We start from the raw sequence: 288,358 nt of genomic DNA, 5'->3' as shown, positions 1-288,358 counted from the left end.
GAATGAATGAATGAATGAATGAATGAATGAATGAATGAATGAATGAATGAATGAATGAATGAATGAATGAATGAATGAAAGAAAACTATTTAACAGATTGCAGAATGGGTACAATACAGTACGGCTCAATACACACAATTGTTAAGGGGATGCAGACCAGAGAAAGACGTTTGTCTTGTTTACATCAGGGTCCGCCATTTTCAATTCATAGTGACATTTATGACATACACAACATACAAGACATCATGACATTTATGGCATAGGGACATACATGACATACAGGTATTAAATGTAATGTCCCTTGCCTTCAACCCCCCCCCCCCACCCCTAAACCCCCCCCCTCCCCTCCAACCTGATTGATATGTCTCCAGTCTTTTTTTGTGCCATCAGGCTGTCTCCCCCGTTCCCCCCATGGTCTCATGTTCCTTTTGTTTTTGTTTCTTTGTTGTTTTGTTTTTGTTTCTTTGCTTTCGTTTCTTTGTTTGTACCCCTGCTCCCGACTACTGTCAGCGACTTCGGGTTATTGAGAAGCGCTATATAAATTAAATTAATTATTATTATTATTAGTACTGTTACATTTGTGACATATACGATATGCAAATATACAGTACTGTTACCCATAGATCCTGACAGAGTATATACATATGATGGGGAGGGGACTGTACATTAGGAGGGGGTGGGTGGGTGGAAGAGAAATATACATACGGTGGGGAGAGAATATATACATGCGGTGGGGAGGAGACTGTCTATTAGGAGGGGGTGGGGGTGGGGGGGTTTGGACATTTACGGTGGCCAGTTTCGAATTGCAGCCTCCCGTAGTTGCTCTTTAAGAGCGGTTTTGAATGTGGGTAGGGATTCACATTCCTTTACAGCTTTGGGTAGGGCGTTCCACATTGATGTGGCATAATTGCGAAACGTGTTTAGTCCCTTGTTTGAGCCGAATCTGGGTTTAACATGATTCGTTGAGCTTCCTCTGGTGTTGTGGTCGTGGTATTCACTGACCTTTGGGAAGTATTTTGACATGTACATGGGTACCTTAGTCATATAGTGTATCTTGTAGACCAGGCCCATTGCAAGTTGCTGTACTCTGTCGTCTACTCTAAGCCATCCTAGGTTGTCAAAGTGGGCAGGGGTGAGGTGGGTTCTAGGGGTAAGGTCAAGTAGAAGTCTGACCAGTTTGTTTTGTGATGTTTGTGGTCTTGTTTTTATAATATAAACCCCCCACATCAGGGTCCCCCATTTTCAATTCATAGTGACATTTATGACATACACAACATACATGACATCATGACAAATGGTAGGGACATACATGACATACAGGACAGGTATAGTACTGTTACATTTGTGACATATACGATATGCAAATATACAGTACTGTTAACCATAGATCCTAACAGAGGATATACATATGATGGGGAGGAGACTGTACATCAGGAGGGGGTGGGTGGGTGGGAGAAAAAATATACATACGGTGGGGAGAAAATATATACGGTGGGGAGGAGACTGTCTATTAGGAGGGGGTGGGGGGTTTATTATCAGATTTCAATCAATCAATCAGTCAATCAGTCAACCATTTTCAATTCATAATGAATATGTGTCGTCGAATGGTCATTCATAAATGTAATTGTTACACTTACAAGTAACAAGCGTCGCACACTCGACACCGTTCATCAGAATCAGATTTCTATAGGGTCCAGCTGCAGCACCGGAGAATCCTCTCACTGGGCAAGCCTGTGGCAGCCACAGAGGGCGGGCGCTGATGTACGTCTGGCGTAAAGTAGGCTGGAAAAGCTATGCCTCCTAAAGTGTGAAAACGGAAGTACAGAAGTACCGGCTACAGGCTTTCCGTTTCTGGTCAGCCCCAGTTCTGTTTATAGTCCCCAGCAAAACAACAAGCAGACGCTCGTAAATCTCGAAAACAAGACAATGAATGGAGTTATCAGCGGACATTTTCAACAAAACAATTATAGAAACGTGTGAAGTGCACAATATTTCCTCGTTTAAGCCACTGCAACGGCTTTGCCTGAAGAATTTGCTACATGACCGGGACGTTCTCGCTTGTTTGCCGACAGGATTGACTTCTAACTATAGGAATTTTTATATTTTTTTATCATTTTCCCCCTCCTTTTCCCTCCGTTTTTCTCCCATCCCAATGTTAGTCGTTATGCCAATTCCCAATCCCCTTCCTGGTCGCTGCGCACCTACCCCCTACGGTCGGTCTGGGAGAGTGGAGGCTATCACATGCTTCCTCCGACACATGTGTAGCCAATAAACCGCTTCTTTTCACCTGGCAGCACGGACTCTCACTGAGAGGGTGTAACGTGTGGTAGGATCACACTACCCCCCTTAGATCCTTTTCCTCGCTGAGCAGGCGCCCCGACCGAACTGTAGGAGTCGCTGTTTACAACGACCAGGACCCACCCACCAGCTTTCCCACCCCTAACACTGCCAATTGTGTTAGTATGAACGACCAGCCAATCTGGTAGCAATGCCGAGAGCTGGGCTCGAACCCAGCATCTCCTGCACTAGTGGCGAGCGCCTTGCCCACTGCGCCACTTAGCCGCCCTGAATCTTACAGGATTAATATATGAAAATGAAATAATTATTCAAGTTAACGTTCACTTTCAACGAGTGTAATGGACAGTCTCCTAAATCTCCCAGCCTTTTATATCGTGAGGCTGGACGAGGCAGGCTATTGGGACGAGGCGGCGATAACGAGGTTGTTTCTGGGGGGAATGCATTTTCATGAACACCGTGTCATGATTGGTCTGTTCGGAGGCAGCTTCCAGGGGAGGGACATTCTACCCGATTCACACTTTCGGCCGTAGTGCTGTACCAGGCTTTATCTCACGAGATAAAGCTGGGAATGAGGTTAGGCGTAAAGTACGAACCTACTTTCTATAGAAGCAGCTCGGAGGTGCGCTGTTTTAAGTGAGCGTGTGTTATTGGATTGATTGATTGATTGATTGATTGATTGATTGAAAATTTTATTAATGTCCGCCTTGTTTCGAACTGGTTATGCTTAGGCCCTCATTCGAAGTCGCCCTCTTTCGAAGTCGGTTATGCTTAGAGTTTGGAATCAGGGCTGGTGGTCTATCACCCTGCTCTAAAGATAAACTCTAAGCATAACCGACTTCGAAAGAGGCCCTAAGCATAACCAGTTTGAAACAAGGTGGACATTAATAAAATGTTCAATCAATCAATCAATCATTCCAATAACACACGCTCACTTCATTCTTAGATGGCATGCACAAGAGCCATCTAAAAGAGAGTTGCGACACTTCCATTGAGTTTCATTGTTATCGTGGAATGCGGAAGTGGAGCAGGACAAGTTTCCAGCTTTGAACGCTATTACTTTTCATTGTTTACGAGGCACTCTTGCTGGTAAGTTTACTTTACTTTACTTACTTTTTACATTTTAACGCATTAGCAGACCTCTCATGGATTTAGTCAATAGTGGTATTTTATGTAGCAAGCGTTAGTTAATGTTTATCGTAAGTTAATAGCTTGTTAGATTCTAAATGCAGTTAGCTAACGTTACCATAATGACGTTGGCCTAACGTTACATTTACAAAATTATTTGCAGTTCTATTTCATTCTGGCCTCCGCTCAGCGTCAGTCTGCACTGACTTCACTTCGTGCACGTGCACTGAATAAAAAATTCCACAATGTACCTTTACATACCAACATTCGTCTGGCCACACCCCTATCCGCTTAGCTTCATAAGCAGGTGTGTGGTCACCTACTCGCCTCCTTCTTCACTTTCACCACAAGGAAGTGCCTTTGGTAGATACCCACACTTGACGAGGTTGTTTAGTTGAAGAAAGTTGATACGTGTTTAAATTTTTTCTTGCTTTTTTCTTCTCTCATATATTTCAAAAGAAAAAAGCTAAGTCATAATGTTTACCTCGGAGGGCCGCGCTCGCAACGCCACCCTTCACCAGCGGTTCTCCATTTCCGCCTCTGTCGTACGTCTTGGAGCGGGGTTGAGGCCTCTCTCGTGGTCGGCAGCCAAGCCCGGTAGGTGTCCGATGGGTAGTTTGCCTCTCCAAGGAGCTGGTGCACCAGCGCCGTCTCCTGTGGGATGGCCTGGTTCTGGCTCTGGTTCCTCTGCTTCCGGGGAGTCGTCCGCTGTTGGGCGGCCGACGCCTTTGGTTGCAGGGATTTGAAACGCAAACTTTTTGCATCAGCTCGCTCCCGTCGCAAGATGGTGGCTTGCAGACGCGAACGGCCTGGTTTTGGTGAGTTGCTGGAGCCGGATGAGGATGCGTCTGATTCTACATGGCCGATGGAAACAGAGGACTACATGATAGAGGCGGACGGGTTCTTGTTCGAAGGCCCGGTGGAGACATGTCTCCCGCCTGTCCAGGTAACACTGGAGGGGGGTGAGATGTCTCCTTGGGGTTCCTCGTCCGCAGATGTTGGGTTAGAACCTCCGACTCGGCGGCGGGATGCCCTGCTATCAGCCACATCAGAATGTGGCTCCTTAACCAGTGGTCTGCTGCATGTGAGGGACGCGGGCTCGGAGGGGGAAAGTATGCAGGGGGAACTGCGTGCTTTGTTCCCCGAGCTCATGGCGGCGGCGGCAGTCGCAAACGGCGTGCCGCTGCCGCAGCCACTGCCTGTTCCTATCCCTGACGATCTCATAGGTCATCTATGGCAACGTCGCCCGGTGAGAGGGGTGGACGTTGTCTGCCCATTTTTCCCTTCAATGGAGGCCTACGTCCGTCAGGGACAGGTGGTCTCCCACATCATGGGCCTTACTCCCGCCTACGTGCAAGTCACGCGGGTGGTGGGTTTGGTAGACGGCATGAAGGAGGGCGTGCCACGGCTTGATAGGCCGATGGCGGCGCTCCTTTGTCCTGAGGTGGTGAGGGAGCCGTTACGGAAGCCGGTTCCCCAAGGGAAATCGGCGAGGCGGTTGGTGTTTTGGAGTGACCAGTCATTTATCTCCGGGACACAATCTCTAGCTGCCACTTCCAACATCGCGCAGCTGGCGAGATTCATGTCCGGGATACTGACGGGCGGCACGGAGCTGACTGATTTACAACATGATCAGCTCGCCCAGGCGGCAGGAGCCATCCTGCATCTGATTCAGCCGCAGGCTATAGCCGCTGGGAAAGTGCGCGCCCTGGCCACTCTAATCCAGCGCCACCTTTGGCTGGAGCAGGCGCGTGTGCCGGAGAAGAAGAGGACTCCACTTCTGACGGCACCCCTCTCCGATGCTGGACTATTCGGGTCGGCACTGCAGCTGATGACCTCAACCTGCAGGGAGATGCAGGAGGAGCGCTCCGTGCTCCAGCCTCATTTCCCCCCGCCCGATGTTGCCGGTGGAGTCAGACGGCCGCCGCGTCGTCGAGGTTCCTCCGCCGTGGCCGCCGCTGCTACCACCGCCACTCCTGGACCTTCGGCGAAGAAGGCCAGGAGGAGAGAGGGCGCCTCCGCCACTGCAGCCGGCCCATCTACGCCCGGAGGTGACGGTAGGGATCGTCGTGACCAGCCGCCGATCGTTTACCGTCCCTCCGGGGCTCCCCGGGGTGGCAAATCCCGAGCGGCTCGTGGCAGGCGTCGCTAAGATAATGACTTTTTCCCTCTGTGGTCCCCCCCTGTTCCCTTCCCGGCCCTACTATGATTTTGTTGAAAAATAAAGAGTCCCTCCTAAGGAGGGACTGTATTTTTTGTTAACAAACTGTGTGTTTATTCACCAAACATATGATGGGGATGCAACGTGTGAATCTTTCGCTAGTATGGGTTTGATAGGAGGGCTAGACGTTACATTCATGTTAGAGCTTAAGCAAGGCCTGCAGCCTACACTCGGTTGAAAAAGGGTTTTTTCTGCCTCGACCTGAATCTTCACATAAAGGTAGAGGTTAGTTGTGTGCTCTGTTGCTTAAACAGTGATATTGAGCTGCAACACTATTGTGTTGGTTTGCAGTAATGCTCGTATGAAAACGTACCGCGGCTCAGCCGCTCTTTCTCTCTATCAGATTTTCTGTGTCTTACAACATAGATACAGGTGTCGGGTCCACACACACACAACTTGGCCTTGCTATAAACCCTGTTCACAGATGTGTCTGTGGCTAGCGTGCATTGAATTAGCTTGCGCTATCCATTAGCATTGCAACTGAAGGTATCATATGGCTGTTGTTGTTGTCGTATGCAAGGGTTGGGCTTGCGAGGGGGTACCGGATAAACCCCTCTTTCCCTCTTCTGATTGGTCAGGGGGTTATTGGACTCTCTTTTCATTCGGTCAGGGCCAAGCTGTTAGGCAGCTTGGCACGGGGGGGGGGGGGAGGGTTTCCCAGACTCCGCACCTATCACAGGCGGTTGAGTCTTGGGTTTCCCCCCGTCATAGCAAACGTCACTAGGCACGTTTCTATTGGACGACGGCTTCCATGAGTTTAGACCCGTATGTAGGGTCTGTTGTTGTCAAGTTGTCGGGGCAGAGCGTAAGAACTTACTGTTCTACTACGCTCGATATACGTGTAACTTGAGTCGGTTGGTCACATGACTCAATGTTACCGTGACTTTTCAATCTATGGCTCACGTGGGAAGTCTCTCTGAGGAGTTCCGTCTCTCCTCTGTGGTAGGGGTGGCGGGATGTAAAAATGTAAAACAAAATTACCCTCGGCTGCGTCACGTGGGATTCTTTCTTTTTTTTTTATAATAAAAAGAGTGGAGAATATGAAGCGCGACAAACTTCTTGTCGTTCTCCCAGGCGACTTGAAGGACCAATGTTGGTGTCTGGTTAGACTATTCATTGATGTGTTTGGGTCTCGACGCATACATAGTGCTGGCTCGGGGTGTTTCTGTTCAGAATCATGCAGGAGGCTAGTACGCCTTGGTTGTTCGTTATTAAAACAGCGTTTTTATAGGACAACTGGGATGGGGGATTTTTTCCTCTTCCGAGAGCCTGTTACTGGGTCTCGGCGGATTCTCGTTCGTATCTGGGGGATGTTAACGGAATAGATCAGAACATAGGTAGAGGGGTCTCACGCCCTTGGGGTGGGCCACTGAGCGAGGTATAAATGGGACCGTCTGGGTGGCGCCCTCTTTTCATGTTTTAGATCCACACGCATACCTACCCCCTCTCCTGGAGTGGGCATGTCGGCGTGGTTAGGGCACGGGACTGGTTCTGGTCGCGCTGGTCCAGGTCAGTTAACCCGTTGTCCGCCGGGGATGCAGATCTGCTGTTCTGGTACCCTGAGGGACTTCGGGGGGAAAAATGCCGGGTCGGCCCGGGTGTCACAGGGTTAGGCGTTGTTACATTCAAGCCTAAAGTATGGCTTGTGTAGGCCTTGAATGCAAAGTGGTGGACACAGGACAAGACAGGAGTTTATCAAAAATAACACTATTTATTGGAACAGCTATTTACATGGACAAAAAGGGTGAGAGCTGGGTGTTCCAGACTCCAAAGGTCAATAACAAAACCAAGGCACATAGGCCAAAATAGAACAATAGCAAAAATAGCAGCAGTGAGAGCAGATGAGACTCTGGTGAGCTGACATCTCTTGTGAAGTGGGAGACACTGCAGCCTGCACTCTGCTCTCCTTTGTAGGGCGTGGTGCCTCATCACCACACCTGTGTCAATTAGAAGGGCGGCCATTTTAATAACATGGAACACCAAAAACAGGAAGAAACAGTGTATCAATCAAACCACCAATTAGTGACAACACACTACAACCACAATGTGAATATGCACCACAGACAGTAAGTATCCCTCCACCATGTGAAAGTAATACGTAACACCCCCACACCGAAGATTTATGTTCTTCTCCCAACTATAGCCCAAAGAAACCATCACCAAGAGAATGAACATAAATAAATAAGGGGATACTTACCAACCTTACCTATAAAAAAAATGCAACCATACACTAACATGCGTAGTGCCTGTACGGTGTTGAGTGTGAGCCCCGGTCAAGAGTCACACTCAACTGTACACCAAAAAACTGTGACCCACGAATTTGGAATTACCGTGAGTCACCACCACAAAGTGATAGTGGGTCGGCCCCTGTCGAACACGACCTTCAACTTAACCGAATGCTCCCCACCGGAGAACATTCGACAATGTTGTTCAACATAAACAACACTTCCCCGACTCTCGGGCAAATGAGACCTCACAAAAGGTTCCATCGCAGCAAATGGCTGGAAAATCCCACCCCACTCATCCTCTACTGAGGCGTAAGGCCTAGGATTCCATTCCCACACCAACAAATCACCACAAAACAAATGTTTAATTCGAACAGGCCTCTCCACTGATACAGACCTGTAAAACAGAGGCAATGAACTGGAACCAGCATGAGAGCTAAGCTCACCGCTCTCAGGACAGAAAACAGGAAAACAAAAAGAAACACGTCCCCGTGGCACTGCCACCGAGTCCGCCTCCCCCACTCCTGGCATCACCAGTTCAGGAGATAGTAAAGCAGGATGAACCGCCACAGGCAGGTCGTCCTCACCGCTGGAACACAGTAAACCATCATTCACAGAAACCGACATGACATCCCCACCACTCAAAATGGTGGCACAAAAATCAACGTCATGACTCAAAATGGTGGCACAAAAGTGTGCACGGTCATAAGCCACAAACTCTACTTCAACAGGCCGCTCCACCGATACCGACCTGGTAAATAGAGACAATAAACCAAAGTTATCTTCTTGACAAAAGTCAAACTCACTGCGCTCAGGATAGCAAACAGGGATACAAAAATCAGCACATTTCCCTGGTACCATCACAGCGCCCATCTCCTTCCCTCCTGCCACTGTCAGTACAGGAGACTGTACTGAGGGCTGTACCCATGTTAGCTGTACAGGAGACTGCGATTCACGAACATCCAGAGCAGGATGTACCGCCTCAGGTACGTCCTCACCGTCCCTGGAACATAGCAACACATCGGTCACAAAAGCACTTGGATCACCATTCAAAATGGTGTCACAAAAAATAACATGGCCAGGATCCAAAATGGTGTCACCCAAATCAGAACTGTCATGAGCAACAATGGTGTCACACACAGCAACAGCGTCAGGATCCAACATGGTGGCACACACATCAACCTCGTCATGAAACAAAACGGTGTCTGAATTTTTTTACTGTCACAAGCCAAAATGGTGGCACACACAGTAACATCGTCATGACACAAAATGGTGGCACACACATCAACTTCGTCACGATCAAAATGGTTGCCACCCATTAGACTAGGTTGTGAAGACTGCTCCTGCTGCACAGGACACAGGTAACTAGGTTGACTAGCATACCCAGTGCCTGGCAGAGAGTCAGTGTGGTCACATGAATCAATATCAGAACTATCAACTGACATACCGGGATCATCACTGCTGACAAGTGAGACATCATGAACATCAGAGCTACTGTAGGAAGGCTGGCAGCCCAATTCTGGCCTTGTAGCCTCCTCAACCAGAATGGTGCCACATGAAATGTCAGAAACGGTGCCACATGAAGTAGCAACATCCTTCTCACTCTCATCCTCCTCATTCTCCTCCTCCAATTCGGCTGTGGCCTCAGCCACTGTAAAGGCCAGGAAGCCCACGAGACACTGCTCCGCCACTTGAGTATCTGGCACGCATGTCACCTCCGGTTTCACCAGTACTCTACCTCCAGCCAAGTCATTGCCCAAGAGCAATGTTACCCCCTGCATAGGGAGTTTGCCAGCCGCCACTCCGATCACCACTGGTCCTGACACTAGGGCACAATCAAGAAAGACATTATGCAGCGGCACATTCATTGTGTGCATTCCAAAAGCCTCAATAACAACCCCTGCACCCTACTCTGAGTGGTGCGTAAAGGGCAGGACACTACTTTGAACAAAAGATTGGGATGCGCCAGTATCACGGAGAATTGTCACCGGTACTTTAGGACCTCCCTCTGTCAATGAAACAAACCCTTTACTCCTGAAAGGTGTGTAAAGGTCATCCACTCCTTTGCCATCTAGTGGAGACAGAACAACAGGGTTACGTACAGGTGTATTTATCAACATCACTGGCCTGGGTGGGTTAAACGGGCGCTTTTCTGGGTGCAAACGATAACAATTTCCCATCACATGTCCTGCACTCCCACAATCCTGGCACTTCCGGGCATCATTGCTTCCCCATGCCCCAATAAACTTACCACTACCCCCAGCACTGGACACCGTAGGCCTATTAGGAGTCAATTTCGGCCTCCCCACATCATGCACAGGATAATGCTGTCTCTCAAAAGACGTCCTGTGGGTCAAAACATACTCATCAGCCAGGACTGCCGCTGCCGAACAGGTTGACATTCAAGCCTAAAGTATGGCTTGTGTAGGCCTTGAATGCAAAGTGGTGGACACAGGACAAGACAGGAGTTTTTCAAAAATAACACTATTTATTGGAACAGCTATTTACATGGACAAAAAGGGTGAGAGCTGGGTGTTCCAGACTCCAAAGGTCAATAACAAAACCAAGGCACATAGGCCAAAATAGAACAATAGCAAAAATAGCAGCAGTGAGAGCAGATGAGACTCTGGTGAGCTGACATCTCTTGTGAAGTGGGAGACACTGCAGCATGCACTCTGCTCTCCTTTGTAGGGCGTGGTGCCTCATCACCACACCTGTGTCAATTAGAAGGGCGGCCATTTTAATAACATGGAACACCAAAAACAGGAAGAAACAGTGTATCAATCAAACCACCAATTAGTGACAACACACTACAACCACAATGTGAATATGCACCACAGACAGTAAGTATCCCTCCACCATGTGAAAGTAATACGTAACAGGCGTTATGGAGACCCTTTGTTGGGTACACGTTGTACCTGGCACTATTATAAGGGGCTGGTTCCCCTTTTTTTTGCTCCTCTCTCACACATGGCGAAGAGGGGGCTGTTGGGGTGGTCTTCTGGACCTCCTCTGGCATTCCTGTGTGCTTCCCGGGCCGCCGGGCCCGGTCTGAAGTAATGTTTCGTTGAAACCGTAGGCCTGGGATAACCCCTTTTTTGGAAACTGAAACACTTGTACTGCGGTATAGCTGGTGTATACCCGCAGGCAGGGCCGCCTGGGAGAAATGCGAGGCCCTGTGCGAGATTTAAACGCGAGCCAAAAGGTAAAAAAATAAATATATATATAATTCTTTTTTTTTTTTTTTTTTTTTATACAGTCAACATATTCTTAAATAATAGCGCTGCCCGAGGCTGGGCATGATACAGTCAACATATAGCAAGAGAGAGAGCGAGAGAGAGCTCCCGTTCTACAGTCAATATACAGTGTACAGAGAGAGAGAGAGAGAGAGAGAGAGAGAGAGAGAGAGAGAGAGAGAGAGAGAGAGAGAGAGAGAGAGAGAGAGAGAGAGAGACACATTGGAAATAAATTGAAATGCTATTTGGCCCTAAACAGAGAGTACACAGTGGCAGAATACCTGAGCACTGTGACTGAAGATCCTTGACTAGGTACAGACTCAGCGAGCACAGCCTAGCCATCGAGAAAGGCCGCCATAGGCAGACTGTGTGTGTTAGAAAGAGAGAGAGAGAGAGAGAGAGAGCATGTGTGTTTGTCGTGTGTGTGTGTGTTAGAGAGAGAGCATGTATGAGAGAGATAAGCAAAGATGAGCCCCTAAAGAATATTCAACTTTTAATGGAAGAACAAAACAGAAGGAAAAGATAACTTCACAAAGGCAACATGAATATACATAGATCCAAAAGGACAAAGATCAACACTTAAATCCAAAGAGAAGAGGGTCTATACCAGAGAAAACAAAGCAGCAAGGAGCCAATGGCCGACATCAGCTAAATAGGCTAGCCAGGTACTGACACCAGGCCACACACAGCTTTGGCCAACGGCCCAACGCTACCCAAGCTACACAAACGACCAAGACAATTCACACACAGCACATGTCGTATCTCCAAATGTTGTGAAGTAACATATGTTTTGCCTGGAAAAAAACATCGTTATTAACAAAACATTCGGGAGGGGAAGGAAGGAAGAGTGGGGTAATGTCATGACATTTTCATTCATCTTACCTGCACCAAGGAACGCAGGGCGAAAGGCCGCAACACAGGTCTCCACGTTGACGAAAGGCCTCTCGCTGGCGGGACAAAAAGAAGCTATGGCCGGAGCCTTGTCATGGTGCAGGCCCGACTACATCTTCTGTCAAAGATGATGTCGTAGTCAGAGTGCCAGAACCCCCTGCTATTCTCACGGCTAATGTCAATGGTCGTAGCACAAGCTAACAGCTAACTCTAGGCTAACTGATAGCATCAAACTAACGTTTCCAGCCGAGCGCAGCCGGCAGCTAACGTCATAGCTAAACAGCTAACTGGCTAACAGTTAGCTCAACCCGGCTATCGCTAACCATTAGCTAACGCAGAAGCAAGCTATGCGGCTACCACTGAAAAACTGTACAACGTGAGAAAAGCAATACAGGTGCTGACACCAGGCCACACACCGTTAGCTACTAGTACTACAACAGCTAGTCGGCCAGTTTGGCTCCAGAGAGAGAGAGAGAGAGAGAGATATCCACGGCGGGAATAGAATAGAGTGCATTAAAAACTCACCAAACGTCCAAGAGGATGGAGACAACCGCGTGGAGTTGACGAAGTTCATCTGCCGAACGACCATCCTCTTCATCTTGGCTGCACGCGCTGTCTCTAGGTTAGCTAACGCTAGTTAGCCTTTAGCTAAGCTAGCTACTAGCCGACATCATCATGGCTATATCCCGACTGAACCACACTTAATATTATAACGTAGCTAAAGCTAACTAGCTGTCCCTGTCTTTAGCCGGGATGGCTAGCCTGACTGAACTGTCTAACATGCAACAACTTTCATCTTCAGTCCATCTGCCGAACGATGTCCTCTTCATCTTGGCTGGCATAACCTCCAATGCTGCATGCGCGAAATAGTCAGACGCTAGTGATGGGTCGGTCATGAGCGACTCGTTCATAAGAGCCGATTCATTGCCGTGAGCGTGAGTCGAATCGCTCACGTCTGGCAATGAGTCAGTTCACGCCCCCAGAGCCTCAGAGCCAGGAACGTGTCTAATGTGAAATATATAAGCATATAAGCAAAACTAGATTTTAGGTCTGTGATGAAAAAGGGCCTCGCGGGAAGGGGGGCCTCGCAAAAAAATAAAATAAAGATAAAAAAAAAAATAAAAAAAATAATAAATAACAAAAAAAAATAAAAATGTGCGAGGCCCCCCCCCGAGACCGCACTGCTCGCACACCCCCCGCAGGTGTGTTTTGGAGTTTTTTCTTGGGGGTTATAGGAACACCCACCGTCTGTGTACAGAGAGGGTGGTTGATTCCCTGGTGTGTTGGAGCAGAGTCAACTCCCGGGTTACCCGGTTGAGTGTGCCCCTGCACATTCATGACGTCTGCCAATCGTGTCAGCCTTCTCTGCCTCGACCCCTCTGGGTGGGTTTTTTTTGATGGAGGCTTTGTCATGGTGCGCAACAATGCCAGCATACGCCCCTTCCGCCGGGGTGCTGTTTTCAGTTGACCCCTTTGGCGCCTGTCTCGTCCGCAGTGCTCCAGGCTCGGGTCTACAGCCTGTTGCCTGGTTTTTCCCCGGTGCGCTGCCTGCTTCCGTTGGTTAACCTTTTGAGTGCTTTACGGCCATGCTGACTGCCTGTGTTGCAGGGTCAGTGTGCCAGGCAGCGTACTAATGGGGGGAAAGGGCCCGCTCTTGAGGGGCCCTGTCCGAATACGCTGGTGATGTGGGGGGCGGTGTCATTAAGTGACCGCCTGGTGGGGTCTTGATGCCTGGCGTCATTGACCTCTCCGGGCCCCCTTTTTCCAGGGGATCCAGTCCCTTCAGTGGGTCTGGGTCTTCCTTCGCGCTCCGCTGCTACGGCCTTGCCACGGGGTTGAGTTTGCTCTTGACCCCGTGATTTTGGGGGCAGTAACAAGGGTTGTTCCTTCCGTTCGTTCCCTGGTGGCATGCGGGTTGTGCGTGTGCGTAGTCGTGGGGTCAAGCCACGGTGTTGCTGTGTGTTGAGTTGCTTGAGTTCCTCTTCGCACGGTCGGATCCGTCTCCCTCCCGTCCTCCAATAGGGAGGGTATCCCTCCATTAGGGAGGGTCGGGGGGCTCGGTCCTCCCCGGTCTGATGGTTGTGGGGGGCCTCAGCGGGGTACATTTGTTGAGCTTCTGGCTTCCGCTCAGCTCCTCTTGTGCAGACTGACGCTGAGTGGAGGCCAGAATGAAATAGAACGTAAGGTTATGTATATAACCAAGTTCTATGAATTCTGGTGACGCTCAGCGTCAGGACGCCGCTGCGGCCCTTGATCTCGCCTTGTGGTGAAAGTTTGGGAAGGAGGCGAGTAGGTGACCACACACCTGCTTATGAAGGTAAGCGGATAGGGGTGTGGCCAGACGAATGTTGGTATGTAAAGGTACATTGTGGAATTTTTTATTCAGTGCATGTGCACGAAGTGAAGTCAGTGCACTGCAGACTGACGCTGAGCGTCACCAGAATTCATAGAACTTGGTTATATACATAACCTTACGTTATTGGTGTTCGTTAATTTATCTTCGTTTATTAGATTTATTGTTAAAGTGAGCAACACGTAGTTTCGATCGTATTCGTATTAGTACATCTGATTACAATCAAGAATCAAGAGGTTTATTTGTCACATACTACATACCAGGGCATACAGTGAAATGCGGGTGGCCATGCCCGCATTGATTGTGCAAAATACAATAATAAAATAGGCAGAGAAAAAAATACCATGCATGGTAAAAAAAAAAAAAGACATGCTAGGTTCCTGATAAACTGGTTCCTATAAACACTTCTATACAATATACAATTTACAATGTTAACTCTTAATGTATCTAAACTATACTATACAGTACCTCCTTCTTTTAAAGTGACTTCACACTTAGTTAGTTAGTTGCTCAACTAACATTAACCTTTCAGATGAAGAACCATAAAAGTCTGAACAATTAATCTGTGATCATCCACATTTATGCTGCTGTTATGTTTATGTTTTAGTGGGGTCAGGTGCAGGGCTGCGCTCCATCAGCTCCTCCATTCTGAGACCAGGGCCCTCATTCATCAATGTGACTTACGCACAGATATGTGCTTAACCTGTGCGTACAACCATTTCTAAGCAAAGTGTGGGATTCATCAATTTCAACTTGAACTTGACTCCGTGCTTATATTTACGCACAGCTCGGAGCATGCGTAGCTGACGCCCAGTGGTAGAATATGGGGTCTGCAGACGGACGGCATAGATCAGTTGCATGCATTAGTTTCAACGCGGAAATAGGCTTGACTGACGTGTTCTGTATGACCCCCGTAATTCATTATAGTTCATTGTGAAATAGCGATATTAGTGTAATTATTGTCAAACCCTAAATAGCATGTGGAATAGGTCTTTCTCTCCGAATGAATGCAGGTTTATATATATAGCGTTATCGGGTGCACTGACTGCGCTCGCAGGAACTGTTTTCAGAGATGAATGAATGAATGAATGAATGAATGAATGAATGAATGAAAACTTTATTAACAGATTGCAGAATGGGTACAGTGCAGTACAGCTCAATACATACAATTGTTAAGGGGATGCAGACCAGAGAAAGACTTTCGTCTTGTTTCCACCAGGGTCCCCCATTTCCAATTCATCGTAACATATATGACATACATGACATACAGATAGACAGTACTGCTACATCTATACATTTATGACATACCAGATTTGCAATTACAGTACTGTATTTGTGATACAAAAAGAGTCCAGAAAGAAAAGAGTATATACATTAGGCGTAGAAACTGTACATTGGATTGGGTAGGTGGGGGTGGGACTGTACATTGGAGGTGGTTGGGGGGGGGGGGGGGGGGGTAGGAGTGGGGGGGGGGGGGGGGTGTTGGCGGGGGTTGTGTTCGGACATTTACAGGGGCCAGTTTCGAGTTGCAGTCTCCCTTAGGTGTTTTTTGAGAGTGTTTTTGAAAGTGGGTAGTGATTCACATTCCTTTACAGCTTTGGGTAGGGCGTTCCACATTGATGTGGCATAATTGCGAAACGTGTTTAGTCCCTTGTTTGAGCCGAATCTGGGTTTAACATGATTTGTGGAGCTCCCTCTGGTGTTGTGATCGTGGTATTCACTGACCTTTGGGAAGTATTTAGTCATGTACATGGGTACCTTGGTCGTGTAGTGTATCTTGTAGACCAGGCCCATTGCAAGTTGCTGTACTCTGTCGTCTACTCTAAGCCATCCTAGGTTGTCAAAGTGGGCAGGGGTGAGGTGGGTTCTAGGAGTAAGGTCAAGCAGTAGTCTGACCAGTTTGTTTTGAGATGTTTGTAATTTTGTTTTTAGCGCCTTTGAGGTGCTTTGGTACCATGAGGTGCAAGCATAGTCGTAGTACCCTTGAATGAGTGCTCCTGCTAGAGTCTTCAGGGTATTCTTGTTTACCAGTGAGGAGATCCGGTACAAGAAACGAGTTCGTTGGTTGACTTTTTTTATTACATTGGATGCCATTTTGTCACAGGAAAGATTTGCCTCTAGGATGGAACCCAGGTAGGTAATATCTTCTTTCCTTGTGACAATATTGTCACCCACTGTAACTGAGAAGCCGTCGGTCTTGCTGAGTTTGTTATTTGAACCGAAGAGAATGGACTCTGTTTTGCCCATGTGTAATGATAGTTTGTTATCAGCGAGCCATATGCAGATTTTGCTTAGTTCTGAGCTGAGGGTTTTTTCAACCTGTAATTTGTTCTTGTCAGAGACCAGCAGGGCTGAGTCGTCCGCAAACAGGAACAAGTTGCAGTCACAAGCTGACGACATGTCATTTGCATAAATTAGGAACAGTAGCGGACCTAGTATGCTTCCTTGTGGAACACCACAGTTTACTGTGAGGGGGGGGGATAGGGTACCGTTTACCTCCACCATCTGCTCTCTCCCCTCCAGGTAGGATTGCATCCAGCTCACTGATAGACTATCAAAACCAATTGCTTTTAGCTTGTCAATCAGAATGGTGTGATTGACAGTGTCGAAGGCCTTTTGTAGGTCCAGCATGACCATGCCGCAGTATTTGCCCGCGTCCACCTCTTGTTTGATGTGGTCGTTTAAATAGAGAAGGCATGTGTCAGTGGAGTGGGATGTTCTGAAGCCAGATTGGAATTCGTAGATTAGATTTTTTTCCGCAAGGTATTTTTCGACCTGTTCGTATACAATTTTTTCCATGACTTTCGAGATGGAGGTAAGGATAGAAACAGGGCGGTAGTTGCCTGGGTCTAATTTACTGCCTTTTTTGTGCAGAGGGGTCACTCTCGCTATTTTGAAGTCCTTGGGGACGTGTCCCTGTTTTATAGAGAGGTTTATTATGTGTGTGATGACTGGGGTGATGGCGGCTGCTGAGTCTCTGAGGAATTTGGAGGGGATGTTGTCATGGCCAGTGGCCTTGTTAGGTTGGAGGGCGCTCAGTTTTTTGAGTACCTCATCTGTTGTTACCATTTCCAGTTTGAAGTCGTCTTTGTGGACCCCTAGGTTTTTGTAGTAAGCTACTATGTGTTCTACCCCATAATGCCCTGAGTGGGAGGGTAGTTTGTTTACCAGTGTTGTGGCTATGTTTGTGAAGAAACTATTTAAGTAATTGGCTACATCCAGCTTTTCTGTGATGAGCGTGTTGTCCGTCTTTATGTTTATGTTTGAGAATCTGGTTTTAAGTTTTTTACTGCAGCCTAGTTGGTTATTGAGTAATTTCCAAAGTTCACGCGGTTTGTTTTTGTTTTCCTCGGTTTTGTCATTGATGAATTTTTTCTTTGCTGTTTTGATCATGGAGTTTACATCATTTCTTATTCTGTTTCTTTGCAGTTTGAGTTCAGTCACGTGGGCTTGGAGTTCACTGCTCGTGCTTATGTTAAGCTTTGACTGACTTTTACGAAACTCAGAGCATTTTTTGTCTCTGGTTTTCATAGCGGTCAGTATTTCAGCGTGCATCCACGGCTCAGCGCGATTTTTTACCCTGGTGGTTCTTAGGGGGGCCATGTTGTTTAGTATCGTTGAAAATTTGGTTTTGAAGCCAAGCCATGTTTCTTCAACCAGTGTACCATTGAGCTCATCTGACCAGTCCAGACCCTCCAGTTCAAGGTTAAAGGCCTCGCTAGAGTAGGTTTTTAGGTCTCTAGATGTGACTGTTTTGTGACAGCCAGCCTTTTGTTTTAGCTTTTTGCGGGTACAGAATATCATATAATGATCACTTAACCCGCATGCTATAACCCCTTTATTGGCGATCTTGGACTTGTCAGAGGTCAGGATGAGGTCAATGGTAGTCTGAGTTGACTCACACACACGTGTGGGTTGTGTGATTAGTTTGCTGAGGCCGTGCAGATCACAAAACCTATTGTAGGATTTGAAGACGGGTGCATCTTTTTGTTGCATATCCGTGTTCCAATCCCCAATAAGAATCATTTCTGTATCCTCAACTCCAGATAGCATCAGATAGGGATGAATGAATGAATGAGGGGCAGTCTAATTGCAGAGAGAACATAATATTAACTAGAGTCCACTACCCGAGACACCTCCTTCATTTGTACCGCAATTTGGGACCCAAATTGGAGCTATGAGCTTAAAAGCTTTTCCGTGCTTATTTGAGAAGGTCCAGCTGCAGAGCCGGAGAGACAGACAGCAGAGAGACAGACAGACAGACAGATAGACACTGTTCCACAGTGTGTGTGTGTGACCACTAGTCTCCTAGTAGAGACCCCCCCCCCCCCCTCTGGACCACCTCCCAGTAGAGACCCCCCCCCCCCTCTGGACCACCTCCTAGTAGAGACAAGTTTTCTGAAATGTATGTTTATATATGCAAATGAGGCACTTCCCCATTAAATATGTGGACATTTATGGATGCAATAAGGCAAAATGAAGTAAAATGAACAACTAAATGTGTGTTATTGACGTTTTATTGTCACTAGTTTCATAGAAGACATGTTTAGGAAGCAAAATATAACAAAATCTCAAAATCAACAAAAAAAGTATATTTGCCTATTCACCTGCAGTGTCTCGCCTTAATCCTCATCTTCGTCTTCTTCCTAGAGAAGTCTCTACTAGGAGGTGGTCCAGAGGGGGGGGGGGCTGAGTCTCTACTATTAGACTAGTAGTCACACACACGCACACACACACACACACACACACACACACACACACACACACACACACACACACACACACACACACACACACACACACACACACACACACACACACACACTGTGGAACAGTGTCTGTCTGTCTGTCTGTCTCTCTGCTGTCTGTCTCTCTGCTGTCTCTCTCAAAATAGTATAAGTGCTATCTTGGCCCTGAGAGTTGCTCTCCGGCTCTGCAGCTGGACCCTTCTCAAATCAGCACGAAAAAAGCTATAAGCTTATAAAACGATTTAATATGCTAAACTTCGTTTTAAATTCCTTAATTCACTTTTGTTTATTTCATAAAGATTTTCCCGACATAATGCTACCTGCCCCGACCAGATCCGTGACTCTGTTGGATACAGATGAATTATCTACTCAGAAAGCTTATAAAACGATTTAATATGCTAAACTTTGTTTTTAAATTCTTTAATTCACTTTTGTTTATTTCATAAGGATTTTCCCGACATAATGCTACCTGCCCCGACCAGATTCGTGACTCTGTTGCGATACAGATGAATTATCTACTCAGAATAGTATTATAAGTATTTTATGCTGTAGATCACTGCTGGTATGTGCGTGCAGAACCTTTATTTCAGCGGGGACTGTAGTATTTATTTGACGTTACTGTACAATATATGTGTATTAAAAGACGGAGCTGTCTTTTATTGTATTATAATAATTATTAATATTAAAAATAAATTAAGAAAGGCATTCTTATTCCAGCATGCATTAATGACACTAATGGGCAAAACAGTGGTTAATGGTCTTTATTAGTGTTTGCGGTGTCCAGGCAGCAATGGTCTTTTAGGAAGTTAATAGATATAATATCCGACAGTGTACAACACCCTCGGCTTAGTCCACTTTTCCACATTTCATGGGGGTGGTCCATTACCGTATATGGTTAATTGGGGCGGTTCTGGTATGCAAATACGTGAAAGTGTGCACAAGCCTCGGCGCAGGGCCAAGGTGATATTTATCATGACAGGTGTGCGTAGAACCTGCGTACGCACGTGTGGTAAATCCCATTTCTTTTGTGCGTGCACGCATTCTAAATTCTGTGCTTACGTGTGGAAATAGAAAATTTTCTACGTCACGTTGATGAATGAGGGCCCAGGACTGAGAAATGTCTACTTTGCGTCCAGGAAGTCTGCGAAAAGGCTGGAGGAACTTGATGGCCTTTTGGTATTCCTCCATCTTGTGCCTACTCAGTGCCATTACTGGGTGGTGAGAGGACATGAGGTCAAACCAATGGTTCACATGCTCCAGGAGCCATGCTGTTGTCTGGTAAGATGGGGGTCGTTGTTATATTAGTCGTACTGGCGAATCGCGTCCTGCTCTTCGCCATCGAGATATACCTCATCTCCAGTACCTAGTGTACTCCATCAACGAATAAAAAACAATACACCCAGCACCTGCCAGGCCCCGCCCCAGTGCTACGTACTATATAGCACTAGGCGTGGTCACCACTCGCTCTTCCTCTATTTTCGTTTCCATCATAGCGGATGCGTGCACCCTATGCAACTAGTTGTCATGAAAAGTTTAGAGAAATTAGGTTGAGTGCTTACCGAAGATTTGCCTACCCCTGGAATCTTCGCGGCATGTTCTGACGGCGCTCGTACGGGTTCTGCGACTCTGCAGCGGGATGCATTTCGATGCATCTCAGCGTCGAGTCTGTAGTCTCCTCGTCTTGTTGACAGCAGCTACCTCACACAAGGTAGGACTTGCGCCACTAGGCATTATCGCTGATGTTAGTAAATGCTGCTTGTTGTTTTGTAGACAATCGAGTTGTATATCGGCGCCAGGGGCAGGATGTTTGGGTAAACGTCCCTCTGAGGTGGACGTTTTCCAGGCTGTCCTGGAGCGCGCTGCTAATACTAAATGCTATAATGCTGGGTCACTGTTCTACTGTTCCCCGCTGTGGGATGTCACTAGACATGACAATGCTGGCGTTTGTGATGTGCTCGAGTTGTCCCGGGAGACAACCGAGTTGTGTATTGGCGCAAGCGGCGGGATATCTGGGTAAACGTTGTTGTTTTCCCCGTTATCCTGGAGCGCGCGGCTAACGCTATGCTATGTTGGGCTACTGTTTCTGTTTTGTCTCCCTGCTGCGGGAATGTCTGTCTACACTACAGTCTTCCCTCCTCTCAACCATTCATGCTGACAGTCAATCGGTGTCTACTGGGGGAGTATTGCGGGGGGGCTTTGTTTACCTTTTCATGGGTAAATGGTGTGGCAATTCCAGGTGTAGGGGTGGCAGAATAAACAACACACAGACAGGTTGCAGTTCCCAAAATCATACTCTTTATTTTCTTAGTCAAATAATAACGGTTTGCTGTCGGCCGGGCGGCGTCTCCGCTCTGTGGCCTTTTGCCTTGCGCTGCTACGGGGGACTGAGAGGAGGCTCCTCGGCTCCATTAAGTCCCCCCTCTCCAACAGGCGCACCGCGCCGTGATTCGCTAATCAGGTAATCACTCTGATGGGTATTTAGTGACAGGTGCGTCCGGAAGCGGACGCCCAAACATGGGCAGCGCCCAGCCATTGGGTCGCCACATAGCGCCCATCAATCACCAAGCCCAAGGGTGGCTTGGGGTTGCCACAGTACCCCCCCTCCAGCTCCGACCGTCGGGGAAGAGCGTCCGACGCCCAACAGGCATCCTTCCTGGAGAGGGCGTCTGCGTTGCCATGCGCCACCCCTGACCTGTGAATGACAGAAAAGTTAAATGACTGTAACTCCAGAAACCATCGAGTCACCCTGGCATTGGTCCCCTTTGTCTTGGCCATCCAGACTAAGGGGGCGTGATCCGTCACCAGCGTGAAACGCCTCCCCAGCAGATAATAGCGGAGCGTCTCCAGTGCCCACTTAATTGCCAGACCTTCGCGCTCCACCGCAGAATAGTTGCGCTCGTGTGGCAGCAGCTTCCTGCTCACATATAAAATCGGATGTTCCTCACCCTCCAGTTGCTGGGAGAGGACCGCTCCCAGTCCCACCTCTGATGCGTCTGTTTGTACCGTCATCTCCTTGTCGAAGTTCGGGGAGATCAGCACCGGTCCCGAACAGAGGGCAGTCTTGAGGTCCTCGAACGCCGCCTCCGCCTCCGGTGTCCACTTCACCGTGAACGGCCGCCGCGCCTGGGTCAGATCTGTGAGGGGAGCAGCGCAAGCAGCAAAGTTAGGGATAAACCTCCTATAATAGCTCGCTAGCCCATTAAATGTCCTGACCTGCTTCTTGGTTAAAGGGCGAGGCCACTCCCTTATTGCATCAATCTTCCTCTTCTGCGGTTTCACATTGCCCCGGCCTATTGTGAACCCCAGGTACTCTGCCTCTTCTAATCCCAGCCTGCATTTCTTTGGGTTGGCGGTGAGACCCGCCTCCCGGAGGGCCCCCAACACCGCTCTCACCTTTTGGAGGTGGGTGTCCCAATCTGACGAGTGGATGATAATGTCATCGAGATATGCGGCTGCATACTCCCGATGGGGCCGTAGTACTCTGTCCATCAGCCTCTGAAAGGTAGATGGCGCCCCATGCAGGCCAAACGGGAGAACTTTATAATGGAACAGCCCATCTGGGGTGGAGAAAGCCATCTTCTCCCTTGAGGCGGGGGCCAGAGGGACTTGCCAATAACCCTTCGTTAGGTCTAGTGTCGTGATAAATCTGGCCAGGCCCAGTCTGTCAATGAGCTCATCCACTCTAGGCATGGGATAGGCGTCAAACTTTGAAATTTCATTAAGCTTCCTGAAATCATTACAGAACCTGGTTGTTGAGTCGGGTTTTGGCACTAAAACAATAGGACTGGACCACCCGCTATGAGACTCCTCAATTACTCCCATCTCCAGCATGACCCGCACTTCTCTTCTGACTGCCTCTCTTTTTGCCTCTGGGATACGATAGGGCTTCAGCTTTACCTTGTCTCCCGGGCTGGTAATGATGTGGTGCTGGGCCAATGTGGTGCGGCCCGGCGTGGCCGAGAACACGTCCCGGTTCTGTTGGACCAGCTCCCGAAGCTCCTGCCGTTGGGTCGGGGACAACTGTTCCCCGATGGGAACATCAGCCGCCTCTGCCACCTGCTGCGCAAAAGGGGGAAGAGGGGGGGGCGAGAGCAACACATCCCGGGCATGCCATTTCTTCAACAGGTTAACATGGTATAACTGTCGATGCTTCCTACGGTCGGGCTGGTGGACCTTGTAGTTGACGGGACCCACTTTCTCGATTATGTCGTAGGGTCCCTGCCATTTGGCTAGGAATTTGCACTCTGCTGTCGGTACCAGTACTAGGACTCGGTCCCCCACATTAAACTCCCGTGGCTGTGCGCCCCGGTCATAAATGCGCTTCTGTGCGTCTTGGGCCTGTTGCATGTGTTCTCTCACCACTGGCCAGAGCGCCTTCATCCTGTCTCTCATTACCTGCACATGCTCTATGAGAGACCGGTGGGGCGACGGCTGTTCCTCCCAAATCTCCTTTGCGATGTCCAGGAGACCCCGCGGCTTGCGGGCGTAGAGCAGCTCAAATGGCGAGAAGCCAGTGGAGGCCTGTGGGACCTCACGCACAGAGAACATCAGAAAGGGCAACAACTGATCCCAATTCTTCCCATCCTTCTCCATCACCTTCTTTAGCATGCTTTTCAGGGTCTTGTTAAAGCGCTCGCACAGTCCATCCGTCTGTGGATGGTATATGGAGGTTCGTAGCTGTTCCACTTTCATTAGTTTGCACATTTCTTTCATGACCCGCGACATAAAGCACGAGCCCTGATCCGTGAGAATAGAGTCGGCAATTCCCACCCGACTAAACAAATGAAAGAGCTCCCGTGCCACAATTTTGGCCGTCACCGTGCGTAACGGGATGGCTTCGGGGTAACGGGTAGCATAATCTATGATTACCAGTATATACTGGTGGCCTCGGGACGATTTAACTAGAGGGCCCACTACGTCGAGGGCAATTCTTGAGAATGGGGTCTCAATGATGGGCAGCGGGATCAGAGGACTTTTATATTGTACCTTTGGTGCTGCGCGTTGACACTCTGGACAGCTCCGGCAATAGTCCTCTACCGCTCTCTTCATGCCCGGCCAATGGAAACGCGCCCTTATGCGCTCCATGGTTTTGTCCACGCCCAGGTGCGCTCCGAGGATATGTGAATGCGCCAGCTGGAGTACAGTGGGAATAAAGAACTTCGGTACCAGCAATAGATCCCTAACCTCATCATTCTTTTTTACAACTTGGTACAGCAATTGTCTTTTTATTGCAAAGTGAGGATATGGCAGGTTACTCACCCCCTCCACGGGATTTCCATCTATGGTCTTGATATTCGCCCGGGCCTGCGTTAGGTTTGGGTCTTCCAGCTGGGCCGTTCCGAACTGACCCGCCAGGTCCCTCCCCACCTCGTCCGCCTGGGGGAACTCCGCAAAGGGGTCCTCGTCACTGTTATCCGTCTCGGGGCCCGCTTGGGGCGCTGGCGCGTCGTCACCCACACCTGATGCCGTCTCTGTCTCACTCCCCGGTATATCCAGGGGTTCCGGCGCGTCGTCACCTACATCTGAGGCCGTCTCAGTCTCACTCCCCGTTACGTTCAGAGCACACACCTTCGGCTGACGTAACCCTTTCTTCTTCCTCGGTTTACCCGTAGAGGGTGGGGTGCGCGGGGATATGATGGCTGAGCACAGCTGGCGATACAGGGGGCAGTCTCGACCAATCAGCAGCGCTACCGGCAGGTTAGGTATGACGCCGGCTGTCATCGAGCAGACCCCCTTGGTGGTTGTCAGGGTGATCGGCGCTGTAGGATACAACTTTGTGTCCCCGTGCACACAGGACACTGACACTTGCGGAGCCTCTGCATCGCAGTGTGCCAAATGGGGCTGAACCAGCGTTATGGCACTACCCGAGTCCAGGAGCGCTACGGCATCTTTGTCGTTGACGCGCACGGGTAAAAGTGTCGCCGATGTTTCCTTATGGGCCCAACAGGCTGCGCCATAGTTGCACGTCTTTCCGCGGGGGTCTGAAGCTGCCGCCGATGGCATGGACACATCCCGGCCTGGGCAGTTCCACGAGAGATGCCCGGGCTCGCCGCAGTTGTAGCAGCGTCTTTGGTCCTGGTCGAACAGCGGTCTTCTTCGGGGTAGTTCGGGCTCACCTGCGTTCCCTACCCGGCCCCTTGGGCTGGGCTCGTCGGGACCCCTCCTTGTTCTCGGCCGCTCTGGCTTTTCCCCTCGCCCCCCTTTGAGTAACTCCCGCGTTACCTGGTGGGCCTCCACAATATTCACCAGCTGCTCCACGGAGCGGGGGTCCGCTTGACTCGCCTGCTTCTTCGAGTCATAGGGGAGGGCTCTGACAAAGCGGTCCATAACAATCCGTTCCAAAACCGTGGGCCCTCCGGGGTCAGTCATTAGCCAGGCTCGGCTTGTGCGGACCAGGTCGTGCATCTGGGAGCGCGGGGAGGCCTGTGCGTCATACACCCAGTCATGGAACCGCTGCGCGCGGGACTGCAGACTATGGCCGTACCGGGACAGAATTTCCTGCTTTAGCCGAGTGTAGTTCCCGGCTTGCTCCGGTGGCAGGTCCTGGTAGGCCTTTTGTGCATTACCCGACAGGAAGGGGGCCAGCAGTCCCCCCCAGTCGTCTTCGGGCCAGCCCTCCCGGCCGGCGGTGCGCTCAAACGCCAGGAGATAGGCTTCTATATCCTCCTGCTCCGTCAGCTTGGGGATGAAGCGCCCGGGGTTAGGCCGCGTCCCGGCGGCCCCTTCCTCCTGCCGGTGAGCGGCCATCCGCTGGAGCTCCGCGTGGATCATCCCCGTCTGTTTCCTCTGTTCGTGCAGGGCCTCTTCGTGCCGGGTCCGTTGTTCCATGCTCGCCTGTACAAGCTGCTGCACCAGCGCGTCCATGCTTTTTCCGTTATTAAATTTATATATATATATATTTTTTTTTTTTTTTTTTTTTATTTCTTTTATTCTATTCTGATAAAGTCTATTGTTGTTTATTCTGCACCCCTGATTGCCAGTAGACTATGCCCGCATTCTCCACCACTGTGGCAATTCCAGGTGTAGGGGTGGCAGAATAAACAACACACAGACAGGTTGCAGTTCCCAAAATCATACTCTTTATTTTCTTAGTCAAATAATAACGGTTTGCTGTCGGCCGGGCGGCGTCTCCGCTCTGTGGCCTTTTGCCTTGCGCTGCTACGGGGGACTGAGAGGAGGCTCCTCGGCTCCATTAAGTCCCCCCTCTCCAACAGGCGCACCGCGCCGTGATTCGCTAATCAGGTAATCACTCTGATGGGTATTTAGTGACAGGTGCGTCCGGAAGCGGACGCCCAAACATGGGCAGCGCCCAGCCATTGGGTCGCCACATAGCGCCCATCAATCACCAAGCCCAGGGGTGGCTTGGGGTTGCCACAATGGGCTGAGGTCTAGGGCTGGTGTGCTGTTTGTGAATATTATGAATGAATGCGGGACTGGTTCTCTCTGGTCCGCATCCCCTTAACGTTGTGTGCATGGGCTAGCCCATTCTACAGTATATTCGTGGTGTTAGTTCATTTATTCATTAACCCCTTCATGGTGCACACCACAGTGGAGGTTGCTGGTTGCAACCACCACTGGTGCTCCGTGTTAGCATCAGTCCTTTGCTTTTGACATGTTGAAACAGTGCCCCGCCCGGCCGACGCCATGAGGTGGGTCGGCCCGGCGAGTGGCTGGTGGGCTGCTAAAGCCTGTACCGCCACGGTATGGAATTGGCAGCGATTAGTAACTGTGTTCGAATTGCTGTTATTTCGATCAAAAATTGTGTCTGGTGGCGGGGCCTTGAGGGCCAGCCGACGTCGACACATCGCGCGAGGTTGTTGACGTTATTAGCTTTGACCTAGCCGCAAGCTATAACCGCTCAGGGCTCCCCTCTCCGCAGAGGATCTTGGTCTTCCGCTGGAGCGCGGGCGGTATTTGTCCTAGGCCCCACACCGCCTCACACCGCGCAGCCAGAGGTGAGAGCACGGCCTCGTCAGCGGCTATGGCGAGGCCCTCGACAGGCGGCCATGTTTTCCCAGAGGTATCTTGGGCGTCAAACCGGCCCTTTCTGTCGGGGTCCCCCCTTGGGTGCGATTGCCTCGTGGGTAGTGTCAGGGTCAGATGTCCCGACACGGAACGCTCTGCTCGCACGGGTCCAGGGTTGGCTACGCACAGCGGGTGGGACCGGGCCGCCTATCTACAGTTCCTAGCGGACATGCGCCACATGGCGGCGGGTGCGTTGGGAGTGTCATCACATATGGCTACAGCAGTACCATATGTCGAGGTGGATGGAGAGAACGCTGAGGCGGGGACTTGTATTTACACAACCCCACCCGTTTTCGGGTTTGGTACAGACCCTATTGTCAGGGTCACCAGCAGTGACGGCTCTGGTCAACGAGATCCAATCTCTGTGGACGAAGCAAGCCATCGTCGTGGCATTTTCCTCCCGGTGTTCTCTGGTGCCTGAGAAATCGAGAAAAGTCCCATGGGAAGGTTCAGCATTTTTTGGATCGTCTCCTACCTGTTGAACACTGTCAGGTGGGGGTCTGGTTCTCCTCCATAGACCTGTAGGATGCGTGTTCGCATCCCCGATCTTCCATCCTAGGGCTTATCTACGCTTCCTTTGCAGGGTTAGCGTATGAGTACCAGGGGCTGCCGTTCGGCTTTTCTCTGGCTCCCCGCATCTTCACCAAGTGCATGGAGGCCGCACTGGGGCCTCTGCGTCGTCAGGGGTTATGAAGTGTATTCTGCCCTGACGACGTTCTGGTCCTTGGCGGTCAAGGTGGATCGTCAGGTCTCATACCAGGCAGGTTTCCTACCAGCCTGGGGTTGCTGTAGACTGGAAGTAGAGTACTCCTCTTCCCAGTAAACAGGTGGAGTGCTATGGGCATCCCTCTCAGAGCGTGTTGCGACGGTTACGGCGCTGTCTGTGATACGCCTGCTTGGTATGAGGGCATCTGCTCATTCCGTGGTCCCTCTTGGCCTCCTCTTCACCCCAGGAGGAGGTTACGGAGGTGGTTCTTTTCCAGTATGGAAATAGACCCGGTGAGAGGCAAGTGGAAGCGGCTAAGGTTCCCGTGTCAGTACTGCGGGACCTTGCCCCTGGGGAGGGCCTGGGGTCCTCACCAGGGGGGTCCCCATGGGCAGTAGGCTGTCACACGTCACGTTTTTCACCGACGCCTCCTTCGCTGGAGACGCGTCGGGCCAACGCAGTAGGGGGCAGCTGGCAAGCCATGCTGCCCGGTCTGCGCTACATTCAATGTGTTGGTATTGAAAGCGGTCCTTCTGGTTGGCCCCGTTTGAGCCTCTTGAGCAAGCGTCGTTGGAACAGCTGTCATTCAAGACTGCGTTCTTGCTGGCCATCACCTCCGCTAAACGCGCAGGTGAGCTTTGTGCTCTCTCGGTGCGACCCGAGTGTCTGTCTATTCGTTCCGATAGCGGTACCACTCTGCGGCCTAATCCAGCCTTCGTGAAAAAAAAAATATCCGGATCCAGGGATATTATGGTTCAGGCGTTTCATCCGCCTCCTCACGCTAGTGAGTTGGAGGCGGGCCTTCACCTGTCATGTCCGGTCCGGGCTTTGGGGATATACCTCAGCCGTACTCAGGGCCTCAGGGCTACCGATCAGCTCTTTGTCTGTTACGGTGGCTCTCGTGCTGGTAAGGCACTGTCGAAACAGCGCCTGTCCCATTGGTTGTGCGAGGGCATTGCCCTTTGCTACACGTTGGCCGGGCTGGCTCCCCCTGGGGGCGTCAGGGCGCACTCCACTCGTGGGGTGGCGGCCTCTGCCGCCCTACTGGGTGGGGCCTCGGTGGAGGACATCTGTGCTGCGGCTTCATGGTCCTCACCGGGTCCCTTCGTAAGGTTTTACCTCATGGACATGACTGGGGGTTCTGTCTCCCAGGCGGTTCTGAGGTCTGGGACCTCTCCTGCTTCCCGTCCTTTGGTGGGGTAGCAGGAGTGTGTGGGTGTGGGCCACAATGTGTTGTGTCACATGTGGTTCCGCCTGTGCTGTGCGTTCAAGAGGTTCTAGTTCCCTCTTGTTCGCACTCGGGTGGAGTTGACTGCCGCCCCCTCTTCATTAGGAAGGATGGGGTGACGGGACTCCCCTCCCCCCTGATGTGGGCTTTCGGGTCTTCAGGGGGTGCATTTGTCGGTCCTCGCGTCTGCTCTGTCCCCATATCTCGATGGCGAAGAGCAGGACGCGATTCGCCAGTACGACTAATATAACGATAGGTTATGTATATAACCTAGTTATATGAGTACTGGCTGAGCGTCCTGCTCTTAGCTTGCCCTGAGGTCCCTTGGGGAAACTTTTCTTGGGAAACGGTTTTTTCCGAGGAAGAGCGAGTGGTGACCACGCCTAGTGCTATATAGTACGTAGCACTGGGGCGGGGCCTGGCAGGTGCTGGGTGTATTGTTTTTTATTCGTTGATGGAGTACACTAGGTACTGGAGATGAGGTATATCTCGATGGCGAAGAGCAGGACGCTCAGCCAGTACTCATATAACTAGGTTATATACATAACCTATCGTTCCTGCTCCACCATGAATTTCAGGCCAGCACTTGTTGCAAAGAACCCAGACTCCCACAGCCTCCTCCCGTATCCCTCTCCCTCCCACGTAAGCTTTTCAAACATGCTGTAACTGTGGGGGACACTATCATTACTATCAGACACTATCATCTCTGTCAGGCCATCTACCTTCAGCTTGTCAAACACCTCCCCTAATACTCCTGGTTCCATCTTTATATGTTACAATCTGAAATGATGATATGGTATTGTCAGTGTTACAGCGAGGGTGTGTAGGCGAGTCATTGAAATATTATATAAATTACAACTTTACGTTATTCATACCAAAGTTCATTTGGGCACAATATGTGTGGTCATTGGCCACAGCATGAACATGTGCTGGAGGTTTTGGGCTGGTTCTCACAGCGGGACCCTTCCTCCTCTGGGGCTTAGGGCGATGCACAAATATGGTTGGAACAGCATCAGCCTTTTAGTTGGCCTTTTTGGTTTGCTGTGAATTGCTCTCCCTCAAAATGTGCCTGCAGAATCATTCCAGACTTTACCCCATAATTGTCAATCACAAATTCATTGTAGTCATGTACATATTACAGTAAAACACATTGAACCTGTTGTGGAATATTTTAAATGAGCCAAACTGTGAAACTGTAGAAATTCAGATGAGTCAAATTGTATCAAAAATAGAATATAGTTTATTATCTGTTTCTATGGCCATAGAAAGATTATACACAGTTTAAAATTTGACAAATTAAGATGACAAATTAATAACAGATAATGACAAAATAAACAAAGGTGAGATTATGGGTTTTGTCGTATCTGTCACAAGATTGATATGAAGATAATGAGAAAAAGAACAAGATGTGATTTACTTGGACATGTCATATCTAAGTCAAGCTGGCCTGACCTTTAAGTTGTTGTCTGAGCTGTAGTTAAACTATATGAACTAGTCAACCTTTTTCTTCTCCTGTCTGTGTCCAAATACTGCAAGCCAACCATGGTAAGATGTCGATCTATAAAAGTTAGATGTTATGATTAAGCAAGCAAAATATGTATACTAAAATTAGTAAAATACCAAGCTTCCCACAGCAGAAACTGGTGGGTGAACTCTAAACCCTCTAAAATATTGAAATCAAATCGAGTTTTATTGTCACATACACAATCATACACCTCTTGAAGCAGGATGCTTGCATGCTGTGAATGGAAATGTTAGAGATGAGAAGAGATACAAGATGTGTGTTGTTGTTGAGTGCATGAGCAACTCCATAACTCTCTATCTCCCTGTTTTGTTTTCTAGGATAAATTACCACTATAATGCCGTGCGTGCGTGTGTCCAGTCTGAGGTGAGCAGCAGTCGTGACAGAAAGGCCCTAGCACTACAAACAACAGGAGTGGAAGACTGGACCTCTACCTGGACATATTATAGGCCTATAATAATTTAAAAAAAAATTGTGGAATGCAATTGCTTGCCTTGTATCTTTTTCTACTGTTGACCAAACTTCTTTCTTGGCTTAATATCAACTAAGCGGTTAATCGGCAGGTGACGTATGTTGCTCAGTAGTTTAGTAGTAGTAGTTCCAACGGGGCTCTCCTTCATAACTTCTTCAACGGGGCTATTCCAAAGCACACGCCCGCTGTGGCTGCGACTGTTCACGGCCAAGTCCAATGCCGAAGAGAGCTTCCTGGTACTCTCGCTCCCAGGTAACTCCCTCTTGCTTTCCTCTCTCCACCTCTCCACCTGCCACCACTGCCACTCCGCCCCCTGCTGGCAACCTCCACTGGTCCCACTCAAGGACCGCTCCAGAAAGGGAAAAGGGCTCAATGTTATTGTTAGTAATCCATACTGCAGCCGGAGAAGAGTAGCACCTCACCTCGTCGTTAGACTGGGTGAGCTATCCAAAGGAACACTGTTAAGCTACCCAAAGGAACACTGTTAATCACACGTTACACACACAGGGAAAGTAACAGTTAGTTAGCACTACTGAATACTTTGTAGAATATTCAGGCTGCTACATTTCCCCCCACTTTAAACTTGCCAAGTCCTCTGCAAGTTACTCAATGAAACCAGTTTAATGACATGAAAACGGTCCTTAGACCCTGTTTCACACATTGTTCCATTAGTTTCACACACTGTTCTACAACCACACTCTTCAGCACGTAGTCCTGGCGATACCAAGCGGGTAGCCGACCTCTGGTGCTCCTCTGGGGCCAGGTTTGTCCAACCTCCCCTGCATCTGATTCTGCGTCAGATCCGTCTGTCTCTGTTGGTAGGCCCTTGGCCACGGCTTCGCCCGCCGAGGCCTCTGAGGAGCCGCCCGCGGCGCCCTCCTCGCCCCCATCTCCGCCGTCTTCTCCATCCTCGTTTGAGGGGACTGACTTTACCTCTCCTGACGTCCTCCCGACGTTCCCATCCCCACCCTCTAGGCCCGGTTTGACACCTGCCGGGGAGCGTCTGCGCCGGTGTTGAAAGTTGCGCCGGTAGCGACGCCGACAAGGCCCCTGGTCCGGGCTGTCCTCGCCTCCTTGACCTCCTGGTCGGAAACCTCGGTGGTAGTTCTGCCTCCAGAGGTCCCGGTCTCCACCGTCAAGCTCTCTCCTCTCAGGCCCTCTCCTGTTGGGCTCTCTCTGTTCAGGCCCCCTCCTGTCAGGCTCTCTCCTGTCGGGCTCTCTCCTGTTGGGCTCTCTCCCCTCAGGCCCTCTCCTTTCGGGCTCTCTCCGTTTAGGCCCCCTCCTGTCCGGCTCCCTCCGGTCAGGCTCTCTCCTGTCAGGCTCTCTCCTGTTGGGCTCTCTCCCGTTGGGCTCTCTCTGTTCAGGCCCCCTCTGGCCGGCCCTTCTCTTTTCAGACCCCCTCCTGTCGGGCTCTCTCTGAGCAGGCTCTCTCCTGTCGGGCTCTCTCCTGTTGGGCTCTCTCCTGTTGGGCTCTCTCTGTTCAGGCCCCCTCTGGTCGGCCCTTCTCTGTTCAGACCCCCTCCTGTCAGGCTCTCTCTCCTGCTCTCTCTGGTCAGGTTCTCTCCTGTCGGGCTCTCTCCTGTCAGGCCCTCTCCGTTCGGGCTTTCTCCCTTCAGGCCCCCTCCTGTCAGGCTCTCTCCTGTCGGGCTCCCTCCTGTTGGGCTCTCTCCTCTCAGGTTCTCTCCTGTCAGGCCCTCTCCGTTAGGGCTTTCTCTTTTCAGGCCCCCTCCTGTCAGGCTCTCTCCTGTCGGGCTCTCTCCTGTTGGGCTCTCTCCTGTCATGCCCTCTCCTTTCGGGCTCTCTCTGTTCAGGCCCTCCCTGGTCGGCCTTTCTCTTTTCCGGCCCCCTCCTGTCTGGCTCTCTCTCATGCCCTCTCCTGTCCGGCTCTCTCCGGTCAGGCTCTTTCTTCTCCCGTTGCCGATCGAACGGGGTCTTGGCGGGCTGGATCCCTCGGAACACTGCCCGCCCCACTGATTCCAGCTGGGGCCCTTCCGCTCGAAGTCGCCGCGTCTCCGCCCAGTCGTACCCGCGGTTCCTCTTCTGGGTCACCATCCGTCCCGTGACGACTGTCGAGACCCCCCGCGGTTCGGTCCGTTCCTCCGGGCCTAGCAGAGCCCGGACTTCGTTCACCCGGACCACCCCGCAGCCGTTGCGGGCGGCTGGGTCGACGGCGTCGATCGCCCTTCACGGTCCAGGTCGGAATCCCGACGGGCCTGGCACTTCGGGAGCGGGGGAAGGGGCGGGACCCTCCGTGGGGGGCAGGACCATCTCCTCTTCGGACCAGTTTATCGCCGCCATCGTCAGGTCGAGAAACGTCCGTCCCCCGTCGAGGGCGGCTTGGGTCCTTTCCAGGGCCAGCGCCTGTTGGTCTAGGAGGCCTGCTTGTCGGTTTGCTATGTCTGCCAGGGCCTTCACCTGTGCGGTCAATTCCTCCCTGGTGACTGACCCCTCTTCCTTCACTTCGGTGGCGGCGTCTTGGCCGTCTCGTTGCTCCCGCCGAGCCGCCTGAGAGTCACGCTTCTCTTGGAGTGCCTGCTCCAACTCCTTCACTGTTTCGGCCTGCTGCTCCAGGAGTGCCGCCTGAGTCCGGCACTTCTCCTGCAGCTCCTCCAGATCCCTGGCTTGGGTCTGTTCCAGTTTCTTCACTGTTTCGGCCTGCTGCTCCAGGAGTGCCGCCTGAGTCCGGCACTTCTCCTGCAGCTCCTCCAGATCCCTGGCTTGGGTCTGTTCCAGTTTCTTCACTGTTTCTTCCAGCTGGTCGCACCGCAGCTGCACCTCCTCCCCGTAGCACATCTGGGCCCTCAGCCGACGCCACAGCTCCTCCACTTCGTCGGCTAGTTGCTCGCCTCTCACCGCCATCTCCTGCACAGCGCGGGTCCCTTCTTCGGACGTCATGGTCTCTCTACCCTGCTCGGTCAGCTCCGGTTGCAAGGCCTGGGAGAGCTGTTCCTGGCGCGCGCTCAACCGCTCATGGCCAGCGAACAGCTGTCGGATCGACACCTGCGCGGCACGGGTCCTTTTTTTGGACTTCATGGTCTCTCTACTGGTCTGTCAAGGAAGTGGAGTAGGATGTTGATCCTGTTCGTGACGCCAAATGTAGAAGGGTGGATTATCCCTGCTTGTGGGAGTAGTACTACACAGACACTGGGTAGTAGGATACTATAGTATTGGACCTATATGTACCCCCGTCTTTGGCCCGGAATGTCGTTCTGGAGGGCTTGCAGCTGGAGTGGATGGGGCCCAGGATTTACTAACCTGGGGACTGGTACTCTGGTCTCCCTCGCCTTCCAAGGCGGTCAGCAGTAGCTCCCCACACACCCTCACTTCCCCCAGTACCTCCAACAGCCCTCCCACACCCAGTGACTGTCAGTTCAATAGTATTATTGGGCTTCCCTTTAAGCAGTACACTTCCTTGACCCCCTGTATAGACCCTTCAAATGCTATTCTGTGAATGGGGTGTAAGGGTTAAATAATTATACAGTCACAATATTTACCCAGGGGTTAGAATAGCAAATGGAAAACGGAAGAAACAGACACACACAATGATCCCAATCAAGTCTACTTTTACTGAAGCCTGGGCATGTTATCCATTACAATTAACACTGTCATTTATTCATAATTGGCACCGGGTGCTCTCACTGTTATAATGTAGGGGAAGCTCTTCCCACCATAGGCACCGCATGCTCAATACATTAAAACACCCCGCTTGTACTAGGGGAACCCAGGCATAAAGTAGAGAAACATTGGGAATTCAAATAACAAAATAATCAAATAACAAAATAAAACCAAGTAAATGTGGGCCCACGTTACCAAAAGAAAACCTAACCTAAGCCGGCTTAAATTGTTCGGGGTACCCCTTAGACACTGGTTGTTAGCGTTCACTTGAATGGACGTTGCTGTTGATACACGTGGTATCGTTAGTACTTAGCCAAGATGGCGGACCCACCCTTGTCACCACTCGTCCAGGTGACAAGATGGCGTCGGCGATCCCGCGAGCACAGCCAGCAGGCTGGGCAAACAGCATAGGCAGTGGTTAGCTGGAGGAGCGTGCTGGATGGCGTCCTCTGCTGGTGGGAAGAGGCGTCCTCTGTACCGTCTGGGAGACGTCCACCGCTGGCTGTTGCTGGCTTGCTGCTGTCGCGCGAGCTAATACTGTTGCTACCCTAAACACAGCTAAACTTCGGGTCTCGACGCACCCTCCTGCTATATCGGTTGTGCTACTAACGCAACGTGGCTGGCTATACCACCGGTTCTTCAGCGCCGCGAGCCCGGTAGTCTACTCAAGTCAGACGGAGCCGCTAGCAGCATACTAATACACCGCACACAGTAACTACTATAACCCGCTAACGTTAGACGTTAGTCTCGTTAACTCTAGACGTTAGTCCTTCGGTTCTGTATCTCTTACTCACACACTATCGCTGATACTTCTAGGATAACCCGTCACTAGCAAGTACTTCTCATCACCCGCTGCTCGTTCCAACGGGGCTCTCCTTCATAACTTCTTCAACGGGGCTATTCCAAAGCACACGCCCGCTGTGGCTGTGACTGTTCACAGCCAAGTCCAATGCCGAAGAGAGCTTCCTGGTACTCTCGCTCCCAGGTAACTCCCTCTTCCTCGTTGCTTTCCTCTCTCCACCGCTCCACCTGCCACCACTGCCACTCCGCCCCCTGCTGGCAACCTCCACTGGTCCCACTCAAGGACCGCTCCAGAAAGGGAAAAGGGCTCAATGTTATTGTTAGTAATCCATACTGCAGCCGGAGAAGAGTAGCACCTCACCTCATCGTTAGACTGGGTGAGCTATCCAAAGGAACACTGTTAAGCTATCCAAAGGAACACTGTTAATCACACGTTACACACACACAGGGAAAGTAACAGTTAGTTAGCACTACTGAATACTTTGTAGAATATTCAGGCTGCTACACTTACATATTATGTACAATATTTATAAATAGAATAAACAGTAAAGGTAGGTATGAATGTGCTGATACAGTATGAACATTAACAGAATGAACTGTATGAAAAGAGTGGTATGAATACGCTAAGATATATGTAGCATTTAAGTTAGTCATGGATGTATTAGAGCTCTTATAATACATCAATGGTTACAGTATGAAATGCAAATGCTAAGAAATGCAGAGTAATAACAGCTTGAGGTATGATATTCACTGCATTTCCATATTCACTTTGTGCATATGTGAATGTCTTAACATAAGTTCTATTTCGTTATGGATCTCGCTCAGCATCATTATTGAAGATATAATGTTTGTTTGAAAGGTTTGCTGGAGCCACTTCATCCAGGACGGCACACCCCGGTCAGAGAGCGGACGCAGACACAGAGAACAGTCCTTTCGTATTTTATTAAGGATTCTGTTGTTGAGTAATATCTCAAGAGTGCTTTCTATACAGGTCGTAGGGCTGGATGGAGCAATCAAAGATTGAGTGAGTGGTGTTCATAGGCACTATATTTGTAGGCTATTGGTGACTTACTTAGTTCATGAACGCACTCTCTCACTGGGAAAGCAGACAGCAATGGAACACATGGATGGCCGCTGTATTTAAACCCATTAGGACCCCTGGGCTGTCCAGAGAGATGCCAGACTATAAATAATAGGACCCCTGGGCCATCAAAGAAGTGCCTGACTGGAAATAACAATACACAGCATAACAAATAATGGGGAATTTACAACAATCATACTTGCACTGTACTTCACTTCAAGATAGCCTCTGGTCGGCCTCGCTTGGGGATGATGCTGATGATGGTGATTTGGAGTTGGCAGGGCTTGGCGTTGACCTGGTCTTCTCACGCGCTCCGAGGTCCATCTCTGGGGCGCGGCGTTCTATACTTTCATGCGCTCCGAGGTCCATCTCGGGGGCGCGGCGTTCTATGGGTATAGTCAAGTCATGCCCCGCTTGTCCCCCCCTGTAAGCTAAGTCAGTTTCATTTAAACTAGCTTGGGTCTCTACATCTGGGTTTGACAGGTCGATAAGGTTGGGCATGCTTGAGCTACCAATGCTATCCTTGCTTAGCGTCCTCGTAGATAAGCTAGGAGGTAAATCTACAGCGTAGCCCTCCAAGTGGTGAGGGGGCTGACGCTGGCGCCTAGGGCGCGGTGATGGGGGAGAGCTGGTTGGAGAGTGTCCGCCGCTGGCCATATTATCACTAATATTATTATTACTGATACCCTCCGGCTCGAAGGACCAATTGTAGCTAAGGGGCTACACAACCCTGACTGTATTTAGATGTTTAGATTAAACCACTGCTAAAGAATGTTAATGACAGTAGGGCTGGGCGATATGGAAAAAAATCATATCGCGATAACGATATGATAATGTTATCATATTTCTCTATATCGATAATTATCGAATTGTTATAAGTATATATTTTTTTTTTTTTTTTTTTTTAACAACAGATTTATGTTTATTTTGCAGCAATTCTTTGTCATTGCCGCCATCTTTAGTGTTACATCCCCTCACACTCCAGTTCTCAGGCTGCAGCTGGTTTAAAAGCTAAAGTAAACCGGCTTCTCTGCTGGCTGTGGCTCCAGGGGAGTTGAACAGTTCTGGCTCTGCTAGTTTATTTTCGATCTTTTGACGCTTTTTTGGTGGACAAACCACCGCACATGTGCACCGTGACTCGTGACTGGAGTCTAGTTCTGCTAGCACACATAGCCTACTGCAGAGTTATTCGGCCCGCGGGATGATTCTGACCGGCCCGCCAAAGATTACATGATAATAAAAAAAATATTTAAAAAATTAAAAAAATATATATATATTTTTTTTTTATTTATTTTTTTTTTACTTTTTTCTTTTCATGTCAACGTTCACACGCACAATTGAGCCAAAAGTCACTAAATTAATGACAGATTTCATTGATAAATTGAGGGAAAACTTTGCAAGTCGATGAATTTGACATGTCCAGAGAATTGATGCATTTTGTGAGCAACCCATTTGCCAATGTAGCTGCTATTTCCACAAAAGGACAAGAGTTCCTTGCATCACTTCACATTGATGAAGGTCTCCTGCAACTTGAAATAATTGACATGCAAGCATCATCTGCTCTGAAGCAGGCACTTGAGAATGAATCCACCACAACATTTTGGATAAAGTGTATTCATGTCAACACATTCCCCAAAATAAAATCGCTGGCAATATCTGTGCTAACAATGTTTGGCTCAACATACACCTGTGAATCCAGTTTCTCTCACATGAATTCCATTAAAACAAGCAACCGTGCCTCCTTGACAAATGAGCATTTGCATCACTGTTTGCGGGTAGCCCTCACTTCCTATGAACCCTCTTTCTCTGCCATTGCCCAGTCAAAGAAGTGCAATCTCTCTCATTAGATGTGTGTATGTAGGCTAGGCCTGTCTGCCCCCCACCCCCCCCCCTGATGTTTGAGAGTTAAGAGTGGACAATAAGTGCTAATAAGATGCTGTGATTTGCTGTTGTTGCACAGACATGAAGCAGTTTTTCATAAGCTCAGCTGCACTATAAATGTGTTTTTTTGTTCAAGTGTTGATGTTAGAATGTTCAGATGCACATCATGCACTTGTTTGTTTTTTATTTAATTTTTATATTGAAATGTTGAAGAGGAGATGTTGCAGTTGTTGCACAGTCATAAATGAAGCACTTTTTGCAGGAGATGTTGCAGATGTGGCACATAAATGAAGCACTTTTTTTTAAAAGTATACTACTTTTGCAATGTAGTTAAATAAAAGTTGTGAAAATGTGGTTGCGTGTTGTGTCAAGTGTCCATATATTCATAGCACGGGGAGGCGCCGTGGCAGTCCGGCCCCTGGCCCCTTGGGTTTCTGAAAATGTGGCCCCCTGAACAATTTAGTTGAATAGCCCTGGCCTACTGTGTACAGACGGTTTCAAACTGTATTTTAAATTAGAAAGCAAACAAAATAAATGGACAAGAGAAAAATACATCTCAATTTGGTCAATATTGTCATTTGGACAAGCAAAGCCATTACTTTAAGTTGCAGGCAAGAAAGACAAGTCTGTCCACTGTCTCTGGTTTTAAAACTGCCCTGTTGCAGGTAAAAAAAAAAAAAAAAAATTTATTTCGATATTCGATATCGATTATTAAAATATATCGCGATATTTATCGTTATCGTTATATCGCCCAGCCCTACCAGACAGTATAAGTACGCAAAATGGCGGACACTTTATTAACGGCGCGGGGACAGGGATACAAGTTGAACAAGCATTTTAATGTTAAAGTAAACATACATATTATATAACACAGCTCTCCTTTAATAATAGAATGTCAGTGCAACAACGTCAGAGGTAACGATAGTTCCTATACTACGGGTACCCAACCGGTGGAGCTCTGAATGGAGTGAGACGGAGCGAAGCGGCACAGGGAAAAGCAAGATGGTGGCTGGAGACGGTGGTCCTCTGGAGTTCCTACTTCCAGAGGGCTGCAGACACACTTAGGATAATCTGGTCGTCGCTGGGGAGGAAAGGGTCTTGTACAGACCGGTCCTTGTATTCCTAGCGCCCGATGGCAGGATTAATAGCTATTAGTCCGAAAGCCCGTTGGCATGGATGATAGCTAGTTAGCTCCGTTTGTACTTAAAGCTAACCCGCAGGAGGTCTTCAATGAGTAGTTATGTCCAGAACGTCGCTGGGTTCAACTATAAGTCTCTCCACGTTACTTCACTTACACAAGTCACTATACTGTGCCAATAAGGGCTCGACAATATTATGGTTGTATCTAATTAGCCGCGCGGCTCTCTAATAACGATACGTTGCCTGGCCGCCCTGTTTACAACTGCGCCAAACGTTACTTCTCTCTCACTCTATGTTGGTTACCTGTGGACTGAGCCTGTTCACCCATACAGATCAATAAGCTCTCTCACTTGTCCGGGCATGTCTGAACATGTTCTGAAACATGTCTAGAGGGGCGCGCGCACTGGCGCCTACAGCGTTAAGAATGGGACATATACAAATAAGCGAATGATGAATCCTGTTAGGCAAACAGATGACGTGAAAATATATATCTTATATATATAAACAATATATAAGTTATACAAAATAATAAACGCAGACTTTCAGTGTTAATCTGGACCTTCAGAACACAGAGTGTCGTAACCATGCAGGGATGCAGTGGCGGTACCACGGGGTACCACGCCGTCCTAGTAGTTCGCTGAGCAGAAGCAGGGGCGTAGCTGGGGGGGGGGGGGGGGGGGTAGCTTAGGATGATTCCAAGGGCCCAGCACTGGGGGGGGAGCCCAGATTTTTAATAAAAAAAAATGGTAGACATCACTCAGGTGTATTTATTGATGCTCTCATTGATACTATGTTTGTTTCTGAAGTGTGTGTGTGTGTGTGTGAGATATATATAGAGAGAGGGGGGGCTTTGGTAGACTATTGCATTGGTCCATTCATTGAAGATGAACGCAATGCGACATCCTTTACTAGGCTCACCCACCAACAGTGCAGGTGCTGAACTGCTGATCCGAATGTATAGGTAAAAACCATATTATGCGTTTTCATCAATAAATAAATGGAACACGACCGATTATATAAGGGAGAAATGGGAGAGAGAACTAGAGATAGGAATAACAGGGAAGGAATGGGGGAACATATGCGAGGTGCAACATTCAACAACAGGATCGAGGATATGGAAAGAGTTTGGATGGAAAAACATAATCAGATTCTTTATAACCCCAGAGCTGAAGGGAAAATATGCACCAACACAAAGAGCATGCTGGAGGATGTGTGGGAAGGAGGGGGCAAATCACACGCACATATTCTGGGGATGTCAGAAGCTGAAGGGGTATTGGGAGGAGATAGGGGAGGCAATGATCAGAATATTAGGATACGGGTTACCACAAACAGGACTGGTGCTTTACTTAGGAGACCTGACACACGAGGGAATACAAGGGGGGGACAAATATTTAATAAAGATAATGTTGATAGCGGCCAGAAAAGCAATAACAAGACTGTGGTACAAAGAAGACCGACCGACAATAGCACAATGGGTAGGAATAGTGGAAGAGATACAGGATATGGAGAGGATAACACACACGTGAACAGTGAACGTAGTTAGTTAGCTCACTAATTACGACATATCTACTTACTACTTCTGTCGTGTCCCGAATAGTAGGCACAACTCCTTTCTTTAGAAGAATCCAGGATGCCACCCCAGCATCAAAAAGACCTTGATTGACAACGTCTTCGGCGGAAAAATGTGCAGTACAAACCCGAGTATGAGACGTTGCGACAGAACTAGGAGGGTCCCCAAAAACGAACTTTGTCCATTGCTGGCGAAGTTCGGCATCCACGGGAAAAGCGTGCAAAGACGTATTAGTAGTACTAGCTTTACAGCCAGGAACAGAACATGTCCTGTAAGGCCTGCAGGGTTTGCTGGGTTTGCTCATCATGGAAGATATGCAAGTGACCGCACTCCGGTTTCTCGGTACCTCTGTATTCTCGGTAGAATGGGGGCGGGCATTAGCTCCAACCACAGAGCCAATCGCATCACTGTGCGCTACCCAGCGGCCGTATGACGTGTATCGACGTGTATGACGCATATTGGCCGTTCAAAAAAAATATGACCTGATTTACTGGAGGACGAAAGGGGCTGGGCTGAATCTGAGCAATCCGCCAATATGGTATTTAGACCCTAAAACACATTGATACAAACTCCTATTACTATAATACAATGCTAGAGACTGAAAAATGACATTTATAATACATAGCCCCTTTAAGTCAGTATTTTTTATTTTTCGTCTTTTGGGTATTACATTTTTTCTTTATTATTTATGTCTGTTTAATAGTGTTGTTGATGTTATTGTATATGTTGTGATGTTTGTCTATAAATGTTCAATAAAAATGTAAGTTTAAAAAAAAAATAATAATAAATAAATGGCCAAAAAAGAATTGCTCGCGCACTAGCATTCACTGGGGGCCTACAGATACATTCTTTCATGGGGCCCACAATCTACAGCTACGCCCCTGAGCAGAAGTACGCGCAATCGCGCACGGATGTGTACGCGCAGTCGCGCACGGATGTGCACGCGCGCACACAAAAATGCATTCACAATTTCCACTGGACTCGTCGCGCCAAGTACCCGGCGGCCGGCACTTATCTATCACCGACTTTGCATAATAATAGGATACCGATAGCATAACAAAGAACGAGAAGAGCCAAACCAAAATACAAGCCTGTACCAATTGGTGGGGGTTTGCTTGAGCTGTGGAACCTCTCACTATAAGATAAGATAAGATAAGATAAGATAAGATAAGATAAGATATTCCTTTATTGATCCCCTTGGGGAAATTCAGGCATCATAGCAGCATGGGGGGAGGGGGGAGGGGTACAGGTAGTAAAACAACACAGTATACAGGTAGTAAAAGACAACACAGGCAGTGTAAACAATTTGATCAATATGGTCAATATAATTTACTATGTGACAATGGTCCCGACTGGAAGGATCAAGGATGAGGCATTAAGTTGTGCTTCAGAAGGAAACTGTCCTTCTGTAAACTAAGTTACATTGTTAATTTAGTTTGTATTTTTTTTTCTAGTTTAAGTTCATTCAATTAAAGAAATTGTAACTACAATTACATTTAAAACATTGTTTGTTTTTCAACCATATCTGTTGACAATATAATTTCTTTATTATATTGAAGGCTACATCCTGCTACCTTTTTCAGCTTCTCTATTTCAAGGTAATATTTACAAAAACTAAACTAAAACTAGTAATTTCCTATACAAACATGTTTCCTACTATTTATTCTGCATAATAATCATCTGTTCTGTGCGCGTGCGCGCATGCGCGCGTGCACGCGGCGTCCGGGCAGCAAGTGGCTTGTCCTTCCGCGTTGCTCTGATTGGCCACTGATCTACGCTAGTTTCGCCCCCACGCTAGTTTTGCCCCCACGCCGGTATGAGCGTGCGCGCGAGCGTAGATAATAATAATAATAATGCGAGAGCCCTCGCACACACGCAGCGTAGATAATAATAATAATAATAATAATGTGAGAGCCCTCGCACACACGCAGCGTAGATAATAATAATAATAATAATGCGAGAGCCCTCGCACACATGACCCTGGTGGAAACAAGACGAAAGTCTTTCTCTGGTCTGCATCCCCTTAACAATTGTGTGTATTGAGCTGTACTGTATTGTACCCATTCTGCAATCTGTTAATAAAGTTTTCAATCAATCAATCAATCAAACATATTAGACAAACGCACGCAATTGGCACAAGTGTAAATTATGCATTAGTCACTCAGTTTTAACATCGACGCACTTAGCTCAACTCGTTCGTCAGCTGGCTGTGGAGTCACAAGTTCAAATCACTCTTAGTTAAATTTTTTAGTTTTTTTTTACGTTTAATTAATTTGCATGACCAGTCTGTGATCTAAAAACTCCTGCCTGTGGCTGAATTGATATGATATTACGTTAATATAGAGAGATGATAAATTAATTAAACGTAAAAAAATTTAAAAATTTGAACTAAGAGTGATTTGAACTTGTGACACTCTTAGTTAATTTTTCTTTTTTTTTTACATTTAATTAATTTATCATCTCTATATTAACGTAACTAGCTATTCATATCAATCAAAATAACGTTCATCTCTCTATATTAACGTAACATAAATGTTCAAAACACGACTTCATTATTGCTTATCTCTGCACATTATTGCTTATCTCTGGGTTATGGGTGGACGAGCAGTGAGTTTTAATATTGAGCACGGCATAAGCGCGTGACGCGACTTTGGGCTTCATTATTCAGCCACAGGCAGGAGTTTTTAGATCACAGGCTGGTCATGCAAATTAATTAAACGTAAAAATAAATAAATAATTGAACTAAGAGTGATTTGAACTTGTGTGACCATAGGCTCCACAGCCAGCTGACGAATGAGTTGAGCTAAGTGCATCAATGTTAAAACTGAGTGACTAATGCATAATTTACACTTGTGCCAATTGCATGCGTTTGTCTAATATGTCATCACTACCCACTTTCAAAACCTCTCTCAAGGGACACCTACGGGAGACTGCAATTCAACACTGGCCCCTGTAAATATCCTAACCCAACCCCCTCCAATGTACAGTCATTTACCTAGTATGGTTTTGTCAATAGTTCTATGTACAATTGTGTTTGTTTGTACAGTGTCTCCTCCCCCCCCCCCCTCAATGTACAGTGTTACTTGTTTATACAGTGTGCCCCCCCCCCCCCCCCCCCCCAACCACCTCCAATGTAAATTGCCCAGTATGGTTGTCAATATCCCAATGTACCCAACCCCCCCCACCCAACCTCCTCCAATGTACAGTTTCTACGTCAGATGTATATACTCCCTTTTCTTGACTCCTTCTGTATCACAAACAGTACTGTATTTGCAAATCTGGTATGTCATAAATGTATAGATGTAGCAGTACTGACTATCTGTATGTCATGTATGTCATATATGTCTATATGAATTGAAAATGGGGGACCCTGATGGAAACAAGACAAACGTCTTTCTCAGGTCTGCATCCCCTTAGCAATTGTGTGTATTGAGCCGTACTGTATTGTACCCATTCTGCAATCTGTTAAATAAAGTTTTCATTCATTCATTCATTCATTCTACGATACCCATTTCAGCGTGCGTGTGTGCGAGGGCTCTCGCATTATTATTATTATTATCTACGCTGCATGTGTGCGAGGGCTCTCACATTATTATTATTATTATCTACGCTCGCGCGCGCGCTCATACCGGCATGGGGGCAAAACTGTGTGCGAGGGCTCTCGCTCGCGCTCATACCGGCGTGGGGGCAAAACTAGCATGGGGGCGAAACTAGCGTAGATCAGTGGCCAATCAGAGCAACGCAGAAGGACAAGCCACTTGCTTAAAGCATAGACGCGTCCGGGCAGTTCCCATATTACGACTGCACCACTGGTCGAACTCTTATGGCTCTGGCATGCACCTCCGAGTACTTCGAGAAACTTCCGTACTTTCCCCCAATCAGCGCGCTCTCTGTAGCTGCCCCTTGAGAGGGTTGCCCCTTGAGAGGATTCACCGGCGCTGCAGCTAGACTCTACTCGATTTCTTTGTACGTTCACGTTCACGTTGACGTTCATAGTGACGTGTAGCTCGACCAATAGAGTGTGGCCACGAAATGGAGGAGATAAAATCAACATGTAAGTCTACGATTGGACGACGGCGGGCACGAAGCCCTCCGCTATTGGTGCGTTGTTGTGCGTGGGGAGCAGCGATAGGTCCAGCAGACCAACAGTCCCGCCTCCAGAGACAGGATGTGATAAAGCAGCCTCCCAGTCGGTCGGCGCGTGCAGCACTGGAACCTCTCACAGCTCCGAACATCCTGGAATTCATACAGGAAAACATATTCCCGTTATTAATATCATCATATTGCGAGGAGATTTTTTCCAAGAATGAAGCGGATGTGGATAATAGGACTTCTTTGTGCTCTTCTCGCGTTCAGTAAGTTGCCGATTGCGACGTTACTACTAATAAAACCCCCTTCTTCGTTTAGTAACTTATCTGTGTGCTTTGAATTGCACCACAGTGCAGCAATATCGGGATAACGTTACCGCACCTCTACAATACTCTTGTTTTAAAGGCTAGCCTAACTATATACGTTTGTCTGCGTGCCGATGCGTCTGAAGTGAATCTTGGTATTATTATTATTTTTGTCATTGATAAAAACACATCTCGATTAGGTCCGTTAATGTTATCATCAGTGGAGATATTGAATTGATGTCTTTAGGATGGCTCAGGAGTTCCCTGGGCCTATACCACACCACATCTCATTCCTTATCGTCTACTGTTTGACAATTATCCAAGTACAGTCTGCTATTCAACCATGTGAAATTTAAAGGTGTAAAAATGTAAAGAACGGAAGAATGTTGCTCTTTATTGATATATATATATATATAATTTTTAATTTGAAAGTCGAACCTACTTCATTGTTTGCATTTTGTACTCTATTTTGTACTTTAGTTTGTTGTTTGTATATTGTATAATTATGTTGTATAGTGTTTGGCCTTTATTATTTTTACTGTATGAAGCACAATCTCGGGAGGGTCATACAGAACAAAGCATTCCACTGTAATGTACATGTACCTGTAATGTGACAAATAAAACTGATTCTGTGTGCTGTTTCTTCCCTCAGCGTCGGTCAGAGCCGAGGAGGATGGGGTCGACATCGACGGCACGGTGGAGGATGATCTGGGCAAGAGCAGGGACGCGTCTCGCACAGACGACGAGGTCGTCCAGAGGTTAGTAGTAATCCCGACTCCTTATCTCTCCTCAATGCTCTTGTCTTTCGGTTAGACGACCCGACTCCTGGCCTTAGTGAAATAGTATATCAAGTCTTCTCACCTTTTATGTAAACCCACCAGTGGTGGAAGAAATACGTCATGAGCTTTTCCTAGTAAATATAGAAATACCCACATAAGATGGTAAAAGTCATCCTTCAAAATTCTACAAAAAAACAAACAATGCTGATTTACTTTACACATAATCGCACACATTCATTTAGCTTGACTGTTATTGAGAGTAAATTAGTTTGAATGTGGCCACCACTGATGTCATCGGTGACATTGAATCATTGTGTTGTGTTGATTATAGCTCCATGGAATGATGTAGAATAGATGAAAGAATGGCAATACCTTGTCTTATAGGGACTGCTACCTTATCATTTCATTGAGCAGTAATTAAAACAACACAAGGATTCAATGTCCTCGATGACATCACTGGTGGCAATAATCAAACTAATTTACTCTCCGTAACCGTCAAACGTGTGCCAAACTGTTTTTGGATGTGTGAGATTATGTGCAAAATAAATGCATTATTTTTTGGTGAAGTGCCTCGAAGTAAAAAGTATAGAACTTCATGATGATCAATGTACTTAAAGTATCAAAAGTACAAGTACACATTCTCTGACGTTGGTGTATTCCTGTGCTTGGGAGCACTCAATATTCATCTATTGACCTCTAAAAGGTTATGTCAAATCTGTATGTGGTCCAGTTATCTGGTTCTGGTTACTTTCTCTTGAGGCAGGCTTGACATTTGAAATTACATTTATCCTCAATGATTTCTGACATGTTTTCTATGCAATATATTTTTCTTCAAAGTAACTAGTAACTGATTGAATGTTCAGATGAATGTAGTGGAGTAAAAGTACAAAGTTGCCAAACATTTTAAATACTCTCGTAAAGCACAAGTACCTCAAATTACCTACATTTTGTACTCTGGTACAGCATTTTGAGTAAAAAATACTTACCACACAAGGTGACCCTGCTCATTGGAAGCTGTTTCTGGTCCACAAAACAAACTACTTTCGTATTTACACAAAGGTCAGAGATTAGCTGATGGCATTTAAATGTTGACTCTTGGCCCCCGTGGCTTAAGAACACAATTGCTTACTGTAATCTGGAGTCTAAACAAAAGTCTTGATTTTCATCGAATGACTTGTACACATTGGACCCTTCTCATCCATTTTGTGATGATTTCCTGTTTGCTTTTTTCCAGGGAGGAGGAGGCGATCCAGCTTGACGGCCTGAGTGCGGCTCAGATAAAGGAAATCCGGGAGAAATCTGAAAAGCACGTCTTCAAGGCAGAGGTCAACAGAATGATGAAGCTCATCATCAACTCCCTGTACAAGAACAAGGAGGTGGGTCCCCCTGAAACGCTCACAATGCTAATGAAATATAAAGATATTCCTTTATTGATCCCCTTGGGGGAAATTCGGGCATCATAGCGGGAGGGGAGGTACAGGTATGGGCAGGGTAATAGAAAGACACAAATACAGGTAAAGAAATTTCATTTGATCTGAATATAAATATATGAGAAATAAAGGTGCAGATGAGTCTGTATGCCCTATTAGTTATATTATACCTTTCAATAAATATAGACAATAACGAATTTGAATCTGAATGTGTGTGTATATATATTAGGGGTGCACGATATTGATTTTTTGACCCCGATAACTTTCTGCTCCTCAAGGCCGATACCGATATTTATTGTATTATAAAAGTTTAAAAAATATGTATATTCCTGTAGTTTTGACCTAACCAGATTTATCATGACATGAGCGTTACTACTATGAACAAAACAAAGCCAAGACAACAGTTTTGACTGATAAAGTGACTATATTTATTTGTCCAAATAAATATAATTTGAATCAGAAAATTCACAATCCGTCAACAACTTATAATACATCCAACCTAACAAGTCACCTGCAACATCACCACCGCTACGATGGTGTGTTAAATCCAAAGCCAGCTACAAAGGTACCCGTGGCATTTGTACCTATTGACGAGGCGTTTGCTAAATTAAAGAAGTTTGACAGAAATGACCCAAGGGCTCAAGCCGCTAGCTTTTAAGCAGTGCTTGGTGGTGCAAATTAACATGGCTACTACGGAGCAATAAGCTTTAGCTGCTCGCGCGTCGTCGTAGGCTTTTAAAACACCATCGTGGTGATGTTGCAGGTGACTTGTTAGGTTGGATGTATTATAAGTAGTGCTGTCAAACGATTAAAATATTTAACTCTATTAATCGCATGATTGTCCATAGTTAACTCACGATTAATCGCAAATTAATCTCATTTTTATTTTTTTTTATTTTTTTTACCTTAAACAGATCTTTTTCCAAGTTCCAAGTTTTAATACTCTTATCAACATGCGAGTCAACAAATGCTTGCTTTATGCAGCCATTTAACACAAAATGATGACCCTCATGCATTGCAAATTTGCATCAAATTCAAAACAGAGTGATGCACAAAATAACTTAAAAGAAAATAATAATTTAAAACAATGAATAAAGTGTGCATGAAATAATAGGGGAAAGAAAACGTTAGGAACTTGTTACATTCACACACACAAGGGCTGATTAATCACACACCCCCCTCTCTCCCTCACACACACACACTCTCCCAGCTCTCTTTCTCTCTTGCCCTTTCCTCATCTCTCTCACCCCCCTCTCTCTCGATATCTCACACACACACACACACACACACACACACACACACACACACACACACACTTCAGAAACAAACATAGTATCAATGAGAGCATCAATAATACACCTGAGTGAAGTCTAAAAAAAAAAAAAAAAAAAAAAAATTAATCTTGAGTTAAAAAAATTAGTGGCATTAATAGAATCGGGAGTTAACGCGTTAATATCGCGTTAATTTTGACAGCCTTAATTATAAGTTGTTGCCCCTTTCCCTCCTCGTGGAACTTCTGCATTGCATTTGTTACAAATAGCAAGCAAACTTTTTTCCTCTGAAACTATTCCCACACTACTGACGCCATCTTTGTTTACATCCGCGCTGCCTCTGAAACTTACGTGGCTACGTCACAGCCAAGAAAGGGAGCGCTGGATTTGTGTAAAACGCCCTCTTCCTAAACCACATGCTATCAGTCGTACCACTGTACTGGCAAAATGGGAGGAGCCTACAGTAAAAACAAACTCCCTTCATCCCAATTCACCCACACCGCATTTTTTTTTACCAAAAAATATATTATCGGAGCTATCAATAACGTTATCGGGATGACGTCATAATTGCTGATATCGGACCGATAATGATCGTGCATCCCTAATATATATATATATATATATATATACACACTATGAGTAAGAGTAAAGTAAACGGTATACACAAGGTGCAGTATACACAACCATGCCCTAACGGGCATAATATGCATCATACGTTGTAGTCTGTGCAGGTTTTGGTGGTTAAGAGTCAGACACACTTAGTGGTCAGTCCTAGTAGATCTCGAGATAAGAGGGATGCAGATACACCCATACTGGTCCCCCTGGAAACCACAACACTCTGAGATAGAGGAACACCCATACTGGTTATATTATCATACTGGCAATCGTGTCTCGCTCTTCAGCAGGCAGAGCGAGACGCTCAGCCAGTATTCATATAACTAGGGTTATAGGATAACCTTACGTTCCCTATTGGTATCTGGGAAATGTTCCACAAAGCCTTGTGTAAACATGTCAGAAATGAAAGCAAGGCTATTTGATTTTCTTCCTCATTGACTCATAGAAGCATGTTGGATCTCTCGATTAGATTCAAATGTATTGTCATTATACGGCACAAGTACAGTACAACGAAAATAAGTTTGGCATCCAACCATGAATGAATGAAAAACTTTATTTAACAGATTGCAGAAGGGGTGGGTGGGTGGGTGGGAGAGAAATATACATACGGTGGGGAGAGAATATATACATACGGTGGGGAGGAGACTGTACATTTGGAGGGAGGGAGGGGGTGGGTGGGTGGGAGAGAAATATACATACGGCAGGGAGAGAATAATACATGCGGTGGGGAGGAGACTGTCTATTAGGAGGTGGTGGGGGGGTTTGGACCAGAGTGCAAATGTAACAGTAAAGTAGTAATATACAATGTACAGGTGATTAAACTGGATATAAAATATAGAAATGACTACTGAGTAATACTGCTAATACGATGTTTATCTCTCTCTCCCCATTTTGTCCAATGACTCTAAAACAAATGAGCTAAGTCTATACTGTTCAGTGAAAGGATTGGATTGTTACTTGGCTGATACTTGAAAGTTCAATACTTGATCGGTATCGACAGCCGTTACTACGATACTTTGTATTCCTACATATTAAATTGGGTGGAACCACGACTTTCTAATAATTACGAACAAGGTCATTATCAGTGGGAGACATGTAGCTGATTTTCTATCGTCTTGTTTCCAGATCTTCCTAAGGGAGCTGATCTCCAACGCTTCTGATGCCTTGGATAAGATCCGGTTGCTCTCCCTGACCAATGACGACGCGCTGGCCGGTAACGAGGAGCTGACCGTGAAAATCAAGGTGGGTAATTGATGAGACCTCTGCTCACAGTCATCAACACCCTGCTGCAGATGAGATATTCCTTTATTGGTCCCCTTGGGGAGGGGAGGGCTATGGGCAGGGTAATGGTAGAAAGACATAAATATAGGCAATAAAACTAGTAAAGATAAAAATAAGCGGTGTAAACTAATATAATTAACTCTGAATATAAGAATATGAGCAAGTAAGCAGTGTAATCTAAGGTGCAGATGAGGGTCTGTATGCCCTATCAGTTGCGTTACAATAAATATGGTCTAACACTTGGATTAAGTACATGAACCCAGTGGCTGATGATGGTGTCTTCACATCGGACCCAGTTACATTTGCATGGCTAGATTTTGCATAGGAAATGGTTTGACTGCGGCTGTGTACGCTCGGTCCTCCCATATTGCCCAAAGCCTCGGTCAATAAGCAGCACCCAGCTCTTTGTTTACTCTTATCAGGCTTGATGGCACACGCAGGTATTTAACTAAATATTAATGTGTCGAATGTTTGCCTTAAAGAGGCACGTGTTAATATTGGGAGGAAGAATTACAAATTACAAACAAATCATTTAGATTTTAGAACATTTTAGGATCCTCTGTCGCGAATCAAAAGATATTTTAGAGGTTAAACGGTACCTTTCTGTAAAACCTCCCATGAAGCCTGTATTATTGATTATAATTATACTCATAAACGCATTACTGTAAAACAATACCTTTTAATATTGTCTCTGTGTCCCATGACGACCTAGTTGTGTACTCCTTTAATATTGCTGTCTGTCACAAGACGACCTAGTCATGTACCTTTTTAATATTGCTCTCTCTGTGGAGGGAGGGTCATCAAAGAGAAGTCACCTATTCTCGGTCCTTGCCCCACAATGGTGGAACGAACTTCCCACCACAGTTAGGACAGCTGAAACCCGTTCAATCTTTCGCCATCGACTAAAGACGCACTTCTTCAATCATCTGAAATGAGAAAAAAAAACTCTAACCCTAACTAACCTTACTGTCATGCACTTGTCCTAATATACTAACCTACGACCTATTAATATTGCTGTCTCCGTGTCCCAACACCACCTAGTCGTTTACCTTTTTAACGTAATTTCCGTCTCCTAGTCCGACAAGGAGAAGAACATGCTCCACATCACCGACACCGGCGTCGGCATGACCAAGGACGACCTGGTGAGGAACCTGGGCACCATCGCCAAGTCGGGCACCAGCGAGTTCTTCAACAAGATGTCGGAGATGCAGACGGACGGCCAGTCCACCTCGGAGCTGATCGGCCAGTTCGGCGTGGGCTTCTACTCTGCCTTCCTGGTGGCCGACAAGGTGATCGTGACGACCAAGCACGCCGAGGACACGCAGCACATCTGGGAGTCCGACTCCAACGACTTCTCCGTCATCGAGGACCCGCGCGGCGACACGCTGGGCCGCGGCACCACCATCACGTGAGTCGGAAAGCCAAACCAGTGTTTTTAGAAATTAAACGACGTCTTACCCCTTTCACTGCCACACTACAGAAGGTTAACCCTTTACTATCACACTACCGACAGGTAACCGTCGGTAGTGTGGCAGTGAAAGGGTTAATCTTCCGTAGTGTGGCAGTGAAAGGGTTAACCTGTGTATTGTCGCAGTGGAAGGGTTAACCGTTTGGTAGTGCGGCAGTGCAAGGGTTAATGGTTTCGTCTGCGGCTGTTTGTTTCGGTATAGAAACATTCGTTATCGTCACGTTTCTTTCTCACACCATTGCTATGGCTAGACTTTTAAAAAAATATATGAAAATTAGGTATTTATTTACTGTCTAACCCAATATCTGAAACGGAAAAGTCTTTATTGCCAAATAAGCTTGCACATACAAGGAATTTGTCTTGGTCATTTGGTGCATCAATATTAACCCTTTAATCGCCGTTGACTCTGAAACGCGTCATTCCCCGCCATGCTTATTCTGCCGATAACGCTGTACAGCGTCTTTATCAATATTTCAAAAATCTGTGATCGAAATCCTATTTCTCCCCCGGAGACATTATATGTACTGGTGAGCCCCTGTCAACTCTTAACGGTTCAAGAGTGCCATCTAGTGGCCGATCGGCAGATCGCCCAGGGAAGAAACGGGGAAGTGGAAGTTGGTGCTCATTTCAATTTGGTCCGATCACTCGCTATAGGTCCCGGGACTCGAGCTTGACACAATGGATATCGATCCGTTGCCAATAACTCGATAAACAACATGATTTGGACGTATATATTATACAACCTGGAAATGGATTGGGTATTTCTATATCCCATAATAGAAAAAAATCTGTTCCACGCTCATCTCCCAACGGCGAGAGGAAGCTACGGTGAGTTTCAGCGTTATTTTGTAATGTCTTCTATACTAACTGCTCCAATGATCATATCACCCACACTAGATGAATGATATAACGTTGCCCACGGAATTATAAACGACCCCCCGCCCATCCTGTCAACATCAGATCATACGTAGTAACTTCTAGAACCACGTCCAGTTGAAATTTATCTTGCGCCGATTGCTATCTAACTGTATACAATCATCAATATAATGTATTTAGGGCTATAAATCACGTTCTGGAGAAAGCTGCAGAAAATGATAAAAACATACTTATACTTTAGACCGTATTTTAGTATGAATATGTGAATGAAAAAGTATAACGTTGCTACACCCTGAACAATAGATATAGGACTTTGAATGGGCCATGGTAATGTCAATTTAGCAATACAATTTAAAAAGTTATAGCCCTGCAAAGAAGGGCAACTTCTCCATGTTAAATAGGGCTGGCGAGGGATGGTAAATTATGAATTTAACCCCGGCGATCAAAGGGTTAAAAGACCATTTCAATCACTTACAAACAAGTAGGAGTAATTCTAAACTAATTGTAAATTAAAGTAGAATAAAATGGAATATATATATACACTAAATTAGAATAACAAATGCAGTGGAATAGAATATATATATATATATATAACAGCTGTGCAATATTGTGCAAAACATTTACAGGAATTTACTTTCATACTGATGACATTTGAGTTTCAGCAGTTGGTGACACACACCCTCAGTTAGTCTTGTTTTGGCTGGAAGGATGCACCCAATGAGTTTGATTGAGCTCCTTGAATTTTATATATATATTTTTAATACTTGTATTGTTTCCCTCCTAGTCTTGTGATGAAGGAGGAAGCGTCAGACTATTTAGAGCTGGAGACCATCAAGAACCTGGTGAAGAAATACTCTCAGTTCATCAACTTCCCCATCTACGTGTGGAGCAGTAAGGTGAGTCGCGCTTGTTTTAGACTCCTGTGTCTTCTCTGAACGAGTAAGCATTGACAGCTGTGCTCTTTTTAATGTTGCTACGGTTACAGATTGGCTAGCGGATTCATTTTAGAAAGGTGATTAAACTTGAGCCCCTCTACGTGTGCATGTTTTAACGCACACCTGCTGGCCAATCGGAAGTCACCCAACGGTAATAACTGGCACTAATATTTCCTCTTCGTCTATCACGTCCATCTGTCACTGTGATTAGAAGCTGTGCGTTCATAAGCCAGTGTGCTTATCGGTTTACCCGCAAAGATAGTGACTTATCATAACCTCAGTCAAATAAGTCCCTCCATAATTTGGTGGCACGGTGGTGTAGTAGTTAACACTGTCGCCTGACACAGCTAGAGGGTCCTGGGTTCGATTCCCACTTGGGGACCAGGTTGCCAGGTACCCAGGTGGGGTATCTCCCGGGCCTTTCTGTGTGGAGTTTGCATGTTCTGTCCGTGCTCTCAAGGGCTTCCCCTCCCGATAAGATAAACCCAATGGAAGAACATGCAGAACAGATCGCTAACGCTGTCCCTGACTAAGACTGACCGGAGCACTTCGATTGGTCCCTGGGGTGTGGCCGCAGCCCATGTCTGCTCCAGGCTGCCCTTGGGGGGGGGGGGGGAAGGACGACAGGATGGGACAAGTGCAGAGAGACTTCATCAGCGACTCAGTGTGTGTGTTCCTGTGTCGCCCATCTCTCGTGACGATTAAAGACTTCTTCTTCTCTTCCCTGTCCAGACTGAGACGGTGGAGGAGCCCATGGAGGAGGACGAGGCTGAGGAGGACGGGAAGAAGGACGCCGCCGAAGATGACGTGGAGGTGGAGGAAGAGGAGGAGGACAAGGACAAGGACAAGCCGAAGACCAAGAAGGTGAAGGCTCTTCTGTCCGCTTTCTTTTAAAGAGTCTCCTACTGACCAGTGGTGTTGTCGATTGTCCTTATGAACCCTTTCACTGCCGCACGACCAAACGGTTTAACCCTTTCACTGCGACAATACAGAAGGTTAACTTTCACTGCCACACGACAAAGGGTAAGCCCTTTCACTGCCAGTGTGGCAGTGAAAGGGTTAAAGCTGCTATGTCCACAGCACCATGTGAAACTGGAATGAAGCTGCTGTAGGGACAATGAAAGGGGATCTCCAGCTAAATTACCTTTTTTAGGTTGTAGGTCTGCAAAACTAGGAAGTTCTCCTAAAACATTTGTTTCCGTTGTGTTTTGAGTCATGACCTCTCAAAGAAAGGAAATTGCATCACATCAAAATGACCACGTCAAGGCTATGAATTGGATTTGAGAGTAGTTATAATAAAACTAATTTTTTTTTTTTTTATCATTGAGCCACTTCGCTTTGTCTTTCCATCTCCATGTGTCAGTGGCATGCTTGGGGAACACTGGTTTGGTGCAATCTGTTGTTGTAAATGTATAATGACATTTATATGTCTAGACCCCGAAAATACGTCCCTTTTTCAGATTTCTTTCTAGGAAAGATGTCTTATATTCGGCACAATACAGAGCTCAAAACTCATAAAATCTGAATTCTTTAGGAAAATGTCCCAGACATGAACTTCCATGGACTAGCTACCATTTACCTCCTGTGTTCTTATTTTGAAGAAGCCTCCTGTCTAATGCAGCTGGTGTTCTCTCTCCTCAGGTGGAGAAGACCGTCTGGGACTGGGAGCTGATGAATGATATCAAGCCCATCTGGCAGAGGCCCGCCAAGGAGGTGGAGGAGGACGAATACAAGGCCTTCTACAAGACCTTCTCCAAGGTGAGTGGCCGGCAGGCCTCTAGCTGCATAGATCTGCGCTGCAGAAAATGTTGTACGACTTCCCTGTGTACCAGAGGAGTTTTCTCATACAGTATTTTGCTGGAACTCTCAGCATGCGACCGCACGCCAAACACACCTACTTGATTGGTGTAAGATGTATATCGTGTTGTAAGAAATACGAACCGGAAAAGCCACTTGTGAAAGTGGATTTTTACAACGTTGTTCTTTTCAGCGAGATTTCTTGAAATAAATCAATATCTAGGGTTCTCTCCTGATTGGATAAAGTGGGAAGGGATACCAAAACATTTATTTTGTGTTTTACTGCAGAGCGGAGGGACTGGGAGACTCATGTTACTGACCAGACACTCTATATATCAGTGATGGCTGTATACACTCTTGAGTGTAGAGCTATTATTTTAACATTGTAGACCACTTATTTTAACTCTCTTTAGCTGAATACTCAACCCTGTAATCTGATTAGTAATGTACAGTAATGATACAGTAATGTATCTGATTAGGCCTATACTATTACTTTTAAGTAGATGCACTTGGTCTGTATATGAGCAAACATGGGGAAATGGGAGTTACTTTTTCTGCTGCCTGGATATACGCGCTAGCACGTTACGGTTAGCATGCATCCTTGTAATGGTTAAGTAATCTGTAAAACGCATACTGTAGGTAGCATCCTGTAAAACGCATAAAAGTTATATGCATGTAATATGCCCAGGATGAATTGAATGCCCACATTAGAATCTCGATGCCTAATGTGAGGACGATGTGTAGAAATCTGGTACAGAAAAAATATCTAAGGTTTCACATCTTCCGTGTCGGGAGTGTATCTCTCACATACAGTAGATTACCAGTCATGATGGAGAAGATGGTATGTGTAACTTGTTAAACAAGATGTCGGTTCAAAGGCGTCTGGCTGTCTTGGTAGTTTAATCCAAATGTCAGTTCAAAGGGGTCAGGCTGTCTTTGTAGTTTAATCCAAATGTCAGTTCAAAGGGGTCAGGCTGTTTTTGTAGTTTAATCCAAATGCCAGTTCAAAGGAGTCGGTCTGTCTTAATCTGTAGTTTAATGAATTTTTTTTTTTTTATATATATATTATAAATGCTCCAGGACACTGAGGACCCCATCTCCTACATCCACTTCACGGCAGAGGGCGAGGTCACCTTCAGGTCTATCCTCTTTGTTCCGACCGCAGCCCCGCGCGGCATGTTCGACGAGTACGGCTCCAAGAAGAACGACTACATCAAGGTAGCGGAAGACGTCACGTCATCAAATTATATTGCTTTACGCGTGTTGTGTTATTTTGTGTGAAAGTCAGTTCATGCTTAATTTATAATTACATTTATATTCTATATTTATCGTGTGTGTATATATATATACACATAGTTGTTTGATTACAACTGCATATAACCCCACTATATACTTACTTATACACCTCTTATACAGCATGTAGCTCTGTATGATGGCGTACAAATGCTATATATATATATATACTCACCACATGTATATCTATCCACACCCGTCTGTATTTACTCATTTTACATATCTGTAGATACTATATCTGTACATATCCCTTACCACCTCTTATTAGTTACGCTGCTGGCTAGTATGACTTACTACCATAGTAATTAAATTAATAGTACTAATTGTATATTTTGTATCCAGTTTAATCACCTGTATATTGCTGTTGCACTTTACTGTTACATTTGCACTCTGGTTGGATGCCAAACGTCCTTTCGTTGTACTGTACTTGTGCTGCATAATTACTATACATTTGAATCTAATTAATTAAATTTCGGACTTCTTTCTTTCAGCTATTTGTTCGCAGAGTGTTCATCACCGACGACTTCCATGACATGATGCCAAAGTACTTGAACTTTGTTCGGGGCGTGGTGAGTATTTATTAATCAATTAATGTTGGTACAAGCCAAAACTAATAATAAAAAAAAACTGGAGCAATAGCTACCGATTACAATATTAATATTATTCACTTTCCCAGGTCGACTCTGATGATCTTCCTTTGAACGTGTCGAGAGAAACTCTCCAGCAACACAAACTGCTGAAGGTGAGGTCTACTTCCAATCATAGCTGCCTACTTCATACTGTAGTCTACCATATAACTCTAATGATAGCATGTACAATAGCGCTGTATATATACATTTATATATTTACAGCATATATCCATATCATCTTGTACATTAACGAGATATGTAAATTATCCAATATATTTAAATGTATTTTATTTGCGGATGACACTAATCTTTTTTTTTCTGGTGAGAATGTCCAACAGCTTTTAGAGGTCATCACATCTGAAATGAAGAAATTGAAGGAATGGTTTGATAGAAACAATTATCATTGAACTTGAGCAAAACTAAAATTATGTTGTTTGGAAACTGTAGATTGGATACTCAGGTACATGTTAAAATAAATGATGTGATTATTGAAAGAGTTTATGAAAATAAATTCTTAGGTGTAATAATAGACCATAAAATCTGTTGGAAACCTCACATAAAACATGTCCAATCTAAACTCTCACGAAGCATTTCAGTCATGAGTAAAGTAAAGCACATCCTGGATAGAAAATCACTCTACATTCTCTACTGTTCACTAGTTTTACCATATTTAAATTACTGTGCTGAAGTCTGGGGAAACAATTATAAGTCTACACTACAACCACTTTTTATACTCCAAAAAAGGGCCATAAGGATAGTTCACATTGCAGGTTATCGTGATCACACTAACATATTGTTTCTGGAGTCAAAGACATTGAAGTTAAATGATCTTGTGGAATTTAAAACGGCACAATTAATGTATAAAGCAAAAAGTCATGCACTTCCAAGAAACATTCAAGAATTGTTCTTTGATAGGGAGGGGGGTTATAATCTGAGGGGAGAACACAATTTAAAGGTGCTAAACGTACGCACTACCATGAGAAAACACTGCATCTCAATATGTGGAGTGATACTGTGGAACAGTCTTAATGTGGTGTTAAAGCAATGTCCAAACATGAGACAATTCAAACTGATGTATAAGGAAATTATGTTCACAAGGTACAGGGATGAAGAAGGGACTTGATATTCACGGGTGTTTACATTTTTATTTTGTTTCTATTTTATTTTATTTTATACATATATAGTTTTTGTTTTTTGTTTTGCTTATATATATATATATATATATATATATTTTTTTTTTTTCTTCTTTTTTATGTTTAAAATAGTACACTCATTTGAGTAGTGGAAAAGGGGTAGGATTAAATAAGTGTATACTTCTTCCTACTCCTTTTCGAACATGCAGATTGAGTTGTTTTTTCTTTTTTGTTATTGTTTGTTGTATTCATTGCATGTTCGAAATAAAGACTTCAAATAAAAAAAAATATCTGTCATATACCTGCATATAATCCTTCTATATACTGTACCTACTTATACAGTTTCATATAATCCATATAACATGTACAATAATGCAGTATATACCGTATACATATATATATATTTTTTTTACTTTTGTTTATTTGGACTGGACAATGCAAAATTAATGAACACCGTGGAGTGTAAAAATTGCCGGATTAGCCGAAGGCTAATTTCCATCCGTTGTCCCCAAACATAAAAACAGGACTCATAGAAACGGTAAGAAATGTACAAATACATAAAAACGGTAAGAAATTTACAAATGCATAACAGAAATACTAGTGGTAGTACATATATGTATTCTTGTATATATGTATTATTACCGTATATATGTGTATGTATCCACATCTGTCTGTACATACCTGCATATAATTTTTTTTTTAATATCTGTAGATACTATATCTGTACATATCCCTGACCTACTCTTACTAGTTACGCTGCTGGCCAGTATGACTTAGTTACTACCATAGTGTCTTTAGACCTGTATCACAGTGCTAATCACATGCATGTACAGAGTTGTAGTATTGATATGTACAATTACTCTGTACTAATTTATATATCCTATACCCAGTTTAATCACCTGTACATTGTATATTACTTTTGCACTCTGGTTGGATGCCAAACTTCTTTTCGTTGTACTGTATTTGTGCCCTATGGATGACTATACATTTGAATCTAATCAAAATTGCGCCTCATTTCTAAATTGTGATTGGCCCTTCGATCGCTGCCTAACAATCGATTTTGCGTCCTCCATATCAGGTCATCCGCAAGAAGCTGGTGCGCAAGACCCTGGACATGATCAAGAAGATCGCAGAGGATCAGTACAACGAAAAGTTCTGGAAGGAGTTCGGCACCAACATCAAGCTGGGCGTGATCGAGGACCACTCCAACAGGACCCGCCTGGCCAAGCTGCTGCGTTTCCAGACCTCCCACAGCGACACGGACGTGGCCAGCCTGGAGCAGTACGTGGAGCGCATGAAGGACAAGCAGGACAAGATTTACTTCATGGCCGGCACCAGCAGGAAGGAGGTTGGTGTGCCGCATTCACTAGAATAATAATGAATTTGATTTGTAGTGCACTTTTCGTTCAGGCGGATCCCAAAAGTGCTACAGGTTTAAAAACATGGTATATAAATGGAAAAGGAAAAACGACAACGCAAGAGAAAAAAAATAATCTCAAGAAATGGCTAGTAATCAAAGGCCTTTTGAAATAGAAATGTTTTCAGGCCTGCTTTTAAAGGAGTCCAGGCTCTGTGGTTTGATTGATTGAACATTTTATTAACAGATTGCAGAATGGGTACAGTACAGCTCAATACACTCAATTGTTAAGGGGATACAGACCAGAGACTTTCGTCTTGTTTACATCAGGGTCCCCCATTTTCAATTCATAACATTTATGACATACACGACATACCGATATACAGTACTGTTTATTTACAGACATTTATGACATACAAGATATACAGTACTGTTTATTTACAGACAGAGTTTCTAAAAGAGAATATATACATTTGAGGGGGAGGAAACATTGTGGGGGGGGTTTGGACATTTACGAGCTGGTGCCCTCAGCTGGATGGGGAGGCTGTTCCACAGGCGTGGTGCAGCAGAGAGACTCCACCACTCCAACAAACGCACCATCTCTTTCCGAAACATAAAATCCATTGACCCTCTCACCCTGTCCCAGCCTATATCCTCTGCCTTTCCCCCTGACTCCGCCCCCTCTAACCCCGATGACTATGCCCTCCTGCTCAATAGACCTGTCTCAAACCCTGCCCCTTTTCTTGATCCTCCAATCACAGCTGTCGCTTACCTCGGACTTCCTCGTACAAACTTTAAACTTTGTTTGTACGAGGAAGTCAGAGGTAAGCGACAGCTGTGATTGGAGGATCAAGAAAAGAGGGCAGGGTTTTGAGACAGGTCCATTCCACTCTCCGACTCCCTCGACTCACTGGCACCCCTGAAAACCATCACCGTCTCATTCACCACCTCCTCCCCCTGGTACACTCCGGAACTCTGCTCCATGAAGCAGACTGGCTGCCAACTTGAACGCCTCTATAAAAAAACCATCTCACCATCCATGCCGACCTCCACAAACTGCGCGTCTCCTCCTACCATGACGCACTTCAAGCTGCCAAATCCGCCCACTACTCCATCAACAGCAGCAACCGCAACCCCCGCTCTTCTCCACTGTCAAGAAACTCTTACAACCCCCGGACAATAACTCACTCTCCTCTGCAACTCGTTTCTCCTCTCCTTCAATAACAAAATATCTCAATCAACAGCTCACTGACCGCCCGCATCGCCAACTCTCCCACCCTCGCCCCCCCACTATCATTTCCCCCCCACCTGACTCCAGCCCTCCCTCCCCTTTTACTGCCTTCGCCCCAGTCGACTCCTCCTTCATCACGGACCTCATGACCACCTCCAAGTCCACTACCTGCTCCCTTGACCCCCTCCCCACTACTCTCACCAAGGCTTGCCTCCCTGCTCTCATCCCCCACCTCACCGCCCTCTTCAACCAGTCACTATCCCTAGGCCATGTCTCCTCCCCCTATAAACTCGCCGCTGTCACCCCTGTCCTCAAAAAACCCACCCTCGACCCATCCAACCTCTCCAACTACCGCCCCATATCCAATCTCCCTTTCTTCTCAAACACTTGAACACATTGCTGCCTCCCAACTCCACTCCCATCTCCAGTCCAACACCCTCTACGAACCCCTTCAATCTGGCTTCCGCCCTGCTCACAGCACTGAAACTGCACTGGTCAAAGTAATCAACGACCTCATCTCCGCTGATGCTGGTGCCCTCAACATCCTGATCCTACTAGATCTTAGTGCAGCCTTTGACACAGTGGGTCACTCCATCCTCCTCCAAAGGCTGCACCAACTGGGTGTTGAGGGCACAGCACTTGACTGGTTTTCTTCCTATCTCACTGACGGACATCAATTTATCTCCCTCTCCGGCCACACCTCTTCCCCCTCCCCAGTCACACAGGGGGTCCCCCAAGGCTCAGTCCTAGGCCCCCTGCTCGGTCACATCATTCGCAAATACAACCTCAACTTCCACTGCTATGCTGATGACACCCAAATTTACATCACCACACTATCCCCCCCACAGCCCTCCCCTCAGTCACATTGAATCCTGCATCACTGAACTACAAACCTGGATGACTCATAACCTCCTCAAATTAAATAGTGACGAGACAGAACTTTTAATCATCGGCACCAACACCACCCTCTCCAGATCCGGACCCATCACACTCACCATCAATGACTCCACCATCACCCCCTCCCCCCTAGTCCGCAACCTCGGTGTCATCCTCGACCCCACCCTCTCATTTGACCCCATGTCTGCTCCATTGTCAAAACTTCATATTTTCACCTCTGCAACATTGCCAAAATCCGTCACTGCTGCTGAATCCCTCATACACGCCTTCATCTCCTCCCGCCTGGACTACTGTAACTCCCTCCTCACTAGCATCACCTCCCGCTCCCTCCATAAACTGCAGATGGTCCAAAACTCAGCCGCCCGCCTCCTCACTAACACCCGGTCCCGCGAACACATCACTCCTGTCCTCCACTCCCTCCACTGGCTCCCGATCAAGGAATGCATTAACTTCAACACTACTCCTCACCTTCAAAGCCCTCCATAGCCTGGCCCCCCCCTACCTGACTGACCACCTTCTCCCCTACTGCCCCACCCGTTCCCTCCGGTCCTCTTCCACTCTTCCACTCTTTCCCTCACTGTCCCGTCATCCAAACTCAAAAGTTTTGGTGACCGGGCATTCTCACGAGCTGCACCCCGACTCTGGAACTCCCTCCCTCAGACTCCCTCCCTCAGACTATCAGACTCCCTCACTCTCCACCTTCAAATCCAGACTCAAAACCTACCTGTTCTCCCAAGCGTTCAACCTTCCTTACCCATAACCACCCTCCTCCAACTCTCCACCATTTCCCCCCCCCCCCCCCCCCCCCCTTGGTTTTCCCTTACTCTCCTCCCGACTGTCTCCCCTACTCATTCCCGTACTTGCTATCCGTTACTCGTGGTTTTATGTTCCTGTGTATTCCTATTGTCCTCCGTTTCCCTGTGGTTCTATGTTTCTTTGTTTTCTTTTTTGCCTATTGTTAGAGACTTTGGCTCTTTGAAAAGTGCTATACAAAATAAATGAATTATTATTATTATTATTATTAGAAGGCTCTGTCCCCTTGGTGAATACTACATGCTCCTTGGAAGTTCAGAGTGCAAGTTGTGTACTCTTTCACCCGACCTGCCTGGAGTTTCACCCGATTTGCCCGGAATTCTCGTCCGTAAAGGGGGAACCTTTTTTAGGCAAATTGTTTTCTACCACATTGTATCAAAAATGATTAATAACGCTACTTGTCAAAGGGCATGATGTCACAACTTGGCAACTTTTGACTGTTTGCAGGGAACAAAATAACCAAGCGCCAATGGCCTGTAGATTTAAGGTTTGGCGACTAAAAATAATAGGTCTTCCCGCCATCTGGCGTGTAGTTCATATCGATACTCTTATTTTGAAAATCCTGTGCGGGTCTCATTTCCGCCCAAGCGCAGCTCCAGTCATAATATCTGGGTTCCGGCAGCTAGCAACGCTCGGGTTCATACGATACTCTTATTTTGAAAAACCTGTAGCAACTCCGCGAGTTATATGATATCCGCCCAGTCAGTGTTTCTGAAAGCAGAGCAGCGTTAACACAGCAGTGCGCCTACAGACTCGAAATAAGTCTGTGGTTTTTTTTTTCTTCTCACAGCGGGTCAAATGCATCTACATGCTTTGCACCGTCGCCATTGCTTTATGCCCACATCGCCCAAAATTAACGTTTATGTACAATTACAATCACTACAACGTTAGCGTAAGCCAGTGCTTAAACTTTTTCTGTCAGGCCCCCCTTTGGCGGACCAAAATATCTTGGGGGCCCCCCCCCTCGCCCCAACAAAATAGTCATGAAATGGGCCATGTTTAAATTTATTGAAATAACACCAATATCGTGACCTTTCAAATTGACAACACCTTCCCTCACGAGAGCCACCTTGCCTCGCTGTGAAACAGCACTGCAGAATGGTCCGCTCCCATCTCCTCACACAGCACAGAACAGGCGCGCTTTCAGGGGTCGGGTTTTGATGAAATTTACCACGTTTATAACTTCTGTCAACCTCATTCAGCTCAGGGCTAAGCTGTCTTGACGCTGGCGCCTCTGTGAATTTACAGTGCGTCCATTGCGCGTTTGGCGAGACCCCCTTGATGAGCGCCTGTAGCCTCCTTTTCCCTGCCATGGCCTGCGCACCGTCTGAGCAAAAGCCCACACAGTTCTCCCATTTCAGTCCATGTTCTGTCAGGTAACTGTCAATAATTTTGAAGAGCTCATCAGCTGTCGCTGTGTTTTTGACATATTTGCAAAACAGCAGATCTTCACTCAGTGACTGGGAATTTACAAAGCGAACATAGGAAATAAGCAAACAGTCTTTATTGCGGTCAGTCTTTGACAAGGCAACACGCATGTCATCCTCAAGGCTCAACTTGGCCCTATATTTTGTTTTCAGAGCTGTCATGGATGAAAAGCCAGCTTCACACAGATATGTGGTGCTGAATGGTATCAACACCTTAACTGCTGCATCATGAGATACTTGGTACTCAGCACCACACTCTGAAACTAGCTCTCCAGGTGGTATCGGATGAGATTTCAATGAGTTCTTCCAAGAGTTTGGATGGAGATGTGTCAGGAAGCTTTGTCTCAATGTTGTCTTTTTTTTTTTTTTTATATTTTTTTTATTATTGCAAAACAAAAAATTATTAAGTCAGTACTCAACACACAATGCATAATGAAACTTTCAGTAAAGGTGGTTATAATATATGCAAGTACAGAAACAGGATAAAACAAAAATAGTCTATAATAACATTTTAGCCGTATACAGTGTATATCCAGCGAAATTACAATTATATAAATGTTAGTATATAATATACCCCTAATACCTATTTTCTAAAACCCTACACACATATGCTCCAGCTCAAACCCCCCCCTCCCAGACCCCCTCTTGGATAGTACCTCCATTATCCCTCACTCCTAACCAGACACCACCATTATAAGCTAGCTTTTATTCTCTCCACCACTTCTAACCACATTGACATTTTGGATTCATTGAGCCCCAGAATTCTTGCTGTAGATATTTCTTGATATATCACATCAAGATATGTAAGAAACCACACTTTTCGGCAAATTTTTTTCCGGTTGAAACCAACGTGATGCGATCAGTTTTTTAGCTACTGTGATACCCGATAAAACCAATCTTTTTAGTTGTGGATTTACTGCAAACTCAAAAACATCATTCAATAGTAATACCGCGGGGTGTACAGGTATATTCCAAAATAAGAGTGTTGATAATTGTTGGGACACATCTTTCCAGAATGCCTTAACTGGTGGGCAGTCCCAATACATGTGCATAAATGTTCCTTCGTCCCCATTTGTACATTGGGAGCATTTGGAGTCTTGTATAAGCCCCATTTTGCACAGCCTTATAGGAGTCAAGTATGTCCTGTGAATATAGTTCAAGTCTCAATGTTGTCTGTAAAGTTTTTTTTTATCGAGAGTAACTTGGTGATCCTTTTCTGTTTTATTAAATAATGATTTTCAGATTTTGAGAAATGGTCAAACTTATCCAAATATGGTATTTTCATGGAGAACAGTGCAGCTGCAACAGATAGCACTTTAGTGATAATCTTCTGTAATCTAAAAAAAAAAAATTGTGTTTTTATCTCAAGGCCCCCCTGTCATGCCTCTGCGCCCCCCCTGGGGGGCGCGCCCCCCACTTTGAGAAACACTGGCGTAAGCTAACAAGCTAATCCTGATCAGAGGCAGAGGCGCAGAGCCATAGAGAACAGCAGACAGTGTGGACTGGGGAAAGGGAAATGTGGGGGCACTCTCCCCTTGTGTGTGTGCGTTTGGAAAGACGACTAAGTCACTAGTCAGGACTCGGGACGGGAGTATATTATAGTAAACTGAGGATTACTGAGGATGGACAGATAATGTTGATATTCAAATATAAAAAAGTTTCGAGAGGTGGAAGTTTGAAGACGGACTACAATATGATGCAGGGGTGGTGAGTTGAAACAGTGTGTGTGTCCTGACCCCACTTCTATGTTTCAATAAATTATTTGCATTTAAAACTTAACGCTGACTCGTTCCTTCAGTCCACTCAAAATTATGCTAATATTCCTTATGTTGTTTATGATATTAATTGAAAATAGCATATGAGAGTATTGTGTAGTAATAATAACACATGGCGATATACTAAAAAGCTATTTATAATTTTTGGCTGGTAAAAAATCTGCCCGGCTAGTAGTTTTTCAATCTACCAGCCAAATGGCTGGTAAATCAAAAAGTTAAGTTTGTTCCCGGACTGTTTGTCTAACTTTGTGGGCCATCGCCTCTTCCACAATGGTGGAACGAACTTCCCACCAGTCAGGACAGACGAAACAAACCAATCGTCCACTGTCGACTAAAAAACACTTCAATCAATATATTTTTAAATGAAAAACAAAATAAAAAACCTTCGTACTGTCTTTTACTATCATGCACTTTGCCACTAAATAAGCGTCCTTGCCTATATTACTACCTACTATGCTAATGTCTACTACTATATGCCGTCAACGTCAACACTGCAGCACCCAAGTTTCAACACTGTTTGACGAACATTGTTACTCAGCTGAAAGACTTGTACCCTTCCTGCTGACCTGTCGTACAGAACTTTTAAGTCTCTTTGGATAAAAGCGTTCAGCTAAATGACAAAATGTAAGTGTAGCACTCAAAGTTCAACACTTTTTGAAGAACAATGTTACTTACCTTTAGCTGCCAGAGTTGTACCATTCCTGCTGACCTGTCGTACAGAACTTGTAAGTCGCTTTGGATAAAAGCGTTCAGGTAAATGTAAAATGTACCTTTCTGGTAATCTCAGTAGTAGTTGGTTTGTTCTGCGGAAGGTTTTGATATAACTTGGGGTAACCTTCGGTGGGAGGTTTGCCATCTCAGTCATCCAAAGCTCCTATAGACTCATCCTCATCCCGCACCACAGGTCACTTTAAACACACAAGAAAAGGACACTTTAAAGGAAGGAGGGAAAAAAAGGTCACTTTAAGGAAAACTGTTGTGGTTCTTGTATATAGCATAGGGATATACAGTAGAGTAAAACTGTATATTGTATAGTAGTGTACATAGGACCCACTGCCTTTAACTCGTAGCTAACATTGTATTGCATTTATCTCAGGACTTTTAACATGTCTATATATATTGCACAATCGAAGCGGGCATGGCCACCCGCATTTCACTGTATGCCCTGGTATGTATGTGATGAATAATCCTCTTGAATCTCTGTGTTCAGGCTGAGTCCTCGCCCTTCGTGGAGACGCTGTTGAAGAAGGGCTACGAGGTGGTCTACCTCACGGAGCCCGTGGACGAGTACTGCATCCAGGCGCTGCCCGAGTTCGACGGCAAGCGCTTCCAGAACGTGGCCAAGGATGGGGTCAAGTTCAACGAGGGCGAGAAGGCCAAGGAGAAGAGGGAGGCGCTGGAGAAGGAGTACGAGCCCCTCACCACCTGGATGAAGGAGACCTCCCTGAAGGACATGGTCAGTCTCTCTTAACTCCCTCAAGGTCTATGGTTCTGTTGTAGTTTAGTTTTTTTTTTTTTTTATTGCTTTCTCGGAATTCTATTTTAGAATTCTACCACTCTAGAGGTTTTCAGTGGAATTGTACAATAATGCTGTATATACCATATATATATTTATTCTTACTCTGTATATATATCCACGTCTGTCTGTACCTACCTGCATATAATCCTTTTTACATATCTGTAGATACTATATCTCTGTACATATCCCTTACCTACTCTTACTAGTTACGCTGCTGGCCAGTATGACTTACCTATTGTCTTTATACGTGTATCACTATACATATTAATACTACAACTCTGTACATACATCTGATTAGCACTATTACTCAGTAGTACTGATTTATACATTTTATATTCAGTTTGATCACCTGTACATTGTATACGACTACTACCATACTGTTACATTTGATTTGCACTCTGGTTGGATGCCAAACTTCTTTTCGTTGTACTGTACTTGTATGATGTCTAGAGGTAAATTGGCTTGGACTACAGCTGATTCCTTGTTGCGGTGTTTGCTAATATCAACAATCGACCGGAAATCATAACCATCTATAGCTTCTCAATGGCCAGTAGCTACTGTGAAATAGAAAAATCCTCATCTCTCACGGTTCTCCGCACATCCCTTATCTGTTACGCAAGTCTGAATGAGATCACCAGCTCGACACGTCTTCCACCCACTCCACCTCCATGCCTATACTTGTCTCTTAACACTTTGGCGACCACAGTCTTGCGGCGATTTATGCCTCAGGACAGGTTTGTTTACAAACCGATGTACTTTCTAAGAGCTATATATCTGTCTATTCTCATTGTCACTTGAGTGCATAAACCGTGCCTTCATAATGGCTTAAAGAAAATAAAAATCCATCGGTTGGTTGTCATTTTGTAGCGTCGTGAATATAAGGTTTATCGCGCTTTTCGTCTCGTCTTTTTTCCAGGAAGCTAGATAATAGGCTAAACGTTGGCGCCGTTATATCAAACGCCATTTCTGCTGTATATATACGAATGAAATAAAACAAACTGCGTAGCATCCGGACTATTACAGAGCATCTATGGATGAAATGGGGGCGGCGGGGAACGCCGATTAGTATTATTGATTAGCAATACAGTGTGCGTTCAGGTAGCCAATGTCAGTGATCGATCATGTTAGGTTTTAAAACAATATCCAATCCAGCTGTAATTTGGGGGAATAGTATCCTACCGTCAGGCCATGTGATCGCCGGCAGCATTTCATCATTAGTCATTGGATTCTGGTAGATCGATATGTCCATTGGCTAATCATAAATCCCATTATTCCAGGCTGAAATATGTGTTCGGTAACTGGATCAAAGATGGAGGGTCTTCGTTTGGAATCGAGGCTCATATGATCCGCCCAGACTGTAAAATATATATTTGTTTTACAACCGCCCTCAATGATACTGCAGTGGAGCGATGGCGCCCCTAAGCGGATCTGGCCGGTATTGCATGTTTCGAAAATCAAATATGTGGGTAGGTCATGCATCTCGATCGTGGACGTTAATAGCGTTATAAATATGGAATAAAACAATAAAAACTTGCCACGGCTATATACGTGGCTCTGGTCCACAACGCATGGCACCGAAACACGTATATATATACGTGACCGGTCCTTAAAGTGTTAAAGGTTCTTTCTTCTGCGTGTTGCTTCCCTAGATTGAGAAGGCAGTGCTGTCTCAGAGGCTGACCAAGTCTCCCTGCGCCCTGGTTGCCAGCCAGTACGGCTGGTCTGGAAACATGGAGAGGATCATGAAGGCTCAGGCCTATCAGACGGGCAAAGACATCTCCACTAGGTGAGCCCTCCTTCCTCTTCATCTTTCTCCGCTAGGTGAGCCCTCCTTAGACAGCCAAATATGCACTCATTAGGGATGTTAGTGATGTTGTACTGACTGAATGTCATGTTAGTGTGGTCATGTCAGTGATGTCAGTTTTTATGAATGAACATTGTAAGGTCCGTTTTGTGTTTGTTTTATGTTAGGACTACGGGTGGAAATTAGCCCTGTGCTATTCCCGGCATATTTACGTCCTTATCATGCTGTGATGCTATGCATACACATGTAAATGATGTTCATTAATTTGCATTGTCCTTAATAAACAAATCTTAAATCCTTCCGCTCTTCATCTGTCGTAAAGACATCTCCACTAGGCTCTTCCTCTGTCGTACTGTATCTTTGCCAGGTAATGATTAAGTACCTAGGAGCTGAGGAACTATTATTTCACCGATTGAAGGGATTTGGAGCCCTGTTTTGTACTTGCCAATGATGTTGATATTGGTAGTCCTTTCTCAACAAAGTTCCTCATATCATCTCCGGCTAGTTGGCCACAAACTAAAGCAAAGTCAATGGGATCAAAATCGTGTCTTTACAAGCGGACTGAAGCTCACTGAAATCTACATTGGTTTGGTCTGTAGTGTGGTAGTGAAAGGTTAACCGTCTGTAGTGTGGTAGTGAAAGGGTTAACAGTCTGTAGTGTGGTAGTGAAAGGTAACCTTCTGTAGTGTGGTAGTGAAAGGGTTAAGCATTATGATTGCGCACCATAAAGACCATTTGCTGCAATGTTCATCATAATTCTGTTCCTATTAATAATATTTTGGATGATTCTCCCGCTCCCAGCTATTACGCGAGCCAGAAGAAGACACTCGAGATCAACCCCAGACACCCTCTGATCAAGGACCTGCTCAAGAAAGTCAACGTGAGTTTCCTCGCTGGAGGTTCTGTCAATAAGGTTTCAATATAGACGTTGTTTGTACTTCACATCTCCTGTGAATTGACGTTACTGCATTGTCGACCAATAAGGGTTTTTCAATGGCCGATACTGACATTTTGAGAGCAGGGCGGCCTATGGTTGATATTAGGGCTGACCCCGAAATCGATCGAAAGTAGCCGTAGTCGACTGCCAACCTCTTAGTCGAATGCAAAAAAAAAAACGCTAACGCTAATGGCGCACATACCAGCGAGGCTAACTGCCTAAGAAAATGGGCACAGAGGCACTGAAAGGATTTCACCGTCTAGTGAACACACTAGACTAGACAAATATCAAGATGTATCCATCAGTGGACCAATTGCATTATTTCGCAGAGGACAGCCCTCAGTCGTCTCCTTCAGACATTAAGCACCCCCCACAGCCCAAATGGAATGATACAATTTTTTTAATATATTTTGCATTCAGGGAGGGGGGGGGGCAGACTACCAGTCGACTATCGGCAAATTTCGGCCAATCAAAGTTGACTATCCAAATCCTTAGTCGGGGACAGCCCTAGTTGACAATGTTTTGTAGCTGATGAAATACAACAATCTAATACTAACAAATAAGACTCAGAAATGCTGAACCTAAGTTCACTAATGTTTGCAGGCTGATGACGACTAGGTTTGCACTTGCTAACATTAACCTAAATAAACATAGTTGGCTTAAATTTAGCCTGACAAAATATTGCTAACTTTTGGATATAAAATATTCCAGTATTTTCCCCCCCTTCAAAATATGAATTTGAGTCCTAATTTATCCCTAAATTAATTTAGCATGTAGTGATCGGTATCAACGGATTCCTTGTGATCTCTAGTTTCATACGATACCATCATGTACCATTGCCGCTCTAGTGTTAAGATTGAGACCACGAAACATGGTGATGTACCGATGTTATAAAAAAAAAAGCCAGTATCAGCCCGATGGCCACTATATTGGTCGACCACTGATCCCTCTGATGTTGAAGCCTCTTCTATTGCAGAGTAACGCAGGTCGAGCACTGATCCGAACTGCCCCTAATGTTGAAGCCTCTTTTCTATTGCAGAGTAACGCAGAAGACCAGACTGCCTCTGACTTGGCTGTGGTGCTGTTTGAGACAGCCACCCTGCGCTCAGGCTACCAGCTGGCCGACACCAAGGCCTACGGAGACCGGATAGAACGCATGCTGCGACTCAGTATGAACGTAGACCTGGACGAGAAGGTATGCAGTTTATATATACTATATATATGTGTGTAATATATGGAGGATATAGTTTTTACCTAATATGCCGAAACCCGACCGATTTTCCACTGTCGACTAAAAATACACTTCAATCAATATCTGAAATTAAGATTTTAATTTGATTTTTTTTTTTACTATCATGCACTTAAGTCACTAAATACTCTTCCTTGCCTATATTACTACCTACTATGCTAATTGTATTACAAGATAATGACATAAAAAAGAAATTAGTCAAAACTAAAACATATTATTATATTGGTCATATTGCCCAGCCCTAAACATTTTATTTGAGTAATGTTGGGCTTATAATGTCCTTACTTCTGGCAGGTTGAGGAGGAGCCTGAGGAGGAGCCAGAGGAGGAGCCTGAGGAGGAGGCAGAGGAGGAAGAGGAGGACATTGACGCAGATGAGGAGGCGGCTGAAAATGTGGTGAGTAGAGGGGCATTTTGAGATACGCACTCGGTCAATATTAAAAGAGTAAAGGCTAATGTAAACATCACTCCATGTTGCTGTTATCTACCATGTCCCGTCAGCGAAGCTAGAGTGAGCACTTCCTATCTACACAGTACAGCCAATGAGATTAAAGCTAGAGTGAGTACTTCCTATCTATACAGTTCAGCCAATGAGATTAAATCTGTCATTTAATTGGTTATAAATCTGAGCCTCTAGGTGGCGGTATACACACGAGAACAGGCAATTTCCACTACACACTTGTAGATCATCTGACTCTAATGTTGTCGGGCCATGAGGAACAGGAAGTGCTCACTCTATACATCTCCGTGTCCCGCCCCCAACATCCTGTTTCATTCAGAAATGAATCGGACCGTGAACGCCAAATATGCTCTGAATTATGTTTCATGGGGGATTTCTTTTTTAAATGGAACATATTTGAGTAATTTTCAAAAGGGTTGTTGAGGTACCCTAAACATGTCTTTGAAAAACTACACAATTATGCATTCTAGCAGCCTCTATACCTCGTTTCAGTCCTGTTCTCATTCTAGCAGCCTCTATACCTCTGTTTCAGTCCTGTTCTCAACAGGCTGTTTCTGTGCCTGTAACAATCTAGCTGCTTTTATCGTACAAATACGATAATTATCGTACTTCTATATGACAATATAACTCTAGATCCAGCAATATAATGGCAAATCTTGTAGTTTTTTTCCGGTGTGTGAATGTGAGGAACAAAAAAAATTGATAACTGCTCTATACTGTATAAATGCACCATTTACCAATTGTCACAATAGGTCCCCTTTAAGAATGTTATTGGAATGTAATTAATGCCCTTTCTTTTTTCTTTCTAGGGCAACACAAGAATAGAGCTCTGAGCGTCACGAAGAGGAGGGGTGAGGGGTAGAGGGTGTGGACTGTGGGGCCAGAGTTTTGATAACTGAGCATTTTCACTCTGCAGGTTGGGGGGAGGGGTAACTAAGTGGTTTGGGTTTTATATGGCACTGCTTATGTTTGGCTACGTTCACACTGCAAGCTTTACTGCTCAATTGTGATTTATTGCTCAGATCTGTTTTTAGTTTGGCTGTGAACTGTTCACGCTCCTGAACTGACCCAAATGAACAACAATAACGATGATGGATGTAAACATGGATGACACTAATGTCAGTTTGTGGTTTAATTTATAAGTTTAATGCAGTGGAGGCCAGCTAATACAAAAAAAGACCTGTATCTGATTTAGGACCACATGAATGTGGCCTGAATCGAAAAGATCAGATTCTATGTAGTTTGTGTGGTTCACACCGTCATGAAAAAAAACAGATCGGCGTCGCATAAGAGTACAAAAAAGAAATGATGATAATTAAAAAATAATTTGATTCAGGTCACTATTTCATGCAGTGTGAACATAGCCCTTGTGTTGGTTCGTTTATTTCTTTTCTTTTTTCACATTCCTCATGACTGTAAAATTTGTTAATATTTAACTGACCGGTTATGGAATGTGTGCCGACTTCCTGTCACGAGAACCATTAAATGTTTCCGAGAAAGGGATGAATCTGGGCTTCAGTTTGTCTTTTTAATTTTTTTATTTCTCAATTATGTCATTCATAGTCTTCATTCTCGGCATCAGCTGATGATCCTTCTCCGGTGTATTCACACAAATGGCTTTTTAAAAAGTCACATTGTCACGTCAACAAAAGCATTACCTTTCACACTAGCGCAAGTGCATTTGACATCTTGTCCCTGGGACAAAACTGACATACAAACACTATTGCTGCTTATTTTCCTGGAAATGACAATAGGAGCACCCCAGAGCTGCAATCATTATGGCACCTCAGCGCTGCAAACGAACAAGACTTGGGCTTTCAAAGAGCATGCCTCAACACAACAATAGGTCTCTTTCCTATTCCATCTTGCACCACAGTGGTCGTAAAACCCCTCTGGCTCAGATATGGTACAGTCCGTGCCCTTGTATTTAGCCGTCGCTGTTGGGTCGCATCAAGGAGAACCTTCCGCTGGGGTCCGGGATGTACCACTTCTCCCAGAGGTCCGGGTGGACGCTAGGGTAGTCCCAGGGTTTGAAGCGGCCGTTCCAGTGCAGCAAGTGAGCCTCCTGGAGGAAGCTTTCTGCGTAGCGAGCGTCGGGACTCCAGCCTGATGTGGAGAGAAGAATGTGTATTGCATCACGCGACAGAGTGTGTTATAGAAATTAGATCACGCCTATGGGTGGTCGTTAGACCCCCATAGGCGTGATCTAATTTCTATAACACTCTGTCGGGTGATGTAATGCTTTTATACAATGGCCGAATTCATCCAACCCTATTGCTATACAATAAACACACATTAATTGAAGATTTATTGACAACCATCTGCAGAAAAAGTAGTTAAAAAAAAAGAAAAGAGAAGTTGCCTCGGTTGTGGAAGCAGCTCGGAGGTGCGCTGTTTCAAGGCAAGAATGAAGTGAGCGTGTGTTATTGGTTGGATTGATTGATTGAACATTTTATTACAGATAGACGGTGCTTACATCTTTATACAATTGCCGCTCACTTCATTCTTGGATGCTTCTATAGAAAGTAGTTTTTTTTTTTTTTTTTAATTGGTCTTTTTTCCCCCTCAATTTTCCTCCGATTTTCTCCCATCCCAATGTTAGTCGTATGTCAATTCCCAGTCCCTTCCTGGTCGCTGCGCACTTACCCCCCACAGTCGGATCATCTGGGAGAGTGGAGGCTACCACGTGCTTCCTCCGACACACGTCCAGCCAATCACCGCTTCTTTTCACCTGGCAGCGCGGATTCTCATTGAGAGGGCGTAGCGTGTGGGAGGACCACACTATCCCCCTCACGTCCAATCCGCGCTTAGCAGGCGCCCCGACCGAACTGTAGGAGTCGCTGTTTACAACGACCCGGACCCACCCCGCCAGCTTCTCCCACCCTCTGATACAGCCAATTGTATCAGTGCAGACGGCCAGCCAAGCTGGTGACAACCCCGGAGCTGTGAGCTGGATTCGAACAGGCAAATCCAGCTCAGCTCCGGGGCTGGTGACGAACGCAATCTCCGCTCGGCCACCTAACCGCCTGAAGAAAGTAGGCTTTTAAATTTTTTTTTTTTTTTTTTTTAAACCTACTTTCTATAGGAAGCAGCTGGGAGGTGCGCTGTTTTAAGTGAGCGTGAGTTAATGGATTGATTGATTGAAAATGTTAATGTCTGTCTTGTTTCGAACTGGTTATGCTTAGGCCCTCTTTCGAAGTCTGTTATGTTTGGAATCAGGGCTGGTGGTCTATCGCCCTGCTCTAAAAAAACTAAGCATAACCAGTTCGAAACAAGGCGGACATTAACACTTTGATCGCCATGGTTAAATTCATAATTTACCATCCCTAGCCAGCTCTATTTGTCTATGGAGAAGTCCCCCTTCTTTGCAGGGCTATAACTTTTTAAATTGTATTGCTAAATTCACATTATTATGGCCCATTCAATGTCTTATCTATTGTTCAGGGTGTAGCAACGTTATACTTTTTCATTCACATATTCATACTAAAATACGGTCTAAAGTATAAGTGTTTTTATCGTTTCCTGCAGCTTTCTCCAGAACTTGATTTATAGCCCTAAATGCATTATATTGATGATCAAATACAGTTTGATAGCGATCGGTGCCAGATAAAAAATTTCAACTGCACGTAGTTCTAGAAGTTACTACGTATGATCTGATGTTGACCGGATGGGCGGGGGGTCATTTATAATTCCGTGGGCAACGTTATATCATTCATCTAGTGTGGGTGATATGATCATTTGAGCAGTTAGTATAGAGGAAAATAACGCTGAAACTCACCGTAGCTTCCTCGCGCCGTTGGCAGATGAGCGTGGAACAGAATTTTTTCTATTATGGGATGGAGAAATACCCGATCCATTTCCAGGTTGTATAATAGTATATACGTCCAAATCATGTTTGTCGAGTTATTGGCAACGGATCGCTATGTATTGTATCGAGCTCGAGTCCCGGGACCTATAGCGAGTGATCGGACCGAATTGAAATGAGCACCAGCTTCTACATCCTGTTTCTCCCCTGGGCGATCCCCCGATCGGCCACCAGATGGCGCTCTTGAACCGTTAGAGAGTTGAGTGGAGCTCAGCAGTATATCTCAGGTCCCCGGGGGAGAAATTATTTCAATTACAGATTTTTGAAATATTGATATCAAAGACGTGTTACGGCGTCTTCGGCAGAATGAGCATGGCGGGGAAAGACTAGTTTCGGTTAATACAATTTTCAATCATTCCAATAACACACGCTCACTTCATTCTTAGATGGCATGCACCTCCGAGCTGCTTCAAAGTGATTGCTTGAACATTTTATTAACAGTGAAATGAGTGTCCTTTTGACAAATCCCATCGAACAACAGACTTCCCGCGATTTATATTTTGTTCCACAATGAGTCATGACCAACTAATTTCATAATCCAACATTGTGTAAGAAACTAACACATTCCACGTGACAATCGTTTTTGAAAGTCGTTATGACTATCAACACAGCCATTCGTAAAGAGTATTGTCCACCATCTTGGTTTCATTTCTAAAAACTCGAACTGTCGGAGTGATTGTAATTCGGTTGTGGGCGGGTTCTGGGATCACGAGCGTGTGTTATGAGAAATAACCACGTCTAACTTGACTGTTTCAGCCACAATCGGAATCAAGAAATATGCATGCCATTGTATACATTTCATAAATGATGCATCACTTCTATATTTAAAAGGATACGTTCACCAATTTCAACATGTGGGTCTCTCTGCTAATCTTGCCTTGGTAGGAATTAAAGGAATAGTTGTAATTAACGTTAGGCGTTAGCCCTATTTATTACTTAGTAATGATGATGTGGAGTATTAGAGTCCTTTCTCAGCACAATCCATGCTGTTCCTCATACTAACTCTGACTAGTTAGCCACAAAGTCAACCGGGTTGAGCTCCAGTCTGTACAAGCTGAGCCTCACTCATGAATATCATCATTGGTAAGTAAGAAATGGGGTTCCAAAAATCTAAATCTAAACTATCATTTTACTGTATCGAGACGGTTTGCTGTGCTTTGTGATGCCTATTTTGTAGGTGGTCAGAAATTCACAACATTTGGTGAATGCACTCAACACCCGTGAGCTAACTGCTGGTGAGCTTGAGAACTGTTCTCTTAACACTTTGAGTGCCACGGGTCCGGGGCCCCGGAACCCTGTTGCGTGCCAACACCCACTTCAATGATAGAGCTCTCATATTTGCGAACGCATAAACTATATCTTAATTATGGCTGTGTCTAATATGGCCGTCGCTTATCAATGACTTGTTTGCAGTCAACATTGTCGAAACTGATTGTTTTTTAATCTGTTCATTTCCGTTTTATACCATTTTGAAAAATGCTTGTTTTATGAAAGTTCCAGAAGAAAATAAAGATTCTGTGATAAACACCCTTTACTGGAATACACAAAACACGTAATTTTTTGGCCTATTTATGAATAGTTTTCAAATAAACGCTAGATTATCGATACTTTATGTTATTATGTACTTATGCACGCTATAGAAGCGGGCTGAAAAATCTCTTATTTCCTGATCCCACAGACACACATACACGCATATGGCACATGCTGATATATAGGTGAAAATAGCTATCCCAAGACTGGTAAAATAGATTCCTTACCTCAGATCAGATGTTCTCCAAAAAGATTATTCCAATTCCTGATCGCCATTCCAAATATCGATCGCGTTTATTGATCCAACGCTGGGTACTGGAAACACATTTTCCGCTGTTCTGAGGGTGTGCCATGACTTTGATCGTCTCCGGTTACATGTCTGACAAGTAAAATGTGGAAGCAGGACTTTTTTTTTTTCTCCATGCGTTTCATTCAATCCAATCCAAAGGGGTGCAGTACCATCCGGAGAGACGATAGAGGGCGGTATTTTCCCTGTTCGAGTTCAGACAGATCCCCACTGGTAACGTGAGGCTAGATTGATGAAAAATTTATGGAAATCGATAATAAAAAAACAATATCTCTCGTCGTTGGCACTGAACGGTTGGCATGAACTAACGAGAAATCTCGTTGTTGGCACTCACACATAACACATTGACTCTTAATAATAAACGAATGCCTGAATGAGAACTCTCCATGTTGGAGTGTGGAAGCACGGTGGTCTTACCCAGGTGTCTGACGTGCCACAGCGGGTCTATAGTTGTGTATTTGTCATGGAAGACGATGAGCATAGGTGGAGTCGCCACCCCGCCTGCCATGGCACTGCTGTATATGTTATCCCTGGGGATTTAAACAAGAGGAAAAGAGGTGGAAACATTTACATCAGACATTCAACCCTTTTTTTGTGTATCCTCCCATCCACAAATGCCTTATGCCTTCCTGGTCGTTGCGCTGCCCTACTGTCAGTCTGAGGAGGGTGTGTAGACTACCACATGCTGCCCTACTGTTGGTCTGAGGAGGGTGTAGACTACCACATGCTGCCCTACTGTTGGTCTGGGGAGGGTGTAGACTACCACATGCTGCCCTACTGTCAGTCTGGGGAGGGTGTAGAGTAGACTACCACATGCTGCCCTACTGTCAATCTGGGGAGGGTGTAGACTGCCACATGCTGCCCTACTGTCTTCTGGGGAGGGTTTAGACTACCACATGCTGCCCTACTGTCTGGGGAGGGTGTAGACTATCACATGCTGCCCTACTGTTGGTCTGGGGAGGGTGTAGACGACCACATGCTGCCCTACCGTCGGTCTGGGCAGGGTGTAGACCACCACATGCTTCCCTACTGTCGGTCTGGTCTGGGTGTAGACCACCACACGTCTCCTCCGATACATATGGAGTCACCAGCTGCTTCTTTTCACCCGACAGCGAGGAGTTTCACTGGGAGAACATAACGTGTGCGGAGGTTCACACTATTTCGCCAAGATCCCCTCCCTGCTGAATAGGCGCCCCGACCGACCAGTAGGAGTCGCTGTTGCAGCGACCAGGACTCATACCCCACCGGCGAACACTGAAAATTGTGTTGGTAGTGACGACTGACCAAGCCGGAACGACTGACAGCGGGAATCGAACCCAGAGTCTCTGCAGTGGTAGGAGAGTGCTTAGACCTCTACACTACCCAGCCGCACCAGGGCCCTCATTTATCAATGGTGCGTACGCACAGATATGTGCGTAACCCGTGCGTACGATCATTTCTAAGCAAAGTGTGGGACTTTGAATTTGAACGTGTGCTTGACTTTGGGCGTATATCTACGCACAGCTCAGACCATGCGTACCTGGCGCCCAGCGGTAGAATATGAATCCTGCAACACGGAAATAAGCTTTCGTCCATTAGTTCCAACACTGCCGCGTGTTCTGTATGACCCGTAATTCATTATAGTTAATTGTAAAATAGCGACAGTAGTGTAATTATTGTCGAACCCTATAAATAGCATTTGGAATAGGTCTTTCTTTCCTAATGAATGCAGCATGGTTTATATATAGCGTTATCGGAGGGGTGCACTGACTGTGCTCCGCAGGGAACTGTTTTCAGAGATAGGGCAGTCTATTTGCAGAGAGAACATAATATTATAGAGTCCGCTACCCGAGACACATTCTCCTTGATTTGTACCGCAAATTGGGACCCAAATTAAGTGTGGAACAAAACGCACATGCCATCCCCATGCACATTCAAGTCCTCTCCACCCTCGGATCTTTTGCCACCGGCACGGGCCATCGTGATATATTGGAAATGGATCGAGCACGGGGGGGGGGGGGGGGGGGGGGCAGACGCAGAACACCCACCTCCAAAGTCCAAACGCGATTAAATATTGTTTAAAATAAAAAGCTAAATACTATTATTTTGTGTCATGTTTCCAAATAGGATTGGTCACAACAAAATGCTTTCTACTTCAATTTGTTGGTTAGAATAGATGACCTCCGTTGAAACTTCACTGAGACAGCTCCCGCACAGACGTGATGGAATTCAAGTTCGCGTTTTTATTGATCACATACGTAGGCTACATGGCAGTGAGAATCACTGAGATTCATTGTTCTTGTATGCTCTCGTATTATGGTTATAGTATATGCTATTGTCAAGAAAGGAAGTACATTATTTTCAATTGTGGCTTTAATTTGTAGCCGAGAAGCAGTCTCCTATAGCAGCTTCATTAATCCTGATCTGTCTCAGCCACAGCATAACTGAGACCGGCTATGGAAACAAATCATAAATAGACTACTGTAAATAAAATAGCCTATAATAACATTATAAATGATATTATAGGCTATAGCAGGGGTTCCCAACCTTTCTTCCCCAGAGCCCCACGATTCCTTGGAGACATATAGGAATATGATATGATATTATAGGCTATACTGGGTCCGTCAGCGAGGAGATTTAGCCATTTGAGAATAGGCTATTATGGCCAAACGAGGGCCTATAGCCTATAAATATTATTAAATGTTTTCATAAGCGTAAAGATACAAGGACAACAGTTATATTAACGATCAAGTTAGTTTACTGTATGAAGGCTTCGCGGGGCTCCGTGTGACGTGTCCAGGGGTGCAGTCGTAATATCAGAACTGCCTGTACGCTGTTTAAATGACGCCGCGCACGCACATGCGCATGCGCATACATGTTCCCTCCCGTGCCCACAGAACAGATGATTATTATGCATAAATAGTAGGAAACATGTTTGTATAGGAAATTACTAGTTTTAGTTTAGTTTTTGTAAATATTGCCTTGAAATAGAGAAGCTGAAAAAGGTAGCAGGATGTAGCCTTCAATATATAAAGAAATTATATTGAAACACAAACAATGTTTTAAATGTAATTGTAGATACAATATTGTAGTTACAATTTCTTTAATTGAATTAACTTAAACTAGAAAAGTAAATACAAACTAAATTAACAATGTAACTTAGTTTACAGAAGGACAGTTTCCTGCTGAAGCATAACTTAATGCCTCATCCTTCCAGTCGGGACCATTTGTCACATATGAGAGCTCCACAGATCAAGCAAACCCCCACAGGGCTTGTATTTTGGTTTTGCACTTCTCGTTCTTTGTTATGTTATTGGTATCCTATTATTATGCAAAGTCTAGGTGATAGATAAGTGCCGGGTACTTGGCGCACAGCGCGACGAGTCAGTGAAAGTTGTGAACGCATTTTTGTGTGCGCGCGCATGCACATCCGTGCGCGTACTTCTGCTCAGAAAAAACTGCTGGGACGGCGTGGTACCGAGTGGGACCACCACTGCATCACTGGACGTGTCTGTGCCATGCTGCGTTATGCGCAAATTACTGTTGCATAATGTAGGCTATATAAATAATTTATATAGCCTACCTAATACCGACATGAAAATAGATTGTCAAGTCAAGAGTTTTATTTGTCACGGCATACAAGTATACAATGAAATGCGGGGGGTCTTGCCCGCAACGATGTGCATAATACAATAGTAATATATAATAAGAATCCAATAGAACGACATTGTGCAATAAAACAAGTAAACAAAGTAGGGCATATCGGTATATGTACATGAGTTATTTACAGAGCATGGTAGGACATGCTAGGTCCTGTGGTAGTGCAATACACTGTTAGCTACGGATGAGGCACTGGGTCTTTATGTACACTGTTATACAATGCTATATTATACAATCTCAAGTTATACTATACTATTCTTAAAGTGACCTTTCCTTTTGTAAAGTGACCATAAGTGTGAGCGTGTGCAGCACGGATTGTATGCCTCTACAAATCATATGCAGGTAGAAAATGTACAGAAAATCCGTCGCGATTTGGAATAAAATTGACTGAGAACTTTAATCCCTGGGTATTAATCGAACGAAACGAAAAAAGGCAGTCATATTCCAGCATGGTTATTAATGACACCAACGGCAAACAGTGGTTAGCGGTCTTTATTAGTGTTTGCGCTGCCCAGGCAGCAATGGTCTTTAGGAAGTTAATAGATATCATAATCCGACATCATCACCGTGTACACGTCTGTCAGCCTGTCGCATATCTTTTTTTAATCCTCTCTTTCTCCGATTTTTCTCTGTTTTCTCCCCGTCCCAATTTTAGTCGTTGTGCCAATTCCCCCCCTCCCCTACCTGTTTGTTGTGCGCATGTTCTCCTACTGGTCGGTACAAGGGAACCCTGAAGTCATCCGCACGCTTCCTCCGACACGCGCGGTGACAGCCAGTGACTCTTTTTTCACCTGGCAGCGAGGACTCTCATTGGTGAAGTGTAACGCGTGGGAGGGCACGCTGCCTCCATCAAGTCCTGCCTCCGCTGAGCAAGCGCCCAGACCTGACCTGTAGGCGTCGCTGTCCACAACGCCAGATTCCCACCCATGACTTGCCCTCCCCCTAACCCAGCCAAACGGGTTAGTATAGCGATCAGCCCAAGCCTCAAGCAATGCTGACTCCGGGAGTCTTGCATTGGTGATGAGCGCAATCTCCGCTACGCCACCTGACCGCCCCCTGTCGCGTATTTCTCCCATAACACACGTTTGCTCGGTTTAGTCCATTTTTCCACATTTCATGGGGGGGTTTCATTACCGTATATGGTTAATTACGGGCGGTTCTATATGCAAATACTTAAAATCGTGCACGAGCGCAGAGCGTAGAACAAGTGGCATTTATCAACACAGAGTACTTGCAGGTGTGCGTAGGGCCTGTGTACGCAAGTTTGATAAATCCCGATTTTTCTGTGCGTACACACATTCTAAATTCCCTGCGTAGGAACGGAAATAGAACACTTTCTACACATTGTTGATAAATGAGGGCCCTGACATTTAACATTTTAAAGGAACACGCCAACATTATGGGAAATGCCATCTTACCATCTTTTCCACTTACCGTCAGACAAGAAGATGGATACCAATTTCCTCTCTGTGCGTTCAGTAGAAAGCTATCTGGGCTGCAAGCTAGCCTAGCTTAGCACAAATTAATGGAAGCAGATACGGATCAGCTAACCTAACTGCTGGCCAAAGACACCTCACCTGAAGTTCTCCTCACCTGAAGTTGTCACCTGACGTTCTCCTCACCTGAAGTTCTCACCTGAAGTTCTCACCTCATGTTCTCCTCACCTTAAGTTCTCCTCACCTGAAGTTCTCCTCCATCCACTTCTCCAGCTGTTTGGTGATCTTCTGTTTCTTCCACTCCTTGAGGTCGGCCACGAACACCCCGGGGTTGAAGGAGCAGTCGCTGGGGTTGATGCCCAGGTCCCTCACGCCCTGCTTCCTGTAGTCTAAGAAGCCCATGTAGGTCGTCTGGGAGACGGGCTCAGGGTGGAGAGATGGTGGATTTCAGTTACTGTACATGGACATTTTTAAAACCTGTTCAACATTTTTTACAATTGGGGGAATTGGCATAACGACTAAATTGGGATGGGGAGAAAAATAGAAAATCAGGCGGAAAAAAATAAAAAGAGAGAATTATTTTTGTAATTAACTGCAGGGCTCTGCAAATGGTACACTTTTCTAAGGATACTATCAGTATGATTATTGGTTGCCTCTCAATTGAGCAAATACTTCCCTCTAGTGGCCCTATAAATAAAGCACAATGGAGGAGACAGACAGGGACAGAGATACAGGCAACACACAGAGAGACAGACAGACAGACAGACAGACAGACAGACAGGGACACAGATACAGGTAACACACGGACAGACAGACAGACAGGGACAGAGATACAGGTAACACACAGAGACAGACAGACAGAGATACACGCAACACACAGACAGACAGGGACAGAGATACTGGAAACACAGACAGACAGGGACAGAGATACAGGCAACACACAGACGGACATACAGGGATAGGAAACAGACAGACAGGGACAGAGATACTGGAAACAGTCTGACAGACAGGGACAGACATATTGATTGATTGATTGAAAACTTTATTAACAGATTGCAGAATGGGTACAGTACAGTACAGCTCAATACATACAATTGTTAAGGGGATGCAGACCAGAGAAAGACTCTGGGTGGGTGGGGGGGGGGCACACTGTACAACTGTACAAGCAAAACTGTACATTGGAATATTGACAAAACCATACTTCGTCATTTACTGTACATTGGAGGGGGTTGGGTTGGGACATTTACAGGGGCCAGTTTCGAATTGCAGTCTCCCGTAGGTGTTCTTTGAGAGTGGTTTTGAAAGTGGGTAGTGATTCACATTCCTTTACAGCTTTGGGTAGGGCGTTCCACATTGATGTGGCATAATTGCGAAACGTTTTTAGTCCCTTGTTTGAGCCGAATCTGGGTTTAACATGATTTGTGGAGCTCCCTCTGGTGCTGTGATCATGGTATTCACTGACCTTTGGGAAGTATTTTGACATGTACATGGGTACCTTGGTCGTCTAGTGTATCTTGTAGACCAGGCCTATTGCAAGTTGCTGTACTCTGTTGTCTACTCTAAGCCATCCTAGGTTGTCAAAGTGGGCAGGGGTGAGGTGGGTTCTAGGATACTGGAAACACAGTCTGACAGACAGGGACAGAGATACATACAGGCAACACACAGACGGACATACAGGGACAGGGATACAGGAAACAGACACACAGACAGACAGGGACAGAGATACAGGTAACAGACAGACAGGGATACAGACAGGGATACAGGCAACACACAAGCCCTCACCTGCATTCCCACACTGCGAACCATCTCATGCGTGGAGGGCAGGTCACAGTCAGTGGCAAAGGCTGCAGCATGGCCTGGATTCAGCTTGATGTGGAATAGATCCTTGATGTCACCTGAAAGGTTTAGCATGTAAAAGTTGTAAGTTAAAGGGACGGTTCTGATTTTTGGACCCCTAGCCCTATTATGGCTAACTATCCGGAGCTAGAGTAACGTATAATATAACTTGATATTGTTACTGATATTTCTGAGAATTTTAATTATTCTAAGGATTACAAATCAGTCTAAAGCGAGTTTAAAGCTATTTCAGTTCATATATTCCATTTATATATCAGATAACTGCATCCCAGAGTTTCCAACTCTGAATTCCGTCTTCAAGGGCCATTCCATTGCATTTTTCCTAGTAGTACCGACGGTAGTTGGAATTTCTGATATGTCTGGAATGCAGCATAAGCGTGCCTGATCCGATCACAATGCAATAAATAAATCTTGAATAACAACAGACAGGCCTCTGTGTCAAATATTTCACTTTAAATCTTTTGTCTCCCACTCCTGGAAAGTTGTCTCCCTTCTCCTCTCATACGTACCTTGGACAATAATGTCATCATCCAGGTAGATTACCCTCTTGTGATTGATATCAAGCAATGGCAAGTAAAAACGCACAAAGTTGAGCTGAAAAGAAAACAGGAAGAAATAAATCTCAAAACTTTCAAATTGCAAGTTATTATTTTTTGTTTTCACTTTTTTGTTTATTATACTTTTTTGAGGACATACTTGTCAAAGTATGCATTATTGTATTGCCATTGCCCACGTAGAACAAATAACAACATTAAACTGAGCAAAAGAAAAAGCAAACAAGAAAACAAACAAACATTTGCAACATACCTCAGAAGTATATATAGTTATATATATACATATACATATATACACACATATAAACATATAGTATAGCATATAGTACATGTTCAAGTTCATCAAATTGCAAGTTAGAGCAGATAACTTCAAGGTCTACATTGTTGTTTGTACCACTGTATGTATTGCTGGACTGTGTAGGATTTGTATAACATTTTCTTAGACAATAAAACCATTAAGACAATTATATAGGTGTAAGTTCACTTGGACTTTAAGCAGAGAGAGAGTTGATATGAAAAGAACAGTCTTCTTATTTCTGACCTGATATTACGTCAGTGTCAACATTTTAGTTAGCTAGACTAGAAAGGTATCCAGATGGCGTCTCTCGCAGGGGGAACAAATCTAGGAGAACCAAGGTCATGTTGAATGTATATTCTCTTTTAGAAACTCTGTCTTTAAATAAACAGTACTGTATATTTTTATATCTTGTATGTCATAAATGTCTGGATGTCATGTATGTCATAAATGTTATGATTGAAAATGGGGGACCCTGATGTAAACAAGACAAAAGTCTTTCTCTGGTCTGCATCCCCTTAACACTTTCCGTGCCACTCACGAGATATCTCGATTTTTTTTATAGGTGGTTGAAAGCCACTCACGAGATTTCTCTGATTTTGTATTGAATTATTATTTATATGAAATCATATTGCATCACGCGAGCCTACCCGAGTATACACGAGCTCCGCCGGAGATTATGTGGAAAAAAGCGCCCCCTATCGTCTTTCAGATGACATAAGGGATTTTGGAATGGACTCAATGAAAATGGATGGGGGGAAAAATCCGGTACTCCACTTTTTCCAGTCCACTGATCCAGCCGGGGTTATCAGAGTTCATTCTGGATCCTCTGAGCCCCGCGGATCATGGAGTTCTACTGTATCGCGTTGGATCCATACACTTATCGATTTTTTCGAATGGTGATCAGGAATTGGAATATACCAGTTGGATACCATCTGATGTCAGGTAAGGACTCTATGTTATCAGTGTTAGGATAATCAGACAAATTTTGATGAAGTTATAGGCTGTTTTGTGAAATGTCCTCTTTCGGTTTCACTGTAAAAGTCCGAGAGGAAATCAACAGGGCGATTATCCGTGCGCGGCCCGAATGTGCTTGCGTGCACGTATAATATTGATCATCTAGCGTTTATTTGAAAACGATTCATAAAAAGGCCGACGAATATCAACGTTGTGGAATATTCCAGTAAAGGACGATTTTCATAGAATGCTCCAGAATGGGCTGTTTTTTATCTGAAAACGGGTGCTTTTCTAAATGCTCTGAAACGGAAATGACGCGATAAAAAAACAATCTGCCTCGACAGCACTGACTGGAAAATAGTCTTTGATAATGCGATGGGCAGATTAGACACATAGCCATAATTTAAAACATAGATTTGGCGATATTAACGTTAACATTGGCGCCGATGGTGGCATTCAGCGGGTAAAAAGGAAAACCCGGCGTGGCGCTCAAAGTGTTAACAATTGTGTGTATTGAGCCGTACTGTATTGTACCCATTCTGCAATCTGTTAATAACATTTTCAATCAATCAATCAATCAATCAATCAATCAATCAATCGAACTTTAAGAAGCCAGACAGGGAGATAAGTAAGGAGAGGGTGAGAACAAATTAGCATATTAAACCAGGGAGAGAGAATCTTTGTGTCTCTTTGGTATTTCAGCTTGGAGGAGAGAGGGCTTCTTCGGTCTCCTTCTTCAGTATTCAGATCCAACTATTTAGCTATTTATGCCAATAAACCTGTGTTATAAAGAGAATATTGTGAGCCTGTGTGTCGTATATTATCTCAAGGGGAGATTTCATTCAAGTGACTTTTCTACTACTATCTCTAAAAACCAACACAACGAGCGGTCGGATGGTGTAGCGGAGATTGCTTGGGCTTGGGCCGATCGTCATACTAACTCGTTTGGCTGAGTTAGCGGGAGGGAAGTCGAGGGTGGTAATCTGGCGTTGTGGACAGCAACGCCTACAGGTCAGGTCTGGGCGCCTGCTCAACGAAAGGCAGGAAATGGTGAAGGCAGCGTGACCTCCCACGCGTTACGCTTCACCAATGAGAGTCCTCGCTGCCAGGTGAAAAAAAGAGCCACTGGCTGTCTCCACATGTGTCGGAGGAAGCGTGTGGTGGACTTCAGGGTTCCCTTGTACCAACCAGTAGGAGGAACATGCGCACAACAACCAGGTAGGGGAGGGGGGGAATTGGCATAACGACTAAATTGGGATGGGGAGAAAAATAGAAAAAAAATCAGGCGGAGAAAAAGAGGATTAAAAAAAATAAAAACCAACACAACGCAAAGTCTATCCTGATGGAAGACAGGATAAGTAACAGTAATTGAAAGTCAATTAAATCTACCAACAGGAACTATGTGTATGGCTGGACTGGAACCCTGGACCTTATCACACTAGCTCTGGTGATTGGCTGCTTACACTTAAGGTCCCTAGAGTTTGCACTGGAAAATCTGCTCTTGGCTTCTGTGCTGCAGACAGGTGGAACGTTTGTCAATGCACTTTAAAACTCAGTTTAAATCTTTAGTGGCCAAACTTTTCACCACTGTCTGCAGTTGTTTTTAACGGATTTTAAATGGTTTAATTGATTTACTTTTCTGTTTTCTTTGTGGTTTATATTCTAGCTTTGCTAGAAGGTCTGAACCAGAATGTAAACCTCATTTGGGTGTAAAAGCTCATACAACCATTTTATGGCCACATAAAGTCAGTTCACTGTCTATGGAGCATTACATCCGAGTGACATCACTGATTAGAGGTTTCTCTCCATGGAAATATCTGATTCCTAGCTTTAGGAGAGAGTGGTGCGTGTTCACAAATACTGACTCAACTGTCCTGGGGCAGAGGAAGAACATGAATTCTTAAAACGGGCGGCATTACCCTTTAAAGCGCTTTCGGGTGATGTCATCACATTCACCTTCCAGAAACACACGAGCTGTCTGAAAATGTCTAAACAAGTCTGACAGGGTTTTGCGTCTCAAGGGCTCTCTATCTCGTTGTATGTACTAACCCATCAGAACTTGACCTAGTTTTTTAGCATTTTAGCATTTTGTTTGCATTTTGTACTTTATATTTTGTACAGTGTTTGGTCTTTATTCTTTTAACTTTTTTTACTCCCTGAAGCACAATCTCAGGAGACTCGTACAGAACCAAGCATTTCACTGTAATGTACATTATATGTGACAAATAAAACTTGAAACTTGAAACTTGAACTTACTGGATGCAGCAAGTCGGGTCGGGACGAATCCGGTTTAACTTTTCCTTTCAGAACCATGGGGTTGAACTCCAGGATCTTGTACTTAATGCCCTTCAGCTTGGTCTTCTCTATGTAGCGCCTAGGAGGCCAAAGACACAGAGAGAATGAATGAATAACAACAAGGTGTTGTGCAACTCTCCAGCTGCCAGATAACTAACGGCTGCAGAACTCGAGAATTATTAGGAATGTCTGACCACTAAGCAAGAATCAGTGGAGGTCCAGCTGACCAGGAGAAAATGGAGCTGGATTGGGCACACACTTCGAAGAAACAAAACCGCAATAACTAAACAGGCATTAACCTGGAACCCACAAGGCAAGCGAGGCAGAGGAAGACCCAAAAACACCTGGAGAAGAGACACTGAGCAGGAACTCAAGACGAGGGGACTGACGTGGAAACAGCTGGAGAGGATGGCTCAAGACAGACAGGGGTGGAAACTTTTCATCAATGGCCTATGTTCCGAAAGGAATAAAAGGCCTAAGTAAGTAAAAGAATGTCTGACCACTAAGTCTGACTCTTGACCACCAAAACCAGCACGGACTACAACGTATGACGTATATCATGCCAGTTAGGGTACAGACCCTCACCTGCACCTTGTGTATACTGTTTATTTTTCTCACATTTATATATTCAGATTTAATTGTATTGCCTATATTTATGTCTTTCTTCTATTACCCTGGAGTTCCTCCCAAGAGGGAACATCATTATTAATGTGATCAGCCACTGACAGCATACAGGACCAGTAGCGTGCACAGATAGGGCCACAGCGGGGGTTGAGCCTCTGCCATTTTGCCCCAAGTGCCCTTCCAATAATAAAACAAATATTTAAGTATTTATTTTTTCCAAATATGATGTATATGTATAATACTATCCACGAAAAATATGAAGACAGAAATGTATACTACTATCCACGAAAAATATGAAGACGGAAATGTATACTACTATCCACGGAGAAAATGGACCTTATCTATTTTGAAAGTCCCCCGCATGTGGAGTAAAAAGTACAATATTTCCCTTGAAATGTAGTGGAGTAAAAGTATAAAGTTCCCTTAAATGAAAATAGTCACATAAAGTACAAGTACCTCGAAATTGTTTAAGTACAGTACTTGAGTAAAAATACTTAGTTACTTTCCACCACTGCTTATATTTACCATGAAATGTAATTCAGCTACTCTCGGTTTCAAATGTCTCTCCCAAAACGACACAGTTCACCTATAATGTGTCCCAGAGGCCCAGAGAGACCGCGGGTCTCTAGCGAACGACAGACCTCGTCCGCTTGACGGTGTCTCGCAGGGTGACGATGTAGAAGAAGATGCTGGCTTCCGTGTTGCTATAGATACTGTTGATGGTCGCCATGGCTCCGCCCATGCGCTCCTCGGACGCACAGATGATCACAGGGATGTCGTCGTCCTCTGTGGTGGTTTCCACCGCGACTTTCAGTGCATCCTTCCTTTGATCTGACGGGAAATGGAAGGAGGGAATAAATTCAATCATATTTTTGTTATAGGCCCGAAAAGGAGCTTGTCTGGTCTTTCCAAAGACCCAAGAGACGGGACAGTAATATATATATATATTTGTGGAAAAGTCTCCCTCTTGTCTAGCATATTACACTCTTATACTAAACATGTAAAGTACCAAGTCCGGTACCCAACCCTAGCCTATACCAAAGATATTTCACTTACATCAATTTGAGCCCTAGATGTTTTTCAATGCACATAATTAAAGGTAGAATCTCTAAGTTTAGTAACTGAATTTCTCCAGACCTCTCTTTGGTGAGGTGCTCTAAGGTGTGGTAGCATTGGCCCCTATCCCCAATCAACCAATAGTATCCAGCTGCAGACCTTCAGACCAGCGCTTACAAGCCCCGCACATACAAGCCCCGCACATAGCAACCCCTTCACGTTGCACGTTGCACTGCGGGATTGATTGATTGATTGATTGATTGAAAACTTTATGGTGACGTGATTTTGGGTCACGTTGCACGTTGCACTGCGGGATTGATTGATTGATTGATTGAAAACTTTATTAACAGATTGCCGTATGATTTGGGTCACGTTGCACTGCGGGATTGATTGATTGATTGATTCATTGATTCATTGATTGATTGATTGATTGATTGAAAACTTTATTAACAGATTGATTGATTGATTGAAAACTTTATTAACAGATTGCCGAATGGGTACACGTGACCACAGGCCCTGATTGATTGATTGAAAACTTTATTAACAGATTGTAGAATGGGTACACGTGACCTGACCGATTGATTGATTGATTGATTGATTGATTGATTGATTGAAAACTTTATTAACAGATTGCAGAATGGGTACAGTGACCGATTGATTGATTGATTGATTGATTGATTGATTTATTGATTTATTGATTGATTGATTGAAAACTTTATTAACAGATTGCAGAATGCAGTACAGCTCAATACACACAATTGTTAAGGGGATGCAGACCATGCAGTACTGTTACATTTGTGACATACAGTAAATATATACAAGGGGGAGGGAACTGTACATTTATGATGAATTGAAAATGGGGGACCCTGATGTAAACAAGACGGAAGTCTTTCTCTGGTCTGCATCCCCTTAACAATTGTGTGTATTGAGCTGTACTGCAGATATATTTCAATTGCCTTACTTATTTACATAAGTATTATAGGCCTACAGCAGTATTGTACAGACAGTCTGTGTGAAGTCTGTGTGGTTATCCAGCTGCACAAAGGCAGAGCAAGAGGCTCTACAGAGGGTGGTGATGATAAAGCCATGATAAAGACCTTCAATCAGCTGAAGGGGAATCCCTCCAAGCTGCTGTCAGCGCTACACACCTTCGGCCGCTCTGGTATCAGCCATGCATCAAAACGTGCACACGCACTCAGGCGAGTCGCTAACCGTGCTGGGCCAAGTATAGCGGCTCAACCCACCTCTGTTGCCCGTCGTAAAATGAAGCTCGGGGGTCGACGACGGCTCGCTGCGGGGAGGCCGAAGAAAAGTGTGGTGAGCACAGACCATCGCTATAGTTTCCCAACAGGAGTAAAGTCTGGAACGCACCACAGCCTGTCACAAGCAGTAGAGATGTGTCGTAGCAATCCGAAGTGACATTGACCACCAATATAGCATGTACATAAAGACCCAGTGCCTCATCCGTAGCTAATATTGCACTACCACAGGACCTAGCATGTCCTACCATGCTCTGTAAATAACTTATGTACATATACCGATATGCCCTACTCTGTTTACTTGTTTTATTGCACAATGTCGTTCTATTGGATTCTATTATATGTTATTACTATTGTATTATGCACATCTTTGCGGGCACGACCACCCGCATTTCATTTTTTTTTTTTTTTTTGCACAAATCTCTCCAATATTCAAAACATCTCTTTCCACATCACCATATGCAACTTCCAAGATTTGCCTTTTTCTTTTTTGTAAGAACATACAAAACATGTAAAGGACTCATACAAATACATTAACAACTGACATGGAAAATAAAAAAGACTTACGAAAAAAAGAAAAATACTATACATTGTGCGTATACATCCCTGATATATATACTTTGCATGTAGACCGATCTACCTGCGAGCAGGTATGTGCTGCATCCTCTATCGGGATGCCACCCTTCTCCATATTGCATGTGAGAGAAAGCGTCCCAGACACATGTAGGTGTGCATGATAGCATGCATGCATGTGTGTCTCCAACATATGTATGTGGGTACGTGTATCACGTAAGCATGTGTACATGCCTCACATGTGTGTGTGTGTGCATCTTCCAGGTATGCGACTGTACTCCTATCTCTTGTGTGTGTCTCGTATCCATGTGTGCCTCCGCCCCCTATGTGAGTGTATATCTCAGGTGTGCATATATATGTGCGTCTCAGCTACGTATGTGTGTGTCTCCTATGTACATGTATATCCCCCATATGTGTCAGTGAGAGCCTATACCTCAACTATGTGTATATGTAGGTGTGTGTATGCCTATTTCCTATAAGTGAGTATGTGCATGTATGTGTGCCCCTGACATGTATAACTTAGCCTTGTGCATATGAGTGTGTGTAAACCTATTATGTACACATACGAATATGTGTATCCTAGATACTTGTATGCGGCTAAACATGCGCATATGAGAGTGTGATAGAGACAGTGACCATTCCATAGATATACCATCCGGACATAAAATCCATGTACATACATATATAACACATTATAAAGTACAAGTACCATCAGATCAGATCCCCTTTTTCATATTCATCCTTGATATCATTGTAACCCCACCTTAATCATTTGTCCCCAGACCGTTCAGTCAGGTGTAGAAAACTGTCCCATAAACGTGTATGCAAATAAACAACTTGTGACAAATAAAACTCTTGACTTGACCACCAGCCTCTCTATCTAAATGTTATATTGTTAACTGTCTAGTTAGGCATTAACTGTGTTAATCTAAATGTTATATTGTTAACTGTCTAGTTAAGGCATTAACTGGGTTAATTAATCTAAATGTTATATTGTTAACTGTCTAGTTAAGGCATTAACTGGGTTAAGTGGGGAGTGCGTCAAATGTACAGTGTAAAATGTGTGTGTCCCCCCTTCCCACCCCCCCCCCCCCCCCCCCCCACCTCCAATGTACAGCCCTCACCCAACCCACCCAACCCCACCCCACCCAACCAACCTCCTCCAATGTACAGTTTCTATGCCAAATGTATATACACTCCTTTTCTGGACACTTTTGTATCACAAACAGTACTGTATTTGCAAATCTGATATGTCATAAATGTATAGATGTAGCAGTACTGTCTATCTGTATGTCATGTATGTCATATATGTTATGATGAATTGAAAATGGGGGACCCTGATGTAAACAAGTCGAAAGTCTTTCTCTGGTCTGCATCCCCTTAACAATTGTATGTATTGAGCTGTACTGTACTGTACCCATTCTACAATCTGTTAATAAACTTTTCAATCAATCAATCAATCAATCGTCATGGTACAGTTTCAGTAAGTGGGGAGTGTAAACAAGTTGAACGCGTCACGTGAAATAACGTTACGTGAATAAACATATAACGTTACAATGTACAGTTTCTGACAGCTGGCTGTGTTGTGAAATGTGCATAACGTTATGAATAAACCGCGAAGTCACGCGAAATAACGTTATAAACGCGAATCTGGTAGTATATTTATTTGTATCTTCTTGAGATGATAACATTACATCCGCATTTTACCGCATGGCGAGCTAAACCAATCAGAGAGGGGCTTCGCTCAACCAATCAAAGAGGGGGCTGCAGAAATGGAGCCCAACCAATCAGAGAGGCGTCTGCAGAACCTCAGCCATTGGGTGGGACCCAAATCACGTCACCAAAATCAGCCAATGGAAGCGAGGGGTTGCTATGTGCGGTGCTTGTATGTGCGGGGCTTGTAAGCGCTGGTCTGAAGGTCTGCAGCTGGAAGCATCTCCAATCAACTACAACCTACACATCAGACCAAAACAAAACATGAAGTGCAATACCAAGTGTTGCCTAGAGAGGTCGCTGTTTGATAGCGTTACAGATACTACCTTTAAAGGGGACATGCATTATAAATAGCTTTTTCTGTGTTTAGCATGTTTTTATAGTAATAGGAGTATCAATGGCTCTGTGTCTCTTATCATATTGACTCATCAGTCTAGTCTCGAGTTCACGAGATCCTCCCTCACTCAACTAAGCTGTTCTGATTTGACCCGCTCCCTGACGTGAATAGGGTACTTGTTACGAAGGATCAGATTAAACCGAATATATATATTTATTTATTGATATATATTGAATAGTATTTGTATATCGTTTGATATCCCTTGTATATTCCTTGTACATATACACGGAATATCCCTTTAGTCCAGCCCATAATAGTTCATTCTCCTATTGGACAGCGGTCCACCGGCGCCAGGGACCGGCCCCCGGAGCCAAGTTCAAAGTCACCGACACGACATGTCTGTACTTGCCCGGCCCTGCCCAGGGATACGGCGACAGAAATGAGAGTGGCACTATTTGTGCACCGTGCGTATAAATACGGCGCAGGTGAATGTAGAAGACCCTTAGCCCCTTACCTCCGTACCCTTCGTGCACTTAGCATGTTACCGATAAGTTGAAGCCTCACCCACGATACAACGTGCGGTGAAGTATGGCCTGTTTGGCCTCAGAATAGAGCATCGAGACCGCGTGCGAATTAATAACTGAATTGTCAGAGTTTGGCACTATACCGTCGAGTGCGACATATTTCTATTGAGTCTTTAATAGTCTATTGTGTATAGTGTATCGTGCGGTTAGAATTCTATAGTGACCAGCATCTCCAACGCTTTCTCGTATTAGCTAGAGTTCTTATCCAGGCTGGGCCGACCGCATGGCGCCTTCACCCGAGGAGACCTAGGCGAGAACCGTATGGACATGTACACTGGATTAATCTACCCGACGACTGCATAGCCTTTGCGGCTGGAATATATTTGCTTTGGTCCTATGATTTATGGAGCGGATAATCGCCGACGCCTGCACGTGTTGGATTTACCCCGAGAGGAGTCAAGTCGAGTCGGCGCTCAGAGAGCCTGAGGCCGCCTAGCTTTCTTCACTGTAGAGCTACAGTCTACAAGAGAACCAAGCTGTATTCGTCTGTGGATCAAGAGACTACTGCACCGGCTTCTGTACCTGAAGTCTCCCTAGTCATCGTTGACCAGATGTCCTACTACCGACAGATCTTCTACCCCCTTGCTGGCTTACAACCAGTGGGAACCCTTTCCAGTATCTCCCGCTATTACTAGTGTACCATAGATATAATTCCCTAAGATTCAGGTTGTATAATTACCTCCTGCGTAACCAGAGAATGGACATTCGTTATTGATTTGCCTACGCATACTCCTTTGCCTTACAAGTGCATTCAAAGAATAATGTAAAGTATCCTATGTACCTTTTGCTCCATTAAATACTTGATTAATACCTTTGACTGGAACCGATTTCATTGTGGGAAGTGTTCATCATATTCATATATTGTGTACTGTATGGCCAGTAATTAAAGTACATAAAGCGGTAGTGGTTTAATGATACCATACTTATCAATACAGTCAGGGAATTGTACCCCTCAGTTACAATTGGTCCTTCGAGCCGGATAATAACTAGTGTAATATTAATATAGTGGTATTAATATTGAAATGGCCTATGATGAACACTCCACAAAACGGTTCTCCTAAAGTAGATCGCCTGCAGCGTAGACGGCAGCCACCTCAGTACTTAGAGGATTACGTTGCCAGTATACTACCTAGCCTTCTACAGACGGTAAACGCGGAAAAAGTAGAAAGTAAAATTATGTCCGACCCTATCAACCAGGCTACCCCTGCCAACAGAGGCCCTAGTGGGTTCTAATGTAACTGACCAAGCTCACGGTAGGGACCAGGAGGGAACTGACACGACTTTACCCCCCGCCAAGACCGAAGAAGTAGTCCCCGGAGAGCTCCAGGAGAAAGACAACCCTCCAGAGATGGAACTCTGCCCGGTACAAGAAGAGGAGAGCGCCCAGGAGATAGAGCTCCAGGACTCCCCGCAGGAGAACGCATCTCCAACGAGTACTGCCAGGAGCGGATCACCTCAACCAGCGTCTTCCCCCAGCGAGGCGGACAAGATGCTGGCACAGGCGTTCCTCGCCAGCCTAGCAGCCTCAACAGAGCGCGATCGACTCCAAGCACAGACGCTTAGTGAGCGCGAACATTCTTCCATGGAAAGAGAACGCCTCCAAGCGCAGCAACGGAGCGACGAAGATCGTATACGTCTAGAGATTAGACGCCTTCAGACGGAAGAGAATATGGTAAGAGACCACGCCGAAGCCCAGCGCGCCGCCGCCGAAGCCCAGCGCGCCGCTGCCGGTGCCCAAAGAGAAGCAGAGCGCGACATCGCTCTCACCAAGCGCGAAGCCGAGCGCGACCGATTACAAGCGCAGCTAATGGAGCAGCTGATCGCCAGGGCGACACCCCCTCCCTCCACACGGGGTTCCAGGGCCTCGTCAAGACACGGGTCAAGGGCACCCTCCCCTAACCGATTAAGCGACCCTGAGCCCGACCACCAGAGAGAGCCTATACCCCCCTCCGAACTCCTTCCCCGACCGGTCCCAGTGAGACCCAGCTACAAGGAAGGAACGGTATACACCGCGGAGAGGCTAAATAGACGACTACAGGATCTAGAGGACCTGACAGAGGAAGAAGAAGAGGGAGAGGAGGAGAGTCAAGCTTGACAGCAGCACAGTACTCCACAGGACCAGGAGGTCCAGTACAGCCCAGGCTCTACCCCCGCGGCTCTGCGCTACAGACCCCCGACTCAATTCACGGGTGAGATTGACGCACGACCAGTCCCGAGGAATAGCACCTGGATACGCGGGCCATGGTACCCTGCCGGTACCAGCCCACCGAGAGGCGTAAGAGGAGACTCGCCTAGGAGGCCTCTCTTCCAACGCTCACCGATGTGCCAGCCATCTACGGCATCATACATTGGCACACCGACGTTTCCAGACTTCACCCATGAGAACAGAGCACAGTACACGGAGCTACGGATGTGCTTAGAGACAATGATGGCTGATGTAGCTGATGAACGCCACAAGTATGCTATCCTATTGAAGCACCTCGAGGTGCCCCGAGCGCACAATATAGCGCTGGCCTATGCCACCTCTACTACCCCATACACAGCGGCTCTAGCAGCACTCGACCAAAGATATGGACGCATATGGGACTACGTAATACAAGAGATAAGGCATATTGACCGCCTACCCCCAGCAACAGACAATCGCTCACTAGACGACCTGTCTATCAAGGTACAATCCCTGGTAGGGATGCTGGGGGCGCAACGAGAAAAGGGTATGCACGAACTATACGCAAACTCTAATGTCGAAAGGATTTTAGAGAAGCTTCCGCCCGCCCGACAAGAGCGCTTCAGGCGGCAAAGAGACCACCGTGATCCTAACGGTCCCGAGCCATCCCTCCTAGACCTAGCCGACTTCCTGGCGAGAGAAGTCAGCAGCCTGCGATTGGATACGTTCGTGCGGAGCACACCAAGCTCCAGAGAGGGACCTAGGAGAGCAAACGATGGCCGAAGATTGGTGACTGTCATGCACCAATCAGAACCAGTACCGAGCAGCAAGAACCACAGTACCCCCTCGATGAAAGAGAAGTGGAAGATGGTGTGCCCGTACTGCGAGAAAGAACACTGGTTGTCACAATGTGACACATTCAAGAAGATGACCGCCGACGAAGTGGGTCAATGGATAAAGTCCAACCGACGCTGTTACCGATGTGCGCGCAGTCACATGGCAGCCGAGTGCCGCTTAAAGAAGAGGTGTAGTCGGTGTGACGGAGCCCACCTAGATGTCCTACACGACAGTAACAGAAAAAAGCCCACACCCTCAAGCAGCACAAAGGCAAGTGTTATGTACATTGACCCCGCCAGCAGCGGGGGCGCCCGAGTGCTCTTAAAGGTGGTCCGCGTAACACTGAGTTACCAAGACAAGGTCATGGACACTTACGCCATCCTTGACGACGGGTCAGAGAAGACCCTTCTCCTCGCATCCGCTGCGGCCCAGCTGGGGCTGCGGGGGAGCGAAAACCAGATGACGATTCGGACAATAAAAAGAGATCTAAAGACGATAAAGGGCGAGAATGTCTCCTTCACTATCGCAGCAAGCGGGCAGCCAGAGAGACGGTATAGGATTACTAATGCTTTCACCAGCCAAGAAATAGGCCTGCCGCAGTACACCTACCCCATCGCCAAGCTGATGGATAAATATGTGCACCTGTGTCAACTACCTATCCCGCTCATAGACGGTGCCACCCCGACCCTGCTGATAGGCTCCGACCATGCAGACCTCATAGTCCCGATAGACCGGGTCCACACAGGGCCCAGAGGCTGTCCTGCAGCAGTCGAGACCCGCCTAGGATGGACATTACAAGGCCCCCTCGCTAAGTCTCTTAACCGAACAGCAGCCACCAGCTGCCTCCACTCCAGAGTGACAGAAGAAGACACCACCCTCCTACAGCATGTCGAGAGGCTATGGACACTAGAGACAATGCCCTTTAAGAACGAAAAGAAAGACATTCGTTCCAAGGAAGACATTTACGCCATAGCACTCCTCGAGCAAGGGACAAAGAGAGTCAAAGTCAACGGAGTGATGAGATACGCAACTCCACTCCTGAGGCGAGAGGGTATGCCCACCTTCCACGCCCCAAAGGAAGCGACGTAGCGGTATCTGTTGAACACAGAGCGGCGCCTAGCCAGAGACCCCGCTCAGGAGACTGTGTACCGCGCTGAGATTAACAAGCTAATCACGGCGGGACACATAAAGAAAATTGACATTAAAGAGGCCGATCAGACGACCGAATCATGGTACGTGCCGCACCACAAGGTCCACCACAACGGCAAGGATCGTATTGTGTTCAACTGCAGCTACCAGATCGGATCACAAAGTCTGAATAAAGAGCTCTTGCCCGGCCCAACACTCGGCCCCTCCCTACTAGGCGTGTTACTGCGTTTCCGCCAGGACAAGGTGGCCATCAGCGGCGACATCAAAGGGATGTTCCTGCAGGTGAGACTGGTGGAGGAGGACGGGCCCCTGCTGCGGTTCCTATGGAGAGAGAGGATCGGGGATGAGCAACCAGCCATCTATCAATGGGAGGTCCTCCCTTTCGGAACCACATGCAGCCCATGCTGTGCTACATTTGCACTGCAAAAACACGTCGCAGAGGACCCAGCAGCTGATGAAGAGGTCCGAAAAAGTGTAGAAAATAGTTTCTACGTGGACAACTGTCTGCAAAGCGTCTCGACGCCAGAAGAAGCCGAGGCCCTTCTACTCAAGCTCCGCGCCTCCCTGATCAAAGGCGGCTTTGATCTCAGGCAGTGGGCCAGCAGCGACCCGCAAGTATTGCGCAGCCTCTCCCCCGAGGACAAGGCAGCAAGCAGCGAGACCTGGATGGCGACCATCCCAGGAGAGGCCCAGGAAATGACGTTGGGACTAGTCTGGCGCTTCAAAACAGACTCGCTCCATTATAAACACACACCCCTGACCAAGGAGCAGGGAAGGTCGACTGCACTACCGACCACCAGACGGAGTGTATACAGAACACTCGCCAGACAATATGACCCGTTGGGATGTATTCTACCTTACACCACCAGGGCAAAGATGATTGTAAGAGCGTTATGGGACAAGGACCAGGGCTGGGACGACCCCATACCCGAACACCTTGCATCCACATGGAGAGAGTGGGAGACGGAACTCAGCTCACTCCCAGGTGTTAACATACGCCGCAGCTACTTCCCACCCACAGTGAGGCCGGAGACGTGCCAGATGGACCTGCACGTCTTCAGCGACGCCTCCGAAGTAGCCTACGGTTCGGTGGCCTACTTGCGTGCCCGAGAGGAGGGAGGAGAAATACATACTGCTTTCGTCCTGGCTCGCTCAAGAATAGCCCCACGAAAGCAGCAGTCTGTCCCGCGTCTAGAGCTCTGCGCAGCCCTGGCAGGAGTGCACCTCGCCATGTTAATCCAACGTGAACTCACCATTCCGGTGCAGAGAACAGTCTTGTGGTCAGACTCCACGACGGTACTCACATGGATCCGGTCTGATTCGTGCAGATACAGGGTCTTCGTGGGGGTCAGAGTCACAGAGATTCAAGATTTAACAGAAGTAGCAAGCTGGAGGTATGTGGACACAAAACACAACCCAGCTGACGTCATCACCCGGGGAATGTCCCTGGATGACCTCGCCCGTCACAACCCATACAGTGACGGACCGGAGTTTCTCAAGCTCCCGGAGGAGGAGTGGCCTACACCCACCCCACGGGAAGCGAGTAAAGAGGAGGCAGAAAACAAGAAACCTATGTTCTGTGGATTGAACACACTCGTCTCCACAGACCCCGACATAGACGATTGCCTCACCCTGGAGAGTGCGCAGCTAAAGACATTTCTGTGGCACCACCCAGAGGTTCAGCCCACTACTGACATTTCAGCAGCTGACTACGAAGAAGCAGAACTTCTTCTACTACAACGAGCCCAGAGAGATTCGTTCCCCGATGAGCTAGACTGTCTACAGGGAGCAAAGCCCGTCCCATCAGACAGCAGACTGCTCCACCTAGCACCCGAGAGCGACGCCCATAGTCTCATCAGAGTGGGTGGTCGTCTGCGGAGAGCCCCAGACTTACCGGATGACGTCAAGTACCCGATAGTCTTGAACAGCCGACACAAGGTCACAGAGCTGATCATAAAGAAATACGACGAGGATGTGCACCACGCAGGGGCAGAGAGAGTCTCCGCGGAGATCAGACGTCGTTATTGGATACTGCAAGGGAGAGAAGCAGTGCGGCGCTTCCAGCGAACCTGTCTAGACTGTCGTAAGTGGCGAGCGCAGCCCAGTATACCCCGGATGGCTGACCTACCTCCCTGTCGCCTCCGACTCGGCGACAAGCCTTTTCACTCCACCGGTATGGACTGTTTCGGCCCGCTGTATATAAAGAAAGGAAGAGGAACCGAGAAGCGGCGGGGTATTGTATTCAAATGCATGACCACCCGAGCGATACATATAGAACTCCTTCCAACCATGAGCACAGACTCATTCCTTATGGCCTTCCGAAGATTCACATCGCGGAAAGGCAAACCGTCCATATTGTTGTCTGATCACGGGACAAACTTCAAAGGCGGAGAAAGAGAACTGAGAGAGAGCTTCCAGGCTATGGGCCCAGAACTTAGGACCCGCCTCGCTCCATCCCAGATTGACTTCCAGTTTAATCCCCCGAGCGCACCTCACTTCGGTGGAACTTGGGAACGAGAGGTACGTTCAATAAAGACAGCCCTGTGCGCCGTGCTTGGGGCCCAGACCGTGGCGGAGGAAGTCCTAATGACAGTCCTCACGGAGATCGAGGGAGTATTGAGCTCAGGGCCCCTCGGTTGCGTCTCAAGTGATGTAGCAGATGTCGACCCAGTCACCCCCAACACACTATTGATGGGGCGGCTGGACCCCGCGCTACCACAGACAATGTACAGGCCTGAAGAGGCGAACGGCCGAAGAATGTGGAGGTACAGTCAAGTATTGGCTGACAAGTTTTGGAACAGCTTCCTACTCCACTATCTACCGTCTCTACAGACCCGCCAGAAATGGGTAAAAGAGAGAGACAATTTGACAGAAGGAACAGTCGTCATGATTATCGACCAGTCACTACCCCGAGCTATGTGGCCGGCTGGCCGCGTAAGCAAAGTGATCACCGGTGCCGACGGAAAGGTCCGAGCAGCTGAAGTGCTCGTCCAAGAACTGCCAAGGCTCCCCGATACTATCGATGACGACCATGACCCCATGACTTTGTGAACTGACTGACCCTCACAACAGACATTGAGTAGAGGACAGTGCGGTTAATCTGTCTCTGCTTAGCTAATTAGGTGGGACTAATTAGGGGGCGGCTGTTACGAAGGATCAGATTAAACCGAATATATATATTTATTTATTGATATATATTGAATAGTATTTGTATATCGTTTGATATCCCTTGTATATTCCTTGTACATATACACGGAATATCCCTTTAGTCCAGCCCATAATAGTTCATTCTCCTATTGGACAGCGGTCCACCGGCGCCAGGGACCGGCCCCCGGAGCCAAGTTCAAAGTCACCGACACGACATGTCTGTACTTGCCCGGCCGCGTGTAACTGTTCCGCAACAGTAAGTGACTTCCGGGGTAGGCCTGATTGGCCCCGACAGGCACGTGACGCGGCAAACTCAGGACGCGCAACGAGGCTGCTGAGAGCTGTCGCGCGGAAATAGGCTGTCTATTGCCATTCTCTAACACAAACTCTAACCTTAACCAGCTCCTTAACAGCGCCTAAACGTAACCGTTCTAACCTTAACCAACTCCGAAACAATGCCTAACCTTAACCTTAACCTTAACCATGCCTAACCTTAACCATAGAAAGAATATTGCCATTCTCTAAGACAAACTCTAACCTTAACCAGCTCCTTAACAGCGCCTAAACTTAACCGTTCTAACCTTAACCAACTCCGAAACAATGCCTAACCGTAACCTTAACCTTAACCATGCCTAACCTTAACCGGCGAAAGAATACACGTTAAAAAAAAAATCACGTAAAAAAAAAAAGATTTGATGGGATTCGAACTCACCAACAACGGACCGCAGGATCGCAGGACCGCTGCTCTGCCAGGTGAGCTGAAGCGCCGAATGAAAGTCATGGCGTATTTGGACGGTTACGTAATTCCGCAAGCTCTGCCGCTCGGCTCCGCGGAGCGTGCCGCGCGGCAGAGAAAGTTGCGCGTCACGTGCCTGTCGGGGCCAATCAGGCCTACCCCGGAAGTAACTTACTGTTGCGGATAAGCTATAAGCTGCCCGGCCCTGCCCAGGGATACGGCGACAGAAATGAGAGTGGCACTATTTGTGCACCGTGTGTATAAATACGGCGCAGGTGAATGTAGAAGACCCTTAGCCCCTTACCTCCGTACCCTTCGTGCACTTAGCATGTTACCGATAAGTTGAAGCCTCACCCACGATACAACGTGCGGTGAAGTATGGCCTGTTTGGCCTCAGAATAGAGCATCGAGACCGCGTGCAAATTAATAACTGAATTGTCAGAGTTTGGCACTATACCGTCGAGTGCGACATATTTCTATTGAGTCTTTAATAGTCTATTGTGTATAGTGTATCGTGCGGTTAGAATTCTATAGTGACCAGCATCTCCAACGCTTTCTCGTATTAGCTAGAGTTCTTATCCAGGCTGGGCCGACCGCATGGCGCCTTCACCCGAGGAGACCTAGGCGAGAACCGTATGGACATGTACACTGGATTAATCTACCCGACGACTGCATAGCCTTTGCGGCTGGAATATATTTGCTTTGGTCCTATGATTTATGGAGCGGATAATCGCCGATGCCTGCACGTGTTGGATTTACCCCGAGAGGAGTCAAGTCGAGTCGGCGCTCAGAGAGCCTGAGGCCGCCTAGCTTTCTTCACTGTAGAGCTACAGTCTACAAGAGAACCAAGCTGTATTCGTCTGTGGATCAAGAGACTACTGCACCGGCTTCTGTACCTGAAGTCTCCCTAGTCATCGTTGACCAGATGTCCTACTACCGACAGATCTTCTACCCCCTTGCTGGCTTACAACCAGTGGGAACCCTTTCCAGTATCTCCCGCTATTACTAGTGTACCATAGATATAATTCCCTAAGATTCAGGTTGTATAATTACCTCCTGCGTAACCAGAGAATGGACATTCGTTATTGATTTGCCTACGCATACTCCTTTGCCTTACAAGTGCATTCAAAGAATAATGTAAAGTATCCTATGTACCTTTTGCTCCATTAAATACTTGATTAATACCTTTGACTGGAACCGATTTCATTGTGGGAAGTGTTCATCATATTCATATATTGTGTACTGTATGGCCAGTAATTAAAGTACATAAAGCGGTAGTGGTTTAATGATACCATACTTATCAATACAGTCAGGGAATTGTACCCCTCAGTTACAGTACTGATCTGCATAACTAACGCCCCCTCTATAGCGCACAGTGAAACCCGACACTTCCTCAAACGGGAGGCAGAGGGAGGGAGAGAGAGAGATAGAGAGGGAGAGAGAGAGAGAGGGAGAGACAGAGATAGAGAAGGAGAGAGAGATAGAGAGGGAGGGAGAGAGAGAGAGGAGAGATCGCTCCGAGAGCCCGCGTGTGCACGCTTCGAGTCACGATGCAGGGGGACTCGGGGAGAGACAGAGGAGAGATCGCTCCGTATGAGCCTCTCTCTCTCCCTCTCTCTATCTATCTGTCTCTCCCTCTCTCTCTCTCTCTCTCTCTCCCTCGAGTCGGGAGCACTATATATCACTGTAATATCTTTGCGCATGCTCCCACGGGCACGCCCGTATTCAGATCCATACAATAATAATCACAGAGATATATATTGTCATTTGAAACAAGTTAGAAGTTACCAATGCATTGTCCCATTTATTATTTGTCATAATAAAATACAGAATAGTTTATGATGAAATGCTTGTTTCTGTATGAGCCCCTGAGAGTGTAGTAAAGGAATGTTCAGTCAATATACATATATATACAATATACAATACAGAGTAAAATGAGTAACAGTGAGGTACAATGCAGAGATGAAATGAGGTACAAAACTTAGGCTAAGGTGCAAATGAGGTAAGAATGTGGTAGTGCAAATCTCTTTAATAATAGATAAATATAAAGTGTTAAAGTGAGTGATTCCTCAGTGTATTAGTAGTGTGGCATTGTATGGTAAAGGCATTCTCCACCTACCAGTAACTAGTCTAACGGAGGAGTTTAAGTGTGTGAAGGTGAGAACAGAGCTGTTGCTATCGGGGAGCAAATATACAGTAGTTGGAGAAAAGCAGGTCCCACAAAAAAGGAGGAAGCTGGTAGTGGAACAGGTGGAGCACTAAGAGGAAGTAGTGAGGTGTACAACGGCTGTGGTCCAGGCTAAGCAGGGACAGTGGATGGATTGGGGAAGTGTAAAGAAGTGGGATATTAGCTGGAAGGACCTGTGGAGTATGGAGAGAAATCATATAAAGTTCCTAATAGGAGCTATGTATGATGTGTGCTGTCATCATCACCACATAACCTAAAACAGTGGGTAGGTGGGTAACGTTGCCGTCGTTTCTACTCTGTTCAGAGACGGCAACGTTGAGGCATAATTATGTCAGGCTGTAAGACTTTCTCAAGGCCGGTATACATGGAGAGTTGGAGACATAACTGAAAGTCTAAGAGTACAGGTGAATTCAGGATGTAATCGGATGGAGGGTGCAGCCATTTAATTTGTCCGTGAGGGAGAGAAATGTAGAGGAGGCAGGTTTTTAGGCAGGCATGAGTCAGGTCACTTAAATGGAGCTACTGATCGGGTGATGCAGCTAGATTTTGGAGGGAAACTTGTTGTTCCATGAGAGATATAGTTAGCACTAACTTGAGACCTGACCTAGTATTATGGTCTCGTAGTCAGCGGTTTGTTTATTTTATAGAATTAGCCGTGCCTTGGGAGGATTCAGTGGTGGAGGCGTACGAAAGGAAAAAGCTTAGATATGCAGACTTGGCAGCAGAAATTGAACAGCAAGGCTGGAAAGTTAGGGTTTGTCCAGTAGAAGTAGGATGCAGATGATTTATACTAGCACAATAGACTTCATCATTATTGTGAGACTTGTGGATTTGTGGGCGGAATTTGCAAAAAGCTGTAAATGAGATGTCAGAAGAAGCATTGAAAGGCAGTCAGTGGATTTGGTTGAGAAATAATGTCAGCTGGGGGCCAAAGTAAACAAAGGGTAATAATATTCCTTTTCTTCTCTGTTGTTGCTGTTTCATGTGTAATATTGGTATCAGGAATTGTTTTATTGTTGACATAGGATAACAGATTGTGGATATCATGGAAAAATGGGAGCTAGCATGGAGGGGTGGTTCTGGGACTAACTGTTGAGCCTTCCTGAGGTGTCATGGTGGGCCTAACTTGATGGAACACCAGGGGTACACGTTGGGTTGTGGTGGCCATAGGGGCCATGTGGTAGGGTGGGTATGTACTTGTAGCATAGGCATTGTCAAAACCTGGAGCTCACATTTTAACCAGTTCCTCCTGCACCCTCATCCCTTACCCTAAACCAGGTTCATATCCTATTCCCTACCCCTACACCCCTTACCCTAAACCAGGTTCATATCCTATTCCCTACCCCTACACCCCTTACCCTAAAATAAATGCTAGCCTACATCTAGGTGGGGACCAGGTTAGGTGGGGCTTGAAAATATTTCCAACTACCCAAGTGGGGCCTGATTGAAAAAGTTTTGGAACCACTGGTGTAGGGGATGTATCAGAGGACTCTTCATTAACATAGTATCGTGATGCGAGGGGCGGAGCTAGGCGATCATGGAGTAGACGTGTTTCACGTGAGCTCCCTTCTACCGTGCGGAATATACGTTTCTCCCCATTAGTCTTTATTTTATTTTTATTTGTTTTTTGTCTGCTTGTTAAGTCGTCGTGTTTCAACTACTGTCGTCGACTTTTTTTGACTTTCTGCGATGTCGGTGGTGGAAACCAGATCCATGAGCGCTCCAGCCAGCAAATTGCCGCCGGGCCTGGCCGCGCCATCGCCCGGTGTCGGTGAGATAAGCGAAGCTGTGCTCTCGGTCATGACCAAGCTCCATGCAGAATCTGAGACACGCTTCGCTGAAACACAAAGAAAAGTGCTGGCGGATTTTTGTGATAACCTTCAACGAGAGATATCAGAGGAAATAAGGTTGGCGGTCGTCCCGCTGATAGACAAGATGGAGGAGCTGTACGTTGTCTCCTCGGCTAATGCTAACGAACTAGCCGAGCTAACAACGGAGGTCTCATTACAGGGCGAGAAGATGGCCGATCTGGAGTCCTCCCTGCTGGCTAGGCAGGCTGAAGTTGCCAAACTACAGTCGGTAATTGTGGAAATACAGTCCCGGGAGAGACGCTACAACATCAGGATTGTTGGAGTACCGGAGGGCAACGGGGAAGGCCGTCTCTCTGAGACCATGCCGGAATTGCTGCAAGAAATACTGGGGAATGATGTCCTCCCCACCCCTCCCGTATGTGAATCGGCCTACAGAGCGGGCAGGACCACTCCTGGGGTGAACAAGGAGCCGAGGCCCATCATTGTCAAGCTGAACAGGCTTCAGCAGAGGGAACTCATCATGCGGTCGGCTCGTGCCAGAAGGGGTAATCTAAGGCTTGGCGATCACAAAGTGGCCATTTTCGAAGACTTTACGCCGGAGGTTCAAGCACAGAGAGGCGAATACAAAGTGGTCTTATCCAGGCTATGGAAACTAGGCCTGAGGCCCACGCTATTCGCTCCCGCGAAATTATCTGTGTTGGATAAGGTCGATGGTCGGCGTTCATTTTGGTCGTTGGCTAAAGCAAAGGAATATCTCGAGGGGATACCCGAGACTGTAGCTTGATATCTATGTCGGGTGAGTGACTTGGCGATGTGGGCCTGGATACATTGATAGGGCCGACTATTCACAAATACTTGCTGTCATGCCCAGACATGCTAACTGTACACTGCCCATCCAACTAGCGGGGCTTCCCAATGACTTCTGTTACTTGCTAATGCTGACCTCATGGTCGTACTTGTGTATCGCCTCTTTGGAAGCTAGCGAGCTAGCTGAACAATGTACATAACAGACTCTAACGTGCTATCCGGATTTATCACTAGCTTACGCGCTAGCCTCGGGCTAGCTAGCGGGCTGCGTCTATCGTCTGCGCCGTGACATTCGAGACCCGTTAATATTTACGTACTTTGGTTGTTGTTGCTGTTTAAGTGTCATCGGTTCGCACAATTCAACAGTGATCGGGTCCTTAACTAACTTCTTGTATGCTTTTATTTTTATATCCAGGCTGTTTTGAGCTTTGGGCTCCGGTAGGAGAAGATCGGTTGAATATATATATATACAATATATGATAACAGGTTGTGTCAGGTATTGCTTATTACTAGGGATGTCCCGATCACCTTTTTTTGCTCCCGATCCGATCCCGATCATGTGATTTTGAGTATCTACCGATCCCGATCTTTCCCGATCCGATCTTTCACATTAGTAATACATTTTGACGCATTTTTGTCAGAAACTGGCGGAGCGCGACAAGCCCCTCTGTTGCCTAATAGTCCCTCGAGGGGCGCGAGCGCGGCGGCTCTTATTACATTCACCCTGGGAAATGTGCTTCATATGAGAAATATTCAAAGTTTCAATATCTGTTTGCACATTAGTATACATTCAGTGTTCGACTTACGTAATGACTTGCTCCATTTTCGTCTGAAACGCCGACGATAATCCTCAGTCACAGCAAATAATTGACGTTATCCAGGTGAAAAGTTAACTTCATTCAAGCAAGGCATTGCACCTAGTCTAAAAACTCCGCCTCCTACCTCCCCGAGCACAATGACGCCTCCAGCCTGCTGCTTCATGAGTTTTCCCTCCATGCGGAATGTCCTCCTTGCAAACATTGCAAGTGGCTGTTGGACTGGCTTGACTTTCTATTTTAAAATGCTTCCAAACCTCTGACATTTTTGTCTAGCTGCTCAAGTCAGTGGATAACCGTGTTTCGGGAGCGACGCGTTGTTGTGAGCGTCTCTTGAGGGATTCGGCATACGTCACTGTCGTGCAACGGTGTAAATTAAAGGGAATGTGTTTGTTGTGGAAAATTCTTCTGCTCTGTGTGACAATAAATAAATTAATGATGATATATTATAATATGTAATTTAAAACCAAAACTAAGGCCTCAGTATGAGTTTAAGACGTGAACATGGTCATGTTTGTTAAAAAAAAAAATAATAATAATAATTTTTTTGACTGGCGATTTTTTTTATATTTTTTTCCCGATCCCGATCCTCTGAAAATCACGTGATCGGCGCCGATCCCGATCACGTGATCGGATCGGGACATCCCTACTTATTACCATCCCCGGGTTAATGAATGTGTTTAATTCTATTCTTACATAGGTTATGTCATTCCAACCGTTGTGCCTGTTCAGAGGGGCTGTTACAGGTGTGCACTTTGACCATAACCCCCTTTTTTCCCTTTCTTATCATTGTCGTTGTTTAAATGACATCTGTTTGCGCAATTTACCTGTGATCCGATCCTGCCTTGGACTATCTGCTGGTATGCTTTAATTTAATTTTGTTTTGAATTTTCCTTTATCCATTTGTGCTATAACATTGCGACGTTGATGCGCAGACTTGGAAGTAGATGGTTGCAGGGTTGATGTTGAGTTATTATATGATAATGGCTATTTTTTCCATTATAGTTATCTCAGGTTAGGGCCAAGGCTCACGATGGTTTTCGACCGATATCTTTATTGAATAAAATTTTTATTATTATTTGTGTTTATTGGACTAGTGGGGGTTTAATCAGGGGTTTATCTAGAGGGGGGTCGGAGTGGAGAGCGTCTTATTGGATCCATGACTCCAGTGGGAAATGATAGGAAGATGACCATCCTTAGTGGATGGGGCATAGGGAGGGGATTGGAGAGTGGGTATAGGAGGGTTTATAATAGGACGGGTGGGTTAGGGTTTAGAGTAGAAGGAGGGGGGGTTGTAACTGGGGTGGTATTTTTATGTGTTTTATGTACTGTTGTCTTATATGTGTGTAATTGTTCCTCCTCTGAACTCCTGGGATTGACCGTCCGTTGCCCGCCTGGATCAGCGCCTCTGTACTCAGCCTGGCTGCACTGGTATGTTCTCTACGCATTTAGACAAACTCGACCATGGCTAAATTGAATATTTTTATTTGGAACGCTGGGGGTCTCAACACCCCACACAAGCGTGCCAGTGTCCTTTGGTTATTGAAGAGAAGAAATATTGACATTGCTCTTCTTAGTGAGACGCATTTATTGTTGGGTGATGTGTCAAGGCTAGCAAATCGACAATATAACGTTATCTCCTCATCCTCAGCCGATGATAAGACGAAAGGAGTCATCATAGTTACAAGACGTAACCTTGATAACAAAGTCCTGGATGTGTGGTCGGACACGGAGGGAAGGATTACTATAGCAAAAGTTGAGTTCTCTCATAGGAAGATGGCAATAATAGCATTGTATGCCCCTAACACATTTGATTCAGCGTTCTATAATACAATCACGAAGAATATGTTGGAACTTACTGGATACGCTCTCATTGTGGGTGGCGATTTTAATGCGTGCTGGGATGCGGAGTTGGATAGGTCTGGGTCCTCTGAAACAAGTGACCAAAAACGGTCCTCTAAGGCCCTCAGGATGTGGGCCCAGGACACTGGGCTCGCAGACCTATGGCGCTTATCCAATCCCACCCTCAAGGATTACTCTCACCTGTCTGCCAGACACAAAACCTTCTCTCGAATAGACTATGCATTCGCATCCCCTAATTTGTTTGATAGTTTCGACGTCTCATTGGTTCCCCTGGCTCTCTCGGACCACAAGGGGATTTTCCTTGTGGCAACCTTTGGCAGGCTCTCCACGAGAGCTCCCAGGTGGCGTTTTAACTCAACCTTATTAAAGAACGATGATTTCTGCTCTGAGTTCAGGAGTAAACTAGCTGAATTCTTGCAGATCAATGTTGGCACGGTCGATGACCCCAGGGTCCTATGGAACGCATTGAAAGGATTTATCAGGGGTCATGTCACACTTTTCGCCTCCAACTTACGTAAATCCCGGTCAAAATAACTAGAAGGACTGGAAACATTATATGCGGATCTATACGCATCTTTGCAAACTAACTATAGTGAACGACTAAACACACAACGTAAGATAGTCAAGAAGGAAATAAACTCCATACTTAAACAACAGTCTGAGTTCTTAATACATAGGACAAGGCAAAATTACTACTTTCATGGCTCCAGGCCTAGCCATCTATTGGCAATGAAAATACGCTCGAATGATCATTTCTCGGATATCCCCTCGATCAAGACGCGACAGGGTACAATCACTACTGATTCGAAAAAGATCAACGACACTTTTAAAGAGTTTTACTCACAGTTATATAGCTCAGAGGTTAATCTCGACGACTCTAAATTTGAATCGTTCATTGGCGGGCTTGAGATACCCCACATTTCTGAGGAAGTGGCTAAGGAACTGGGGAAACCGATCACCCTTATGGAACTAAGGGAGACGATTGCTGTAATGCAGAGGGGTAAGGCACCAGGCTGGGATGGTATTCCACCCGAGGTGTATTTAGCTTTCTGGGACCAACTGGGCCCATTGATGCTCGATATGATCAATTACGCTATCGAACAAGGGGAGTTCTCAAGAGATGTCAACATGGCGCTGATTTCTTTACTTCTCAAGAAGGACAAAGATCCCAATGATTGTGGTAGCTATAGGCCCTTGAGTCTTCTCGGGGCCGATTTAAAAGTGTTTGCCAAGGTGCTGGCCCGCCGCCTGCAGAGATTTATGACGGTATTGGTACACTGCGATCAAACTGGTTTTATCCCGGGGCGCCTGGCTGCAGATAATCTTAGGAGGCTGTTACATGTAGTCGATAACAGTAAAGACAATACAGCTCCGTCCACTGTTCTGTCTTTGGCCATGAAGGCGTTTGACAGACTAGAATGGTCATACCTGTGGAAGGTACTTGAGGTCATGGGTCTTGGAAAGAATTTTATTCATATGATTAAAGTCCTGTATGCCTCGCCGTCGGCAATGATACTGACAGGCAAAAACTGTTCCACACTTTTCCCAGTCTCCAGATCTTCTAGACAGGGTTGTCCTCTGAGCCCGGGACTATTCGCGCTTTCCATCGAACCATTGGCCCAATTTATTAGGCAATCGGAGGACATCGTCCCCATAATGATCAATAATACACCACACAAAATCGCTCTCTATGCGGATGACCTACTGATTTTTATGGATGACCCTTCCCGGTCGGCCACAAAATTATTGGGAATAATCGACGACTTTGGTAAATTGTCAGGCTTTAAGATTAACTGGAACAAATCAGCCTGCCTACCTCTTAATGAGCTGGCCAAGGCGGTGCGACTACCAGCTGATATCCCCATAGTGGAACATTTTAAATACTTAGGTATAGAGATATTCCCCACGCTGAGTCAAACTACTAAGTACAACTTCACGGGTACTTATGATAAAATACGCCAGGATCTAGACAGATGGTCGTCCCTTCCTAACTCCTTACAAGCCTGAGCTTCCATAATCAAAATGAACGTTCTGCCTAGGATACATTTTGTTAGCTCAATGCTCCCCCTGCCCCCTCCAATAGACCACTGGCGCAAGGTACAATCGATGGTATCTAAGTTTATCTGGAATAACAAACGCCTGAGAATCAAAAGAGCTACTACTCAACGTAGGAAACAAGATGGGGGCCTCGCAATCCCTGATTTTAAGCTTTATTTCTGGTCCTTCTCACTGAGACCTCTGATGTGCTGGCTAGACCCTGTAGATGCTGTATCTTGGCGCTCCTTAGAAGCAGCGGCGGTCTCACCGCTAAGATTGCAGGATGTGGTGTCTCTATTTCGAAATGCCGGCTGAGGTATGGACCGATCATAACTCACGTGATCCAAACGTGGCGTAATGTACAGAGGTCGTGTGGGGTTAAATGCCCATGGCACCTGGACTCTCCAATTTTTAATAACCAGCAATTACTTGTTGGGCACAAGCCGGTTAATATTCCTCAATGGCAAAGGAGGGGAGTTCATACTCTGGAGGATATTTATGATAAGAACGGCCTCCGTGCGTTTCAGGACTTGAGAGAATTTTATGATCTTCCCGGCGAGTCCTTCTTTCTTTACCTTCAACTAAGGTCAGCGCTGAGGGCGCATGGCGTGCCGTGGGCTCAAGCTTTGCACCCACACCCCTTCCTCAGGCTCATAGTGGACAGGACGACCTCCAGAGGGTTTGTCTCAGACTTTTATACGCTCTTAATTCAATCCACGTATAAAAATCTATCATTGGATACAATCTGGAGTGTGGATATCCCGGAGTTGGACCCCGAGTTTGACTGGGATGATGTTTGGGCAAATGTGGCATTATCTTCCCGCAACCCCAATCATCAGCAAATTAATTTTAATTATATTCATAGGACCTATCTTACACCTAGGAAGCTATTTGCTATGGGACTGATAACCGACTCTCGGTGCACTTTGTGCTCTCAAAAGGCCACTGGCACTTATATGCATATGTATTGGGATTGCCCACCAGTGGCCCGCTTCTGGAGGTCAATAGCGGACAAACTTTCTGATCTGTGTGGCTTAACTATCCCATTCACAGCTGTTACGCTACTCCTGAACGATATAACAACACTACCCGCGTCCGTACAATTGAAAAGGGTTGTCCTAGCGGGCGTCACAGCGGCGAAGAAGCTAATAGCAATGAGATGGAAGGAGCCGGAGAAGCTCACAGTGATTAACTGGTCCCTAACACTGTTGGATGTGATTTATCTTGAGATATCCACGGCGCGGGTGATTGGGGTAGGGCAGGCTGGGATTGACCTGTGGTTCGCAGCAGCTGAGAAGGTCAGGACCGCCGTGTGCGGCTGAGCGGGGTTGGGGGGCTTGTTATGTCCTGAATTTAACTGGGGATTTATTGGGGGGCAGCTATTTAGCTATTTCTTCACTATTTGGTCATTTATTAGATAGCCCCCCTTGAAACCTTGAAACCTTGAAATTTTGAAATTTTGAAATTTAAAAAGGTTGAACTCTATTTTCTTTTCTTTTTGTCTTTATAATTTATAAATTGTTATTCTGTATTATTATTGTTTTTGTTATTTTCCTGTGAAGTTCTGTGTATTGTGATTGTGGTTAATGTGTTGTCTTGTTTCATGTGATTAATAATTTAAAAAAATTGATAAAAAAAAAAACATAGTATCGTGATGCTAATTCCCAGACAGGAGTAGATTGTATAGTCCATTTCATTAAGCTCATGTGCAGGTGCACCGCAGGGCCTGTTGTCACCTGCTCCGGTCAGCTTGGGCCGCGCCGGAGTCCCGAACAGCTTGTTGAGGAGGAGCAGACAGGCCACCAGCACCAGCAGCGTCAGGAGGATGCGGTTAACTGACAGGAGAAAGACAAGGACATGAAGTCAGTGGACACAGCAGGGGGCTTGGGGACAGGGCTTGGGGACAGGGCTTGGGGATAGGGCGTGGGGACAGGGCTTGGGGACAGGGCTTGGAGACAGGGCTTGGGGACAGGGCTTGGGGACAGGGCTTGGAGACAGGGCTTGGGGACAGGGCGTGGAGACAGGGCTTGGGGACAGAGCTTGGGGACAGGGCTTGGGGACATGGCTTGGGGACAGGGCTTGGGGACAGGGTGTGGGGACAGGGCATGGGGACAGGTCGTGGAGACAGGGCTTGGGGACAGGGTGTAGGGACAGGGCGTGGGGACAGGGCTTGGGGACAGGGTGTGGGGACAGGGAGTGGGGACAGGGCATGGGGACTGGGCTTGGGGACAGGGCATGGGGACAGGGCGTGGGGACAGGGCGTGGGGACAGGGCTTGGGGACAGGGTGTGGGGACAGGGCTTGGGGACAGGGCGTGGGGACAGGGCGTGGGGACAGGGCTTGGGGACAGGGTGTGGGGACAGGGCGTGGGGACAGGGCTTGGGGACAGGGTGTGGGGACAGGGCTTGGGGACAGGGCTTTGGGACAGGGTGTGGGGACAGGGCGTGGGGACAGGGTGTGGGGACAGGGCTTGGGGACAGGGTGTGGGGACAGGGCGTGGGGACAGGGCGTGGGGACAGGGCTTGGGGACAGGGTGTGGGGACAGGGCTTGGGGACAGGGCTTGGGGACAGGGCTTGGGGACAGGGTGTGGGGACAGGGCTTGGGGACAGGGTGTGGGGACAGGGCGTGGGGACAGGGTGTGGGGACAGGGCGTGGGGACAGGGCTTGGGGACAGGGCGTGGGGACAGGGTGTGGGGACAGGGCTTGGGGACAGGGTGTGGAGACAGGGCGTGGGGACAGGGCATGGGGACAAGGCTTGGGGACAGGGTGTGGGGACAGGGCTTGGGGACAGGGTGTGGGGACAGGGCATGGGGACAGGGCTTGGGGACAGGGCTTGGGGACAGGGATTTGGGACAGGGCTTGGGGACAAGGCTTGTGGACAGGGTGTGGGGACAGGGTGTGGGGACAGGGCTTGTGGACAGGGTGTGGGGACAGGGTGTGGGGACAGGGCTTGTGGACAGGGTGTGGGGACAGGGCGTGGAGACAGGGTGTGGGGACAGGGCTTGGGGACAGGGTGTGGGGACAGGGCTTGTGGACAGGGTGTGGGGACAGAGCGGGGCGATTAAAGGTGTCTGTAAGTGGTATAAGATAAGTGTTAAATAGCTCTACATTCCAACAGCCATCACTGAATGAATGAATGATTTTGATTTTCAAACAAGTATAAAAACAAAAATATATCTGTTTATATATATACAAAAGATAATACAAAAAGACAACAAAAAGAGAAACATAAACAAATCATAGTGTGCCCTCTGTTCGAAAAAAGGAGTAGGAAGAAGTATAACTTATTTTATTTTTTATTCCTACAAATTATATAATTTTATTATATTATTCAATATTATTATAAAAAAAAAAAAAAACATCTTACACATACATCCTCTTCCAGATACCTATCTAAGAAAGATTTTTTTTACTGATATAGAGTGTTTGGTCAGTAACACTGGTCTCCCAGTCCCTCCACTCTGCAGTAAACAGAAAATACATTTTCTGGTATCCCTTGCCACGTTATCCGATTTCAAGAGATCTTGCCAAGCCAAATTTGCTTACTGCACTGCCAGATTAAGACCCCCACCACCCCAATAATAGCCTGTTCCAGCTGCTGAGGTCAGGCAGACGCCTGCGAACCCCAGCTACTAGGACAGAGAGGCTTAGGCTCAGCTTCTTCCCCCAGGCCATCAGAGCCTTGAACAATGAACACTGAGTGCCACAGAACACTGATCTATCCACACACAAGCACACATGAGCACACACACGACACGCACGCTGTGCACGCTCACACACTAGCAGCCACTTTAACACTTTAACATGAGCAGACACACACTCATGCCGCACACGCCCACACTTATGGCCAAAAAGGAAAGGTCACTTTAAATTAGTATAACAACAGTAACAGTGTATTGCACTACCAAAGATACCTAGCATGTCCTATATGCCCTGTAAATAACTATGTACAGATACCGAGATGTCCCACCATGTTACCTGTTACCTGTTACCTGTTTATTGCACAATGTTGTTTTTTATTGGATTCTATTACATGTTGTACCACTGTATTGCACATCGTTGCGGGCAAGACCACCCGCATTTCATTGTATACTTGTATGCCGTGACAAATAAAACTCTTGACTTGACTTGACTTGACTTATTTTACTTGTTTCAAGGACACATTTGCTTAAGACTAGTTTTTATTTCTTGATTTTGTCAGACCATTTTTGCAGTGTTGAGTTCTCTCTTGACTGGATAAAGTGGGAACAGGATACCAAGAAATTTATTTTGTGTTTACTGCAGAGCGGATAGACTAGGAGACCCATGTTACTGAACAAACACTCTGTATCAGTGATGGCTATCGGAATGTAGAGCTATTATTTTAACATGTAGACCACTTATTTTAACAACAAAATACCACTTACAGCACCTTTAATTAATTGAATACTCAACCCCCATATGATTAGTAATTGACGTAATCCATTGGAATATTCAAACACAGTAATGTATCTGATTAGGCCTACTCTTGTTACTTCTGTCTTATGTTGCCTCCATAATCTAGACGAATGAAGTTAGAAAAAAACTTGAAAAGGGGGAAATACGTCATCGGTATACACCCAAAATATAACCAAAACAATCCGCTGAATCACATTCCGAGTTTAAAACGTATACGTTTCTAAGACCCTAAACATGGCAAATCTGTTGTTCAATCAAAGAAGCCTCCCTTACTTTTACTGTTATAAGCAATTCTAGGTCTCACTCCCTTCACTTCGTAGAGTGCCATGTCTGCTTATTTTCCCAGCGCTGCTGACGGAAGTACCTAGGGAGTTCCATGTCTCTGTTCCTCCCCGTCTCTGGCCCCCAGTCAGACCTGCACTGTGTCCCTTTCAAGTCAAGTCTCTTTCAAGGAGGTACAGGCAATAGTAATAGTAATGGAACATAGCACATAGTTATAATAGTGATGATAATAGTAGTGGAATGGCAGGATTCAATCAGTCAGTAGTAATGGTAATAATAGTAATTCTAGCTTAGCTTCTATCCCCAGGCCATCAGGATGCTCAATGACAATGACACTATGTAACAACCCATCATCTACACACACCAAAGAAATGACGTAAACTCCATGATCAAAACTGCAAAAAAAAATTTCATCAATGACAAAACCGAGGAAAACAAAAATAAACCACGTGAACTTTGGAAATTACTCAACAATCAACTAGGCTGCAGTAAAAAACTCAAAACCAGGTTCTCAAACATAAACATAAAGACGGACAACACGCTCATCACAGACAAGCTGGATGTAGCCAATTACTTAAACACTTTCTTCACAAACATAGCCACAACACTGGTAAACAAACTACCCTCCCACTCAGGGCAGTATGGGGTAGAACACATAGTAGCATACTACATGAACCTAGGCGTCCACAAAGACGACTTCAAACTGGAAATAGTAACTACAGATGAGGTACTCAAAAAACTGAGCGCCCTCCAACCAAACAAGGCCACTGGCCATGACAACATCCCCTCCAAATTCCTCAGAGACTCAGCAGCAGCCATCACCCCAGTCATCACACACATAATAAACCTCTCCATAAAACAGGGACACGTCCCCAAGGACTTCAAAATAGCGAGAGTAACACCCCTGCACAAAAAGGGCAGCAAATTAGACCCGGGTAACTACCGCCCTGTTTCTATCCTTACATCCATCTCGAAAGTCATGGAAAAAATAGTATACGAACAGATCGAAAAGTACCTCGCGGAAAAAAATCTAATCTACGAATTCCAATCTGGCTTCAGAACATCCCACTCCACTGACACATGCCTTCTCTACTTGAACGACCACATCAAACAAGAGGTGGACGCGGGCAAATACTGCGGCATGGTCATGCTGGACCTACAAAAGGCCTTCGACACTGTCAATCACACCATTCTGATTGACAAGCTAAAAGCAATTGGTTTTGATAGTTTATCAGTGAGCTGGATACAATCCTACCTGGAGGGGAGGGAACAGATGGTGGAAGTAAACGGTACCCTATCCCCCCCCCTCACAGTGAGCTGTGGTGTTCCACAAGGAAGCATACTAGGACCGCTACTATTCCTAATTTATGCAAATGACATGTCGTCAGCTTGTGACTGCAACTTGTTCCTGTTTGCGGACGACTCAGCCCTGCTGGTCTCTGACAAGAACAAGTTACAGGTTGAAAAAGCCCTCAGCTCGGAACTAGGCAAAATCTGCATATGGCTCGCCGACAACAAACTATCATTACACATGGGCAAAACAGAGTCCATTCTCTTCGGTTCAAATAACAAACTCAGCAAGACCGACGGCTTCTCGGTTACAGTGGGTGACAATATTATCACAAGGAAAGATGAAATTACCTACCTGGGTTCCATCCTAGAGGCTAATCTTTCCTGTGACAAAATGGCATCCAATGTAATAAAAAAAGTCAACCAACGAACGCGATTCTTGTACCGGATCTCCTCTCTGGTAAACAAGAATACCCTGAAGACTCTAGCAGGAGCACTCATTCAAGGGTACTACGACTATGCTTGCACCTCATGGTACCAAAGCACCTCAAAGGCACTAAAAAACAAATTACAAACATCTCAAAACAAGCTAGTCAGACTACTACTTGACCTGACTCCTAGAACCCACCTCACCCCTGCCCACTTTGACAACCTAGGATGGCTTAGAGTAGACGACAGAGTACAGCAACTTGCAATGGGCCTGGTCTACAAGATACACTACGCGACCAAGGTACCCATGTACATGTCAAAATACTTCCCAAAGGTCAGTGAATACCACGATCACAACACCAGAGGGAGCTCCACAAATCATGTAAAACCCAGATTCGGCTCAAACAAGGGACTAAACACGTTTCGCAATTATGCCACATCAATGTGGAACGCCCTGCCTAAAGCTGTAAAGGAATGTGAATCACTACCCACCTTCAAAAACACTCTCAAAAAACACCTACGTGAGACTGCAATTCGAAACTGGCCCCTACAAATGTCCTAACCTAGTTGTACAGTAAATGACCAAGTAAGGCTTTGTCAACATTCCAATGTACAGTGTAAAATGTGTGTATGTCCCCTACCCAACCCCCCCCCCCCCCCCCCCACCTCCAATGTACAGCCCTCACCCAACCCACCCAACCCCACCCCACCAACCTCCTCCAATGTACAGTTTCTACGCCAAATGTATATACACTCCTTTTCTGGACACTTTTGTATCACAAACAGTACTGTATTTGCAAATCTGATATGTCATAAATGTATAGATGTAGCAGTACTGTCTATCTGTATGTCATGTATGTCATATATGTTATGACGAATTGAAAATGGGGGACCCTGGTGGAAACAAGACGAAAGTCTTTCTCTGGTCTGCATCCCCTTAACAATTGTATGTATTGAGATGTACTGTACTGTACCCATTCTGCAATCTGTTAATAAACTTTTCAATCAATCAATCAATCAACACTGCACACACATCCACATGTACACCCTCACTTTAAACAAACACTCACCTTACCACTCACGTTATTCACTTCAGACACTTTAACACACTTTATATTTATCTATTATTAAAGAGATTTGCACCACATTCATGCCTCATTTGCACCCTACCCCAAGTTTTGTACCTCTGCATTCTACCTCACTGTTGTATATTGTATATTATGTATATTAACTTTACCTACTTTTTACTTCTTAATTGTTTACTTACTCTCTCTTTACTGTATGTAGCACACTCTCAGGGGCTCATAAGAAACAAGCATTTCATTATAAAGTATATTAATACATACAACTGTCTCATGGTACTTCTCCATCCAGTGCTCTCGGCCCAGGCGTTGGTGCTAGGCTACTAGCATTTTAACCCTTTCACTGCCGCACTACCAAACGGTTTAACCCTTTCACTGCGACAATACACAGAATGTTAACCCTTTCACTGCCACACAACAGCAGGTTAACCCTTTCACTGCCACAGGACAGAAGGTTAACCCTTTATTATCACACTACCGATGGTTAACCGTCCCATGCTGCTTCTGTTCAGTAGAACTGGACACTCATCACATCTACAGCTGATATGTACGCAAACGTTCCTGTTGTTGTCGTGCTGTTGATTTTAAAATGCTGTTGTTTGTCTTTAAAGGAAAACTCTGACATTTTGTGAAATTAGCTTACCATCTTCTCCAGAGAGAGACAATAAGATGGATACCAGTTTCCTCTCTGTGCGTTCAGTAGAAAGCTATCTGGCTGCATGTTAGCCTAGCTTAGCACAATGAATGGAAGCGGACATGACCGGGTAGCCTAGCCATTGTCCAACTAACACCTGGCTCTCCCGATGTCCTCAATAATAATAATATAACATCAATGTCCCAAGTTTGGCTTGCAGCCAGATCGCTTTCTACTGAACACACAGAAAGGAAATTAGTATCTATCTTCTTGTCTGACTCTGGAGAATACGGTAAACAAAAGTCAGGGGTTCCAATAAATCCCCACCCCTCAGCCAATCAGAATTGAGTATTCAGCATAGCTGATTCTAATTAACCTGTAGTAATCATCCATTTTCCTAACAACAGTATCTGTAATCTTATTACTGTTTTTCATGTAATAATATTACTGTTATTTTGTTAAATGTAATGTAAATGGTAAATGGACTGCATTTATATAGCGCTTTTATCCAAAGCGCTTTACAATTTGTTCCTCACATTCACCCATTCACTCAACCATGCAAGGTGCCAACCTGCTCATTGGGAGCAGTTAGGGGTTAAGTGTCTTGCTCAAGGACACTTCAACACACTGCCCGGGAGGAGCGGGAATCGAACCGGGAAACTTCAGACTACCAGATGACCGCTCTAGCTCCTGAGCCACTGTCTATTGCTCCCGACCCCAACCCTTAATAACAGAAGGGAACTCAACTCCATTATGTTAAAAGAACTGGGATTATACAAGATAAGATGAGATCATATATTCCTTTGTTGATCCCCTTGGGGAAATCTGGGCGTGAGCACAGGGAGGGGGTGTACAGGTATGGGCAGGGTAATAGAAGAAAGACATAAATATAGCCAATACAATTTTATCAGAAAATATAAGAAACAAATTTGTTTCACCAGTCTACCCAAATGAGACTTAAAATCAGTTATTTTTTATCTTTCCACCATTCGTCGGTCACCTCCTGTTCCGGTTCCTGCCGGCCGGTGATTACTTTCAGCAAGGGCTGAAGAGAAGGCATCCTCCTTCATCTGCGTCCAACCAGAGCTGCCTCTCAGTCCTTTACGAGCACTCGTCAAGGTGCCCTGGCTAATTCCACTGAGCAGAGCTAGAACCCACTGCTCTCCTCCCCACAGAGTTTTATGGAGAACTCCTCCCTTTCTCCAGATTCTAAACAACCCGGCCATGTGTTTTGCTTTACGTGTCACATATAAAGTACATGTACATTACAGTGAAATGCTTGGCTCTGTATGAGCCTCCTGAGATTATGGTTTATACAGTAAACAAAAGTAAAAAGAATAAAGACCAAACACTATACAAAATATAACAAATGCAAAAATGCAAAAAGTGAGGTAGGCAAATCTTTTAGCTACAAATATAGATAGATACAAATATGGTGTAGTGTTAAAAAGTTAACGTGTCTAAAGTGGGTATTAAAGGTGAATGTTTAAAGTGAGTGTGTGCATGTGGCTGTTGTGTGCAAATAATGAATGTAGATGGATGGGTTAGTGTTGCATAGAGTCATTGAGCATCCTGATCCTCTATCTATCTCTCTCTGGGGAAACACTCATAGAGACCTATACTATGTAAAGAGATGAGATGGCCTGGCCATGTACCGGTAACACGATGGAAAAAGATGGCAAAATCTGTTCTGTAAGAAAGCGAACAGCCTCATATACTGCCAAAAAGGAAAACGTTTTACGGCTGTGGGATGGCCTGGGGATAGACGCTCCCGTGTCAGGTAGGCGAGCTAGGTCTTTGATCGTAAGACTGAGCTAGACGCTGGTTCCCGACGTGGCGCCTGGGAGCCCCCAGGAGGTCCTTCTGGGAGAGGGTTCTGGGGGGTTATGTCAGCAGCACAAGCCCCCCCCCCCCCCCCCCTCAGGAGGCTCCAAGGGACTCTGAGAGGAACGTTTGTTTTGTTTTAATTTAATGGATGTCAGCACAATGGGAGAATGTATAAGAATTATTGTTCTGATTACGGTATAGGTTTTTGCTTTCCCTACTGTTATGAAACCACTAACAGTATACGCGGTTATGCAATTATTTAGCCTACTAAATTATATCCGACAGCAAGATTCTTGTCAGGTGGAGGTCCCTGGGACTCCATCACTTGGATATTCTACAAAATACTAAATACTTTAAAGGGATAAATCGGATAACAGAGCCCCGTGGTCGGAGTTCTGGTCGGGTTCAGATCAAACCGGGGAGCTTCAGTTGGTTAGCAAACGGGGTCTCGAAACAAAAAGGTTTTAATCCACACCACAACATGCAGACTGTTATGGTAAATATTATATGTTTCATCCTATTACATAATTTGTACAGCTTACTGGGCATGTTCATAGCTCTGTTTAAATACATATTTCTCTGTACAAAGCTTCAACTAGTTTAACTAGTCAAGGCACTAGCGACAGTCTGACGGTGTTCTTAAAACAACTTAAGGGTCAGGACAGCTTGACTTAGATATGACATGTCCAAGAAAGTCCCATCTTGTTCTGTCCTTCATATCAATCTCGTGTCAGATACGACAAAACCCCTAATCTCATCTTTGTTTTTCTTTCGTTTCTTGTCATATCTGTTATTACTTTGTCATCTTTTGTCGTCATGTCAAACTATGTATTTATTGTAAGTCTGACCAGAGCTTTTTCTCATTTTCTGATCAGACGCTCGTATTACACTTGTCTCTGATTGTAAACTGAGGATACTTTTCTGTGGCCACAGAAATAAAACAATGTTCTTTTGATACAACTTCACTCATCTGAATTTTTACAGTTTCACTGTTTGGCTCCTTTAAAAAATTTCACAACAAGACAAATGTTGTAACCATCCACAACAGAAAACAGTGGTCCAACCACTGCTCCCCAGAACTGGAATATATAACCATCAAGTGTCGTCCTTTCTTCCTCCCGAGGGAGTTAACGGCGATCGTCCTGGTCGGAGAGTATATTCCACCGCAAGCCAGCAACAAGGTTGCGCTCTCCAGACTACACGACGAGGTAAATAGAATCCAAGTGGCGAATGTTAACGCCGCCATTTTAGTTCTGGGAGATTTCAATAGCGCCAATCTGAGAAAGGTATTGCCTGACTTCTATCAGCATGTGACTTGCAACACCAGAGGCGGTAACATCCTAGATCACTGTTACACGCAATTTAAAGGTGGCTACAAGGCTCATTCTGATAGTGGCTTTGGTAAGTCAGATCACGCATCCATCTTTCTTTCACCAAAGTACAGACAGAGAATTAAAAGTACTCCCGTAGTCTCGCGAGAGGTGCAGAAATGGGATGTGACGTCAGAGGAGACGATCCGGTCAGTGTTTCACCACACAGACTGGAATGTGTTCCGCGACACAGATAACATTAATGTCTACACGGAGACAGTGCTGGACTATGTTTGTACTAGGGTGAAAGAAACAATCCCCACTACCAAAATGAAAGTTTACCCAAATCAAAAACCCTGGGTAGACAAATCCGTTCGTGAAGCTCTGAGAGAGCGCACCAAAGCATACAACGACGGCCTAGAGGCAGGCAACATGAATGACCACAAGGTGGCGCGATACAACGTAAGGAGGACAGTGTCAGAGGCCAAACGACGCTACAGGGATAAAATTGAACTCCAGTTTGAACAAGCTGACTCTAGAGCTATGTGGCAGGGGCTCAAAACGATGACAGACTACAAAGGCGCCTCCCTCAAACTGAACAGTGACATCTCCTTAGCAAATGACCTCAATACCTTCTATGCGAGGTTTGATGCTGGTAATAACAACACCAGCTCACAAGCCTCGGCAATGGGGGGGGGGGGGGGTCGGCTGCTGATGGAGGCGCAGTGTTCAGGGTAACAGAGCATGAGGTGAGGCGGACCTTTAAAAAAGTGAATATCAGGAAGGCAGCAGGTCCAGACGGCATCCCCGGCCGCGTCCTAAAAGTCTGTGCCGACCAACTGGCCCCAGTATTCACTGACATATTTAACCTGTCCTTAGAACAGGCTGTCATCCCCACCTGCCTGAAGAAGTCCACTATTATCCCTGTACCCAAAAAATCCAAGCCTGCTTGCCTCAACGACTACCGCCCTGTAGCTCTCACCTCCATAGCCATGAAGTGCTTTGAGAAGCTAGTAAAGGGCTACATCTGCTCCTCCCTCCCCATCAACATGGACCCCCTGCAATTTGCATACCGCCCCAACAGGTCCACGGAGGACGCCATATCCCATGTGCTGCACACAGCAGCATCACACCTGGACAAGAGGCAGGGGAACTATGTGAGAATGCTATTCATCGACTACAGCTCGGCATTCAATACCATAGTCCCCTCCATACTCATAGCCAAGCTCAGGGACCTGGGCTTGGGCTATGACCTCTGCCAGTGGGTCTTGGACTTCCTGACTGGCAGACCCCAGGTGGTGAGAGCAGGCAACTGCACCTCCTCATCCATCACCCTCAACATAGGGGCCCCCCAGGGCTGTGTTCTGAGTCCCCTCCTCTACTCCCTGTACACACACGACTGTGTGGCTCAGCGGAGTAGCAATACAATCGTCAAATTTGCTGACGACACAGTGGTGGTGGGCCTGATCTCTGCCAACGACGAGAGGGCCTACCTGGAAGAGGTCAAGGTCCTGGCGGGATGGTGCCAGGAAAACAGCCTCTCCCTGAACGTCAGCAAAACAAAGGAGATGATTGTGGACTTCAGGAGGTCGGGGGTCAAGGACTACAGCCCCCTCAGCATCGACGGGGCACCGGTTGAGAGAGTCAACAGCTTTAAGTACCTCGGAGCCTACATATCCGAGGACTTGACATGGACCACACACATTAACAGTGTTGTGAAGAAGGCACGACAACGCCTCTACTTCCTCAGGCGCCTAAGGAAGTTCCAAGTCAGCCAGAAGATCCTTAAGAACTTCTACTCATGTACAATAGAGAGCATCTTGACCGGCAACATCACCTCCTGGTTTGGGAATAGCACTGCACAAGACCAAAGCAGACTACAAAGAGTGACACGTTCAGCCGAACGCACAATTGGAGGGGGGCTCCCCACCCTCCAGAACATTTACTACAAGCGTTGCAAGGGCAAGGCTAAGAGAATCATTAAAGACTCCAGTCACCCGAACTGCCTCTTTGAACTGCTGCGGTCAGGCAAGCGATACAGGAGTCTCAAGGCGAGCACAGAAAGACTCAGAAGAAGCTTCTATCCCCAGGCCATCAGGCTGCTAAACGAACAATGAATGAACACTACACAACAACAACCACCAAACGCACATAGCACACACATCCACACGCACACACTCACTTTAAACAAACACACTGTAGCACCCACTCCACACACTTATAGCACACACCCACTTTAAACAAACACACTGTAGCACCCACTCCCCACACTTTATATTTATGGATGAAGGATTGCACTACAACTCGTACACCTTACTGTAAATTGTACCTAAAATTGTACCTCATCCCATTTCTGCTTTGCACTAGATAGTACTGTACATTAGTACACTGCATAGTATTGTGTATTGTATATTATATGGTAACTCAGAACATTGTACATATGTCTATACCGAACACTGTGACCTCATTTTCTTCTTCTAAATTCATGCTATATTATGTTATTATGTTATTTGATACTATCTTGTCTAGCACAGTCTCTGGAGCGTAACAGTAAGAAGCATTTTGTATGAAAGTATTCTGTACTTCTGTATGACAACTATTAAAGAACTTGAACTTGAACTTGAACTCCTTGTGCATTTCCTATGGTTCAGACGGTCCTATGGTCCTGTGGTTCAGACGGTCCTATGGTCCTATGGTTCAGACGGTCCTATGGTTCAGATGGTCCTATGGTCCTATGGTTCAGACGGTCCTATGGTCCTATGGTTCAGACGGTCCTATGGTCCTATGGTTCAAACGGTCCTATGGTTCAGATGGTCCTATGGTCCTATGGTTCAGACGGTCCTATGGTTCAGACGGTCCTATGGTTCAGATGGTCCTATGGTTCAGACAGTCCTGTGGTTCTATGGTTCAGACGATCCTATGGTTCAGACGGTCCTATGGTTCAGATGGTCCTATGGTTCAGACGGTCCTATGGTTCAGACGGTCATGTGGTCCAGACGGTCCTATGGTCCTATGGTTCAGACGGTCCTATGGTTCAGACGGTCCTATGGTCCTATGGTTCAGACGGTCCTATGGTTCAGACGGTCCTATGGTCCTATGGTTCAGACGGTCCTATGGTCCTATGGTTCAGACGGTCCTATGGTCCTATGGTTCAGACGGTCCTATGGTCCTGTGGTTCAGACGGTCCTATGGTCCTATGGTTCAGACGGTCCTATGGTTCAGATGGTCCTGTGGTTCAGATGGTCCTGTGGTTCAGACGGTCATGTGGTTCAGACGGTCCTATGGTTCAGACGGTCCTATGGTCCTATGGTTCAGACGGTCCTATGGTCCTATGGTTCAGACGGTCCTATGGTCCTGTGGTTCAGACGGCCCTATGGTTCAGATGGTCCTATGGTCCTATGGTTCAGACGGTCCTATGGTCCAGACGGTCCTATGGTCCTATGGTTCAGACGGTCCTATGGTCCAGACGGTCCAATGGTCCTGTGGTTCAGACGGTCCTATGGTACTATGGTTCAGACGGTCCTATGGTCCAGAGTCTCCAGACGGTCCTATGGTCCTATGGGTCAGATGGTCCTATGGTTCAGACGGTCCTATGGTCCTGTGGTTCAGACGGTCCTATGGTCCTGTGGTTCAGACGGTCCTATGGTCCAGACCAACATGATGCCTTGGAACGAGCCCTGGTGCATAGTGAGGTGTGGATTAAAAGTAGTTTTTGTTTCGAGACCCTGTTTGCTGCGTGTCTGAAGCTTCCTGGTTCACTTGGAACCCAAGGAAACTATGAAAGAAGGAAGGGTCATCATGTCAGAATACCAGCGTTCTATGCTCCGCTTGGTGCCAGACTTTGGTGCCAGTTCTATTGAAGCCTGTATTACAATTTAAAATATACCAGCTATCTGAGGAAATATACCAACCAATATATCAAACATTAGCTAGTTAACCATGCAAAAAATTGCAGATGGTAAATGGTGCATTTATATAGTGCTTTAAAATGTTTGTTCCTCACATTCACCCATTCACTCACACATTCACACACCGATGACGGAGGCAACCATGCCAACCTGCTCATTGGGAGCAGTTAGGGGTTAAGTGTGTTGCTCAAAGACACTTCGACACACTGGCCGGGGGAGGAGCGGAAATCGAACCGGGAACCTTCCGACTACCAGACGACCGCTCTACCTCCTGAGCAACTGTCTGAGGTAATAACCCGTTGACAGGTCATAAACGAGGAGATGACTGATCCCATTCAACTCAATGTCGGCCCAACTGAAAGTTTCCACACTTGGCACCAATGTGTGTTCACATGATATTCAGTGACGTAATGACCCTTCCTTCTTTTATAGTTTCCTTGTCGAAACCCGGCCAGAACTCCGAACCACGGAACTGTAAGTAAGCTAATGGTTATGTATCGATTACAATACCGACAAGTATTTCATACCACTTAATGTCAATGTAACTATTTATGTTACTGAACAACTGGAACTTGTATGTTGTTCATAGTGGCCAGACGTAGGATCTGGGAGGCAGGGTGGACTAGTACTGAGCGCTGTAATGAAATATGGATCTTAAACACACGTTACCTCATCCTTGGGGTAACACTGAGTACAGAATTGGCAACCAAACGCCCTGCCACCCGCCCACCAGATGTACGTGCACACACACACACACACACGCACACACACTCTCACATATGCACACATAACTTTTATGAAGGTGCTGGAGCTGGCCTCCAGAAACAGAGGTGGGGGTCTTTCAGACAGTAGGCTGTGTTATTGTGGCCTTCCCCGTGGCTGGGACCAGTTCTACAGTCCTGGGAACTGAACGTGCTAAATATAATATCGCTCACCTTTTCTCAGAAGAGCCATATTTCATGTTTTCCTCCGGCAACATCTGCAAACAGAAAGACAGAAAGAGATGAAGTTAGACGGCTTCAGTACCAGGGGTGTAAAAAGTACCCAGAAATTATACTTACTGTAAGTGAAAGTATGGGTACCGTCTCAAAATCGTACTTTTATTTTATTTATTTATTTTTATTTATTTAATTTGTTTATTTGGACGGGACAATGCAACATTTATGAACACTGTGGAGTGTAAAAATTGCCGGATTTAGCACGAGGCTAATTTCCATCCGTTGTCCACAAACATAAAAACAGGACTCATAGAAACAGTAAGAAATGTACAAATACATAAAAATAGGACACATAAAAACAGTAAAAAAAAATTACAAATACATAACAGCATGTCACATGTGTTCACATGACTGGTTGGTCTTCACTCAGCCATTTTTTAGTTGCCCTCTAAAAGAAGCAAGGGTGGGGCTTTCCCTTATGGAAATGGGGAGACTGTTCCATGTTTGACTGCCTTTTATGGACAGGACGTTTTGGCCAAACGTGGTCAGTCTACGTTGGACCATGCAGTCACCTCTGGTGTCTGACCTGGTGCAGAGTCCAGTGTTTCTTTTTTTGTAGTAAAAGTCAGAGTATCTGGCTAAAAACACACTTGAGTAAAAGTAAAAAAGTTTCTACTTTTAAATGTACTTAAGTACTAAAAAGTAAAAGTTAAAACTTTTTTTCTGACCGTCTATTCTTCTGATAGCAGGCGTTTAATCAAAGATCCCGCTTTCTAGTCTTGCACAAGGACCAATCAGCATGGGTATGGGCGCGTTCATTTTCCATTGATGGGGATTTGATTGGCTGCTTTTAAATAAAGCGCGGCCGCAGGATTAATAACGTTAACGTTAGTTCAGCCAGAGAAACAAATATACTAATTAAAATAGTTGGACCTGTGAGATTTGTACTTTGCGTAAATGTAATTGAGTAAAAGTACAAGTATACAAACCTAATAATACTCGAGTAAAGTACAAATCCCCCAAAACAGTACTTAAGTATTGTAACCAAGTACAATTACTCAAGTACTTTACAGCCCTGAGTACTAAGAATCCTGGGGAATGTAACACTCCTTGGCCTTGATGTTTGTTGAGTGATTTGTATCTAAGATCTGGGCAGTTCTCTCAAAGCAGAGAGACACAGTTCCAAAAATCTGGCGGTTCTATCAATAGGGACACGTGGTTCTACCTAAAACACATCTGGTCAAGACAAGTAGAATGTCATCTGTTCCTCTCAAAAGTCCTACACGCCCACAAGGAGGATGGTCCACATATTTGCTGGACAACGCTAGAACTTTAGGTGAATCCTTTTCCTGCTTTAGGTTCCAACTGTTCTGTTTTACGCCTGTTGACATAGAAACTATTTGCCTGTGTAGGACAGAGCAGCCCCTCTACATGTGTATTTATTCCGCTACATCTGTACACCTCTACGGTACAGGTGTATGTACTAGGGATGCACCGATATGAAAATTGGCCGCCGATACCGATACCGATTGTTCAACTAACACTATCGGCCGATACCGATACCGATACCGATATTTGTATATAAGTATTTGTAAAAAAAAAAAAAAAAAAAAAAAATATATATTTTTTTATTTTTTTTAATGAAACTACTGTATATTTGTATGTGTATGTTTGTATTTGTAGGCCTCTTTACTTACTTAAAAAAAGGAAACATCAAGAAATATGTTTATGGTATCACTATCTCTCTCCCAGTATCGTCTTGCGGCCTGCAGAGGGATACTATTTTCTCAACCAGAGCTTTCAACCAATGAAATGGAACCATTCTTGCGGCCTGCAGCGGGATACTATTCTCTCAACCAGAGCTTTCAACCAATGCAATGGAACCATTTTGATTGACAGTCGATTCGGCCAATTACGCCACACCGCTAGCACCCACCTCCCGCTTGCCGACCAATCGGCAAGCGTTTATAAATGTTTCTACTTCCGGGCATGCCGCCATTGTTCTGTTTGCGAGAGCAGAACACACTTAACGTAGCTGCCCGCCGACCGGCGCTCCACGCATGACCAAATGAGACATAATGATTTTACTGCAACAAATGTTATAATAAAACAAAGCCTTTCTATACATTTGTCTGGTTGAAAACTTTATTAACAGATTGCAGAATGTGTAGTTGGGTACGGAATGAGCAACGGAATGGAACCGAGCTATGAACGGACTAACGGAGTAATGCCTTGTTTACTGCTATGTTCGGGTAAATAATATGCTTGTTATTGAACGTGTAACACTTCATTTTAACAGCAGATACTTTCTTAAATGCCATCTTCCCGAGAGAGGGTGTTGACGGGGAGTTGTGTTATTAATAGCATTGAACAGCTAACCGAAAGCTAGCGTTAACTATTGTTAAAGGTTTAGCCATAACGTTACCTTGGCTAAAGTTGGGGGTATTCATAATGCAGAAATAATGACTGCAGACCTGCAAGCAAAGTACAGCAAGTTGACAAAGGAGTATTCCAACGCAAATCACATTTTCACCAGTAACGTTAGTCTTGCATCTAATTAGGCCTGCCGCGATAAGCAATAAATCGATTAATTGCCGCGATAATTAAAATGAATGCAATGATTTTGACGGGCGCGATTAATTGCTATTTGCGCGTTTGTTTTAATGAGGCGGACCCAGTGCCCCTTGTCAGTCACTGTCCGTGTTGGGAGGCGGGCCGCTGGCTTTACTACAGAGCACAGCACATTGTGTCTATTCTACTAGCATTAACGTTACTCATACAAACAGAGTAAACACAGTTTTCAATCAATCAATCAACAACAACATTAACGAGACCCTCGTTGTGTCTATTCTGCTAACGCTAACGTTACCTCTCATTGTGTCTATTCTACAAGCGTTAACGTTAGCTAGGCTGTCTATGCTAACGTTAACGAGCATTAGGCTAACAAGCTGTAACGTTACCAGTCGCGTCTATTTGCTAACGTTAGCATTAGGTAATAACCGGTTTAAAATGGATGGTGATTACCTCACGTTGTGTCTATTCTACTAGCATTAACGTTACTCATACAAACAATCAATAGCGAGTTATATTGATCACGCTATGTACGATAGCCATGCTAAAACGCTAGCACAACATTAGCACCTAACCTAACAACAAGCCTTAACAAGTCAGCGATCTTTTTGCGAGACTAAACTCTCCGCTCGGTGGCAAATTGTGTTGATGTCGGTTTTGTTTAATCAATAAATGAGGCAGAATACACAGTGACTGTATCCTTTGTTTATTGCACTTGTGCCTGCTGCAAACATAATGATTATGAAATCCTAGAGACGCGTCTCTATTCAGTGGTCTGCAGTGTTTCACGTGACTTTTCTGGTACCCAAAAAGTACCTGAAATAATCACAACAATACTTCCGGTCCGGTCGGTGGGCTTCAAAATAAAAGTCTTAAACACCGGAAAAGACGGAGCGGTGGGCTTCAAAATAAAAGTTTTGGGAAATAAATTTCTCCAAAAAAAAAATTCTCTAACCGGTCGCAATAATATCGCTTATCGCGATATTTTCGGGGGCAATTAATCGCCCAGCAAAATGTGTTATCGTGGCAGGCCTACATCTAATAGCTAATAACGTAGCTACGTTAGCTGCCCGGCCCGCCGACCGGCGCTCCACGCATGACCAAATGAGACATAATGATTTTACTGCAACAAATGTTATAATAAAACAAAGCCTTTCTATACATTTGTCTGGTTGAAAACTTTATTAACAGATTGCAGAATGTGTAGTTGGGTACGGAATGAGCAACGGAATGGAACCGAGCTAATGAACGGACTCGGAGTAATGCCTTGCTGCTATGGGTAATAATAATATGCTGATGTTATTGTCCGTGTAACACTAACTATATAACGCTAATGCCACAAAACGAATGCCTTGTTAATCATAAGTAGTTACTTTGATGCAGTAGATTGTGTGTGTGTGTGGGGGACGGCGGGCGTTGTGCAGGTAGGTCTCGAGTGAACTTTTTTTTTTTTGCCTTTTGACGCTACACAAATTGATGGGTATTTATCGGCGACTGCTATCGGCACATTTGAGCTTATCGGCCGATAGGCCGATAGCAGTCAACAAGGCACTTATCGGCCGATACCGATACCCGACCGATATATCGGTGCACCCCTAGTATGTACTACCACTATGTCAGTACTGTCCTACAAAAGGCAAAACCGATGCTGGAATGGGACATCAGGCTGATACCGGGCTAAAATAGGGTATAGGAGATATTTCCCACCAATAATGAAATAAATCAGTGTGTAATATGTCAGAAATCAAAGCAAAGAGGTCTGAATTGTCAATAGATCAATACTTGGTATCGGCTTATAGGCTTAGACTAGTACTACTCAAGAATCTGTATCGGCACTGACAAAGTGGCATCCGCGGGGGGCGGGGACGCTCTCTCATTGACGGTACACAGTGTGAGAAGAGCATTTATGCAGGTGAACACCAGGAAGGCGGCTGGCCCAGATGGAATAACAGGACGCATACTTAAGTCCTGTGCTAACCAGCTAGCCCCTGTGTTCACCACCATATTTAATCGATCCCTGAAGGAGTCAGTGGTCCCTGCCATTATCCCGGTACCAAAGAAACCCTCCCCAGCAGGTCTCAATGACTACAGACCGGTGGCACTCACCTCTGTGGCCATGAAATGTTTCGAGAGGCTGGTCAAGGATCACATTTGTGCCTCCCTTCCCAGTGATATGGACCCTATGCAATTTGCATACAGGCCAAACAGGTCCACTGACGATGCGGTCTCCCAAGTACTGCACAGCACCCTCTCTCACCTGGACCGTCAGAAGGGGGGCTATGTGAGACTGTTGTTCATTGACTACAGCTCAGCGTTCAACACCATAGTCCCCACCAGACTGGTGGACAAGCTGATCGAGCTAGGTCTGAGCTCCGCTCTGAGTGCCTGGATACTGGACTTTCTGAGTGAAAGGCCCCAGGCGGTCAGGGTGGGGGGTCAGACCTCCAACACCATCACCCTGAGCATCGGGTCCCCCCAGGGCTGTGTTCTGAGCCCCCTGCTGTACTCACTATACACACATGACTGTGTGGCCAAGTTCAGCTCCAACTCCATAGTGAAGTTTGCGGACGACACAGTGGTGGTGGGGCTGATCTCGGACAACGACGAGAAGGCCTACCGGGAGGAGGTTGAGGTACTGGAACGCTGGTGCCAGGACAACAGCCTGCTCCTGAACATTGGTAAAACCAAGGAGCTGATCGTGGATTATAGGAGAGGACAGCAGGAGACATACACACCACTGAGGATTAACGGGGCTACCGTGGACAGGGTGAGCAGCTTTAAGTACCTGGGGGTCCACATCGCAGAGGATCTGACATGGACAACACACATAGACTCAGTCGTAAAAAAGGCGAAGCAACGCCTCTACCACCTGAGACAGTTAAGGAAGTTCAGAGTATCTAGGAAGATACTCCAGTCCTTCTACTCCGGAGCTGTAGAGAGCATCTTGACTGGAAACATCACTGCCTGGTATGGAAACAGCACGGCACAGGACAAGAACAGGACGCTCACACACTAGCAGCCACTTTAACATGAGCAGGCACACACTCATGCTGCACACGCCCACACTTATGGCCACCAAGAAGGGTCACTTTAAAAAATAGTATAGTATAACCGGAGATTGTATAAATTAGCATGTACAGAAAGACACTACCAAAAGACCCAGTATGTCCTCCATGCTCTGTAAATAACTTGTGTACATATACCGATATGCCCTAACATGTTACTTGTTTATTGCACAATGTTACTTGTTTATTGCACAATGTTGATTCTATTTGCACATCGTTGCGGGCAAGACCATCCGCATTTCATTGTATACTTGTATGCCGTGACAAATAAATCTCTTGACTTGACTTGACTTGCATTGGTGCGTAAACCCACTGTTACTAGTGATGTCCTACACGCTGGTAAACCCACTGATACTAGTGGTGTCCTACACGCTGGTAAACCCACTGATACTAGTGGTGTCCTACACGCTGGTAAACACATTAAACATGTTGACAAATGTGATTCAGATAATTAATAGTATGATTAATGTGATTTCGTGGTGTGTGTTGTCATTGTTGTCGTTCCCTTCCCTGGTGTGATGTTCTCCCCTGTCTGGTGTTGTTGTAATCTTTGCTTATGTGTTTAGTTGGTTAACACATTGGTCGCCATAAACGAGTTACGCCGTTTTTGGCCGCCATGCGTTGTCCGCCAACAACGGCGTAAGCCGTTTTTTAAATCAATATTTAATTTTTTCGCCATGGCATTCATAATTCATCCAGCCAACCTCCGGTGCTGCAGCGGGACCCTGAATGAGATTGCAACGCCTCAATACCGCCGCCTGGTGGATGGTCGGGCGAGTTACACTCTCAAAACCGGAAGTTGTGATCGGTGCGTAGAGGAAATTCCTCCGGCAGTAATATCTTGTTACGTGGGTCCAGACAAACACTGGCGTGCATATGGATCGCTTCCATAACGCAATAATCGAGCGGCACGGTGGTGTAGTGGTTAACACTGTCGCCTCACAGCAAGAAGGTCCAGGGTTTGATTCCCGCTTGGGGACCAGGTTTCCATGATGCCAGGTACCCAGGTGGGTGATCTCCCAGGCCTTTCTGTGTGGAGTTTGCATGTTCTCCCCGTGCTCGCAAGGGTTTCCCCCCGATAAGATAAACCCAATGGAAAAACATGCACAACAACAGATCGCTACCGCTGTGGCGTCCTTGACGAAGACGGACAGGAGCACTTGGATTGGTCCCCGGGGCGCGGCTCACGTTGACGCCCTATCTGCTCCCGGCTGCCCATAGGGGGAAGGGTTAGGCGCAGAGACTCAATCGCATTGGCAACTGAGAAAAAGAAAAAATATAACGTTCCCACATCCGGAACGATAGATAATCGATGTTGAATGGGCCATAGTAATGTCAATATAGCAATACAATTTAAAAAGTTATAGCCCTGCAAAGAAGGTAAACATCTCCATAGGGTTATAGTGCTGGCAGACTGGCTATATTGATGGATATAACCCATGGCGGACAATGTGTTAATATTGTGTTAGACTGGCCTGGCCAGGTGTTACCAATGTTAATTAGTCAGGGTATATATGTGTGTGTCTCCCTCTCCTCGAGTGGCGTCATTTCCTCCTGTTACCTGTTTCCTGCCCACGTCGTTGCTCTCCCTTGGTTTTCTAGTAAGTGTAGTGTTTGATGTTGCCTGTTTGTTTTACGCTTCTCCAGTTTATTGTTCTAGTGCCAGCTCGGCTGCGCCATTTACTTTCTTTTGTTTGTACTCAAAGTCTTTTGTTTATCGTACCAGCAAGGCTGTGTCGTTATTGTCTTTTTTTTCGTGTAGTGCTTGGTGAACTTCAAGTAAAGAGTCATTATCTACACTAATCCTGCCGTCTCTGCCTCTCATCATCTTTGTCCGCAGTATTGGGTTATCTCTCCTCTCCACACTACCCCCACTCGTAACACGTCCCCAAGAAGGCCAAGGTCACAGGCCTTAATGACTACAGACCGGTCGCCCTGACATCTGTGGTCATGAAGGTCTTTGAGCGCCTTGTCCTGGCCCACCTGAAGTCCACCACAGACCCTCTTCTAGACCCCCTGCAGTTTGCATACAGAGCCAACCGTTCCACGGACGATGCCGTGAACATGGCTCTGCATTACGTCCTGGAACACCTGGACACTGCAGGGACCTACGCCAGGATTCTGTTGGTGGACTTCAGCTTGGCCTTCAACACCATCCTCCCGCACATCCTGGAGCATCAGATGTCCCTGCTGCAGGTGCCGGACTATACCTGCAGGTGGATCACGGATTTCCTGACTAACAGGTCACAGCGGGTGAAGTTGGGAAATAACATCTCCGATCCCAAGTCCATCAGTACTGGCTCCCCACAGGGCTGCGTTCTGTCCCCACTACTATTCTCCCTGTACACCAACAGCTGTGTCTCTCTGCACCCCTCAGTCAAACTCCTGAAGTTTGCGGACGACACCACCCTGGTGGGTCTCATTTCCAGGGGGGACGAGTCTGCCTACAGGAGGGAGATCGAGAGGCTGCAGAGCTGGTGCAGCTGCAACAACCTGGACCTCAACGCCCAGAAAACAGTGGAGATGGTAGTGGACTTCAGGTGGAAGGCAGCCCCCCCCACCCCGATCATTCTGGGAGGCACCCCGTGGCCTCTGTGGAGTCCTGCCGCTTCCTCGGCATGACACTCTCCCGGGACCTGAAATGGGAGCTGAACACCATCGCTCTCAACAAAAAGGCCCGGAAGAGGATGTTCTTCCTACGTCAGCTGAGGAAGTTCAGGCTGCAGAGGACTATGATGGTCTAGTTCTACACCGCCATCATCCAGTCCATCCTCACCCTCTCCATCATCACCTGGTTCCCTGCAGCCACGGTCAGGGACAAGGCCAAGCTGCAGCGGGTGATACGATCAGCGGAGAGGGTGATCGGCTGCCCCCTTCCCTCCCTTGAGTCCCTACATTCCACCAGGGCCTTGAGGAGGGCAAGGAAGATCATGGCAGACCCCGCCCACCCGGGTCACGGCCTCTTCATTATGCTCCCCCACGGCAGGCGGCTACGGCTGCCCAAGACATTCAAATCCCGCCATAGACTCAGCTTCCTCCCCTCAGCAGCTCGCCTGGTAAATTAGTCAGGTGTCCCCCTGCTCCCCCCCCTCCCCCCCTCTATGGTGAGCTGCTAGGGCTGGACCTCTGGACTTGAACTGTGCTGCACTGTATCCATGTCCCCAACCACTGCACTTTACTGTCTTATTGTTGTATCACTGTTCTGTCCTGTTTTGCACTTATTTATTTATTATTATTATTATGTTATTCCTATTTGTGAAAAAATGCATGCACTGTAAGGTCAAATCACGTTCCATTTGTACCTGTACAATTATGGTGAATAAAGTCATCTGAATCTGAATCTGAGCCACACTTCTAGGCCTCTTTGCTTTTGGAAAGAATGATAAAAAAAAATTATAAAAAAAAGAGGTTGGCAGTCGGCTCCTTTCAATCGATTAGTCGACTATTCGACTAATCAGGGTCAGCCTGTGTCCCTACATGCTGGTAAAACCCACTGCCACTAGTGGTGTGCCTACATACTGATTAACTCATTGTCACTCCAGAGCGGTGTGTCGCTACATGCTGGTAAACCCACTGATACTCCAGAGACTCTGCTTGGTGAGTCTTCACATATGGTTCTAGTTTACACACCAAGCCCTTGCGGCGTTTCCTTCCTGGTGGCATTTTTCACTAAAAAAATTTCTGATTGCAATATGCCTTGGTTGCAACCCTTTACTCCCTGCTCTGATTCTCCCGTTTGGGGCCTCATCAAGTATGTAACTTTGGTATAAAGGCATTGATTTCAAACGTTAAAGTTGCTTAATGGTGCAATTTCAAAAGTGGTAAACTGTAGTAGTAGGCTGCATGTCTATGTTCTGTTTGGCTCTCTTGCATCAGCACTAAATTCACATCGATAGATTTACAGCTAATATGACCAAATCTACTTTTAATGTCACATGAAATAAAACAGGCCATGTTCCACTTTTGTTTTTGGTTTGATTGTCGATTGTTACTGTACTAACCCGGACCGATAAATATGGGTTGCTTTGGAAAACGCACCATTCCAGAAAGCAGTACTGCCCAAGATGAGCTGGCAGCCACTATGTATCATGTTCTCAAGGGGTTGAAATATAACCATTTGTTGATGTTAGCTATTCAGCTTTCATACGAGATGTGTCCCCCATGTCATGTCGAAAGTAAGTCACAGTTTAGGAATGTCACCATCTGTAGCAGCAAATCTACAGGAAGGGCCAAAGCAGGCTGTTTTTCCTGAGGAGGCCCAGGTCCTTCAACGTGTGCAATAAGCTGCTGCAGACTTTTATTTGACTAGTCCTCTTCTTCGCTGTGGTATGCAGGGGGAAGGGTGACATCAACCCAAGAGACACAAACAAACTGACCACGCTGGTGAGTAATTTAAGGCTAGCTCCGTAGTGGGAGTCCAACTGGACAATCTGGAGGTGGTTGCGGAGAGAACGAGAAGAAAGCTGGACGCTAATCCTGGAGAAACCGCCCCATCCATTCTATGATGAGCTAGCAAAGATGAAGAGCATGTTCAGCCATAGACTCACCCATCTCATACATTTATATTTATTGATAAGTTTAATCTGTTTATTTAGAATAAGACTCAGAGTATGGAGTATTGTATATTTACAGAGTGGACTTGGCTTAGCTATATATAGCAGGGTGGACTGAGGTTAGCTATATACTTTTACCTGAGGTAGACTTAGGACAGTCTGTATATACCAGGGTGGGCTGTACATAATACATATGCGCATCATCATCTATTACTACTGATAGTAATCGATTGAATTGGGCCACTCACTACTGTTCACCACTACTACTGTTATCACTATTATCATTACTACTTGCACTTTGCTCTATTATTATTACTACCTATCCTACCTGTACCCCCCCCCCCCCCACATGCTGCGATGACACCTGAATTTCCCCAAGGGGATTAATAAAGGAACACTTGACTTGACTTGATTGACATTATTGATACATATGTCTCACTTGTTCACTCACACAGAGAATAAAGTGCAGATTCGATTTTTATCCTTTTTTTTAATGTTATATATACGGTAATATATTTTATTCTTACTATCCTGGTTTGTTTGGATCTGTGTTCCTACCGGTACCTCTCCTCTCATTTTGACACCTGATTTTCTCGATGGGGATGAATAAAGGTTTATCTTATCTTATAATAACATTAGATGTCAATCAATTATTGTCACAATCTCATTGTCACAATTATGTTTTTTGTTTTTTGCAACTATCAAGATCATGCACCGCATCGAGAACATATGGACCACATTACTGTGTCGTCCTTGATGATTTATGAGATACCTGAATAAGTGTGTTACCTATCAACAATATTCTAAACGTTAACTATACTCTCAACTGTGTCTCACATAGTTTATATTTAAGTTGTTCCTTAATAAATATAACGATCATGTAGCCTACGAATAGATAATAACGTTCTACCAGTAATATACAAATGAGAACAGTTAACCAAATACTATATAGCCTAGTAAATTATTATAGACCGCACTGAAGCCCGCATGGAATAGAATAGGGGGGTAAACGCAAACCACAAAAGGGCTGGCCAGTGGCCAGTCATAGGACATTAAGTACTATCGCACTTGTAACAATGAAACAAAGTTGGAAGACTTTATTGAACACAATAGACCGGTGCCATACTTATATACAGTACTGTATGTCCATGCATTATCTTGTCAAATGTGGACATCATTTGAAAACACGGACAATATGATAAAAGGAGGTGTGTCCCTTACTTCTCCAAAACCACAGATTATGGTGTTTTTGATTAATTGAAAAGGGAAGACCCTTATGTAAACAAGTCGAAAGTATCTTTCTGGTCTTCATCCTCTTAGCAGTTGACAGTTGTTGTATTGAGCTGTACTGTATTGTACCCATTCTACAATCTGTTAATAAAGTTTTCAATCAATCAATCAATGGCTTGATACACACTGTTCTGGTTCAATCTAAAGTGCGTTCTACACTAATTGTCAAAATAAATACACTTACCGGAGAAGAAAGTGCTAATTGTTCTGATTAGGTCCCATCCGTCTCGGATGTATACTGCATTGTCTTGTAAACTCTGCAGAGTGGGACACCAACATACCGCAATCCAACTTGAACTGCTCTACACCCCCGTTTACACCCCCCCCCCGCCCCTTAAGGAAGTTCTTTCCAGATGTTTCTCATCTTGAATGAATGAATGAAAACTTTATTTAACAGATTGCAGAATGGGTACAATACAGTACGGCTCAATACATACAATTGTTAAGGGGATGCAGACCTGAGAAAGACGTTTGTCTTGTTTCCATCAGGGTCCCCCATTTTCAATTCATATAGACATTTATGACATACACAACATACATGACATTTATGGCAAAGGGACATATAGGTATTTAGTACTGATACATTTGTGACATAAGCGGTATTCAAATATACAGTACTGTTACCCCTAGATCCTGACAGAGTATATACATATGATGGGGAGGGGACTGTACATTAGGAGGGGGTGGGTGGGTGGGAGGGAAATATACATACGGCGGGGAGGGAATATATACATGCGGTGGGGAGGACACTGTCTATTAGGAGGTGGTGGGGGTTTTGGGCATTTACGGTGGCCAGTTTCGAATTGCAGCCTCCCGTAGGTGCTCTTTAAGAGCGGTTTTGAATGTGGGCAGGGATTCACATTCCTTTACAGCTTTGGGTAGGGCGTTCCACATTGTTGTGGCATAATTGCGAAACTTGTTTAGTCCCTTGTTTGAGCCGAATCTGGGTTTAACATGATTTGTTGAGCTTCCTCTGGTGTAGTGGTTGTGGTATTCACTGACCTTTGGGAAGTATTTTGACATGTACATGGGCACCCCGGTCGTATAGTGTATCTTGTAGACCAGGCCCATTGCAAGTTGCTGTACTCTGTCGTCTACTCTAAGCCATCCTAGGTTGTCAAAGTGGGCAGGGGTGAGGTGGGTTCTGGGGTTCAGGTCAAGTAGTAGTCTGACCAGTTTGTTTTGTGATGTTTGTAATTTTGTTTTAAGCGCCTTTGAGGTGCTTTGGTACCATGAGGTGCACGCATAGTCATAGTACCCTTGAATGAGTGCTCCTGCCAGAGTCTTCAGGGTATTCTTGTTTACCAGAGAGGAGATCCGGTACAAGAATCTAGTTCGTTGGTTGACTTTTTTTTATTACATTGGATGCCATTTTGTCACAGGAAAGATTTGCCTCTAGGATGGAACCCAGGTAGGTAATTTCGTCTTTCCTTGTGACAATATTGTCACCCACTGTAACTGAGAAGCCGTCGGTCTTGCTGAGTTTGTTATTTGAACCGAAGAGAATGGACTCTGTTTTGCCCATGTGTAATGATAGCTTGTTATCAGCGAGCCATATGCAGATTTTGCCTAGTTCCGTGCTGAGGGTTTTTTCAACCTGCAACTTGTTCTTGTCAGAGACCAGCAGGGCTGAGTCGTCCGCAAACAGGAACAAGTTGCAGTCACAGGCTGACGACATGTCATTTGCATAAATTAGGAAGAGTAGCGGTCCTAGTATGCTTCCTTGTGGAACACCACAGCTCACTGTGAGGGGGGGGGGGGGGGGGTACCGTTTACCTCAGGTAGGATTGCATCAAAACCAATTGCTTTTAGCTTGTCCATTAGAATGGAGTGATTGACAGTGTCGAAGGCCTTTTGTAGGTCCAGCATGACCATGCCGCAGTATTTGCCCGCGTCCACCTCTTGTTTGATGTGGTCGTTCAAATAGAGGAGGCATGTGTCAGTGGATCTTACCTTTGGGTATCCTTGAATATGCGATTGATTGATTGATTGAAAATGTTAAGGTTGCAGAATGGGTACAATACAGTACAGCTCAATACACACAATTGTTAAGGGGATGCAGACCAGAGAAACTTTCGTCTTGTTTACATCAGGGTCCCCCATTTTCAATTCATCATAAATTCATCAGATTGAATAATTAGCTCATTAGCCTGCATAATGTCACGATGAACAATGAGTTGTATGTATTTTTTTATCTGGAATAGGAAATAGATTAACTGTAATGCATTTAGGGAATAAGAAGTGGTGAACATTATCACATCTATGCCTGAATCCATAACATTGTATAGCTAAATGTACTACTATATTATTGGAAGATTAAGGGGGATTTTTTTTTTATTGTTTTTTTTTCTAAACACGAGTCAATATTATAAAACGTCATCCGAGTTTAAAACAAATTTTACGGTAAACTGTTTTAATTCATGGACTACAGTTCCCAGTGTGCAGCCCTCCTGAAAAGGGCGACCAATATAGTAACGCTGGGGTTTCTGAAACTCAACGTGTTGCATGTTCTTGGCGTGGCCTTCTCATTATTCATCCAAGTCATCATAACTCACTATACATTGATGTACCTATCGATGTACCTGCACGATATGTGTAACAGAACGGGTAGGGCGTTGCAGAAAGGTAGCCACGATTGGCCATCAATTATTTATTTGCGACGTTCGTTCTTACAGCACTATATTGGCAGCAACGCTTGGCCATATGATCACTTCCGGTTAGGCGATTTTGCCTTCAAAATAAAAGTGAGATAAATGTCATTTTAAATGCTTGGTTCTGTATGTAAAAAGTAAAATAATCATTACTGCAAATCAAACTTCGTAGATATATATAGGACAATACTTAATATTTAATGCCAAACTGTTTGGCATCCATTGATGTCCATTGCTTTGTATAACTTAATTTGCATGTATTCCATGTAAGTGTAGCACTAGCAGGCAGGAACTATTTAAGGAGCGTTGTGCCAATTGCCAACTGGGTAACCAATATTATTCTGGAGAATCTGTAGACTACATACTATCACACGTTTCACACCTACAATAATAGAGTTTGACAAGCAAAACAATGCTTTATTTCTGACTTGAAAGCTTTTATTTTGAAAATAGTCTGACAGGAAGTAAATACAATTGTGTTGTTTGCTTGACAGTCCGTTCTAACAGTCAGAGCATGCTTACAAGTTACAAACATAAATATTTAGTCTATTAGCCCCGTACCATAAAACAAAAACGTTAGTTTAAAGTTTAAAATGGACGAAAACGCATTGAAGCATTTGATCAAACTCACGCAGGACGGCCAGTTAAGCACGCTCGAAAATGAACTAGTAGCAGGCAACACAGTTGCGCTCGCTGTCAACAAGAGACATTTCGGGAGATCGGGGGACAGTCTGTTGCACTACGCAGCCCGCCATGGACATCTAGACATCTTAACGTTTTTAATAAAGGAGATAGGGATGAGTATAGAATTATACAATAACGACTACAAGAGGCCACTACACGAAGCTGCGTCCATGGGACACAATGGTTGTGTGAGTTATTTAATTAACGAAGGAGCAAAAGTCGACTGCTTAAAAAAGGCGGATTGGTAAGTAATTTTGGGATCATACAAAACATTATTTGCAATTTATGTGCAATAATTATTTGTCTGGCGCCATCTGCGGGTTTGCCGTGAAAGGGCCATGTTCTCCGATACTGGTCATCCCCCTTCGATAGCTCAGTTGGTAGAGCGGAGGACTGTAGAGGCTCAACGCTGAAATCCTTAGGTCGCTGGTTCAAATCCGGCTCGAAGGACTTTTGTGAAATCTCATCGTAACTGGCGAAGGGCAAAGTTTTGAGTACTTTGCTCTTCGTCAGTTACAATGAGATTTCACAAAAGTATATTATAATGCAGAACGGCAGCCCAATAAAGACTTCCCTTGCAGGACTCCTCTCATGATGGCCTGTACTCGGAGGAACCTGGGGGTGATTCAGGAGCTGCTCTCCCACGGGGCTGATCCCACACTGAAAAACAAGGATGGCTGGAACTCCTTCCACATAGCGTGCAGGGAAGGAGACCCCTTGGTCGTAGAGCTTCTCCTGAACGTTTCGCCCAATGTGTGGAAGACTGAGAGCAAGATCCTCAGGACGCCCCTGAACACCGCAGGTAATGGACATGTAATCAATCAGTCAATATGAATTGAAAATGGGGGACCCTGATGTAAACAAGACAAACGTCTTTCTCTGGTCTGCATCCCCTTAACAATTGTGTGTAATGAGCCGTACTGTATTGTACCCATTCTGCAATCTGTTAAATAAAGTTTTCATTCATTCATCAATCAAAGAATCAAGAGGTTTATTTGTCACATACATATCAGGGCATACAGTGAAATGCGGGTGGTCATGCCCGCATCGATTGTGCAATAATAAAATAGACATAGGGGGGAAAAATAGGTACGACACAAGATGTAGTCTAGTCCATGTGAACCACTTTGCATAACGCGTAATTGTATGCAACCTCCTTTGCTCTCTTTCCTGCTCCAGCTATGCACGGTTGTGAGGAGGTCGTTAGCATCTTGCTACAGAGGTAGGTGTCCAGCGACATAATCCAGGGGAGCCCACCTCAGAATATTTGCACATGTTTCAGGGGATAAGATGGGGTGACAGACGAGTTTGATTGTAGGTCAACACAATTAAAGACCCTTAAAACATGTTCTATATTCAATAACAATTTGTATGTTTTTTTCCCCTACCAAATTGTTCAATAAATGACAAATTTCCTTAGCAGCAAAGTAACACCTTCAGAATGCAAGGAATATGCATATTGGAAACAAGCACCCATTGATATTTAGCAGGAATTCCAAGTCGGCAGCGTATGTTCTTTCAAGACATGTCAGTACCACTACCTACTCAGCTTTGTAGCTGAAGAAAAAGTTGTCAAGTTACCCTATATTGGACCATGATACTAGGTTCGACCTATCAGTGACATCACACATGCAACTCAGATTTCAGGGAAGTACAGAGAAGCTCTCCCTCTTCAGAGGAAGAATATATAATTTATTTTGTATCTGGATACATAACAATCTGTAGTCAAACCCATACCTCCAAGAGCAGTTAAGCATAATAACATTTACATACAAAAACATTGAGCAGAGGGGATCTTTAAAGAACCTCCAAGCCAAGGTAACACAAACCCTCTGGTTCTCCTACTTAGTTTGACTGACCTTCACCTTGCCCTCTGCCTCCAGGTGCTCCTATGCTCCCGACAGCCATGACAGCTGTGGTGTGACGCCATTCATGGACGCTGTGAGGAACGGACACATCTCCGTGGCCAAACTTCTGCTGGAGATTCACCAGGTATATTTACATTCATAAAAATGCAAGTAATTATATGAACTCATACCAAATAGTAATGAGACAATGTTGGTGTGTGTATGCATACCATACTACATTGTGCACAATTGCACAGCCCCGCCCTATTTTATTATTCTATTCTATTATACTTCTATGTTAATTTAGTTTATATTCGATTTTATTCCACCTTTTTATTTTAATTCTACCATAATTGTCTGTCCGTCAATGTCGCACCAAATTCAAATTCCTTGTATGTGAAAACTACTTGGTAATAAAGACCTTTCCGATTTTAATTTAGTTTATACAGTATATTACATTTTATTCTACCTTAATTGTCTGTCTGTTAATGTCGCACCAAATCACAAAACAAATTCCTTGTATGTGCAAACTACTTGGCAATAAAGACCTTTCTGATTCTGATTCATAGGCTTCCCCCACAGCAGCTGATGTTCTAGGTGCTCAGTCTGTGCACCAAGTTGCGGTCACTGGCCAGGAGGAGGCGCTGTTGTTCCTAGTGAAAGACCTCAGTGTGGACGTGAACCAGAGAGCAACCAACATCCAACTCACCGCTCTGCATTATGCTGCGAAGGTGAGCAGCTCCAGAGCTCCGTACACGGTTTCAAGACTAAGCGGCCTCTCTTGTTTTAAAGATGATTTTTGTTGTTGTTGTTCTCAGGAGGGTCACACAAGCACTATAAAGACACTCCTGGCGTTGGGAGCGGATCTCCATAGTAGGGACATAAAGGGGAGAACTGGTAAGCAGAACGTCTCAGATTCAGATTATTGTATTGTCACATCTTTTTTAAATGTACATACAATCAGAAAAACGTGAGCTGCTTGTTTTTCCCGGCTCAATCGTAGTAGATTTGTAAACATAGTACACAACGTATATTCTATCTATACAAACTATAACTATAAACTAAATAAGTTATAAATAAACTAAACTATAAAACTAAACATAATACACAACATATAGTCTATCTATACAAACGATGCGCTATGCTAACTGTATAAATAAGCTATAGACTATAAACTAAACTATAGACTAAACATATATTCTATACGTATATATAAATGTATACAATACAAGGTGTATGTTAGCAGCAGTGTGTGTATGTAATAAGTGTGCTTGTGTGGTGTGTACTACAAGGTACTAAGTCACTAAGGTGTTTTTGTGTGTATGCTACATGTGATCTGTCCGTCAGTAGTCTGTTTGTCCGGTGGAAGTAGCTGTTCAATGTTCTCTTGGATGTGGACCTGAGACTGCGGTACTAGGGCGGGCCATATATTTTTCTTTTGGAAAATCAATCGGATGGGGTGTCTAAAATATGTGTTTTTTTGTGGGGAATTCAAATATGGGATTATTTTTCGGATCGGATAACTCTAACCTACATTGTTTTGGATTTCAAAATGGCCGATTTGACCATTTTACACCCCTTGGCCATACATGGATGCCAACATGAATCTGAAGGAAATCCTAACATGCAAGGTGTCTAAATGATGTGTTTCTTAATGGGGAATTCAAATATGAGTTCATTTTTGGGATAGGATAAATCTAACCTACATAATTTTGGATTTCAAAATGGCCGATTTTACCATTTTTCACCCCTTGGCCATACATGGATGCCAACATGAATCTGAAGGAAATCCTATCATGCAAGGTGTCTAAATGATGTGTTTCTTAATGGGGAATTCAAATATGAGTTCATTTTTGGGATAGGATAAATCTAACCTACATAATTTTGGATTTCAAAATGGCCGATTTTACCATTTGAACCCATTGGTATTGTATTACAAAATTGCCAAATTTACCCATCCCCTTTCAAACATTAAAAAATATATGGGAAATCATTTGGAACATCATTTTGGATTTCAAAATGGCTGATTTTACCATACCCTTTTACCAGGTCAGCTCCTGCCCCCTCCCCTCTGCCAACCCCTCTGTCAGTGGAAGAAAGCTAATGCTCTTTTCAAGTCACCTGTTGTCAATAAAAAGGTGACCATCATGACCAAGCTCAAGGAGATGTGGAAGCAGGCAGTGAGCTTTTATCTTGGGAGAAGCAAACTTGAGTTTAATTGTCAAGTTGGACAAGTTATTTGATATTTTAACTTGCAAGTGCCAGATTACTAGTTGTGAGGGGGCAGGTTGTGAGGGTTGTGTGATGCAAGCCCACATTAACTGTTGCTGCAGCAAAGACAAAAAGATTCCTGTGAAAGATATTGCCTACATCAAGGGACAGAGGGAAAAGGTTGGAAGTAAAGGACCACACCAAATGGCTGGAGCTGATCTGCCTGAGCACAAGAGACAGGTGAAAACATTGGAAAGGCAGGGGATGGAAAAGAAGGCAGAGAAACGGAGAAGGGGCAAAGAATAAAGCTTTGCAGCAGCAGACAAGGTCGCCAGGAAGGATGTTGAGAGCCTCCTTACAGTCCCTGAAGTTGAGCTCATTCCTGAAACTGGCCCTGCAGCTTCAGCAAAGCTACGGAAAAATTATGATGAGATTCCAAACATCGCCCTTGCTAGTGTAAGGTATGGCATAGGTCTAAGGCCAACTGCAGCTATAACAACTGCAGCTCTGATTGATGCAGGACTCATCTTAGAAGATGACACAAGTAAAGTGATTGATAAGAACAAGGTTAAGAGAGCACAAGAAAAGTTGATGCAAGAGCTGGGGGAAGAGTTTGAGGAGAAGTGCAGGGAGGAGGGGGGATCTCCTGTATCCTCTTTGATGGGCGGATTGACATGACCAATGTGATGATGGAAGCTGAGGGCAGTGACCAATCTTTTCCTGCAAAGATCAAGGAAGAACACTATAGTGCAGCTAGTGAGCCTGGCAGCAACTATCTGTTCCACTTTACACCAGAGAAAGCAACTAAACAGGAGTCCCACGCAGAGAAGATTGCTAAGGTCCTGTTTTCCTGGCTGAAAGAGAGAGGTTCTGATAAGACCTTGTAGGCCATTGGAGGAGACTCAACCAATGTCAACACTGGAGTGAAGGCAGGTGTAATGCGGAAGCTGGAGCTGCACCTGGGGAGAAAGCTGGTCTGGTTGGTGTGCAACCTGCACACTGGTGAACTTCCACTGCGCCGTCTCATTGTTGAAGTTGATGGGGCTACTCTGTCAGACAACAAATTATCTGTGCCCATAGGACAGCTCCTTGATTCTGTTACAGACTTGGAGATCAATCCTAACTTCACCAGGATCTTTCTTGGCCCTCCGCTGATCAAGCTGCCTGAGAAGATCATTCAAGATCTCTCAACTGATCAACACTATGGCTATAAGCTGGTCTGTGCAATCAGGGATAGAGTGCTTTCTGCGAGGCTGGCTCTGCTGGAGATTGGACCGGTAAACCACAGCCGCTGGCTCACCACAGCAAACAGACTCCTCAGGCTCTGGGTGTCAAAGCATCAACTTAAAAGAAAGAACCTGAATAATCTACAATGCATTGTGGAATTCATCATTGGGGTGTATTATGCATGTTGGTTCAACATGAAGGTCAAGCACTCCTGGATCGAAGGGCCTAGGCACATCCTGTTTCAGCTGGACTGCCTCAAGTCTCAGAGGAAGGAGGTGCTGGATGTTGTGATGCCAACTGTGAGAAGATCTGCTTGGTATGCCCACAATGAAGCCATCCTCCAAACACTGCTGTGCTCTGAGGATCAAAAAGAGAGAATTGAGGGGGTGGAGAGAATCCTGGCCATCAGGGGAGAGGGGGATCCAGACACTCAGCTGGGAGACTCCTCTGTCAGGATCAGAAGAACACCTCACATCAATAGTGACGCTTCCAGCATTGGTGGCTTAATCAGCTGGTCAGAAGATGTGTCTCACCTGCTCCCTAAGCACCTCCGAGGTGAAGAACTTCATCAACACCCCCATGGAGGTTCTCGACTGGCCTTGCCACACACAAAGCATCGAGAGGGTTGTTAAAATGATGACTGAGGCCTCTGCTAAGTACTTTTCACAAGAAAAAAGGGATGGAGGGATCTCAGGGCTCAGGAGACCAGCAGGAGGCTGATGTCCAAGAATGAATCCAAGCAGGACTTGTGCACCCTGATCAAATTTAAGAAGATAGGGGATTGATGGAGCCCCATGGATTTTCTCAATACATTGAGACGTTTGTTAAAATGGTTACAGAGGTTTCTGCCGAGTAGTTCTGGAAAGAGCTCACCTATTTATGGCTGACGTTGACTTTAAGTTTGTGTTTGTAGGTTGGTGGCTAAAGCAGTACAGTAGGAGATCTTGCTGTCCAAGAATGAGTCCAATCAAGATATTGGAACCTGGCAAAGTTTAAGAAGTCAGCAGATCGAGATTTAGCACTTAGGTGTTTGTGTGCATTACAAATACAATTTATTATTGTTAGTATTATTATTATTATTATTGATCTTTGGAGTTGTATCCAGTTATATACAGTTCACTTGTTAATACATTTGATGGCTTTGTCATTATAAATGATTTCCCATCTTTGAAAGGGGATGGGTACATTTGGCAATTTTGTAATACAATACCAATGGGTTCAAATGGTAAAATCAGCCATTTTGAAATCCAAAATAATGCAGGTTAGAGTTATCCTATCCCAAAAATGAACTCATATTTGAATTCCCCATTAAGAAACACATCATTTAGACACCTTGCATGTTAGGATTTCCTTCAGATTCATGTTGGCATCCATGTATGGCCAAGGGGTGAAAAATGGTAAAATCGGCCATTTTGAAATCCAAAATTATGTAGGTTAGAGTTATCCTATCCCAAAAATGAACTCATATTTGAATTCCCCATTAAGAAACACATCATTTAGACACCTTGCATGTTAGGATTTCCTTCAGATTCATGTTGACATCCATGTATGGCCAAGGGGTGAAAAATGGTCAAATCTGCCATTTTGAAATCCAAAACAATGTAGGTTAGTTATCCGATTCGAAAAATAATCCCATATTTGAATTCACCACAAAAAAAACACATATTTTAGACACCCCACTCGATTGATTTTCCAAAAAAAAAAAAAATATGGCCCGCCCTACTGCGGTACCATCTGCCAGACTATTGGCCATTGGAACTTAACCTTCAACCGTACATGTAAAAGTAAAAACTTAGAGATCTGTCTGGTACTTTTTGTGACAAACACATATACTGGTAACACTAGTCAGCTCAGTGAAATTAAACAAATAGCCTGAGTTGCTGATATGGTGAAATAAAATGGTATTCTAAGCTATTCTAAGCTGAAGTCTAAGCCGAAGCTTTAGATATTGCAGGTTCAGTCGGGGGGGGGGGGGGGGGGGGCATTTCAGTCCATCCAAGATATATCAGAAGTAAAAATTATAAGCATTGTTAGTGACTCTGAAGAATCACATGTAATGCCTACCAAACAGCGCCACGTCCCTAAATGTGGCCTATATAAGGCATAGAGATACTTACTCAGAAAACCCATGATTTCCACTCATACCGATTTCTACTTCCAACTGGGCTTGAGAGGTACAATTTATGGGGCCTCCATATGCGTTGACACACAGTATTTTGGGGTTAACAAAATCCCCATGCCTTTTCATAAGCACAAGCAACCTCAAAACAATTACGAGAGAGAGAGTGCTAGTGGATATTTTAAAGATGGGGGTGATATGGTCGTACCCTCATCAAGGATCCTAGCAGCGCAGTTTTGGATATACTGAATCTTCTGGATGTTCTTGCTAGTGATCTCTACGCAGGTGTATAAACCACGATGTTAGTGTTTCACTTCCTGTTTCTGTTCCCTCACCAGCACTTCACATGGCGTGCATTGGGCAGCATGCAGACGCAGCCAGGATTCTTCTACAGGCGGGACTGAAAGACACAGAGGATGAGTCTGGCACCACGGCACAGCAGCTCGCTAAGAAACCAGACGTACTCGGGGTGTTTCAGTGTGACTCCCCACAATAAATGGTGTAAACGAGGAAACAGTTACTGCTGGAATACATAAAATGTCCCTAAAACTTGAATCTAATGTCATTGCAATGTGATTGTTTGTTGGACTTGACTGTGTTATGATAATAAAGTCTACAACACATGAATTCATTCTCACCTGACTCACCTGGCATACTTATAGCCTAGGCCAATGGTTCTCAAACCTTTTCATGTCAAGGACCCACAAATTGATATGAAATTGACCAAGGACCCCTATTTGATAAGATAGTGTCCCAGACACCCCCATCTGAGAACAAATGTGCTTTTATATATGATTTAGTGCAGAATTCCACAACTGTCTATAATGTACATAGGCAGGGATAGACCCCACTCAGAGCCACTGGCCTAGGCCATTTGCGTAGATATTGTTTAGTTAAAGACAAAACACTTTTATCCAATGGTGGAAAACAGATTATCGTCAAGGACTATAGACTGAATCCGACCCATAGTGTGTGCTTACCAATCAGGTAAGACTTGCTTTAAGTTTGCCAAGTCCATGCAGACAAATATAAGCCTACTGCCCTACATAACACTGACTATATTATGAATTACATGCAATTGCTGATAACATTTTGAAGATACAGTCACAAAGTGCATTTCATACAAGCGTAGTGATATGTTGAGAGATATGTTAGTTTGATTGCTTATCGACTGCAGCAGCTCAGATGCAGACAGGTTGACACAGTCAGTGACAGATGATAAGCTCCTCCCATGTGAGACGCTTGACGTTGAACCGCAGCCCCTTTCGTTTCCAGCTTTGCTGATCTCCATTTTCTTCGGACCGATATTCAGGAATAGAAGAGCAAAGACTTGGAAAAATGAATGAAGAATACGACGTTATCGTGTTGGGGACCGGACTGACGGTAAGGGGCAAACAAATAGAATGAAAATGCAACGTTGGGACGTGATTTGCAACCTGTTTGCGACATAGCACTTGAGACTGCTCTGGTTTGCGCTAGCCGGGCCTAATCATCGCAATATCTAGCTAAGTAGCTAGCTTAGCTAACAGTAAGTAGCAAGCTTAGCTAACGGCACACCTGTGCTACGTGTACTATTTGTCATCTCGTGTGCTGTTTTTCTTTTGTTAGTGTTAAATAAATGGTTTGACATCTGCTACTAGGCGTTCTACGTTAGCTTACGTGATAACTTGTAGCTCAAGTCTAAGTACAGTACACTGGCTAGCCATTGTGTCCAGGCGGGGCCAAGCTCGCTCGAGCGAGTAGCTAGGTGAAAACAAGACTACCCTAGCGGGCTAACGTTAAGAGTAAAGACTTTTTTTTACAGATTTGCCTGCTGTCACGCAAAGCATACTCATTAACCAGATGCCTAAAGTTATCCCATAGCTCACGTTAGCATTTCGAATTTGAATTGAACTTACGTTTGCTATATTCAGGACTGAACTTCCATGTGATACGGTTAGCTAGCTGTTAGCCGCCCTATGTTTTCGACGCGTATCAAAAGGCAGGTAGGAGGAAAGGTGGACAGTTTGTTGGTGGCGCGAGCTTGTCGTCGTCGCGGCGACCGGATACAAACCGGTTCCTACTGGATCAACACCTAGCACCGCAGTGCGCGAGCTGGGGGTACATGGCGTTTAGGCAACAGCTGACTTCACCCAGGAGAAACGTCGTTTAGGCCAAAACCAACCCTAATGTTTGTAACTATGATGATAAGCTGCACCTCTTCGTCTCGTCGACCCGACTTGAACTTGTTGCATCACTTCTAAACGACACACAACAGCCGGTTAACCTTTTCACTGGCACACGACAGAATTAACCCTTTACTATCACCGGCTGTTGTGTGATAGTAAAGGGTTACCTTCTGTCGTGTGGCAGTGAACGGGTTAACCGGCTGTTGTGTGGCAGTGAAATGGTTAACCTTCTGTGTATTGTCTCAGTGAAAGGGTTAACAGTTTGGTATAGTGCAGCAGTGAAACAGGGTTAATCATGTTGTAGCACCGCTGACTTAAATTACAATGTTGACTGATAAGCTATCTGCATCGCCCCCCGAAATTAACCCTGCTGAATGAATTAATGAATGAGAACTTTATTAACAGATTGCAGAATGGGTACAGTACAGTACAGCTCAATACATACAATTGTTAAGGGGATGCAGACCAGAGAAAGACTTTCGTCTTGTTTACATCAGGGTCCCCCATTTTCAATTCATCGTAACATATATGACATACATGACATACAGATAGACAGTACTGCTACATCTATACATTTATGACATACCAGATTTGCAATTACAGTACTGTTTGTGATACAAAAAGAGTCCAGAAAGAAAAGAGTATATACATTAGGCGTAGAAACTGTACATTGGATTGGGTTGGTGGGGGTGGGGGGGGACTGTACATTGGAGGTGGTTTGGTGGGTGGGGGGGTATAACCGGCTAACGGCCGGTTATACCACCACGGTATTATTAATAATACACACAGCCATTCCGTCGCTGTACCTCAAGTACACCAGTATGACTGAACTCGTGATGAATTTAGTACTTTGCTTAGAGGCCCACGGTCAATTTCCTGTCTTGTCAGCCTAAATTAATCGCAGGCCTACAGTAAATTACACAGGTTTCGATCACTTAGCAGAGTTGGGCTTGGCATTTGCATTTCACATATCTCTAAAATTGCTGTGGGATGCCGTTGAATCAATGATTGTACTTGGCAGTTGTTTGTATACACGTGTATTTGCAGTGCGACAGGATGTGGCGGTGTCGAAGACTTTTGGCTGGTCAGCGGCTGCAGGGTTTTGGCAGCAGCGCAGAAAGGGGTTGGATTTAGGGATTCGCAAGGCAAGCCCTGTGTTGCTTTAGCTGGCAGATGGGTGTGGTAGGGCCACCGGAGGAACTGAAAGTAGGCTACATTACACACTGCAGGCCTAGTTATGCAAAAGCTAGTCATAAATGATAAAAATGTTTTATTTTTTTATATAGCAGCTTTTATCCAAAACACTTTACAATTGTGTTCCTCACATTTTTACCCATTCACTCACACATTCACACACCAAAGGCATGCAAGGTGCCAACCTGCTCATCGGGAGCAGTTAGGGGTTAAGTGTCTTGCTCAAGGACACTTCGACACACTGCCCGGCAGGAGCAGGAATCTAACCGGGAACCTCCAGATTACCAGGCAACTGCTCTACCTCCCGAGCCACTGTCGCCCCTAGTCATGATGACACCCCAACTGACCTAGGAGTCCTATCTGCTCTGTGATAGGCTCAGGCGGCCCCCAATGACATAAATCACGTTTGTCAGATTAAAGGGGCACTTTACCGGTTTTCAACTTTAATCCTATCGTTCTGTTCTGAGGAGGACATGTTCGGACATATAACTCACTGACTCATTCTCTGTATCGAGAGCTCAGCCACATCGACACTCCAAGACATTCCTCCCGGTGGCCAAGTCACAGAGAGGAGAGCTCTAGCCAACACTGAGACCTCTGCAGGCATTATTTCCTCAACCATTTCTTCAAAGTTCCTCGAGTTGCTACGTCTTCCTTTTCTTCTTTTCCCTTCTGGTGCCCAAGTCATTGCTATGTTGCAGTCGTTGTTGTGGTCTTGCCTCAGTATGTGTCCTATGATCTTCCATCTTCGCCACTTCACTTCCTTGCTCAACGGCTTCATGCCGGCTCTTTCTAGTAGCTCTACGGTGCTGATGCGTTCTTGCCACTGGATTCTGAGGATTCTTCTGAGGCATCTGTTATGGAACACGTCGACTGACGACTGATTTGTTGTCTCCCTTGTTCATCTTCCAAGACCAAACACTACAATATACAAAACAAAAACATGCAAAATAAAATAAAAGGGAGAATCCGCAAGATTGAGTAGAGAACACTACTGCCAGATTCACTCTTCTGTGATCCAAGGCCCTTGATTTTGTGGTCAAAGTTGATGATCGATGAAGACCTTTGGAAACGGCTTGAAAGTCTAGTGGGAGAATATAATGTCAAGTATATAATATATATCCATATTTACAGTGTATATTTCTATCCACATCTGTCTGCACATACCTGCATATAATCCTTTTTACATACCTGTAGATTCTATATCCTGTACACTGCTGGCCAGTATGCAGGGGGCGAAATTAACTTTTTGACTCACCGGCCAGTGGCGGGTAGATGGGAAGAATCTACCCGCCAAGCATATTTCTTACCTGCCAACTTTTTTTTGATTAAAAAAATAATAATAATTATTTTATATATTTTTTTAATAAAATATATATATATTATATAATCATACTTGTAGTTGTATTATCTGCGAGACATCGCCACCTCGCTGTTTGCAAACAGCTCCGCTGTCTGTGTGTATACTCGAGTGGCCTCCAGCTCCAGCAAGGATTCTCCGGCGCTGCAGCTGGACCCTAAACTCTACATTCAGCATGAAAGGATTCTTCTGCGCTGCAGCTGGGCCCTATTCAGCAGCCCTCATGCGATGTAAGCCAGGGGCTCGAATACGCATGTTGTAGGACATTGATGTCAGGAGCTATCTGTAGCTACTGCTGGATGGCGTTGGGACAACGCCTCTGAACTATTTAGTTTACTGGGACATTTCGTAGTGACTAGTGAGCTAACGTGGGCTAACATGAGCTACCTAGCCAACGGAGGTATTATGCACTGGACACTTGCTGGAGCAGTTGTTGATGTCGGGAGCTATCAGTAGCTAGCCGGCTGGATAACGTTACACAATGCCTCATGTATTAAACTAAAAGTGAATAGTTGACTGGGTCATTTTGTAACAGTAGCTAACATTAGCTCACGGAGGTCCCTCTGACTAGACTAACGTCACAGTGACTGTCCTCTGTTTACATGCAGCATACAGAAACGGGTGCGGGAGGGGTAGGAGGAGCAGTGCGCGGTGCGCTGCATGTCTGTGCACTGCTGAGACAGCGAGTGAGAACTCCGCTCAGAATTGGATCATGATTTTCGGTTTTCACATGACTATTTGATTGCCCGCCACACGGCGGGCAGACCTCTCAGTGGGAGTCGCCAAACGTAAAAAGTTTAAAAACTGATCGCCAATGGCGCTTGGCGGGCTCTAGTTTCGCCCCCTGCCAGTATGATTTACTATCATAGTCTTTATACCTGTATCACTGTACATTAATACTACACCCGCTGTACATCCATCTGATTAGTTAAGGATGAGCTAAAATGCTAATCAGAGTCGGACTCATTTATATATTTGATACCAATATAATCACCTGTACATTATATATTACTATTGCACTTTACTGTTACATGTACACTCTGGCTGGATGCCAAACCTCTTTTTGTTGTACTCTGTACATGTGCTGCATAATGACAATACATTTTAATCTAATCTAAGGTGCTGCACACAAATGCCTTGAAAAGTCTAGGTGGTGGATATAATGTCAAGGTGCTACACACACAACCTCAGCCTATCCCAGCGCGACACTCATCATCGTGGCCCTTTGAACCTCAGATGGATGACCCCCCCCCAGCGAGACGTACGGACTATGGACGCGTTGCTTGCCATAAACCCGCCTCCTGGTATACAGCCTAGGCCCTAGGGGTTAAAGATTGAACCAGGACTTCTTCCTCTGCGCTGAGTCTGCGTTTTACCGGCGTGGTTTCCTTCCTACCCGACTAACCCCCCCCCTCTCGGCACGTCTGCCGGTCCGGTGTCTGCTGGCAGAGCTTCTGGTGACTGGGCCGCCACCCTCGGCTGTATGTCAGAGCCTATATTTGTATAAGCAGCACAGCGAGCCACCGGTAAAGGCCGCCAGAGTCTCATGTCATGCCGGACACGGTGACGCATCACTATTCCTGCTGCCGTATTTCCTTACACGTCATGACTTCAGTATACCAGCTTCACAGAACCACGGAGGACTCGGGAGACGACTTGGGGGGGGGGGTTTCCTTTGAACCCTTTCACTACCACACTACAGAAGGTTAACCCTTTCACTACCACACTACAGACAGTTAACAGTCTGTAGTGGTAGTGAAAGGGTTAACCTTCTGTAGTGTGGTTGTGAACGGGTTAACCGTCTGTATTGTCGCAGTGAAAGGGTCAACCCTTTGTTGTGTGGCAGTGCAAGGGTTAACCTGTATTGTCGCAGTGAAAGGGTTAACCCTTTGGTAGTGTGGTAGTGAAAGGGTTAAGTGGCAAAAGTACAACATGGAATTGATGACGCTCAGGCATTTAACCTCTGAACTCTGTTGACCATACAACATTTTCTACATATCCACTGTCTACAACTGCCTTGCACTGTAATCTGGATTCTGCGTACCATACTGCCATACGTTTTGTAACGGGTGCAGGCTCTCGCACCCACCACTGCACTTTGTATCAGTCATTAGGATGGTCCTCTCTGTACCAAAGAAGACAATCGCACATGTTGATTTTTATCCTTAAGTCATTGCTAGGTAAGCTGCCCTTATATATCTCCAGACTTCTGTCCTTTTATACTTGCTTTTTTAATACCAGACGAGCAGCAAATGGGATGCTGTTAAATGTTCCTTTGATGCAGTCAGAGCTTGGTAAAGCTGCATTCTTCCACTATGCTCCCTTTTTATGGAATATGTTGCAAGTAAAACTTTGTCGACTACAGGCACTTCCTACTGTGAATGCTTTTAAAGGTATGCTACGATTGGCCCTTTATGAAACATGTAACTGTTTTACCTGATGCTATTGTTGATGTGATTATGCTCCTTGCCACTGCACAAATGACCCTCTGTATTTGAATTGTATGTTTTTTGTTTAATGCCCTGTTTTATGTTGAAACTTGTTGTGTGCTGTGTTGGTCAGGACTCCCTGGAAGAAGAGATCTTGTATCTCAATGGGACATTCCTGGATAAATAAAGGATAAATAAAAAATTTAATAAATAATCATAACTACCTATCTCATCCTATAGTAAATCTACCCATATATGACTGTTTACATACTTATGATAGCCATGTACAATAATTAGGGATGCACCGATCTGACTTTTTCAGTCTTGATACCGATACCTGGGTTTGGGTATCGGCAAATACCCATCCGATTTCTTTTACAAAAAAGTTACAAAAAAATAAATGTATCAGTTTTTTTATTTTTTTATATATTTTGTTTTTAAGAATTGTAAAGGATCACAAGTGTGTTTTTGATTTGTTGTAAACAAAGACAGAAAACAAACTTCATTCATTCAATTAATAAACTGTATGCCTCACTGTCACTGTGTGGAAGAGACTGGGATCATTCTTTTGTGCAAGGCAACATCAGGCTTGACTTAAAACATTACTTTCCTAACTTAGTGAAACTAAATGTAACAAATTAACACATAGATATAAATGTACTGAGGGCGGCTACGTGGCGCAGTGGGCAAGGCGCTCGCAACGAATGCTGGAGACTAGGCTCGAACAGGATGCCTTCTGTTCGAGCCCCGCTCTCCACATTGCTTTCAGTTTAGCTGGTCGTCCACAGTAATACACATTGGCCGTATTACGGGGAGGGAAACTGAAGGGTGGGGATCGGGCGTTGTGGACAGCGACTCCTACAGGTCGGTTGGTGCGCCTGCACAGTAGAATCAAGAAGCGACGGGGCCCCTCCAAAGCCCAGACCCCCGGCGCTGAAAGATCGAGCCGCGCAGGTGAAAAGATGCGACGGCTGTTACCTCGAGTATCGGAGGGGACTCGTGCTATGTATGACTTAGTCCACATTGCAGCCGGCTTGTGGGAGGCAAGAAACAACGTTCGAAGACAGGGGAGGGTTGAATTGGACGATATGAAAATTGGGATGGGAGAAAAATAGAAAATGGGAGAAAAAGTGGATAAAAAAAAAAGATATAAATGTACTGAATGGTTATTTCTTATTTTATTTATTATACATTTATTTTTGTTTTTTTAAATAAAGAAAATCCGATATATATATATTTTTTTACCGATACCCGATCCAGCTATTTTACTGATATCGGCGGCCGATACCAATATCGGATCGGTGCATCCCTAACAATAATGCTATTTTACTGTATATATATATATATCCCTGTTCACTAGGGCTGTCTTAAATACTTCGAAGCTTCGTTCGATGGCACAAGCTTCGAACATTAAAAAAAAAATCAAAGTTTAAAAAATTATTATTATTATTTTTTTTATATACTTCTGTCTATGTGTGTGTGTGTGCATGGGGCCATTGGGTGGGGCCGGGGGACAAATACACTGGAGGAAAGGAACCCAGCTCAGCACTGCCCAAATTAGATCATCACTATTGCCTGTTTGAAGGATATCATCCTCAAACACATATACACCACCTACACGCCTATTCTCAGTCCTTGCCCCACAATGGTGGAATGAACTACCCACTAGGGGTGCACCGATATGAAAATTGGCCACCGATACCGATACCGATTGTTCAACTAACACAATCGGCCGATACCGATACCGATACCGATAATTGTGGCAAAAAATAAGTTTTTTTTTTTTTTTTTTTTTTTTTTTTTTTTTTTATAAATGAAACTACTGTATATTTGTATGTGTGTTTGTATTTGTAGGCATCTTTACTTACTTAAAAAAGGAAACATCAAGAAATATGTTTATGGTATCACTGATCCCTCTCCCAGTATCGTCTGGCGGCCTGCAGAGGGATACTATTTTCTCAACCAGAGCTTTCAACCAATGCAATGGAACCATTCTGGCGGCCTGCAGCGGGATACTATTCTCTCAACCAGAGCTTTCAACCAATGCAATGGAACCATTTTGATTGACAGTCGATTCTGCCAATTACGCCACACCGCTAGCACCCACCTCCTGCTTACCACCAAGCGTTTATTCATTTTTCTACTTCGGGGCATGCCGCCATTGATCTGCTTGCTCGAATGCGAGTCAAACTTAGAACCACAACAAGCTAATACGTTAGCTGCCCGGCAGTGCCCGCCGACCAGCGCGCTCCACAGGATGGCCAAACGAGACACAATGATTTTACTGCAACAAATTTTATAATAAAACAAAGCCTTTCTATACATTTGTCTGGTTGAAAACTTTATTAACAGATTGCAGAATGTGTAGTTGGGTACGGAATGAGCAACGGAATGTAACCGAGCTATGCACGGCTTGCTTGCTATCTTCGGGTAAATACTATGCTGATGTAATTGAACGTGTAACTAACTATAATAACGTTAATGCCACAAAACGAATGTTTGTGTCATTTTAACAGCAGATACTTTCTTAAATGCCATCCTCCCGACAGAGCGGTGTTGATGGGGAGCTCTGATGGATTCGCTTGGTTGTGTTATTAACATTGAACAGCTAACCGAAAGCTAGGGTTAACTAATGTTAAAGGTTTAGCCATAACGTTACGTTGGCTAAAGTTGGGGCTATTCTTAATCCAGTAATAATGGCTGCAGACCTGCAAGCAAAGTACAGCAAGTTGGCAAAGGAGTATTCCAACGTAAATCACATTTTCACCAGTAACGTTAGTCTTCTGCCTCCCGGCTATGAACGGACTCGGAGTAATGCCTTGCTGCTATGGGTAATAATAATATGCTGATGTTATTGTCCGTGTAACACTAACTATATAACGTTAATGCCACAAAACGAATGCCTTGTTAATCATAAATAGTAACTTTGATGCAGTAGCTTGTGTGTGTGTGGGGGGGACGGCGGGCGTTGTGCAGGTAGGTCGCGAGTGAATTTTTTTTTTGCCTTTTGACGCTACACAAATGGATGGTTAGTTATCGGCGACTGCTATCGGCACATTTGAGCTTATCGGCCGATAGGCCGATAGCAGTCAACAAGGCACTTATCGGCCGATACCGATACCCGACCGATATATCGGTGCACCCCTACTACCCACCCCAGTTAGGACAGCCGAATCCCGTCCAATCTTTCGCCGTCGACTAAAGACTCACTTCTTCAACCATTATCTGAAATAAAATAAAAAAAATAAAATAAAAAAAATCTAACCCTAACTAACCTTACTGTCATGCACTTGTCCTAATAAACTAACCTACACTGTAACACGCAACACTTTGATGAATATTGTTACTCAGCTGATAGAGTTGTATCCTTCCTGATGACCTGTCGTACAGAACTTGTAAGTCGCTTTGGATAAAAGCGTCAGCTAAATGACTAAATGTAAATGTGAATGTAAATGCCTTGTAGAATTCCACACATAAAAAAGAAAGATACTGGGATGAATAAACAAAATAGGAAATAAAATGTAGAAATGCATGCAATACATAAATAAATATGAATCTCCATATATGAAATAGAACATTTAGATAAGGTGCTACTGAGATGTTTTGGTGAGTTCTTTGTTTTTTTGTGGAAGTAGCCCTTCTTAAAAACATTCACTGATAATTGGTCTGTAGTGGAGTCTACAAGGTCTACATTGCCGGACCATGTAGAATCCGGACCTTGTAGACTGACATAATTCTGTGCATAGTTTAGTCTACACAGGCCATATTTCAAATAATCAAAACATTACTTCATTCATCTTAAACATTCTTGATTTGGGGGATTGGTAGTTCCCATGAAATCTGAAGTTGTTCAAACGACAACAGCGATCCACCTTGAATTAAATCACACAGCCGTGTTGGCTACGTCAGTCACGAAAGGGGCTACTTAATTCATTAATCCAATCCACTTTATTTATAGAGCACATTTAAAAACAACAAAGTTTACCAAGTGCTGTACAAGTCCCACAACATAAGATACAAAAAAAAAAAAAAATTATAAAAAAGAAAATTAATTAATAATTTTTTTTTAAATTCGAAGCTTCGAATTAAAATCGAAGCTCGGCCCCGAAGCTTAGATTGCCAAAAAAAATCGAAGGTCAGCCCTACACATACCTGTATGTATGTATGTATTATATCTGTATACCTACTCTTACCATACTACTGGCCAGTATGACTCACTACCATAATATATTTATACCTGTATCACACTGTACATAATATATATATATATATATAATATAACACACACACACACACACACACTTATAGCAGACGGTTTAGCATATATTACTCGGTAGCTTGTTATAGGATATCACATTTAATCACTTGTACATTGTATATTACTATTGCACTTTACTGTTACATTTGCACTCTGGTTAGATGGCAACTTTTGTTATGTCTGCTGGGGGGGGGGGGGGGGGGCTTTCTGATTTGTGAAATCAATGGTTTGTTTTTACAGAAATCATGACATGCTTAGATAGATACAGTTTAATGAACAGTTTAATTTAGGAACTATTTTCTACCGTAAGTTCACCCCCCCCTCGCCTATGATAATATATGGTGCATTAGACCGAAAAGGCCTGTTATGTTGTTGTCGCATCAGAGAGAGGATGCAACGTGTCTGAAAATGTGCCACACAGACAAGACTACAGTCGCCGTCGGGTAGCATTGAGGTTTTTCCACTTGGTCGACAATCGACTTTCCAGTTTCCACTAAGAGACCTGTCACATCCTCTGCAGCCCTGTGGGCGTTTCTTAGGGGACATCTGCCCATCATGTTGTTGGTTGCTTTGCTCTGTCCATTCATGGTACTTACTTTGTCATTTATGGTACTACTAGAGTTGGGTACCGTTCACATTTGAACTGATACCGGTACCAGTTCCTGGAATTCGGTATCTGTACCAAACAGTGCTTTTTCCCCCGGTACTTAACTCTAACTGTAATAATAAAAAAAATATGATTTCAGTTGTTAAAAATAATAATAAAAAAAAAATCCCAACTCAATTTCAACATTGTTATTTATTGTAACACACCACACAAAATAAATCGCATGATCATGTATTGTGTTTTTAAATATCAACATTATCTGGCCATCCTCAGTAAATACTATCAAACTCCTCTGACCTCGTCTGGTCTTTCCAAAGACCCATTAGACGGGGACAGTAATATATTTGTGGAAAAGGCTCCCTCTTGTCTAGTATATTACATGTAAAGGTAGTGATGCACGATATATCGGCCGCCGATATGGCAGTTTTTTTACACATCGGTATCGGTCTGATATCAAGATAGGGCTGATATTAAAAACAATTTTTTTTAATCTTTTTTTTCTTTTAGTTTTTACATGTTTTGGCCTTAAATATTTTCAAAATATCAGTCATTTCTGAAAAGTTACAAAAGTAAAAAAATAAATTAAAAATGCGTTTTGGAAAATAGCTCTTTATTTGATTATCATAAAGTGTTTTCTATACAGAGATATCGACATCGGTAAATATTGGTATCGACCAGAACAGCAATATTAATATCGGTTATTGGTATCGGCCACAATTTTCACATCGGTGCATCACTATGTAAAGGTAGAGCCATATGGAATCCGCGATCACGGAATCGCGGACGGAATCGCGGAATTGAGTAATAAAAATGGAATCAACTAAAAAAAAAAATTTATTAAATATTTTTTTTTTTTTTTTTTTTTTTACTTTTTTTTTTTTTTATGTTGTGGGACTTGTACAGCACTTTGTTCAACTTTGTCAGTGCTGTAAAGTTTAAACCTTTTTAAATCTTAGACAAACAAAACACTTTGCTTTCATGAAATATTGTAAGCAGTCATTTGAGGCTTCATAAAAGCAGCACAATGAACACAAATCTGTCAGTGCCGAGTCCGACCTCATCTTAAATAACAAACGGCATTGCTTGTTGTAGTTAACAAAGAGAGGCAGAGTTGATTTTGCAAAAATATATATACCTTTTTATTTTTTTTAATAATCGAATTTTATTTTCATATTCGAATGAAATAAATGAATGAAGCTTCGAAGTATTTAAGACAGCCCTATTAAATGGACTGTTATATCTTATTAAATTGTGGACATTTATTCATTCCCACTTATTAGACACTATTTCTGATGGTAAAATGAGCGTACAAAGCAAAATACAGAATTCTGAAATATTAAAACGGAAAAAACGGAATTTGGAAAAAAATAAAATGGAATTTGGAAAAAAATAAAACGGATTTCATATGGCTCTATGTAAAGGTACTAGGGGTGGAACGGTACGCATTCGTACCGTACACCGTTCGGTACGACCTCCACGGTTCGGGGCATGTGTGTATTGTTCGGTTATAATGTTAGCCGCAAGCTAGGCTAACGTTATGTTAGCAGCAAAGCTAACTAGCGTTAGCCGCAAGCTAACCGTGGAGTCACTTCGCTGTGTTCCACTAGTTCCATTAATGGGGAAGGGGGGGTATATTGACGAGGCTTGACAACAGAGGTTCAAAGATAACTTCACATTTATTAGCTGTTGGTTTAGTATAATCATTAGGGCTTCTCCTTCCAACGCAGTGTTACTGTTGACTATTTACTTCCTCGTGTGACGTCACTTCAAATACGGCTACCAGGACACTCGAATAGCAAAAGCGAGTCGAGTCGATTAGGTACCATGCAGTGAAAAGCGGCATAAGAGAATACATAATGTTTCATGCAAAAAAGTAAATATATATTTAGTACACATGATTTATTTATTTTAAATAACAGTGACTTTTCCCTTTTGATAAAGTCTAGTGCTGGTTGACCATATTCATACTTTATGTTGACGGCCTTTGTCTATAATGTGGCCACAAAAGGTTTAATTATTTTGTTTGCACTTTGTGTGCCAAACATTATTAAAGGTAAACTTTTTTTTTTACCAAATAAATGAGAAGCATGTTTAAATCAGCAATGCCTCCCCTCTCTCTCCTCTCTCCTATCTCTAACCGTCACTGTCAAAAGAATGTGCCTGATGTCAAACTGCCTCATTCTTTCAGTTTTTGCATGACTAATATGATACGAACCGAACCGTAGATTTTGTGAACCGTTCCACCCCTAAAAGGTACCAACATTTGATCTAGCGTAAATCGCCACTCTGCAGTACCGATGTAATTGGGTCGGTACCCTTAAAAGTACAAAGTTCAGTACCCAACCCTAGTCATTTGAATTGTCAAAAACACATCTTCATAAAGCATGCTCGTTGGTTGTAAGTAGGGCTTGGCGATTCATCGAATTTCAATTAGGATGTTGGCTTCCCACGATCATGAAAACAAGATAATCGAGATAAACCGCTTTTTGTGCTGCATAGTGCATACTGTGCCGATCTCATTGCGTGTTGTGAACGCAGTGCACCCTTCCTTCACAGCAGCCCCCCCCAAGCCCTAACAGTCGTTTCATCTCGTGTTAAGAGGGAGAAGGGAGCCACGGAGCGCTTCTCCAGTTATTTTTAAAACGCGTTTGGTAACTTGTAGAAGGTGACAGAAAGGCAGCCTTTGGTCGAGAAGAAAGGTAAAACAAATTCACGTCGTCGTCATATGATGTCCTCATTATCAATTAGTAATTGTGTTTTAAAAATCACGATTTCAATATCAATCAAAATAATGGTGATTATGATTTGAATGGAGCAGTCCTAGTTGTGAGGGTAGGAGATGAGAAGCCTGAGAGAGTGCTGGTGGCTTGTAGCTGTAAATCCTCAACTCATTATTAGAGCATAGAGTAAAACATTTTGATATATCGGACGATATTCCTTATATATAAATAATATATTTTAAAGAATATTTATGTAGTCCCACACCTTACTTCTTTCACCTCAGCCATCTTAAAAAAAAAGTGTGAGACAATAACTGAATTGGGGTGGGGGGGGGGGCAAACAATGTTTACAGGACTCATGCTTACTCAAGATAATCCACAGACCTGGTTCCGAACAGTTTAATTTAGGAACTATTTTCTACTGTAGTAAACAATGTATTATGACTGAGTTATATGTAAACAATGACTTGAGTATTATCACAGACTGTGATGTAGTGTTGTCAAAAATATCGAAAAATCGATACATATCGATTCTGAATATTTAAAACGGTTCCAATACTCTTTTCCCGCAATATCGATATTTAATTATTCATAATAAAAATTACAAAAAAATTGTATAAGGAAGTTGCAATGTTCATTTCAATACCTGTAATTAGGGCTGGGCGATAAAACGATAACAATAACTATCGCAATAAATTATTTCCTCGAAATAAACATGAAACGTGGTCGCAAAGTTTCGATATATCGATTTTCCAAGCTTGGATATGAGCACACACACTAACAACCAATCAGTGAAGGAGATGGCCGACAGCGGAAGGAGACCCGGAATCTAGGACTCCAGTAGTCAACAGGCTGGCTAGGATAATTAGCTTGCACGGCGCTATTTTATAGTTTACCTGCCGAGTTGGTGTGTGTTTTGAATTCTGAGGGTAACTGTTATAGTAGTGTGGGGTATACGGTGGACGTCGTTGCAATGTATTGGGGCGGAACAGAGTATTTTATGGTAGGGCTGGGCGATATAACGATAACGATAAATATCGCGATATATTTTAATAATCGATATCGAATATCGAAATTAAAAAAAAATCGAAAAATCGTTTTTTTGTTTTTTTTAAAAAAAAATTTTTTTACCTGCAACAGGGCAGTTTTAAAACCAGAGACAGTGGACAGACTTGTCTTTCTTGCCTGCAACTTAAAGTAATGGCTTTGCTTGTCCAAATGACAATACTGACCAAATTCAGATTTCTTTTTCTCTTGTCCATTTATTTTGTTTGCTTTCTAATTTAAAATACATTTTGAAACCGTCTGTACACAGTAGGCTATGTGTGCTAGCAGAACTAGTTTGTCCACCAAAAAAGCGCCAAAAGATCGAAAATAAACTAGCAGAGCCAGAACTGTTCAACTCCTCTGGAGCCACAGCCAGCAGAGAAGCCGGTTTACTTTAGCTTTTAAACCAGCTGCAGCCTTAGAACTGGAGTGTGAGGGGATGTAACACTAAAGATGGCGGCAATGACAAAGAATTGCTGCAAAATAAACATACATCTGTTGTTAAAAAAAAAAAAAAAAATTAAATTTTTTGTATACTTATAACAATTCGATAATTATCGATATCGAGAAATAAAATAAAATTATCATATCGTTATCGCGATATGATTTTTTTTTCCATATCGCCCAGCCCTATTTTATGGTCATATTTAGTACATTGTCATGGAATACACCGCTTTGAAACGAGGCTGGCTAGGTTAATTAGCTTGCACGGCGCTATTTTACAGTTTACCTGCCGAGTTGGTGTGTGTTTTGAATTCTGAGGGTAACTGTTATAGTAGTGTGGGGTATACGGTGGACGTTGTTGCAATGTATTGCGGCGGAACAGAGTATTTTATGGTCATATTTAGTACATTGTCATGGAATACACCGCTTTGAAACGAGGCTGGCTAGGATAATTAGCTTGCAAAGCGCTATTTCACAGTTTACCTGCCGAGTTAGTGTGTGTTTTGAATTCTGAGGGTAACTGTTATAGTAGTGTGGGGTATACGGTGGACGTCGTTGCCATGTATTGGGGCGGAACAGAGTATTTTAGGGTCATATTTAGTACATTGTCATGAGATACTCCGCTTGCTCTGGCTAACTGCTAACGTGCGCGGACTGATGACGACATCAACTCGACTCTCGAGACATTCGCAGCAGCAAAACAAGTCTATTAATAGCCCGTCCATCGGCGCCGGGCATACAAAGTTAATTAAACTTGACAGACATTATATCGACGATAATTATCGATATCGAGTTATATGAAAATAATTTTATCGCGATAACGTTTTTGGCCATATCGCCCAGCCCTGCCTGTAAGAGTACAGTAGTCCACACACACACACACATGTGCATTCAGTTAAGTCGGAATATGACTGTAATACAAACAGTTCAGTTTGTCAGGTACATGCAACACAGATTACAGTTTACATCTGTCTGCTTGAGAAAATACCATGTTCTGCAATAAAAATGATTGAAGTAAGATGAACAGTTATTTTTAAATGTGTGATCTAAAGATAAACAAAGGGTTTTAAAAGTGTTATACATCTCTTCTCTTATAGTACCAGAGAGAAGCTGAGGAGAATCAACCAGCAACAAAAGCAACATTTATAAATTTTTAATTTTTTGTATTTTTTTTTTACATTTTAAGATTGAACCTTTTTCCCCATGGTATCGAAAATAGTATCGAATATCGATACTTTTCAAGGTATCGTATCGAAGTTCGAAATTCCAGTATCGTGACAACACTACCGTGATGACACCATTTACCCCAAGCATTTTTATCCAAATTATGTGACTGATAGGGCCTAACAAAATTAATAGTTGGTTTCAGGTTGGTTGTCAGTTTGGCCATGGATGGGTAGGTAGGGAATTTATTTTATTTTATTTTTTTATTTTATTCTTTCCCACGGCGACTATGGATAGGGAATTTCTTTATTTAATTAAAATGTTCACAACAACATGGATGCATGTACTCTGCCAGCATGTTTAATATCCATAATACTAAATGTTTGACTAAGATTTCTATGAAACTTTATTCTATAAAAAAAAAAAAAAAATTGGATTTTCTTCTTTTTTTTTTCTTTTTTTTTTAAAAACTCATAAAATATATTGGGTCGCACCTAAATCGGCAGGGTCGGTCGGCAACCTGAAACCAACTATTAATTTTGTTAGGCCCAGGCCGATTAATCAGTCTAGTTGTTATTATTGATCAGAATGTCAGTGTCTTTCTTAAGGCGCTCCCATAGTCCAGCAGATTGTACACAGAGCAGACTCCGCGGAGGTCCGCGCGGCTCTTTGAGCTTTGATCTCAGCGGACAGCAGACCCACAGGTGCGAAGCTACTATTTTCTGACGCGCGGACATCCGCGCCGCTGACTTGGTGTCACACAAAACGCTGCTCGGCGTTTTGGTTGACATCGAACTCCATTTAATGTGACGCCGATCTGCATTTTACTCTGACCACTCGCTCCGTGCCAAGAGAGATGTTTGAATGGCTTTTCTAAATGAAGTGTGTAAAATTGCCAGTTTTATTTCGAAATATTGGAAAAGGAGATAACATAGAATGTTATCTCCGTTTCCAATATTTTTAAATAAAACTGGTGCTTTTATTTCATTGCATCTCGCTACCTGTTATTCAAGTGCGTAAAACTTTTTTTGTGGGAAATGTATAAAACTGGTGCGAGAAATGTAGGAAATAGACCGCGGACATCCGCTGAGATCTGCTCGACTATGAAAGCTCAAAGAGCCGCGCGGACCTCCGCGGAGTCTGCTCTGTGTACAGTCTGCTCGACTATGGGAGCACCTTTATCACTGTACATATTAATACTACAACTCTGTACATACATCTGATTAGCACTATTACTCAGTAGTATTTATATATTTTATACCCAGTTTAATAGGGATGCACCGAATGGGAAATTCTTGGCTGAAACCGATACCAAAAATAGGAAACAGTTGGCCGAATGCCGAAAGGCCGAAAATGATTAATATAAATATATATATAATGTATTTTTTTTTTTAGCTACCTGATTATGGCAAAAGACATGATTATGGCAAAACTTAACTTAAATAATATTAATCACTATTATGGGCCCATAAAACATTTATTCAGCACTTTTGAATGCATACATTAATTCCAGACTGACTGCTGAAAGATTGTACAATTTAAACATTTTCTCTTTGCATACAACAAAATGTGCATTAAAGTCAAGTGCATTTTCTTTTCTCTGTAGGATAACTACAACAAAGTGCATTCAGAACAAAGCCAAGGTGCTTTAAAACTGCATAAAGATCTGCATAAAGACACACACGAGAGGGATAATATCTTATAGCAGACTTAATGATGTTACTGTAGTGGCTACTGTCATAATTCATGGAATTATGGAAGGACTGTTGTATTTACTACATCTCCCGTGACTAGGCCTGCCACGATAACACATTTTGCTGGGCGATTAATTGCCCCCGAAAATATCGCGATAAGCGATATTATTGCGACCGGTTAGAGAATTTTTTTGAGAAATTTATTTCCCAAAACTTTTATTTTGAAGCCCACCGCTCCGTCTTTTCCGGTGTTTAAGACTTTTATTTTGAAGCCCACCGACCGGACCGGAAGTATTGTTGTGATTATCCTAGCCGACAACTTGTCTCGTCCGGTTGTGTTTTTTAGTTTTAACGTTAGCTACTAACGTTAGATGCAGCTACTACAGGCAATCAACGATGAGGAGGAAGCGTCAAAGCAGTATATAATAGAATAGCTGTGGTGCGTAGGCACTGCAGCACGACTCGAAAACGACCCGTTATAATAAATTAATTCATGTTTAACTTGTCCCCGTCTCCAGTCCTTTGACTAGCCCCACCCGTTCATTGTAAACAATGATGCATGTAATTGTATTAACGTTATTCTGTGTTATTCTAACGTTACACTACAAATAACGCTACTTGGTTAAAAGGAGCAACACTATTGAGAAATGTAGTTAAGCTATATGTAGCGTTGCTACTGCCCCACGGAGCTCCCGTGCTGTGCTCTGTAGTAACGCCAGCGGCCGCCCACACGGAGAGAGACTGACAAGGGGCACTGGTTCCGCCTCATTAGATTTTTTTGTTTTTTGTTTTGAATAAAGTTTTATAGAAATCTTAGTCAAACATTTAGTATTATGGATATTAAACATGCTGGCAGAGTACATGCATCCATGTTGTTGTGAACATTTTAATTAAATAAAGAAATTCCATATCCATAGTCGCCATGGGAAAGAATAAAATAAAAAAATTAAATAAAATAAATTTTATTGGCCAAACTGACAACCAACCTGAAACCAACTATTAATTTTGTTAGGCCCAAGCTGCTCACGTTATACGTTGCGCAAAGTCTGTAGCCGCGTTTAGATTACGTCATCACAACAACACTTTAGGTTACGAACGTTACGTAACCCTGTTCTTTGACATTCAGTGATATATTTTCGGTGCTAAAACCCTTTCCCCTGAAAACGCCTTTTTAACCATTTTTGTCCGATAATTTTCGGCGGCCGAATATTCGGTGCATCCCTACAGTTTTTTTTGTATCCACTTTTTCTCCCATTTTCTATATTTTTCTCCCATCCCAATTTCGTATCATCCAATTCAACCCTCCCCTGTCACGAACGCTGTTTCTTGCCTCCCACAAGCCGGCTGCAATGTGGACTAAGTCATACATAGCACAAGTCCCCTCCGGTACTTGAGGTAACAGCAGTCGCATCTTTTCACCTGCGCAGCTCGATCTCTCAGTGGCGAGGAGTAACGCGTGGGAGGCTCACGCTGCCCCCGACACTTCCTGATTCTACTGCGCAGGCGCACCAACCGACCTGTAGGAGTCGCTGTCCACAACGTCCGATCCCCACCCATCAGTTTCCCACCCCCTAATACGGCCAATGTGTATTAGTATGAACGACCAGCTAAACTGAAAGCAATGTGGAGCGCTGGGCTCGAACAGGCGAGCCCAGCGTCTCCGCATTCGTGGCGAGCGCCTTGCCCACTACGCCACGTAGCCGCCCACGGTGCATCCCTACAGTTTAACACTTTGAATGCCCAGCAGGGGGTGCACATTTAGTGCTTGAATGCCCACATCCCAGGGTTCGAAATTAACTGTGGCTTGGGGCAAAATGCCCTCGAAAATTGACCAAATGCCCTCGAAAATCAGTTAAGGGGGGCAATAAAAGCCCCCGACAGTTTACTAATTATATATATAATTATATATATGCTCTACAGTGCGAGCATTTCCCTCGTATTTGGCCCTAATAATATGTGTGTGTGCGAACCGGAAAAATCATTTACTTGCAGAGTGAAGATTACAAAACAGCTCCGCTGTTAATAGTTAAGAAACTGGACTGAAATTCAGTTTTTGGGTGGAATGCAAGGAGGGAGGGAGGCGGGGCCCGCTGCGTGTTACAGGGTGCTTGAGAGGTGCACCGTGCGAACACAGACAGACAGACAGAGAGCTCTGCTTTTCAGCAAGCATGCATAGTGCTGTATAACATTAAGTTACACTGCTATCTTAACGTTAGCAAGCTAAGCATCTGCATAGCGCGACCTGTGTAACGTTAAGTAACTTGTGTTCGGCGGGGAAAGACCGTTCCATTTGTAACACAACTCCAAAGAATAACATCCAAATGATCCTGATGCGCATTTCCTTCACAAGTATCTGGAATATTATCATTAAACTTATGCAATTTAACAGGAGTTATATATGTACGCATCAGCCATTTATATTGTATACGTTTTAGGTTGCTACGGACTGTCTAGGCCTCTTTACTTACTTAAAAAAAGGAAACATCAAGAAATATGTTATGGTATTAATTCCACCATGCCATGTGTGTTTTTATTTTATTAACTTTATTAACAGATTGCAGAATGGGTACAATTCAGTACGGGCTCTCTGAGCAAAGGAAGGAAGTGAGAGATATGAATGAGTAATGCTTGCTATGTTCGGGTAAATACGCTGATGTTATTGAACGTGTAACTATATAACTTCAGGGGAGGAAACTAACTTTTTGGCTTACCAGCCAACTGGCGAGTATCTGATTTTTTTACCAGACAAACTGATTTTTTACCAGCCAAAAAAAATCGCTAATTGTGATAATTACTTCTTTGTATGTCTTCGTCTAAATTGATTTTCAATCATAGTAATAATCACACCGTGTCTCTACTCTTTAAAATATTTATTAGCATAAAACATTAATAACAGTCTCTACTCTTCACAATATTAGCATAACACATATTAACATGAAAGAGGGATCTATTCTGGACTGGGTTGGGCTGAACTGGGCAGTGAAAGATGCTGGGTTGGACTGGGTTGGGCAGTGAAAGAAAAAAACCGAAGTATGTTGTGAAGTGTATAGATAGATAGATGTGAAATGTATAGATGTAGCAGTACTGTCTATCTGTATGTCGTGTACTGTATGTCATATGTTATGATGAATTGAAAATGGGGGACCCTGATGTAAACAAGACGAAAGTCTTTCTCTGGTCTGCATCCCCTTAACAATTGTGTGTATTGAGCCGTACTGTATTGTACCCATTCTGCAATCTGTTAATAAAGTTTTCAATCAGTCAATCAAGTTAACTTTGAACCTCGGTTGTCAAGCCACGTCAATGTTGTGTATGCATCCGAGTGTTCACTGTGCCTTTAAGACGGCACGGTGGCCTTACGACAGTGCTGTGAAGTTCCGTCAAGTGTTGTGGTAACGTCAGTTGGGTTGGTCTGCTGTTGTGCACTGGTTGAGCTAGCCCCTTTCGTGACTGCGATGTGCAAGCCAGGGGCTTTTGAGCATGAAATAAAATGTCTAACCTTACGTCGTAGTCCGGTGCGCAATAGACTAACATACACCTCTGTAATTTAAATGTGTCCTTGCCTTGGACTCGAGAGTTGTACTAGGGTTGGATGCAGTTCCCCGTTGCTCAGTCTGTCTGTTTTCCATCTTCTGTGTTTAACGTTATCTGTTTGCGAGTGCTTCCTTGACTGATGGCCAGTACCACGGGACTTTTATTCAACATTCTATATTTCCGCGGGTTGGCCAGTACTGCAGGAACTTTTATTAAACATTATATATGTCCGCGGGTTGGCCAGTACTGCGGGAACTTTTATTAAACATTATATGTCCGCGGGTTGGCCAGTACTGCAGGAACTTTTATTAAACATTAAATATGTCCGCGGGTTGGCCAGTACTGCGGGAACTTTTATTAAACATTATATATGTCCGCGGGTCTTGTGCAGTGCTCTCGTGGCACTGTCAACTCGCCAGACTGGCGAGTGGTCTTCATGAATCACTCGCCAAACGTAAAAAATACTCTCATTTGGCGAGTAAAGTGGCCTAATTTCCTCCCCTGTATATAACGTTAATGCCACAAATCGAATGCCTTTGTTAATCATAAGTAGTAACTTTGATGCAGTAGCTTGTGTGGGCAGGTCGCTTGATTGAAACTTTTTTCAAAGTTTGAAAGTGTGGACCAGATTGACGCGACACATATTGACGGATATTTATCGGCCACTGCCATCGGCACATTTGAGCTTATCGGCCGACAGGCCGATGGCAGTCAACAAGGCACTTATCGGCCGATACCGATACCCGACCGATATATATCGGTGCACCCTAGTGTTAGTGTCTAAAGTGTGTAAAGTGGGTGCTACAGTGAGTTGTTTATTTAAAGTGGGTGTGTACATGTGTGTGCTGTGAGTGTGTTTGATGGTTTGTTACATAGTGTTAATTGTCATTGAGCATCCTGATGTTGCTTACCGGGCCCTGTGACCTCTGTCCTCCTAATTGACCCTGCTCTAAAACGGGCCACCTAGGGTGAGAAGGTGTTGCGTCCTGCGTGTGAACAGAACATGCGTAACGCGGGCGGCGGACACTACTCTGTGAAAGAAGTGTGACATGGTTTTGTTTGCCGACGGCAACCAACAGAATGTAGAGCAAGGCCGTGTTCCTTCCTCTCGCCTCTCTCTTCCCCTCATTACATCATCTATGAGTTATGCAGCAGACAGTCTCTTGTTGCTTCTCAAAACGGAGGATTGTTGTCGTCTTCGGGCGTGACCGCCGAGTAGTAGGGTAATGTCGCCTACCCCCCCACCCCTCCTCCACCCCCCTTTGCCATAAGAGTTAGCCATTGTTCCATGTTCAGCCTTTCTGAATAAAGTCCACTGAATCACATGATAGGGTGCGTTTTCCTCGCTGCTAGTACAAACCCAACGGGTGTAATCGTATTAAGGCCTTTCTTTTCTTTTGGTCGGTGGGAATTCCAGAGTCATTGAAAACCCGTTTTCTCCTCAGTACCAGGGCTTCCTGCAGTGACTGTAGAGCTGCGTCCGAACTGTAATCCTCCACCAGCTCCACAGAGAAACGTCCTGGTCGTGATGAATCGCCTGTCTGGAGGTTTGTCCAATCGGCATCCCCTCTCTCTCTCTCTCTAATGGAGCGTGGATTGAACTCGAACCTTCTTTTTTTATAGCTCATCCTTTTTAGTGTTTACACACATTGTAGACTTCTTCTGTACACACGGTGTAGACTTCTTCTGTACACACATTGTAGACACCTTCTGTACAAGCATTGTATAGTATACTGCTTCTGTACATAAGGTGTAGACCTCTTCTGTACACACAGTGTGGACTGATTCTGTACACGGTGTAGACTGTACATGGCCAACAGAGAATGTTGTGTTCTGGAATTCCACCCTCAACCAGAATGAACCACAAATGAACTTGGAAAGGAAGTGAGTGTCCGCGGCTGCTTCTCCTCCCCAGCCCTCATTAAAGGTCCACAGATCACACCAACAGATTTAGATTCTAATTTTGATTCTAAAAGTACAGGACAACGAAAGGAAGTTACTTTGGATAGCTAATGTAGCGTCGGCTAGCTAGCTCGCTACCACAGGTGATATAACTGATTCTGTGTGACGCAAACCAAGCAACAATGTTTGTTTACAGCTCTCGTGTGAAACGCATTGTATTTAAATATGAATACATTTAGTTCCGCTCTGATATTTTGTTCTACTGCTCAAGCCAGACCTCTCTCCACACTGTTAGCACCGTGCCAGCAGTCCACTAGACTAGTGGGAACAACCATAGAACTATATGAGGGAACAACCATAGCACTATATGAGGGAACAACATCTTTAGTTCTCCCTCCATCTCACCCGCCCCCACTCCTGTAGTTTGCCCCATAGTTTGGGAACCACTGAACTAAGAGAACTGATGTGTTCCTCTTTACTGACTTAGTAACGGATTGCTTTACTATGTATTAGGGGTGCACCGATATGAAAATTGGCCACCGATACCGATACCGATTGTTCAAGTAACACAATCGGCCGATACCGATACCGATATTTGTGTATTATTTGTATAGTATTTGTAATTTCTTTTTAATATTTTTTTTTGTAATATTTTTTTTCTAATGAAACTACTGTATATTTGTATGTGTATGTTTGTATTTGTAGGCCTCTTTACTTACTTAAAAAAAGGAAACATCAAGAAATATGTTTATGGTATTAATTCCACCATGCCATGTAGCACTATCTCTCTCCCAGTATCGTCTGGCGGCCTGCAGATGGATACTGTTCTCTCAACCAGAGCTCTCAGCCAATGCAATATAACCATTTTGATTGACAGTCGATTCGGCCAATTACGCCACACTGCTAGCACCCACCTCCTGCTGTCCTTACCACCAATCGGCAAGCGTTTATTCATTTTCTACTTTCGGGCATGCCGCCATTGTTCTGTTTGCGAGAGCACAACAAACTTAACGTAGCTACGTTAGCTGCCCGCCGACCAGCGCTCCACAGCATGACCAAATGAGACATAATGATTTTACTGCAACAAATGTTATAATAAAACAAAGCCTTTCTATACATTTGTCTGGTTGAAAACTTTATTAACAGATTGCAGAATGGGTAGTTGGGTACGGAATGAGCAACGGAATGGAACTGAGCTATGAACGGACTAACGGAGTAATGCCTTGCTTACTGCTATCTTCGGGTAAATAATATGCTTGTTATTGAACGTGTAACACTAACTATATAACGTTAATGCCACAAAACGAATGTTTGTGTCATTTTAACAGCAGATACTTTCTTAAATGCCATCTTCCCGAGAGAGGGTGTTGACGGGGAGTTGTGTTATTAATAGCATTGAACAGCTAACCGAAAGCTAGCGTTAACTATTGTTAAAGGTTTAGCCATAACGTTACCTTGGCTAAAGTTGGGGCTATTCATAATCCAGCAATAATGGCTGCAGACCTGCAAGCAAAGTACAGCAAGTTGGCAAAGGAGTATTCCAACGCAAATCACATTTTCACCAGTAACGTTAGTCTTGCATCTCCCGGTAGCTAATGCTAGCTAACCTAGCTCATTTTAGCGTCGTCACTGAGCGACCACCTCGCGTACACAATTAATGACATGTTGCGGACAGCCATATCGGTGACAATGTTTAGCTTTTAGTGCCAAATCATAAGAGTCTGAAGCGGAGTCTCAAAAGAGAATGTTGAATATTTAGTAGTAACTTTGATGCAGTAGCTTGTGTGTGTGGGGGACTGGGGCGGGGCCGGCGTTGTGCAGGATGCGACTGAATTTATCGGCTACTGCCATCGGCACATTCGAGCTTATCGGCCGATTGCAGTCAACAAGGCACTTATCGGCCGATACCGATACCCGACCGATACATCGGTGCACCCCTACTATGTATCGTTTGCTTTACTGTGGTTACATAATTATGTATTGCTTTACTGTAGTTGGGTATGGATTGCTTTACTGTAGTTATGTATTGTTTGCTTCCCTGTAGTTAGGTAGAGATTGCTTTACTGTAGTTGGGTATGGATTGCTTTACTGTAGTTGGGTCAGGGTTTCCGTTAGAATTTTTTTTTGCAGGTCTGAGTGTCCGGTAGATTTCAATCTACCGGACAAATGGGATAAATTCCGGTCAGAGTTTATTGAGCTTAAAAACAATTGATAGACCTATATAAAGAATGACATCATCAAGGCATTTATAATATTTTAACTTAAAACTAGGCTACTTTTGCGTATCAGTCATTAATATATTCCAAATAAAATAAGTCCCTCGAGACTTCGTGCTGCTGCTGCCGACTTGAGGTGTCGGTGGGCAGTCTGCCCGACCTTAATAAACAGCAGTCTGTTATAATCACATTTTTATGAGCTAACTAATTCCGTTATATTGGACATTTGTATTAATTATATCAAGCGAAGAACTGAGAAATTTGGCACCGCTGTGTCAGCGCGAGCTGGCTGCTGATATATTTACGTGAAGCATGGAGCACTTGGAGCAGGCAGAGCAGAGCAGTGGTGTCAGCAGCGCCCCCACCCAACAGCTGAATTGCCAATGGCTGAATTGGAGTACTGCACCCTGCCAAGCCATGCTTCACGTAAATATATCAGCAGCCAGCTCGCGCTGACAGCAGGATGTCATTATTAGACCGGCTGCTTGGTGAGATTGTTTCGTTCATCGCATAGGCTATATAATTTTAGCCTATTTTAATACAATTCAAATAATCTAATTGTGTTTAGAGGGAATTATTTTCACCGGACATTATGACCGGAGAGATTAAATATGTCGGACTTCAACAGATTTTGCCAGTCAAATACCGGTAATTACCGGCTAACGGAAACGCTGAGTTGGGTATGGATTGCTTTACTGTAGTAAATATTAGAGTTGGGGGTACCGAACTCAGTACGAGTACCAATTTACGTTAGATCAAGCAATCAATCAGTGCCATATTTCAGTATCTTGAGAGCAGGTAGAGTAAGACCCAGGCACCCAGGTAGAAAATAATCAGAATTCCAATGATGCACAATTGTCATTTCATAATGGACACAAACCAGCATGGACCTTCAATTTGAGAAGCTATGACATCTAGCTCTTCAGCCCTGTGTTCGACAGCCCTGTGACAACTCCTCTAGAAGTAGAAGCTATGACGGCTAGCTCTTCAGCCCTGTGTTCGACAGCCCTGTGACAACTCCTCTAGAAGTAGAAGCTATGACAGCTAGCTCTTCAGCCCTGTGTTCGACAGCCGATATGTGTTGTATGCTAAATTTGCAGGAATGTTAAGAGGTTAATCTTTTTTTTTATGGTAACGAGACCTTGAATACTCAGGATGCACCCATACGGCAGTCCTAAAGTATTTGGCAGATACGCCGTACTGATCACATGATCTATTACTTTTCATGAACAGTACAGACATGGACCATCAGGCTTGGGGCCAGGGGGTAAAAATGTTTCACATATAATTCATGTTTCTCAATTAGAGAAATTCTGAAAATGCTTTAGATTTTTTACATATTACACATGGTTTTGGTATCCGTTTTTATTAGTTGAGAAAGTGTCCCATACTCGAACCTTGCACTGATATCTGTATCTGTGCAGTATCTGATACCAGCATCGTCATTGGTCCATCCCTAATGTCTAGTATACTGGGCACTGTGTGCCCTATCATCTATTGGAAATGTATTGCATACTGTCTCATTTTATTTGGTTAATTGTTTGATGTGTGTTTTAATTATTACCCTTACTTCTTCTGTCATGTATATATCTGTCTCTTTTCTATTTATTTTATAAAAATTGTTTTTCCCCTTCGAGAGAGGCCCTTTCATCCTCACCAGGCCGTCATTGTTCTTTATTTACATGCCTGGTTAAATAAAGGTTTAATAGAAAATAAATAAATACAAATAAAATGTAATTGTTGTAGCTGTGTGTTGATCTAGGGCTAGGCTACAGAACATCTGTGAAACACACCGGATGTTTGTGTAGCCTCGTTTGTTGGACGTTCTGATATTGATTGTGGATTTGTTCTCTCCAACAGGAATGCATCCTGTCCGGGATCATGTCGGTGAAAGGCAAGAAAGTCCTGCACATGGACCGCAACTCTTACTACGGAGCCGAGAGCGCCTCCATCACGCCACTGGAAGATGTATGTCAACCTCCTGACTCCTTGTTGGGCTTTTTGGAATGAATGAATGCATTTATTATTAGTGCCTTTTTAGTACTGGGACTCAAATCATTTCACAATGTAGAGGGTTACGTGCAATGTAGCACCCGACCTTGAGAATTAACTCTTCTAAACCCACAAGATTCTGAACGGAACCCTAACCAAAAGCCGTCTCATCGGAGACAACAAGCCTGTTTTATTGAATCCTTTTTTATTTGAACATTTTGATGACTGAGGGCCAATTTAGAGACATAGGGTTCTGTCTCCTGTCTTCACCTCCTGTCTCACGTCTTTACCTCCTGTCTAACGTCTTCACCTCCTGTCTCACGTCCTCACCTCCTGTCCTCACCTCCTGTCTCCTTACAGCTCTACAAGCGCTTCAGCCTCCCCGGTAACCCACCTGAGTCCATGGGAAAGGGTCGCGACTGGAATGTGGACCTCATCCCCAAGTTCCTTATGGCCAACGGTAAACATGAACCACTCTTTATATTTTTTTGTTTACTGCATTTATATATATACATATACACACATACATGCTCCTTCCACCACTGGCTATCATCAGTCTCACTATGTCTGCATTACCTGACGAGGTAGCAAAGACAGTATTAATTGTTCCATAACACCCTACGCTCCATTACCCATACGGTACGAACTTTGAACTCTGTTGCCTATACTCAATTTATACCTACCTAGTACCTACTGCTTTCACTGTCTACAACTGCCTTACTGTAATCATAATAACTACCTAACTCATACTATAGTCTATAACTGTATGATAGCATGTACAATAATGCTGTATATACTATATATATATGTGTGTATTCTTACGGTGTATATATATCTATTCACATCTGTCTCTCTGTACATACCTGTATTTTTACATATCTGTAGATACTATATCTGTACATATCTCTTACCTACTCTTACTAGTTATGCTGCTGGCCAGTATGACTTAATATCAGTGTCTTTATACCTGTATCACTATACATATTAATACTACAACTCTGTACATAGTACTAATCTATATATTTTTACCCAGTTTAATCACCTGTACATTATATATCACTATTGCACTTGTTATATTTGCACTCTGGTTGGATGCCAAACTTCTGTTCATTGTACTGTACTTGTGCTGTATGGTGACAATACAATACATTTGAATCTAATCTTACCTTCTCACTTTGCATCCAAAAAAAATATATTCTGCAGGAATCGCGCTTTACTATAATACACAAAACACGTTGTCATTTTTCGGCCTATTTATGAATCGTTTTCAAATAAACGCTAGATTATCGATAGTATATGTGTACTTATGCACGCTAGAGAAGCGGGCTGATCAGCACACACACACTCACAGCCACACACACACATATGGGACACACTGATATATAGGTGAAAAGAGCTCTGATTATCCCAAGACTGGTAAAATAGATTCCTTACCTCAGATCAGATGTTCTCCAAAAAGATTATTCCAATTCCTGATCGCCATTCCAAATATTGATCGCGTTTATTGATCCAATGCTGGGTACTGGTAACACATATTCCACGCTGTTTTGCGGCTCGGCAATGAGTGGGATCATCTCCGGTTACATGCCTGACAAGTAAAATGTGGAATCCGAACTCTTTTTTTTTCCATCCATTTTATTCAGTCCAATCCAATGGGGTGCAATACCATCCGGAGAGACGATAGGGGGCGGTATTTTCCCTGTTCGAGCTCAGACAGATCCCCACTGGTAACATGAGGCTAGATTGATGAAAAATTTATGGAAATCGATAATAAAAAAAATAACGATTAAATAATGAGATTTCTCGTTCTTGGCACTCAACGCATTGGCATGAACTAACGAGATTTCTTGTCGTTGGCACTCAAAGTGTTAACACATTCCCTGCCACGGTTATATCCATCAATGTAGGCTCACTGCCACCACTCTAAGCCTATGGAGATGTTCACCTTCTTTGCAGGGCTATAACTTTTTAAATTGTATTGCTAAATTGACATTACTATGGCCCATTCAACATCGATTATCTATCGTTCAGGATGTAGGAACGTTATACTTTTTCATTAATAGATTCTTCCAAAAATACCTTCTAGAATATACCTTCTAGAATATAAGTGTTTTTATCGTTTTCTGCAGTAATTCATAGAACGTGAGTTATAGGCATAGGCGCATATATAGATTATCAACTGCCGTTTATTTCCGATACACGCTATATTAAAAAATTCAACTGTATGATCATATACGTTATGATTCATCATGCGCGGATGAAAGGGGGGGGGGGGTCGTTTATAATTCCGTGATCGTCAGTAAATGCTTTATGTAGTATATGGGTGATATATTGATCAGATCGGTTTGCAGTGAAAATAATAAACAATCAAGCTGAAAGTAACGTTACTGTCCTCTTACCGTTCGCCGATGAGACTGGAGGAAAAAGATCCCACTTATTTGACGTCGATCTACTAGATCCATTTCCGGTTTGTATGGCGCAATAAACGCCCAAATCATATCTATTATTGAGTTATGGCAGCGATCCATATGCACGCCAGTGTTTGTCTGTAGTCCCGCAACGATATGTGACTGCCGGGCGGATTTCCCAGATGCACCGATGGCCACTTCCGGTTGTAACTCGCCCGATCATCCACCCGGCGGCGGTATTGAGGCATTGCACTATTGTGCAGGGTCCCACTGCATCACCAGAGGCTGGGTGGTGGAATTATGAATGCCATGGCGAAAAAATTAAATATGATCTCAATATCGCTGTACAGCGTGGTCTGGCAGAATTCGTATGGCTGGCAAACACGCTGTACAACGGGATTGGCAGTGGATGTGTTAAGAGTCAGACACACTTGGTGGTTGACGGTACAGATTTTCTCGGAATACCGATCCCCTCTCCCGCGCCGTGCAGGAAATGTCAGGTGGCATGTGTGAAAGTGTTTAAAGTCGGGGCATGTTCTCTCCCATGTGTGAAAGGGTTAAAGGTCAGGGGATGTTGTCTCTATGTGTGAAGGGGTTAAAGGTCAGGGGATGTTGTCTCCCATCGTGGCGAGGGCCTGTGAAGCCCATTGGGACACGTGGTTGTAGGGAGTGTGTGTTGAAATATTTTGATAAATTGCATGTATTCAAGATATAGACTATAGCTGATGGTTTTGTATGTGTCAACTGCACTGATTCAGCTACTGATTTAATCACATTGAACACATTGGATTTGGTTTCCTTGTTTATTTAACTATGTTCACACACGGCAAGCCTTAGTGCTCAATTCTGATTTATTGTTTAGACCTGATTTTCTTTTGTTTGGCTGTTCACAGTATTATTATTATTATTATTATTATTATTATTATTATTATTATTATTATTATTATTATTATTATTATTATTATTATTTATTATTATTATTATTATTATTAAATTATTTTTTTATGTGGCCAATATCAGATTCCAGTGTGAACTGGTCACACTCCTGAACTGACCTGCATGTGCAAATTAACAATAAAGAAGATGGACGTTCATGCGTAAAAGTCGCATGACTGTTCAGACTGAGGTCACATTGCAAAACAAATTTGACCTGTATCTGATTTATATCACATATGAAAGTGGCCCACATCAGAATTGAAAAAGATCAGATTCCATGGGATTTGTGTTGTTCACACTGTAATCTGATCTGAGTCACAATATGAGCAAAGAAATCATATCTGGGCCACTTCCGTCTGCAGTCTGAGCGCAGCCTAATGAGTGGGGAAACACTCGTAATGATGATTATTTGTTTAGTGAAGGACAGGATCACATAGAATTAGGGGTGCACAATATTGATTTTTTTACCCCGATATCGATACCGATAACTTTCTGCTCCTCAAGGTCGATACCGATAACCGATATATATATATTTATTGTATTATATAATTTTTTTATGTATATTCCTGTAGTTTTGACCTAACCAGATTTATCATGACATGAGCGTTACTACTATGAACAAAACAAAGCCAAGAGAACAGTTTTGACTCTTCAAATAAAGTGACTATATTTATTTTTCCAAATAAATATAATTTTGAGTCGATCACAAAATTCACAATCCGTCAATGTAAGTAAGTAAGTAAGTAAGTATTTATAAAGCACCTTTCATACATGTCATGTAGCTCAAAGTGCTGTACACAATTATAGGCATATATAACGATAAAAGCAATAAAGTCATAGTGATCAGTTAAGATCAATGTAAAAAAAAAAAAAAAATAATAATAATAATAGTAACGTAAAAATGAAAATAACGTAAAAACAGTCATTTGCTTACCAGTTTGGGAGAACAGGTCCGCACAGACATTTCCGCTCAGTGGCAACCGGAAGTGCACTAAACCAATGCACTTGTATGGTAGGTAGCAATGTTTAGGTCTTATAATGCTAGTGTAGTTACGTTTTTATCAGTGGTCATAGTTGGGTCCATAGTGCTTTACCAAGTCCCACGGATCCATCAGTGGCCGTGTATTGTGTGCGTATGTACCCGTTCGCTCATGTGGTCAGTGGCCAGAGTTGGGTCCACAGGACTTATCCAAGTCCCATGGACCCATCAGTGGCCGCGTCTTGTGGTAGAAAGAAAGAAAAAGAAAAACGTATAAAGAAAACAGTCTAAAGTTTGAAAGTTTGGGAGGTCCGCAAAAACACGCCTTCAGCTCAGAAGCTGAGGCGTGTCAAAAACTTTTGAAAAACTGGAGGCGTGTCTCCTATTGTACCCATTCCTTCATCTAAGAAGTTTGAAAGTTTGGGAGGTCCGCAAAAACACGCCTTCAGCTCAGAAGCTGAGGCGTGTCAAAAACTTTTGAAAAACTGGAGGCGTGTCTCCTATTGTACCCATTCCTTCATCTAAAAAGTTTGAAAGTTTGGGAGGTCCGCAAAAACACGCCTTCAGCTCAGAAGCTGAGGCGTGTCAAAAACGTTTGAAAAACTGGAGGCGTGTCTCCTATTGTACCCATTCCTTCATCTAAAAAGTTTGAAAGTTTGGGAGGTCCGCAAAAACACGCCTTCAGCTCAGAAGCTGAGGCGTGTCAAAAACTTTTGAAAAACTGGAGGCGTGTCTCCTATGTACCCGTTCCTTCATCTAAAAAGTTGGGTCCACAAGGCTTATCCTAGCCTCATGGATCCATCAGGTTTTTCCAAGCCATAACTATTTGTAAGCTAGACTGTATAGGTACGTTTTTAATTTTCCTTTAAAAATGTGTATAGAGCTGGCGTTTCTGATGTGTGTTGGTAGTGTGTTCCATAGTTTTGGGGCATAGTTGGCAAATGCCATACTTCCTATCCTTTTTTGGTTTCTGGGCGTGTCTAGTAAACCTGTAGTGGATGACCGTAGCGTTCTTGAGGGCAGATAACTAACTAGGGAATTTGCTATGTATTTTGGGCCTTGCTCATTAAGAGCTTTATATGTTAGGAAAAGGACCTTAAAATCAATTCTATGAGTTATTGGAAGCCAGTGCAGAGTGGCCAGGACTGGAGTGATATGTTCTCTTCTCCTTGTATGAGTTAGTAATCGAGCTGCAGAGTTTTGGATAAGCTGAAGCTTCCCAATGGTTGCTTTGGGAAGACCAGTGAACAGTGCATTACAATAGTCAAGCTGACTTGATACAAAAGCATGAATAAGTTTCTCTGCATCCTTTTTATTTACGAAAGGTCTTACTTTCGCTATGTTTCTTAGGTGGAAGAATGACGTTTTCATGGCCTTATTTATATGAGACTTAAAGGTCAGGTCTGAGTCCAAGATGACACCTAGGCTTGTAACCTCAGTCTTTACATAGGATGACAGACTCCCCAGGTTTTTACAAAGCACTTCCCTTTTCGCTTTTGGGCCGATCAATAGGATTTCGGTCTTGCTTTCGTTTAATTTTAGGAAGTTATTGTTCATCCACTTGTTTATTGCTAACAGACAATTTGTAATGGACTGTATGGCTGTAGTGTTATTTGGTTCTGCGGAGATATATAGTTGTGTATCATCAGCATAACTATGGAAGCATACATTGTGGTCTCGAATGATGTCCCCGAGGGGCAGCATATATAGTGAGAAGAGTAATGGACCAAGGCAGCTTCCTTGTGCGACTCCAAAATTGCTGTTATGTTCCTCGGATACATTGTCTCCAAGCTTAACATAGAACCTTCTCCCCTTAATGTATGTTATGAGCCAATTTAGTACATGATCGGAAAAGCCAACCAGTCTTTCTAGACGACTGATCAAGATATTATGGTCAATCGTATCGAACGCTGCACTAAGGTCCAATAGGACAAGAATTGAGACTTTGCCAGCATCGGAGTTTAGCCTGAGGTCGCTAACTATTTTGGTAAGGGCAGTTTCAGTGCTGTGATTTGTTCTGAAACCTGATTGTAGTTCATCCATGATGTTATTATCTTTGAGAAAGGAGTTTATTTGTACTGAGACTATCTTTTCTAATATCTTGCTGATAAATGGAAGGTTCGATATTGGCCTATAGCTTTTTAGTTCGTTTACATCTAAGTTTGTTTTCTTTAGTAGTGGTTTTACTACAGCTGTTTTAAATGCATCTGGAAAAGTGCCTGTTTGAAGAGACATATTTATGATTTCAAGGACATGATTTGAGACACTATCAAACACCCGCTTGAGAAATGCTGTTGGTATAGGATCGAGGCAGGAGGTGGCGGAATTACACTCAGAGACAATCTTACAGAGGTCAGGTAATGTAATACATGTGAATTCCCCCATAGTTATCTCAGGTGGGGTTTCACTCATAGCCAGATCCATATCAGCGGTAATGCTTGCTCTAATCAATGATATTTTTTCATTAAAGAAAACTGCGAACTCTTCACATTTTGTGGCTGATTGCTGCGGTATATGGGGGGGTGGTATGTTAATCAGCCGGTCAATGGTGGAAAAAAGTACCCTCGAGTTACCCATATTTTCTGAGATCATTTTGGAAAAATATTCCTTTCTCGCAAGTTGTATTGCCTTATTGTATGCGCCCATGGCGTCTTTGTATAAATTAAAGTGAGCTGTGAGTTTGAGTTTCCTCCATTTTCGCTCGGCTATCCTACATTTTCTCTTGTTATCTTTAACATTGGTTTTATTTAGCCATGGAGAGATTCTATCAGTTTTTACCTTTTTAACCTTTAGAGGGGCAACAGTATCTAACACAGTTGACAAGGTGCTGTGGAAGTTTTGCACTTGCTGATTTAAGGAGGATTCACTGCATTGGTCGTATGATTTCATCATACTAGAGAATTTTGCTTCAGCTCTAGCGTCCAGAAGCCTTCTGTGAACTAGGAATTCGCTTCTGGTCTTATGTAATATTAGGCTTGTACCATAGAACACACAATAATGGTCAGAAATTGGAATTTGTTTTACTGATATATTCTCAATGTTTAGCCCTGTTGTTATTAGTAGGTCCAGAGTGTTGCCATGTTGGTGGGTGGCCTCGTGAACATGTTGCATCAGTCCAAAACTGTCCAGTAGGTTCAGAAACTCACAACCCCTGGGGTCATCCTTTTTGTTGATATGAATATTTAGATCTCCATTAAGAATGATTCTATCATACCTGGTAATGCAGATCGATATGAGTTCTGAAAATTCCTGTATGAAGAGTGGCGAGTACCTTGGTGGTCGATACAATGTCACACATATTACTGGCATTTCTGTTTTCAATACAATAGCAAGGTATTCAAATGATAAAAATGTTCCCAGGTCAATATCATTGCACACAAATTGAGTGGAGATGATTGCTGCTATTCCTCCTCCCCTCCCACTCTGTCTGTTTGATTGATAGAATTTAAAATTGGAAGGGCAGGTCTCAATCAGTGTTGCTACACCAGTGATATTGTCTAACCATGTCTCTACTAAAAACATACAATGTACACCATGTTTTACTATGAGTTCATTTATCAGAAATGATTTTTGTTTCAGCGCTCTAACGTTGAACAGTGCTAGTTTTAGCTGTACGGGTTCTGTAGTGGGGTGTGAGATAGTCTGTGGTTGAACACTGATATTGATAAGGTTAGATTTACATATGGGACGTGATAATGAGTAATTGATTCGTCTTTTGGTGATCAGAATCGGGATGACACTCAACGTGTTTTTTTGTAGTTTAGGCTGCTTCTGTATATAGTCTACAGAGCTAGATATGGTTGGTTGTCAGGCCAGTGATGCTATACTTTGTATGACGTTATGTATTAGCACATTTACCCCTGATATGTTTGGATGGATGCCATCGGGTCTGTAATGGTCTTTCCTGGACCAGAGCAGATCAAAGTTATTTATATAGCAAAGTCCTATAGTAGTACAGTGGGTCTGTAGCCATTTGTGCAACCAGAACAGACGGCTAAATCGCTCAGATCCACGACCTATGGATGGAATGGGGCCAGACACAATGCATATTTTACCCAGGCTTTCAATAGTGAGTATTAGTGATTCAAAGTCAGATTGGAGTTTAACGGATTGTCTAGCCATTACGTCATTTGCTCCGATATGAATAATAACGGTGTGGGCGGACGGATATCTCTCGATGATTTCGGGAGTACACTCCAGTAAGTCAGTAACTTTTAAACCGGAAAAACAATACGTAATGCCGTGTGGTATTTGCAAAAACCTGGTGATGGAATCTCCGATGAGTAGGATCTCTGGCTGTTCCTGGATGCATTCCCCGTCGTAGATGGCCAGGTTTCTATGGTGAAAAGCCGCAGGAGTAGCGTCTGCATTGCTGGCGGAGTTAGACGGTTGGTCGGGCAGCAGCGCCGTGAGGAGGGGCTCATTCACAGCGGCATTTCCATCGATGACACTCGCCGTTTGAATGATCATCCTGGTATGGGCTGCAGAGCACCGCAGACGAGGGCGTTTAAACTTTGGGGAGTCGGACCCATCGCGTGAGTCTGGGGAGCTTGGCGATGCGAGAGCACACAGGGCAGAGCGCTTTCTGCTCCGGGGCGCAGATATACTTCCATGGTTGAGTTGTGAGCTGGAGAGGGCCGCCGTCCTGGTAGCTTCGCTTGGAGCCTGGCTAGTAGCTAGGCTAGTAGCTATCATCGGATAGTCTTTGAGCAAAGCTACACTACTAGCAGCAGGAGACGGAAGCGAAGGAGAGCCAAGGAGGCTGGAATCACTACAAAGAGGATTGAATCGGTTTGATAGTTGAGGTGATTCAAAGGGATCATATAGAGGAAGGGAGAGCTTCCGTCGGCCCCTCACCACTGTCGCCCAGGAGGGACTACCGGTGCGGCCTGCGTCCGCTTTTTCCATGCTAGCCAGCTTGGACATTAGCTCCGTTTGACGCTTGAGAAGATCCACTACTAGTATCTCGATGTTCTTCAGTTCCGTTCGCATCTCTGCGACATCTGATGTTGGAGCCATTTCCTCGGGGGAGCTCAGCACTGTGAGTACTGTAGCGTGTAGCTGTAGCTATGGCAACAACAAGCGCCGATAGCTTTAGGTCACGTCCAGTAAGAAGTCACATAAAACCAATAAATCCAACAGTATAAACGATAAGAGCAAAAGTCACAGTGATCAGTTAAGATCACTGGTTAAAAGATGGTAAAAATAAAGAAAATAGTCTAAAGTTTGAAAGTTTGGGAGGTCCGCAAAAACACGTCCGTTCAGTAGTAAGTAACCGGAGTGTAGTGGATCCAACAAATGTCATTAACAATGTGTTTCCCTGAACAATGAGTGAACTAAAAACCAACAGGTATTGTGCTTTGTCAGTAGGGATGGGTACCGGTACCTGTGAATCGATACCGGTACCCAACGGTACCTTTTTTCTGTACTTTAGTCTCTAAAAAATCTACCTACTGCAGTTGTAAAAAAATAAAATATCCAAAATTCACATTTTCGACCGTTTTCGGCTTGCCATTGCCCCGACTGCTTTGTTGTTGAATCAAGTAAAATCCTAAGTACCGGTAAGCATATATTGTGCGTGTGAACGTTGACGTGAAAAAAAAAGTAAAAAAGAAAATAAGAAAGAAAATACAAATAATTATCGGAGCTATCAATAATTTTATCGGGATGATGTCATAATAGTTGATATCGGCCCGATAATTATCGTGCATCCCTACATAGAATGTTAGAATATTGACATGCCTTCAAATGCCCATCCATAATAATGGGCTATACAAATAAACTTGACCAGAACCTTTACTAGACTTGACTAGACCAGTGGTTCTCAAACCTTTTCATACCGCGGCGTGACCCCATTTTATTTAGGATTTTTTTTGGCGACCCCACACTTAATGTATTGTGTAATTTCAATGTGGAATTGAGGAATATCAAAATAAAAGCCCACTTTGTTGAACTTGATAACAAATATTTTTGTTGCCAGAATATATAAATAAAAAATCATTTTACTTTCCAAGTAAAATTCCATTTTACTTTCCACTGTAACCTACCCGTGACCCGTAGTTTGAGAACCACTGGACTAGACCTTACCTTGAGGCCAACCACAGGCGAGCAGTGATTCCCTCAGGTTTATCCATTTGGTTGAAGATGAAAACACACTTCTTCAATCAATATCAATAAAAAAAACCGAACCTTCTTACCATCTTCTATCATGCACTTTTCCACTAAATAATCTTCCTCATGTATATTACTACCTACTATACTAATGTCTATGCAGTATTATGCACTCAACACTGCAGCACCCAAGTTTCAGTACTGTTTGATGAACATTGTTACTCAGCTGAAAGAGTTGTACCCTTCCTGCTGACTTGTCGTACAGAACTTATAAGTCGCTTTGGGTAAAAGCGTTCAGCTAAATGACAAAATGTAAATGACAACAAGGATTTGAATAAATGCATTCCATTTGAATAAAGGTTCTGAAAGCGTGTTTGAGATGGGGGACATCTTGGCCCCCTGCGGTGTTTAATGGGTGACATCTTGGCCCCCTGCTGTGTTTAATGGGTGACATCATGGCCTCCTGCAGTGTTTAATGGGTGACATCTTGGCCCCCTGCTGTGTTTAATGGGTGACATCATGGCCTCCTGCAGTGTTTAATGGGTGATGACGCTGCTTTCTGTTGTCGTCCGTTCAGGTCAGCTGGTCCGCATGCTGCTGATCACACAGGTGACCCGTTACCTGGACTTCAAAGTGATCGAGGGCAGTTACGTCTATAAGAAGGGCGCCATTTACAAAGTCCCCTCCACCGAGACCGAGGCCTTGGCAACGAGTAAGTCAAAAAGATAATTTTTTATTTATATATGTATTAGTGCTGTCAATCGATTAAAATATTTAATCGCATGATTGTCCATAGTTAACTCGCAATTAATCGCAAATTAATCGCATATTTTTTATTTCATTTTTTTATCTACCTTAAACGGATCGTTTTCAAGTTCCAAGTTTTAATACTCTTATCAACATGAGAGTCAACAAATGCTTGCTTTATGCAGCCATTTAACACAAAAGGATGACCCTCATGCATTGCAAATTTGCATCAAATTCAAAACCGAGTGATGCAAATAACTTAAAAGAAAATAATAATTTAAAACAATGAATAAAGTGTGCATGAAATAATAGGGGAAAGAAAACGTTAGGAACTTGTTACATTCACCCACACAAGGGCTGAGTAATCACACCCCCCCCCCTCTCTCACACACACACTCTCCCAACTCTCTTTCTCTCTTGCCCCTTCCTCATCTCTCTCACCCCCCTCTCTCTCTCTATATCTCACACACACACACTTCAGAAACAAACATAGTATCAATGAGCGCATCAATAATACACCTGAGTGAAGTCTAGTAAAAAAATAAAAAATAAAAAAAAATCTTAAGTTAATTGTGAGTTAAAAAAATTGTGGCGTTAATAGAATCGGGCGATAACGCATTAATACCGCGTTAACTTTGACAGCCTTAAAGTGGAGATGAAGCAGTGCGATAAATACATATTCATAGCATCACATTAGTATTTAGATAAGCCACAGAAGAAATCACGTTATAAAAATAAGCAGTTTCTAAGAAAAAACGATTTGTTGTGTGCATTTCTGAAGCATTTAGCATTATGGGCGCGGCCATTTTGTTGCTGACGTCATGCCGATGGTTTGGTGTATACACTGCTGGTACACTGCCTATAGTGAATGGGTCAGTCAGTAAATAAAATGTTGCCTACAAAACAACGGGACCGCGGTGGTTCTGTTTGTATTGCTCCTTACCATGTGAGAGAGAGGAAAGTTGGTTAATTTCCACAAACTACCAGTGAAAAAAACAGTGTTGTTGGCACGTTGGCTCAGGCTGGCTGCACTCGGGCGGCGCGACCAGCCTGTTGGACAGGGAAGGAGGATCTGCAGCGAACACTTCATTGCCTCGGATTATGTTGTTGGGATGGGATGTTTGTCCAGAAGACCACTAATCAGCTGAAGCCGGACGCGGTTCCCTCAGTCTTCGACAGACAGACCGGCGTTAGCTCTCGGGAGCGATCGCTAGCTAGTTGGCACCAGCCGGCGACCGGCGTTAGCAACCGGGAGCGTCGCGGAGCATTCAGCCTGCTGGCTACCTAGATCCACTTCAACCAGCGTCGCGGAGCATTCAGCCTGCTGGCTACACAGCTTGTCGGTGTGCTAATAGCCTCTGCAAGCTAACGGTAGCTGGCTAAACAGCTTGTCGGTGTGCTGGAGCCTCTGCAAGCTAACGGTAGCTGGCTACACAGCTTGTCGGTGTGCTGGAGCCTCTGCAAGCTAACGGTAGCTAGCTACACAGCTTGTCGGTGTGCTGGAGCCTCTGCAAGCTAACGGTAGCTAGCTACACAGCTTGTCGGTGTGCTGGAGCCTCTGCAAGCTAACGGTAGCTGGCTACACAGCTTGTCGGTGTGCTGGAGCCTCTGCAAGCTAACGGTAGCTGGCTCCAGGCTATTAGCACATTGACAAGCTGCTGGAGCTCCCGACGCTCGGCTGGTTGAAGTGGGTCTAGGTAGCCAGCAGGCTGAATGCTCCGCGACGCTCCCGGTTGCTAACGCCGGTCCCCGGCTGGTGCTAACTAGCTAGCGATCGCTCCCGGTTGCTAACGCCGGTCGCCGGCTGGTGCCAACTAGCGATCGCTCCCGAGAGCTAACGCCGGTCTGTCTGTCGAAGACCAAGGGAACCGCATCAGGCTTCAGCTGATTAGTGGTCTTCTGGACAAACATCCCACCCCAACAACATAATCCGAGGCAATGAAGTGTTCTCTGCAGATCCTCCTTCCCTGTCCAACAGGCTGATCACGCCGCCTGAGTGCAGCCAGCCTGAGCCAACGTGCCAACAACACTGTTTTTTTCACTGGTAGTTTGTGGAAATTAACCAACTTTCCTCTCTCTCACATGGTAAAATTTGTTTGAACAGCCAGGAGCAATACAAACAGAACCACCGCGGTCCCGTTGTTTTGTAGGCAACATTTTATTTACTGACTGACCCATTCACTATAGGCAGTGTACCAGCAGTGTATACACCAAACCATCGGCATGACGTCAGCCATGACGTCAGCAACAAAATGGCGGCGCCCATGTTGAAAACAGGGATATTATATTTGATTTTTCAGACAAATAAGATAGATTTCACATTTGATTATAGAACCCTGTCTTACACAAGGTACACAACAAACAAACTAGGATCACATTGCTCACTGCTTCATCTCCACTTTAATATGTATTGAACTTTTTATTCCATAAAGAGTTCTGTACAATAATGTAAAAAGAGATCCTTTTTATATATAAATGTACAGTATATATTTTTATGCGTGTGTGTGTATATATGTCTCTCTGTATCTCTCCTCTCTTGGTATCTCTCCTCTCTCGGTATCTCTCCTCTCTCTGTATCTCTCCTCTCTCTGTATCTCCTCTGTATCTCTCCTCTCTCTGTATCTCTCTCCTCTCTGTATCTCTCTCCTCTCTCTGTATCTCTCCTCTCTCTGTATCTCTCCTCTCTCTGTATCTCTCCTCTCTCTGTATCTCTCCTCTCTCTGTATCTCCTCTTTCGGTATCTCTCCTCTCTCGGTATCTCTCCTCTCTCGGTATCTCTCTCTCGGTATCTCTCCTCTCTCTGTATCTCTCCTCTGTATCTCTCCGCTCTCTGTATCTTTCCGCTCTCTGTATCTCTCCTCTCTCTGTATCTCTCCTCTCTCTGTATCTCTCCGCTCTCTGTATCTCTCCTCTCTCGGTATCTCTCCTCTCTCTGTATCTCTCCTCTCTCGGTATCTCTCCTCTCGGTATCTCTCCTCTCTCTGTATCTCTCCTCTCTCTGTATCTCTCCGCTCTCGGTATCTCTCCGTGCCGCTGCGACATGACTTCATTAAATTCCACCCTCCACTAAAAGACTCTGTTGTCTGCCCTCTGAATAATCTGCTTAGTCATAACAAGATTATTCGCCCATCATTTTCAACAGTCTGTGGCCCACCTCCCCCCTCCCACGTTATCTGTTGACTCTTGGCCCTCCAATGTTAAAAGGCTGGGCACTCCTCGGTAGTGGTGGGGGAAAATATCGATACGTAGTAGTATCGCGATACTTTGCGTGGCGATACTGTATCGATACAAGGACTCCAAGTATCGATATTTTATTATTTATCTATTTAAAATTATGATTATAATTTTTTTTGTATACGGAGGTTGCATTGTTCATTTCAATACCTGTAATAGTACAGTAGTCCGCACACGTGTGCATTCAGTTAAGTCGGAATATGACTGTAATACAAACAGTTCAGTTTGTCAGGTACATGCAACACAGATTACAGTGTTTACATCTGTCTGCTTGAGAAAATCCCATTTGCTGCAATAAAAATGATTGAAGTGAGATGAACAGACTGAAAACTTTATTTTATTAGATAAAACATGTTGACAAAGTTTTACTTTGCAGTTGAAAAAAGGTAATAAATCGCAATATATCTCAATATTAATATCGCAATATATATTGAATCGCAATACTATCGTATCGTGACTCAAGTATCGTGATAATATCATATCGTGAGGCCTCTGGTGATTCCCACCCCTACCCCTCGGTCTGTTAGGGTTTCTCAACGGGGAGGTACCACCCCCAGGGGGCATTCAGAGTGTCGGGGGGGGGGGGGGGCGTTGGGTGCTGACTTGTTGAAAGGGGGATGTTGAGATGCTCAAAGGGGGCGCTAGTTTATTTTATGTATCATTGTTTTAATATCAGGACAACAACTTGACTGGAATCGGAGAGGAGCCTACAAGCAGTGAGGCACAATCAAAATCCAAAATCCCACCACAGAAACGGAGAAAATGTCACTTTTTTGCAAAGAAAAGGTTTACTTTTTGTAATGTTTAATTTATACACAATTGGTAGTAAAAAGTAAAATGAGTAAATATCTGAATCCAGGAAAAATAAAGGATAATGAAGATTGTATTCGGTCCCATTGTTAGAAGCCTTCATTTAATAATAATAATGCATTGTAAAAACACTATTACAGAGTTACATAATTACATAGGGGAGCAGTTGTAATAAACTTAAAATTAAAGTGAGTAGGGGCGGTCAGGTGGCGTAACGGAGATTGCGTTCGTCACCAACCCCGGAGCGGCTGGATTCGCCTGTTCAAATCCAGCTCACAGCTCCGGGGTTGTCACCAGCTTGGCTGGCCGTTCACACTAATACAATTGGCAGTATTAGAGGGTGGGAGAAGCTGGCGGGGTGGGTCCGGGTCGTTGTAAACAGCGACTCCTACAGTTCGGTCGGGGCACCTGCTAAGCGCGGATAGGATCTAAGTGGGATAGTGTGATCCTTCCACACGCTACGCCCTCTCAGTGAGAATCCGCGCTGCCAGGTGAAAAGAAGCGGTTGATTGGCTGGACGTGTGTCGGAGGAAGCACGTGGTAGCCTCCACTCTCCCAGACCGACTGTGGGGGGTAAGTGCGCAGCGACCAGGAAGGGGATTGGGAATTGGCATAACGACTAACATTGGGATGGGAGAAAAATTGGAGGAAAAAGGAGGGGGGAAAAGATCAATTAAATAAAAATAAAAAATGAAAGTGAGTATGCCAGAATGAACAGATGTGTTTTGGGATGGGAAACAAAGGTGGGGAGGTTATCTATTTCACGGATTTCTTTGTTTGTCCGAGGTAAGCGACAGTTGTGATTGGAGGATCAAGAAAAGAGGGCAGGGTTTGAGATAGGTCCAGGCGGGGGGCGCAGCGCGAGAAGGCTCTGGATCCCATGGTAGTCAGACAGGAAGGGGGAGTGACAAGACTAGATTTTATACACAACACTGACAGGACCCAACAAACTGAACCAACTAGAAATATCAATGGCTGAGAATTCAATACATACCCATGATAAACAGAAAATGATAATAATTGAGAGCCAAAAATGAAATTCCCATTGGGTGTAGCGGCGTTATGGAACATGGACATCAGATAGGACATCAGATAGGGGGCGCTGACTCCAACCCCTGATCTATATCATGCACTAGATCCATCAATCTTGCCGCTCCCCACTGCTCTGTTGAAGTGGATGGTACCAGATAACAACCTCCATTCATTCACTAAGAGAAATCGGGAGATGGTCATGGTGGTGTCTGGCTGGACATATTGATACTTATCTCTTATTAGGGTTTCCCCCAGAAAAATGGTTACAAGCAAAAGTTTGTCTGAGGTAGAGATGGGAATCGATTTTCAAATATTCAAATAGTCCTTAAATTATGAAAATGGTCTATTCAAATAGAAATTTTCTGAAATTTGGAATATCTTTTTCTTTCTGAGATTTCCTTCATTTACATTCATGTCGAGTGTACATACAGATTTTTTTTTATTAAAAAGCATATAAAATCATAAGACGACAAGCAAAGTAAGGATAACCAACCAAATAATAAAAAAAATTATTTATTTGTATTTTTTCTCTCTCGAAGCTTCGAATTAAAATCGAAGCTCGGCCCCGAAGCTTCGATTGCCAAAAAAAGCTTTGAAGGTCAGCCCTAATACTAATATACAATATACTATATAGTGCAAAGGAGAAATGGGATGAGGTACAATTTAGGTACAATTTACAGTAAGGTGTAATGAGGTATGGGTTGTAGTGCAAATTCTTTACCAATAAATATAAAGTGTGTTTAGGTGTTCTAAAGTGTGTAAAGTGGGTGCTGCAGTGAGTAGTTTGTTTAAAGTGAGTGTGTGCGTGTGGATGTGTGTGCTGTGAGTGCATTTGATGGTTGTTACATAGTGTTATTGTTTGTTGAGCATCCTGATGGCCTGCGGATAGAAGCTTCTTCTGAGTCTTTCTGTGCTTGCCATGAGACTCCGCCTGACCGCAGCAGTTCAAAGAGGCAGTTGTTTGGGTGGCTGGTGTCTTTGATAATTCTCTTGCACCGCTTGTTGTAAATGTTCTGGAGAGTGGGAAGCCCCCCTCCAATTGTGCGTTCGGCTGAACGGGCCACTCTCTGTAGTCTGCTACAGCTGAACTGTCTTTGCTCATCATCACATTGTACCGGCCACCAAAATACTCGTCAATATTTCTGCAGGAATTCTCAAAACTAATCTCAAGTTGGTATCATTAGATGTGAAAGATGAATCATACATGGAGATCTGAATATTCATATAAATAAGAACAACCCCAAGGCTATTGAGCTTATCAACCTACTGGACAGCTTTGAGCTAATACAACATGTAAATGAACCCACTCACTAACATGGTAACACCCTAGACTTAGTGATAACAACAAGGCTGAACATTGATAAAGTATCAGTAATCGAATTACCTATATCTGACCATCATTGTGTATTCTTCAATGCTAACCTAAACTTAACGGAGACAAAAACGGTAACCGTTGTAAATCGAAGAGTACTAGATGACATTGCAGAAGAGAAGTTCTTAAATACCATGAGACAAACTGAACCATCCAGCCTGGACTGCTCTTTAAACTGCATGGTTGAAAATCTCAACAACACCCTATCATATACACTGGATGCTGTCGCTCCATTAAAGGTAAAAAAAAAGTTGTGACAAAATCTCCCCATGGTTAAATAATAGCAGTGTTGGTCAAAGAGAATCTGTAGAGCTGCTGAATGAAAATTGAGGAAAACCAAGCTTGCAGTCCACTGCGAGATATATATATATATATATATATATATATATATATATATATATATATAAAGAAGCCATGACTGCTTATAACAAAGAAATACAATTGGCAAGAAAGGACTATTTTTCTAAGATTATCACAGAGAATGTTTGAAACTGTAGAATATTATTCTCAGCCATCGACCAGCTACTCAACACTGCCCCCACCCCTCCACAGTCATCTGCATCAAAATGTGAAGAACTAGCATTATTCTTCAATAACAAAATAACTTCAATTAGAGCCAGCATTAGTCCTGATACAAACATGGACACCATCAGCAAACCCTGCGAAAAAAGTAACCATAGGAAAGTTTGCTTGCATTGCATCAACTGAGCTTCATAAAATTGTCATGGAATATAACCCCTCCACTTCCTGTATTGACCCTATACCCACAGCATTTTTTAAGCGAATATTCGAGACTATTGCAAGTCATGTCCTAAATATTATAAATACATCGCTTCTGACAGGCATCTTCCCAGACGCATTCAAAACAGCTGTCATAAGACTCTTACTAAAGAAACCCAAACTAGACGGTAATGTACTGACTGCAAAATACTTGAAAAAATGGTATCAATACAAATAAACTCCTTTCTCAAAGAAAACAACATCATGGAGGAATTTCAATCATGCTTCAGAACGCACCATAGCACTGAAACTGCTCTTACTAAAATAATTAGTGACCTCAGAATAAATTCTGATGCAAACAAAGTCTCAATCCTCGTCCTATTAGATCTAAGCGCAGCGTTTGACATGATCAACCATGAAACGGGAGAATCTCAAGCTTTAAGCTAACGACAAAACAGCATGTTTTAGACTCTTTGCATTGTTCGGTAGATTAGGAGGACTGGCTGACCTCAAACATGGGGGCAGCTATTGTTAATGCAATTATTGGATTAATTGCATCTAGTACCAAGTGATTTTACACACAATGCTTACCTCTCCATGTAGAAGTGCTACTATTTGTAACAAACTGTCGTCTCCTGTAGGTCTGATGGGCTTGTTTGAGAAGCGGCGCTTCAGGAAGTTCCTGATCTTCGTGGCCAACTTTGACGAGAACGACCCCAAGACCACGGAGGGCGTCGACTCCAAGAAGACGACGATGAGAGAGGTGTACAAGAAGTTTGACCTGGGCCAGGACATCATCGACTTCACCGGCCACTCCCTGGCCCTCTACCGCACAGACGAGTGAGTTGGCTTTTAAAAATCTTAAAATGTTTATTTAACCAGGTCAAGTCATTAAGAACAAATTCGTATTTACAATGGAGACCTGGCAAAAGGCACAGCCTGTTGAGGGGCAGGGGGTAAAAGAAATACAGAGTTAAAACGGAACAAGAGTAAAACATGGTAAGGCGAACAGAGCAAAATAAAAACAGCCATAGCAGGCAGGCGGATACAGAAGTTGTCTAAGAAGTTATTGTACTTATCCAGGGCTTCTCCCCAGGATTGTCAAACAAGATGGTGTGCCCGAGGTGAAGTGGGGGGCGGTGGAGGCAAGAAACGATCACAATAAAGCCATTTGTTGTAATTTCCTGCAACTTCACACATACACATACACATACACATATACACATACACATACACATATACACATACACACAGAGAGAGAGAGAGGACCAAGCACAGAGCAATCACATATTAGACACGCACACAGTGGAACAGAGGACCAAGCACAGAACAATCGCATATTAGACAATGATGCATCTGTTTCTAAGCTGGCCCCAAGCTCTCACTGAAAAAAAAAAAAAAAGGTTTTTAAACACATGGTGGTGCTGCACCCCTATACTACCATTGTATACCCAGGCATTAAAGCGTTCCGTCTTGAGACGGATATCCGTCCGTTTGATTAGGAGATTCCGTCATTTGATTCCGAGTCGTGACGGATTTTAACCTGAGCCAATCAGAGGCGTCAAGCAGTCATTTGCAAGCAATCGTTTACAGCGCTTTCACCCGCCTCCACTGTGCTCAGCACCAATGGGAAGCGACCGTTTGCCTTTCAGTTTCTGAAATGTCGGCCATTGCTATTTAGCTCTACTCGAGACCCAGAGTAAACACTGACATGCTGCAACTTTTCCGAGATAGTAAGTTCATTTTACTTATTCTAGTCTAAAGAAACATATATATTACTATTGCTATTGATAAATCTAGGTAACGTGAATGCCACAAAACGAATGCCTTTTGTTAATCGGAACGTTATTTACGCGACAACGTGTGTTGTTGTTGCGTGTGTGTGCTTGCGCCGTTCGCTTTCTGTGTATGATAAATGTACATATGAATGTTGATACATCTAGTTAACATTAATGCCACAAAACGAATGCCTTTGTTAATCAGAACGTTATTTGCGTTATTTGTTTTTTTCTAACGGAAACCTAGGCTACTGGGGGCTGTCTGTTCCGTGTGCCGCAACTATTTCAAAAAGAAAAACAGAAACAACACATTTGTCATTGTCGTGTTACTTCACAGTACCCCCTCCTAATGTACAGTCTCTTCCCCATCATATGTATAATCTCTGTTAGGATCTCTGGTTAACAGTACTGTATATTTGCATATCGTATATGTCACAAATGTAATAGTACTATCTGTAGTATGTCATGTATGTCACTATGAATTTAAAATGGGGGACCCTGATGTAAACAAGACGAACGTGTTTCTCTGGTCTGCATCCCCTTAACAATTGTGTGTATTGAGCTGTACTGTATTGTACCCATTCTGCAATCTGTTAAATATTGATTGATTGTTATTAACAGATTGCAGAATGGGTACAGTACAGCTCAATACATACAATTGTTAAGGGGATGCAGACCAGAGAAAGACTTTTGTCTTGTTTACATCAGGGTCCCCCATTTTCAATTCATCATAACATATATGACATACAGATACAGTACTGCTACATCTATACATTTATGACATACCAGATTTACAAATACAGTATTGTTTGTGATACAAAAATAGTCTAAAAAAAGAGAGTATATACATTTGACGTAGAAATTGTACACTGGTGGACAGGTGGAGGTTGGGTAGGTGGGGGGACTGTACATTGGAGGTGGTTGGGTGGGTGTGATGGGGGGGGGGGGGGGGGGGGTTGTAAGTAACTGTACATTGGATTATCGACGAAACCTTACTTGGTCCCAAGAAGAGGGTCTTGTGTATTAAATAAAGTTTTCATTCATTCACTCTGGATCTGGTAAATCCAGTAGAAATACACACAATTGTTAAGGGGATGCAGACCAGAGAAAGGCATTTGTCTTGTTTACATCATCAGGGTCCCCCATTTTCAATTCATAGTGACATTTATGACATACACAACATACATGACATGACATTTATGACATGGGGACATACATGACTTACAGGTATATAGTACTGTTACATTTGTCACATGATATGTGACCAGGTATGGACTTCAGGGTCATGTTGAGGGATCTTCATTTTTTTTTTTTTTTTTTTTTTTACATATTGTGAAAGTACAGATTCATACCTTAAAAATAAGCCATCACTTGAACATTTTGGTGGGATATTTTTCAAGCTACATCCTATGAATCATGGAGATATCAGTAAACGCATTCAGAGATGAATGGTCTTCGAACTTGTGGAGAGGTTCACACCTGTGATTTAATCAACTACAACCCTACCCAGAATGCATTGTATTCCATGGCCCCCCTCTCTCTGGGGACATTAACACCTTGCATCAGGCTCTTTTGTTATGGCAATGACTCTGTCTTGTGGCAAGTTGTTGTGGCAGTTGAAGTATTTGCCTTGTAAGTCTAAAAGCTAAATTACTAAATGTAAATGTATTATAAGGAAAGGTTAACCTTCTGTAGTGTGGTAGTGAAAGGGTTAACCGTCTGTAGTGTGGTAGTGAAAGGTTTGTTGGAAGCCTCACATAAGCCATGTAATGTTGGGGGTCAAGGTATTGGCTGAAGGAAAGGCTACATCAATAAGCATTTAGATGTTTAGATTTAAAGGTTAACCTTCTGTAGTGTGGCAGTGAAAGGGTTAACCTTCTGTAGCTGTGAGATAATTGTTGAATAGATACACAAATGTTCTAGAATGTTTGATTATGACATCATACTGTGACATCACAAATGTTTTCGGGCATTCATAACATTATTTTCTATGATGAATTGAAAATGGGGGATCCTGATGTAAACAAGATGAAAGTCTTTCTCTGGTCTGCATCCCCTTAACAATTGTGTGTATTGAGCTGTACTGTATTGTACCCATTCTGTAATCTGTTAATAAAGTTTTCAATCAATCAATCAAGTTAACCTTCTGTAGTGTGGCAGTGAAAGGGTTAACCTTCTGTAGTGTGGTAGTGAAAGGTTTGTTGGAAGCCTCACATAAGCCATGTAATGTTGGGGGTCAAGGTATTGGCTGAAGGAAAGGCTACATCAATAAGCATTTAGATGTTTAGATTTAAAGGTTAACCTTCTGTAGTGTGGCAGTGAAAGGGTTAACCTTCTGTAGCTGTGAGAGAATTGTTGAATAGATACACAAATGTTCTAGAATGTTTGATTATGACATCATACTGTGACATCACAAATGTTTTCGGGCATTCATAACATTATTTTCTATGATGAATTGAAAATGGGGGATCCTGATGTAAACAAGATGAAAGTCTTTCTCTGGTCTGCATCCCCTTAACAATTGTGTGTATTGAGCTGTACTGTATTGTACCCATTCTGCAATCTGTTAATAAAGTTTTCAATCAATCAATCAAGTTAACCTTCTGTAGTGTGGCAGTGAAAGGGTTAACCTTCTGTAGTGTGGTAGTGAAAGGTTTGTTGGAAGCCTCACATAAGCCATGTAATGTTGGGGGTCAAGGTATTGGCTGAAGGAAAGGCTACATCAATAAGCATTTAGATGTTTAGATTTAAAGGTTAACCTTCTGTAGTGTGGCAGTGAAAGGGTTAACCTTCTGTAGCTGTGAGAGAATTGTTGAATAGATACACAAATGTTCTAGAATGTTTGATTATGACATCATACTGTGACATCACAAATGTTTTCGGGCATTCATAACATTATTTTCTATGATGAATTGAAAATGGGGGATCCTGATGTAAACAAGATGAAAGTCTTTCTCTGGTCTGCATCCCCTTAACACTTTGGCTGCCATGGGTTAAATTCATTATCAACCGTAGGTTGCCGGCTCTATTTGTCTATAGAGAAAGTCCCCTTCTTTGCAGGGCTATAACTTTTTAAATTCTATTGCTACATTGCCATTATTAGGGCCCATTCAAAGTCCTATATGTATTGTTCATTGTGTAGCAACGTTAAACTTTTTCATTCACATATTCATAGTAAAGTATGGTCTAATGTATAAGTATGTTTTCATCTCTTTCTGCAGCTTTCTCCAGAACGTGATCTATAGCCCCAAATACATTATATTGATGATGCAATACAGTTTTATGGCAATCAGCGCGATATAAAAAATTCCAACTAGACGTACTTCTAGAAGTTACTACACGTCATCTGATGTTGACCGGATGGGCTAGGGGGCGTTTATAATTCCGTGGGAAGCGTTATACCAATCATCTAATGTGGGTCAAATGTTGATAATAGCAGTTAGTATCGAAGACGGTAATTTTACACGCTAAAACTCACCCTAGTCTCCGCGTGCCGTTGGGCGATCATCGTAGAGTAGAAATTTTACCATTATGGGATGTCGATTTACCCGGTCCATCTCCAGCTTGTATAATGGTATATACGTCCAAATCATGTTGTTTATCGAGTTATTGGCAATCGATCGCTATGTAGTGTGTCGAGATCGAGCCTCGGGACCTATAGCGAGTGCCCGGAAGTAATACGGCCGACCAGCACAACCTCTACGGCACTTCCTGTTAAGCGATTGCGCCGATCGGCCACCAGATGGCGCTCCTGAACCGCCAGAGAGCTCAGTGGGTCCTCCTGGTGGATCTCAGGCCAGCGGAGGGGAAATATGAATCCGATCCCAGATTTTTGAAATATTGATATTAAAGACGCTGTAAAGCGTCTTCGGCAACTTGAGCATGGCCGGGAATGACGTGTTTAGGCGTTTTCCGGCAGCCAAAGTGTTAACAATTGTGTGTATTGAGCTGTACTGTATTGTACCCATTCTGCAATCTGTTAATAAAGTTTTCAATCAATCAATCAAGTTAACCTTCTGTAGTGTGGCAGTGAAAGGGTTCACCTTCTGTAGTGTGGTAGTGAAAGGTTTCTGCCACTCTTCACAAGCAAAGAGACTTTCCATTCCGTGAAAACCCGCCCTACTCTGCTCTGATTCGCAGACTGTGGGTGGGGGGGAGAAACGCTGAATGTGATTGGATCAGAGTAGCCAGACAGACAGGCAGAGCAGCCAGCCGGACAGTGGAGCACTGAGAGAGAGGAAACGGCGGAGGATTTAACGAGGCGCATTAATACAATTTTGTTTATCTGGCTTATTGCTGCGGATTCAAGCCAAGTTCCAATAATACAGTACAGCTCAATACACACAATTGTTAAGGGGATGCAGACCCAGAAAGACGTTTGTCTTGTCATCAAATGAATTGCCAGCGCGCGTTCGTCTACAACAACAACCAACGCGTCCTATAATAATAATAACTTGTTTGTTATTTTCTTTGAGTTTCCCTATTGAATGAATTTACTTCTTATACCATTAGGTTGCAATAAATTCACTCGAATTAAATTCGTTCGCTCATCAAATTCGTGACATTCTAAATGTGTTTTAATGTTGTTTAATTTAATGACAATAAACCCGCGCGGACTCGCGTTTTTTTTTAATCTTTTTTATATGGACAGGACACTGCGTTTGTTGCGTTGCTATAACTTATAACATTAAGATAAAGTGTATAAACATTGTTCTTCTCCCTGCTAAGAAAGGAGAGCGTTTGGCTGTGTGTGTTTCAACACCTCTTAAGTACCTGTTAAGCTGACAGACCCACACGTAAATCCCCTCACCTGTAGTTTTTCCACAGTATTGAGAGACAATACTGTCGAACTATATAACAATAATTACCTCATTTACAAGTTTTATTTAAGTTTGCAAATAAGAGCAAATAAGAGAACACATTATTGACATTTCAAAGATGTAAAAAAAAACAGATTTCGATTTTTTTCGATTTTCTGAAGAGCAAGACAATTGTTCCTTTTCTGGCACTTGTTTCTCACCGGATCAAATCGGGTTTGGTCACGTCGAGTCACATATGCAAATATACAGTGCTGTTACCCAGAGATCCTAACAGTAAATATATACGTATGATGAGGAGGAGACTGTACATTAGGAGGGGGTGGGTGGTAAAAAATATATACAAATGGTGGGGAGGAGACTGTCCATTGTTGTTGTGGCATAATTGCGAAACGTGTTTAGTCCCTTGTTTGTATGATAACAAGCCTTTTAGTTCATCGTTCAAAGTAATGGGAAAAGGGTTCTAGCTCGCCATAAATCAGAAGCTAGCCACAAGACTTGCATTCACGCTCTCCAGCACACAGCCTCCCTGCCTGGCACAACAACCACAACAGTAGGGTCTATAGTCACAGTCGGGACAGTAGGCTCCCTTAAAACGCTAACGCTATTAAAAAAAAATACAGTGGAGGTTAAAATAAGAATATGACTTGGCCAGAAAAAAAGCAGTCGGGAGAATTTCTTTTGCTTTAATCCCTGTATACCATGAGGATGAAGAACTGCCTCGTTTTTCTTCTATTGATAACTTGGTGTTTAAAAAAAGATTATATTCATTGGTGTTTGAATAGATTACATTGTACTTGAAGTGATGAAGCTCACTGACAACATGGAGAAACCATGTAAACCTTTTTGATTCACGTAAAAATGTGAAAATAAAACGAGGTTTTCACCCCAAAAGCAGCAACATTTACATATTGGGCTGTAGTGATTCAGTCCAATAACAAGGTAGATTACATTATCTTTAAACATTCATATTTTATGCCCATATAACCTTGTTCCCAGTTGTATCTTCTCCGTGAGATAAAGCCTGGTAAAGAACTACTGCTGAAAGTGTCTATGGGGTAGAATTTCCGGTGTATGTACTTCCCCTGGAAGCTGCCTCCGAACGGACCGAACCTTTCCCGAATCCTGTCGGCAAACAAGCTAGAACGTCCCGGTCATGTAGTAAATTCTTCAGGCAAAGCCGTTGCAGTGGCTTAAACGAGGAAATATTGTGCACTTCACACGTTTCTATAATTGTTTTGTCGAAACCGGAAAGCCTGTAGCCTGTACTTCCGTTTACACACTTTAGGAGGCATATCTTGTCCAGCCTAATACCCATACAACTATAATGCCATTTAGAGGTGCACTGATTGCACCAATTCTTTAGAAAGTGCTGAGTTCTTATTTGAGCACTTAATTCAGGCATTAATGTCGACTAGTGCTGTCCTACGCCAGTAAAACAATATATAATATAGCGTTGCACTGAATGTTTTGTTTAGTTGTCCTTCTTCCAACATGGCTGCCTGTAACTACTTTAAAAAAGGAAGTACTTAATTTCCGTGCAGTGGTAGAGTAGGTAAAACATTGGAAACGCATGGTATAACAACACACAAAATTATATTATTATTTTTGTTGATTTATATTTCTCACATCTACAAATTCAGTTATTTTACACGTAGCAATCATTCTCTTCGAACACGGAGGATGCATGGACATTCCAAACTAATATTTATAATAATATAAGAGAATAATGGGAGAAAATTATTTGCGGTGGTGATACGCATGTCGGTGAATTTATGTGTGCAGTAAGGATATTGGTTGTGCCTAGAGTGGCCTGGCGGTCGCAACCTTTGTTGACCTGGGATTGAATCATCTTTTCTTTCTCTCTCCTGTGTCTCCTCTACTCTACTGTCTCCCATTCAGACTTCCTATTGTCACTATAAAGAACCTGCTTCTCTCCTGTGTCTCCTACTCTATCTCCCTCTCAGCCTTCCTACTGTTTCAATAAAGAACCTTCTCTCCTGTGTCTCCTACTCTGTATCCCTCTCAGCCTTCCTACTGTCTCAATAAAGAACCTTCTCTCCTGTGTCTCCCCTACTGTCTCCCTCTCAGCCTACCTACTGTTTCAATAAAGAACCTTCTCTCCTGTGTCTCCCCTACTCTGTCTCCCTCTCAGCCTTCCTACTGTTTCAATAAAGAACCTTCTCTCCTGTGTCTCCTACTCTGTATCCCTCTCAGCCTTCCTACTGTCTCAATAAAGAACCTTCTCTCCTGTGTCTCCCCTACTGTATCCCTCTCAGCCTTCATACTGTCTCTATAAAGAACCTTCTCTCCTGTGTAGGGATGGGTACCGAATTCGGTACTTTTGAGGTACCGAACCGAAACATGTCGGTACTACCGAGTATCGATTCAAGTGAGATTTTTTTTTCTTTTTTTAATATATATATACTTTTTTTTAATGCTTTTTTATGTCAACGTTCACACGCACAATATATGCTTACCTATGATTTGACTTGATTCAACAACAAAGCAGCCGGAGCAATGGCAAGCCGAAAACGGTAGAAATTGTAGTTATTTGAAGTTTATTTGAAAAAGGTACCGTTGGGTACCGGTATCGATTCACAGGTACCGGTACCGTATCGGTTCAAATGTGAAAGGTACCCATCCCTACTCCTGTGTCACCCCTACTGTCTCCCCCTCAGCCTTCCTACTGTCTCAATAAAGAACCTTCTCTCCTGTGTCTCCCCTACTGTCTCAAAGAACCTTCTCCCCTACTCTGTCTCCCTCTCAGCCTTCCCACTGTCTCAATAAAAAAACAAGGGCACAAAGTCATAAATGAAGAGTCTCATAACTAGGGCTGACCTTCAAAGCTTTTTTTGGCAATCGAAGCTTTGGGCCGAGCTTCAATTTTAATTCGAAGCTTAATTCTTTTTTGTAAATTTAAATTTATTATTATAATTTTTTATCTTGTGTTGTGGGACTTCATTAAGAATATCATCAGGATGAATATCATTAAGACGATTTTAGGATCCAACTTTTTTTCTAACGCACAGTTGGTGGAAGGTAACCCAGGAGTGTTGGCTGCGTTTCAATTTGAATTGGCATGTGTCCCGTCTACTGATCCCTATAATGACTTCACCTGCTTCACCAGCACAGTCTTGTTGAAAGTATAATGCTCTCCATTTCTCTCTCTCTCTCTCCCTCTAGGTACTTGGATCTTCCTTGTATGGACGCGATAAACAGGATAAAGCTTTATAGTGAGTCTCTGGCCAGATATGGAAAGAGCCCATACCTCTACCCCCTCTATGGCCTTGGGGAGCTGCCCCAAGGGTTTGCCAGGTAAGGAGCGCAAAGCTGCACGTTCCCTCTCCTTGTTACCCCCCTTTTTGATCACGTTCAAATGTATATTAAAGGTGCTATAGATAACATTCAGCCACTAGATGTCTCACCTACGTGTCATTTATCCAATCCGGTGCATTCCCTGTGGGGAAATGGGAAGTAGGGAATGGATAAATGCATGCAACATGTAAACATCATTAATTTTTACCAAAATTCTTTAAATTATATAAATTTTTTGGGGGCAAAGCAATACTTTTATTCCAAACCTTTCGTTTGTTTTTTACAACCTGGTCGCCTTTAAATGGCGCAGCATATGAACAGAATGAATTAAAATGAAACTAAAGTATCAAAATGGAAAGATACTAATAGGCTACTCATTATTATGCACGGTTTGGTAGACTGAACGTGTCTTTTATTATGCTTTTTCGTCCTTTTAGATTAAGTGCCATCTACGGAGGTACCTACATGCTGAACAAGCCCATCGAGGAGATAGTCATGGAGGATGGCAAGGTGGTGGGAGTCAAGTCTGAGGGAGAGGTGAGACCTTTCATAATGATAACTGATGGAAGTCTGAGGGAGAGGTGAGACCTTTTATATTGATAACTGATGGAAGTCTGAGGGAGAGGTGAGACCTTTTATATTGATAACTGATGGAAATCTGAGGGAGAGGTGAGACCTTTTATATTGATAACTAATGTAAGTCTGAGGGAGAGGTGAGACCTTTTATATTGATAACTGATGAAAGTCTGAGGGAGAGGTGAGACCTTTTATATTGATAACTGATGGAAATCTGAGGGAGAGGCGAGACCTTTTATATTGATAACTGAGGATCGGATATTGGGCTGTAACGGTACACCATGGTTCGGTACGTAATTTTTTTTTTGTCACTGTTCGGTACGGGTTTTCTTACAGTAGGGGACAGTTTGGATTTCCATGTTCCACTCAGGGGTGATGTAGTGTGTAGTTACTGTTAAGTAGGGCTGTCAATGAATATTCTATATTCAAATTAATAATCAACTTGTGTATAAAAAAGATCAAATAATGTATTAGATTGTGAAAAGAAACAGCCCCCGGTGGACGTGGGCCTGAATGTGCTGCATGACGGATGAATGAATGAATGAATGAAAACTTTATTTAACAGATTGCAGAATGAGTACAATACAGTACGGCTCAATACACACTATTGTTAAGGGGATGCAGACCAGAGAAAGACGTTTGTCTTGTTTACATCAGGGTCCCCCATTTTCAATTCATCAAGACATTTATGACATACACAACATACATGACATTGTGGGATCGCAAGAAAGGATAAAACGGGAGACGGTAGTCGAGTCTTTCCTTTACTTCCCAACATAAATTACATACATCAAACAGAGTGCAGAGGCGTTTAACGTTACTACTTCAAAGTGACAGCAGCCAGCTGACAGGTGACCTAATATACGTCACCAAATACCCACACCGTTCCCAGAATCCCCAGGCTTAAAGGAGCATTCCTCTGCTCCTCAAGTCCAGTCAATGTCTGCACCAATTGTGCGTGATAAGTGTCACCACACAGGCCCCCCCAGAATTCACAATAACCCCCCAAAAGATCATCCACAGTCAACGAGGCGGGGGGGGGCGGATCAGGCGCCCAAAACGAGTCTGTATCACCCGTGCAGGGGTAGAGGTGGGGATTGGGGCGTGTGGGGGGGATTCAGGAGATATGAGGTGACTAGAGGGAAAAGCAGTTGGCAGGGGCCGGGCAGGGGGTCGTCCACGCCGCGGGGGCCGGGCCAGTTCAACTGGCCTGTCTAGGTCCAAATGGGCAGGCTTGAGCCGGTCGACCGATACCCGCTCTGACCTTCCTCCAATGTCCACCATGAAGTTCTTAGGCCCCGCCTCCAGGACGCGAAAAGGGCTGTCGTAAGGGGGCTGCAGAGGAGTACGGTGGCTGTCATGGCGAATGAAAACATACCTGGCTGACTGCAGATCCCTAGGCATGTAGGACTGCGGGAGGCAGTGCTGGGAAGTTGGGACTGGGGTGAAAGCACCGGCGCCATCCCTGAGCACAGTCCGTGATGAGGTGACCGACCAGGGAGCCTCGGCATCCGGGAGGAACTACCCAGGGACTCGCAGCGGCTGTCCGTACACCAGCTCAGCAGCCGAGGCCTGCAGGTCTTCTTTGGGGGCCGAGCGCAGGCCAAGCATGACCCAGGGAAGCCGGTCGACCCAGTTGCAGTCCGTAAGGCTGGCCCGCAGAGCAGCCTTCATAGAGCGGTGAAACCGTTCACACAAGCCGTTGCCCTGTGGGTTGTAGGCTGTGGTGCGGTGGAGCTTCACTCCTGGGCCCTCGGCGACTGCAGTCCAGAGCCCGGACGTAAACTGTGGGCCCCGGTCGGATGTGAGATCAGATGGTGTGCCAAAACGGGCTACCCAGGACCCAATGAACGCCCGGGCCACCTCGGCGGATGTGGTCGATGCCAGCGGGACCACCTCCGGCCACCTAGTGGTTCTGTCCACCATGGTGAGGAGGTGAGTGAACCCGTGGGAGGGGGGCAGGGGACCCACCAGGTCCACATTGACATGGTCAAAGCGCCTCTCCGGCACGAGAAACGGTGCCAAGGGGGCTTTGGTGTGACGGTGTATCTTTGCACGCTGGCACGCCACGCAGGAGCCGGCCCAGGCTGCGATGTCCTTCCTGAGGCCATGCCAGACGAATTTAGCACTGACCAGCTTAGTTGACGCCTTCACCCCCGGGTGCGACAGGCCATGGATGGCTTCGAATACCTGCCGCCGCCAGCCAGCGGGAACCATCGGACGGGGCTGACCGGTGGAGACGTCGCAGAGGAGCGTGGTGTTGGCAATACCAACCTGCACATCCTCTAACCTTAGCCCAGTGTCGGCTGTTCGGTAGGCCTGCATGTCCTGGTCAGTGGCCTGGTCTGCAGCCATGGCAGCGTAGTCCAGTCCCAAGTGGACGGCCCCCACCACCGTCCGGGAGAGGCAGTCAGCGACGTAGTTGTCTTTACCTGCGACATGCCGTAAGTCCGTGGTAAACTCGGAGATGGCGGAGAGTTGGCGCTGCTGGCGCCCTGACCACGGCTCGGTGGCCTTGGCCATGGCGAAGGTGAGTGGCTTGTGATCCACAAAGGCAGTAAACCGTCGGCCCTCCAGCAGGAATCTGAAGTGCCTGATGGCCAGGAAGAGGCCTGGTATCCCCGCACCAAGTCCACCTTTGAAAAGATGGTGGTCCCCGCCAGGTGGGCGGAGAAGTCCTGTATATGCGGGACAGGGTACCGGTCCGGGGTCGTGGCGTTGTTTAGGCGTCGGAAATCGCCACAGGGACGCCACCCACCATCAGCCTTAGTGACCATATGCAGGGGGGAGGCCCACGGACTGTCAGAACGGCGCACAATTCCAAGGCCTTCCATGGTTGCAAATTCCTCCCTGGCAATGGAGAGCTTAGCTGGGTCAAGGCGCCGAGCACGTGCATAGACCGGGGGACCGACAGTGGCTATATAGTGCTCCACGCCATGCTTAGCGACTGCTGAGGAAAATGTAGGCGTGGTGAGGATAGGGAACTCCGCTAGGAGGCGCTGATATACATCCCCAGCAGCAAGCATGTTGGACAGACCTAGTGTCCCTGGCCCTCCCAGCGTGCACGGGTAGGTAGCGAAGGAGACGGCATCGATCAGGCGACAGTTTGTAATGTCCACTAGCAGCCTGAACGCACACAGGAAGTCCGCGCCGAGGAGAGGAACTGACACAGCGGCCATGACAAACTCCCACCCGAAACGGCGCCCGCCAAAACACACCTCTACATACCGGGTTCCGTAGGTACGTATAGGCGTGCCATTAGCAGCGTCCATGGGGGGACCGTGGCCCCCAGCCATAGTGTCCACAGCTGTAGCAGGCAGGATGCTGTGTTGCGCGCCCGAGTCGACTAGTAGTCGCCGGCCAAATAAGGTGTCCTTAATAAATAGCAGCCTGCTGCCTCCGCCAACGCTCATGGCTGTTAATGAGCATTGGCCCTGGCGTTTCCCTGGTCACTGTAATTGCACGGTGGGCGACACTGTTTGGCCCTGGCGCCAAACCGGTTATGGAAATAACACCATCCACTGTTACCCTGGCGACGGGCAGTCACTGCTGCAGCGGCGTCCGCAGCGTCCACTAGGTGGGTAGGTGGGTGGTAGGCTGGAAGCAGCGCATGCACAAACTGCTGCCGGTTGGCGAGATAAATCCTGTCCGCTTCGGCAGCCAGCGCGCGGTAGTCCTTGGTGAAGGAGACGGGAGAGCTGGCCAGGGCGGTGCGCACAGGCGCTGGGAGCTGACGCATGAAAACATGCTTAAACAAAAAAGGGGGATCTGCCGAGCCCAAAACGGACGGCATCCTGTCCATCAGTTCGGACGGCTTGCTGTCGCCGAGGCCGTTAAGTGACAATAGACGATCCGCCTTTTCAATTTCCGACAGTTCAAATAATTGCAAAAGGAATGCCTTGATAGCGTCATATTTGCCGGCAGCTGGCGGGGCTTCCAGCAGCCCCATAGCGTGGGCCGTCGTCTGGGCATCCAATGCTGCTACCACATGATAATATTTCGTAACATCCTGTGTTATTCCTCTCAACTCGAACTGAGCTTCAATGTGTTGAAACCAGGGTCGAGGGCTGTGATGCCAGAAGTCGAGTAACTTAATTGCAGCGGCGTAGACAATGTTCACTTCTCCGTCCGTCATGATGTAATATTCACGTACTTCAGGTCACCAATGGCAATGTGGGATCGCAAGAAAGGATAAAACGGGAGACGGTAGTCGAGTCTTTCCTTTACTTCCCAACATAAATTACATACATCAAACAGAGTGCAGAGGCGTTTAACGTTACTACTTCAAAGTGACAGCAGCCAGCTGACAGCTGACAGGTGACCTAATATACGTCACCAAATACCCACACCGTTCCCAGAATCCCCAGGCTTAAAGGAGCATTCCTCTGCTCCTCAAGTCCAGTGAATGTCTGCACCAATTGTGCGTGATAAGTGTCACCACAACATCATGACATTTATAGCATAGGGACATACATGACATACAGGTATATAGTACTGTTACATTTGTGACATATATGATATGCAAATATACAGTACTGTTACTCATAGATCCTGACAGAGTATATACATATGATGGGGAGGAGACTGTACATTAGGAGGGGGTGGGTGGGTGGGAGAGAAATATACATACGGTGGGGAGAGAATATATACATACGGTGGGGAGGAGACTGTCTATTAGGAGGGGGTGGGGGGGTTTGGACATTTACGGTGGCCAGTTTCGAATTGCAGCCTCCTGTAGGTGCTCTTTTAGAGCGGTTTTGAATGTGGGTAGGGATTCACACCATAGGAGACACACAACGTCACTTTCACTTTCAACTCATTGAGCTTAACACTATGGTCGCCGATGACGTGTTTAGACGTTATTCCTAGCCATGCTCATTCTGCCGAAGACGCCGTAACTCGTCTTTGATATCAATATTTCAAAAATCTGTGATCGAAATCATATTTCCCCTCCGGAGCCCTGAGATACACTGCAAAGCTCCACTCAACTCTCTAGCGGTTCAAGAGCGCCATCTGGTGGCCGATCGGCAGATCGCCAACAGGAAATGACCCTGTGAACCGGAAGTGCTCATCCATATGTCGTCCGGGCACTCGCTATCGTTAGAGAGACTCCGTCTTGACACGGTGAACATCGATCGGTGCAAATAACTCGAAAAAACAACATGATTTGGACGTATATACTATTATACAACCTGGAAATGGATCAGGCATTTCTCCATCCCATAATAGAAAAAATTCTGTTCCACGCTCATCTGCCAGCGGCGTGAGGAAGCCACGGTGAGTTGCAGCGTTATATTCTAACGTGTTCCATATAAACTTCTATGATGATCATATGACCCACACTGGATGAATCATCTAACGCTGCCCACGGAATTATAAACGCCCCCTCGCCCATCCGGTCAATATCAGATGATACGTAGTAACTTCTAGAACCACGTCCAGTTGAAATTTTTTATCTCGCGCCGATTGCTATCAAACTGTATTTCATCATCAATATAATGCATTTTGAGCTATAAATCAAGTTCTGGAGAAAGCTGCAGAAAACGATAAAAACATACTTATACTTTAGACCATATTTTAGTATGAATATGTGAATGAAAAAGTTTAACGTTGCTACACCCTGAACAATACATATAGGACATTGAATGGGCCATAATAATGGAAATTTAGCAATAGAATTTAAAAAGTTATAGCCCTGCAAAGAAGGGGAACTTCTCCATAGACAAATAGAGCTGGCTAGGGATGGTAAATTATGAATTTAACCCATGGCAATCAAAGTGTTAAGTACGTGTAATAACAAATGGACAACAGTGACCATCGGTTGCAAAGACGGTGATTTGCACTCTGAGAAAAATCTCAAGCCCCAGTTGGAAATACTTGATACCGGGTTGTGGAACCTCAACAAAGTTGTAAACTACGGGTGGCCTACCTTCTTTATTGTATGCCAACACTATTTTGGGAGTTCTAGCGTCAAGAATGTAAGTAGCCTACTTTTCTGTTTTAGCACTTTATTGTAAATCATCCCTCAGGGTAAAACATTATTGAATAGAGAAAGAAGCGTCATGCAGGTCCCTAATGGTTTGATTAAAAAAAAAAAAAAAAAAAATCTAACCCTAACTAACCGTACTGTCATGCACTTGTCCTAATAAACTAACCTACACTGTAGCACTCAACACTTTGATGAACATTGTTGCTCAGCTGATAGAGTTGTGCCCTTCCTGATGGCTTGTCGTACAGAACTTGTAAGTCGCTTTGGATAAAAGCGTCAGCTAAATGACTAAATGTAAATGTAAATGTAAATGATTACTATTTCCCGTTTCATGCCAAGGAAAGGATATCGCTTCATGTTTATCACACCTTGTTCGGAGTCCATTATATATATGTACGTAAACTTTCATTAATTTGGCGGTCGGATGGCGTAGCGGAGATTGCGCTCGTCACCAATGCAAGAGGCTGCGGTCTCGACTTTCGGAGTCGGCATTGCCTGCGGCTTGGGCCCATCGTCATACTAACTCGTTTGGCTGAGTTAGCGGGAGGGAAGTCGAGGGTGGTAATCTGGCATTGTGGACAGGTCAGGTCTGGGCGCCTGCTCAGCGAAAGGCAGGAAATGCTGAAGGCAGCGTGACCTCCCACGCGTTACGCTTCACCAATGAGAGTCCTCGCTGCCAGGTGAAAAGAGAGCCACTGGCTGTCTCCACATGTGTCGGAGGAAGCATGTGGTTGACGTCAGGGTTCCCTTGTACCGACCAGTAGGAGGAACATGCGCACAACAACCAGGTAGGGGAGGGGGGGAATTGGCATAACGACTAAATTGGGATGGGGAGAAAAATAGAAAATCAGGTGGAGAAAAAGAGGATATAAAAAAAATATATCATTAATTTGATCTCGCTCCGAGAGACGGCCACTTCTGAATCTAGCACCAATTCCTCCTCACGCACTGAGAGAGAGGGCGTGTGGGGGGGGGGGTCTTCTAGCTCTGGCTTGTCGTTTGCGTTCACCACACTACGGATCTATGCTAATGTCAGTGGTGTGTGTGGGCTGAAGGAACATAATCCGGCCCTTTGCATAAATTATATTTTGGGGGTGAACTTGGAGTTTTCAGTTCTACACAAAAAAAAGGATGTCAATGGTTAAAGTAACGTTGTATTCATTCGGTACACAGCGCATACTGAACCGCAGGTCCCGTGCCAAAACGGTTCGGTACGAATACCGTTACACCCCTAGCCGATGCCAGGTTAAAATATGATATTTGTATCAGTATTTCCCCAGTACCAAAATCCAATACTAAGAGCCATGTAACATGTCAGAATTAAAAGCAAAGCCACTTGACTTTCAGATGCGAAGCACATGTCATGAACCGGCGATGTCACTAACTTACTCATTCATGCAGTAATTCACTCACTCACGATCCTGGTGGCTCACAGGATTCAGCTTCACGATAAAAACAAGCATACTTCCATCATGTACGCAGGGTGCCCAGAGGTAACCATCAACACCAAAGTATGAAAGAAAAGGCAACATTTTATAGACGTTCTGTTACAATTTCGGACGTTTACCAGTTTGGAACCATCCGGTATCATCTGCTGCCATATTGATTAGGGGCCGACGTTCATTCATGGCCAAGCTTCAATAACGCGGTGTAACCCCAAACGGCGCAGTTTGTGCACCATTTTGGTTCACGGGTCACAACTACATTGTACCGGCTCTTTAGTTTGGTATTTTTGTTGCCGAGCTTGGAGCCTCTTTAGGTCACAACAGTAACTCCACTAAAGTTATACCGATCTCTAAAATTATACTCATCCCTAAAATTATACCCACCCCTAAAGTTATACCCATCCCTCAAATTATACCCCCCCCTAAAATTTGTCATAGAAAAAGATTGTGATGCATGAAAATTTGTAGAAATATTGTGATATATTTTGGCCATACTGCGCACGCCTAGAATGGAATGTATCTTAATGTCCCCCGTCCTCTGACCTCTTCCCCCTGCAGATCGCCCGCTGCAAGCAGCTAATCTGTGACCCCAGCTACTTCATGGAGCGCGCCTCCAAGGTGGGCCAAGTGATCCGGGTCATCTGCATCATGAGTCACCCCGTCAAGAACACCTCCGACGCCAACTCCTGCCAGATCATCATCCCCCAGAACCAGGTCAACAGGAAGCATGGTGAGCCCCCCCGTAGGATGTGATGTCTGATGAATGAACAGAAATACAGCGTAAAACATGCAATAGCGATTAATCTTTTACTCTTTAAATCACTTGGCCCCTCCCCCTGGTTTCAACGCCCAGATTCAAGATTCAAGCGTTTATTCATCACATACCAGGGCATACAGTGAAATGCGGTTGGCCATGCCCGCTACGATTGTGCAAAAATACAATAGTAATAATAGTAATAAAATAAGTAGAATAGACACCCACCCTACCTTACCATCAAGTCTGCTGCTGGTCTTTTGCAGATCTTTTAAACTATGGATAAAATGTACAAACAACACAAAATTGTACTTTAAATTATACTGACGCTGGTGACGTCGGGTGACCAGATCTGCAATGCTAAGCTAGATTTGGCAATCTTTCCTTTTTTTTTTAAACTGCCACTTAAAATAAAAAATCCACTGTCTTATCAGAGAGAGAAATGTATATTAAGATGAGATAAGATATTCCTTTATTGATCCCCTTGGGGAAATTCGGGTGTCGAAGCAGCATGGGGGAGGGGAGGTACAGGTATGGGCAGGGTAATGGTAGAAAGACATAAATAGAGGTGATCAAATTAGATCTGAATATAAAAATATGAGAAAAGTAAACAACGGTGCAGATGAGGGTCTGTATGCCCTATTGGTTATATTATGTTATAATAAATATAGGCAATAAAGAATTAGAATCTGAATATATATACTATACGAAAGAGTAAAAGTAAACGGTATACACAAGTATACACATAATATACGTTGTAGTCCATGCAGGTTTTGGTGGTTAACTGGTTCTGCGCCAAAAACGAGTATACTCGTTATTGCCGTCCAACCGTGGAGCGCCAACCACGAGTATACTCGTTATTGGATCCGTTCTTCTTTTATTCGCTATTGCCATTCATAATTCATCGGGGCAGCCTGTGCATGCTGTTCTGAATGTGTCTGAGCTGGCAGACGGTCAATACCGCCCTCTAACGCCTTCTGGCCGCTATTGCACTCCATTTGAAACCAGGTAGTTTGTTTTCTGGGCCGAGCTGAGCCGTGTGGGCGGGGTTTAAATACTCCAGCGAGGCAAGCGCTTACAATGATGCTTCAACTAGGCTGCCCCCCCCTTTCATATGCAATGTCGGATAACGTGGGACGGAGTACCGCAACCAGTACTGTGAATGGCGATCAGATAATTGGATTCTTTTTTTTTGCATTACATCAGAGACAAGGTAAGGACACTATATATCCAATCTTGCGTTGATCTGATATTTTTTTCTCCCGTGATCGAAGCTGTGTGTACTGTTGGTCACATCACAGCACGCAGGGGTGCCCCGCTACAAGCCCCCTTTCATGCGTGCATGAGGAGACATAATAACGATAATCTAGCGTTGATTTCAGGAAGATTCGATAATCAGGCGAAAAATTACTAAGTGATAACTGGATTTCACTAAAGGGCTATTTTCGCGTCTTTTCCTGGGATTACTCAGAATCACCCAAACTATACTCATATTCACCTTTCACCACGGTATAAAACTGAAATGTACGGATGAAAAACAATCTGTTTTTTGCATGTTGACCAGAAGAAACTCACTGACAATCGACAACGTTATTAGATCCATGGCTATAATATTTCATATAGTTTAAGCACTTGCAAACACGGCATTCTCTCTATTGAACAAAGCGATGGCAGACAACGGCCCAATGACCGTAGCACCCTCTGGCGTCCAATGTGTTAGAGTCAGACACACTTAGAAGGCTTAGTTCACGGGAGCACGGCTGCATGAAGCGCAGACGAAGCTAGGAGCGATCTATTGATAGGCCATACATTTTCCTGGAGCTTGTGGAAGATACGAGCGTTATATCAGAGGTCTGTTCTAGTTCTGACACGCATCTCGCCCAACATGGGTAAATGCGCCTTAACACTTTGGATGCCAGCCACGACATAACACGTGTTATCAGCCCGCCCCCTGAATGCCCACCACGACAATTAGCGTGATTTTTTTTTTATTAGCGATCTGAATTCATATTTCATCAACCGAGTCTACCGTTGGGAAACCAGCCCCATCAGGAGCTCAGATGTGAAAAAAGCGCCCCCTATCGTCTCCCAGATGGTAATGCACCCTTTTGGAATGGACTCAATGAAAATGGATGAGAAAAAAAAGATCCGGAATCCACATTTTACTTCTCACGCATGTAACCGGAGATGATCCCAGTCATTGTGGACCATCAGAACAGCGTGTAATATGTGTTTACAGTATGTAGCATTGGATCAATAAAAGGATCGATTTTTGGAATGGCGATCAGGAATTGGAATAATCTTTTTGGATAACATCTGATCTCAGGTAAGGAATCTATTTTACCAGTCTTAGGATAATCAGACCTGTTTTCACGGAGATATAAGCTTTTCCCCTATGTGTGATTTGGCTGTGCGAGCGATCAGGAAATATATCAGATCAGATCTCCTATATAGCGTGCATACGTACACATATACTATCGATAATCTAGCGTTTATTTGAAAACTATTCATAAATGGGCCCAATTTTTTTTTGTGTATTCTAGAATATTCCGTTTATTATGGAATATTTTTATTTTCCTTACACGAGGGCTTTTCAAGATGCTATAAAACGGAAATGAACCGATAAAAAAACAATCCGCTTCGACAATGTTGACTGGAAAATGAGTCATTGATAAGCGACGGGCAGATTAGACACAGCCATAATTTAAAACATAGATTAGGCGATATTAATGCTAACATTGAAGTGGATGGTGGGCATTCAAGCACTAAATCGTGCGCCCCCTGCTGGCACTGAAAGAGTTAAGTACAGTGGAGCTTTGACCTGGAACAAACTTCCCTTGACCATTAAGAGCATCAGCAGTCGCTATCTTTTTAAGAGGTACAAATCAGCCTCTTAGAAAATTTTGCAGTATAGCATATTGTATTTTATCTCGGGTAGCTATATTTATTTAATTTATTATTATTTATTTTAGTTCTTAAGATGATTTCCACGTTGTACTGTATGTCATGTTTGTGCCAGACCAAGGACCACAATGGAAACAAGTCTCTGACTTTATCGTGTCTTATCTTTGACGTGTAATTGTTCCAATCGTCAACAAACACGATGGATAACGGCCCCCGGTGGACGTGGGGCCTGAATGTGCTGCATGACGGATAGGAGACACGCAACGTCACTTTAACTTTCAAAAACACCCTTTTGTCTCTGCAGACATCTACGTGTGCATGATCTCGTACGCCCACAACGTGGCGGCGCAGGGCAAGTACGTGGCGATCATCAGCACTACGGTTGAGAGCAGCGACCCCGAGAGGGAGATCAAACCCGCCCTGGACCTCCTGGAGCCCGTGGAGCAGAAGTTCGTCAGCATCAGCGACCAGTTCGCCCCGACGGACCTGGGCGACAGCAGCCAGGTATCGTTTGAAACGAAACCAGAATGCAGACTAAATTAGATGGGGCAGTCTGCTCCTTTTTTTGTTGTAATTCAGGTTATCTGCGTCAGTGTTAAAGCTTTTTAAGCCCGACGGGCCCGGTACAGGGCCCTGAGATTCATATCACGCCATAAATTGATCAATATAGAACGTATAAATTAATGTTGCAGTTTTTTTTATGTAGCCAAGAGTAAAGACCCTAACCCTGTCAAAACGGCAGTCAAAGTGTATATTTTCAGCACTATGTTTGTTTACCAATGATTTTAAGTGTCATTAGAGAAATAGGAGTTTATAGGAATCTCAGCACATTGAAAAAGGTGCATATTGATGCGAGGACACGGCGTAACATAACTTGAGTAGTCTTTTGAGAGAAAAGACCCAGGGTTTTCGATGGGCTTTCGAATTTCATAAAACTACACTTCCCAGCTCACATCGGCCCCTGTCAATCATCTGACTTCTAGCGTGAAGCTTTTTTCTCTCTCGTTATTTTCACGATCATATCACGGGTGGAACAAACCTGAACGTTATTGCCATAAAATATAGTTTCTCTACCTTTCTGGGAATGTCTAGCAAAAAAAAACGTTGCAATCGGATGAAAAATGGCGGAGAAATTTACATTATAAATAAGTAACTGTACTTACAGTAGATTTCATTCACAGTTTTTGCTGCCCTGTCAGGGGTACTAAATCCAGATTGAACTCTGGCATTGGAAAGGGGAGAGTTGGCCCGATCCATAGATGTGTGACTTGGCCACCATAATAAGGTCATTTATATGCCTGATATTCTATAATCATATTTCAAATTGCATGTGTCAGGATGGCAGAATTCAGTACTGTCTCTACAAAATCTCCTGTTTAATCATCTTCCCTTTATTCATTTGCTTAGATTTCTCTCCAAAATCCACGGCCGTTCATTCGAAGTGTGGTTCACTTCTGGTTTTCGCTCGTCAACTTTCACCTAGATCCCTTATTCGCACCCCCCACGTGGGGTGTCATTGGAAACGTACACTCAACGCTGACCAATAATTTTCACCATCAGCGGATGAGTCCGGGGTGGTCATCTGACTCATGCCGCGTAAAAAAGACACTCACCTGACATATTGTCATGTACTCGAGAACCGAGGCATGGATTTGGTCGTCTGAGGTGGCGTCGAACGGAAACAAATAGATATTTCGAATATATGTTCGGACGAAAAATGCAGCCCGAGCCGCTAGACGCTCGCAAAGTGCCGTGACATGCGCACAATTGCAGAACGGGACGTATATGCCTGTTCACGTTAAGAGGTTAACATTCACTTAACGGTTATATTATCATACTGTCATCGCGTCTTGCTCTTGCCATTATGAGAACTCTTATCTCCTAGCACCTACTGTGCTCATGAACAAACAATTTGCACCCATGCACGTGACCAGGCCCCGCCCCAGCGTCCTCCTATAAGACGCCGGACATGGTCACACTCTACCTTCCTCTTTTTTTGTTTACAACATGGACGCTGCAGTGCACTCCATGAACTAGTTGTTATGAAATGCAGAGAGAAATCACACAATGTTGGGTTTTCGCCGGAGATTCACTAGCCCCTGGAATCTTCTCGGCACATCCTAACAGCGCATCGGGCCTGTCCTGGGGTTTCCTCGTCTCGTGACAGCGGATCGAGGGACGTCGCGCGGCGGCTAGCTGTCGGGCTAGGTCGCGCACAGGCAGGTCCTGCGCTGCCAGGCATTAATGCTAGCATTTGTGATACTGCTCGTTGTCCCGTGAGACTGCCGAGTCGTGTATTGGTGCGAGGGGCAGGATATTTGGGAAAACGTGGTCGTCATGACTCTGTTTTGGGTGTTTTCCCAGCTATCTTAGTGCACACGGCTAATGCTAATGCTACAATGCTGGGTAGGGGTGGACGGTATAAACGGTATACGGTATAAACGGTATTAATTTGCTCTACGGTATGGATTTTGACTATACCGTTTAACCGGTAGAGCAGCTCTAAAATAGCAATGACGTCATGTAACCACAGCGCGACTATTTCAATAGCATTTGCCCCTAAAAATAGATAGAATTAGTCATAGATAATAGTTATGTGCAAACTGGAAAAAGTTATTTAGGAGGCTTCGCGCAGTGGGCGTGTCAACACGCAATTGTCATTTCATAATAAACACATATCACCGCGGCGCACAGCAAGTTTCAATTTCAGTTCCTGGCATTTTTAACGAGTGGAGAAAGGTAAGATACCTATCGTTTTTCTTATATGAATTATTCTACGTTAATAAAACATACCTGGTGATCAACTACAGTTTGCTGTAAACATTACGATATGTGTGTAGTGTTATGATAACGACGGCAGCAGCGGGAGCCGGGAGGACGGCGTGCAGCAGTGGATTTGCGAATAGCATGCAGCTGCAGAGCCGCAGAGCCAGGGGCTCTTTCAGGTCTGGTCACAGGCCCGTCAAACAGCGCTGCGCCGTTCTGACCCCCATCGTCTCTAAGTATTTTGTGTGTTAATTTGTTGACACATGTGTCAATTTGTTGACACATGTGTCAATTTGTTGACACAATTGTCAATTCTTAAAGCTGAGGATGAGTGGCACCTTTGTCTCAATTCTTATTCAATTCAATTCGCTCTGCAGCTACATATGCTTCTAGCAAAATCCAGCCCCGCTGTTTGCAATGGGAGCAGGAGTCTCGACTCGGGACTTATTTTATATGGAATATAATGACTTTATACGCAAAAGTAGCCTAGTTTTAAGTTAAAATATTATAAATCTACATGCCTTGAGGATGTCATTCTTTATATAGCCTGCCTATCAGGCAAAAAAAATTATTCTAACAGAAACACTGATACCGTGATATATACCGTTACCGTCTATGCTTCAAATTATACCGTGATATAAATTTTAGACCATACCGTCCACCCCTAATGCTGGGTCTCCGTTCTTGTTCCCCGCAGAGGGCTGTCTTTACTAAAAGGTCTTCCCTCCTCTTAACCATTCATGCTGATGGTCAATCGGTGTCTAATGTTGGGAGTTTTGACTGGGGCTTGTTTACCATTTTCATGTGTGGATGGGCTGAGGCCTAGGGCTGGTGTGCTTTTTGTGAATCTATGAATTGTGTGCGGGACTGGTGTTTTTCTCTGGTCTGCATCCCCTTAACATTTGTGTGTATGGACTAGCCCATTCTGCAGTATGTTAGTGGCGTTTTCGTTCATTTATTCATTTACCCCTTCATGGGTGCACACCACAGTGGAGGTTGCTGCATGCCTACTAGTGAGGCAGTGCTTCACTAGTAGTAGTCTTTTGTCTGCAGCCACCACTGGTGCTCCATGCTTGTGAAGCAGGTGGCATCAGTCCTTTGCCTCTGACATGGTGGAACGGTGTCCCGCCCGGCCAACGCCATGAGGCGAGTCGGCCCGGCAGGTGGCTGGTGGGCTGTTAAAGCCTATACCGCCGCGGTATAGAATTAGCAGCGACTAGCAACATTGTTCGAATTTTTTTCTGTCAAAAATGGTGGTGGGGCCTTAGGGCCAGCTGACGTCGAAACATCGCGTGAGGTTTTGAGGTTATTAGCTTTTGATCTAGCCGCAGGGAGGGCTAGGATGCTGTCAACGATTGTTTACAGACATCTTGGTTGGATCAGTCTCCCCTTGAGGAGGAGACGTTTTTTTCCCTCCTCAGGGCTCCCCTCTCCGCAGAGGGACTTTGGTCTTTCCGCAGGAGCGCGGGCGGTATTTGACCTAGGCCCCACACCGCCTCACACCGCGCAGCCAGAGGTGAGGGCGCGGCCTCGCCAGCGGCTGTGGCGAGGCCCTCAACCAGCGGCCGTGTTTCCCCCGCCTGAGGTACCCTGGACACAAAGAAAAGAGGTGATCGCAAGGCCAACAGCCTTGGCGGCCGAGGGATCGGCTACATTAGATGAGCACGCCCTAAAACACCGTTGCCGTCTAGCTCGCTCTCCGGTCACTCCCCCCCCCCCCCCCCCCCAACACCAGTGGGATAAGGGCTCTGATTTGTTTCCTTTGGCTGCGGGCCAAGGGTAAGAGGATAGTGACCTGGCAGGAGAAAGGGTAAGAGGATAGTGACCTGGCAGAAGATGGCATGGAATGTATTCTGCCCTGGACGACGTTCTGGTCCTTGGCCGGTCAGGGTAGATCGCCAGGTCTCATACCAGGCAGGTGGTGTCTCACCAGCCTGGGTTTTGCTGTAGACTGGAAGTGGAGTTCTGCTCTTCCCAGTCAACGGGTGGAGTACTTGGGCTTTTTCTAAGCTCAAGGTCTATATGGGCATCCCTCTCGGAGCGGCGGCGAGTGGTTGGGTTCTCAGCGCGCTCGGGAGGTTCCGTCCTAGGACGGTTACGGCGCTGTCCGTGATGCGCCTGCTGCTGGGGTCCCTCTTGGCCTCCTCTTCATGGGGAGGATGCAGAGGTGGTTTTTTTCCAGTATGGAAATGGACCCGGTGTGAGACATATGGAAGCGGCTGAAGGTTCCCATGTCAGTACTGGGGGACCTCGTCTTCTGGTGAGGGTCTGGTGCCCTCACCTGCGGGGTCCCCTTGGGCAGCAGGCTGTCACGTCACGGTCTTCACCGACGCCTCCCTCATGGGATGGGATGGGGGGGGGGGACGTGTCGGACCAACGCAGTAGGGGGCAGCTGCCATGCTGCCCGGTCTGTGCTACATTCAATGTGTTGGGATTGAAGGCAGTCCTTCTGGTCCTCAAACGGCTCGACCACCTTGTGGTGGGCAAGCGTGTTTTGGTCAGGACTGACAACACGACGTCAGCGTCGTATATTGTCGGACAGGGAGGAGTGCGCTCCCCCCGTCTGCACCGGGCGGCGGTCGGGCTCTGGCTATGGGCGTTCTCCATCTGCTCTGCCTTAGGGCTCTCCACATCCCCGGCAGGGTGAATGTGGGTGCAGGTGTGATGTCGCGGGCCGGTCCTCACCCTGACGAGTGGGGACTAAGTCCAGACATAGTCGGGCAGGTCTGGGACCGATTCCGTGGCTGTCCGGGATTCTGTACGCTTTCCCCCCCTTACACCTGATAGCTCAGCTGTTGGGGCGGGTACGTCGGGAGTGCGGGACTTGGTCCTGGTCGTGCCGGGCCGGGGCTCAGCTGTGTGGTCCCCGGCCCTGATTCAGCTCTGTGTGGCCCCGCCGTGGCCTGTTCCGACGTGTTCCGTGGTCACCTTGGGCCCTCTCTCAGGCACGCGGAACTCTGTTCTGCCTTCGTGTTCTGGGGCAGCCTCTAGGCTTGGCTGCTGACAGTGTGAATCTGGTCTTGACTATTCTGTGGTTAACGCTATCCGGTACGCGCACGCTCCGTCCTCTACCGCGGCTTACGCTGGGGAGTGGCGTATGGTTGAGTGTGGGGGCGGAACGTTGTTCAGCCACCCTCTCGTGGGACGTTCCTGCTTTGCGCTCTGCGTCTCAAGCCTGTGGAACGTTCTGTCTCCGAGTGGGACCTCCAACTGGTCCTGGGCCGGTTGTCGGAGGCCCCGTTTGAGCCTCTTGAGCAGGCGCCATTGGATCTGCTGTCTTGAAGACCGCGTTCTTTTTGGCCATCACCTCCGCTAAACGCGTGGGTGAGTGCCTGTCTATTCGGGCCAATAGCGGTGCGACTCTGAGGCCTATTCCTAACCTCGTTCCCAGCTTTATCTCGAGAGATAAAGCCTGGTAAAGCACTACGGCCGAAAGTGGGAATCAGGTAGGAAGTCCCGCCCCTGAAATCACAACACTGTGCTCATGAAAATGTATTCCCCCCAGAAACAACCTCGTTATCGCCTCCCTCGACAGGCTGACAGACCTGCTTGTTGTTTGTTTCGCTGGGGACTATAAACGGATCAGGGGGTGCCCGGAAACCGGAAAGCCTGTAGCCGGTATTTCTGTATTTCCGATTCACATTTTAGGAGGCATAGCTTTACCAGCCTAGCCTATTCCAGTCTTCGTGCCAAAGAATATCCAGAGCTCTTTTCGCTCCAGGGATATTGTGATTCAGGCGTTTCATCCGCCTCCTCACACTAGTGGGTTAGAGGCGAGCCTTCATCGGTCGTGTCCTGTCCGTGCTTTGGGGGTTTACCTCAGTCGGACGCAGGATCTCAGCGCTGCCGATCAACTGTTGTTTGTTACGGTGGCCCTCGCGCAGGTAAGGCACTGTCCAAGCAGCGCCTGTCACATTGGTTGTGCGAGGGCATTGCCCTTTGCTACACGTTGGCTGGACAGGTCCCCCCTGGGGGTGTCAGGGCGCACTCCACTCGTGGAGTGGCGGCCTCTGCCGCTTTGTTAGGGGGGGCCTCGGTGGAGGACATCTGTGCTGCGGCCTCCTGGTCCTTCCCGGGTCCCTTCGTTAAGTTTTACCTCATGGACATGACTGGGGGTTCTGTCTCCCAGGCGGTTCTGAGATCTGGGACCTCCCCTGCATCCCACCACAGGGCTGTACGTTAACTTTTTTTGCACATAGCACTGGTGTTACAGAGGTTGATAGTTTTGTAGCACTGGCCAAAATCTTGTAGCACAAGTATAAAACGTGTTATATTTGTAACAGTCACAAATGTGCCTATTGTATTTGTGTTATTTAGTTGCAGTCAGGGAACAAACATAACTTTTTGACTTACCAGCCATTTGGCTGGTAGATTTAAAAAAGGCAGATTTTTTTTTACCAGCCAAAAATTATAAATTGCTTTTTAGTATATCGCCATGTGTTATTATTACTATAATACTCTCATATGCTATTTTCAATTAATATCATAAACAACATAAGGAATATTAGCATAATTTTGAGTGGACTGAAGGAATGAGTCGGCGTTAATAGTTTTAAATGCAAATAATTTATTGAAACATAGAAGTGGGGTCGGTTGGGACACACACACACACACACACACACAATGGGGGACCCTGATGTAAACAAGACGAAAGTCTTTCTCTGGTCTGCATCCCCTTAACAATTGTGTGTATTGAGCCGTACTGTATTGTACCCATTCGTTTTCATTCATTCACACTGTTTCAACTCACCACCCCCGCATCATATTGTAGTCTAGTCTGTCTTCAAACTTCCACTCCTCTCGACACACACACGCACCCTTTCCCCAGTCCACACTGTCTGCTGTTCTGTTCTCTATGGCTCTGCCTCTGATCAGGATTAGCTTGTTAGCTTATGCTAATGTAACGTTAATTTTGGGCGATGTGCGCATAAAGGAATGGCGACGATGCAAAGCGTGTTAGATGCATTTGACCCGTTGTGAGAAAAAAAAACACCATGGACTTATTTCGGATAGCAAATAACCGCACTGCTGCAGCCCCGCTCGGCTGAGAGCAGAAGGCAGAAGCACGGTCTGGGGCGGATATGACATCGCGGAGTTGCTATGGGTTTTTTCAAAATAAGAGTATCGTATGAACCTGACCGTTGCTAGCCGCCGGAGCCCAGATATTATGACTGGAGCTGCGCTTAGGCGGAAATGAGACCTGTGACAGGATTTTCAAAATAAGAGTATCAATATGAACAGAATGCCTATCGCACCAGTGCTACTGAAGTAAATCCATCCATCGCACAGACCACTGTTGCTGTAGCACGTGCGATATATATGTCGCACTGTACAGCCCTGCACCAGTCGGTGGGCTAGCAGGGGTGTGTGCCACGGGGTGCTGTGTCACACGTGGTCCCGCCTGTACTGTGCGCTTTTAGGGGTTTCTGGTTCCCCTTTTTTCGCACTTTGGTGGAGTTGACTGCCTCCCCCCCTTCGTTAGGACGGGCGGGTGGACGGGACTCTCCTCCTCCCTGGTAGTGGGGCTTACGGGGCCCTCAGGGGGTACACTTGTCGGGTCACGCGTCTGCTCTGCCCCATATCTCATAATGGCAAGAGCGAGACGCGATGACAGTATGATAATATAACGAAAGGTTATCCTATAACCTAGTTATATGAATACTGGCAGAGCGTCTCGCTCTCAGCGCCCTGAGGTCCCTTGGTTGGGTTTTCAATGTTGGAAACTTTTTTTCCGAGGAAGGTAGAGTGTGACCATGTCCGGCGTCTTATAGGACGACGCTGGGGCGTGGCCTGGTCACGTGCATGGGTGCAAATAGTTTGTTCATGAGCACAGTAGGTGCTAGGAGATAAGAGTTATCTCATAATGGCAAGAGCGAGACGCTCTGCTAGTATTCATATAACTAGGTTATAGGATAACCTTTCGTTATGGTTAAGACATAAGATTAAGGTTGGGGTTCGATCCCCAGCAGGGAAAAGTTTAATAAATAAAAAATTTCTAAATGTACATGTACTTATTTGTAATACCTACACATGTTAAATGTTTGATACAGTATGTAAATATATTACTTATGACTATAATATAACGTACATTATGTACCTTTTTTCCTGTCTAATTTATTTACATATTTTAAGCGAGATCGGGCTGTTTAATGGAACGCACCGTTAAGATATTCCTTTATTGATCCCCTTGGGGAAATTCGGGCGTCATAGCAGCATTGGGGAGGGGCGAGGTACAGGTATGGGCAGGGTAATATTAGAAAGACATAAATATAGGCAATAAAATTTAATAATAATAATACATTTTAGTTATAAAGCGCTTTTCAAGAACCGAAAGAGCAAAACAAATGAACAGAGAAACAAAGAACCACAGTAAGCAACAGTATGAATATGCAGGACATAAAACCATGGGTTTTATGATGGAGTCCAGTAGGGGAACAGTCAGGGAAGTAAGGAAACCGAGGGGAGGGGGGTGAGAAAGTAGGGAAGGGGAGGTGGTAGGTTGGAGGAGGGTGGTTATGGGTAGGGAAGGTTGTATGAATATTAAAAACATGACCCCCGCCCACTACACTCTACAAACAGACGTAGGGTTCATTTCTCAGTTTTCTATGTATTTAAATTTGTTTTGTACAGGTGTTCATCTCCCGTACCTACGACGCCACGACTCACTTTGAGACCACCTGCGACGACATCAAGGACATCTACCAGAGGATGACGGGGACAGAATTTGACTTTGCGGAGATGGAGCGCACAAAGAAGGACACCTTCGGTGACGCGGCCGAGTAGAGGGGGACGACTGCCTCCTGAAGATCCCAAAACGCTGCCAGACGACGGCAAAAATCTTATAAAAATAGGAAAAAAATACGTTCGAAAAGAAAAAATTCACACATGTCTGACTGATCTGATCTGTCTGACTGATCCAAGTATGTTTTTGCCCCGATCAGGAAGTTGATGATATAGATTATGATATTATAGTCCGGCAGGCAAGAGGACAGAGGGGGTGGGGGAGCAGATGCTTTTTATATCGCATTCAGACGAGATGTATATTGCTCTGAATACTGGTTAGGCCTCTAACACCTTACATTCTTCTTCATGTATTTGCAGCGCTCCTCGGGCCGAGGGGCGTGTCCGTGTCCCAAAGATGCCAAATTAAGTGATCAATCAAAGTGATCAATTTAAAAAATAAAATTTAAAAAAGATCATCAAAATCGAGTAGTATTTTTCAATGTTGGGAGGGTCGAAACAACGCATACCGTTCCAAAAAAAATTAAATAAAATAATAATAATAAAAAAAGTGAAACCAGTTGTGTTTTAAAAGGATTAAGTGTTGGCGTGGAGATGTGACATATCGTACAGATCAGTTTATTATCGTGCTTGTGAGGGAGAAAGTGGCTTGGCTCCTTCCATTTGTTTTCAAGTATGAGGATCCCTTTACAGACTTTGGCTTCTGGAGAACACAACAGACAACCATGTATGGAGGTACCTCAGCTTCCAGCCTAGATAGTCATTTGTGAGGTCAAGGTTTTTTGGGGGGGGGGGGGGGGGGGGGGGCTATTTTTTCTTTTTAGTTTTACCCCCAATAGTTAAGTCCGGCCCTGGGCAAGGCACTTATATTGTACTTAAGCCAAGCCACTAGGGCAAGTGTAGTCCCATGTGGAGGCAAACGACCTGGATCTGTTTGCAGCAGCTTGAGTGATTACAGTGTACAGTACAGGAGAAGAGAGACTTACAGGAGAAGAGACCTGAGTGGTTAAAAGGCAGGTTTGGGAGGGGGGGGGGGTGGCTTGACTGTAATTGCTTTAGGACCAAATGTCTACTGCAGCAGTATTGATTTGACACGGGCCCTGTAATGTCATCTATGTTTTAAAAGATTATAAAACACGGGCTCTAATGATTTCTGTACTGCAAAGTAAAAGTAAAAAGAAAATACTTGTGGAAAACCTGTGTTTGTTGTATTCATTCATTTGTCTTTTCAAGGTTATTTATTTATTTTACATCCATAGATTAGATTAAAATGTATTGTCATCATACAGCACAAGTACAGTACAACGAAAATAAATCTGCCATGCTTTTATTTCCAGTCGTTTAGATTACTGTAATGATCTTTTTACTGGTCTACCAAAAAAATCAATTGAGAAATCAAATTACAGTTGATTCAAAACTCTGCTGCCAGACTTTTTTTTTTTTTTTTTTTAACTTTATTTTTTAGCGTTTATCGCTTTTCTGGTCAAGCATGACCAACAGAAACAGGTTGAAATGGGATGTAGAGCAGGGGAAGACATTCTGAGAAATGACGGCGGGTCCGGGAATCGAACTCGTGTTCCCCAGATCCGTGACGAGCACGGTTTTCCCCGACGCAGAAATAGCGCAGAGATATGCGGTGAGCTACGGGAGCTCCCTGCTGCCAGACTTTTAACGCAAACACGGAAGAGAGCCTATCACTCCTGTTTTAGCTGCACTACACTGGCTCCATGTCTCTTATAATTTTAAACTTATTTATATTTTACTTGTGTATAAGGCCTTAAATGACTTGGCACCATTTTATATGACAGAGTCTGCTGTTTTACACCCCGCCAAGAACACTTGGGTTCACTGAAGCAAGTCTTTTAATTGTCCCTACAGTGCCCCACAGAAAAATAGCAGAATCGGCTTACTTTTATTACGCACCGAAACTGTGGAACAGTCTACCTAAAGAAATTAGAGAGATGGGCTCAGTGGACCTTTTTAAACGGCATCTGAAAACACACTTCTTTAAATTAGCTTTTAACTGTATTTAGTATCCTTTTGTTTCAATACTTTTATTTAACTTGTTCTATTTATTTTATTGCTTGTGATATGAGATTTGTCCACAGAGTCATGCATTATATTATTAATTTGTAAATTAAATTGTTTGTGTTGTCAAAAGCACTCTGGGCTGCTTTCTATTGCATGAAGGGTGCTTTATAAATAAAGTTTATTATTATTATTAACATACCAGCGTTATATGCAGGTATATAGAAGGATTATGCAGGCATATTCAGACAGATATGGGATGATATATTATTGGAAAACATTTTAAAGGTTCCACTGGGAGGTAAACTGCATAATCCATGATGTTTTGCAGAAAGCAAACTTTGAACTTTGGTCTCAGAGGAACTATACATGTTTATTGATATTATGTGGCTGAGTGACAACCACATAGAACGTATACAGTTAAATATAAACGTGGTTCCTTTTTTGAATCTGAATTATTATCGGTGTTCATATCCTCTGAAATCACATATACATGCAGCACTTTGCAAACAACTTGAATCACTCTGGATTCCATGCAGACATCTCTGTACATACCTGTAAATAATTTGTTTACATATCTGTAGATGCTATACTATATCTGCACCCCTTACATATATACTCTTACTAGTTACACTGCTGGCCAGCATGACTTACCACCTGTATTATACCTGTATCACTGTACAGATTAATACGACAACTATCTGTACATACATCTGATTAGCACTATTACTCAGTAGTACTCATTTATATATGTTAAACCCAGTTTAATCACCTGTAGCTACATTGAATATTACAGTTGCTGTATGATGACTGACAATACATTTGAATCGAATCTAATCGTGGCAAAAAAAAACTAGGTGAGTATCCTTACAGGGGAACTGTCCCCATTTTCAAAATTCATGTCGAAGACAGTTAAAAAATATATTAGTAAACATGAACAACTCTCCCAAATCCAATAAATCCTTGAACGCTAACACTAAAATGTGTGATGTCATCAGATAATAACGTCTAGAGTTGCTCCATAGACAACGAATTGGGAGAGATGTTACAGGTAACAGAGTCCCAGGGGAATGTTCTGAGTATGGATGCATTTTCTGTTTCAGAAGGGAGAACACTATAGACTAAAGCTCATTTGAAATAAATAACATTCTGTGGGTCCACAAAGTCTGAATGAATGAAAACTTTATTTAACAGATTGCAGAATGGGTACAATACAGTACGGCTCAATACATACAATTGTTAAGGGGATGCAGACCTGAGAAAGACGTTTGTCTTGTTTCCATCAGGGTCCCCCATTTTCAATTCATATAGACATTTATGACATACACAACATACATGACATTTATGGCATAGGGACATATAGGTATTTAGTACTGATACATTTGTGACAAACGGTATTCCAATATACAGTACTGTTACCCCTAGATCCTGACAGAGTATATACATATGATGGGGAGGGGACTGTACATTAGGAGGGGGTGGGTGGGTGGGAGGGAAATATACATACGGCGGGGGGGGAATATATACATGCGGTGGGGAGGACACTGTCTATTAGGAGGTGGTGGGGGTTTTGGGCATTTACGGTGGCCAGTTTCGAATTGCAGCCTCCCGTAGGTGCTCTTTAAGAGCGGTTTTGAATGTGGGCAGGGATTCACATTCCTTTACAGCTTTGGGTAGGGCGTTCCACATTGTTGTGGCATAATTGCGAAACGTGTTTAGTCCCTTGTTTGAGCCGAATCTGGGTTTAACATGATTTGTTGAGCTTCCTCTGGTGTAGTGGTTGTGGTATTCACTGACCTTTGGGAAGTATTTTGACATGTACATGGGCACCCCGGTCGTATAGTGTATCTTGTAGACCAGGCCCATTGCAAGTTGCTGTACTCTGTCGTCTACTCTAAGCCATCCTAGGTTGTCAAAGTGGGCAGGGGTGAGGTGGGTTCTGGGGTTCAGGTCAAGTAGTAGTCTGACCAGTTTGTTTTGTGATGTTTGTAATTTTGTTTTAAGCGCCTTTGAGGTGCTTTGGTACCATGAGGTGCACGCACGTCGCATAGTCATAGTACCCTTGAATGAGTGCTCCTGCCAGAGTCTTCAGGGTATTCTTGTCAGTCTCTCATTCATTGTCAGAGCAGCTCCAGACGTCTTGTCTGGTTTCTGGCTTTGAGAGAGAGTAGCTCATGTCTATGAATTGAAAATGGGGGACCCTGATGTAAACGAGACGAAAGTATTTCTCTGGTCTGCATCTGCATCCCCTTAACAATTGTGTGTATTGAGCTGTACTGTATTGTTGTACTGTACCAATTCTGTAATCTTAACATTATCAATCAATCAATGTTCACACATATTGATTGAACTTCATATTGAACTTGTTAATTTGGGCGGTGTTCCACTTTAAATACTGAACACCGGTGTGGACTACTTATCCCACAAGTCTGTCTGGCGTTACTTCTCCGACGCAGGACGCGTTATTCTTTTCCGTAGCCGCAGTTTGCGGAGACGCTCTCTGATTGGCCACACGCCTGTTTCTACACCGGTTAAACTTAGACACTCTTTCGAAGTTGGTTAAGGTTAGAGTTTGTCTTAGAGCAGGGCGATAGAACACCAACCCTGATTCCAAACTCTAATCTAACCTTAACCAACTTCGAAAGAGTCGCCTAAGCTTAACCAGTGATAAACTAGGCGTTAGGTAGTTTGCAGGCTGTTAGACCCGGAAATGGGCAAAGACACAGCTCGTCACGCGATTGGGCGCACATGTCAGTGGCCAATCAGAGAGCGTATCCGCAAAATGCGGCTACGGAAAAAAATAACGCGACCAAGGACCCATGAGTCTTCCGGAACCTTCCGTTCCAAAAATACACGCAGATACTCTCCTCTCCAAGTTATGTTTGTGAGTGATCCTGCGTTGTAACTTATTATTCTGGCAAACATGGACATGACTGCTGCCGCGCGCCGTTCGGCTCTCTGTGCTATTGGTGAGTGAGCAGCACTACTGGCCCAATTACATTATAAAATCCTCCGCGCAACATTATTATTATTATTATTATTTGGCGTTACTTGCACCACAGCATGTGTGTTCTGTTGCATCACGATGTCCTGCGTGGTGTTTTGGGACTCAGGTTTCTGGGCGGACCGCACAGCCCTGCATCAGGCCGCGTCATTCGGAAGAGCCCTCCAGCTGAAGGAGCTCATTGAGGGCGGAGCCTCGGTGAACACGGTGTCGGTGGACAACGTCACTCCTCTCCATGACGCGTGCACACAGGCACATTCGAATTGTACCCGGATTCTCTTAGAGGCAGGTGCACAGGTTAGAGGCAGGTGCCACCCCCCCACCCACCCAACCACCTCCAATGTACAGTACCCCCCACCCCCCCCCCCACCTACCCAACCTCCAATGTACAGTTTCTACTCAAATGTATATACTTTTTCTCTGGACTCTTTTCGTATCACACAAACAGTACTGTATTTGCAAATCTGGTATGTCATAAATGTATAGATGTAGCAGTACTGTCTATCTGTATGTCATATATGTTACGATGAATTGAAAATGGGGGACCCTGATGTAAACAAGACGAAAGTCTTTCTCTGGTCTGCATCCCCTTAACAATTGTATGTATTGAGCTGTACTGTACTGTACCCATTCTGCAATCTGTTAATAAAGTTTTCAATCAATCAATCAATCATGTGTTCAATCATCCCCTACAATATTGCCAGGGGTGTAAAAAGTACCCAGAAATTATACTTAAGTGAAAGTATGGGTACCGTCTCAAAAAATCGTACTCAAGTAAAAAAGAGAGTATCTGGCTAAAAACACACTTGAGTAAAAGTAAAAAAGTTTCTACTTTTAAATGTACTTAAGTATTAATAAGTCAAAGTAAAAACTTTTGTTCTGACCGTCTATTCTTCTGATAGCAGGTAATATCCCTGCTTTCTAGTCTTGCACAAGGACCAATCAGCATGGGTATGGGCGGGTTCATTTTCCATTGATGGGGATTTGATTGGCTGTTTTTAAATAAAGTTTGGCGGGGCCACAGGATTAATAACGTTAACGTTAGTTCGGCCAGAGAAACAAATATACTAATTCAAATAGTTGGACCTGCGAGATTTGTACTTTGTAGGTCTGCATTTTAAATTTAAGGAGTAAAAAGTATGTTTTTTTTCTCTGAAATGTAATTGAGTAAAAGTACAAGTACACAAACATAATAATACTCGAGTAAAGTACAAATCTCCCCCAAAACAGTACTTAAGTATTGTAACGAAGTACAATTACTCAAGTACTTTACACCTCTGAAGTGCTGTATATATATTATACCATTACATGTTATTTATATTTACTGCATATGATATCCATATTTGTCTAAATGAACCTGCATACAATCCTTATATATATCCACATCTGTCTGTACATACCTGCATATAATCCTTTTTACATATCTGTAGATAGTGATATCTGTACATATCCCGTATCTACTCTTGCTAGTTACACTGCTGGCCAGTATGACTACTACCATATTAATAATACTACAACTCTGTACATACATCTGATTAGCACTAGACCTGTACATTGTATATTGCTGTTGCACTTTGCTGTTACATTTGCACTCTGGTTGGATGCCAAACTTATTTTCGTTGTACTGTACTTGTGCTGTATGATGACAATACATTTCAATCTAATGTAATCTAAAAGTATATTTCTACCCCTATGTACTTTTCTGAGAGTATTTGCAATGTATTTCTTATGGGATTTCATGCACTAATTCAAAGCACGTGTTTAGTATATGTCATTAATATTCTGTGTAAGCTAAGTACACAATTCAAATGACTGTATAATGACAATACATTTGAATTTGAATATATTGTCCCTCCCTCCCTCCCTCCCTCCCTCCCTCCCTCCCTCCCTCCCTCCCTCCCTCCCTCCCTCACTCACTCACTCACTCACTCACTCACTCACTCACTCACTCACTCACTCACTCACTCACTCACTCACTCACTCACTCACTCACTCACTCACTCACTCACTCACTCACTCACTCCCTCCCTCCCTGGCTGTCCCAGGTGGATGTGAGGACCATCCACGGCAGCACTCCTCTGTGTAATGCTTGTGCCTCTGGCAGTTTGGAGTGTGCCAAGCTGTTACTGGAGCACGGGGCGAAGATCAACCCCTCCCTCACGGCCCTCACTGCCTCGCCCCTGCACGAGGCCTGCATACAAGGTAAACCCAGAGAGGCTGTTAACCCTTTCACTGCCGCACTACCAAACGGTTAACCCTTTCACTGCGACAATACACAGAAGGTTAACCCTTTCACTGTCACACAACAGCAGGTTAACCCTTTCACTGCCACACTACAGAAGGATAACCCTTTACTATCACACTACCGACGGTAACCGTCCAAAGCACTTTACAATTTGTTACTCACATTTTACCCATTCACTCACACATTCACACACCGACAGCGGAGGCAACCATGGAAGGTGCCAACCTGCTCATTGGGAGCAATTAGGGGTTAAGTGTCTTGCTCAAGGACACATCGACACGCTGCCCGGGAGGAGCGGGAATCGAATCGGGAACCTCCGGATTGCCAGACGACTGCTCCCTCCCGAGCCACTGTCGCCCCCTAAGACTAGAAGTCGCTGTTTCACGGCATTACAGATTCTACCTTTAATGGTAAACTAGTGTACAGTAATAAGGTGAAGTCAGGCAGTCCCATATAAACATGAACTATTCATAGTATTATCACAGTAACGTGTTTTGCCAACCAATATGGCCGATACCACAGTAAATTGACCACGGTCATCATATAATCACCTCCTATTTTGATTTTGATTATATATATAAAATATATAAATTAGTACTACTGAGTAATAGTGCTAATCAGATGTATGTACAGAGTTGTAGTATTAATATGTACAGTGATACAGGTATAAAGACACTATGGTAGTAAGTCATACTGGCCAGCAGCGTAACTAGTAAGAGTAGGTAGTAAGGGATATGTACAGATATAGATATAGTATCTACAGGTATGTAAAAAGGATTATATGCAGGTATATACAGCCAGATGTGGATATATATATATACAGTAAGAATAAATAAATATACAGTATATACAGCATTATTGTACATGCTATCACGCAGAGTTATATGGGTTATATGCAGGTGTATTTGTAGGTATATAGAAGGATTATATGCAGGTATATTCAGACCGATAGGATTATATATATGCAAGGGCGGCTACGTGGTGTAGTGGGCAAGGCGCTCGCCACGAATGCGGAGACGCTGGGCTCGCCTGTTCGAGCACAGCGCTCCACATTGCTTTCAGTTTAGCTGGTCGTTCATACTAATACACATTGGCCGTATTAGGGGGTGGGAAACTGATGGGTGGGGATCGGGCGTTGTGGACAGCGACTCCTACAGGTCGGTTGGTGCGCCTGCGCAGTAGAATCAGGAAGTGTCGGGGGCAGCGTGAGCCTCCCACGCGTTACTCCTCGCCACTGAGAGATCGAGCTGCGCAGGTGAAAAGATGCGACTGCTGTTACCTCAAGTACCGGAGGGGACTTGTGCTATGTATGACTTAGTCCACATTGCAGCCGGCTTGTGGGAGGCAAGAAACAGCGTTCGTGACAGGGGAGGGTTGAATTGGATGATACGAAATTGGGATGGGAGAAAATATAGAAAATGGGAGAAAAAGTGGATAAAAAAAAGCATATATATGCAGTAAATATAAATATATAATGTATATATGGTATATACAGCACTTTTAAACATGCTATTATACAGATTTATATGGGTAGACTACAGTATGCGGTAGTTATGATTATTATGATTATTCATATTATGATTAAATGTCTATAGTATGTAAGAAAAAAACTGCAGGAATGCTATAGGTTTAACTATAGTCCATATGGGGTGTTATTGGAGACTTATTATTGTATACTGTATACTACTTCATCAGAGCATATAATTAGCATTTTATTTAGCATTTTTAGATTATATATATTAGATTAGATTTTAGATTATATATATATTGTAACTATATTTATTGTAGGGCAAATATAATTAGAGAGGGCATACATACCCTCATCTTGCACCTTGACCTTTTTACACTGCCTACTTGCCCATATGCGCATGCCCAGTTAATTATATTGTTATATTGTTTACACTGCCTATTTTTTTATTCTATTTTTATTTGACTTCTCCACTGTATGATAATTTTACGACAACCTGTATCATGTCTTCTACTACCCGTACCTCCCCTCCCCCCTCCCCCATGCTGCTATGATGCCTCCATTTCCCCAAGGGGATCAATAAAGGAACATCTTGTCTTATCTTACTGTCTTTGCTTCCCTGGCAGGTAGTGCAGACATCGTGAGGCTGATGATCGCCAGTGGGGCTCTGCTGGAGGCCTATGACGTCCACTTCGGGCCTCCTCTCCACGTCGCGTGTGCCAAGGAGCACCTCGACTGTGTCAGAGAGCTGCTCAAGGCAGGTCAGGAGATACATTAAAGGTGGAATCTGTAATGCCAATGTCAAACAGCGACTTCGAAAAAGAGCCCTGGGCCCTATTCCCCGTACCTGGTTCAACTAAGTCGATCAAAAGTCCCATTAGCCAGATTCAATTAATTGCGCGCGGCTGCCTCACCTGAAAAGGCAGCATTTGTCGATCGCCGAAATCCTGATTTTCTAACGGCATTGATTGATTGATTGATTGATTGAAAACTTTATTAACAGATTTCAGAATGGGTGCAATACAGTACGGCTCAATAGCCTCGCGGACAAGTTAAATGCATATCTATAGGCTAATCTTAAATCCCTCATTACCCCAATCAATTAGATTATATTTCTTTAAATGTGCCTGCTGGCAGTAGGCAGCCTTAATGGAATGAATAATCGAATGAGATCTTGCTAGCGAAAATTACTTCAACTCTTTCAGAATAAGATAAAAACAAGCCCAAAGAGTATCAAATTGATACGAATGAATAGATACTTACGAGGATATCTGTACTGTATGCACGTAGGTATCATGTACTATATAAATACATGGTTCCCAAAGTTTTCAGGCCGCGACCCCCCGAAATAACAGTGTCAGAGAGCCGCGACCCCCACTATTATAGGAGGTGGTTGAAACATGAAAACGTTCCATTTAGAAGGCTAATGTTCAACTGACCTAATGAGATGGATGGGCACTATGCTTGAAGCACAACAAGTCCAGTATGGGTTTAATTTAGGAGACAGCGACTCGGAGATAATCCTCCACATTCAAACGTGATCTGTACTTATTTTTTTATATAAGTCAGTGCAGAGATTCCCCCTCAATTGATATCCAGTCGGCATCGGAGGTGGGCAGCGAGCTGGGACTCATTCTCCATCAGAAACAAGCGTGCCTCATCCTGCAGCTCAAACAGGTGTCATGAAGTATGTAGGAAATCCATAGGCTGAATATGATTTATTATCAGAATTTTAGGTCTATTATTTTACATTTCAAAAGCATTTCTTTTACCAGTTTAATGTATTTGAATTGTTTTTAATTGTAGGCCTATTTCACACATTCTATGAAATCAATACATTCTGGAAATCATCTCGCGACCCCCCCCCGCGGCTGCTCGCGACCCCTCTAGAAAAACGAAGCACAAAAACATTATTCAGAATGGTATAATGGAATCTCTGAGGAAGGCAGCTTGCATTTTTTCCCGAGGGAGTGCCCAGCGTATCCAGCTAACTTAACTAAACCTGCGCTGGAGCAGGTTCAAATTCTTCTATCTGTAGTGATTTAGCCAAACCTGCTTTGTGGAACCGAAAAGCCTGACTTATGTCAAGTTATCCTGAAGATTATCCGGCTAACTCAGTTAGCCACGTACGGGGAACGGGGGCCCAGGGCTCTTTTGCCTGGAGGTAGCTGTTTGACGGCATTACCTTTAAAATGAGCCATCATTGTGACTGTGTTATAACTATAACTCTTTTCCAAAACAATGACAAGCTCATCATGTTCTTATCACGTGACAATCATCCGCACGAGACTCTCATACAGGCCTGATGTGTGTTCTTCATGCAGGTGCCAATGTGAATTCAATCAAGTTCCATGAGACGGCTTTGCACCACGCAGCACGGGCAGATATGGTGGACATGATCGAGCTCCTGGTGGAGTTTGGGGCCAACGTGTACGCCAGCGATAACCTGGAACGGAAGCCCATAGACTACACCAAGCCTGGGTCCCCCTCGGAAAAGTCCTTGAGGTTCTATGAAAGTAAGTGTGCACATTCATTTACACATAATGCACATAGCATTTCTATAGTAGAATATTATGGAAATGTAGTAGTTGATTGAGCAGGTTTGTGAAAATCCCTCAAACTAATACTGAATCAACTGTAAATGTGATTGATTGATTGATTGAAAAGTTTATTAACAGATTGCAGAATGGGTACAGTACAGTACAGCTCAATACATACAATTGTTAAGGGGATGCAGACCAGAGAAAGACTTTCGTCTTGTTTACATCAGGGTCCCCCATTTTCAATTCATCATAACATATATGACATACATGACATACAGATAGACAGTACTGCTACATCTATACATTTATGACATATCAGATTTGCAAATACAGTACTGTTTGTGATACAAAAAGTCTCCAGAAAAAGAGTGTATATACATTTGAAGTAGACGTACACAGGATTGTGAAAAAAAAATCCTTTTTAATTAAAGGAACACACCAACATTATGAGAAATGCGCTTACCATCTTCTCCAGAGTCAGACAAGAAGATGGATACCAATTTCCTCTCTGTGTGTTCAGTAGAAAGCTATCCCTTGAGTTTGCTCTGCATTTCATTATGATGCCCCTCAAGCTCATGGAATGAACTCCAACAGTCCTTAAAGCTTGAGATTCTCCTCTGTTGCAGAGTTTAAAAACTTGATCTCCAACCTTTACATACCCACTGTGCACTGTACATGCTGTAGATACTATATCTATATTATCTGTATATATCCCATACCTACCTCTTATTATTCATACCGCTGGCCAGTATGGCTTACTACCATAGTGTATTTATATTTTTATCACTGTACATAATAATATTATACATACATCAGATTAACACATGTACTCAGTAGCTTTGTTATATATATATTGCCTTTAATCACTTGTTACACTATATATTAATGTATATACACTGTATATTACATACTGTTACCTTGCACTTTGTTTAGATGACAACTTCTTCTTCACTGTACTTGTGCTGTACGATGACAATAAATATAAATCTAATCTAATCTTAACCTCCAGCATCACACTTAAATCGTTGGACTCTGTCTATCACTCATATGCCCTGGTATGTATGTGACAAATAAACCTCTTGATTCTTGCCCTCAGATTAATCACTAATGACAGATACGACCATGTGAGAAGGTTGGTTGGTCCTCTCTGATGGAGAGGCGCAACAAACACTGGTATTTGTTCATTTTTAAGGCCCTTATTGGTAAGCTACCTCCATTTTTAAGGCCCTTATTGGTAAGCTACCTCCTTATACTACATCATTATTGTAATGGAATGTTGGAATCTATGGAACCCGTTCTAGTGACTGGCTGGTCCTTAAGGTCCCTTGAGTTTTCTCAGAACAGGGTAAATCTGCATTGTGCTATGATGCCCCTCTAGCTCATGGAATGAACTCCAACAGTCCTTAAAGCTTGAGATTCTCCCCTCTGTTGCAGAGTTTAAAACCTTGATCTCCAACCTTTGTCAATCAAGTTGTACGTGTATTAATGTATTTGTTATCCTTGCTTTTTGCCTTGTCTTGTTGTCTTTTTGTTGTGATTGTATGATTTATCTCTCTGTATGTACACTCAACGTGACTGTAAATGAGGGAAACCTTAGTTGCCTTTCAAGATAAAGATTTGAAATGAAATTAAATGAGTTAAGCAACACGGGTTGGTGGAGTCCCATTGTTGATAGCATGTACAATAGTGCTGTATATACCGTATATATATACATTTTACACATATACTGTATATATATATCCATATCGGTCTGAATATACCTGCATATAATTCTTCTATATACCTACTTATACACCTGTATATAACCCATATAACTCTGTATGATATGCATGCATCTGTCTGTACATACCTGCATATAATCCTTTTGACATATCTGTAGGTATATCTATATAAGATCTGTACATATCCCTTACCTACTCTTACTAGTTACGCTGCTTACCACTGATACTTAATTTACTACCATAGTGTCTTTATACCTGTATCACTGTACATATTAATACGCTGTACATACATCTGCACTATTATTCAGTAGTACTAATTTATATATTTGATATCCAGTTTAATCACCTGTACATTGTATATTACTGTTGCACTTTGCTGTTACATTTGCACTCTGGTCGGATGCCGAACCTCTTTTCGTTGTACTGTACCTGTGCTGTATGATGATGATACATTTGAATCTAATCTAATCTAATCTAATCAGTGATAATTTTATTACATTGTTATTCCATTTGAACTGATAGGCACACACCCCCATACATACATAGCTCAGCTACTACGGCTCAGCTTCTTCCCCCAGGCCATCAGAACACTGAACACTGAACTCTCCACACACAAGTACACATGCGCACACATACAACACACATGCTGCAATCGCTTTAAACAATCACGCAAAATGTCACTTTAAACAAAATGGAAAGGTCACTTTAACACTTTGATCGCCATGGTTAAATTCATAATTTACCATCCCTCGCCATCTCTATTTGTCTATGGAGAAGTTCCCCTTCTTTGCAGGGCTATGACTTTTTAAATTGTATTGCTAAATTGACATTATTATGGCCCATTCAATGTCCTATATCTATTGTTCAGGGTGTAGCAACGTTATACTTTTTCATTCACATATTCATACTAAAATACGGTCTAAAGTATAAGTATGTTTTTATCGTTTTCTGCAGCTTTCTTACGGAACTTGATTTATAGCCCTAAATGCATTATATTGATGATCAAATACAGTTTGGTAGGAATCTGTGCGAGATAAAAAATGTCAACTGGATGTGCTTCTAGGAGTTACTACGTATGATCTGATGTTGACCGGATGGGCGGGGGGTCGTTTATAATTCCGTGGGCAACGTTATATCATTCATCTAGTGTGGGTGATATGATCATCAGAGCAGTTAGTAAAGAACATGTTGGAAAATAACGCTGGATCTTACCGTGTCTTCCTCGCGCCGTTGGGCGATGAAAGTGGAGCAGAGATATTCATATTATGGGATGTAGAAATACCCGATCCATTTCCAGGTTGTATAATAGTATATACGTCAAAATCATGTTGTTTGTCGAGTTATTTGCAACCGATCGACATCCATTGTGTCAAGATGGAGTCCTGCTAATGATAGCGAGTGCCCGGACGAAATATGGGTGAGCACCACTTCATCCACATGACTTCCTGTGATCTGCCGATCGGCCACCAGATGGCGCTCTTGAACCGTTAGAGAGTTGAGTGGAGCTCAGCAGTATATCTCAGGTCCCCGGGGGAGAAATATGATTTCGATCACAGATTTTTGAAATATTGATATCAAAGACGTGTTATGGCGTCTTCGGCAGAATGAGCATGGCGGGGAATGACGAGTAACGGCGTTTCCGGCGATTAAAGTGTTAAAGGAATGAGGAATATAAAAGGTCACTTTAAGGAAAGAACCGATGTGGTTCTTGTATATTATAGTTTAGATATAGTAAGTATAGCATAATGACAGAGTTAAAACTGTATATTGTATAGTAGTGTACATAGGACCCAGTGCCTTCTCAGGAATTTAGCATGTCTATTTTTATCATGCACATCTTATGTCTTCTTATTACCTGTTTTCTTTATTTTTTTTTTTAGATAAATTTTTTGCCGTTTTATCGCTTTAATGCTACTGGGCAGTCCAGTAGAGAGAGACAGAGGAGGAATGGGAGACAGAGTGGGGGGAAGACATTCGGCAAATAACGACGGGTTCGGGAGTCGAACCCGGGTCGGCCGTGTCGCGGCTGAGCGCGCTATGTGGTTCGCCTGTTTTTTATCTATTGTCTATTTTATTATTAGTATTATTGCACAATCGATGCGGGCATGACCACCCGCATTTCACTGTATGCCCTGGTATGTATGTGACAAATAAACCTCTTGAATCTTGAATACAGCATTAACCCTTTCACCGCCGCACTACCAAAAACGGTTAACCCTTTCACTGTGACAATACACAGAAGATTAACCCTTTCACTGCCACACGACAGCCGGTTAACCCTTTCACTGCCACACGACAGAAGGTTAACCCTTTACTATCAAACAACCGATGGTCGTTAACCTTCTGTCGTGTGGCAGTGAAAGGGTTAAGGAAACGAGCGAGCACGAGTGAGTTTGACGTCAACAATGGGAGCCTAGTGGTATGGTTACCCTGCTGACTGCCTCTTTAAGCTCCCTCGCTTAAGTAGGCTTACTGTCTGCCATTCCTTGTGTTTGTTGGGAGTCGTGACTCATTATATGTGATGTCTCGTCCCCCAGGTACTCCCCTGAGTCTGCAGCAGCTGTGTAGAATCGCCTTGAGGAAGTCGCTGGGCACTGGAGCTCAGAGGGTCGTTGGTCAACTGGACGTGCCCCACCTCATCCACACCTACCTCCTGTATTCTGATCATACAACCAGGGTTTCTTATTAATTACCTAGACTGTGGCGACCCACAAAAAAAGTTAATAAAAAATAAAAAAAAATTAAAGTTTTTTTTTTATTTTATTTTTTTTTTATTATTTTTTTAAAATATAAAGTTGGCAGTGGTAGTAGTCGTAATAGTAATCCACTATATTTTTTTATTTTCTAAAAAAATAAACCAGTTCACCACAGGTAACCACTTTTGCCTAATTTATTTGATGGCTCAAATGTATGCTCTGTCTAGTCCAGTGGTTCCCAAACCTCTCCTCGAGACACCCCAGCCGTTCCATGTATTTGTTAAATTCCACCACCAGCACACCTTGATTCAACTAATAAATGGCTAGTTAAGTTGAATCAGGTGTGCTGGTGCTGGAATTTAACAAATACATTGAACGGCTGGGGTGCTTTGAGGAGAGGATTGGGAAGCACTAGTCTAGTCGATTTTGTGTTTTGAGCAGAAAGTTCATCATCATAGATGCCCCCAGACCACCCTAGAGGGTCGGAGGTTCACCCCCCATAGTCTCTGAAAATCCTGTGGGAAACACTGCATACAACATTATTAAAGACTGACACATGATTGGATTTCTAACATACTCAGACGTGTGGCGTTTGACACAAAACATGACACTTAAAAGAGCACCGTTGCAATCGCATGTTGCTTGAAAAAGAACCAACCAGGTTACGGACAGAGCCTTCAGCGTGGCGTCCCCTACCCTCTGGAACTCTCTCCCCCCCGAAATCCGCAACGCCCCAACCCTTGACACCTTCAAAACTGCTCTTAAAACACACCTCTTCACCAAGGCTTTTCCCCATCAGTTAGTTTAGATTAGATTAGGTCCATTATCCATTACCTGCCCTCATCCCCCTTTTTTGCCCCATTTCCCTAGCCCTATTTCTTTTTGTCCTGATTGTGAAGCGACCTTGGGTTCTATGAAAGGCGCTATAGAAATTTGATCTATTATTATTATTAACTGATCTGCGTTAAGTGTGTTTTCTGTTGTTGTTGCTGCCTATTAAATATTTATTATATTTTTTATTATGAATTTGTGTATAGTTCTGTTCTATTATATAATATATTATTTATCGAGACACAGGTCGAATAAATCTTACGATTTTTCTTTGGTAAAAAATATTTGGTATTACACTACAACTCCCAACTTGCAATGGGCCTGGTCTACAAGATACACTACACCACTAAGATACCCATGTACATGTCGAAAATACTTCCCAAAGGTCAGTGAATTCCACGACCACAACACCAGAGGGAGTTCCACAAATCATGTTCAACCCAGATTCGGCTCAAACAAGGGACTAAACACGTTTAGCAATTATGCCACATCAATGTGGAACGCCCTACCCAAAACCGTGAAGGAATGTGAATCCCTACCCTCCTTCAAAACCACTCTCAAAGAGCACCTACGGGAGGCTGCAATTCGAAACTGGCCCCTGTAAATGTCCAACCCCCACCCAACCCCCTCCAGTGTACAGTTTCTTCCCCCTCAAATGTATATACTCTCTTTTCGAAACTCTGTCTCTTAACAGTATTGTATATCTTGTATGTCATAAATGTTATGATGAATTGAAAATGGGGGACCCTGATGTAAACAAGATGAAAGTCTTTCTCTGGTCTGCATCCCCTTAACAATTGTGTGTATTGAGCCGTACTGTATTGTACCCATTCTGCAATCTGTTAATACAGTTTTCAATCAATCAACATTCACTTCGCGCCTCAAATGTTGACGTAAAGAAGTGTCACATGCTACTTGTCGCATGTAAAAACAGGCTTGTGCATTTGTTTACAGCACGTTTGGGATTCTAAGTAGCGTTAAAGGAAGAAAACGACAGAGAAAAAGAAGATAATGGTGTGGCGGGTGGCATCGATGAGAAAGGAGGAGGGGCCTCAATGAGCCAGGTTCCGTTATATAGGGCTACCTGTGGGAGGAACGTGAGGTGAACTGTTTGTTCCGGCCGGTGCAGTGAGGCAGGTGTAACCGGTGTCGTATTGCTCTGCGTTGTGTTTCGATTCGACCCTAAGTGGGAGTTGAACCCCGGTCTCCCGCGCCGCGGGCGGCATCAGAGTGATTGATGTGGCATAATTGCTAAACGTGTTTAGTCCCTTGTTTGAGCCGAATCGGGGTTTAACATGATTTGTGGAGCTCCCTCTGGTGTTGTGGTCGTGGTATTCTCTGACCTTTGGGAAGTATTTTGACATGTACATGGGTACCTTAGTCGTGTAGTGTATCTTGTAGACCAGGCCCATTGCAAGTTGCTGTACTCTGTCGTCTACTCTAAGCCATCCCAGGTTGTCAAAGTGGGCAGGGGTGAGGTGGGTTCTAGGAGTAAGGCAGTATTTGCCCGTGACCACCTCTTGTTTGATGTGGTCGTTCAAATAGAGAAGGCATGTGTCAGTGGAGTGGGATGTTCTGAAGCCAGATTGGAATTCGTAGATTAGATTTCCGCGAGGTACTTTTCGACCTGTTCGTATACATTTTTTTCCATGACTTTTGAGATGGAGGTACGAATAGAAACAGGGCGGTAGTTGCCTGGGTCTAATTTGCTGCCCCTTTTTTTTTATCCACTTTTTATCCTTATTTTCTATTTTTCTCCCATCCCAATTTCGTGTTTCCAATTCTCCCCTCCCCTGTCTTGAACGTTGCTCGCATATGCCTCCCACTGGTCGGCTGTAGGGAGGATAGAAGCCTTGCATCACGTGTCCCCTTTGGTACACGAGGAGGCAGCCTGTCACATCTTTTCACCTGCCAGCACGGACTCTCATTGGCGAGGTGTAACGTGTGGGAGGCTCACACTACCCTTGCCATTTCCTGTCTCTGCTGTGCAGGCGTCCCCCAACCGACCTGTAGGAGTTGCTGTAGTGTCCACAACGTCCAGATTACCACCCCTCGCCTTCCACCCGCTAACTGCCAATGAGTTAGTATGACGGCTGGCCCAAGCCGGAGGCAATGCTGACACCCGGATTCGAGACCGGAGTCTCTTGCATTGGTGACGAGCGCAATCTCCGCTGCGCCACCCAGCCGCTATTTGCTGCCCTTTTTGTGCAGGGGTGTTACTCTCGCAAATTCTTTTTTTATCCACTTTTTCTCCTTATTTTCAATTTTTCTCCCATCCCAATTTCGTATTGCCAATTCTCCCCTCCCCTCTCTTGAACGTTGCTAGACTATGCCCCCCACTGGTCGGTTGTAGTGAGGATAGAAGCCTTGCATCACGTGTCCCCTCCGGTACACGCAGTGCCGTCTGGGAGAAATGCGAGGCCCCTTGCGAGATTTAAACGCAATTTAAAGGTAATTTCTTTTTTTTTATATAAATTTTTATTTTATTTTTATTTATATTTTTTTGTGCATACAGTCAACGTATTCTTAAATAATAGCGCTGCCCGAGGCTGGGCATATAGTCAACGTATTCTTAAATAATAGCGCTGCCAGAGGCTGGGCATACAGTCAACGTATTCTTAAATAATAGCGCTGCCCGAGGCTTAGTGGCAATGCAACAGATGTAAGCTGAAGTGAAAAGTCGTACACCTGGCAGTAACAGGGAAAATGCATAAAACACCCCTGGAACCTGATAAACAAGCTTAAAGCCAGGTTAATTTTTCAAACACGACATGCAGATTTGCAGTTTTGCCTTATTTGAATCAAACTATAAGCTTAGTACACACATCACAAACTGCACGAGCACAGTGTGAAATGTTCCCAGAGAGCAACTTTTTAATTTTTTTTATTGATCTTTTTCCCCCTCCATTTTCCTCCGATTTTCTCCCATCCCAATGTTAGTCGTATGCCAATTCCCAGTCCCTTCCTGGTCGCTGCACACTTACCCCCCACAGTCAGATCATCTGGGAGAGTGGAGGCTACCACGTGCTTCCTCCGACACACGTCCAGCCAATCACCGCTTCTTTTCACCTGGCAGCGCGGATTCTCATCGAGAGGGCGTAGCGTGTGGGAGGACCACACTATCCCCCTCAAGTCCTATCCGCGCTTAGCAGGCGCCCCGACCGAACTGTAGGAGTCGCTGTTTACAACGACCCGGACCCACCCCGCCAGCTTCTCCCACCCTCTAATACAGCCAATTGTATTAGTGCAGACGGCCAGCCAAGCTGGTGACAACCCCGGAGCTGTGAGCTGGATTCGAACAGGCGAATCCAGCTCACAGCTCCGGGGTTGGTGACGAACGCAATCTCCGCTCGGCCACCTAACCGCCCCCCAGAGAGCAACTTGTAAAGCTGGAGTGATAATGTTGAGCAGTAATGTCCAGGCAGCAGAACAGTGCATAGCATTACTGCACATTCAATATTGATACCGGAGCAGACCCTGTTGCATGCAACACACCGAGTGAGAGAGAGAGAGAGACAGAGAGAGAGACAGAGACAGAGAGAGAGCGCGAGAGAGAGAGAGATCCACGGCGGGAACAGAATAGATTGCATAAAAAACTGACCCTAGCGCAGAATCAATGGCAAAGTTGAGGTCCAAGAGGAAGGAGACGACGTGACGTCGTTGCATTTTCCTACCGTGGAGATGACAAAGTTCACCAGTCCCATGATATTGTCCCCCCGTTGGGATGAACTTGGGAGTCTGTTCCTAGTTTATCTGCCACACGTTAGCACTCGATAACGTAGCTAACGCTAGCTAACTAGGTTAGCTAACGCTAGTTAGCTGTCCCTGCCTTTAGCTAAGCTACTAGCCGACATGGCTAGCCCGACTGAACCACACGTTAGCACTCGATAACGTAGCTAACACTAGCTAGCTAGGTTAGCTAACGCTAGTTAGCTGTCCCTGCCTTTAGCTAAGCTACTAGCCGACATGGCTAGCCTGACTGAACCACACGTTAGCACTCGATAACGTAGCTAAAGCTAACTAGCTAGCTAGGTTAGCTAACGCTAGTTAGCTGTCCCTGCCTTTAGCTAAGCTACTAGCCGACATGGCTAGCCCGACTGAACGTTCTAACACGCAACAACTTTCATCTTCAGTCCATCTGCCGAACATCCTCTTCGTCTTGGCATAACCTAATCACTATACTTGGTATTGATAAGCTTACGGCACGCAGCGTTATTTCTTCTGCTCCGATGCTGCCCATTTGGTTTTCAAAAGTAGGATGCTCTTGGCCAAGACGTCCACTCGCTCCCGTGGATAGCGCCGAATAGACCCAGTAGCTGTACCCCCGCCCCTAGTGGATAATACCGGTCTTCTTCACATCTCTCTACCGACTACCAGACCGACGCCAACCAGCTCCCCCTAGTGTTAGTCCTCCCACGATGCTTTGCACAAAAGTCATTGAAACCAATAGTATATCTGCAGAGCCGCAGAGCCCGGAACAAGTCAGACACATTCACGTGTCTACACTATTCTACAAGCGTCTCTAATGTGAAATAGATAAGCATGTAAGCAAAACTAGATTTTAGGTCTGTGATGGAAAGTGATTGTTAACACAATGGGGACGAACAACGGAGATCTCCGTGTTTCGATTCCACCCGTTGTGGACAGAAGCACGGATAAATCCGTGGCAAGTTGTTATTGCTTTTATTCCATATTAATAACCTATTCAAGGTCGCCGAGCGGCACTGCAGATTTACCCTACTCTTTAAATTCGAGAAGGTGCAATACCGGCCAGATCCTCTTAGGGGTTCTATCGCGATAATGCAGTGTTCCCTGTGGCCGAACGGTGGACTATTTTTTTTTTAACTTTCAATGGAGTTTTATGTTAGCTCGATTCTGGATCTGCAGCCTGTAGCTTGGATTACGTTTTGCATCGCAGATTTCACCATGCAATAAGGGGATTTATCATCAGCCAATGGACATATCGATCTACCATAGATCGATCGATAACGGGGAAATGCTCGGGGGGATCCCACCGGACCACGGTAAGATCTTTTTCACGTAAAGTACATCCCGATCGGGCCTTGTTTTGACCTATGAGGCTAATGAGGCTAACGCGGTTATTGGTAATCAATAATCAGAAACGACGTCCCCCGCCTCCCCCCCTTCCATGCATACATGCGTGAGGATCGTGCCGATCATATGCAGTTTGAGTTTTAACTGGAGCGTATCTATAACCGAAATGCCATTGGATTTAACGTTATTAGCTATTAGCCCATTATCTCGGCTTCCATTAAATATACTAGACCAAATCCGGTATAATGCTTATATTCACGGCGCTATAAAATGAGAACGTATTGATGAAATATTTTTTTCTTTAAGCCATTTTGAAGGGACGGTTTATGGTCTCAATTCACAATGAGAATGGACAGATAGCAATACTATAAAGTATAGATTTAGCTCTACAAACAGCCCCACGTCTGTTTACATTTCCCGGTCCTCTTGAGATTAATTAGACTCATCCCAGTGGCCGCGAAAGTGTTAACATTCTATTTATTTTTATTTAAAATAATAACAATATTTTTTTTCTTTTTTCGCGAGGCCCCCCTTCTCGCGAGGCCCAGTGCGACCGCACTGCTCGCACACCCCTAGCGGCGGCCCTGGGTACACGAGGAGGCAGCCTGTTGCATCTTTTCACAAGACAGCGCAGACTCTCAGTGGCGAGGAGTAACGCGTGGGAGGCTCACGCTGCCCCCGATACTTCCTGTCTCTGCTGTACAGGCGTCACCCAACCGACCTGTAGGAGTCGCTGTCCACAACGTCCAATCCCCACCCATCGACTTCCACCCGCTACCTCTGCCAATTGAGATAGTATGACGACTGGCCCAAGCCGAAGGCAATGCTGACACCGGGAGTCGAGACCGGAGTCTCTTGCATTGGTGACGAGCGCAAATGATCTAACTCCTACTGGAGAAGGGTCCAGTGAGCTCCAGTCAGCTTGTAGGGAGTGTGATCCCATTGGTCACCAGTAGATGGTGCTAAGGTATCATGTTTTATTTCCAAGGAGTGTCAGAGGTTGCTGTTGATGCTTCCCATCTTCCCATCCCTTCCCAACCTAGCCATTGACCCATATTCACAACGTGTAGGAGGGCTGACCTGAGGTCAGTGGCCAGGCACGCTTGTCCTCGTGACTCTATTCAATCCAACAGACAGGCGCTGACTCTAGATCAGTACTTTCTGAATTTCTGAATATGGATTGTGTTTTTCCTGATGCTCTCAGGTACGCCCCTGAGTCTGCAGCAACAGAGCAGAGTGGCCCTGAGGCCCTGAGCTCTGGGTCATAGGTCAACTGGACATACCCACGTGCATCAGGAAGTACCTCTCCTATCAGAGATGATCACCAGCGTACATGTGTTCAAAAAGACTTGGGGTCCATATTTGAGAAAGATAGGTAAATAAAAGTCAGGATATCTTATGTCCGATTTATACTCTCTGTATATTTTATAATTATACAGTAGATATGCCATATGTAACCGTAACATGTAACGACTGGTTATATGATCAAGGTGAGGGATGTGCTTTTCTGTATATATTTTTTTAATTTATTTTTTGGTTTTGTATTATTATAATTTTTTAAATTATTATTATTATTATTATTATTATTATTATTATTATTATTATTATTATTATTATTATTATTATTATTATTATTATTATTATTATTATTATTATTATTATTATTATTATTATTATTATTATTATTATTATATATTAGTGCTGTCAATATATTAAAACAATTTAACTAATTAATCTCACAATTTTCTGTAATTAATCTAGATTAAAAATAGCATTTTTCTACTTAATGAAGTGCTTCGAGAAGCTAGTAAAGGGCTACATCTGCTCCTCCCTCCCCATCAACATGGACCCCCTGCAATTTGCATACCGCCCCAACAGGTCCACGGAGGACGCCATATCCCATGTGCTGCACACAGCAGCATCACACCTGGACAAGAGGCAGGGGAACTATGTGAGAATGCTATTCATCGACTACAGCTCGGCATTCAATACCATAGTCCCCTCCATACTCATAGCCAAGCTCAGGGACCTGGGCTTGGGCTATGACCTCTGCCAGTGGGTCTTGGACTTCCTGACTGGCAGACCCCAGGTGGTGAGAGCAGGCAACTGCACCTCCTCATCCATCACCCTCAACATAGGGGCCCCCCAGGGCTGTGTTCTGAGTCCCCTCCTCTACTCCCTGTACACACACGACTGTGTGGCTCAGCGGAGTAGCAATACAATCGTCAAATTTGCTGACGACACAGTGGTGGTGGGCCTGATCTCTGCCAACGACGAGAGGGCCTACCTGGAAGAGGTCAAGGTCCTGGCGGGATGGTGCCAGGAAAACAGCCTCTCCCTGAACGTCAGCAAAACAAAGGAGATGATTGTGGACTTCAGGAGGTCGGGGGTCAAGGACTACAGCCCCCTCAGCATCGACGGGGCACCGGTTGAGAGAGTCAACAGCTTTAAGTACCTCGGAGCCTACATATCCGAGGACTTGACATGGACCACACACATTAACAGTGTTGTGAAGAAGGCACAACAACGCCTCTACTTCCTCAGGCGCCTAAGGAAGTTCCAAGTCAGCCAGAAGATCCTTAAGAACTTCTACTCATGTACAATAGAGAGCATCTTGACCGGCAACATCACCTCCTGGTTTGGGAATAGCACTGCACAAGACCAAAGCAGACTACAAAGAGTGACACGTTCAGCCGAACGCACAATTGGAGGGGGGCTCCCCACCCTCCAGAACATTTACTACAAGCGTTGCAAGGGCAAGGCTAAGAGAATCATTAAAGACTCCAGTCACCCGAACAACTGCCTCTTTGAACTGCTGCCGTCAGGCAAGCGATACAGGAGTCTCAAGGCGAGCACAGAAAGACTCAGAAGAAGCTTCTATCCCCAGGCCATCAGGCTGCTAAACGAACAATGAATGAACACTACACAACAACAACCACCAAACGCACATAGCACACACATCCACACGCACACACTCACTTTAAACAAACACACTGTAGCACCCACTCCACACACTTATAGCACACACCCACTTTAAACAAACACACTGTAGCACCCACTCCCCACACTTTATATTTATGGATGAAGGATTGCACTACAACTCGTACACCTTACTGTAAATTGTACCTAAAATTGTACCTCATCCCATTTCTGCTTTGCACTAGATAGTACTGTACATTAGTACACTGCATAGTATTGTGTATTGTATATTATATGGTAACTCAGAACATTGTACATATGTCTATACCGAACACTGTGACCTCATTTTCTTCTTCTAAATTCATGCTATATTATGTTATTATGTTATTTGATACTATCTTGTCTAGCACAGTCTCTGGAGCGTAACAGTAACAGTAAGAAGCATTTTGTATGAAAGTATTCTGTACTTCTGTATGACAACTATTAAAGAACTTGAAAGAACTTGAACTTAAGACCGAAGCTTGTAACAGATATTTACTTGAGTAAAATCATGGAATTAATGTAAAATCAACACAAAGAAAGTATATTTAGATTCAAATACTATTTTAATAGTGTGAGGTTTTTGTCCTTTGCTCACTTACTCGCTCTGTTCCTTTAAGCCTACTCGCTCTGTTTTCCATTTGTTTTCTGTTAATCAATTCATTCCCCTATTCACACGCTTCTTCCCAGAGACGTCGTTGATTGGTTCTCCCCCGTCCACACGCTTATCAATCACATCCCTCAGCTGTCACTGCTTGTCAATTAAGCATTCCCGTATTATTTATACCCCGTTTCCCCATTCAAGTTTTGTTGGATCGTTTTGATATTTCTGTTGCATTCGCCGTTCCTGCTGCCTGCTGTTGTTTCCCTGTGCTTTGCCTCCAGGATATTCAAGAAGCATTCCTCTTGGACACCCTTTCCCCGAGGCGACGCGCTCGCTCCATTCTGTTCCAACGCTCTTTACGCACAACGCCTGGGTGAGTTTTTTATGACTGTCTTTGATCTAATTCCGTTTTTCGTGTGTTTATATAACACTGAAGATTTCCAGCTTTTTATCAGACAGTCACTCACCCAGCGTTTAGCCTTTTTTGGATTGTTTCATTGGGATAATATTTTGGCCTAACATCTCCCACTGTGTGTTTACACACCGAAGATATTATCACATTGGATTTGTATTTTGGGACTTCGCTCACAGTGTTTATTTTGCACCGAAGATATCTATCACTTGGGATTGTGTTTGGAACGTTACTCACAGTGTGTATTTACACCGAAGATTCTGTCACTTGGATAACTCTGTTTTCGGGTACAAGTCAAGTTTCAAGTTCAAGTTTCTTTAATAGTTGTCATACAGAAGTACAGAATACTTTTGTACAAAATGCTTCTTACTGTTGCGCTCCAGAGACTGTGCATGACAAGATAAGTATGAAATAAAAACATAGTAAAAATTAGAAGTAAAAAAAGAGGTCACAGTGTTCAGTTTAGACATATGTACAATGTTCGTAGACGTAGTTACCATACAATATACAATACTGTGCAGTGTACTAATATACAATACTATATAGTGCAAGGCATAAATGGACGAGGTGCAGTTTAGGTACAATTCACAGTAGGTGTACGAGTTGTAGTGCAAATCCTTTATCAATAAATATAAAGTGTAAGTGTGTTTGTGTGATCTAAAGTGTGGAGAGTGGGTGCTGCAGTGTGTTGTTTGTTTGAGTGAGTGTGTGCGTGTGGGTGTGTGTGCTGTGTGCATTTGATGGTTGTTGCATAGTGATTATTGTTCGTTTAGCGATTATTTTCGTTTAGCAGCCTGATGGCCTGGGGATAGAAGCTCCTTCTGAGTCTTTCTGTGCTCGCCATAAGACTCCGGTATCGCTTGCCTGACGGCAGCAGTTCAAAGAGGCAGTTGTTCGGGTGGCTCGAGTCCTTAATAATTCTCTTAGCCTTCCCCTTGCACCGCTTGTTGTAAATGTTCTGGAGGGTGGGAAGCCCCCCTCTAATTGTGCGTTCGGCTGAACGTGTCACTCTTTGTAGTCTGCTACGGTCTTTTGCAGTGCTATTCCCAAACCAGGAGGTGATGTTGCCGGTCAGGATGCTCTCTATTGTACATGAGTAGAAGTTCCTAAGGATCTTCTGACTGACTTGGAACTTCCTTAGGCGCCTGAGGAAGTAGAGGCGTTGTCGTGCCTTCTTCACAACACTGTCAATGTGTGTGGTCCATGTCAAGTCCTCGGATATGTGGGCTCCGAGGTACTTGAAACTGTTCACTCTCTCAACTGGTGCCCCGTCGATGCTGAGGGGGCTGTAGTCCTTGACCCCCGACCTCCTGAAGTCCACAATCATCTCTTTTGTTTTGCTGACGTTCAGGGAGAGGCAGTTCTCCTGACACCACTGTGACAGGTTCTCTACCTCTTCCAGGTAGGCCCTTTCGTCGTTGGCAGAGATCAGGCCCACCACTACTGTGTCATCAGCAAATTTGATGATGGTGTTGTTGTTCCGCTGTGCTACGCAGTCATGTGTGTACAGGGAGTAGAGGAGGGGGCTCAGAACACAGCCCTGGGGGGCCCCTATGTTGAGCGTGATGGATGAGGAGGTGCAGTTGCCGGCTCTTACCACCTGGGGTCTGCCCGTCAGGAAGTCCAGGACCCACTGGCACAGGTCATAGTTCAAGCCCAGGTCCCTGAGCTTGGCTATGAGTTTGGAGGGGACTATGGTATTGAATGCTGAGCTGTAGTCGATGAACAGCATTCTCACATAGTTCCCCTGCCTCTTGTCCAGATGTGATGCTGCTGTGTGCAGCACATGGGCTATGGCGTCCTCCGTGGACCTGTTGGGGCGATATGCAAATTGCAGAGGGTCCAGGTTGATGGGGAGGGAGGAACAGATGTAGCCCTTCACTAGCTTCTCAAAGCACTTCATGGCTATGGAGGTGAGGGCTACAGGGCGGTAGTCGTTGAGGCAAGCGGGCGTAGATTTTTTGGGTACAGGGATGATGGTGGACTTCTTCAGACAGGTGGGGATGACGGCCTGTTCCAAGGACAGGTTGAAGATGTCAGTGAATACCGGGGCCAGTTGGTCGGCACAGACTTTTAGGACGCGGCCGGGGATGCCGTCCGGTCCTGCTGCCTTCCTGATATCCACTTTTTTAAAGATCCGTCTCACCTCATGCTCTGTTACCCTGAACACTGAGTCTCCATCAGCAGACCCCCCCCCCCCCCCATTGCCGTGGTTTGTAGGCTGGTGTTGTTGTTCACAGCCTCAAACCTCGCATAGAAGGAGTTGAGATCATTTGCTAAGGAGATGTCACTGTTCAGTTTGAGGGGGGTTCCTTTGTAGTCTGTCATTGTTCTGAGGCCCTGCCACATGCCTCTAGAGTCAGCCTGTTCAAACTGAAGTTCAACTTTATCCCTGTAACGCCGTTTTGCCTCTATTACTGCTCTCCTGACGTTGTATCTTGCCATCTTGTGTTCTTCCATGTTGCCTGTCACCAGCCCGGTGTTGTATGCTGATGTGCGCACTTTCAGAGCCTCACGGACGGATTTGTCTACCCAGGGCTTTTGATTTGGGTAGATATTAATTTTGGTGGTGGGGATTATTACTTCTACCTGAGTACAGACATAGTCAATCACCGTTTCGGTGTATTCGTTAATATTGGCTGTGTTATCACGGAATACACTCCATTCTGTGCTTCCCAGCACTGCTTGGAGTGACTCCACTGACGTCACGGCCCAACGCTTAACCTCTCGCGAGACCACCGGCGTTCGCTTGAGACTCTGTTTGTACTTAGGCAAAAGAAAAATGGCGGCGTGATCGCTTTTACCGAATGGACTAAGAGCCTGTGACTTGTACCCATTCTTAAATTGCGAGTATACATGGTCTAATATGTTCTCGCCTCTGGTGGGACAGGTCACATGCTGATAGAAATTCGGCAGCACCTTTTTAAGACGCGCGATGTTGAAATCCCCCAAGACCAAAATGGCAGCGTCAACATTAGCTGCCTGGAGTTTGTTTACCTCGTTGTGAAGTTTTGAAAGTGCGACCTCAGTGTTCGCGTGTGGTGGAATGTACACTCCGATGAGGATGATGGACGTTAACTCTCTTGGGAGGAAGAAGGGTCGACATTTTATCGTGATAAACTCCAGGTCTGGGGAGCAGTGGTTAGACAATTCCTTTGTGTTGCCTAAATCGCACCACTCCTTGTTTATCATGAAGGCAATGCCGCCTCCTCTCGTCTTTAGTGACTCTAATGCCGTCCGGTCTTTGCGTAGAACGAAGAAGTGGTCTGCCGGTTCTATTGCATGATTCGGGACATCTGGACTCAGCCAAGTTTCTGTGAAACAGAGGACGTTACAATCCCGAATGTCCCTCTGGAATTGGATCCTTGCTCTGATGTCGTCCAATTTGTTTCCTATCGATTGCACATTGGCCAACAATATGCTGGGCAATGTGGTTCTGTGTCGTTTGGACCTCAGTCTGTTCCGGACCCCGGCTCTCTTTCCTCGTCTTCGCGGCGGCTTTTGGTCTTGTCCATGGCCGGCATAACAAAGGATCTCGGCGGGCCATTTCTGCTGTTCAGCGATCCGATCCAGAGAGCAATCCAAACGGTAAGTTTTTCTTAATCCAATGTCAATGATTGACTGACGGTCATACACATATAATGCACCAACAGTTGGTGCAAATAAAACTCCTAATACTATAAAAATTAACAAAATAAAGCACAGTCTCGTCGGAGCGATCAGAAAGGCAGCCATCAGAGCAGCGCCAGTGTAAAAAGTCACCTCTCCTGTTCACCTGCTCTGTTCCACCTGCACCCTGAGTTAACTCGCTCCCTCTCTCTCTCTCGGTCCCGCAACCACCTCGGAGATTCTGCCGAGAGAAGTCTGCAGAGCGGCTCTGACGTCAGCGTCTGCTTCCCCTGACTACCATCCCGGGAGAAGCTGCTCTGCATTCATCCTTGCTTGTATACCTGTCTTTGTTTGAACTCTTCCCAGTCTGTGCTGTTTATTTAGTCTTAATAAACAAGCCCTTGTTTTTGGCAACTCTGAATCCTACTCTCTTGTGTCGTTGCGTTTGGGGTCGGTGTCAAACCATAACATTACGATCCAACCGAAATGACGACCCCAGCCGACACAGAGAGGGTCAGAACCGCACTTGCTATTCAAGTCGAGTTGACCAAGGATCACAGCCACCAACTAGAGAGGGCTGCGGCTGCGGTGCAGGATCTCAGGGAACAGGTCCTGCCTATTCAAGGGTCACTGGCCGCTCTGGCGGGACAACAGTCTGGTATTCTCGTTCAGCTTCACTCGCTGAGCGACACCGTTAATGCTTTACTTCCCTCACATCCTTCAGGAGCATTCCCCGCAGCCCCAGCAGATCCCGCACCTCGGGAACCCCGTCTCTCCGTCCCACGGCTGTTCGACTGCAATCCCGAGGAGTGTGCCACATTCATCATGCAATGTGAGTTGGTTTTCCGTCATCAACCAAGCCGTTTTACTGCTAGAGGGTCCCAAGTGGCCTATATGACGAACTTGCTTTCAGGCCATGCTGCCCAGTGGGTCACTTCCTCCTGGGCAATGGATGCAGATTTTGTTTTCTCCTATCCAGACTTCGTGGCGGAACTCCGCAGAGTGTTCCACCATCCAGCCCGAGGTCTGGACCCTGGAGCCCGGTTGGGGACCTTCCGACAGGGGAGCGGCAGGGTAATTGACTACGTCCTGGAGTTTCGACTGGCGGCGGTGGAGAGTGGATGGAACGACCCTGCACTTCGCCTAACCTTCTTGAGGGGGCTCAGTGACGCAGTCCGGGACCAGCTCGCTACCCGGGAGGTGCCCGACTCCCTCGAGGACCTGTTTAGCCTCGTCATCCGCATCGACGGACGCCTCCAGGAGAGAAGGCGCGAGAGGACCCGACTGTTACCTCCTGAGGTACCCCGGATTCCCCGGACGCATGACGTCACTCCTGGACGCCCTGTCCTCAACACAACTGGTGGTAGCGGGTCCTCCCGTTCGGTTCGCGAGGAGGAACCCATGCAGCTGGGACGCTCTCATCTGAGCCAGGCGGAGCGTGAGGCAAGGCTCAGGTCCGGTCTCTGCCTCTACTGCGGAAGGGAGGGACACCGAATCGCCGACTGCCCCACCCGGCCAAAAGATCAGGCTCGCCGAGACCCCGGGAAATCCTGGTGAGCCGTTTTTCCCATTCCCAGAGCCGCGCACCACCTGACCATCTGATGAGCGTCACCCTGGCCTGGGGGGACCAACGAGCCACGGTGGAGGCCCTCATCGACTCTGGGGCAGACGAGAATTTCCTCGACTTCGAGTTTGCTACCCGAGCCAACATTCCACTTGAGGACCTTGTGAGGCCCTTGGAGATCTTTTCGTTGGACCAACACCGCCTGGCCGACATCTCTCAACGCACCGGCCCAGTCGTGCTGACCATCGCTGGGAACCACGTCGAGAGAATCCAGTTCCTCATCACCCAATCCCCCCTTGTCCCGGTGGTCCTGGGTAGGCCCTGGCTCGCGCTGCACGAGCCCCACATCGCCTGGTCCTCCGGTACCATCAAGGGCTGGAGCTCCTCCTGTCACGCCCTGTGTCTGCAGGCGGCGTCCTGTCCCCCGCCCCGGAGGCCCGCTGGTGAGTCGCCTCCGGACCTCTCGTCCATACCTCCCGAGTACCACGACCTCTTGGAGGTTTTCAGTAAATCCAGGGCTCAGGCCCTTCCACCTCACCGCCCCTATGACTGCGCCATCGACCTCCCCCAAGGGGCTCCCCTTCCCGGCAGCCGCCTCTACAGTCTGACCGTTCCGGAGAAGAAGGCGATGGATCTCTACATCTCTGAGTCATTGGAAGCAGGACTCATTCGGCCTTCCTCCTCCCCGGTGGCGGCCGGTTTCTTCTTTGTTGGTAAGAAGGATGGGGACCTGCGACCCTGCATCGACTATCGCCAGCTCAACGAGATCACCATCAAGAACAAGTACCCTCTACCTCTCATGAACTCCACCTTCGAGCCACTGACCCAGGCCTCCGTCTTCACCAAGCTGGACCTCCGGAGTGCCTACCATCTTGTCCGTATCCGTGAGGGCGATGAATGGAAGACCGCCTTCAAGACCCCCAGGGGCCACTACGAGTACCTAGTGATGCCGTTCGGCCTCACCAACGCCCCGGCGGTATTCCAGGCACTCATGAACGACGTCCTTCGTGACATGCTGGAGGTGTTCGTGGTGGTGTACCTGGACGACATCCTCATCTTCTCCAGGACCCTCGAGGAACACATCCAGCATGTCCGCCGTGTGCTGGAGCGCCTCCTCCACAATCGGCTCTTCGTCAAGGCGGAGAAGTGCCGTTTCCACTCCGACTCCGTCGACTACCTGGGCTTCATCGTTGAGAAGGGCTTGACCCGAGCGGATCCTCGCAAGATCCAAGCTGTGGAGGATTGGCCTGAACCCACCACTCGGAAGGAGTTACAGAGTTTCCTCGGGTTCGCCAACTTCTACCGAAGGTTCATCCGGAACTACAGTCAAGTGGCGGAGCCACTTACCAAGCTGACTTCCCCCGCTCTGCCGTTCGACTGGTCCCCAGCGGCATGTGCTGCGTTCCGCTCCCTCAAGAAGAGGTTCACTTCCGCCCCTATCCTGCTCCACCCTGACCCCAAGAGACAGTTCATTGTGGAGGTGGACGCCTCGGATACAGGACTGGGCGCTGTCCTATCCCAACATTCTCTTTCGGACCAGAAGGTACATCCTTGCGCCTTCTACTCGCGTCGTTTCCTCCCTGCCGAGAGGAACTACGACACCGGCAATCGGGAGCTGCTGGCGGTCGTGGCTGCGTTGGAGGAGTGGCGTCATTGGCTAGAGGGGGCCGAGGAGCCTTTTACCATCTGGACGGACCACAAGAACCTGACGTTCATCCGCGCTTCCAGGCGCCTCAACGGTCGGCAGGCGAGATGGGCCAGTTTCCTCAGTCGGTTCGACTTCTCGCTGACCCTCTGCCCCGGTTCCCGCAACATGAAGGCCGACTCCCTGTCCCGGTTACACTCCAAGGGGGCTCCACCCTCTGAGGACCCTACTCCCATCCTCCCGGAGGCCCGAGTGGTTGGAGCCATCACCTTGGGCATCGAGGGTGTGGTTAGACGTGCCCTACGCTTCCAGCGTGCTCCAAGCAACGTTCCGATTCATCGTCTCTTCGTCCCCGACTCTGTCCGGTCCCGGGTGCTGCTTTGGGGCCATACCAGCCGGTTCGCCTGCCACCCTGGCGTCCATCGCACGTTCTCCTTCCTGGCTCGTCGTTTCTGGTGGCCCACCATGCGGAACGACGTCAAAGAGTTCGTATTGGCCTGCGCGGTCTGTGCCCGCAGCAAGGCCTCACACCAGGCACCCTCCGGGCTCTTACAGCCACTTCCCGTTCCAAGCCGTCCCTGGTCACATGTGGCGCTAGACTTCGTCACAGGTCTTCCCTCCTCCCAGGGGAACACTTGCCTTCTGACCGTGGTGGATCGATTCAGCAAGGGGGTTCACCTCGTGGCCCTTTCCAAGCTTCCCTCGGCGGCCGAGACGGCGGACCTCCTGACTCACCACGTGTTCCGCCTTCATGGGTTTCCCCAGGACATCGTCTCTGACCGGGGCCCCAGTTCACCTCCCAGGTCAGTCTTTCCTCATTCAATCAATCCTCTGGTTATCATCCCCAGACTAACAGACAGACGGAGAGGATGAACCAGAGCGTGGAGTCTGCTCTTCGGTGTGTGGCAGCCGAGAGACCGGCATCCTGGAGCCGTTTCCTTCCCTGGGTTGAATACTCCATCAATTCAATGGTCAGTTCCGCCACCGGCCTCTCACCATTTGAGGTTTCCCTGGGCTACCAACCCCCTCTTTTCCCCGCACAGGAGGCGGAAGTGGCAGTTCCCTCCGTGCAGGACCACCTCGACCGCTGCCGACGAGTTTGGGAGATCACCAGGACCGCGCTGCTCCGGACATCTGAGCGCGCCTGTCGTGGTGCCGACCGGCGCCGGGTTCCTGCGCCGACTTACCTCCCTGGGCAGAGGGTGTGGCTCTCCGCAAAGGACCTCCCGCTTCGGTCCTCGGCCAAGAAGCTCAACCCCCGTTTCGTCGGACCTTTCGAGGTCCTGAAGGTACTCAGTCCGGCGGCCCTGCGCCTGAAACTTCCTGCGTCCATGCACATTCACCCTGTGTTCCATGTCTCCCGGGTTAAGCCCGTCTCCCTCAGTCCCCTTATGCCTCCAGCTCCTGATCCTCCGCCTCCCGTGTTGGTGGATGGTCACCCCCAGTGGCAGGTCCGCCGGTTGATGGGCGTTCGTCGGCGGGGCCGGGGTTTCCAATACCTGGTGGACTGGGAGGGTTACGGCCCTGAGGAGCGTAGCTGGGTCTCCCGGCAGCTCATCGTGGATCCCGGCTTGATCACTGACTTCCATCGTGCCCATCCTGACGAGCCGGGTCGGCCTGGTCGCCGGGTGGCTCCCGTGGAGGGGGGGGGTACTGTGAGGTTTTTGTCCTTTGCTCACTTACTCGCTCTGTTCCTTTAAGCTTACTCGCTCTGTTTTCCATTTGTTTTCTGTTAATCAATTCATTCCCCTATTCTATTCACACGCTTCTTCCCAGAGACGTCGTTGATTGGTTCTCCCCCGTCCACACGCTTATCAATCACATCCCTCAGCTGTCACTGCTTGTCAATTAAGCATTCCCGTATTATTTATACCCCGTTTCCCCATTCAAGTTTTGTTGGATCGTTTTGATATTTCTGTTGCATTCGCCGTTCCTGCTGCCTGCTGTTGTTTCCCTGTGCTTTGCCTCCAGGATATTCAAGAAGCATTCCTCTTGGACACCCTTTCCCCGAGGCGACGTGCTCGCTCCATTCTGTTCCAACGCTCTTTACGCACAACGCCTGGGTGAGTTTTTTATGACTGTCTTTGATCCAATTCCGTTTTTCGTGTGTTTATATAACACTGAAGATTTCCAGCTTTTTATCAGACAGTCACTCACCCAGCGTTTAGCCTTTTTTGGATTGTTTCATTGGGATAATATTTTGGCCTAACATCTCCCACTGTGTGTTTACACACCGAAGATATTATCACATTGGATTTGTATTTTGGGACTTCGCTCACAGTGTTTATTTTTCACCGAAGATATCTATCACTTGGGATTGTGTTTGGAACGTTACTCACAGTGTGTATTTACACCGAAGATTCTGTCACTTGGATAACTCTGTTTTTCGGGTACAAGTCACCTCTCCTGTTCACCTGCTCTGTTCCACCTGCACCCTGAGTTAACTCGCTCCCTCTCTCTCTCTCGGTCCCGCAACCACCTCGGAGATTCTGCCGAGAGAAGTCTGCAGAGCGGCTCTGACGTCAGCGTCTGCTTCCCCTGACTACCATCCCGGGAGAAGCTGCAGAGCAGCAACATTCATCCTTGCTTGTATTCCAGTCTTTGTTTGAACTCTTCCCAGTCTGTGCTGTTTATTTAGTCTTAATAAACAAGCCCTTGTTTTTGGCAACTCTGAATCCTACTCTCTTGTGTCGTTGCGTTTGGGGTCGGTGTCAAACCATAACAAATAGCTTTCTTTGAATACAGTTTCTCTCCTGTGAAATACAAATGTTCAACAAAACCATCAACATTGACTCAGCTAGACCTCTTTCTTATATCCGCGGCGCTAAAATTGAAGATTTTTCACTCCATAGATTCATCTAGATTAATTTATTTTAATGCTTTAAATAATTTTAATTAATCTCCAAAGTTAAAGCATTAACTTTGACAGCCCTATTATATATATATTATTTTTTTATATATATTTTTTTCAGGTTGGTTTTCCTATCCTTTTAGTTTTGTATCACAATGATGTGATGTGGAAAACATATAAAAAGACTGTCTGAATAATCCATATAGTTTTGTATCACAATGATGTGATGTGGAAAACATGTAAAAAGATTGTCTGAATAATGGAAAATGCAATAAAAAAAGTTAAAAAAAAAGAAAATAGATGATCGCCAGCTTGCTATGGACTCGCAAGCCTTTCCGCACAAGTAGCAGAGAAATACAGCAACGGTGCCACAGCGTATAAAACATGGCGGTGGTAATCAGGGGTACTGCGAGGGTACACTGAAGCCACGGTTCGGTACGTACAGGCCTGGACTGGCCATCTGGCATACCGGGCATTTTCCCAGTGGGCCGACGCATCTTTGGGCCGTTATGATTTGATAAAAAAAATATATATTTATAAAAAAAGAAAAAATGTAATTTAATTTTTTTACGTTTGGTCAACGACCGGCCCACTACTAGGCTGGGACAGCGTCCCATTGGTACTGACTGACACTGGGCTGGCCCAATCACATCTCTTACTAAGCACCCCCCACCAGTCGTGCAGGTACATGACTGAGAGGGGGGCTGGTACATGACTGAGATGGGGCTGGTATACAGGACTGAGAGGGGGCTGGTACATGACTGAGAGGGGGCTGGTATATAGGACTGAGAGGGGGCTGGTACATGACTGAGATGGGGCTGTGGTACATGACTGAGAGGGGGCTGTGGTACATGACTGAGAGGGGGCTGTGGTACATGACTGAGGGGGCTGTGGTACATGACTGAGAGGGGGCTGGTATACAGGACTGAGAGGGGGCTGGTACATGACTGAGAGGGGGCTGGTATACAGGACTGAGAGGGGGCTGGTACATGACTGAGAGGGGGCTGGTATACAGGACTGAGAGGGGGCTGGTATATGACTGAGATGGGGCTGTGGTACATGACTGAGAGGGGGGCTGGTACATGACTGAGGGGGCTGGTACATGACTGAGATGGGGCTGTGGTACATGACTGAGAGGGGGCTGTGGTACATGACTGAGAGGGGGCTGGTAGATGACTGAGAGGGGACTGGTACATGACAGAGGGGGCTAGTATACATGACTGAGAGGGGGCTGGTACATGACTGAGAGGGGGCTGGTATACAGGACTGAGAGGGGGCTGGTATACATGACTGAGAGGAGGCTGGTACATGACTGAGAGGGGGCTGGTACCATGTATTGTGTATCATTGTAGGTCAAACCATTAAAAGTTTTTTGGATTTTGGTCTCACAAATTTCCCCGCCTTTTTAAAAAATACACCCTGGCTAAATTTGTTTATTAACCCTCCTAGATGACAAATCCATTGAGAAATGAAGTGCCACAGATGACCCAACTACTAGGTCCATATCGTATCATCATAATATTATTTAAAAAATCATTTAGATAAGGGTTCCCTTGATAAAGATGCATGAAAAGGCTGTATAATATATAACACCTGTAGCTCAACTGCAAAAACTGCTTTTTTGATTTGATTAGATTTGTATTTGGAAATTAAAAATGCATCATAAAAACAAATTATCTTGACCAATTTGTATTCCTGAGGATATCACCTAAAAGCATTAATTAAAACACTTATTTCCAAGGTGGTCCTTGATGGAAGACATAAAAACACAGCACATATAGCCTACTCAACTGCAAATGTTTTGCTCAACTGCAAAAATGTATGCCTACTTATGTATTGTGTAAAACACATTCACAACAGGCAGCAACGTTTATTTTCAGCCAAGTATGGTAATAACTTATAAGGTAACTATTAGGATATATATGGTATGGATTACTTACTCTTATAACTTATCACTATCTGTGGTAGCTCTAGTCTCCACCTACACAAATTGTTTTTGTGCTGTCCATTGATCATGCACCTTTGATTTTTTTGATTTGATTTTGATTTGAAGTCTTTATTTCGAACATGCAATGAATACAACAAACAAACAACCTTCATGTGGTAGGCACATTAACTGTAGGTCAAACTCCCCAAACAAACAAGCACACCATTGATTTAATTACCATATAAATCACATACAAATATCTAACCATTACTCCTCTCTGAACATGAATATAAAACAAGAAGGTGATCTATTAACTGTGTAAACCTTATGCAATATTCATCATTGATATTTGAATACTTGAAATCTGTATGAACTGAGTAGTTAGTATCAAATGAAATAAGATGGAACAGCTCCATGCATTCATTGAATAAACTAATTTAATTTATTGTTTAAATTGTACAGCTTTTTGCACATCTTTGTCAGGGAATTCCAACAATTCGGGGCCTGAATGTACCAGTTAATTGTAATCATCTCTCTCTCCTTATGTCTAGTCAAGCCAGGTTGTGGAGGAGAGAGACAGGGATGAACAGGCTATAGACTACTTTGCCCATCCTGAGCCTGCTATGATGCAGATGTTTTTACATCACCACCCAAAACAAGATTCAGCCAAGAGCGAGTGAGTACACTGGTCCACTTGCACTGATACACTTGTCCATGGCACTTACTACCCAGCTTTGTAGTGGTTTGGGGGAATAGTACAGTAGGTACGCATATTTAAGGCGACCGCAAGGATGGTGTACTGGTGGGTGGTGTCCGACCGATTATGGTGGGCCGGTCTGGGCCAAAAATGCCAGGGCCGATTTTTGGTCCCAGTCCAGCCCTGGGTACGTACCTCGATTTTGGGGACGGCCTGGGTTTGGTACGAGTTCAACACGTTTTCTTACATTTCTTCAATCCTTCCCAAGAAAGTGGGTAATAAATTTTTTTCCCAATTTTCTTATTAATAAAAATGTATCCACATGTTCTGTTATTCTTTTTGCTGATTGTAAAAGCATGGCTGTATTCCACTCATTATTTCAGCTTAACCCTTTCACTGCCGCACTACCAAATGGTTAACCTTTCACTGCGACAATACAGAAGGTTAACCCTTTACTATCACACTACAGACGGTTTCAGTAGTTAGTCTCTAGAGAGGTACACTGAGTGTACTGCCTGCAAAACATCTTTAAAATGATAGTGTACCCTCTGCACATTGTTTTTATATTCTTTACTGCAGGGGAGACTTCAGGTGAGGAGGAGTGAGGAGGTGTATGTTTGCTTCCTGACACACTAGAGACAATAGGGCTATATTATTCAACTGATAATTGGTGGTTGGCCTCAATGCATTCAGCTGTAAAAGCTGTAAATGTAATTGTCTTTCATATACAATTACTGAATGCTCTCAGTTATGTGTGGGTGCATGTATTATTATTATTATTATTATTATTATTATTATTATTATTATTATTATTATTATTATTATTATTATTATTATTATTATTATATATCTATTATTATTTTAGGGATAAGTCTCCCTGGCATTCTGTCAGAAATAGTCCCGCCCTACTAGGCGTAGGCCACGCCCCCAACACTGCTTGCCCCCCCCCCCCCAATAATCACAGTGTACCCCCAGCTAAAATCTAGACTTACACCATTGGCTTAAGTCCACTTGCTGACATAACGCTAATAATTCCATAATGATGCGCGACTCGTTTAGAATCAGCTTTGCATTTTTGTATGTAGTAATAACAGATGCATATAGATAACTTTGACTGTTTGCCATTTGAACTATAACGTTAGTATAATAACGATTGATCATTGCCACGGCTGCTATCTTTATCTGTCGCGTATATTATGTAGAGCAACGTCTTCTCTCTGACCCTTCAACTCCTGACCAGGGTTGCAAGACGAATATACGTACCGCTACACCCCTAGTAGTAATAGTTAAGGATGCACCACACTGCATAACACTGCGTAACATTCAGATCTTCAGACAAATATATAACATGGTTTAGTAACATCCAGATCTTCAGACTCCAGCTGTACTTTTCTGTTTTGAAGTCTTAAATAAGAATGCTTGCCATTTATATAATGTTTATGTAACACAAGAAAAGACAGAGCTGGGGTTTAAGATTAGGGACAGTTTTAGACAGGGTGGGGATTTATTTGAAGAACTTCAGCAGCGCCGTCTTGTAAACATGTCCAACTAAAGACAAGCAGCAGAGCTCAGGCAGAGAGAGGGGGCAGGAGGGGTGCGACAGCAAGGGGAGGAGAAAGAACCTCACCAGCAGTCGAGCTGCCATGATGGCGGCGACAACAAGACGTGCACATGGGCTGTTCGATTATGGCAACAATCATCATCACCATTATTTTGATGTTTTACCTTTCTTCTCGACCAAAGGCATTGTGTCATCTTCTACAAGTAACGCCTCCCTCCTCCCTCTCGACACGAGGTTAAACTACTGTTTGGGCTTGGGGGGGGGGGGTACATGTTTATTGATATAATTATGTGGCTGACAACCACATAAAACATGGTTAAATATAGCACCGCTGTGAAGGAAGCGTGCGCTGCATTTACAACACAAGACAAAATCAGCCACATGGCTGTTACGACGGAGACAGGTAGGTTCCAGTTGTGGAGTAATAAGTAGAAGCAGAGAGGGTGTTTACTCATTAATGGTGGTTCTCTTTATTTGTAGAACGGTACACCTAGAGTAATTCCAACAGGTAGTAACACTGACGCAGGGCGTCTAGGAGAGAAGATAATAATGATAACAATTATGACAGCAACGTCCAGTGTCTGCGGTACCGCCGTGTACTCTGCAGGAGAATGAGAAGATCCGACAACTGGAAGCAGAAAGACAGGGGTTAAATAAGGCCACATTCCAGACATACCAAGCGCACCAACGTGACAACCAATCAGGAGACCCAAACAATAAGTGACAAGTGACAGGGAGACAAGTGACAGGGAAGCCAAGTGACCGGTGTCAGAATGGTGGGTGGTTCTCAGGCGGGGCCAGAGAACCCAGGCGTTACACACGGCATTGCGGCACGATAATCCTGTCATCTCGATTATCTAGTTTTCGTGACCGTGCGAAGCCAAAAAAAAAACTCGCCCCGCCCTAACGCGTCTATCCTTTCCCCACTACATTTCCAGTTCCGCGTGTGCGTTCTGCGATTTGATTGGCCACCGAAGGTTCCGGGTGCGATCTGATTGGCCACTGACGTTTCTGGTCATGTGACATGTGCGCCCAATCGCGTGACGTGCCCATTTCCGCCTCGACCAGCAGCAAACTACCTAACGCCTAGTTTATCACTGGTTAAGCTTAGGCGACTCTTTCGAAGTTGGTTAGAGTTTGGAATCAGGGCTGGTGTTCTATCGCCCTGCTCTAAGACAAACTCTAACCTTAACCAACTTCGAAAGAGTGCCTAAGCTTAACCGGCGAAAGAACTTGCCGTCACACGATTGGCTCGACCAGAAACGTCAGTGGCCAATCAGAGCGCAGGAGGTGAACGCGGTACTGGAAATGTAGTGGGGAAAGAATTCAGGCCGCCCTAACACCCTAACGCTACACACACATAAACACAATCGTGCGTGTGCAAATACACACGGAACAAAATATATCCTCCGCTCTCCAGGAACGCATCCTGAGGAATACACACAACGGAAGTGTTCTGATCGAGTGACGCTCTCCAGATGACACTTGCGGCGGCGGCGGGTGCCAGATTCCATCTGTCACGGAACCTCCAGCCTGCCAGCAGGGCTTTTGTTTGAGGCAGGCGCCGAAGCAACGAGGAGGCAGAGATCTTGGCTGTTTTATTTACAGCAAGCGTCTGCCGTCGCCGGCTGTATCCGCTCGCGGAGGATAACCAGACCAGACAATGTTAATGTCCCGAGGGGGAGTCGAACAGGGGAGCTCCCGCGCCGCGGGCGACGACACAGGCCGCTGCACTAAGAAGTGAATTCACCCCTATGTACCGTACCTATGCGTCTGTTAACCCTGTTATGAGGAAGTGAGTTTAACTTACCAGCCCGTAATGCCACAGTCACTTGTCAACACCCCTGTTTCTGTGACTGTGGATAGACTCACAGGCTTCCCCGTTACACTCACCTCCCTAAACTCACGCCCCTCAGGGTCACTGGGACCACTGTGACGGATCATATTGGTCTGCGTTGTGTTGATGTTAAATGTTAATGTCCCGAGGGGGAGTCGAACAGGGGAGCTCCCGCGCCGCGGGCGATGACACAGGCCGCTGCACTAAGAAGTGAATTCACCCATATGTACCGTACCTATGCGTCTGTTAACCCTGTTATGAGGAAGTGAGTTTAACTTACCAGCCCGTAATGCCACAGTCACTTGTCAACACCCCTGTTTCTGTGACTGTGGATAGACTCACGGGCTTCCCCGTTACATTAGCATGCAACGGCCCACATGTGGGCCCTCTTGAGGATGATTTGCCCACCGGCACTTTGGCAACCTCTAACGGCTCGGGTATGCATATTTCTTAATACAATATATATATCGAATTAAAGCCCTATTTGTTGCCTGTCGACAGCCATTTCAGGCGGCAGACTTTTATTTTTTTTCAAATACCACTCCAGACTCTCAAGTCTCTACCTCTGTCAATCATTTGGCGAGCTCGAAAATTATTAGACAGGGTTGTAACCAATGAGGAGGGCTTTCCAATGGTACCCCACGTGGGAATGAGCAAATCAGGGATCTAGGTGAAAAGTCACGAGCCAAAAGAGAATTCTCAGTCGAATGCATTGAAGTCTATGAGAAAATCGTTTTCTGAGCTCTCTCACTCTTTACCAAAACCGTTTCTAATCACTCATTTATGAACGGATTTTTATGAAATTTGGACATGTACTACACAAGATTTATTTTGGAAATACTACTTCTGGACTACTAACTACTACAGAACAACGTGAGTAACAACAACTCAAGTTCAGACCTATGTTACTCTATTCCATTAGCGCTAAAAGTGGATTTTATTTATTGTATCAGAAACTTCAGAATGTCATCTTTAAAAAGAGACCAGGCTCATGCATATGCTATAAGTATAAAGTATAGTATCTTGGTTTGCAAAAACAGTATGCAGTCCTCAAAAACGAAAACTAAAAATGGCCACTTTTGGGGGCGATTGTAGGAACACTCCAAAGTTTGGGCAGTGCACTTATTTACCATCTTCCCCCAGAGTCAAACAAGATGGTTGATCGTTTCATCTCTGTGTGTCCAGTAGCCCCAGAGTGAGGTCCAGGTGTATGCTAGCCTAGCTTAGCACAATGACTGGAAGCAGTAGGGAGCAACTAGCCTAGCTCTGTCAAAGGTGAAGAAATACAACTTTCAACAACTCCAAAACTGACGTGCAGAGATGAAATTCATATCAATCTTATTGACTGACCCTGGGGAAGATGTACGAATAAGTGTATTCCTGCAAACTTGTGTTCCTTTAAGGTGCTACTGCTGAATCGATAGATCGACAGATATTTGTAAGATGTTAACATGTCATTGTGAGTATTTCTCTTGTATGAAAATGCTCTGTGTGACAAGCGTCTTGATTTGTTAAATATATATGTAACGGATGGTATCGTGAAGCGCAGTCAAGAAGGGCTGGGGTGAGTAGCGGTGCTATGGGTTAAACTCACTCTCACATCCTCAAAAGACAGATAGACACGCTGCGAAGTAGTGAATTCACCTCTTGGTATAGCGGTCTGTGTTGTTGCCTGCAACGTGGGAGACCGGGGTTCGACTCCCACTCGGGGCATCGAAGTTTAAGGTGACGTTGTCACAACCGTTACAATGGTGCCGTGACCCGGATGCCTTGGGTGGAGTGGAGTGAGTTTGAGAGGGTGAGTGTAACGGATGGTATCGTGAAGCGCAGTCAAGAAGGGCTGGGGTGAGTAGCGGTGCTATGGGTTAAACTCACTCTCACATCCTCAAAAGACACATAGACCCATTAGTTAGAAGTGGATTCACCTCTTGGTATAGCGGTCTGTGTTGCTGCCTGCGGTGTGGGAGACCGGGGTTCGACTCCCACTCGGGGCATCGAAGTGCCTTGGGTGGAGTGGAGTGAGTTTGAGAGGGTGAGTGTAACGGATGGTATCGTGAAGCGCAGTCAAGAAGGGCTGGGGTGAGTAGTGGTGCTATGGGTTAAACTCACTCTCACATCCTCAAAAGACAGATAGACACGTTGCGAAGTAGTGAATTCACCTCTTGGTATAGCAGTCTGTGTTGTTGCCTGCGACGTGGGAGACCGGGGTTCGACTCCCACTCGGGGCATCGAAGTTTAAGGTGACGTTGTCACAACCGTTACATATATATATATATTGAAATTCGAGAGAAAAACAGAGGAAAAAGGAGGGGGGAAATATAAAAAATATATATATATAAATAAATAAATAATCATACATTTACGACGAAGATATTTTACAGACAGTTCAGACAACATCAATCAGACAAAAAATAAACAAATAATGTTTTTCACGGCTGTATTTTCGTCATAATGGAAAGGCAACTAGTCAAGGATCGTATAATAGAAGGAAGGGTCATTACGTCACTGTGTAGTGCATGAATGCACATTGGTGCTAAGTGTAGAAACTTCCAGTTCGGCCGACATTGAGTTGAATGGGATCAGCCATCTCCTCGTTTATTTAAACAGGTTATTTATGCATAACCTTTATGCATTGTTATTATTATTATTATTTACCTCAGATGTCAGAATAATCTGCAATCTGTTTCATTGTTGACTAGCTAACGTTTGATGTAACGGTTGATGTATATTTCCTCAGATAGCTGGTATATTTAGAATTTGAATACAGGCTTCAATAGAACTGGCACCAAGCAGAGCATAGAACGCTGGTATTCTGACGTGACGACCCTTCCTTCTTTTATAGTTTCCTTGGCACCCATTTTCTTTTGTTATTTGTGGTCATTGTGAAGAAACGAAACCAAGTCTTGATTTAGTTTGGTTGGAACGTGTTGGTGGTGTTGGAATAGAAATTATGTCCAAAGCTTGTATTGCAGATTTCCTCATCAGGAGTCCTTCTAAAGTGAGGCTGAAGTTAACAGCAATATTCTACTTAAAGGTGCACTATGCAGTTTCCAGAGAGAACTTTGAAACTCTTGAGTGGTAGAATTCTGTGGTATATTTTCACAACTGAATATAAATCACAATGTAAATTGGATCCCTGGAACAATGTTTGAAGCTTGAAAGCTACCAGAAAGGTTACTAACCCAAGACTAACCCAAAATAACACTTCAGACTGTCAAATCCATACCAAGACTAATCCTAACATAACATTTCAGACTGTCAAATCCATACCAAGACTAACCCTAAATAACATTCCAGACTGTCAAATCCATACCATACGAGGTCCTGACTAAATTTGGTCGTTAAAGAAAGAACCCAGCACGCCTATCCTAAAGAGTAGGGGGCTCCCGGTGTTCCTGGCCAAATTCCCAATCAGGTCTCTGACATCAAGGCCACCTAATAATCCCTTCCCCTTAATTGGCTGATATCAATCCCTGTCTCCTGAGCCGTTCAGCCATTGTGTAGTGTGAACTCTATCCCCCCCCCCCCCTCACAGTGAGCTGTGGTGTTCCACAAGGAAGCATACTAGGACCGCTACTGTTCCTAATTTATGCAAATGACATATCGTCAGCCTGTGACTGCAACTTGTTCCTGTTTGCGGACGACTCAGCCCTGCTGGTGTCTGACAAGAACAAGTTTCAGGTTGAAAAAACCATCAGCTCGGAACTAGGCAAAATCTGCATATGGCTCGCTGATAACAAACTATCATTACACATGGCCAAAACAGAGTCCATTATCTTCGGTTCAAATAACAAATTCAGCAAGACCGACGGCTTCTCAGTTACAGTGGGTGCAGGGACGTGCACAGGACTTTAGAGGGGCAGGTGCTCAAAGGATGAAAAGGGCACTACACTTGCGTGTATATATTAACCGAGCGCGCGTAGCGCGCAAGCACGATTTTTAAGGGCCCTTTTCGCGCGGGGGCCCCCTTTTTATGCTTTTTGGGGGGTTTTGGTGATAAAATATTGAATATTGAACTATAATAATCAGTGCAGGAGCTCACTTATCCTTGAAAGACACTTTTATCACTGACTTAAAAGGCCCATACATCTCCATAAATGTTCAGGGGGGAGGGAATAAGTGCTTACCCTACAGACCCCAAGAAGTGCTGTATATTCTGTATTGTTTAATATAAATGCATTTTTTATTCCAATCCTGATTTGTATTTGAGATTCCCAAATCCCATCGGACTTGACTTCTTCGTGTCCCTCAATGAGTGTAATACCAGCATTCAACTGTATGCGCCACAGCGGTTTCTATCATCATCATCATCACCACCATGCATAAAATATATAGGTCCGCGGAGAGGCATGCTGAGGAGGCCGTGCAAACTGCAATGGAATATGGGGCATCTCTCTCTCTTTACCTAATATTTTGATTCTATCCTGACATTTTTCAGTTGGAAGGGCAGTCTATATGCGTAACAAAAAAAAAGAAAAGGGCACTTTTTTGATGAGGCTCAAAAAGGCAGGTGCTCAAGCACCCCTTGGCCTCTATGTGTGCACGTGCCTGAGTGGGTGACAATATTGTCACAAGGAAAGACGAAATTACCTACCTGGGTTCCATCCTAGAGGCAAATCTTTCCTGTGACAAAATGGCATCCAATGTAATAAAAAAAAAGTCAACCAACGAACTAGATTCTTGTACCGGATCTCCTCTCTGGTAAACAAGAATACCCTGAAGACTCTGGCAGGAGCACTCATTCAAGGGTACTACGACTATGCTTGCACCTCATGGTACCAAAGCACCTCAAAGGCGCTAAAAACAAGATTACAAACATCACAAAACAAACTGATCAGACTACTACTTGACCTTACCCCCAGAACCCACCTCACCCCTGCCCACTTTGACAACCTAGGATGGCTTAGAGTAGACGACAGAGTACAGCAACTTGCAATGGGCCTGGTCTACAAGATACACTATACGACTAAGGTACCCATGTACATGTCATCAGATGTCAAAATACTTCCCAAAGGTCAGTGAATACCACAACCACTACACCAGAGGAAGCTCAACAAATCATGTTAAACCCAGATTCGGCTCAAACAAGGGACTAAACACGTTTAGCAATTATGCCACATCAATGTGGAACGCCCTACCCAAAGCTGTAAAGGAATGTGAATCCCTACCCACATTCAAAACCGCTCTTAAAGAGCACCTACGGGAGGCTGCAATTCGAAACTGGCCACCGTAAATGCCCAAACCCCCCACCACCTCCTAATAGACAGTCTCCTCCCCACCGCATGTATATATTCTCTCCCCGCTATATGTATATTTCTCTCCCACCCACCCACCCCCTCCAAATGTACAGTCTCCTCCCCACCGTATGTATATTTCTCTCCCACCCACCCACCCCTCCTAATGTACAGTCCCCTCCCCATCATATGTATATACTCTGTCAGGATCTATGGGTAACAGTACTGTATATTTGAATACCGTTTATGTCACAAATGTATCAGTACTAAATACCTGTATGTCCCTATGCCATAAATGTCATGTATGTTGTGAATGTCATAAATGTCGATATGAATTGAAAATGGGGGACCCTGATGTAAACAAGACAAACGTCTTTCTCTGGTCTGCATCCCCTTAACAATTGTGTGTATTGAGCCGTACTGTATTGTACCCATTCTGCAATCTGTTAAATAAAGTTTTCATTCATTCATTCATTCATTCATTCATTCATTCATTCATTCATTCATTCATTCATTCATGTGTGCCGGGTGCCAGTGTATGTAAGTAAGTAACTAAGTAAAATTTATTTATATAGCACTTTTCACAGAGAAAACTCACAAAGTGCTTTACATACAGCAGAAATAAAATATAAAATATAAAAATAAAACATATTAGTCTAACAACAGACTAAATAACATTTCACGAAATGATTCACATGACATAATCAAAGGGATGTGTACATCATGCAGTTCCATCTCTTGTCCACTAGGCTGTGCCCCAGATCAGGAATTGATTTGACAGGACTAAGCATCTCCCTGTCCCTACATGATTAGAAGATAGACCAGGCTTAAGATAAGTGTGTCTGAATATGATGAATCTAGACTAGAATTAAGATTAGTGTGTCTGAATATGATGACTCTAGACCAGGATTAAGATTAAATGGTGCATTTATATAGCGCTTTTATCCAAATCGCTTTAAAATTCAGTTCCTCACATTTTTACCTATTCACTCACACCAACGGCAGAGGCAACCATGCAAGGTGCCGACCTGCTCATCAGTTAGGGGTTAAGTGTCTTGCTCAAGGACACTTCGACATGCTGCCCGGGAGGAGCAGGAATCTAACCGGGAACTTCCGGATTACCAGACGACTGCTCTACCTCCCGAGCCACTCTGTCGCCCCCCAGATTCGTGTCTCTGAATACAATGACTCTGTCCCAATATCAGGAAAGGCCAGACCAGGATTTCAATTATTTTGTGCCATCAGGCTCCACAACCGTGGGCATGGACAGCTGCCAACAGCTGGAGAACCAACGGCTGCACAACTCAAGAACTATGAGGAATGTCTGACCACTAAGTGTGTCTGACTCTTAACCACCAAAAACTGCTCGGACTATAACGTACAGTATGACGTATATCATGCCAATCATATTTTTATATTCAGATTTGATTTTATTGCCTATATGTCTGTGGTGGATGTCTCTGGGTCTTGGCCAAGATTGCGGTGACTGTTCTACGTGCACCACCGAGGCCATGGATCAGCTTCTTACCGTCTTCTGTCCGTGGTCTGTCAACGTGGTTTAGACGTTGAGTTCATTGCTGGGTTAAGTACTTCTATTCTATTCACATAATATGCTTACTACATATATCTATTCTATTCACATATATGCTTACCACATGTATCTATTGCTATGTCCGCCCATCACAATCACGCAAACTGTCTAACGCCTGTCCCGTCTCCCTGTCTCCCTGTGAGTGGCTGTCTCATAGTGATGACCGGAGTGTTGGACGTCCCGTGATGATGACCGGGAGGATGCAACCCCCTCTGTGCCGCCCCATGCCTCAAATAGATCCGCCATCAGCTCTATTTTTTATCTTTCAAATGTTCAGTTGCTATTGCATGCACTTATCTGTGTTTCATTACACATATGAGTGCATGCTTACCAACTGTTTCACCTGTTTTATTGCAACACTACTATCACAGACAATTATCTAAGAAGGGAGATCCCCCCTTGAACGGCCCTTCTAAGGTTTTCTCCTCCACATTGCCTCTGGTGCATTTTTTCCTATTGCTAGGTTTTAGTGAGTTTTTCCTTACCTTCGCATGGGGTATGTCTGGGAGTGTTGCATTTATTGCATTTATTTAAAATGTTTTGGATTTATATTTTTGTGTTTTTGTTTTGTTCTTCATTTATTGTGATGTTTCTTCTTGACTTGTTTAAAGAAGACGTGTCCGGCCCATGGGGACATTAACGCGTGTTGTCCGGCCTTACAAATAAATTTGATTTGATTTGATTTGATATTTATGTCTTTCATATATTACCCTGCCCATACATGCTGTACCTCCCCTCCCCCTTGCTGCTATGATGCCCGAATCTCCCCTTATCTTATTAGTGTGTCTGAATATAGCAACTCCATCCCAACATGAAGAAAAGCCAGACCAGGATTAAAATTAGTTTGAATATGAAGACGGTTGAGGCTATAACTCCATCTGGCACTGTGAATTATTCACAGACGTAGCAATAATCGCAACCCTTTAAATAGTCACGAGAGAGAGAGGGCGATACTGAATATCCATGTTGGCAGTGAAGGGAATGGAAGTAATAGAATTGGATTGGTACAGTAGCCCGGGAGGCATTGTTTGAGAGATAAACAGCCGCTCTGAGTGCTGTGATGGTCTACTGCCAGGCTTGAGAGGGGCAGCTTGAAAACCACTACTATCCTAAATGAGCTACAGATGTCGAGACACGGCTGGTTTACGCTGAACAGAAAAAAGCATTTCATATAAAAGTATTCTGTATTTTTGTATGACAACTAATAAAGAAACTTGAAACTTGTTGCTAATAGTTAAAAGGCAGAATTGAGATGTTTGGATGTAAGCTTGCAATACAAGCCTTTGGGCCCACAACCACAATGTATCACCTCACTATCAATGGAGAGCACATCCAGGTGACAAGCTGGAGGGTTTTCCCTCGTGTGACTTCCACCCGTTATCTCTATAGGAGAGAGAGCGGTGCTCATTCACAAATATTAACTGAACTGCAGGGGCACGGGAATAACCCTTTAACGCTTTCACTACCACACTATAGAAGGTTAACCCTTTCACTACCAACTATGGAAGGTTAACCCTTTAACTACCACACTATAGAAGGTAAACCCTTTCACTACCACACTATAGAAGGTTAACCCTTTCATTACCACACTATAGAATGTTAACCCTTTCACTACCACACTATAGAAGGTTAACCCTTTCATTACCACACTATATAATGTTAACCCTTTCACTACCACACTATAGAAGTTTAACACTTTCACTACCACACTATAGAAGGTTAACCTTTCACTACCAACTATAGAAGTGTAGCAGGGTGGATTATCCCTGCTTCGTGGGAACGGGTGTGCACAGCCACTGGGTAGCGAGACACAGTAGAGCTCCGTCTGACTGCACCTTCGTCTTTGGGCCTGGAGCGTCAACTGGAGGCCGGCAGTGGAAGTGGATGGGGCCCGGGATTTACCAACCTGGTCTGGTACTCTGGTCTTCCTCGCCTTTCTGGGGCGGTCAGCAGTACTCCCCAACTCGCTCTCACTTCCCCCAATACCTCCTTTAACCCTCCCACACCTAGTGACTGAATTGTAAATAAATAACCTAGTTCCTCCCGCAAGCAGTACCCTCCCTCGGGGACATTAGAAACCTTAATAGTGGAAAGGGGGAAGTTGGGTAGGAAGGGGTTAATTGTGTTAACGTTACCCACACCAAAAGGGTTAATAATAGGCTCAGGAATGGACACGCACACAAGACTCCCATCTACATTCTTTACTCTTATTTGTACTGTTCAGTTACAAATAGTCAATAGTAAAGGGGGGTGCTATGTCTACTTCAGTTGTAATTCCATCTCTTGTAACACTTGTAAAATACCCTCACTCCGTATAGAACCAGGTATTACCGATCCAAATATAATAGACTTCAATGTGCTTGACTCATCACCCACGTCTGGGTTAGTACCAGGGATAATACCTCTCTCAGGCTTTACTTATATAGTAGTGATAATACCTCTCTAAGGCTTTACTTATATAATAACAGGTCGGTTACCTCCAAGAGGGAAATGGTTAAGTAGATGGGAAAATATTATTAAAGAACAAACACGTTATTACACTCAAAGAAAATGAAAAAGGTGGGCCCACTTTACCAAACAAAAGTCCTATACTAATGCCGGCATGTAATGTTTATGGGGTACCCCTATGAACTGTAGTTAGCAACATTAGCTTCGCCAGTAGGCCACGCCACACTGTGTACTGTGCAATAGGATCCTGAGCACCCAAGCGCCAGTGTACTCAACCAAGATGGCGGCCTCGCCGCACCACCACTGTCCGGGTGGTAAGATGGCGTCGAACGCTCTCGTCCCAGGAGCTAACAAGCTGTGTTAGGTAGAGGGGGCAGTAGCGGGCTGGAGGCGCGTGCTGGGTGATGGCGACCTCTGCTGGACGGGACGAACTCCCGTGCTGGGCTGCCGACCGCCGGTGCAGAGAAGATGTAGACTGCCGGCGCTGACAGGCTGCCGGTGTTGGGTTGACGCGCGTTAATAATCTGGGGCTACCTTAACTGAAGCCCTCCTGCTAGCCGAAACATGCAACAACGCACGGTGCCTCTAAGCCCCAGTTCTCTTCAGGCAAGCTTGTCGGGCACCTCGCTGGAGGGGATAACGTTAACTTAAGCCAAACTTGGCTATACCGCTTTCTTCTAGGATAACTTGTTGTATCACTAGGGTTATTCAGTGGGGATGTTCAACACGCTACTACGCTTATATTTCTAGTATAACCCGTAATATATTCAAGTTCAATACGTTCACCCGCGTGGTCCACTACGGGGCTCTTCCAACGACACGACCAGACAGGTCCAAGTCCAACGTCGAAGAGGCTGGCTCTCTCCACTTCCATTTCAGTTGACTTGCTTCTCCTCCATGCCTCTCTTGTGTGCTCCGCCTGCCACCTCCGCCCCCTGCTGGTACCGCCAACTAGCCCCACAGGAAGAACTGGGTGGATTGAATATGATTCAGTTTACTGTTTATAATCCATATTCCAGCCGGTGAGAGAAGGAGAAACTCGCGTCATTGTTCGAGAGAATATCAATGGAAACTAGTTAATATGTCTTTGTGCACAAAGGGGAGATAAAAGGCAAGTCAGCACTTCTGAATAATAGTCGAATATTCAGGGTGCTACAGAAGGTTAACCTTTCACTACCACACTATAGGAGGTTAACCTTTCACTACCACACTATAGAAGGTTAACCTTTCACTACCACACTATAGAAGGTTCTATTTCATTCTGGCCTCCGCTCAGCGTCAGTCTGCACTAACCTCACTTCGTGCACATGCACTGAATAAAAAATCCACAATGTACCTTTACATTCCAACATTCGTCTGGCCACACCCCTATCCGCTTACCTTCATAAGCAGGTGTGTGGTCACCTACTCGCCTCCTTCTTCACTTTCACCACAAGGAAGTGCCTTTGGTAGATACCCACACTTGACGAGGTTGTTTAGTTGAAGAAAGTTGATACGTGTTTACATTTTTTCTTGCTTTTTTCTTCTCTCATATATTTAAAAAGAAAAAAGCTAAGTCATAATGTTTACCTCGGAGGGTCGCGCTCGCAACGTCACCCTTCACCAGCGGTTCTCCATTGCCGCCTCTGTCGTACGTCTTGGAGCGGGGTTGAGGCCTCTCTCGTGGTCGGCAGCCACGCCCGGTAGGCGTCCGATGGATAGTTTGCCTCTCCAAGGAGCTCGTGCACCAGCGCCGTCTCCTGTGGGATGGCCTGGTTCCAGCTCTGGTTCCTCTGCTTCCGGGTAGTCGTCCGCTGTTGGGCGGCCGGCGCCTTTGGTTGCGGGGGATTTGAGACGCAAACTGTTTGGGTCAGCTCGCTCCCGTCGCAAGATGGTAGCTTGTAGATGCGAACGGCCTGGCTTTGGATGAGGATGCGTCTGATTCTACATGGTAGATGGAAACAGAGGACTACATGATAGAAGCGGACGGGTTCTTGTTCGAAGGCCCGGTGGAGACATGTCTCCCGCCCGTCCAGGTAACACTGGAGGGGGGTGAGATGTCTCCTTGGGGTTCCTCGTCCGCAGATGTTGGGTTAGAACCTCTGACTCGGCGGCGGGATGCCCTGCTATCAGCCACATCAGAATGTGGCTCCTTAACCAGTAGTCTGCTGCATGTGAGGGACGCGGGCTCGGTGGGGGAAAGTATGCAGGGGGAACTGGGGGGGTTACACGCCCTAGGATGCGGTTCCCGACGGTATTCGAAAGCATCTCCTATGTCCGATTCGGACGAGTTCCGAGGTGCCGCAGGGATCTGTCGAGGGGCCCTCACCCGCACTTCCGGGTCGGAGGCCGGGAAGGGACAGGTCTTGAGCTGGTCTCGATGCACGGTCCTTTCTGGACCCCCTGCTTCGGGCCTGATTGTGAACACGGGCGTCCCTTCGTGGCTCTGCTTAACCACCACATAAGACGTAGGCTCCCACTTGTCCTGTATCTTATTACGGCCCCGGATTCGGTGGTCGCGTATCAGGACCCGGCCCGCAAGAGTGCGCCTCTGCTCTTTCTGTCGTAAATCCTCTTGCGTCTGCCTTTAGTCGCTCGTGGTGACCCTGTACCCACTCGTCCAGGTCCTCCGCCCCTTCGTCAATGACGTCTCTGCCCCCCAGGACATCCCGGGGCATCCTAGCGTCCCTCCCGAAGAGCAGGTAGAAGGGGGAGTATCCCGTGGAGGAGTGCACGTGGCAGTTGTACGTAAGTACCAACTCGGGTAGGTGCTCCTTCCAGTCCCGCTTCTTCTCTGCGGGCAGACTACGCAGCATGTCATGCATCGTCCGATTGAACCTCTCACATTGCCCATTCCCCTGGGGATGGTAAGGCGTGGTGCGGCTCTTTGAAATTCCGTACAGTCGGCAGAGCTCCTTGATGACACTGGACTCGAAATTTCGCCCTTTGGTCGGCATGGAGTCGGGCAGGGCAGCCGTAGTACACAAACCAGAACCTCGTTCTCGTAGCCACCCGCCGACCTTTCCAACACGGTGAAGTCCCTGGCAAGGACCTCCATGGGTGCCATCACGTTAGTGCAGGTCATCTGGGCCTGGGCTTTAGGGAACACATCACGGGCTAATGCACATCGCTTGCATTGCTGCACCCATTTCTTCACCTCTTCTGCCATTCCGATCCAGTAATAACTTCGCCTCATCAGATCCACCGTCCCTCGTCCCCCATAGTGTCCCCCATCCTCGTGCTGGGTCTCGTAGATCCTCCGTCGCAGGGCCGTGGGCACCACCAGCTGGAGAACCTCCTCCCCGTCGCGGGGGTCGCTGACGCGCCAAAACAGTACTTGTTGGTGCAGATGGAGCCGCTCCCACTGCCCGTATAACTTGCGGAGCTTCGGGTCCCCTTCCTTCAACTGCACTTTAGTGGGAGGGACCCCCTGCGTCACCGCCCGCCACACCGGACCCAACTCGGGGTCGTCCGCCTGAAGTTGCAGCATTTCCGCCCAGTCATACCCGCTGTTCCCCTTCTGTGCCGCTACCTGTCGTGCGCTGACACTCGGGACCTCCCGCGTCTCTGTCGGTCTCTCGGGGCCTAGCAGGGCCCGTACTTCCTCTGCTGGGACCACGACGTAGCCATCGCGGGCGACTGGGGCGGGGGCGGACAATGGAGCGGTCCGTTCCTGTAGACCCTGACGGGTGTGAGTGCCGGTCACGGGTATCGTTAGGAAGTCTTTCTCGGTGTCTTCCACTTTGTATTGCACCACAAAGTCGTACTCCGCAAGCTGAGCGTTCCAGCGCTGCTCCACTGCTCCCAGGTTGGCCGTGCCGAGGTACCTCAGCGGGTTGTGGTCGGTGATCACGGTGAACTGGGAGTACATCAAGAGGTCCCTGAACTTCTCGGTGATCGCCCACTTCAGGGGGCGAGGAGCTCCAGCTTGAACGCGCTGTAGTTTTGGTCATTCCTTTCGGACCCACGCAGACCTCGGCTCGCAAAGGCGATAACGCGCTCCACGCCCTCTTGCTTCTGACTTAGTACTGCTCCCAGTCCCAAGTAACTCCCGTCCGTGGTCACTATAAAGGGGAGCCGGAGATCGGGGTAGGCCAGCACCGGAGGCGTTAAGAGGCACTCCCGCAGATGGTCGAAGGCCGTCTGACACTGCGGAGTCCACTTGAAGGCCTCGGGCCGGCCCTTGGTGAACCCCTTCTTTTCTTTCCCCATCAGGGCATGCAGTGGCTGGGCCACCTGGGCGAAGCGGGGCACAAACCGCCGATAGTAGGACAGGAACCCGATCACCTGCCTCACTTCCTTCGCTGAGCGTGGCGCCGGCCAGTCCTCCAACGCCTTCACTTTGTCGGTGTCGACCTGTATGCCGGCTGCTGAGACGATGTGTCCCAGAAATTTTACTTCGGTCTTCAGAAGGAAGCACTTCCGGGGCTTGAGTTTGAGCCCATGCACCCGAAGCCGTCCAAACACCAGGTCCAACTTCTGACAGTGGCTCTCGAAGTCGCTGGCGAACACCAAGACGTCGTCTAGATAGACGAGTAGGACGTCGAAGGCCAGGTCCCCCAGCACGGCGGTCATCAACCGCTGGAATGTCGCTGGTGCGTTACACAGCCCAAAGGGCATACGGGTCCACTGGTAGAGGCCAAAGGGCGTCATGACGGCCGTCTTCTCTTGGTCTTCTTCTTTCACCGCCACCTGGAAGTAGCCGGCGGTGAGATCGAGCGCGGAGAAGATCTTGGCCTGCCCCAAGGCGTCTAGGGACTCCTCGATGCGAGGTATTTAGGCGACGTTTTTTAGGCGGCGGTAGTCGCAGCAGAACCGCACGGAGCCGTCCTTCTTTATGACGATCACGGCTGGTGACGCCCATGGACTGTAGCTCTCTACCAGGACACCCTGGTCCACCAGGTCTTGTACGTGCCGCTTTACTTCTTGGAACACGTGGGGCGGTATTCGGCGGTGTCGTTGCTTGACCGGGGGTGCGTCACCGGTGGGGACGTAGTGAGTGACCGTGGTTGTGTAACCATAGTCTCCGTCGTCTACGGAGAACACCGCCTTGTGTTTCTCCAACACTTGATTTAGTCTGCTCACTTGGGCTGGCGTGAGATCCTGAAGGTTCGCCTGTACGGGCACGGCGAGCCCTCGGGTCCTCCCGTCCACCACCGCCGAGGGCGGGCTGTCTCGAGCCTCAATCGCCGTCACTCTGACGCCTCCGTCTACTTCCTCTATGGTCACCCTTTCCTTAGGCCGTACTCGACGGGGGCAGTGGAGCTCCGCCAGTCTGGACCGGGGTCGGAGCACCATCTCGGCGTCGGTCGGATTCAACACCCGCACAGGCACTCTTCCCTGTCGGGCGTACGCCACCACGTTCGCCACCAGTAGTCCAGGGGGCAGGTTGGCACTCGGAGTGTTCTCTAACATCACGGGACGCCGCATCCCTGCCGTCGTCTCACAGCGGCCCGAGATGATCACTTCGCTGTGCGGGGGAATGACCACCGGCTCCCTGCTGGCCACCTTGACGTACCCCATCCTTCCCGGGGCGGTACACTCCCGGGCTTCTTGGGCCATGGCGGCGACCACACGGCGGATGGCGACGCTTCTAGCATCGGCGCGGCTTCGGCTCGCCCGGCGCATCCCCTTGATCCCCTTGAACAGGCCGTCTACTCCGCCGAGCACGTTCATGCCCAGAAGTCCCTCGATGGCGTCTCTTGGGGGCACTCGGGCGGGATCGTCCTTTACTATGAATATGCATTTCCCCGTGAATGTCATATCCAGGCACTTCACCTCGCCGTAGAGGCATCCCACCACTGGGATCTCCAAACCGTTGGCGGCGGTGAGAGTGATCCAGTTGGCGGGGGTCAGCTTCATCCGCGGGAAGTGTCTTCGGAAGTGGCTCTCCGCCATGGTGGTGACCTCTGCGCCTGTGTCGAAGAAGCAGCGGGTCTCGACACCGTCGATCTGGACGTCTAGCGTGAAGCACTCCCCGTGCACGTCCTGCGCCTCGGGGCCCTCCGTGGCCGAGTCGGCAGCTCCTGCCGCTACGGCGTCGACTGCCCTTCGTGGTCCGGATCGGTACCCCGACGGGCCCGGAGCTTCGGGGGTGGGAGCAGAGGCTGGGCGGCGGCTCTCCTCTCTCTTTTCCCCCTCCGAACTCGCTGCACTTTCGGTCCCGTTGGACATACACGGTCGAGGGGGCCGCGCGGGATTCGCGGCCTTCCCTGTCGAGGGCGGCTTGGGTCTTTTCCAGGGTCAGCGCCTGTCGGTCCAGGAGGCCGGCTTGTGTGTGGGCTTTGTTCGCCAGGGCCTTCACCTGTGCGGTCAATTCCTCCATGGTTTCGGCCTCCTCCTTCTTTACCTCTGTGGCGGCGTCCTGGCCGTCTCGTTTCTCCCGTAGGGCCGCCTGAGTGTAGCGCTTCTCTTGGAGTGCCTGTTCGGTCAACTCCTTCACCGCTCAGGCTTGCTGCTTTAGTAGTGCCGCCTGAGTCCGACACTCCTCCTGCAGCTCCTCAAACTTTGCCGCCATCTCCTGCGTGGCGTGGGTCTCCTCTTCGGACATCGTGGGTCTCTCTACGGGTCCCGGTCAAGGGAGTAAGTTAGGATGTTGATCCTGTTTGTGACGCCAAATGTAGCAGGGTGGATTATCCCTGCTTTGTGGGAACGGGTGTGCACAGCCACTGGGTAGCGAGACACAGTAGAGCTCCGTCTGACTGCACCTTCGTCTTTGGGCCTGGAGCGTCAACTGGAGGCCGGCAGTGGGAGTGGATGGGGCCCAGGATTTACCAACCTGGTCTGGTACTCTGGTCTTCCTCGCCTTTCCGGGGCGGTCAGCAGTACTCCCCAACTCGCTCTCACTTCCCCCAATACCTACTTTAACCCTCCCACACCTAGTGACTGAATTGTAAATAAATAACCTAGTTCCTCCCGCAAGCAGTACCCTCCCTCAGGGACATTAGAAACCTTAATAGTGGAAAGGGGGAAGTTGGGTAGGAAGGGGTTAATTGTGTTAACGTTACCCACACCAAAAGGGTTAATAATAGGCTCAGGAATGGACACGCACACAAGACTCCCATCTACATTCTTTACTCTTATTTGTACTGTTCAGTTACAAATATTCAATAGTAAAGGGGGGTGCTATGTCTACTTCAGTTGTAATTCCATCTCTTGTAACACTTGTAAAATACCCTCACTCCGTATAGAACCAGCTATTACCGATCCAAATATAATAGACTTCAATGTGCTTGACTCATCACCCACGTCTGGGTTAGTACCAGGGATAATACCTCTCTCAGGCTTTACTTATATAGTAGTGATAATACCTCTCTAAGGCTTTACTTATATAATAACAGGTCGGTTACCTCCAAGAGGGAAATGGTTAAGTAGATGGGAAAATATTATTAAAGAACAAACACGTTATTACACTCAAAGAAAATGAAAAAGGTGGGCCCACTTTACCAAACAAAAGTCCTATACTAATGCCGGCATGTAATGTTTATGGGGTACCCCTATGAACTGTAGTTAGCAACATTAGCTTCGGCAGTAGGCCACGCCACACTGTGTACTGTGCAATAGGATCCTGAGCACCGAAGCGCCAGTGTACTCAACCAAGAAGGCGGCCTCGCCGCACCACCACTGTCCGGGTGGTAAGATGGCGTCAAACGCTCTCGTCCCAGGAGCTAGCAAGCTGTGTTAGGTAGAGGGGGCAGTAGCGGGCTGGAGGCGCGTGCTGGGTGATGGCGACCTCTGCTGGACGGGACGAACTCCCGTGCTGGGCTGCCGACCGCCGGTGCAGAGAAGATGTAGACTGCCGGCGCTGACAGGCTGCTGGCTGCCGGTGTTGGGTTGACGCGTGTTAATAATCTGGGGCTACCTTAACTGAAGCTACTCTGTGGGTCCTAGACAGCCCTCCTGCTAGCCGAAACATGCAACAACGCACGGTGCCTCTAAGCCCCAGTTCTCTTCAGGCAAGCTTGCCGGGCACCTCGCTGGAGGGGATAACGTTAACTTAAGCCAAACTTGGCTATACCGCTTTTGTTACAAAGGGTCAGATTAAACCGAATATATATATTTACTGCTTGAGATCCCTTGTATAATATTTGTATATCGTTTGATATTCCTTGTATATTCTTTGTATATATACACGGAATATCCCTTTACCTAGGTACAGGCCAGACCATAATATTCGTTCTCCTATTGGACAGCGACCCCTAGGCGCCAGCGGCCATACCCCCAATGGCAAGTTCAAAGCCACCGCCAAGGCATGTCTCAACAAGTCCAGGTTTGCGCAGTAATACGAGACAGAACTGAGGTTGGCACTAGATAATTCACCTTACGTATAAATACGTCGCAGGTGGATACAGCAGTAGTTGAGTACCAAAAGGTTAAAGCCTTCACCA

At 45.1% G+C, this 288,358-nt stretch overlaps 5 protein-coding genes across 6 annotated transcripts; 4 read left to right on the top strand and 1 right to left on the bottom strand.

Moving 5' to 3' along the window:
* The first annotated feature begins 45,332 nt into the window (after positions 1–45,332).
* On the top strand, positions 45,333–74,025 carry LOC311241806 (endoplasmin-like). The gene is made up of 18 exons (XM_084330722.1): positions 45,333–45,493; positions 46,185–46,290; positions 47,546–47,687; positions 50,753–50,869; positions 51,985–52,316; positions 54,037–54,148; positions 54,920–55,051; positions 55,829–55,945; positions 57,065–57,202; positions 57,769–57,846; positions 57,954–58,019; positions 60,118–60,387; positions 67,750–67,995; positions 69,708–69,844; positions 70,664–70,742; positions 71,839–71,994; positions 72,343–72,444; positions 73,317–74,025. The coding sequence occupies exons 1-18, from the start codon at positions 45,445–45,447 to the stop codon at positions 73,338–73,340; spliced, it is 2,403 nt and encodes an 800-aa protein (XP_084186848.1). The 5' UTR covers positions 45,333–45,444; the 3' UTR covers positions 73,341–74,025.
* Position 74,026: 1 nt separating this feature from the next.
* Positions 74,027–140,875, bottom strand: glt8d2 (glycosyltransferase 8 domain containing 2). Of its 2 annotated transcripts, none has more exons than XM_084330723.1 (10): positions 140,743–140,875; positions 129,077–129,120; positions 114,679–114,777; positions 90,508–90,697; positions 89,204–89,321; positions 85,651–85,735; positions 85,067–85,179; positions 83,529–83,707; positions 78,627–78,739; positions 74,027–74,613 (listed from the first exon to the last, which is right to left on the bottom strand). In XM_084330723.1, exons 2-10 carry the CDS (start codon positions 129,093–129,095, stop codon positions 74,435–74,437), a joined length of 1,095 nt encoding a protein of 364 aa, XP_084186849.1. In that variant the 5' UTR covers positions 129,096–129,120; positions 140,743–140,875; the 3' UTR covers positions 74,027–74,434. The 2 variants fall into 2 exon arrangements, with proteins under 2 accessions (XP_084186849.1, XP_084186850.1); XM_084330724.1 differs by having other exon boundaries at positions 83,529–83,695.
* A 2,855-nt stretch (positions 140,876–143,730) lies between these two features.
* ankrd16 (ankyrin repeat domain 16) lies at positions 143,731–151,844 on the top strand. Its single transcript, XM_084330570.1, has 7 exons — positions 143,731–144,137; positions 144,475–144,695; positions 145,073–145,115; positions 145,777–145,885; positions 146,310–146,471; positions 146,559–146,637; positions 151,636–151,844. Exons 1-7 carry the CDS (start codon positions 143,803–143,805, stop codon positions 151,791–151,793), a joined length of 1,107 nt encoding a protein of 368 aa, XP_084186696.1. The 5' UTR covers positions 143,731–143,802; the 3' UTR covers positions 151,794–151,844.
* A 696-nt stretch (positions 151,845–152,540) lies between these two features.
* Positions 152,541–230,259, top strand: gdi2 (GDP dissociation inhibitor 2). Its single transcript, XM_084330845.1, has 10 exons — positions 152,541–152,680; positions 179,895–180,002; positions 180,387–180,486; positions 191,038–191,172; positions 199,017–199,215; positions 208,157–208,288; positions 208,726–208,825; positions 216,857–217,028; positions 220,261–220,460; positions 229,353–230,259. The coding sequence occupies exons 1-10, from the start codon at positions 152,636–152,638 to the stop codon at positions 229,503–229,505; spliced, it is 1,344 nt and encodes a 447-aa protein (XP_084186971.1). The 5' UTR covers positions 152,541–152,635; the 3' UTR covers positions 229,506–230,259.
* Positions 230,260–234,327: 4,068 nt separating this feature from the next.
* On the top strand, positions 234,328–245,216 carry asb13a.1 (ankyrin repeat and SOCS box containing 13a, tandem duplicate 1). Its single transcript, XM_084330229.1, has 6 exons — positions 234,328–234,460; positions 234,605–234,792; positions 236,541–236,697; positions 238,835–238,969; positions 240,533–240,724; positions 245,010–245,216. Exons 1-6 carry the CDS (start codon positions 234,415–234,417, stop codon positions 245,159–245,161), a joined length of 870 nt encoding a protein of 289 aa, XP_084186355.1. The 5' UTR covers positions 234,328–234,414; the 3' UTR covers positions 245,162–245,216.
* Positions 245,217–288,358: the final 43,142 nt, after the last annotated feature.

Source organism: Notolepis coatsorum (assembly GCF_963971535.1).
Source record: "Notolepis coatsorum genome assembly, chromosome: 15".
NCBI classification, from domain to species: domain Eukaryota; kingdom Metazoa; phylum Chordata; class Actinopteri; order Aulopiformes; family Paralepididae; genus Notolepis; species Notolepis coatsorum.
Note: the sequence above shows the minus strand (reverse complement) of the source record. Positions and strands in the feature narration are given on the sequence as shown.

Coding starts and splice junctions, on each gene's coding strand:
- gdi2 (XM_084330845.1), top strand. CDS start 152,636: ATGAATGAAGAATACGACGTTATCGTGTTGGGGACCGGACTGACG. Junction 217,029..220,260: donor CCAGGTCAACAGGAAGCATG/GTGAGCCCCCCC, acceptor TTGTCTCTGCAG/ACATCTACGTGTGCATGATC. Junction 220,461..229,352: donor ACCTGGGCGACAGCAGCCAG/GTATCGTTTGAA, acceptor TGTTTTGTACAG/GTGTTCATCTCCCGTACCTA.
- LOC311241806 (XM_084330722.1), top strand. CDS start 45,445: ATGAAGCGGATGTGGATAATAGGACTTCTTTGTGCTCTTCTCGCGTTC. Junction 60,388..67,749: donor CCGGCACCAGCAGGAAGGAG/GTTGGTGTGCCG, acceptor CTCTGTGTTCAG/GCTGAGTCCTCGCCCTTCGT. Junction 72,445..73,316: donor AGGAGGCGGCTGAAAATGTG/GTGAGTAGAGGG, acceptor TTTTCTTTCTAG/GGCAACACAAGAATAGAGCT.
- glt8d2 (XM_084330723.1), bottom strand. Junction 85,736..89,203: donor GACCCGACTTGCTGCATCCA/GTAAGTTCAAGT, acceptor TTTTCTTTTCAG/CTCAACTTTGTGCGTTTTTA. Junction 85,180..85,650: donor TGATGACATTATTGTCCAAG/GTACGTATGAGA, acceptor TAAACCTTTCAG/GTGACATCAAGGATCTATTC.
- ankrd16 (XM_084330570.1), top strand. CDS start 143,803: ATGGACGAAAACGCATTGAAGCATTTGATCAAACTCACGCAGGACGGC. Junction 144,696..145,072: donor GACGCCCCTGAACACCGCAG/GTAATGGACATG, acceptor TTCCTGCTCCAG/CTATGCACGGTTGTGAGGAG. Junction 145,116..145,776: donor GTTAGCATCTTGCTACAGAG/GTAGGTGTCCAG, acceptor CTCTGCCTCCAG/GTGCTCCTATGCTCCCGACA.
- asb13a.1 (XM_084330229.1), top strand. CDS start 234,415: ATGGACATGACTGCTGCCGCGCGCCGTTCGGCTCTCTGTGCTATTG. Junction 234,793..236,540: donor TCTTAGAGGCAGGTGCACAG/GTTAGAGGCAGG, acceptor TGGCTGTCCCAG/GTGGATGTGAGGACCATCCA. Junction 238,970..240,532: donor CAGAGAGCTGCTCAAGGCAG/GTCAGGAGATAC, acceptor TTCTTCATGCAG/GTGCCAATGTGAATTCAATC.